Source organism: Aotus nancymaae, unplaced genomic scaffold (assembly GCF_030222135.1).
Source record: "Aotus nancymaae isolate 86718 unplaced genomic scaffold, 86718_ANA_hifiasm-v0.15.2.pri h1tg000030l, whole genome shotgun sequence".
NCBI classification, from domain to species: domain Eukaryota; kingdom Metazoa; phylum Chordata; class Mammalia; order Primates; family Aotidae; genus Aotus; species Aotus nancymaae.
In genome coordinates, this window is record NW_026988443.1 from 5,393,010 (window position 1) to 5,679,736 (window position 286,727).

At 45.8% G+C, this 286,727-nt stretch overlaps 3 protein-coding genes and 1 non-coding gene across 16 annotated transcripts; 2 read left to right on the plus strand and 2 right to left on the minus strand.

Annotated features, from left to right (window-relative positions):
* The first annotated feature begins 610 nt into the window (after positions 1 to 610).
* Positions 611 to 71,602, plus strand: TENT4B (terminal nucleotidyltransferase 4B). 2 transcript variants are annotated; one of them, XM_012472242.3, is made up of 12 exons: positions 611 to 1,559; positions 51,370 to 51,493; positions 54,679 to 54,725; positions 56,123 to 56,243; positions 57,608 to 57,715; positions 62,160 to 62,288; positions 63,013 to 63,226; positions 64,494 to 64,620; positions 64,729 to 64,832; positions 64,936 to 65,123; positions 67,636 to 67,800; positions 68,943 to 71,602. In XM_012472242.3, the coding sequence occupies exons 1-12, from the start codon at positions 928 to 930 to the stop codon at positions 69,117 to 69,119; spliced, it is 2,136 nt and encodes a 711-aa protein (XP_012327665.2). In that variant the 5' UTR covers positions 611 to 927; the 3' UTR covers positions 69,120 to 71,602. The 2 variants fall into 2 exon arrangements, with proteins under 2 accessions (XP_012327665.2, XP_021529273.1); XM_021673598.2 differs by having other exon boundaries at positions 1,053 to 1,559; positions 65,077 to 65,123.
* Positions 71,603 to 87,145: 15,543 nt separating this feature from the next.
* On the plus strand, positions 87,146 to 159,182 carry ADCY7 (adenylate cyclase 7). Of its 9 annotated transcripts, XM_021673589.2 has the most exons (28): positions 88,280 to 88,621; positions 106,209 to 106,337; positions 107,185 to 107,277; positions 129,740 to 130,196; positions 131,874 to 132,077; positions 132,901 to 133,062; positions 133,857 to 134,006; positions 134,516 to 134,664; positions 135,885 to 135,996; positions 139,850 to 139,977; positions 141,590 to 141,748; positions 141,948 to 142,080; positions 145,102 to 145,293; positions 145,668 to 145,702; positions 146,243 to 146,323; positions 146,479 to 146,551; positions 147,869 to 147,966; positions 149,317 to 149,401; positions 149,646 to 149,771; positions 150,504 to 150,602; positions 151,610 to 151,803; positions 152,676 to 152,769; positions 153,009 to 153,164; positions 153,839 to 153,985; positions 155,042 to 155,146; positions 155,350 to 155,464; positions 156,080 to 156,204; positions 156,420 to 159,182. In XM_021673589.2, exons 4-28 carry the CDS (start codon positions 130,026 to 130,028, stop codon positions 156,564 to 156,566), a joined length of 3,240 nt encoding a protein of 1,079 aa, XP_021529264.2. In that variant the 5' UTR covers positions 88,280 to 88,621; positions 106,209 to 106,337; positions 107,185 to 107,277; positions 129,740 to 130,025; the 3' UTR covers positions 156,567 to 159,182. The 9 variants fall into 9 exon arrangements, with proteins under 9 accessions (XP_064239114.1, XP_021529264.2, XP_012327660.2 ...); XM_064383044.1 differs by lacking the exons at positions 88,280 to 88,621; positions 106,209 to 106,337; positions 107,185 to 107,277 and adding an exon at positions 87,146 to 87,166; XM_012472237.3 differs by lacking the exons at positions 88,280 to 88,621; positions 106,209 to 106,337; positions 107,185 to 107,277 and adding an exon at positions 115,086 to 115,177.
* BRD7 (bromodomain containing 7) lies at positions 156,961 to 201,117 on the minus strand. Of its 4 annotated transcripts, XM_012472239.2 has the most exons (18): positions 201,038 to 201,117; positions 200,415 to 200,623; positions 190,192 to 190,321; positions 189,824 to 189,881; positions 185,324 to 185,468; positions 181,524 to 181,634; positions 175,018 to 175,202; positions 173,887 to 174,010; positions 170,087 to 170,162; positions 167,669 to 167,776; positions 167,120 to 167,255; positions 164,354 to 164,465; positions 162,744 to 162,800; positions 161,658 to 161,772; positions 161,225 to 161,368; positions 160,866 to 161,009; positions 160,145 to 160,209; positions 156,961 to 157,120 (listed from the first exon to the last, which is right to left on the minus strand). In XM_012472239.2, the coding sequence occupies exons 1-17, from the start codon at positions 201,084 to 201,086 to the stop codon at positions 160,154 to 160,156; spliced, it is 1,959 nt and encodes a 652-aa protein (XP_012327662.1). In that variant the 5' UTR covers positions 201,087 to 201,117; the 3' UTR covers positions 156,961 to 157,120; positions 160,145 to 160,153. The 4 variants fall into 4 exon arrangements, with proteins under 4 accessions (XP_012327662.1, XP_012327663.1, XP_012327661.1 ...); XM_012472240.3 differs by lacking the exon at positions 156,961 to 157,120 and having other exon boundaries at positions 159,980 to 160,209; positions 161,658 to 161,769; XM_012472238.2 differs by lacking the exon at positions 156,961 to 157,120 and having other exon boundaries at positions 159,980 to 160,209.
* LOC135277321 (small nucleolar RNA U13) lies at positions 187,635 to 187,738 on the minus strand. Its single transcript, XR_010344938.1, has one exon. It is a non-coding gene; the product is annotated as a small nucleolar RNA U13 (small nucleolar RNA).
* Positions 201,118 to 286,727: the final 85,610 nt, after the last annotated feature.

Sequence of the window (286,727 nt, forward strand, 5' to 3'; positions counted from 1 at the left end):
CCCACTTCAGGATCCCGGGGCACACGCTCGGGCGGGGGGCGTGTCCCCACTCCACCATAAAAAGTGTTTTAGGTTGTTTTTAAAAAACAAAGTGTTTTAGAAAGCAGGCAGAAGCCGAGACGTCCGGAAGGGTTGGGAGGGCCGGGCCGGAGTGGGGCGGCCGAAGGGAGGGGAGGGGCGAGGAGCAGGGCGGCACCTCCCACAACGTGCTCCCTGCAGGGCGGGCGGCGACCTCCGTGCGGTCTCGCGCAGTCTCAGCGCTGGGGAAGCCGAGGCGGAGGAGCCGCGCGCACGTCAGAGGCTCCCAGACGCCCAGGTACGTGGGCCCACTCCGCGGCCGGCGCAGGAACGGTTGGGCCGGGCGGTTGTAGCCCCGTCGCGCCGCGCCACGCCGCACCGCTGCTTCTGTGACGCACCGCGCGGCCTCTGCTGCGCGGCGCGGCGGGGGCGGGACAAGCGCGGGAGGGCGGGGCGGGGGGCGGGGGCGGGGGCGGGGCGGAGCCGGCAGAGGCCCCGCCCCGGGGCCGGAGGAGCGAGGACGCTACGGAGCAGGCGCGTCCCGCAGCCGCTGCCGCCGCCTCCGCCGCCGCCGCCGCCGCCGCCGCTCGCCCTTCTGTGAAGCCGCCGCCGCCGCCGCCATTTGCACGGGGACCTCAGTGACAGGGGCTTGGCGAAGGGGCGGAGGGAGGGGGGGAGGGCCCGCAGAGCCCCCGAGGGCGGGAGCGACGCCGCCGGCGCCGGCCCGGCTCCCTGCGCGATCGCGCAGCCCGCGGCGGGCCCCGAGCAGTAGCAGCGGCAGCAGCAGCGGCAGCGGCAGCAGCAGCAGCAGCAGCAGCAGCCGCCGAGGCCGGGCGTGCGCCTGAGGCGGCGGCGGCGGCGGCCCTGCGGGCGGCCGGGAGGGGCGGGGGCAGCGGCCGCCGCCGTTTGATGGATCCGAGGATCGCCTGGTTCCAGCCAGAGCAGCTCGGACCGTCCAACAGTCTGTGGATGCAGATCTGGGAGACGACCCAGGGGCTGAGGAACCTCTACTTCAACCACCACTGTCACAGCAGCGGCGGCGCGAGCGGCGGCGGCGGAAGCAGCAGCAGCAGCAGCAGCACAGCCACCGGCGGGAGCGGCAGCAGCACCGGCAGCGCGGCCCCGGCCCCGGCGCCAGCCCCGGCCGGCATGTACCGCTCCGGGGAGCGCCTGCTGGGCGGCCACGCGCTGCCCGCGGAGCAGCGGGACTTCCTGCCCCTAGAGACGACCAACAACAACAACAACCACCACCAGCCTGGGGCCTGGGCCCGCCGAGCGGGCTCCTCGGCGGCCTCGTCTCCCTCGGCGGCCTCGTCCCCGCACTCCTCGGTCGCCGTCCCCGCTGCCGATCCTGCTGACCCGGCCTCGGGCAGCAGCAACAAGAGGAAGCGCGACAACAAGGCCAGCACGTACGGACTCAACTACAGCCTGCTGCAGCCCAGTGGCGGGCGGGCCGCGGGGGGCGGCCGAGCTGACGGCGGCGGGGTCGTGTACAGCGGGACCCCGTGGAAGCGGAGGAACTACAACCAGGGAGTCGTGGGGTGAGTGCTGGCCCTGCGGCCCGGTGGCCTGGCGGTGCTGACGCGCAGCCGGGCACACGCCCACAGAGGGGGTGTGCGGGGGTCTGGGAGCGGCCACCCCCACCGCCTGCTTTCGCTGCTGGTGCAAAGTGGGCTGTTGGCCATCCCCCGCCGCCAGCCGTTCACCCCTTTCCCCAAGCCTCCTTAGCTGTCCACACCCTCCACCCTCCTGCCTCCCTTAGTTGTCCACACCTTCCTCTCCTCCCTCTTAATCGTCCACACTTTCCCCAGGCCCCTCCTTTATTCATTCACTCTCCTCCCATCCCCCTTAGTGAAACACACCTACCCCTCCAGCCTTCCCCTCCAGCCCTCCACACCTTTGTCCCCATCATTACAACTCAAGATGAGGCCGCTTAGCACGGGCATATCATTCATTCCCTGAGAACATTGGTGTGCGAGTGTTTTTGGATGGTGCAGGACCCGGAGGTGCTTTCCTTGCCAAGAATAGAAACATCCAGAATGCTCCTCCCCCTCCCCCAGTCCCAGACAGCAATGGTGTCAGCCCTGTAAGACATCGCCTGCTCTTGACCCTTTGGCCCATCTTTTTATATTTATTTATTTTTTAAATTCCTGTATTAAAGGTCCTGTCTGTCGAGAGGGTAGCTTGAGATGGGTGACCGCTAAGTTTAGGCTGGTAAAGATGGTGAGCTCTTCTTCTGAGGCCCTGATAGAACTTTCCAGGAGTTCATGGTCCTCTGCTCCAGCTTCTCACTGTAAAGTTGTCATCCTGGCACAGCAGCCAATGCTTTTCATTCTAGGGGGTAGAGATATATGCTAATGAGTGAATGTTGCACCACCACTGGTGACTTTCTGTTTAAAGTTCAGCTCTTACAAAATGGAATCTTCCCTGACCCCTAGTGAATTATGTACATAAGCAGGGAATGTTTCCAGCTAAATCTCCCTTCAGAAGAGTCCCTGTGCTGGAATAGGTTACTGAGTCTTACTTGTTTTGCAAAGCTTTGGGTCGGGTGTGTGTGTGTGTGTGTGTGTGTGTGTGTGTGTGTGTGTGTGTGTGTGTTTGTTTGTTTGTTTAGCTTGAGTAGGGAGAACTGGCTTTCAAATTGCTTTTCATTTTTCAGGTTCTGTTTTACATTGAGGGCTTTGGGATGCAAATGAAATTACCAATTAGTAATCCTATGTGAACCTTTTCCTGGATCTATTCATTCAGATCTGCCTTGCTTTGGCTGAGAGAGTGAGTTCTGTGTACCTTTTTGAAGGTCTGGGAAAAATGAGTTGGTGGGTTCCATCTGCTTCCAGTGGGCTGGTGTCTGCTCTATGCTACTATTACAACTCCCACCTTTTGTGGAAAATGCAGTCAGGCGTTTTAGGACTGGTGCTGTGGTACATGTCAAACCTGCCCTCGCATTCCAGAAAGGGAACCCTTTTAGAGTTGAGTCCTCTGGTAGTAAGCTTCAAGGGCGCTCTCCATGGTCATCACGTTTTGTTTTATTAAAGGCTTGTGGTTCCATCCTGTTAGCATTTCCAAGTCTAAGTGTAAACCTGTGGTTTAGTGACAAGCAAATTGATGTTAAGGGGTTCTGGTAGTTTCATTTCACAGGAGTAAGTTCCAGTTAAGTAATCACTGTCAACTAAAACCTTGAAGTTCCTTAATTGCATTTTACTGAAGCCTCTTTGCATGTGTCTAGAAAAGATATAAGTCCAAGATGCTTATTTTTTGATAAATTAGAAATTGTCCTCTCCTCTACTTGGTATTTAATGCAGAAGATACTCTAAAAGGTTCATATTTGTACTTAGATAGAAGCAAGATGTTCTTGTTCCTGATTCAAATATATTGCCCTCAAAGGGATTAGGAGAGGAATTTTCATTTCCCAGAGGGATTACTGTTTAAAAACTGATTGTAAACCTCTTTAAAAACTGCTTATCACTTCACCAGATTTTCCATTCTTTTGCCTCCTCCTTTAGAGGATGTCAGTAGTTAAATTTTTTTAAAAAAATTTTCAATTCTGAGACCTCCTAGTTTCGAAAAATACATTAAACAGTTCCCAAGAGTGTTAAGAGTGTTGAGTGTCTGGGTGCTTAGAAATTCTTGCTTTGATTCATGTATCCTGATTTCTTTTTTTTTTTTTTTTTTTTTTTTGAGACGGAGTTTTGCACTTTTTGCCCAGACTGGAGTGCAATGGCACCATCTCGGCCCACTGCAAACTCTGCCTCCTGGTTTCAAGTGATTTTCCCGCCTTAGCCTCCTGAGTAGCTGGGATTACAGGTGTGCGCCACCACGCCCGGCTAATTTTATATTTTTAGTAGAGATGGGGTTTCTCCATGTTGGTCAGGCTGGTCTTGAACTCCTGACCTCAAGTGATCTGCCTGCCTTGGCCTCCCAAAGTTCTGGGATTACAGGCGTGAGCCACGGCACCTGGCCTCATGAATTCTGATTTCTTCTTTTTCTTTTGTTTTTTTTGAGACATGGTCTCACTCCGCTGCCTAGGCTGGAGAGCAGTGACGTGATCATAGCTCACTGTATCTTCTAACTCTTGGGCTCAAGTGATCCTCCTGCCTAAGCTTCCTGGAGTAGCTGGGACTACAGGCACATGTCACCATGCCTACCTAATTTTTTTATTTTTACTTTTTGTAGAGATGGGGCCTCCATATGTTGCCCAGGCTGGTCTTCAACTGGCCTCAAGCAGTCCTCCCACCTTGGCCTCACAGAGTGCTGGGATTACGGGAATGAGCCACCATTCTTGGCCAGTATCTTTATTTCTTAACTTTAGGAAGTTTTTCTGTTTTTAATATGGGTATTTATAAGAAAGTCTGAATTCAGAGTACACCTTGATGTTATGCTGTTCTAAGATTAAATATACTAAAACTATGACCATTGTTTTCTGAATTTTTTTTTTAAATTTTATTTATTTATTTATTTTAAAAGATGAGGTTTCACCATGATGGCCAGGCTGGTCTTGAACTCCTGACCTCAGGTGATCCACCCACCTCGGCCTCCCAAAGTGCTAGGATTACAGGCGTGAGCCACAGCGCCCAGCCTTGTTTTCTGAATTCTTAAGATGTGACTGATAGTTAGCTAATAGATTAACACATTGTGGTGGTCCTTGGCCTCTGAACTGACAGTCCAGATAGGGAGAGGAGACCAGAAAGCATGTGAAAAATGGATTAAAACTATGGGACAGCTATACAGGCTCTTGCAGCTGTCTTTTGTGTTTTCTGCTTCAACCAAACTAGTTGACTTATTCAGAATGCTGACCTCTTGCATTGCCTAAGTCCTTGATGTTTTTGGTTTCTCCTCTGAATTCCCAAATGTACTCACTTCATGCTCTTAATATAGCCCACTTATGTTTAACTTTCTTTGTATTATGTGTTCCCTCTTACACATGACATGGACATTTCTTTAATGTGTTGAGTAATATATTGGACTTTATCCTAAAGTCTTCTTCAAAACAAAACTCTCTTGCGCTTACAATCTCAGACTTCTTCATGTACCCATAGAATCAGAGATTTTGTTTGCTTTTAAAAAATTATTTATTTTATTTTTAATTATTTTTAAATTTTAATTTTATTGAGACAGGGTCTTGCTCTGTTGCCCAGGCTGGAGTGCAGTGGTGTGATCTCAGCTCACTGCAACCTCTGCCATCCACATGCCTTAGCATCCCAAAGTGTTGGGATTATAGGTGTGAGCCACTGTGCTGCCCTAAATTTACTAAAAAAAAATTTTTTTTGAAACAGGGTCTTGTTCATCACTCAGGCTGGAGTGCAGCGGCATGATCATGGGTCACAGCACCTTGACCTCCCAGGATCAAGTGATTTCCCCACCTCATCCTCTTTAGTAGCTGGGACTATAGGCGAGTGCCACCACACCTGGCTCATTTTTGTATTTTTTGTAAAGATAGGGTCTTGCATGTTGCCCATACAGGCCTACAACTCCTAGGCCCAAGTGATCTTCCTACCCTGGTGTTGCAAAATGTTGGGATTACAGGTGTGAATCACCATGCTTGGCCTTTTATTTTTATATATTTGTGTATTATTTATTATTATTATTTTTTGAGACAGAGTCCTGTTCTCTCACCCAGGCTGGAGTACGGTAGCACAATCTTGGCTCACTACAACTTCTGCCTCCCGGGTTCAAATAATTCTCCTGCCTTATCCTCCTGAGTAACTGGGGTTACAGGTGCCTGCCATCATGCCCAGCTAATTTTTGAATTTTTTGTAGAGATGGGGTCTCCCCTTGTTGGCCAGGCTGGTTTTGAACTCCTGATCTCAAGTGATCCGCCTGCCTCGGCTTCCCAGAGTGCCAGGATTACAGACATGAGCCACTGCTCCTGGCCTGGCCTTTTATGTTTTAAGTTGTTTCCACTCATTCTCTTTCTTGGGCTTTGCTCCCCTCCAGGACTGGCTATGGTGTAGGATGCTGTCCACCTGCTTCTGCTTGTCCATGAAAAAACAAGCCATACAGTCTTTTCTCTTGAAACGTTTAATTGTTGATCACTGTGGAGAAAGAGGGGATGGCAAAAAGTAGCAAACGCAGGGAACTTGCGGAACTTGGTCTTGAGCCCTGGGTCCAGAAACTTCTTGTGGAAGGTGCTTGGTGTTTGTCCAAGCTCATGAGGATAGGTTTGTGTTGGCTGCACTACCAGATCTGTAGATGCTTTTTTAAGGCTTGGATGACTTGTTCAAAACAATATTTTGGAGTACAGATTTGGCTTTGGGGACATCAAGACCTTGTTGGGAAACTTGGGTTTAAAGTATAATTTCTTTAACTAGGTTGGTGGGAATGGGGATGTGAAGGGAGAATGAACGTGAGAGGCATTGCAGGGTAAGCATGGAGAGGACTCATTCCTTAAATGGATTTAATAATCACATTGTACCTTTGAACTTGAGTGACTGGGGAAATACAGTTTTTTGTTGTTGTTTTTTTTTTGAAATAAGGGCTAAAAATACTCTTGGTTTGGGGAAGAAGATAGTAGGGAGATGTATAGATGGATATGCTAGTGGGGAGCTGAGATTTGGAGGGCTGAGATGTTGTGCTGCTCACTGCTGTGGGGCAGCATCCTCCTGTATGTGCCATCCTCTGGTGCCCATTGTTCACCATCTCACAGTAAGCCCAAAATGTTTATGCCTTTCTTCAGCACTGCATTATGGCTTGAGACGGAGTTTCACTCTTGTTGTCCAGGCTGGAGTGCAATGGTGTAATCGTGGCTCACTGCAACCTCTGCCTCCCAGGTTTAAGTGATTCTCCTGCCTCAGCCTCCCGAGTAGCTGGGATTACAGGCATGCACCACCATGCCTGGCTAATTTTGTATTTTTAGTAGAGACGGGGTTTCTCCATGTTGGTCAGGCTGGTTTCAAACTCCTGACCTCAGGTGATCTGCCCACCTCAGCCTCCCAAAGTGCTGGGATTACAGGCGTGAGCCACCATGCCTGGCCTCTTTTTTTGAGTTGGAGTTTCGCTCTTGTTGCCCAGGCTGGTGTGCGATGGCGCAATCTCAGCTTACCACAACCTCTGCCTCTCAGGTTCAAGTGATTCTCCTGCCTCAGCTCCTGAGTAGCTGGCATTATAGGCATGCACCACCATGCCTGGCTAATTTTGTATTTTTAGTAGAGATGGGGTTTCTTCAGGTTGGTCAGGCTGGTCTTGAACTCAAGATCTCAGCAGATCTGCCTGCTTTGGCCTCTCAAAGTGCCGATATTACAGGCGTGAGCCACCAGGCCAGGCCTGTCTCTGCTTATTTCTACACAATATCGTCCATGGGATTGGTGCTACTGCTGGGCTCCAAAGTAATCAGACAGATAAAAGTAGATTGAATTTGAAAGAATTTAGAGGCCTTGTTCCAAGTGATTTGTGCTATGTTTAATTTCTGCACATTTGCAGACATAGCCCACAGTAATTCTTAGTGAACTGGCACCTTCAGGTTATTGAATTTTACTGATTTGGGTACTGAAATGTGCTTTAAAAAAGACATTAGGTTTTCTATAGTGTAGATTGTACACTAACAGTATAATTCATATTTAAGAATGTCTCAAAATTTAGTATACTGTGTTCAATGAACTTAACTTCCTTTATTTTGTTTTATTTATTTATTTATTTATTTTTTGCAACAGAGTCTTGCTCTGATGCTCAGGCTGGAGTGCAGTGGTGTGATCTTGGCTCATTGCAACTTTGACCCTCCTGGGTTCAAGTGGTTCTCCTGCCTCAACCTCCTGAGTAGCTGGTATTATAGGTACCCACCACCACACCGGCTAATTTTTGCATTTTTAGTAGAATTGGGGTTTTACCATGTTGGTCAGGATGGTCTCAGACTCCTGACCTTAAGTGATCTGCCTGCCTTGGCCTTCCAGAGTGCTGGGATTACAGACATGAGCCACCGTGCCTGGCCACTAACTTAACTTTCATTCCACAATTTTCATCTTTTTTCCAAAATCTGAGATCAATGAACAGTCACCATTAACCATTGGCATTTCAGTGTTTAGACTTTTTTTCCCCTATTCGTCTTTATGGATTCTTTTTTTTTAACACTCATGAAGTTTTAACTATTGAAAAGCAAAAAGAAACAGTTAGTGACTTTTTGGAGTCTGTCTACCCAGTGGTCACACAAAAGGCTTAGTATATTACAGGAAAGATAGGATGGGAAAGGGATACTGGAAAATTCTGTCAGGGACGGGGGTGTGTATTAGAAAAATTCTGATCCTGGTGTGCCAGATGGCCTTACATCTCAACTTCTTCTGTGAAATTCCTGCCAACAAATTATAGTGTAGAAGTACAGAAAGGTCCATGGGAACAGAATTTAAGGGCTCCCTTGGTAATACTGAACTGGTCAGATGGTCCTTACTTGTTGGTTCTCAAATAACCTGTGTACTGAATATCACAGGAAGGGTATAGACATCATGGCAATGGTTAGATACTCTTGCACCTGCTGAAGCTGAGAAAATTAAAGTCACTTTTTCTGTGGAAAGTAGAAAATCAAGCTTTTGTATGATTTCACACAGCTTTCTATTCTCTCTTCTGTTGACTCTGTTAATAGGAACATTTAGTGGTGGAAACTATTTCAGGATCACACCCACGACACTAGAGACTGTATTAATCACTTACACACACATAGGTATAGAGTAATATTGAAGGAACTGTAGGCCAAAGGTGATTTTTTTTTTGAAGAATTAGAGACCAGTTATCAGCACCTGGTATTTTGTTTCCTACAGAGCTGACTGTACAGCTTAGACTTTGATGAGGAATTCAGAGGATGGCCAGTAGAATGTTCTTTCCACCCCAGAATATTTGTTAGGGACTCAGCTGCTATGGAATGCCAAAAAGGCTTCAAGTTTGTTTCGCTATTCTTAAGATTACATGTAATTATTTTTTTGTAAGAGATTATATATATTCAAGTTGATGGGTTTGAGCTAGACTGTTCCTTAATTTGGAACCACACAGCAGATGATACATTTATTTCCATCTGATAAGTTACTTGATGATGTAAAAGACATTTGAGTTAAAGATTTTTGGGAAAAAAGCTGAATGTTGAGCCATTTATATTGTGTGATGGTTCCGTATTCACTTGGACAATTTTGTCTGAAAACAATCTTACCAGGTGCACAAGAGATTTCACATAGTATTTGGTAATTAAATTGAGGAATTTGGCCGGGCGTGGTGGCTCACACCAGTAATCCCAGCACTTTGGGAGGCTGAGGTGGGTGGAACATGAGGTCAGGAGACCAAGACCATCCTGGCCAACATGGTGAAACCCCATCTGTACTAAAATACAAAAAATTAGCCGGTCTTGGTGGTGCGCGCCTATAGTCCCAGCTACTCGGGAGATTGAGGCAAGGGAATCACTTGAACCCTGGAGGCTGAGATTGCAGTGAGCTGAGATCACACCACAGCACTCCAGCCTGGTGACAGAGACGCCATCTCAAAAAAAAAAAAAAGAAAAAAAGAAAAATTGAGGAATTCTAGCTCAAGTCATGCTTTTTTTGCTGAAATAGTTGTATATATTTAGTGCAGAAACCTGTGTTTCCAAATTATCTAATGTAATAAAAGTTTCAATAAAATAGAAGTCTTTATTATCATGTTTCAAATGCTATGCTAAACGTTTTCCATTTGTTATTATATTAACCTCCTCATATATAACCCTGCTAGTTTTTTTTTAACTTTCTATTTTGATATAATTACAGATTCATAGGAAGTTGTGAAAAATAGTAGAGAAAGCCAGTGTTCCCTTCACCAAGTTTAATCTAATGGTAATAGCTCACATAACTATAGTTTAATGTCAAGAACTAGAAAATCGTCATTGTTACAATCCATAAGACTTTTTTACATTTCACCATTTCCACATGTATTTGTGTGTATGTATAAATATATGCAATTTTATCATGTGTAGATCAGTATAGCCACTTTAACAGTCTATAGTTCTATATACAGAACTACTCCATCACCTCAGGGCTCCCTATGTTACCGCTTTATAGCTGCATGCACCCTTCCAGCAACCACTAATCTGTTCTGCATCTCTGTAATTTTGCCATTTTGAGACTGTTATATAAATGGAATCATACAGAATGTAACTTTGGCTTTTTTCTTTTACCATAATTCCTTTGAGAGTCATCCAAATTGTTGCATGCATTAGTAGTTCATTTCTTTTTACTATTGAGTAGTAGTCCATAGTATGGCTGAACCACACAATTTGTTTAACCATTTACTTGTTGAAGGACATACCAGAAGGGTGGTTTCCAGTTTTTTGGCTATTACAAATAAAGGTGCTATAAACATTCAAGTATATACATGTTTTTATGTGAATATAAAGTTTTCATTTTGGGGGAATAAATGCCCAAATGTTTGGATCATATGGTAAGTGCATTTTTTTTTTTTTTTTTTAAAGACAGGGTTTCACCGTGTTGGTCAGGCTGGTCTTGAACTCCCGACCTCAGGTGATCCACCCGCCTTGGCCTCCAAAGTGCTTTACAGGCGTGAGCCACTACACCCGGCCACATTTTTGGTTTTTAGAGAAACTGCTGAACTATTTATTTTGTAGAATGACTATATCCTCTTATATTCCTATCAACAATGTGCGAGTTATCCAGTTTCTCTGCATCCTTTGCTAGCATTTAGTGTTAACACTTTTTTATTTGAACGATTCTAATATGTGTAGGGATAACCTGTTGTGCCTAATCATATTAACGAATAAAAATAGCCTTATCTAATTTTAACTTTTTATATTTTAAAGCATCTTGGTGATATTGAACTTTCTCAATGAGAAATCTCTAAAATTATTACTTGAAAGGCTTTAATTTTCAAGTTTTTCCTTGGTTTTACTCTTAGCAGTATCATTTTAACTTTTTTTGTCTTTGAAATAATTTTTAGTGTTTCCTTTACATGTTGCTTTTTCTTAGAAACTAGTTATTAGCATGAAGTAGATCTTTAGTCACGTTTTCTAAAAACATAAAGAAGTAAAACTGCGGAGTTTGTTTCAAAATTGAGATTCTCATCTTTTCATATGAGGGTATTTTATATTCTGTTGGCTTGGCTATATTTTAGGGAATAAACCTGTGGTTAGTGGTTTGTTGGTGGTGGTGGTAAAGTTTTCTTACAGTATTTTTATACCTGAATAATACTTTTAGACTCTATAGAATAGATACTTGATCTTCAAATCTATCCTGAAATAAATTGTTTTATCTAAACAGCTTTGTGACCTGAGAACTGGGACTTGGTTCCTTAATTTTCCCTTACTGGCCCTTTGTAGCCACTGTTTTGATTTTGTCAAAGTAACCTAACTCTTAGCACTGTCAGGCATTGTACGTTCCTGCCAAAGCAAGAATAAGAATACATAGGATTATATATTAATTCTATAATTAGTTGACTTTTGGCTAATTTCCAGGAACTTGGAGTTAATAAAATGCTAGTGATAAAGTTTGAAATTTTAGTGTCTTTGTTCTTTAAAGTTATTCATCCATTATTTTCTTGTTTGTTTGGGGTGTTTATACCACTGTCCCTAAATAAACCTAAACTAAAGGAAGAAAAATATCCCTTGTAATATACCACTACTAGGATATAATTTCTGTTAACAGTTTGATGTAAATATTTTTTGACTTTTTAATGTTTGCATATATATATAAATTTTTATCAATATGAACTCTTACTGTGGGCATAATTTTACTGTTTTTAAAGAGTTGGGTTTTATTTGTTTATTTTGTTTTATAGAAATGGGGTCTCGCCATTTTGGCTGGTTTTGAACTCCTGGTCTCAAGCAATCTTCCCATCTCAGCATCCCAGAGTATTTGGATTACAGTCATGAGCCCATCCTATTTGTTGTTGTTGTTTAAATAAAATAAATGTATTTTCTTACAGTCTGGAGGCCAGAACTTAGAACTGGTTTTCAGTCTAATTTTTTTTTTTCTTCTTTGGGAGAAGAGCAGCAGAATATTGTGGATATACTTTTTTGACTTAAAAAGTTTTTACTGGGCTGGGCAAGGTGGCTCACCTGGGATTTACTGCCTGTAGTCCTGGCACTTTGGGAGGCTGATGCAAGTGGATTGCTTGAGTCCAGGAGTTCGAGAGCAGCTTGGGTGATGTGGTGAAACCCAGTCTCTACCAAAAAAAAAAAAAAAGTAACCAGGCATGGTGGTGGCGTGCCCTTGTAGTCCCAGCTACTTGGAAGGCTTAACTGGGAGGATCGCTTGAGACCAAGAGGCAGAGGTTGCAGTGAGCTAAGTTCGTGCCACTGCACTCCAGCCTGGGTGACAGAGCAAGAACTCGTCTGAAAAAAAAAGTTTTTTGATTTTTTTTTTCTTTTTTTGGTTACGTTCCATTGATTTAATGTACCTTAATTTATCTTTATTTCTTTTTGACCATTTTGTTTCCATTGTTTTGTTTTTTTAAGGCAGGCATTAAGCTGAGCCTTTGCCCCAGACAGCATTATTTCTTTTATGTCAGCGAAATATGCATGTAATGAAATTAAAATTAGAAGGCAGAAAAGGTTATCCTTTATTTTTCTATTTATTTTGAGATAATAATTCACATACCATAAATTTAACCCTTTGAAAGTATACAATTCAGTGGTTTTCATATATTAGAAGGTCGTACAACTATCACAACTGTCTAATTCCAGAACATTTTCATCATCCTAGAACTCTGAACCCATTATCACTCTTCAGTCCCTCACGTCCCCTAACCCTGGCAGCCACATAGAGACTCTGTCTCTGTGAATTTGTTTATTCTGGACCTTTCATATAAATGGAATCATAACAATTTGTAACCTTTTGTGCTTGACTCCTCAAGCTTAGCACAATGTTTCCAAAGGTTATCTGCATTGTAGTATGTATCCGTACTTCATTCCTTTTTGTGGCCCAGTATTTTATTGCGTGTGTGTATACATATATATATATATATATATATATATATATATATGTATCTCACATTTTGTTTATCCATTTACATGTAGAAGGACATTTGGGTTGTTTTAATTTTTTGGCTATTGTGAATATTACTGCTGTAGACATTCAGGTACAAGTGTTTTTTTGATGTTTTTTTTTTTGAGGTGGAGTCTCTCTGTCGCCAGGCTGGAGTGCAGTGGCGCGATCTCAGCTCACTGCAACCTCTGCCTCTGGGGTTCAAGCGATTCTCCTGCCTCAGCCTCTCGAGTAGCTGGGACTACAGGTGTGCACCACCATGCCCAGCTAATTTTTTTGTATTTTTAGTAGAGATGGGGTTTCACTATGTTGGCTAAGATGGTCTTGATCTCTTGACCTCCGTGATCTGCCCATCTTGGCTTCCCAAAGTGCTGGGATTCCAGGCGTGAACATCTGTGCCTGGCCCATGTACAAGTTTTTATGTGAACATGTTTTCATTTCCCTTGGGTATATACTTAGGTGAGGAATTCCTGGTTCTCATGTTAACTGTCTGTTTAACATTTTGAGGAACTGCCAAATTACTTTTTAAAGTGGCTGTGACATTTTATATTCTACCAGAAGTGAATGAAATTTCCAGTTTCTCCACATACTTGTCAGCACTTTTTGTTTGTTTATTTGTTTAGAGACAAAATCTCGCTCTGTTGCCCAGGCTGGAATGCAGTAGCACCATCTTGGCTCACTACAATTTCACCTCCCCAGTTCAAGCGATTCTTGTGCCTCTTAGCTTCCCAAGTAGCAGGGATTACAGGTGTATGTCACCACGCCTGGCTAATTTTTGTATTTTTTGTAGAGACAGGGTTTTGTCACGTTGGCCAGGCTGGTCTTGAACTCATGACCTCCAGTGATCCACCTGCCTCCGCCTCCACCTCCCAAAGTGCTGGGATTACAGGCATGAGCCACCATGCCCGGCCTGCACTTTTTTTTTTAATCAACCGTCTTATTTATATAGCCAACCTAGTGGGTATGAAATAAGTGGTTTTTTGTTTGTTTGTTTGTTTTGAGTGGAATCTCTTAAGAAATAAGTGTTTTATTTATGATTTTGATTGTTAGTAGTGACAATGTGGAACATCTTTACATGAGCTTGTTGGTCATATGCATATCTTCTTTGGAGAAATATCTATTCAGATCTTTTGATCATTTAAAAATTGGGTTATTTATCTTTTTATTATTGAGCTATAGGAGTTCTTTATTTTATTGTATTTTTTTGAGACAAGATCTTGCTCTGTCACCTAGGCTGGAGGGTAGTGGTGCCATCTTGACTCACTGCAATCTCTTCCCCAACCCCAGGCTCAAGTGATCCTCCCCGCTCAGCATCCCATAGCTGGGACCACAGGCCCATGCCACCATGCCTGGCTAATTTTTTTTTGTATTTTAGTATAGTTGGAATCTCACCATGTTGCCCAGGCTGGTCTCAAACTCCTGAGCTGAAGTAATCTGCCCACCTCAAGCTTCCCAAAGTGCTGGAATTAGAGGCATGAGCTACTGTGCCTGGCCTATTTTATATTTCTTTAAAGATGAGGTCTCATTTTGTCATCCAGGTTGGAGTGCAGTAGTCTGATCATAGTTCACTACCATTTTGGCCTCCCGGGCTCAAACGATCCTCCCGACTCAGCTTTCTGAATGGCTAGAACTGAAGGTACATCGCCACCATGCCCAGCTAAAGGAGTTCTTTATATTCTAGATCAGGGGTGTCCAATCTTTTGGCTTCCCTGGGCCACATTGGAAGAAGAAGAATTGTCTTGGGCCATGCATAAAATACACTAACAGTAACGATAGCCAATGAGCTAAAAAAAGAATTACCACAAAAACTAATAGTTTTAAGAAAGTCTATAAATTTGTGTTGGGCCACATTCAGAGCCATCCTCGGCCTCCGTCATGGCCGTGGTGGGTTAGATGAGCTTGTTCTAAATGCTAGACCCTTACCAGATGGATGATTTTTAGATATTTATCTCATGCTGTAGGTTTTTTCACTTACTTTTTTTTTGAGTTTTTTTTCTTAAATAATTCAACTGATTATAGGCTTTAATCTTTTCATTTTCTTGATAGTGTCTTTTAAAGCACAAAGTTTTGTTTCAATGAAGTCTAATTTGTCTATTTTTTCTTTGGTTGCTTGTCTTGTATCAGAAACTGTTGCTATATTTTGTTATGCCAGCAAAAAAAGAAAAAGAAAAAAAAACTGTTGCTATATCTAGAATGCTGATGATTTACTTGTATCTTTGTTTTCTTTGAATTTTATAGTTTTAGCTCTTGTATTTAGGTATTTGATACATTTTGAGTTTTGTTTTGTTTTGTTTTTGAGACAGAGTCTTGCTCCATTGCACAGGCCTGAGTGCAGTGGCGTGATCTTGGCTCACTGCACCCTCTGCCTCCTGGGTTCAAGCAATTCTCATGCTCCAGCACCTGAGTAGCTGGGATTACCGGCATGTACCACCATGCTCAGCTAATTTTTTTATTTTTAGTAGAGAGGGGTTTTCACTATGTTAGTCAGGCTGGTCTTGACCTCCTGGGCTCAAGCAATCCTCAGACCTTGGCCTTCCATAGTGCTGGGATTATAGGCCTGAGCCCCTGTGCCTGGTCCATTTTGAGTTCATTTTTAAAATATGATGTGAGGTAGAGGTCCCATTTCATTCCTTTGCCTGTGGGTGTCCAGTTGTCCCAGAATCATTTGTTGAAAAGACTGTTCTTTCCGCATTGAGCAACATAATGAGACTCTAGCTCCATAAAAAATAATTTAAAAAAAAACAAAATGAATGCAGAAGGAAACAGTTTTTGAGAATTTTGTAGTATTTACTGACTGAATTTGCATATGTATTTACATTCTTTAGCTATTTTTTTCCTTTTAAGTTACTGTTTTTGACCATTTTTCTTTTGGGGATGTTTGTCTTTTTCCTATTAATTTGTAAGAAATTTTGCAAATAGACCTTCTCTTCCCAGTTCTTCCTGGAGTAGGGAAAAGCTGGGTTGAGAGGGTGAAAAAATAAAAAAATAAAAAACAAATAAATTTAAAAAAAGAAATTTTGCAAATGTATACAATTTCTTTCCTTTTTTTTTTGGAGATGGAGTCTTGCTCTTGTTGCCCAGGCTGGAGTGTAATCGTGCGATCTTGGCTCACTGCAGCCTCCCTCTTCTGGGTTCAAGTGATTCTCCTGCCTCAGCCTCTGGAGTAGCTGGGATTTCAGGTGCCCACCACCACACCTGGCTAATTTCTTTGTTTGTATTTTTGGTAGAGATACGGTTTCATCATTTTGGCTAGGCTGATCTCAAACTTCTGACCTCAGGTGATCCGCCCATTTTGGCCTCCCAAGTTCTGGGATTACAGGTGTGAGCCAGTGTGCCTGGACCTCCCACATTATTTTGAAGCAAATTTCGTATCACATTATTTCTTTTTTATTTTTATTTTTTGAGATGGCGTCTCGCTCTTGTCACTTAGGCTGGAGTCAGTGGCGCAATCTCTGCTTACCGTGCCCTCTGCTTTCCAGGTTTAAGTGATTCTCCTGCCCCAGTCTCTTAAATAGCTGGGATTATAGGCATGCACCACCACATGTGGCTAATTTTTTTATTTTTCATAGAGACGGGGTTTCAACATGTTGGCCAGGCTGGTCTTGAACTCCTGGCCTCTGGTAGTCTGCCTGCCTTGGCCTCCCAAAGTGCTAGGATTACAGCCATGAGCCACCTTGCCTGACCAATATCACATAATTTCATATAAATATTTCTTTGTGTTTCTTTAGATAAGGACTTAAAAGAAGGCATAATCATAACACCATTATTAATACCTAAAAGAAATGAGCAATAAGTGATCCATTTGTTGTATCAAATATCCAATGTTCGTATTTCCTCAATTGTCCCATAATCATTTTTAAAAGTTTGTTCAAATCAACATCCAAACAAGATTTTTTGGTTGCTATTGTTCGAGATACATTTTAAATTTATAGCTGTCTTAACTTATAGCTGTCTCTGCCATCTGTTTTCCCCCATATTTATTTGTTTAAGAAACCAGATGTTGTTTCCTATGGACTTTCTTACTCTGAATTTTGCTGGTTATATTCCTCTGGTGTCAGTTTATTATGTTCCCTTTTTCCCCTGTATTTTCTGTAAGCTTGTAATTAGGTCTAGAGACTTGTTTAGATTTTGTGATTTTTTTTTTTTTGCAAGAGTGTATCATAAATGATGGTGTATACGTCTCTCAGAAGACATATATCTTAATGTCTTTTCGTGATATTAGTAGTTATTAATGATTACCCCCTATATTAATTATTTGGATTGTTAAGTTTATGATATTCTCATTCTCTTGATTTTTTTTTCTGTTGTTAGCCGAAATGCTTCTGAAAGGAGAAACCTTTCTTCAAGCTACTTGGTTGTCTTGAGGGTTCACTTCTAATAGGGAAAGCGGGCTAAGGGTGAAAAAGGAGATAGTTTCTAACTGGCTCTGTTAATGAGCTGTCACCCCAAGTGAAGAGAAACAGGACAGACCACAGGAAACTGAAGTGGGCTTGGAATATTGGTGCCCTGTGTGTGCATGCGTGCATGAAGGGAAGTTAATCCTCCCTGTAGGGAACTCTACTTGGGTTTTGGTCAGTGGCCAGGGCTGTCAAGGAAGACCTTTGCCTGAAGCCATACCTGGCCTTTGCTTTCAACTCGTGGCAGCTGAAGGAAACCAGGACAGACCTATGACCTGTGAACTTCTGTTCAGTAGACAAAGTCCTCACAGCCTAAATTCAGTAACCAGGAGTAAAATGCTTGCTTTCCCTTAAAGTAAAATTTGAATTATATGTTTCTTCGACTTGTGCTAATACTTTTTTTTTTTTTTTGAGACGGAGTCTTGCACTGTCGCCCAGGCTGGAGTGCAGTGGCACGATCTCTACCCACTGCTACCTCCACCTTCTGGGTTCAAGTGATTCTTCGGGCTCAGCCTCCCGAGTTGCTGGGATTACGGGTGCCTGCCACCACACCCAGCTGCTTGGGAAGCTTGAGGCAGGAGAATTGGGAGGCAGAGATTGCTGTGAGCTATGATTGTACCATTGCACTCCAGACTGGGTAACAGCGAGACTCTATCTCCAAGGGGGAAAAGAAAACCAAACAGTTGTATTCACAGGATGTGAAACCTGCCTGTATTGAGTGCTGACTGGGAGACTGGAGTATGCACAGATTTTGGTAAACAAGGGGATTCCTGAAACCAATCCCCTGAGGATATGGAGGATTGACTATATATTTTAATAGAATTTGTTACTTTTTTATTTTTTAGCAGTTTTAGGTTTATGGAAAAATTGAGCAGGAATACATAGTTTCTATCTCCCTCGAATTTCTCACTATTACTAATGTCTTGAAATAGTGTGGTATGTTTGTTACAACTGAAGAGCCAAATATTGATACATTATTGTTAACTAAGGTCTGTAGTTTACTTTATTTTTTATTTTTTTAGTTGCATTTTAGGTTTTGGGGTACATGTGAAGAACATGCAAGATTGTTGCATAGGTACATACATGGCAGTGTGATTTGCTGCCTTCCTCCCCATCACCTATATCTGACATTTCTCCCTATGTTATCTCTCCCCAGCTCCCTACCCCCCGCTGTCCCTCCCCTGTTTCCCCATGACAGACCCCAGTGTGTGATACTCCCCTCCCTGTGTCCACGTGTTCTCATTGTTCAACACCCACCTATGAGTGAGGACATGTGGTGTTTGATTTTCTGTTCTTGTGTCAGTTTGCTGAGAATGATGGTTTCCAGGTTCATCCATGTCCTTACAAAGGACACGAACTCATCGTTTTTTATGGTGCATAGTATTCCATGGTGTATATGTACCACATTTTCCCTGTCCAGTCTATCATCGATGGGCATTTGGGTTGGTTCCCAGTCTTTGCTATTGTAAACAGTGCTGCAGTGAAAGCATCTGTCCTTACAGTAGAACGATTTATAATCCTTTGGATATATACCCAGTAATGGGATTGCTGGGTCAAATGGAATTTCTATTTCTAGGTCCTTGAGGAATTGCCACACTGTCTTCCACAGTGGTTGAACTAATTTACACTCCCGCCAACAGCGTAAAAGTGTTCCTATTTCTCCACATCCTCTCCAGTATCTGTTGTCTACAGATTTTTAAATGATCACCATTCTAACTGGCGTGAGATGGTATCTCAATGTAGTTTTGATTTGCATTTCTCTAATGACCAGTGATGGTGAGCATTTTTTCATGTTTGTTGGCCTCATATATGTCTTCTTTTGTAAAGTTTCTGTTCATATCCTTCGCCCAGTTTTGAATGGGCTTGTTTGTTTTTTTCTTGTAAATCTGTTTTAGTTCTTTGTAGATTCTGGATATCAGCCCTTTGTCAGATGGGTAGATTGCAAAAATTTTTTCCCATTCTGTTGGTTGCCGATTCACTCTAATGACTGTTTCTTTTGTTGTGCGAAGCTGTGGAGTTTGATTAGATCCCATTTGTCTATTTCGGCTTTTGTTGCCAATGCTTTTGGTGTTTTGGTCATGAAGTCCTTGCCTATGCCTATGTCCTGAATGGTTTTGCCTAGATTTTCTTCCAGGGTTTTTATGGTGTTAGGTCTTATGTTTAAGTCTTTAGTCCATCTGGAGTTAATTTTGGTGTAAGGTGTCAGGAAGGGGTCCAGTTTCTGCTTTCTGCACATGGCTAGCCAGTTCTCCCAACACCATTTATTAAACAAGGACTCCTTTCCCCATTGCTTGTTTTTGTCAGGTTTGTTCCACCTTTTCATCCCTCCCCTCTCTGTACTCAAACCCCTGGCAACCACTGATCCTTTTACTATCTCTATCGTTTTACCTTTTACAGACTGTAATGTAGTTGAAATCATACAGATTGGCTTCTTTCCATGTTCCTTCCTGGCTTCATAGCTCTTTTCTTTCTTTTTGAGACAGAGTCTTGCCCTCGCCCAGGCTGGAGTACAGTGGTGTGATTGGTTCACTGCAACCTCTGCCTCTCAGGTTCAAGCGATTCTCCTGTCTCAGCCTCCCAAGTAACTTGGACTACAGGTGCATGCCTCCACGCCTGGCTAATTTTTGTATTTTTAGTAGAGACGGGGTTTCACCATATTGGTCAGGCTGGTCTCAAACTCCTGACCTCAGGTGATCCACCCACCTTGGCCTCTCAGAGTGCTGGGATTATAGTCGTGAGCATTGCACCTGGCCAGTTCTTTTCTCTGTACTGCTGATTAATACTCTTTGTATAGGTATATTAGTTTCTTTATTCACCTTCTGAAGGACATTTTAGTTGCTCTTAAGTTTTGGCAAAAAGTTATGCATGAAGTTGCTATAAACATCTGTCTGTGGGTTTTTGTGTGGTCATGTTTTTAGCTCATTTGGATAAATACCAAGGAGCACGATTGCTGGATCATATGATGAGTGTGTCTGGTTTTGTAAGAAACTGCCAAAGTATTTTTCAGGGTGACTGTACCATTTTGCATTCCCACCAGCAATGAATGGAGTTCCTGTTGCTCCAAATCCTTGTTAGCATTTGGTGTTGTCAGTGTTTTGGCTTTTCACCATTCTAATAGATATGTAGTGAATCTTGTTTTAATTTGCAATTCTCTAGTGATATGTGATGTTGAGCATCTTTTCGTCTGCTTATTTGATACGTGTGTATGCTATTTGGAGAAGTGTCTGTTCTGATCTTTTGCCCATTTTTAAATCAGATTGTTTTCTTTTCTTTCTTTCTTCCCTCCCCTCCCCTCCCTTCTTTCTTTCCTTTTGTTTTTTTTGGAGACAGAGTCTTGTTCTGTCACCCAGGATGGAGTGCAGTGGTGCAGTGTCTTCTCACTGCAACCTCCACCTCCCGGGTTCAAGCGATTCTCCTGCCTCAGCCTCCTGAGTAGCTGGGATTACAGGCATGTACCCCCACGCCCAGCTAATTTTTGTATTTTTAGTAGAAACAGTGTTTCACCATGTTGGTCAGGTTGGTCTCGAATGCCTGACTTCATGATCCGCCTGCCCAGCCTCCCAAAGTGCTGGAATTACAGGTGGGAGCCACCACACCCGGCCTCAGATTGTTTTCTTATTGTTTCTGGGTTCTTCTTGTTTGTTTATTTTTTTGAGAAAGAGTCTTGCTCTGTCGCCCAGTCTGGAGTGCAGTATCATGATCTCAGCTCACTGCAACCTCTGCCTCCTGAGTTCAAGCAATTCTCGTGCCTTAGCCTCCTGAATAGCTGGGATTACAAGCATGTGCCACTACACCTGGCTAATTTTTGTATTTATAGTAGGGACAGAGTTTTACCATGTTGGCAAGGCTAGTCTTGAACTCCAGGCCTTATCTCCCACCTTTGCCTCCCAAAGTAATGAGATTACAGGCATGAGCCACTGTGCCTGGCTTATTGTTAAGTTTTAAGAGTCCTTTGTATATGTGTATTTTTTTGTGATTCTTTTAAAATTGATGCTTAATAATTGTGCATATTTATGGGATGCATGTGATATTTTGATACATAAATACAATGTGGATTAAATCAAGGTAGTTAGAGTATCACCTCAACCATTTGTCATTTCTTTATGTTGGAATATTTCAAATCTTCTAGCTGTTTTGAAATACACAATAAATTATTAACTTTAAGTCACCTCATTGTGGTATCAAACATTAGAACTTATTCTTTCTATCTGACTTTATTATTATTTTTTTTTATCCATTAACCAACCCTCTCTTCATCAGTTCCCCATCTCCCCTACTCTTTTCTTAGCCTCTGGTATGTATCATTCTACTCTCTAGCTCCATGAGATCAACTTTTTTTAGCTCCCACATACGAGTACAGAATATGTAATATTTCTTTTTTAGTGTCTGCCTTCTTTGTATATTTTGGATACTAGTCTTTTATCTGATATGTGTTTAGCAAATATTTTTTCCAAGTCCGTGACTTATCTTTTCATTCTCTTAAATAATGTCTTTCACAGAGCACACATTTTACATGTTAGTGCATCCAGTTTACCAATTCTTTCTTTAATAGATTGTGCTTTGGTATTGTGTCTAAAAAGTCTTCGGCAAACCCACAGTCATCTAGAGTTCCTCTTATGTTATATTATAGGAATGTTATAGTTTTGTGGTTTACATTTAGGTCTGTGATCATTTTAAGTTAATTTTTATGTGAAAGATGTAAGATCTATATCTGGATTCTCTCTCTCTTTTTCTTTTCTTTTCTTTTTTATCTTTTTTCTTTTTTTTTTTTTTTTTTTTTGAGACAGGGTCTTGTTCTGTTACCCAGACTGGAATATAGTGACACCATTAAGGCTCCATTGCAGCCTTGATTTCCTGGGCTCAAACGATCTTCTTGTTTCAGCCTCCTGAGTAGCTGGGACTACAGGCATGCACCACTCTGCCCAGCTGAATTTAAATTTATTTTAGAGACAGAGTTTTACCATGTTGCCCAGGCTGGTCTTGAACTCCTGGTCTTAAATGCTCTTCCTACCCTGGCCTCCCAAAGTGTCAGGATTACAGACATGAGCCATCCAGCCCAGACAATATAATTCTATTTTTTTTTTTTTTTTTTTTTTGAGACAGGGTCTCAACCTCTGCCTCCCAGACTCAAGCTATGCTCCCACCTCAGCCTCCCAAGTAGATTATGGGTGCCAATGACGACACCCAGGTAAGTTTTTTAATTTGTTTAGAGATTGAGTCTTTCTTTTTCTCAGGCTGGTCACAGACTCCTGAACTCAAACGATCTACCTGCCTCGACCTCCCAAAGTGCTGGGATTACAGGCATAAGCTACCACACCCAGCCTACGACTGTATTTATTTTTTTTAGAGACGGGGTCTCACTATGTTGCCCAGGCTGGAGTGCAGTGGCTATTCACAGGCACGATCCCACTACTGATCAGCACGGGAGTTTTGACCTGCTTCGTTTCCAAGCTGGGCCGGTTCACCCCTCCTTAGGCAACCTGGTGGTCCCCTGCTCCCGGGAACAACTGTATTTTTAACCCAAGTTTGGTTGAAAAAAGATCCACATATAAACGGACCCATACAGATCCAATTTGTGTTATTCAAGCGTCAACCATATATGCCTTTTTTTTCCCCATCGTCCCCTCTCCCATATATGCCTTTAATGCTTTAAGTACATTGTTAGATTCAGTTTGGTAGTATTTTGTTTAGCATTGTGTATCTGTGTTCATGAGAGGTATTATTCTGTAGTTTTCTTTGTTTTTTTCTCTGTCTGGTTTAGGGTAATGGTGGCCTCATAGAATAGGTTAGGGAATATTTCCTCTGCTTCTGTTTCTGAAAGAGATTGTAGAGAATTGAGATAATATCTAATTTTTTTTTTTTTTTTTTGAGATGAAGTCTTGCTCTGTTGCCCAGGCTGGAGTGTAGTGGTGCAATCTTGGCTCATTGCAACCTCTGCCTCCCAGGTTCAAGTAATTCTCCTGCCTCAGTCTCTTGAGTAACTGGAATTACAGGCATGCACCATTGTGCCTGGCTAATTTTTGTATTTTTAGTAGAGACAGGGTTTCACCATGTTGCCCAGGTTGGTCTTGAACTCCTGATCTCAGGTGATCTGCCTCCCTCCACCTCCCAAAGTACTGGGATTAGAGGCATGAGTCACTGGGCCTGGCCTGAGATAATATCTAATTTAACAATTGGGCAGAATTCACTAGTGAACCCATCTGGGCCTGGTGCCTTTTGCTTTAGAAGATTATTGATTATTGATTCATTTTCCTTAATAGATAAAGGTGCATTTAGATTGTCCTTCCTTCTTGGTAAGTTTTAGTGCATTGTGTCTCTCAAGAAATTATTCCATTTCATCTAGGTTATCAAATTTGTGGGATTAGAGTCCTTCATAATATTTCTTTGTTATCCTTTCAGTGTCCATAGGATCAGTAAAGATGGCCCTTTTTCATTTTTTATGTTAGTAATTTGTGTCTTTGCCTTTTTTTTCTTTGTTAATTGTCTAGAAGCTTATCAATTTTGTTGATTGTTTCAAAGAACCAGCTTTTGTCTTCACTGATTTTTCTCTGTTAATTTTGTTTTTAATTTAATTGATTTCTGCTCTAATTAGTTTTCTTCTGCTCATTTTGGATTTAAGTTTTTTTAGTTTCCTTCCTAGAAAATTAAGTTTCTAAGTAAAAACTGAGATTATCAATTTTTAGATCTTTTTTCTAATATTTACAGTTAATGCTGTACGATTTCCTCTAAGCACTGCTTTCTCTATATCACATAAATTTTGGTGTCATATTTTCATTTTCATTTAGTTACAAATATCTCTTGAGACTTCTTTGACCCATCTGTTATTTAGAAGTGTGTTGTTTAATCTCCAAGTATGTATTTTGGAATTTTCCAGCAATCTTTTTTTGCTACTGTTTTCTAGTTTAATTACATGAGGTCTGAGAGCTACTTTGTATGCTTTCTATTCTTTTCAGTTTGTTAAGATGTTCTTTGTGGCCCAGAAGATGGTCTACTTTTTTTTAAAGAAAAGCTGGCCAGGTGCAATGGCTCCCAACACTTTGGGAGGCCAAAGCGGGAGGATCACTGGAGGCCAGGAGTTTGAGACCAGCCTGCACAACATATAGAGACCTCATCTGCACAACAAATTTTTAAATAATTAGTTGGGTGTGGTGGCATATACCTGTGTATAGCTGAAGTGGGAGGATTGCTTGAGCCCTGGAGGTTGAGGCTGCAGTGAGCCATGGTCACACCACTACACTCCAGCTTGGGCAACAGAGTGAAACCTTGTTCTCTCTTGAAAAGAAAAAAAAAAAAAATTGATATAAAGTTCGTTCATCTTTTGTGTATGTGACTTCAAAATAACTACTGATGGTTAAAAAAAAATCAGAATGATGCAACCCAAGTGTTCATCAGTCAGTGAATAGATAAACAATATGTGGTGTATAAATAAAATGGCCTACTATTATTCAGCCTTAAAAAACAGGAAAATTCTAACACTGCTGTAACATGGATGAATCTTCAGATCATTATGCTAAATGAAAAAAGCCAGACACAAAAGGACATATATTACATGATTACACTTATATGAGATGTCTGGAGTATAAGAGTCATAGAAATAGTAATTTAGTAATTAGAACAGTGCTTGCCAGGGCCTGGGGGAGGAGGGAATGAGGAGTTCATGTTTAATGGGTACAGAGTGTTTTATTTGGAAAAGATTGAAAAGTTATGTAGGTAGATGGTGGTGAGGGTTGCACAACAGTGTGAATGTACTTAATACCACTGAACTGCACACTTAGAAATGATTAAAATGTATATTTTATGTTACATATATTTTACAGCAATTTTTTTTCTTTCCTATTGCTTTGAGCAAAATGCAGCAATTTTTATAGATGGAAAAAATTACAAAAAACATCAGGATGGTGTTGACAGTGAAAAGGTTTAAAGAGTTACTTTAAAAATTTACTTTATTCCAAATGTTTATATTTACTTTGGTGCCTTTGTGACCAGTTTAATTTTCATTTGTATGTTCACTTAAGATTTCTTATGATGTGATGAGGAGTAGGATTTTTATGTAAATCAGCCCAAAATTGCATATATGAGATTAATCTGATATTTGCAGAAGATATTCGTGTAAGGACCACTCTGCTTATTCATTTGACGGATTTGTAACACCATGGTTAGAAATCACCAAGATCAGAGCATCATCAGAGGTCATTTACTCCAATTCTTTTTTAAAACATTAATAACTTGAGCATCAGAGAAATTAAATGACATTACCAAGTTCTGCTGTTAGTGTAGTGACTTTATCTTTACCTGAAGCTCAGGCTTCTTAGCCCTAGTCTGGAATGTGTCCTAGTGTGCCATTAGAATCTGGTCCTATCAGCCCAAGTCTGTTGAAACAAATAAAACCAGGGCTTGGTGCTTCACCTTGTCTTCTACCATACCATTGGGTGTCATATGGACCATGTAGATAATGATGATGGGCTCAGTGGGCTTGTTAGTGGTAACTCCTAAAGCAGTTGCTTCTAAGTGCTGTTCTCAGTCTGGGGAAGTTAAAAAAAATTAGTGACTAAAACCCACTCCTCAGGTACTCTGATTGAATAAGTTTGTAGGGGAGTGATAGTTTTCACGTTTTTTAAAATTTGAGCAAAAATTGCTGTATTTTGCTCAAAGCAATAGGAAAGAAAAAAATGGTTCACACCTATAATCCCAGCACTTTGGGAGGCTGAGGCAGGCAGATCACTTGAAGCTAGGAGTTCAAGGCTACCTTGGCTAACATGGCAAAACCCCGTCTCTACTAAAAATACAAAAGATTAGCCGGGTATGGTGGCACGCGCCGGTGGTCCCAGCTACTTGGGAAGCTTGAGGCATGAGAATCGCTTTAACTCAGGAGACGGAGGTTGCAGTGAGGCGAGATCACGGCACTGCACTCCAGCCTGGGTGACAGAGCAAGACTCCATCTCAAAAAAAAAAAAAAAAAAGAGGATCTATTAAAGTATAGGTTCCTAAACCTGGCCAATTATCAAAATCCTTCAGGAAGGGTTAGTGGAGTCTAAGGGACCCCATTGCTCTGAAGGAGATGAGTAGTCTGAGAGTGAATGAGATGAGCTGCTTAGAAGACCTCAAAGGTTACACTCAAAATAGAATATTTTGTTCCCTCACTTATTTTTCTGTATTGATTGGAACTGGAACAAATGAATTAGACAACTTCAAAATAGTTATGTGGGCAGCAGACATTATTGTAATGAAGTGAACTTTGGCTCAGGCATTGTGTGTAACACAATTCTTTTTGGATTAACAGTAAAAATATTTATTAAATCATGTGAGTTTATGTATAAGATTTAAAAAATTGGTCTTGTGCAAAAGTGTTGGGTTTTTCTTAGTTTTTGACTGGATTTGTTTTTAAGCAAGACAGAACATATTGTCGGAGAGGCACAGGGGGGTGTGCTTGTGGATTTAAATGAGAAAACAGTATGCCCTGAATGCCCTTTATCAGTCTGATTCAAGCCTTCTGCTCTCACTGATTTGAACTTTTTTTTTTTTTCCTGAGCTAGGGTTTGCCTAGGTTGAGGTGCAGTGATGTGATCTCGGCTCACTGAAACCTCTGGATCAGCCTCTTGGAGTAGCTGGGATTACAGGCACATAACACTATGCCCAGCTATTTTTTTTGTTTGTGTTTTTTTTTGGGGGGTGGGTTTTGTTTTGTTTTTTTTTTTTTAGAAATAGAGACAGGGTTTCACCACGTTGCCCAGGCTGGTCTTGAACTCCTGAGCTCAAGCAACCTACCTGCCTCAACCTTCCAGAGTGCTGGGATTACAGGCGTGAGCCACCATACCCACCCTGTACCATACTTTTTAAAAGCCACATTCCTACTGATGATACACAGAGGTTGTTTTCAGTGTTTTCATTTGCAGGGTTGCAGTGATTGTTCTTGCACATGCCTCCTTATGTACATGTACTGTGGCTTCTGGGACAGAGAGTGGACATTTTAAATGTTTTTATTGATCATGTTAAATTATCCTCCAGCCAAACTGTGCTGCAGAGGTGATGGAGATGAGGTGGGTACTCAGGAGAATTATACCCAGTGCTTGTGTGCTGTGGGCTGACTTGGAAATGTTTTATTAAAAATACTGGATTAGGTTAGTGTTGTGAAGATGATTACCAGGTGATAGTAACCAGAATAATTGTGTCAAAACATCAAGAATCATCAAGAGAGGCCAGGCATGGTTGGTGGCTAACACCTCTAATCTCAGCACTTTAGGAGGCCGAGGTAAGCAGATCGCTTGAGCTCAGGAGTTCAAGACCAGCCTGGGGAACATGATGAAACCCTGTCTCTACCAAAAGTACAAAAATTAGCTGGATATGGTGGTATGTGCATGTGATCCCAGCTACTATGGAGGCTGAGGCGGGAGAATCGATTGAGCCTGGGAGGCAGAGGTTACAGTGAGCTCAGACCACGCTACTGCACTCTAGCCTGGGTGACAGAGTGAAACCCTGTCTCAAAAAAAAAAAAGAAAAAAAAATTATCAAGAGAAAACTTAATTTGATGATCTTTGGTATTTTATGTCAGTGTTAGAAACTGTAGGTTGTATATTTAATAATTTTTCTCCTACATTTGTTCAGCTTGAGTATGTTAACCCCAAATGCCTAGAATTTCAAAACACTTTTTCATTATAAAGTATCAACTATTTCTTAGTCTCCGCAAGCTCATAGTATTATGTCATTGTAAAAGATCTGTTGTGAAAAATAATTTTGGTCAACATGAAAGGTCTTAATCTGTCTCCTAGTTTACATTTTACATGGTCTTTTCCATGTATTTATATAGTTGACATATATAGCTTTTTTTTAAAATACATTTTCCTGTATGAACATGCCAAGGTTTACTTAAGCATTCTCTTACTCTTGGACATCTACATTGCTTCTTATTTTCTATTGTAAATAAAGTGCTAGAAGCATACTTATACAAAGTGTTATTTACTTTTCAGCTAGTATTTCCATCTGTGTTCCTCAAAATAAGATTGCTGAGATTCTTGTATGTTGCCAGAAAGACTGTGAAGTTTAACAGTGAATGAGGAAAACCTTTAATGCTTAAGGTCTCCCAAGTACAGCAACTTATCATTTTACTTTTTTTTTTTTTTTTTTTTGAGATGGGGTCTCGTTAAGTTACTTAGGCTGGTCTCAAACTGCTGGGCTCAAGCAATCCTTCTGCTTCAGCCTTGGGAGTAGCTAGTATTATAGGTGTGCAGCACCATACCCAGCTCTCTTGTATTATTTTTCTTTTTCTGTAGCGGTTGTGGGATTTTTGCCTGGTGTGTTCATTGCAGTGTGTGTGTGTATGTTTTGAGATGTATGACTGTTGGTTGTGTTGTCATGATTTGAATGTGCTAATCTTTCTGTATTTCTTGTTATACTTAGTCACTTAAAAACCTCTTTTTTTTGGTATTCTTATTTTTACAGTACTTTGAGTTCCTGTTTTATTAATCACTTTCTTATCTGAAAGTGAAGTAATAGTGTACTTAGCACCATTGAATTAGAAAATTGTCTGTCTTTGGCCAGAAGATCACATATACAGGAACTGGATAAGTTGAGGGATTCAGCAGTTCCAGAAATGGGAATTTGTGTCTTCCAGTGGAGAAGCATCTGCAAAAGAATTGTACCGATTTGGCGGGGCTTAGTAGCTCCTGCCTTTAATCCCAGCACTTTGGGAAGCCGAGGCAGGCAGATTACCCGAATTCGGGAGTTTGAGACCAGCCTGGCCAATGTGGTGAAACTTCGTCTCTACTAAAAATACAAAATTAGCCAGGCATAGTGGCAGATGCCTGTAATCCCAGCTACTCAGGAGGCTGAGGCAGGAGAATCACTTGAACCTGAGAGGTAGAGGTTGCAGTGAGCTTAGGTGGTGCCATTGCACTCCAGCCTGGGCAAAAGGAGCGAAACTCCATCTCAAAAAAACAAACAAAAAATGTGTAGATCTATGTAACTTTCCAAAGAGTTAGACAGAACTCTGTATTAGGGTAAATTTGAGGACATGTAACATGTGCTCATTGGTAAGGAAATTCATGGTGAAAAGGATATTTTGACCTGGTGCGGATTCTTTGACCTTGTGTGAAGATGATCCTGTGAAAGCAGCAAAGCGGGCAAGGGAGCTGAATTGGGCAAATGCAGATTTGTCGACTCTCTAGTGAACTGTGGAGAAGAGATTGGGACTCCAGGATGAGATCTTCTTAGCTTGATGCAAAAGTAATTATGGTTTTGGACTGTGAATTTTAAATCATTATAACTAGGTTCAAACACGTCTTTATTAAAATAGGAACCATTACAATCAACACATTTTTGCCAACAAGAAATAAGTTTGTTGCCTCCTGTAGCATAAAAATCTGTGCTTCAGGATTCGAGGAACTCTTGTGGAACGCATCTGTTGCATCCTGGTTGTGGAAGTGTTTACCTTACAAAAAGTTGTCGAGATGCTTGAAGAAGTGGTAGTCGGTTGATAAGAGGTCTGATGAATGTGGTGGATGACGCAAAATTTTGTAGCCCATTTTAATTCAACTTTTGAAGCGTCATTTATGTGACATGTGGCTGGGTGTTGTCATGGAGAAGAATTGGACCCTTTCTGTTGGCCAAGGCCAGCTGCAGGTGTTGCAGTTTTCAGTGCATCTCATTGATTTGCTGAGCATAGACTTCTCAGATGTCATGGTTTCGCCGGGATTCAGAAAGCTGTAGTGGATCACACCAGCAGCAGACCACCAAACAGTGACCATGACCTTGTTTTGTTGCAAATTTGACTTTGGGAAGTGCTTTGGAGCCTCTTCTCAGTTTAGCCACTGAGCTGGTTGTCGCCAGTTGTCGTACAAAATCTACTTTTTGTCACGTGTCACAATCCAATTGAGAAATGGTTCATTGTTGTTGCACAGAATGAGAAGACACTTCAGAATGACTTTTTTTGATTTTTGCTCAGCTTATGAGGCTCCTACTTATTGGGCTTTTTTACCTTTCCAATTTGCTTCAAATGCCACATGAGCGTAGAATTGTCAATGTTGAGTTCTTCGGCAGCAGAACTCGTGTAGTTGTAATCAGTGATTGCTCTCAGTTGGTCAATTTCCAGTGGCCAGCCACTATGCTCCTCATCTTCAAGGCTCTTGTCTCCTTTGCAAAACTTCTTGAACTACCACTGCACTGTAGGTTCATGAGCAGTTCCTGGGTCGAATGCGTTGTTGATGTTGTGAGTTGTCTTCACTGCTTTATGACCCATTTTGAACTTGAATAAGATCATTTCCATAGTCTAAAATAAACATAAACAGCAAGTAATGTCACTAGAAAAAAATTACAAAGCGAGAAGTGCGCATTGAAATGATGTGTAAGATGACCATATTTAAGAATGTATTCCAGTATCAAACAGCAAATTCCAGCAATGCAAAACTGCAATTTGTTTTGCACCAACCTAATACATTAAAAACTCTTTTCATCTTTGAGCAGTGACCCTGGGATTCCTAGATCCCTTGTGGATCCTGATATAATGTCATCTGCAAATGTTTTCAGTATTCATAAAGGTGAACAATTTGCCTGTTAACTAAAATATGAAGTTGTGTTTTGGGTTTGTGTAGGTCATCCAATTTTGTAACATATAAGTCTTCTTTTTATTGACTTTTAGAGTCTCCCAGTCCTCTTTTTTTTGCTTTGTGGTAGCATGTACAAGGTAGGAACTTAGGCACAATAATGTATTTAATGGCTGTAATGGCAGCTTGTGCTGCCTCTTTTTTTTTTTTTTTTTTTTTAACAGCATTGAGATATAATTCACCCATTTAAAGTGGGTGAATTTTATCTTTTAGGTTTCAGTGTATACATAGAGTTGTGCAACCATCACCAGAGTAAGTTGTAGAACATTTTCATCAATCCAAAAGGAAACTTTGTATTCATTAGCAGTTCCTCCTCATTTCTCCCCAAATCTCCCAGCACCAGGCAACCATCAGTGTACTTTTTGTCTTCATGGATTTGACTCTTTTGGATATTTCATTAATGGAATGTACAATACAATAGTACAGTACATTAATTTTGGAAGGCCAAAATTAATGGCTTTTGATGTCTACCTTTTTTCACTTAGAATAATGTCTTCCAGGTCCATCTGTGTTGTAGCATGTATCATTACTTTATCCTTTATTTGGCTGGGTAATATTCTATTGTGTGGTTATACCATGTTTTGCTTATTATTCATCGGTTGTTGGATATTCAGGTTGTTTTCCATTGACTATTACGAATAATGCTGCCATAAATGTTCATGCTTGAGGTGTTTTTTTGTTTGTTTGTTTTTTTGGGTGGGAAGGCAGAGGGCAGAGTCTCACTCGTTACCCAGGCTGGAGTGCAGTGGTGCAATCTCGGCTCACTGCAGCCTCTGCTTCCTGGGTTCAAGTGATTCTTGTGCCTCAGGCTCCTGAGTATCATGCTGGAATTTTTGTGTGAGCATACGTTTTCAGTTTTCTTGGGTCATTATCTAGGAATATCCCCGCTTTTGGTTCTGAGTGTTAATTGAGCCTGTTGTGTTCTCACATTCCCTGTACTATCATGGAAATAGTGCTTTGCCTAAAAAGAAAAATAAAAGACCTAATCGCACAGGTGAAGGAGAGAGAGAGAGATGCACTAGGGTTATTTCCACCCTGATACTCTGTGTAGTCTTGGTATGACTAGCAAAGAAGTAAGCTCCAAGTTGTAGTTTGTTTCCAAGTTCCTGGCTTTTGTGGGAATTTCTGCATCTTACTAATGACAATTTTCAATTACTTGCAGTAAGTAAATCATGAATCAATGTTACTCTGTATTACTAGCCTAGTAGGAATGTACTTGTATATTGAGAGATGCCACAGCTTTTACCTTACTTCTAAGGTGAATTAATGCATACTTAACTTGCAGTTTTGGAGGCAAGTAAAAAGTGTAGGACCTATTATGGTCTTGAAGTGAGAGATAAGTCTGGCTGGTGACTGGTGATTGGCAACTCCAGTTGCCTGATCATGACATCTTAGATCTGTGAAAAGAGAGGAGGGAAGGAAAGTTCAAGCCGGTCTTTATGCTAAGTTCTGGAACATTGTTCCATGTCCGTGGATCGTCTGTTCATTCACTGTATAAGATGGCTGAGGGAAGTTTGAATTTACATACTTCCTCATTGTATAAACCTTTCATTTTTAGTGATTTCAGAGTTTGTTTTTATAATTATTTAAACATGTGAAGAGGATACCGAGTAACATATTGAACCTTTGGTTACCTACCACTGGGATTTAACACATTTGAGTTCCTTTTTACCTCCTTCCTTCCTTGCCTCCCTCTCTCTTACCTTAGGGAATGCAACTACTCAGATTTCCTGCAGACCCTTGACATACGTCTCACTCTCCCTCCACCCCCACTTCCCCAGAGGTAACCAGTCCTCAGAGGCAAATGTGTGCTCTTTCCATCCGCACTTTTGTGCTCTCACCTGTGCTTACATCGATTGTTACACCGTTGTCTGTGTTTTTAAACATTACATAAATGGTGTAACTTTTAATTTTGTAGTTCTGTTTCTCAAATAAGTTCTGCATAAAACATTTTTACAGATATCCAGTATTAACATTTTTCTTACTGTGGTAAAATATACATAAGATAAAATTTACCATTTTAGCCATTTTTAAGTATACAATTCACTGGCATTAAGTACATTCACAGTGTTATACAACCATCACCATTGACCATTGCCAGAACTTTTCATCATCCTAAACAGAAACCCTGTACTCATTAAACAATAGTTTCTCACTCCATCCCTGCAACCAGATGCTGGCAACCACCATCCTACTATCTATCTGTCTCTATCAATTTGTCTATTCCATCTAAGTGGAATCCTACATATTTGTTGTTTTGTTTCTGACTTTTTTTTTTTGGCAGTGTTTTAATTATGTTTCTCTCTTTCTTCATCTAGCAGGCCAATTCCAAGGTTCATGCATGTGGTCACTTGTATCACTTTAATTCTTTTAGAGATAATTAATATTGCATTGTTTGTATTTACCACATTTTGTTTTTTCATTCAACCTCAATGGACGTTTGGATTGTTTCCACCTTTAATTATTGTGAATAATGCTGGTATGAACATTGGTGACCAAATACTTGTTTGAATCTCTGATTTCAGTTCCTTTGGTTCTATACCTAGGAGTGGAATTGCTGGATCATATGAGAATTCTATGTTTAACTCTTTGAGGGATGGCCAGACTTCTCCACCACAGCTAAATCATTTTACCTTCCCAAAGGCAAAGTTCAAGGGCTCCAATCTCTCTTTATCACATCTTTTGCACTTTTTTTTTTTTTTTTTTGAGATGAGTGTCACTTTTTTGCCCAGGCTGGAGAGCAGTCGTGCCATCTTGCCTGACCTCAAGTGTTATCGCCTGCTTTGGCCTCCCAAACTGCTAGGATTATAGGTGTGGGCCACTGTGCCCTGTCAATTTTTAAATTTTTATTTATTTTTCATTTTTTGAAGGGACAGTGTCTCACCTTGTTGCCCAGACTGGTCTTGAACTCCTGGCTTCAAGCAATCCTCCTACCTCAGCCTCTCAAAGTGCTGAGATGATAGGTTAAAGCCACTGCACCTGACCTTTACTCTCTTGATAGTGTCCTTTGATGCACAAAAGCTTTCAGTTTTGATGAAGGATATTTTTTCTTTTGTTACCTGTACATTTAGTGTCATATTTGAGAGACCATTGCCAAACGCAATGTCGGATAGCTTTCGCTCTGTTTTCTTTCCGCAGTTTTATAGTTTTAGCTCCTAAGTTTAGGTCTTTGATCCATTTTGAGTTAATTTTTATATACGGTTTAAGAGTCAAACTTGAGGCCTGGGGTGCAGTGGCTCATGCCTGTAATCCCACCACTTTGGGAGGCTGAGGTTGGTGGGTGGATCACCTGAGGTCAGGAGTTTGAGACGAGCCTGGCCCACATGGCGAAACCCTGTCTCTACTGAAAATACAAAAATTAGCCAGGCATGGTGGTGCATGCCTGTAGTTCCAGCTACTCAGGAGACTGAGGCAGGAGAATCACTTGAACCCAGGAGGCAGAGGTTGCAGTGAGCCAAGATTGTACCACTGCACTCCCACTCCAGCCTGGGCAATGGAGCAAGACTCCATCTCCAAAAAAAAATAAAAGTTAAACTTGAGTCTTTTGCATATAGATATCCAGTTTTCCCATCAATATTTGTTGAAAAGACTATCTTTTCTCAACTGAATGGTCTTGGTACGCTAGCTGAAGTTATTTTCATTATAATGTTACTTAAGAATGTAACATCACAATGTTAAGGCCAGGTACGGTCATAAGGCTGGGCACGGTGGCTCATGCTTGTAATTGCAGCACTTTGGGAGGTCAAAGTGGAAGGATTCCTTGAGCCCAGGACTTTGAGACCAGTCTGGGCAATATAGTAGCAAGACCCCATTTCTATCTATATTTAAAAAAAGAAGAAAAAATGCCTCTGACACATAAAAATTTTAAACTTGTATGCATTCTTTTCTTTCTTTCTGTCTTTCCTTCTTTCTTCTTTACTTCCTTTCTTTTTCTTTTTTTTTTTTAAGTTGAGACAGTGTCTTACTTGCTGGTCTTGAAGTCCTGGGCTCAAGCAGTTCTTCTCACCTTGGCCTAAAGTGTTGGGAAGACAGGTGTGAGCCACTACACCTGGCCTGCTTACAGATTAGAAAAAGAAAATAAGCTTACAAATTAAAGACAGATAAAATGACAAAAATCAATAAAATTAAAATTACTTTTATGGAGCAGATAATCTTTATTCCAATCGCTCCTCTCATTGTGAATATGGTATTGTTGCTGTGGCAGATTTGGAGGCTTTGGGAATGGCTTTTATTACCTTGCCATGAGGTAACTTAGTTCCCTCATCACTTGTCCCTGACAACTCTAAAACCTAGGAGGGGTGTTCTCTGCCCTTCTCTTGGCATGTATATCACGCAGGGATCAGATCTTACTCTGTTCTTGATCGTTAGTACAAACCAGTTAAAATCCTATTGTTTGTCCTTAGCCTGATGGTAAATACAACAGCATATGTTGACTGTGAAATCCCTGGGCAGCTCTGTGTTTCCAGGGAAGCTTCTCAATGATCCAGAACGGCTTATGCTAATGTTTTAGTGTAATCTTGAAATGAAAACACACCATTTAAAAATTCTCATAGAGAATGTATAGACCTGGAGAAGTGTTAGCAGACCCAGTTAAAGATGTTAACGAAACATTGCTTTGTTCCCCATCCTGCTTGTACATTTAATTTTTCACCCAATTTTAAACAACTTGGGTACTGTGGCTGGCACCTGTATTCCCAGCTACTAGGGAGGCTGAGGCAGGAATACTGCTTGACCACAGGAGTTCGAGGACTATAGTGAGCTGTGATTGTGCCTGTGAATAGCCACTGTGCTCCAACCTGGGCAACATAGCAAGACCTGAGACCCTGGGTTTTTAAAAAACAAAGCAAGATACATGCTGACATTTCTAATTTGGCAGGCAGAGCTTGTTCCGCTCCCTACCCTCCCTTTTCCCATAGTAACCATTTGTAGGGCATTTCACTGTTGTCTACTCTGTTGCCTCTGTTTCCCTACATAGTAGATCTAGGAATCTTAGGATTTCTTAGTTTAGCTGGTGATCCATGTCTTTTCCTTAATTCCATTGTAACTTCTGCTTTTCTTATTGCTTATAAGAAAGCTGTTTCTGTTGAATACAAACAAAAGCTTATATTCTTAATCTTAGAGATATGATGTTTGTATTTAAAAATAATTTTGCTGTCAAAATTCTGTCAGGTTGGCTTTTACTACATTAGTTTGTTTTATGTGGTTTATATGACCCCAGAGTACCTTGTCTTCTCACTGTTAAATTCTCAACTGAGTTGTCCCTATTTAAAATCAAACTGTGCCAGTTTGATTTTAAAATATTATAAGTGCGTTATGGCAAGATAAAGCTGTAAGGAAAGAACCTTCATGTTCCTTTGATTATAAATGCTTTTGGCACTTGTTTCTACTGGAAGATAACTTCCCTAATTTTTTTTTTTTGAGGAAAGAACCTCCCAACTTTCCAGACAGGTCTGGGGGCTAATGACTAAAACATGAACTGAGGCCCTGGGCTGTCTCCATGAGGATATCCCCTCTATTCTCTCTGAAATGTCCCAGCATGTGGCTCATTTCTTGTTAGTGTAAACTCCTCTGTATATAACACCCGTTGTTTATCTTTGGTGCATATGAAGTAGTGCCCTAATCATTCCACGATGTAATTCAGTATTTCTATAATAATATAATGGTTTTCTACATTTGCATAAAAAAACCAGACATTATATTTATTAAGAAAATAGTATTTTTGGACAGGTGTGGTACCTCATACTTGTAATCCCAGCACTTTGGGGAGGCCGAGGTGGGTAGATCACTTGAGATCAGGAGTTTGAGACCATCCTGGCCAACATGGCGAAACCCTGTCTTTACTAAAAATGCAAAATTAGCCAAGTGTGGCAGTGCATGCTTGTAATCCTAGCTACTTAGGAGACTGAGGCAGGAGAATCGCTTGAACTCGGGAAGGAGAGATTGCAGTGAGCCGAGATTGTGCCACCGTACTTCAACCTAGGCAACAGAGTGATATTCTGTTTCCAAAAAAGAAAGAAAATAGTATTTTTGGTATTTGTTTTCACAGACTAGGGCGTTTATATGAAATAACATTGCTAGGATTGATATTATACCATAGTATAATACTTAGTTCTTCAGTGATATTATTAGCTACCTCTGCTTATTAGCTACATGATATCTACATGAGCTGTTGGATTTTTTTTTTAAAGAACAGTGCATTTTTGAATATGCTTAAAACATAAAACCTAACATTTACCTGTGACCATTTTAATTGGTACAATTCAATGACATTAAGTAAGTACAGTCCCAGTGTTGTGCAACCACTGTTACTGTATAGTTTCAGAACATTTTAGCCCCAAGTGGATACCCTATACCTGTTGAACATTCAGTCCTTGTGGCCCAATAATCTTCTTTATGTCTGTATAGCATTGCCTCTTCTGCATATTGCATATGAATGGAATTATATCTTTTGTGTCTGGCTTCTTTTTACTAAGCATAATATTTTCAAGGTTCATCCATGTTGCAACATGTTTCAATACTTTGTTCTTTTTTATGTCCATTGTATGGACATACCACATTTCATTAATGACAATTCTTTGGGGTAGCTACATTTTAAAACATTATAGTAAAATACACATAGCATACGATTTACTATCTTAACCATTTTTAGTGTGTAGATCAGTGGCATTAAATACATTCACATAATTGTGCAATTATCATCACCATCTGTCTCCAGAAATTTTTCATCTCCTCCAGTTGAAATATTAAACACGAACTCTTAATTCTCCCCTTCCTACAGCCCCTGGCAGCCACCATTCTACATTTCTATCTTTCTGACAGAGATTTTACTACTATAGGTACCTCACATAAGTGAAATCAACTAGTATTTATCCTTTTGTGACCAGCTTATTTCATTAGCTTAATGTCCTCAAGGTTCATCTATTTTGTAGCATATGTCAGAATTTCTTTCCTTTTTAAGATTGAATAATATTCCATTATATGTATATATCACAGTTTGCTTCTCCATCTATCCATCATTGGACATTTGGGTTGCTTCTACCTATTGGCTATCTTGAATCATGTTGCTATAGTTGTACAAGTATCTGTTTGCATCTCTGCTATCAATTCCTTGAATATATACCCAGACATGGAATTGCTGGATTGTATGGTAATTCCGTGTCTGGCTTTTTTGAAGAACTGTCATACTGTTTTTCACACAGCTGTACCATTGTAGATTCCCACCAGCAATGTACAAGGGCTCTAATTTCTTCACATCCTTGCTAACACTTAGTATTTTTTTTTTGATAGAATAGTCATTCTAATGGCTACTTTTAAAATATATTTAATATTATTTATTTATTTTTTAATTTTTTTGTAGAGATGCCATCTTAATATGTTGCCCAGGCTGGTCTTCAACTCCTGGGCTCAAGTGATCCTCCTGATTCAGCCTCCCAAAGGGTTGGGATTATAGGCATGAAGCACCATGCCCAGCCCAAATTTAAATATATAACTAAACACGTAGCAGCTAACACCAAGCTTTTAAAAATGCTATTAATAGTCCAGGCGTGGTGGCTCATGTCTGTAATCCCAGCACTTTGGGAGGCCATGGTGGGCAGATCACTGGGGTCAGTAGTTCAAGACCAGTCTGGCCAACATGGTGAAACACCGTCTCTACTAAAAATAAAAATATTAGGTGAGCCTATGTCTGTAATCCCAGCTACTCGGGAGGCTGAGGCAGGAGAATTGCTTGAATCCAGGAGGCGAAGGCTACAGTGAGCTCTGAGATCACACTTTAGCCTGGGTGACAGAGTGAGAATGTGTCTCAAAAAAAAAAAAAATCATTAATAAATAAGATCTTATTTTCCTCCCCATACAACAAGTTGTCAAACAAGTATGACTTTCGTAATTGACCTTTTGACATGAACTGGGATGAGATTGTGGAGGATGCTGAGGAAACAGTTGTTACCGTAGTGCTTTTAAAAACTATAATTCTAGGTTGGGCATGGTGGCTCATGCTTGTAATCCCAGCACTTTGGGAGGCCAAAGTGGGCGGATACCTGAGGTCACGGTGAAACCTCATCTCTATTTAAAAAAACCCTATAATTCTATAGATTTCTTTAAAATTTTTAAAAAATTATGAGTATACAATAGGTGTATCTATAGATTTTTATTATCCTCAAATAATATACAAGGCAATGCAGAGAAAAACACAAATAATATACAAGGCAATGCAGAGAAATGCTTTCTCAGTTGTAGTTGAGACAGAGACCACAGATTCAACAAAGCCGAAAACAACACAGGCAAGAATATCCAACAACATTTTGAAAACTAAGATGAGTTTAGAAGACGATTGGTTTTGTACTATCAACTACTTATAGATTTATACATGAATTTTAAAGGGCAATCTGAGCCCTCAAATAGACAGAAGTAGCCATAGATGTGAAAAGAACACTTAAGACCTGACCCAACTATGCATGAGAGTATATATAATCAAAGGCTTTGTGTATGAATCAGGAGTCTTTCAGGTGCAAGGTAAATAAACTCATAATTGCTTAAGCAAAGGTGGTATTTGCTTTAGTGACTCCAGAGAAAGCTCAGTGCCTATCTCTCCCTGACTTTGATATTTTTTGGGGTTGGCTCCATTTTCTCCTGTTGCGAATAGCTTCCTTTGTGCAGCCAGAGGAAAGGAGGTATGGTTTTTGATACTTCCAGGCTTCTATTTTTATAGTTTGAGATCAAAGAGGGAAGTGACCTTCCTTAGAGTCAGTGCGTAAAGTCCTAAGGAAGATACCACGTGGGCTACTGTGGCCATGTGCCCATCCTTGGCCCAAGACCATGGGGATGCTACACTAACTGGGGGTTCCCCATGGCTCTTCCTGCCCTGAACTGCCAGCTGGCTTTGCAGTGCAGCCTCACCAGAATCACATGGAATAGTAGGGATAGGAATTGTTTCCCAAGGAAAGTGGGGGGTGATAGAATTACTGTGGGGGGTTAGGGAGGCTGTAAGGGGACAGTCCGTTGGGCAGACTGGAACAGCATGTACTCAGTCACTGAGAAAGGGATGGAACATTCAATAAAGGGTGCTGGACACAGTTTGTGCTCTAAAAATCTTGTGCTTCACCTATTAATTGATCCCTTCCCTCAGCCCCTAGCAAGCACTGATCTGTTTTCTGTCTCCATAGTTTTGCCTTTCCCAGAATGTCATGCCCTTGGAATCATACAGCATGTAGTCTTTTCAGATTGGCTTCTTTTATATAGTAATAATGCATTTAAGATTCCTCCATATCTTTTCCTGGATTGATAGCTCATTTCTTTTTAGTCCTGAATAACATTCCATTGTATGGATGTACCACAGTTGATCGATCCATTCACCTACTGAAGGTCATTTGGTTGCTTTCAGGTTTTGATAGTTTTTAAAAATGTTTTGAGACAGGGTGTCATTGTATTTTCCTTACTGGTCTCATGATCACCTGGGCTCAAGTGAACCCCTCTCCTCAGCCTCCTGGGTAACTGGGATTATAGGTATACACTGTGCCCAGTTTGACAATTATGAATAAAGCTGCTGTAAACATTCGGTGTAGGTTTGTGTATGAACAATTGCTGGATTGTATGGTAAGAGTATGTTTAGTTTTCTAAGAAACTGCAAGCTGGGTGTGGTGGCTCATGCCTGTAACCCTAGCACAATGCAGGGCTGAGACAAGAGGATCCCTTGAAGCCAGGAGTTCGAGATTAGCCTGGGCAACATAGCAAGACCTCATCTCTACAAAAAATTTAAAAATTGGTTGGGTGTGATCATATGTGCCTGTATTCCTAACTGCTTGGGAGACTGAGGTGGGAGGATCACTTGAGCCCAGGACCTGGAGGTGGCAGTGAACTGTGATCACACCACTGCACTGCAGCCTGGGTGACAAAGCAAGACCCTGACTTAAAAACAAAAGAGAGAAAAGAAAAAAAGATGAGTCAGAGGGTGAGGAAGCAAAACTAAGTAAATAAATAAATAGAAGAAAAAAGAAAATGTCTTTCAAAGTGGCCACGCCATTTTGCATTCCTGCCAGCCATGAATAAGAGTCTCTGTTGTTGTGCATCCTCACCAGCATTTGGTGTTGTCAGTGTTCTAGATTTTGGTCATTCTATTAGATATATAATGCTGTCCCACTTGTTTTAATTTCCAGTTCCTCAGTGATACATGACATTGAGCATCTTTTTAATATGTTTACTTGTCATCTATGTATCTTCTTTAGTGAGGTCTTTGTTTAGGTCTTCTGTCCACTTTAAAAAATGGCTTGTTTAGTTTCTTATTGTTGAGTACTATGAGTTCTTTGTCTATTTTGAATGCTTGCCTTTTGCTTTATTTTTGTGGGGTTTTTTTATTTTTTGAGACAGGGTCTCACTCCGTTGCTCAGACTGGAGTACAGTGGCATGAACATGGCTCACTGCAGCCTCAGCTTCTCCCAGGCTCAAGCAATCCTCTTGCCTCAGCCTTCTGAGTAGCTGGGACTATAGGCACACACCACCACACCCTGCTAATTAAAAAATTTTTTTGTAGAGGCAGAGTCTCACCCTGTTACCCAGGCTGGTCTTGAACTCGTGGCCTCAGGCAATCAATTTTCTAGCCCTCAGCCCTGCAACGTGCTGATTATAGGCCTGAGCCACTTCGTCTAGCCCAGAGTTTATTTTTTTGTTAATTTTGAAAAAAATATAGGACCTCGTAAAAGTTAGTCTAGGTTTGTACACATTATGTTTTTGTTGTATGTGTAATGGATTCTTTGTGAATCAATTTGTTTTTGCTTTTAAAAATACCAGCACTGGGCTGGGCATGGTGGCTCATGTGTAGTCCCAGCACTTTGGGAGGCTGAGGCAGGTGGATCACTTAAGATCAGGATTTTGAGACCAGCTTCGTCAACATGGCAAAACTCCGTCTGTACTAAAAATACAAAAATTAGGTTGGTGTGGGGGCACATGTCAGTAATCCCAGCTACTCAGGAGGCTGAGGCGTGAGAGAATCTCTTGAACCTGGGAGATGGAGGTTGCAGTGAGCCAAGATGTACCACTGCACTCCAGCCAGACTCTGTGTCAAAAACAAAACAAAACAAAAAAACAAACAAACAAAAAAACAACCAGCACTGGCTGTCCGAGGTGGCTCACACCTGTAATCCCAGCACTTTGGGGAGGCCAAGGCAGGTAGATCTCTTGCAGTCAGGAGTTCAAGACCGGCTTGGCTAACATGGAGAAACCCCATCTCTACCAAAAATACAAAAATTAGCCGGACGTGGCAGCATGCACTTGTTTTCCAGCTGTTCAGGAGGCTGAGGCATGAGAATCGATTGAACCCTGAAGGCAGAGGGTGGAGTGAGCCACTCTACTCCAGCCTGGGTGACAGAGGAAGACTCTGCCTATTAAAAGAAAAAAAGTGGCTGGATGCAGTGATAAGTGCCTGTAATCCCAGCACTTTGGGAGGCTAAGGTGCTCAGATTGCTTGAGCTCAGGAGTTTGGGACTAGCCTGGACAACATAGTGAGACACCGTCTCTAATATAAAGAAAAAAATAAATACCAGCACTTAGCCAAAATATTTCAACAGTATAGAAAAAGAAAGTTCTGTTATCTTTTCTCCAAATTAGTCTTTCCAGTTTCATTATCCAAATAGTCACTAATAATAGTTAAAACATTTTAAATATGCATTGAGAGCTTGTCCTATTTAATATAAATTATTTATTGAGCAGGTAATCACTGCTAGTATGTTTTAGATACTGGAATTTTCATATGTAGGTGGTCCTTGAATGTAAGGTGTCCCTTTCCTGATTCTGTGCTTCTTTTACCTGTACTATAACATAGGGAAGGATGTTACAAATGTTTGTGTTTTTACAGAGCAGTATCTGTTCTTAAACACCAGCAGCCCTTCCACTAAAAGGAAACAACAAATAAATCCATGACTGAAGTTTTAGTATTGGGATTATGTGGTTTAAACACATCCATATTTCATTATTATATTTAAGAATATAACAAACTTCTTATTGGCATTTGGAAATATTGCCTTGTTTATTTGTGTTTTGTTTTTTTCTTCACTCATATATTTCAAGGTTTCCCATTTGGGGAATACATTTATTAATCAAGCTTTAGTTTCAACGTATTTGATCTTAGAGAATACCATCAACCATTCTCTTTAGGCTTCCTGACTTTACCCAAATTTGGTTACATCTATTCAAGAGTAGTTTGGGTAGTTCAGAAATTTTACTGGAAGGGGAAAGAATTTTTGACCTGAATTAAATAAAGCAACTCTTGGGTAGTGATTTCTTTTCTTGTTCTCTCCTTATAATCAGTTGAAAGTAGAGATAAGGTTGGGTGGCAAAAGAAAGAGGCCTGGGGAGAATCGGGTGGTTTTTATTATCTCTGTTCATAGCAGCAAAGTGGGAAGGGACCAAGAGAAAATCAACTGAAAAACCATCCTTCTGAAACATTGGCCTAAAAAATTGTAGTGCAGAAATTGAGTGCAACTGGCGATGGTATTTAAAAGGAATGCTCTAATTTCTAGGAAAGCAGGCACGAGTACCTCTTAAAAGAATTAAAAAATGAAAACTGTAATTTAGGACACATAGATGAGTATCCATTCCCTGCACTTTTACTCTCATGTCCTAACCGAGGAAGGGTTACCATAGCAAATATGGCATTCCTTAGCCATGATTCACTGTTATAAATGCCTGCAGTGTTCATAAAAGTAAGATACATGGGCTCTTTCTTTTTCCTTTTCAATCTGTATTTCTGTATTTAAATCTGTATATCATCTGTATTTTCTCTCTCCCTTGTTTTTTTAAATCTTGGGAGATAATACAAATTATTTAGGGGAACGAATTTTCTTGTCCACAAATACAGGAGAAAGGGGACTTCTTGACTTTCTGCTTTGGAATTGGAGATCTTCCTAATTAGGCATGGCTTTCTTTCAAGTGACCTTGTATTGTTATCGGTACTGTAGAAGGTAGGCATATTGTACAGACTTTAAAATGTAAAGCATTAGGCATTCCACTTGTAAACCTTGGCTTTTTAAAGAAAATTACATGTTGATTGTGAATATTTTATCACCTTATCTGTGTGCCCATGCAGACTTACTTCCTTTGGCTATATTCTGAGAGGGGGAATTGCCTTCTTTAGGGATAGTGGACATCTATAGTTCTTGGGTCAAGTTGTCCTCCTTTCTGGTTTTGTCAGTTCTCAGCCACACTGTGTGAGCATCCATTTTCTTGGATCTTGGTTCAGAGCTTATTTTAAGGAACATCATGTCCCTTTTGAGACTATGTGGACATTGGGGTGGGTAGATGTCCTCCCGTGAACAGAAGGTCCCTCCCTAAGGAGGTGCTTCTCTGTGCTGAGTCCTGTGTCTGGGCACACAGAGCCGAAGCAGGCAGAGTTGAGTCTGAGTGGGGAGGCCTGTAAGCCTGACTGCTCTGCCACAGGTAGGCCTGGCCTGCCATCCTCTAGGAACTCTCAGGAGGCTCTGAAGTCATTTTGCCTCTGGGAATTTTACAGAGAAGCTGATATTGAGCTCTCCAAAGCTGAGTGAGAGGGTGATTCTTGAAGAGGCAAGGCATGCCCCAGTCCAGTTCTGTGGGATTGTCGTAGAAGAGGGCTGGGAAGCTTTCGGAAGTGAGATTAGAAAGGTAGGCCGTGTTACCATAAGGAGTGTGGAAGTGACACAGGTAGGCTAACGAAGGGGACCTTGGTAATCATGCAGCGATATCCTAGGGAGAGGCTCATGGCAGGGAGACCAGTTTGGAGGCTGCCACAGTATTCTATGAGAGAGAAAAAAGGACTTGAACTCAAAGCACTGTCAGGGAAGGTGGATGTACAGGGTCTGATTTGGCAGTGTTTTGGATATTGGTTTTGGGTAGAAGGATTTGGAAACCTCTTGGCTCCATAGATGGAGAAAGGTGAACCAATGAAGACTGAAGTTGCCATTCAAGGAAACAGTAACTCAGGGAGGAAAATGCAAGGAGTAGGGATAGGTTTAAGAGAATGACAAGCAGTTGTATTTTGGACTTGTTTAGTTTGAGGTGACATCTTGGTAGAGATGTCTAGCTGGTAGCTGTAAGTACAGGAAGCTGGATGTGTGCATGAGTTTCTTGGTAAAGATCCATCTGCAGTCTCCTGAAGATGTCAGTCATTGCGCTGCCATCACCCCAGGGCCTTGAGTCACTCGTTTCTCTTGGTGCCTAGGCAGGTAGGCAGGTTTGAAAAAAAATCAAACAGTACAAAATCATGCAAATTCAGACCTCTGTTCCACCCCAGAGGAAAGTCCTGCTTAGCAGTTTTTGTGTATTCTTCCAGAAATTTGCCTTGCAACATGTTTGAGTATATAAATCTCAGGGTGGGCCAGACACTAGCAGAAACTCAGCACACACACTGCGCTAGGCATGCAGAAACTTCGCCAAATGTACCGGTGTGTGCTGTCACTGCATTCCTAGGTTTGGGGATCTTCTGTGTTCCCAGGTATCAATATTGCCCGAAGGCTAGCCACTGAGCTCCTTCCACAGCCAGCCCACGTCACCCTCTTTCTAAGTGTGTCTGTAAGGTTAGATTACTAGAGTAATTTAAGTGTTTCTGCTTTGTGTTAGTTTTCTGTAATGAATTTTTTTGTGATGAAGTTCTTGTTTTAAAATATACATTGTTAATTAACATGTATACATTTTTCTTAAAGTAACCCCCCCAGTCCTCCTTCAGATGTAATCACTGTTAACAGTATCTATCGTATATAGACTGTGTTCTATGTGAGTTGGGCAGAGGGCCAGTTAGCGAGTGGAACACGTAATTCAGAACTGTATTTTTCACATGGGAAAATACAAAGGTGACAACAAATCTGGCCTATAATCTCATCAAGAAGATAATAATCAGTGTTTGAAAAGCAGACAAATACATGCTGATTTTTTTTAAAAAATTATAGTAGTACAGAAAGGAAGGTACAAAATAAAAAGTTAAAGTCTTCCTAACTCTCCTGCCTGTACCCGCCACTGGGCAAAAGTCCCTGTCCCTAAGGTAATCTCTTTAACAGTTCTTCCAGAAAACTTGCGATGCAAATAGGAACATATTTTGTGTCTCCCCGCTGTGTGTGTGTTTTCACATGTCCTTTTTTTTTTTGAGATGGAGTCTTGCTCTATCTCTCAGGCTGGAGTGCAGTGGCGTGATCTCGGCTTGCTGCAACCTCTGCCTCCTGGGTTCAAGTGATTTTCATGCCTCAGCCTCCTGAGTAGCTGGGATTACAGGTACCCACCACCACGCCCAGCTAATTTTTGTATTTTTAGTAGAGACGGGGTTTCACCATATTGGCCAGGCTGGTCTCAGACTCCTGACCATAAGTGATCCACCCGTCTCGGCCTCCCAAAGTACTGGGATTACAGGCGTGAGCCACCACCCCTGCCCCTGCACATGTCTTTCTGATGCATACAAAAGGGGTTCTGCCGAACACATTTTTTGTGCATTTTCTTTCAAACTTAACGTATCTGACGTCTTTATCAGCTTATATAGCTTTACTTCATTCTTTTTAAAATGTTATTGGCTATAAAGAGAAAGTCAGTCAGTGGGTGATTCTATGATTATTTAATTAGATCCTGTTGATAGACATTGATATCGTTTTTAAATTTTTTAGTATTCTAAATAATCCTGTGGTAAGCATCCTTATACAGATATCCTTGTTCCTTCATGAAAATATTTCTGGAGGATGGAAAGAAGGGAAATTTTAAAATTTATTTGTGTAAATGGTATCATTTATTAGTAGAACAACCTCTGGAGAGATTGTAGTAATTTACACTTACCCACATGTATATGAGTGCCTTTTCAATATATCCTTTTCAAAATTGGATATCATGGACCTTAAGAATTTTTTTTTTTTTTTTTTTTTTTTGGTGGGGGGATGTCCTGTTGTTGACAGTTTTTTTTGATGGAGAGATGTCCTGTTATTGACAGTTATTGAATAGAACTTTGTCAGTTCCTTCATGTAAGAATGAAGTTGGTAATTAAAGGGGTCTGACTTCAGTTATAGAACTGGGAAAACTGGACCTTGATGTGGAGGTGGGCTCAGACATGCCGTATCTGGGCAGGTATCTCTTGGGAAGTGGTGTCACCCCTGAACAGAAGCGTGGATGAGCCACACGGGATGGTGCTGAGCAAAGGGGCTGGCTGTGGGTCAGAGTCTTGCTCTGTTGCCCAGTCTGGAGTTTAGTGGCACGATCTCGGCTCACTGCAACTTCTACCTCCCAGGTTCAAGTGATTCTCCTGCCTTAGCCTCCTGAGTAGCTGGTATTACAGGTGCGTGCCACCATGCTCTGCTAATTTTTGTATTCTTAGTAGAGAGGGGGTTTTACCATGTTGGTCAGGCTGGTCTCAAACTCCTGACCTGGTCGTTGTCTGCCTGCATTGGCCTCCCAAAGTGCTGGGATTACAGGCGTAAGCCACCGCAGCCAGCTTATTTTTTGTATTTTTGTAGAGATGGGGTTTCACCATGTCATCCAAGCTGGTCTAGAATTCCTGGACTCAAGCCATCCACCCACTTCAGCCTCCCAAAGTGCTGGTGAGCCACTGTGGCTGGGCCACTTTTCCTTTAATATAAAAACACTGATATTCTTCAGAGGGCACTGTAGTTTGGGTACATATGAGTTAAGATCACAGAAGAGTTATATTCTGTAATTTTGTCATTCTTCAGTGTAATGTGTTTTATAATTTCATGTGAGAAACTAACACTGGGCGTGTGTTGTTCAGCAGTACCTATTTATAAATCATATTAAATTTTGATCCAAACACCGGAGCAACTGAAGTTTTCTCTGTGTACGTGGATGCTTTCAGAGGCATAAAATTATATTAGCATGTGAAAGCAAGCCTACAAAATTCCTCAGGTGTCCACTGTGGCACTCAAATGAGAGCCAGACTTACAGTGCACACTCTACAAAATGGATTTCCAGTCTGTCAGGGTATTTTAAGTACCTGGATATGCAAGGCACTGTGGCAGTAAAATTACTCAGTCCTGGGGATAGAAACCCTCAGAATTATTTTAAAATCTGTACTTGAGGTTTATTTGCTCAGTGTTCCAAGATATTTTATCTGATTGATCTCTGAGTATTTCACACATAGCTAGTTACATATAGGTGAGATAGTGATACTTGTGCCTGGTGTGGATGAGAAACTGAGATTGGGTTTCCTCTTCCAATTTTGCATGGGTTGTTTTGCTTTAATGATAGCCTTCCTCTTTTTCTGTATTCCTCTTTCTCCCATTCTAGCGTGGCAAATATACATCAGTCAAAATACAGTAACCTGTGGAACCATTTTTCCTTAAGTAGGAGGGTGATACCATGGGCTATTGATTGTTGAGAGTAGTTGTCAGAACTTGTCTTCTAAGTCTGGAACAATTTCCCCCAAAATTATTGTGCTAGTTAGAACCCTAGAATCACAGCACTGAAAGCGAATTTTAGAATCTTCTCCAATTTTTACCAAGTTCAGAAATCCCTTTTATTGGACCTTTGTTTGCCTCATGGTCATCTAGTTTCTGTATGCTGATAGTGACCTTAGCCTACAAGGCAACTCAGTCCATCCTGGGCAGCTGTGATCATTGGAAAGCTCTGAATCATTCATCTGGAAGCTGTCTACAGTGGAATAGTACAGAAAATATGCATTGCGCCACTACAAAACTACTTTAAGTAAGTGTTCCTTTTCATTGTTAGATGCAGGTGACCCAGGGCAAGGATCATGTTTGACGAGTCAGTTTCTTCCTAGTGCCTTGAACGTAGGCACTTGGTAATGTTTAGAGAATGAATTCTCTTTTTTTTTGAGATGATGTCTGACTCCATTGCCCAGGCTAGATACAGTAGCATGATCTCAGCTCACTGCAGCCTCCAACTCCCAGGTTCAAGTGATTTTTGTGCTTCAGCCTCCCGAGGAGCTGGGAATTACAGGCATGCTCCACCATGCCCAGCTAATTTTTGTATTTTAGTAGAGATGGGGTTTCACCATGTTGGCCAGGCTGGTCTCGAATTCCTGGTCTCAGGTGATCTGCCTGCCTCAGCCTCCCAGAGTGCTGGGATTACAGGCATGAGCCACTGTGCCCGGCCAGAGAATGAATTCTTTTTTTTTTTTTTTTTCCACTGTATAGGAAAGTCTTCTGCCAGAGAGAATGAATTCTTAATCAGTTTCTTATGACTTCAGATTGACTGGCAGTTGTGCTAAATATTTTTTGCCTTTATTTGAATTAGAAAATGTGCAAGGGGGCCTTGAGAGTAGATACAGTCACATTTAGGAGGTTTTTTTCCCTCTGTTGTTTAAAATACAGTTTTTCTATGGATCTGTTTTAGAACTACAAATAAAATGTGATCACTCACAGTAGACTATGCAGTGAGATAAGAAGCACTCCATTTGTTCTGTTGTTTGTACATGGCCCTCATCTTTGCCAACCGACCCGTGCAGAAGAGCACAGCAAGCCCTAAGCTTCCTAACAGCTATTCCCGTTCAGCTGTTGTCTTCAAGAAGCAGAAGGGGATAGATAACCTTAGAGAACAAAATCAAACCTGGGAAACTCAGAACAAAACAGAACTTCGAAACAGAAGTTTAAGGTCCCAAGGTACCCAGGGGTATAGCAAGGAAAATGGCCCCACTGGGATATCTTCTGGATGAACCTACAGACCTTTCTGGAGTTTTAAGATTCACTTTTTAGGACATGTTGCATAGTAAACAGGCTGAGCGCTGTTGTAAATCATCCTCTACGAAAGGCCCGGGTTTTGAAACTAAAGGCCTGAAACAAGGCTCCTGCTCACCAGCTGGTGTGCTGTACCCGACACACTGAAGCCTGAGAGTGCCAGTCACCTGTCATAGGGAACACAGCTGCCCTCAGGTAGAAGCTTGAGTCTAGAACTCAAGTTTTTTTACTCTTAGGCTAAAAATAAAAAACCAGAAGAGGGAGGAACTATTGATTGCTTAATCAGTCCAATCTTCAGTTTCCAGGGTTTCTTGTAGCAAAAGTTGTAGTCTTTGGGGATTGGGCTATAGAAACCTTTTTTTTCCCTTCTCTGAAATAATTTTTGGTCTGCCAGTTTTTCCAGCTTCCTGCTCTGGGCCCTGAAGGTGCCATGCAGTTGCAGGCATGCCCCTTCTTCAAGGCTCTGGGAAGCTGTGTCTGCCCTTCCTTCCCACTGCTATGCCCCAGGCCAAACCCCCTGCCCCTCCTTGCCCTGAGGCTCTTTACACCTGTTGCTCCAAGCCTCCTGGTCTGTCCCAGTTGGGAGAGACCCTGTGCTTACCTCTGTGGCTCAGGCTTATGGGTGGTCAGTGCTCCAGAGAAGATGAACTGACCACTTCACTTTCCCTTCCCAGCCATAGCTCTTCACAGCCTCACCAACTTAGAAAGGAATGCTGCTTTCTCTCTGTTCCCTGTCCTGACCATGTTCAAGTCATTGCTCAGCCCAATGAGTTTGTTCTTTCATCCAGACCAGTAGCTTTCTCCCAGTTCCTCAGGCTTCAGCCCTCGAAGGCATCTTTAGCCCCCTACCACCATGTTAGTCAGGTGCTGTGCCTGGCCACGGGGTGTGGGTATGTGTGTGTGTTTTGTTTCTGGAGCCTACCCCTTTCCTGCCACCATCCTCTAGGTTATCCAATCCTTCTATGTACTCAGTGATTCATGACTTTTCCCTGCGTCCAGTCTGGTCTCTTCACTGGTCCATTGTTTGCACAGTTGTCAGTTTAATCTTCTTAAAATGCTGCATTTTTTAAGTCAGTCTCTCCAGAGTCCCTCTCAGAACCATTTAAATAGCTCTCTTGCCACTGGGGGAAAGCTTGAACCTCTTAGCCAGTCATTCAGAGCCTGCCCTCTACTGGGGCCTGCCTTCCTTTCAGATGCTTCTCCCACTCTGCCTGCCACAGCCCATGTAGCTGGCTGGTTGCCCTGTACCTTGCAGACTCTGGAAGTCTTCAGCTCCTTCATGGAGCCTTTGTCTGCCAGCCATTCTTTTCAAGACTTTGCTGTTGTTCACTGACTGATTTGTTCATTTGACACTTAATTCACTGAGCAAACATTGTGAAAGGTGTACTGTTTGCTACTGTGAGGAATGGATTCCCGAGAGGTACGAGGGTCAGTCCCCACTGCCAGGAAGCTTGCCTGTGTCACCTGGGTTCAGTATCTTCTTGTGTCTACTAGATCAGAAGTGGAAAGGCAGAGGCCAGGCTCTATGCTTTGTTTCTGTTTTTTAATCACCAGCACCCCAACAAGTATTTTGCACAGGAAATTTCTTAAATTTAATTATTTTGGCTTTTTTGATTGAATTCTGTACATTCCCATTTTAGCTTATCTTGAGTTATAACATTAAAATTAAGGTAGTCATCAGCTGAATTGTAAGACTTAATTATATAAGATTATTTAAGATAGTGATTTCTCATTAGAGTGCCCCTGTTCATATTAACTTTTCTGCTTTTTTCTTCAGTCTGCATGAAGAAATCAGTGATTTTTATGAATACATGTCTCCAAGACCTGAGGAGGAGAAGATGCGGATGGAGGTGGTGAACAGGATCGAGAGTGTAATTAAGGAGCTCTGGCCCAGTGCTGACGTGAGTCCCTTCCTGGGTAGCTGGTGCTTAGGGTGGTCCTTGTCCATGGGATGGAAGCCTGTCTGCTGGTATCTCATGCCAGTCCTCACATGCAAGTAGAAGTGCTCTGTAGAGTTGTGGTCTAGTTAAATTTTAAAGCAAACAATTTTCTGCAGACTTTAAAGTTTGAAGCTTCCTAATTATTTTCATTGGATTGGATAACTAACAACTTTTTTTTTTTTTTTGTAGTGCCAGTAGCAACTAACTACTAAAGGCAGGCTATCTTTAGGAATTATTAGTATAAAGAGAAGAAAGACGAATCAAACCTCATTGTTGTAGTAGTCTGTTATTGGATATGCTATATCAAAACCTCATTACTACTTAGTTCCAGCCTGCCAGGGTAAACATTATATAATTGTTTATGGCCGAATGAAAATGTCAAGTAAGAACTTTTGTTACTACAAGTTCATTTCCTTTGGCTAATGCAGGCATAACTCTTTTCTTATTTCTCTCCTGAAATTGCCATTTTTTCATCTCTCTCAGACCAGCTAATTGTCTTTTAGACAGCTTCCAGTCAGTGAACAAAATGATTGCTCAGGATTTCTTCTTGGCTTATTTGTTGTTTTTGTTACTAGTAGTAATAAGTCTTTTGTTTTTTTGTTTTTGAGATGGGGGTCTCACTCTGTTGCTGAGGCTGGAGTGCAGTAGTGTGATCACGGCTCACTGCAGCTCTGATTTCCTGGGCTCAAGTGATTCACCTCAGCATCCCGAGTAGCTGGGACAACAGGTGCATGCCAACACACCTAGCTAATTTTTGTATTTTTTGTAGACTCTGGGTCTCCCTGTATCACCAGTCTGGTCTCAAACTCCTGGGCTCAAGCATTCTGCCCGCTTTGGCCTCCCAAAGTGTTAGGATTACAGGCATGAGTCACCGCACTTGGCCTGTTACTGGTACCAAGTTAATCCTTCACTTTTTAGGGACCTTTGAGGGCCTCTTCTACAATTTTGTGTATGCAAAGAATTATACAAAGTAATATTAATAGAATCCATTACTTTGTGTTCTATAGCTTGTCTTTATTCACTCTCCTGGGAGGTGGTAGGAAAGCCAGGGAAGGTTTTTGTCCAGTTGGCAAAACAAATAAGTTTCACTGTATGTAAAACGTGTGTGTATATGACACTTGTATTTATATGACAGTATGTATATGACACTGTAGGTAAAGGGAAAAGGTGAGGATACTAATATTTTATGAGCAGTGACCATAACATTGCACTCTTTCTCTTATGTGATTCAAATCAGTTGTTTTCAGCTGGTGGTTATTTTGCTCTCAGGGGCATTTGACAATAGCCGAGACATTTTTTATTGTCCTGACTGGGTATGCACTGCTAGCATCTAGTGGGTAGAGGCCATGGATGCTGCCAGCCATTCTATGAACTGTACAGGCCCTTACAACAAAGAATTATCTGCCCCCAAATGGCAATGTTGAGAAGCCCTGATCTAACTTAACCTTTATCTTTCTTAGGTGGAAGCTAGCCCTGATCTAACTTAACCTTTATCTTTCTTACGTGAAAGCTATCTGTCTGTCTGTCTGTCTGGCGCTCTCTCTCTCTCTCTCTCTAAATCTATGTATCTATCTATTGCCAGCCAGCCATGATACATATACCTACAGATGAGGAACATGAGCTTGTGTTTAGGCTCCCAGGTTCATCTCACCTCAAAGGTTGAACTGGTTTCACTGTTTATCCTTTTTTTTCTTTCCTCTGAAATGGAGTCTCACTCTGTCACCCAGGCTGGAGTGCAGTGGCACGATCTCGGCTCACTGCAGCCTCTGCCTCCTGGGTTCAAGTGATTCTCATGTCTCAGCCTTCTAAGTAGCTGGGATTATAGGCACCAGTCACCACATCTGGCTAATTTTTGTATTTTTAGTAGAGGCGGGGTTTCACCATGTTGGCCAGGCTGGTCTTGAACTCCTTACCTCAGGTGATCCACCTGCCTTGGCCTCCCAAAGTGCTGGGATTACAGGCATGAGTCACAGCATCCGGCCTATCCTTTTATTACAATTACCTGCATACATAGTCCTGCCTGAGTTCTACTCTTCTCCATGGGTTGAGGTAGAATGCATCCCAGTTTTATGCCGCAGCATGATATTATAATGATGGTGTCTGATGTTCTCTGTGGAATTGACCTAAGGGCCCACACTTGCCCTATAGCTGAAGTAGTCTGACTCCAATTTAGTAATTTAGTGTTGGAAGACTCCTGCTTAGAGAAAAGAAATAAGGAGTTTTGATTTCGTTTATGGATAATGAGAGAAAATTAGTGATCTGAACTACTTCTGAAAGTTTCCTGTGGTTTACTTTCTGTAGCCACAGGTTCTGCATCTCCGTATTCAACCAACAGTGGATTGAAAATATTCACGGGGGAAAAAAAGACCTATAAAAATAACAATGCAACAATAAAAGCAATACAAATTGTTTTTAAAATACAGTATAACAACTGTTTATATAGTATTTACGTTGTACTAGGTATTATAAGTAATCTAGAGACGATGTATATGGGAGGACTTGCATAGGTAATATGCAGATACTATGCCATTTTATAGCAGGGACTCAAGCATTTTCAGATTTTGGCATGGTGGGACTGGAACCAATCTCCTGATGATACAAAGGGACAACTGCATTTTGTTCTATGTGTTTCATATTTGAACCAGATACGTTTAAATTTTTTTTTTTTTTTTTTTTTTTTTGAGACGGAGTTTCGCTCTTTACCCAGGCTGGAGTGCAATGGCGCGATCTCGGCTCACCGCAACCTCTGCCTCCTGGGTTCAGGCAATTCTCCTGCCTCAGCCTCCTGAGTAGCTGGGATTACAGGCATGCGCCACCATGCCCAGCTAATTTTTTGTATTAGTAGAGACGGGGTTTCACCATGTTGACCAGGATGGTCTCGATCTCTTGACCTCGTGATCCACCCGCCTCGGCCTCCCAAAGTGCTGGGATTACAGGTTTGAGCCACCGCGCCCGGCCACGTTTAAATTTTATTTAGAATGTCTGCTTATGAAACGGAATCCACACTTCATTAAGCATGGGGTTAGAAAAAAAATGCTCTTGTCATACCAAAACGTACCAGTAGAGGGTAGCAAAAACACATTTCTCCATATCTTGGTGACTTTTTATCTGATAACTCAATATAATAACTTCTTTTTCTGTTTCAGGTCCAGATATTTGGAAGTTTTAAAACTGGCCTATATTTACCTACTAGGTTAGTACACTCATGAAGCTTTCAAAGGACTGTACCTTTTCCTAGAGTCTATTCATTTTGATTGTCAAATGTGTAAGGAACAAAACAAATTTATGGAACAAAACAAAGTTACAAAACAAAAATGGATTTACTAGCATTTAATTTGATTTACCTTAAAGTATAATATCACTTCACATCATCTTACCAAGATATAGATGGTACACAGAGATGGAAAAGGGATCATGTTGCAGTGGAATCAATTGGTTACTAATTTTAGAAATTGACTACCTGGCAGAGTTTTGCTCAGTCCCATAACTTAACCCACCCACACAGATGTTAATGTAGTATCATGATAAAGTGTCTGATTATATATCCTCTACAGTGTCAGGTCCTGCTCTCTTGTTCACTCATTCTCACACTCACTCTTGCTTTCAAATTAAGAACTCATTCTACTAGTTATGGTTCCAGCATCCTGATCCAGAAATTCAGGGTACAGATCTCTTCTCTGAGAAAGATCTTGGTCTTTTCAGGATTCTTGTTCAGTTTCAGTCTTCTCAGATGAGACCTCTTGACACACAGCCTGGTAGGCTCTTTTTTGGGAAATGGTAGTGTTTCTCTGAAAGGTAAATACTTGCTCTCTAACAATTGAAATTGTTTGGACATTCCATCAAGGTTACTATTATTTTAAATTTTAATCTCTCCAGCATAAAGTCAGCATTATGTTTTTTGATTTGAGCTTGATTTGGTGTACTTTACCCCAATTTAAAGTGTGCTGAAGTGAACAGACCCTGGTAATTTCCATTCTTCCCATAGATGTCCTTGGCCTGCAAAAGTCATAAAATACTCAACTTCAAGTTCATATTTCTTGTTTAGGTTCTCAGCTTCAGTAAAACATGAAAAATCACTTTTTCTTTAAAAATTCACTTAAATTTTATGAATAGGTAGTACATTCACATAGTTCACATTTGGAAAAGGCACAAAAATCAATACAGTGAAAAGTCTCAATCCCACCTCTGTTCCCTGCTTCTCCTCGGAACAACCACTTTTACCAATTTCTTACATATCCTTTCAGAGATATCTGTGCATATAAAATGACATATGTGTGTGTTAACACAAATGGTAGCCTGCTGGATACCTGCTCTGCATCCAGCTTAAAGCACTTCATAATATTTCTGAGTCACAATTAAGCTCATCCAGATAGGAAAGTCATTATGTTTAGTACCAGAATCCTTTATGGAAAAAAAGACATTAATTGCTTTCCCTTCTCCACAAAATCATTATTACCAACACATTTAGTCTTCATTGGACAGGATGGGAAATAGATGTTAATTGTACTAATGAAGTCTATAAGCATGAATGTCAGTTAAAACAAGTTTCCAGCTTCTTCAGACCCTCTTGTGTATGTATTCTGTGTTCAGTGACATTGACCTAGTGGTGTTTGGGAAGTGGGAGAACCTACCCCTCTGGACTCTGGAAGAAGCTCTCCGGAAACACAAAGTTGCAGATGAGGATTCAGTGAAAGTTTTAGACAAAGCGACTGTAAGTTCTGCACCCTTTTGTGTTAAAATCCTTAGTTATTTATCTATGAAACTTGAACTAAAATTCAAGTTTGATGAGGACAGTTAGATTGCAAGTGAATTATTCTTTCATTTTGTTAGTGTCATGGTGTTTGCACATAAAAAGTTTTCTGGTTGTCCAGGCTGGAGTGCAACCACACAGTCTCAGCTCACTGCAACCTATACCTCCTGGGCTCACGTAATCCTTCTGCCTCAGCCTCTCGAGGATCTGGACTACAGACACAACCCACCATGCCCGGCTAATTGTTTTTGTATTTTTTATGGAGACAGAGTTTCACCGTGTTGCCCAGACTGGTCTCAAACTCTTTGGGCTCAAGCAATCCACCTGCCTCAGCTTCCCGAAGTGTTGAAATTACAGGCATGAGCCACCACACCCAGCCTGCATTTCTTTTAACAGTAGCAAAATACCCAATTTTATCATACACAATACTCAGATTTTTATAGATGTTTGTTTTATTCAGTTTTTCTTTCTTTTTTTTTTTTTTTTTTAGAGACACACGGTGTCACTATGTTGTCCTGGCTGGTCTTGAACTCCTGGACTCAAGTGATCCTCCCACCTCAGCCTCATGTGTAGCTGCAGGCACACCCTACCATGCCCTGCTTATTTTTTAAAAAAAATTATTGTAGAGATAGGATCTCCCTGTGTTGCCCAAGTTGGAGCATTTTAAAAAAAGGAACCCCTAATATGTTGTGTAAATAATCCTATCAGTTTTTAAGAATAATTTTTATATCTTATCTTGTCAGGTTGATTTTTGGGCTATTTGCAAAACTGACCAGTAATGCACATGGGTTGTTGTGTATCCCTGAAGAATCCAGCAATTTTCTTATTAGAAACAGTTTGATGATACAAAACATTCACAGAACCTGGCATTCATAAGTTCTTCATCTTACACTCAGAAAGTGTTCTCCAAAGTATTGAAGAAGGTTTTAAATTATCATTATAACTGTATGTCAGCTAATATATGAGATGACAGGCATATTAATTTACTTTACTGTAGTAATCACTTCAGTATGTGTATCAAGTATATTGAAACATGTATACCTTAAATGTAAACAATAAAAATAATAAAGAATTGTTTGGACACCAAACAAAATTCTCAATTGATAGAAATTACAAAATATATTGTATGGGGCCCAATGCTAAATGTGCAGCATATGGTTATTTGTAGCAGACCAGGTTTACTGGAGTGCGCCGTATTTAGAATACTCAGTGTTCTTATGCTCTCATGAGACGATGGAGACCTCATATCTAGTAAGCTTCCATCCCCTGTTTTTATCATTTAATCTGGTTAAAGCATTTACATTTTACCTTTCTTCTCTTTATAGGTACCTATTATTAAATTAACAGATTCTTTTACTGAAGTGAAAGTCGATATCAGCTTTAATGTACAGAATGGTGTGAGAGCAGCTGACCTCATCAAAGATTTTACCAAGGTCAGAGAATTTATAGTATTTATACAACAAAACTATTAGAAATGCAATTTTAAGATTCTGTTGTGGTGTTCTGATATTTTTATATCCATGTTGCTGACAAATACATCTCTCTCTCGCGCTCTCTTTTTTTTTTTTTTTAAATAGAGCTAGGGTCTCACTCTGTCACCTAGGCTGGAGTGCAGTGGCTGGATCATGGCCCACTGCAGCCTCAGACTCCTGGGTTGAAGTGATCATCTCACCTTAGTGTCCCAAGCAGCTGGGACTACAGGTGTGAACCACCAAACCTGGCTATTTTTTTGTGTTTTTTTTTGTAGTGTTGGGATCTCATTATGTTGGCCAGGCTGGTCTCTAACTCCTGGCCTCAAGCAATCCTCTTGCCTCTGCTTCCTATAGCACTGGGATTACAGGCATGAGGCACCAGGCTCAGCCTACACTTTACTTTTGTGTGCAGTGGTTTTGCTTTGAACCTGCTTGTAACAATCAGTGATTAACTTACAATGTGACCTCAAGTAAGAATTAAAAGTTGAGAAAGCTTTTGAAGAAATTGTCTGCTGTAGATCCTTCCTTGGAGAGCAGAAGAGATGAAATTCTGCTACACAGTTGATTATATCTTTTTTTTAATCTCCACGAGTTCAGATTAAGAACCTTAAGAACCTTTCCTTCAATCCATTTCCCGTTTGCACCAAGAATACCGTGCTGGCAGTGAGCTGCCCTTTTTTTTTTTTTCTAAACAGGAAATAGGTTAAGAATTTTAAGAGCCTTTTCTATATTTTAATTCCTAAATTACCTTTAAGGTGTTCCTACAGGCCTCCTTACTTCTATTTTGAAATAATTTAAGTTTATTTTTGTTCTGTTTTCTTCCAAGATCTGTGGAACATTTTACATAATTAGATAATTGTCAGCTTTCTCCCCTCTAACCTAAACCATTAACTCCTTTGGCTTCTGTTAGAATATTCACAATTTTTTTTTCTCTAGCAGCTCTAAAATTTCTATTTTTTCTTTGTTTTTTAAGAAAATGTGTTAAATACTTGATGTTGCAGACATTATTATCTGGTATAAATGTGCAGAAGATAGAAAAGCAGAAAAGTAAAAGAAATATTATCCATAATCCTACTCTATTGGAAGAGTGTGTGTGTGTGTGTGTGTGTGTGTGTGTGTGTGTGTGTGTGTCTCTAGTATTTTCTTTTTCTGGAAAAAACAACTTTTAAAAATTGAAATTCATGGCCGGGCGCAGTGGCTCACACCTGTAATCCCAGCAATTTGGGAGGTCGAGGCGGGTGGATCACGAGGTCAGAATTTCAAGACCAGCCTGGCCAAGATGGTGAAACCCTGTCTCTACTAAAAATACAAAAATTAGCTGGGCACAGTGGTAGGCACCTGTAATCCCAGCTACTCGGGAGGCTGAGGCAGGAGAATTGCTTGAACCCGTCCGGCAGAGGTTGCAGTGAGCCAAGATCTTGCCACTGCACTCCAGCCTGGACAATAAAGTAAGACTCTGTCTCAAAAAAAAAAAAAAGTGAATTTAAAAAAATTTTTTTTAATTTGAAAAAAAATTGAAATTCATATGCATGATAATATTCACCACTATAAAAGGACAGTGTAAAGTGAGTTACCCTTACACCATAGATACTTAGCTCATTTTTATAGAATTTCTAATTGTCAATTATTTTTTATGTTGCTTTTTAATGTTTTTTACTATTGTAAGCAAAAGGAATAGCACAGCATACATACACATTGTCTTATACCTTTGTAAAAACTTAATGTTTTGGAGATTTCATCCATATTAGCACATACAGGCTTGCTTTATTCTTGTGGTTGGTTATACAGGCAGTAGTCCTTTGTAAGGCTGTGACTGCCTGATTTAGCAGTTCTTCAGTGTTGTTTCTGTTTTTCTTTTGCTGTTAGAAAAAGGGATTGACAAATATACTTCCATACATGCATCTTGCTTTACACGAGCAAAATGTTTGTGGGAAGATTCCCAGAATCAACATTTTTGGGTAAAATGGTATTCCAGATAAAATTCTGTTGAATGTTTGCCTAATTATTTATTCTTACCATATACTCATTCTCTCTCCCTCCCTCTCCCCTTTTCTTCTCCCTCTCTCTATCCCTCCCTCTCTTCCTCTGTCTCTCCCTTTTCCTTTACTCTATTTTTCCCTTCCTTCCTTCGTTTCTTTTCTTTTCTCTCTTCCCCTTCCTTCTTCTTTCTTTCTTTCTTTCACTTTTTGTGAAAGTGTTACCCAGGCTGGATGCAGTGATCATGGCTCACTGCAGCCTCAGCCTCTTGTGTGCTCAAGTGATCTTCCTTGCCATAGGCTCCTGAGTTGCTGGAATCACAGGCGTGCCTGCCCACCACACCCAGCTAACTTTTTTTTTTTTAAGTAGAGATGAGGTCTTGCTATGTTGCCAAGGCTGTTCTTGTGCTCAAGCAGTCCTCCTTCCTTGGCATCCCATACTGTTGGGATTACAGGCATGATCCACCACACCTGACCCCTAAATGTTCTTTGAAAAGGGACTGTATCTAGACTGACTTCAACCACAATGTAGTTTTTTGTTTGTCTTTAGGCAGAGTCTTGTTCTGTCACCCAGGCTGGAATGCAGTGGCGTGATCTTGGCTCATTGTACACTCCGCCTCCCAAGTTCAAACGATTCTTGTGCCTCAGCCTCCTGAATAGCTGGGACTACATACGTGTGCCACCATACCCAGCTTAATTTTGTATTTTTAGTAGAGATGGAATTTCACCATGTTGGCCAGGCTGGTCTCGAACTCCTGACTTCAAGTGATCTGCCCGCCTTGGCCTCTCAAAGTGCTAGGATTACAGTTGTGAGCCACCACACCAAGCCCACAATGTTTAAAAACACTTATTTATTCATATTTTTGTTCTTTTCTGTGCTTGCTTAGTTTGGTACAATTTGCAAAAGTATAAGCTTATGAAAATCACTAGTGATTTTATCACTCTTAGTAATAATAGCTTTTAAGACTTCTTTGAAGATGTTGTGCCTACCTTGTTTCCCTCAGTGGCCCCAGACTAGGGTGTTGCTTGCAAAGAGGAGTGAATGAATGAATATGTGCACAGCAAAAGGTAGACTCATTCTGTACACACATGCCAGCTCAGGTGTTCTCTCAGGTAGCCCTGCCTCATTCTCTGTAAAGCGTGGAAGGGAGGGGTGGTGTGTGTGTGGTCATCAGCTGTGTGCAAGTCAGTAGGCAGGATTCTTGTTTGCTCCAGGGCTGTGGCAAAAAGGTCCCTTGTCTACAGTGATGCACCACCAAAAGTGATTCTTAAAAAATCTCACTGATTTAGTGCTTTAAGATGTTGGAGGCCAGGCGCGGTGGCTCACGCCTGTAATCCCAGCACTTTGGGAGACTGAGGTGGGCAGATCACAAGGTCAGGAGTTTAAGACCAGCCTGACCAATATGGTGAAACCCCATCTCTACTAAAAATACAAAAATTAGCTGGTACACGCCTGTAGTCCCAGCTACTCAGGAGGCTGAGGCAGGAGAATCACTTGAACCCGGGAGGCGGAGGTTGCAATGAGCCAAGATCATGCCACTGCACTCCAGCCTGGGTGACAGAGCCAGACTCTGTCTCAAAAAAAAAAGATGTTGGTGATTTTGTCCTTGAACTCTTTCTATTATGTTTACAAATGAATAGTAGACGGCCATAGTCACAAATGAGCATCATCAGATACATGCTGTTAGTACTTTTGTCCTATAGCAAGTCCTTTTTTTTTTTCCTTTTGAGATGGAGTCTTGTTCTGTCACCCACGCTGGAGTTCAGTGGCATGATCTCGCCTCACTGTGACCTCTGCCTCCCAGGTTCAAGTGATTCCCCTTCCTCAGCCTCCCAAGTAGCTGGGATTACAGGCACCTGCCACCACTCCCAGCTACTTTTTGTATTTTTTTTTTTGAGACAGAGTTTCGCTCGTTACCCAGGCTGGAGTGCAATGGCGCGATCTCGGCTCACCGCAACCTCTGCCTCCCGGATTCAGGCAATTCTCCTGCCTCAGCCTCCTGAGTAGCTGGGAATACAGGCACGCGCCACCATGCCCAGCTGATTTTTTTTTTGTATTTTTAGTAGAGACAGGGTTTCATCATGTTGGCCAGGCTGGTCTCAAACTCCCGACCTCAGGTGATCTACCCGCCTTGGACTCCCAAAATGTTAGGATTCCAGGCATGACCCACTGTGCCTGACCCAGTAGCAAGTGCTTAGATGTCATTATTTATGTATATATGTCTTACATTTTAGATATAAGAGGAGAACCATTCATTATCTATAGCTTACTTTTTTGTAATAGTTTACTCTTAAATAAGAAATTAAGTATGTTGTATGTCTCTACCAAATTTTATAATGTAAGGACCAATTAATACCCTCCTTAATGCTTAGATCGCTTGCTGATAGCCGATACAGGAATTCATTGAAAATACAATTTTCTTTTTCAGAAATATCCTGTATTGCCATACTTGGTTTTAGTATTGAAACAATTCCTATTGCAGAGGGACCTTAATGAAGTATTTACAGGTGGAATTGGTTCTTATAGTCTCTTTTTAATGGCAGTCAGTTTCCTTCAGGTAAGTCTCATGGATATACTATGGTAGTGCACACTGAAAGCAAAAGTGATCAGTCAGCTGGGGAAACATTTTGGAAAAAATCTAAATCAACTTGTAATTGCTTTCCTTGATTACTTACGGCTTTTTCCTTTAAACTGGGTACATTTTTATCATTTAGCAAATAAGTATTTTTAAATTCCTATGAAAGACTATTTTTGGTTTTAAACCCATACATTCTAGTATTTTTGAGACTTTTCACTGCAAATTTTAACATGCAAAATGTATGGCCTGGTTTTCCATAAGCATAAATAGTATAAATGCCAACAATAAGAATGTCTTCTAAGCAGCTAATCTTGTAAGTTTAGTTGGAATTGAGACCTACTATTTGGGTATGTGAATTAGAGTCTTAGTATTTTAAGTGGGTGTGTTTATTTGGCGCAGGGTTGCCAACTGCCTGAGTCTACTCATGAGTCAGAAGGACTTTGCTGATGTGTCGGGCCAAGCCAGCCTTGTCAGCAGCCTGGTGCAGCTGTAAAATTCAGCCTTACAGTCTCCGGCCAATCCCATATCATGGGGCTTTAGTGTTGTGTGTAACAGCAGTATAGCCTGCTGTTATCCCATTATCGATTATTATGCTAAACCAAAATTATAATACTATTGCTTGTAGAAGTTAGAATATCATTTATTCCCCCCTCCTTGATAATTTAGCAAAAATCCAATATAATTTCTTCTTTTCTACTTTTAGTTACATCCCAGGGAAGATGCTTGCATCCCCAATACAAACTATGGTGTTCTCTTAATAGAATTTTTTGAATTATATGGACGACACTTCAATTATTTAAAGACTGGCATCCGGATAAAGGATGGTGGTTCATATGTGGCCAAAGATGAAGTACAGAAAAATATGCTAGATGGCTACAGGCCATCAATGCTTTATATCGAAGATCCTTTACAACCAGGTATTGAAATTAGGTAAATTTGTGGGCATTCAAAGAGAGGGCACTATCAGTCACCTTATTATACTTTAAACTATCTTTAGATGAAAAATGAAGGAACAACTTCTAATTTTTATTCTTTTTTCATCAAAATATTTCATGAGCAAACACACCAAAATAAATAGACACAGACAATAGAAAAACACCTTGGAGACTTCTAGATAGGTTGGGACTAGAATCTGATTAACCCTAAAAGTATAGTAGAATAGGCTATTCACTTATTTGGATGGGTTCATGTTTGGTGGCTGCTTCTCCTTTTTCTTGGGTTCTTATTGCCTTGATTACAGTCAATTATCGGCAATTAATGAGGCTTTAATGAGTTGATTCTGAAGTCCTTAGAGGCAGTAAGCATAGTAATATATCTCTGAATTCATGAACAAAAGGGTGCAAGAAGGCAATGTCTTCTTTTTGAATTATTCCTTTCCTCTTTGATTTTGCATGTCTTTTTGTACTTTTTCCAGCTTCGTGTGGGCTTGAAAGTGAGCGGAAAGTAAATTCCTTCCATGCTTTTGTGAAGTTCTGTTTGCTTGCTTGTGTCCTGGTTTTTCTGAGCAATATTTTTTTCTGATATAATCGTAAAATATTTAGATTCTGCATTATTGGACTTTAGTGGAAGTGCTTTTTATCATTTGCTTAATGTGTAAACTTTGAAAATGAGTAAGGAAAGGGAATGAAGAGATACAGTAGTTGCCTAGGAACTGTTTTCTGGCTTATTGAGCTGCCTTATCAACGTTAATAGTTCTGTGTGTTTATTCATTGAGGAAACATTCCATGGGAGCCTTCTTTGTTCAAAACCTTTGGCCAAAGGACACGAAGACTTTTCAGAAAGATGATTCTTGCTTTTTAGGGGCTCATAATTTAGAGTGGGAAATATATACATAGCTAATATAAACCCCAAAAATATAGAGATATTTCTAATGTAACTTGGTTTCACTCTTAGGAGTGAACACGGTGCTGTTTCTTTTGTTTGCGTAACTGTTTATGTATGGAATGGGATAGTTCTTGATGGGCCAGAATACATTTTGACAATTGATACACCGTAATGAAGTACCAACTGCATGATGTACATATTCAGAGACTGTGGAATTTTGGGTACAGCCCAGAGCTCAGAATCCGGGCACAACTCTGGTGGGATCGCTATGGCCCTTGTTCTCCTGGAAGAGGGTCGTCAACATTTAGTAGATATTAAGCAACAGTCAAGCTTACTATGTTATATTTATTTATTTCAAAGGTAATGATGTCGGAAGGAGTTCATATGGGGCCATGCAAGTGAAGCAGGCCTTTGATTATGCCTATGTTGTTTTGAGTCATGCTGTGTCACCAATAGCAAAGTACTATCCCAACAATGAAACAGAAAGGTAAAAGTTCCATCTATAACCAGCCCATTGTGTCAAAATTGGTTGTGGCTTCTTATCTTCAAATTAATGTTACTCCCTCCCTCTCCCTTTCTTTTTAAACACATGCAGCATACTAGGTAGGATAATTAGAGTAACAGATGAAGTTGCCACATATAGAGATTGGATATCAAAGCAGTGGGGCTTGAAGAATAGACCTGAGCCTTCATGCAATGGTAAGATATTTTCCTTAATTGATTGACTGAGTATTAGAGGCTTTTCTGTGTTGTGTGTGTTTAATGGGAAGAAACGTTTTCCAATCTTTTGCCACTCTTTCAGGAAATGGTGTTACCTTGATAGTAGATACTCAGCAGTTAGATAAATGTAATAATAATCTATCTGAAGAAAATGAAGCCCTTGGAAAATGTAGAAGTAAAACCTCGGAATCTCTTAGTAAACACTCTTCAAACTCTTCATCAGGTCCAGTGTCGTCCTCTTCTGCCACACAGTCCAGCTCTAGTGATGTAGTAAGTATGAAAGCCTTGGCTCTTCTGAACTCAGATGCATGCATGTTCTCTTGCTGGGGTTAACTCTGTCTAGAAGGCTAAGGCCACTTCCTTTGTGGACATGTTACTGGGATATTTTAATAACTTTCGTGCTTGTACTTTTTCTCAACATTTTATTATGAAAAATTTCAAGCATACAGCAAAAGTGAACAAATTTTAGTGAGCATTCATGTACTAACCACTAGATTCTGCCATTAACCTTTTACTTGCTTAGCTGATACCTAACCGTCTGTCCATCACTCTGTTCATTAATTCATCTTATTCTTTGATACATTCCAAAGTAGATTACAGACATCAGTTCCCCTAGCATACTGTAGCTTGTACATCCTTGTAGCCAGACTCCAATATTAATTGTTTTTTCCTTTTATTTATTTATTTATTTATTTGAGATTGGGGTGGGGGGTGTCTCGGTCAGTTGCCCAGGCTGGAGTGCAGTGGCATGATCTCAGCTCACTGCCATCTCCGCTTCCAGAGTTCAAACAGTTCTCCTGCCTCAGCCTCCTGAGTAGCTTGAATTACAGGCACCTGCCACCATGCTTGGCTAATTTTTTTGTATTTTTAGTAGAGACAGGGTTTCACCTTGTTGGCCAGGCTGATCTCAAACTCCTGAACTCAAGTCCACCCACCTCAGCCGCCTAAAGTACTGGAATTACAGGCATGAGCCATCGCAGCCAGCCTGTTTTTTCCTTTTGATATGAAATTGACACATAAGGAAATCTTAATTGTACATTTACTAAACTTTTTTCTGAAAATTTCCCTATGTTATTACTTTTTGGTCTAAGTTACTTGCCCATATATTCACTAAATTTTATCAAATACGTACACATGCATGACCCAAAATCCTAATAAGATACAAATATTACCATCAACCCAAAGAACAACCTCATGACTCTTTAATCAATCCCTAACCCCACCCTCAGAGGGAACCACTGTTACGATTTTTTTTTTTTTCTGAGATGGAGTCTTGCTCTGTTGCCCAGGCCAGAGTGCAGTGGCATGATCTCAGCTCACTGCAGCCTCTGCCTCCCAGGTTCAAGCGATTCACCTGCCTCAGCTTCCTGAGTGGCTGGGATTACAGGCATGTGCACCATGCCTGGCTAATTTTTTGTATTTCTAGTAGAGATGGGGTTTCTCCAAGTTGGCCAGGTTGGGCTCAAACTCCTGACCTCATGATCCACCTGCCTCGGTCTTCCAAAGTGCTGGGATTACAGGCATGAGCCACTGTGCCCAGCTGTTATGATTTTTTAACACCATAGATTAGTTTTGCGTGTTTCAGAATTTCATACAAATGGAACCACATAGAATATACTCTTGTCTAAAAAATTATTTCACTCAGAATTGGTTTCAGCTTCCTGGTTGAATTTTTTTAAATCGAGATATAATTAACTTAAAATTCAGCATTAAAAATGTACAATTCAGTTGTTTTTAGGACATATTCACAATGTTGTACAGCCATCTCCAATAATTCTAGAACATTTCCATCACCCCAAGAAGAAACCCTGTATTTAGTAGTAGTTTCTTCTAATTCTTCCCTCCCTTATCCTCTGTTCACCTCTAATCTACTTTCTCTTTCTATTCTGGTAGAATTTTTTTTCTTCCCCCATCCTGATAGAATTTATATCAATTAATAATGTAAGTTACCTTTTAAAATCAAAGATAATTGTGGTTTACTGATTTGAGATCTAAAGCAGGCTTACTTGTTTGAGTTTAACTTTATTAAGTGTAGGACATGAAAAGTAATCTAAATATTGTATGTTTTTGATGATGACCATGTGTCAATATGGAATCATAAATCCTCCTGTGTAAAATCTCCCTATGTGCCTTTTTGGGTCCTAGAGCAGTGTACTCTGGAGGACAGAATGCCAAGCTAGATGTCATAGACACAGAGAGGTGTGGAGTGTTGGGAACTGAGAGAATGTAACTCTTGAGGTGCTAGGTACAGTGCCAGGGCCAGGGCTGGAGGTAGCATTGTCATGGCCCAGGCAGCCCCAAAATAGGTGGGGCTCAGCCCACTGTCGCTGGGAAGTCTGCACCCACCCACACAGTGTGTTCGGCTGGAATGATCACTGATTTGTTATCACAGACTCTCAGAGATTGAGCCCTTAAGCCCATCATGTTGTGTCTCGCTGAAGCCAGGGACTAGGACCTAGGTTCCTCACTCTTTACCATAGTCTTTCATTTTCTGTAAATAAAAAAACAAATAAACCTTAGACCTCTGTGAGCTCCTTCAAGGTCAGATGTGGACAGTGGATTTAACAATGAACAGAAGCTCTCTGATAAAATCAGTCACTTTAAATGTTTAGAGGAAGATTTAAACAAACAATTAATTATGTAAATTCTTCAGTGTGCTTCTTTTAACTCCCAAATGTTTAAATTTAACGTAAGAGTACCTAGCCAATTTTTTTTTTCTTTCTGAGTATTGAGTATCTAAACTACTAATATGTTACATTATAACTCATATGACTTGTGTTAGGATTCCGATGCAACACCGTGCAAAACCCCGAAACAGCTGCTCTGCCGTCCGTCCACTGGGAACCGAGTAGGGTCGCAAGATGTATCCTTGGAGTCCTCTCAGGCAGTTGGGAAAATGCAAAGCACCCAAACCACTAACACATCCAACAGCACCAACAAATCTCAGGTGTGTGGAACGTGGGTTTTTAATTGTTAGTGTTTGACAGAAAATATTTAGAATTTCCTACATGTGAAGAATATACATCATGAGATTGAAGAAAACGCTAGGTTGAAGAACAAACTTATTTTATTCTAAGAGGTTCCAACTCATGACAGTGCTTCTAGGAACAGGATGTCCTAAGGATCTTTGTGAGACACCATTGTAACATAAACTTCTTCAGGAATCTATTGACTGGTCCTTATAAGTTATTGCAGCCAAACTACCACATAAAAAATGTTACATTTTTACATGAAGTAAGCTGGCACGAAGGTTTTGTGAGGCCTCATGGCAGTGTCCATATCTGGGAATAATGTATCCTTTTCTAATATTTTAATGTTCAATACCTTGTTGCCTGTGTTGAAATGATCAGCTGGCTGTCAGGTATGGTCAGTTGAATAACATTGGCTTGGACTTCAGGCCACAGAGATACTCTAGTTTAAGTTTTTTCCTTGCCTAGAATTGTCTGAGTAATGAGTCAGAGTGAGGGGAGGAAGCCATTGATATGGGTCTCCGGCCTGAGACCAGCTTACTCACTACAGCTGGGAACCTAAGAAGAGGCCTCTTGGCCATCACCTTGTGTCTGATTTGACTTACTGAGTTCACTTTACCTATGTGGCCTTAGCCATGTATGCAAGACACAGACTCATCATGAAATACCAGTTCAAGTGACAGGGCTGACAGAAGGGACTGGGGTCACAAGAAAATCACAGACTATGAATAGCTGGAAGGGAGTGGCCAACTGTGCTGACCCCAACCTACCAGTGTGCCTATGGTTTCCAAGATCCTCTTCCCACTGTGCCACTTACGATGTGATGTTTGGGCTGGTAGGTTTCTTAAGAAAACTTTTACATCCCACAAACTCTGTTAAAAAGGCAAGCAAGTGGTCCATGCTTTTCAGTTTTTCCATTAAAATAATGTAAGGGTTTTAGAGCTAAAAAGAGTTAACCCATTTAACAGCTTTTTCTGCCTGCTAGATAAGTCACTGATCAGTAAGGTAACTCTCTTGCCAGCATATTTCTAGTTTTGAAAGCTGCCCCAAATCCAGGTATTTGAGAACACTCTGCTCCTCTGCAATACTGATGTCTTTTTGGCCGTTTCTTTTTCTGCAGCATGGATCAGCAAGGCTCTTTCGTTCTTCCAGCAAAGGCTTCCAAGGTACAACTCAAACAAGCCATGGTTCCTTGATGACAAACAAACAACATCAAGGCAAATCCAATAATCAGTATTACCATGGCAAAAAGAGGAAACACAAGAGGGACGCGCCCCTCTCAGACCTCTGTAGATAGTCGGCGCTGCGCGGTGGACTGTCTTCTCTGTGCAATGATCTCATGCTCAGGACAGTTGCGCAGGGACTCCTGGGAGACATTCAGGAGCCTCACACTGTTCAGACATTGATTTAGCAACTGCGTTTTTTCCCAGCTCGCCACAGAATGGATCATGAAGACTGACAACTACAAAAGCAAAAAGCAAGCAAAAAAGGGGGAAAAAAAGGCTGCTTATTTGATAAGTCATATGCTACAACAGGGTCATTTTAAGATTTAAAGCTTGAATGTAAAATAAATATATTTCTCATTGGCTTTATGCAGAGTTATAGGAAATAGTATTCAGTGTTGGTAGGGTGATAGAAACAAAAAACAATATCAGAGGATGGGGTGGGAAAGGCAAACAGAGGTATCTGATAGGAAGTCCAGATTCCAAAGGGGAAAGTGATCTGTGCATGTTTTTTTTTTTTAGTATTTTTGCATATATTTACCATTTTATTGTGTGTATATATAGAAGACCATATAGGAAATTGATATTTGTAATAGTGGATTTGTTAATAATACTTTTTACATAACATTACTGTTTAAATTGTAAACAGATTTTTTCTCAGGATTAGTTTGAAAAATAATCTAAATTGTCATCTTAACATCCATATATAGGGAAGTGATTAGTTCTATTACTTAATTTGTTTTTCTCAGCATTGAAATGACTTAATAGAACCCTTGTGTCCTGCTGCAGAAATTTTTCCTCTCTAAAGAAAAGGTTTATGGTGGCAAATGATGTTTATTTTATTTTGTTTAAAAAAAAATGTACTATGTACTTTTTGTGTAAACACTGAAAAATCTCTGGTCATCTCTAAAAATTAACTTGCGACTGTTTTCTATAGTGCTGTCGTCTTGGGCAATGGGCAATTACATGACTTTGTGTTTGCTTCCTTTGCAGTCTTTTTTTTTCCCCTCCACTTTCTTCCTAATAGGAAAAAAAAGGCCACCCACGTCTGGTCTCATTCCTGTTGCAGTGAAACTTCGAGTTCCACAGACTTTGCATGCTGGCTTCTCTAACCCTGTGTGCTGCGTGTGCCTGTTTCTCATCTCTTATTCTTTTTAAAATTCATGCTTAACTACTGTGGGAGAATAACTGTAAACAGCTTTAATTAAATCATACTTATAAAAAACTATTTTCTTATATTCCACTTTATGCTTTTGGTATTGTTGATCTTTAAAAATTAAATGGTCTTTGATAATGGATCTATTTTGTATTGCCTTATTAAGACCAAATACTTCATGTCATCCCATTCTTTATCCTCTTCTTTCATGGAACTGTTATCGTTAATTAAAATTTTTTAAACATTGGCTTGTTTCAATCATACTGTAAATTTTGGTTGTAGTCAGCTTTGAGTGCAATGAGATGTATAATTCTGTTATTCATTACCTGTTGAGTTTGAAACTCAGTTGGGAATATTTAATATAATAGAATGTAAGTGACATTTCTGAAAATGCTTTCTTTCAGGGTGAAAGCTCTTATGTTTAGCATCAGTGTGTATGGCTCTGTTAAATACAGTCATTTCTGAGATGAGATTCTTTTATATATATACATATAAAGTACTGTTGGCTTTTAGGAATTTCTTTTATATACATTTATGAAATACTGAAGACCAATCAGACCATTAATGGACACTTAGTGTAACTTTTTATAAAGAAAATAATGCTAAAGTAAGACCAAAACCGATGTCATCACTGAAATTAACAATTTTCAATATGTTCATATTTTAATTCACAATGGAAAAATGTGTTCCAAAACTGGAAACTCATAGTACTCGTGTAAACTGTGGAAGATTTTAAATGTGATGTTATTTTGACAATGTTTTAAATTTTAAAGTCACATTTTATTCTGATCAGAATTTTTATCAAGATGTTGAGCTTTTGTTTTTGAAACTAGTTTGTCATAACATTGTGCATAATCACAGTATTTATTTTCTAGGACAATTGTGAATGTGTAGACTTATGTTTACTGCTAAGGGAACAATTATTTATAAAATAATATTAAATCCAGTATTAGCTGCCTATTTCAGACACTTAATACTTGCAGAAATCTATGTTACATTTACTACACTGAAGGGTTTTTTTGTTTTGTTTTGTTTTTTGTTTGTTTTTAAAGAATCACCCTCATTGTTGAAAGTAAATGTACTCTTAGGGTGCGAATATTAGTGTTCCAATAAGCATGTGATTATATTAAGGTGGTGGTAGCGGGAAGATAATCTTGATTCCATTGGGAATCTTAGGTTTTCGTAAATTTATTGGGAAAATAGTTTTTCCTGTACTGCTGAAGTTTCTTTTTGGTAAACAGTATCTTTCTAAAAGAAAAAAAGCATGAAGGAGAAATTGAGGTGTGTATACATTTCCTCAAATGACCAGCATTGTATTCGTGAATACTGTGTATCTTGCAGTGAACAGTGTGGAAGCTGTTCATTTTTCAATCTGAAGTAAAATACTTTCAAGAACTTTTAGTTTGCCTGCTCATTTGTTTTGTACATTTCATCTCTGTATTGACTCCTATCTTATTTCTTTTTTGAGTTTTAATACTTTCTGTAAAGATTTTGTGAATATATCAGAAATGTGTCATTTAAGTATTATAGTCCCTTCATATCCATGAATTATAACCTTCCTTTGCTAATACTTGTAGAATGGGATTTTATAAATTCTGCCTCGCTCTGGTGACATTTCTCTGGCAGTCATGTATGTGTACCTGGCCATTAGAAATATTAATATCTAAATACTGTTTTTTTAGAGGTGCTGATGGGTTGGTGAGGTCTCAGCACAAAACCTTACTGGTTATGTTTTTAGATGATAAAAGTAAATGGATTTTCTCCCTCTAGCTTTAAGGTGGCCGTGAAGGTGCCTGGTTTTGAACCTCTTTGTTTGGTTTCGAGATGTCGCACTGGGTTTTCAAATCTAGCTTGGCTGTGTAGGACCTATGCTTTTTACATGTAATTGCCCTCCAGTCTTCAACAGTTGATTCTGTTAAATTTTTGTCCTGTTTTGAGTGTCCTTTACCTTTATTTGGATTTTGAGCCTCGTTAATAATTAGGTTATTTTATTTGGTTTGGCTCCAGATATTCCTAAAGTCTTCACAGAGCAAGACATGGGCAATAGGGTGAGCATTTTTGTCTTTTTCCTCTGGAGCCTTATATCTCCATGTATTTTCTGCTCATTCTCTCCCCCATGAAATGGTAAGTGTGAGTTGTGTTTGGCCGAACCTATAGACTAGTGTTTGGAGTTTCTGGAAGCACTAGAAGATCAGAAAAGAAATGACCACCGTGAATTACAGGATTCTCTTGCTGTGACATGTTCATTGCAAAGCCCTCTCCAGTGACTGGGAGGTGTAGTTATCAAGGTTGATCTGTAGAAATCTTTAGAAATCACCATTATTACATATTAGTGGTAAATGTTGCTGATATTTTTATTGGTCATCACTACATCTCAGTTTTACTTTAATGTTGATCTATAGTTTGATCAGTTCCTTGAATTCTAACATGTTGATTTCTCAGTGTTTCACTAACCGAGAATGTTTCTAGGCAATTGGTTGCTTCACAGTCTTTTCAAAAATTAAATGGTAAACTATCAAGACATTGCCAATTTTGCTGTGATAAATATTGAAATGTTAAAATTAATGAACAGAAGAATTTATTCTTACCCATCTCTTCTTGCTCTCCTAGCTCATTAAACTTTTTCAATTATTGGAAAGGTGCATTCTCAAAAGTATTTTGTGAGCAAAATATTCTACAAATGCCTCTAACCAACCTAATTGAATATAAAAGTTATTTTTATTAGTTATTGTTGATAGTAATTTTTATCAGGGTCATAGTTGATCTAGTTAAATATTTAGAGAATGCTGTTAACATTCCAGCATTAAAGTGGGAACAAAGATTTGATATGAAATTCCTTGAAAGAGTTCTCTCATCTCTCTTGCCTTGGCCTCTGACCCTCAAGACTGTAGCTACCTGCCATCTTGTCAAAACATTTGTGGGTGGAATAAATGTTAATAAACAAATTTTAATATGCTCCTTGATATTTAACATAGCTTAGAAACAAGCCAGATTTTACTGTGGAAGTTATTTACGTGATTTGAAAACTTGACCTAATTAGGAACTTTTTTCTCAGTCATCCTGTTCTGAGCTGTCTTGACTTCACACTGGTGGTTAGCAACTTTTTTTTTTTTTTGGTCAAAGATAATGAGCTAAATATTTATAGACATTGAATATTGGCAAAATTGTTAATCAGAAAAATTGCTTATAAAGTCTGCTGATCTATTTGATATCTAGAATTGAATATTTGAGGACAGTTTTTAGTTAATAAACTGCTAATGTTTATCGTACTCTCAGGTTTTTTTTTTTTTTTTGAAAAAATGTTGGTCTTCCACATTTTCTACTTAAGTGTGTACTTTATTGAGTTTAACCTTGTCCATAGCCTCGTAGCCTGAAAGAGAACGAGGTGGAACCAGAGCTGGATGTAGTGCATGCCCTTGGGTTACTATAAACTTGTAGTATCTCCTGGATTTACTGAGAGATATTTTATCTGTGTCAATAAGAACAGCTAATAATGTGGAAATCAGGTGTTCGCTTGTGTATTTCAGTGAACATTTTTATTAGTATTTGCATGTCATCTCTAGTTTCACATTTTAACTTATGTCTTTGTGGTTTTACCACTGAGCTACCTTTCACTACACCAGCTACTATGTGGCCTGGTAACAGGGAAGGTCTCTCCTAAGGACAGTCTGGATGTATTTTGAGGGAATGTTATTTATCTTAAAGATGCCTAGAAACAAACACATATAGTAGCAGTGAGAAAGTATGAAGTAAACAAGTTGCTCACTCTGGGCATGTTGGCTCCCGCCTGTAATACCAGCACTTTGAGAGACTGAGGTTGGATGATTGCTTGAGGCGAGGAGTTTGAGACCTCCGTGTCTTTAACAAACAAACAAAAACCTGAATGGTGAGGTGGGGTGGAATTGGGTAGGGGAGGGAAAAGAGGACTTGGAGAAGCATTCCCCAAAGCCAGTGACTTGGTGATGCTCAGTACTTGCCTCTTAGAGGTTACTCAGCCCATGCCTTTCAAGGACGGTGAAAAATGGGTTATCGGCCACATTCTTGGGAGTTAATATTTTTCTTCACCTTTCAATTTGGGTTCTGTGCTATTCATAGCTGTTCCCTGAGACCATTTCATTATTACCTTTTATGTTTAGTTGCAATTTGTCATGTCATTTTGTCCCTAAACTTAATCTCTTAATTTTAAGATCCTCTGTGATTTTTGCATATTGAAACTTGCAGAAGTCACTTTTAAAAAGTCTTCTGTAAGTCCTGTAATCCTGAAATAAATCACAGGCTTGCTTGTTACAAGTGTCAAGAGTCCCCACTCTACTACTAAAAAGCAGCACTGCCTTAGTGCACATTGTTACCAGTGAAAAGTGAGGACAGCTAGTGTAGTTTCTGGATATAAAGTGTGAAGGACTATTGGGTTAAACGTTTTTAGTGGAATATACATAGATATGTGTATTTAGAAACTTTGGTGAAGCCAGTATCTGTTTTTAATAACCTTTTTATTTCCTTCTTTGATTAGCATTGTCTTCTGTGTTAAGAAATGTGGACTCCTGTGAGGTGCTGGAGGTTTGAATCATCTTGAAACTTCCCAATCTTGTCTAGTTACCACTGCAGAGGCACTAAGGAATTTACCAGAAAATGATATTTGATAGAAATGATTTATGAAATCTCAACATTTCCTGAGGCCATATCACTGGGCAACCAGTTATGAAAACCATGAATGAATTGCACATCCAGAAGATTTTTTAAGCTAATGACAGTTTCTTCAAAGATGTCAATTGTTTGCCTTGGAAATTTTATAAATTGCATTTCTATGCACATCTGCCCCTAGTGCTTACTACTGGGTTTATTATTCATAATCTGCAATTCAATAAAGGCTTTGTGCTTTCATTTATCTTCAAAACCTCTGGTATGAGCCTTTATATAAAACCTGAATGGCTACTTTTTCTAAAAAAAAACTTAAAAGACTGCTCTTTAGGTAGGTTTTCTTGTGCACGTAGGGCATTTCTGTGGCTGGTTCTCAATCTCTAAGCTGGTTCTCATCCTTTTTAACGCCAGTAGTGGGAGATGCTTGGGCAGGCTGTTTTCATCCTGCTCTGTCCTAGACAATGATGCTCGTTTGGCCCCCCAACAGCCATGGAAGGTCATGGAAACTGACATAGAATTTGGTTATTCACAAATACCAGCCCAGTTTCACCCTCCACTTTAATGCAGGAGGTTATGCTTGCTATACTAAGAAAATGAAATACATTACCATAGATTGGGCAGAGCAACAAGTAACAGATCATTACAGCAGAATAATGAAACTGGTTCTCAAGAGAAGCAGGGTTAGTAACCAAAGTGCAGCCTAAGGCATGTCTCAGAATTCTCCCTCAGGAGAATTTGGTTGGACTGGTCTGTCTGCCTGGGACCCAGCTGAGTGATGGCCAAAAAAAAAAAAAAAAAAAAAAAAAAAAAGTCCTGGATAGTTTCCTGTAAAATAATCCCAAACTGGCTGAGAGTGAAGGTGCTCAGCAGCGTGTAGACAACTGGCAGGTGAAACCAGACTGCCCACTCCAGCCTGATGTCTTCCCCACCCCCTCACCTTCTTTTCTTGAGACAGGGTCTCACTGGCCTGGAGTGCAGTGATGCCATTCCAGCTTACTAGCCTCGACCCCCTGGGCTTAAGTGATGCACCCACCTTGGCCTCCCAAAGTGCTGGGACTTAAGGTGAGATCCACCAAACCTGGCTGATTTCTGCTTCTTAAACTTCTGCTGGAAGCGTTCTCTTAAAAAAGCAAAATCCATCTAAATGTTATCCCAAAAGTTTCTCAAATATGATAGTAGAGAATGAACTGAATATCTAGGACAATTTTGTTCATCTACCTAGACACAGTGAATTATTTCACAAGTAACAGGAGTGTATGTTCTATTGTGAAGAAATGTAAACACTTAAGTAAAAGGATCTAGCTGCACTTCAGTCCCTAATCCCACTCATCTCCCCAAACCCATCCATCTTAATACTATGGGACATATTCTAGATTTTTTTTCGTGCACTTATAACATGAACAAGTATAATTTCAGGGGGTCTTTTATTCTTTAACACAAATGGGATTGTATTGTAGTTTTCTGCAATTCCCCTACCACAAAAAGAGGTGTTTCCAGGTCAGTACATATAGAGATGTATTTCATTCATTTTTATTATGCTGACTTTTGCTTGCAAGTTGCTTTGGTATATTAATGCATCACACATATCAAGGCTAACAAACTAATAGAAATGTCCAGTATTTTTCAGCTTCCGTTTTGTTTTTAGAGAGAGGGTCTTGCTCTGTTGCTCAGGCTTACTGCATCAGCTTACCTTCAATAGAGATTTTACAAAGTGCTGCTATTTGATGACACTTTTCTTCTGAACCCATTTTACTAAGGAAAAAAACTTTCCCACAGTTTTACATTAAAAAAAATTCTTTTTTTGGCCAGGCATGGTGGCTCACCCCTGTAATCCCAGCACTTCGGGAGGCCGAGGTGGGAGGATCACTTGAGGCCATGAGTTCGAGACCAGCCTAGGCAACATGGTGAAACCCCAACTCTACTAAAAAAAAAAATAAGCCAGGCATGGTGGCATACCCTTGTAGTCCCAGCTACTCTGGAGGCTGAGGCAGGAAAATCACTTAAACCTGGGAGTCAGAGGTTGCAGTGAGCTGAGATTATGCCACTGCACTCCAGCCTGGGCAACAGCGACTCTGAGACAGAGATTCTGTCTCAAGAAAAAAAAAAAATTAAGAGATGGGGGCGTGGTCTCACTATGTTGCCAAGACTGGTCTTGAACTTTAGGCCTCAAGTGATCTGCTCATCTTAGCCTCCCAAATTGCTGGGATTACGGGCATGAGTCACCACACCTGGCAGGTTTTACATTCTTGTAAGTTGAATTTTCATTACTTCCTTTGATAAGTGTTTCATTTGATATTTTTGCTAGGTTTAAATGTTTGTTTGTTTTAAGACAGGGTTTCACCATATCGTTCAGGCTGGTCTCCAACTCCTGACCTCAGGTGATCCGCCTGCCTCATCCTCCCAAAGTTCTGGGATTACAGGCGTGAGCCACTGCGCCTGGTTTAAATGTTATAAATATAACATGGTCATCTGAAACAGTGCTTTGCTATTTTTTTCCTGTATTTTATTTCCACTTTTTAGAATATGTCACCCTTGGCAAACTGATGAAACAGTTACACTGGTCATTCTCCACCACCTACCCCTTAAAAATCTTTTAATTTTAAGACCCTCCAATAATTGCAGCAGCAACAATTAAAACTCCCACTGAAAATAAATTATCTGTCTTAGGCGTGGTGGCGTGTGCGTGTAGTCCCAGATACTCAGAAGACAGGCTGGAGGACGGCTTAAGCTCAGAAGTTTGAGGCTGCAGTGAGCTATGATGGTGCCACTGCACCGTAGCCTGGGTGACAGAGTGAGACCCTGTCTCTAAAATAAATAAGTTAGTCTTAGAGTAGAATTAATTTTATGATGAGTAGAGGGAGGAAACTCAGGTGAGAAAAAGAATCCAGTTTTGGGGGACTGGGAAAATCTGCTGGAAAATATATTGGAAAAGAGAGGAGCATATGTAGCTGTGGTACTGAACTCCCTGAGCCAGAGAGGTGCAATGATTTTTTTTTAAAGGAGGTGTTTTCCTTGAAATCACTTTCTTAGGCTCTCATTATGTTACTGTAGAATTTTTGCTGTCATTGGCTGGGTATGGTGGCTCACACCTGTAATCCCAGCACTTTGAGAGGCCGAGGCAGGTGGATCACTTGAGGTCAAGAGTTCGAGGCCAGCCTGGCCAACGTGGTGAAACCCTGTCTCTACTAAAAATACAAGAACTAGCTGGGTGTGGTGGCATATGCCTGTAATCCCAGCTACTTGGGAAACTGAGGGAGGAGAATCACTTGAACCCAGGAGGCAAAGGTTGCAGTAAGCCGAGATTGTGCCACTGCACTCCAGCCTGGGCAACAAAGACTCTGTCTCAAAAAAAAAAAAAAAACAACAGAATATCTGCTGTAATTTCTATTCTTTGGAAAAGTCTTTTTTGGGGGACTGGGAGTTCTCACTGTGTAGCCCAGGCTGGCCTCGAACTTCTGGACTTTAGTGATCCTCCTGCCTTGGCCTCCTAAGTAGCTGGGATGACAGGCATGTGCCACCACACTCAGCTCACTCAGTAAGTGCATTATGAGATATTCTATGTTTACCAGTTTAGCTTTGAAGTTGGAAACATTTCACCTTTCAAGAAAAATGTTTTATATTTCTTGCTTGTCTAAAGAAACCATGTTAAACCCAAACCAATAATCTAATAATTCATTTGAGAAGTAGTATAAATATGTGTGTGTGTGTTGCAGAGGACTTTTTTCTTTTATTGTAAATGATAATACATAATTGTGTATGTGTGTGCAAGTGCATGTTTGTGTTAAAGCAAGTAACTACTATTTGAAAACATGACAGTAAAATTTTGTTGAAGTGGAACCATCCAAAGCACAGCTGAGACTAGAGGTAAAAATGCCTTAATGTTTAACGCCAACATTAAAATGAAAGGAAAGGAGAGAGTTGTTAAAAGCATCAAGTGGCTTATTTAAATGGTGTATCAATTTTCAAAAGAGTTATCGCTCAATTTAGATTGTAGACCACTTTGGTACTTAAATCACTCAGCAAGTGGCTTCGGGAATGTGGCTTTACACAGCACCCTTCAAAATAGTCACAAGGTGGGTTACGCCATACATTTTTGTTTTTAAGAATCCTATTTAAGAAAATCGTGCTTTCACGTGTCAGGCATCAGTGGCTAAGATGTCTCCGCGGGGAGATGTGAAGTTAGCAGGCGACACAGGGAAGCCTGTTGAGACAGGTGCTGAGCAGCCCTGTGCCCACAGGGCAGGGCTGCAGAGGCGCTGGGGAGGTGGGCTGGGCCCTGCCAAGACAGGTGAAAGCAAGTGGGTAGGACTAGGGCATCGGTTTTGTCATAGTTTAAAGCCAAATCGTGTTTTATTTCATTTTATTTTTTTTAAAGAGTTGAGTCTGGCTGTATTGCCCAGGCTGCAGTGCAGTGGCTATTTGCAGGTGCTATGACAGCCCACTACAGTCTGGGACTCCTGGGCCCAAGCCATCCTCCCGCCTCAGTCTCCCAAGCAGCTGGGACTACAAGCACTTTGTCCTCGGTCCTTCCCTCTGCTTTTCCCCTCTTCTAGGCAGCCATTTCCAACTTTTGGTGGTTTTCTGAGGTGCTGTGTTTACCTCCATGTCTCTAAATAATAGACCTCTATTGCCACTTCTTGATTCTTGATTTTTAGTTATTGAAATTGTGTTGACTTCCCACCACCCCTGGACTACTACTGTGCCCTAGCCTCTCAATAGATTTACATTAAATTTTGTTTAGCCCAATATTCAGTGTTTACATTATTGGGGCTGTGTAAGGGCTATTCCTATCAACTAAGCTGTGTTTATTTACTTTTCTTTATTTTAAAAAAATTTTTTTTGAGGCAGGGTCTTGCTCTGTTGCCCAGGCTAGAGTGCAGTGGCACAATCACGACTCACTGCACCCTTGACCTCCTGGGCCCAAGCTATCCTCCCTGCCTCATTGTCTGATTTCTTTTCTTTTCTTTCTTTCTTTTTTTTTTTGAGATGGAGTCTTGCTCTGTCACCCTGGCTAGGGTGCTGTGGTGTGATCTCAGCTCACTGCAGCTTCCACCTCCTAGGCTCAAGCAATTCTCCTGCCTCAGCCTCCTGAGTAGCTGAGATTACAGGAAGGTACCACCACGCCCAGCTAATTTTTGTATTTTTAGTAGAGATAGGGTTTCACTATGTTGGCCAAGCTGGTCTCAAACTCCTGGTCTCAAGTGATCCACCTACTTCGGCCTCCTAAAATGTTGGGATTACAGGTGTGACAGTGCCTGGCCCGAGCTGTATGATACTTCTTTTTCCGCACAAGTTCTTTTTGTTTTTCCTGGAGTTTTCATTTTCCACGTTGTTTACTAATTCACCATAAACTATGCCAACGTTCTAAGCCCCTCTAAATGCTTAGTGCATAAGGTATTTTATCACTGTCATCTTCTCAGAGGCACCTGTCCTGGAGTTTCTGGCCAGCTGTGCCCAGCACACAGACTTCATCCCAAATGACGATTTCCTCCATGCATCTCGTGGGGCCGCTCCTCTCCCGTGTGTCCTTTGTTTCCCTCTTTCTTGATAAACTGTCTCCTTTCATTGGTGCTCATCCCCCAGTAGCTTTCTGGAAAAGCGTGCAGAGGCAGTAGACATCCGAAAATGTTTTTATTCTTCATTTACACTCAATTGATAGTTTGGCTGGATATAGAATCCTGGGTTGAAAACAGTTTTCCTCTGGAATTTGAAAACATTGCTTCATCACTCTTAGGGTTGTTGTGAGAATTCTAAAGCTAGTTGTATCCTTTCTTTCTTGCAACTTTTAGGATCTCCTCTTTGTGTTCTGAAAGGTCACTATTACGAAAGTTAGGCGAGTCTGTTTTCATCTACTGCACTGGGAACTTGATGTGATGGTGCGTCTGATGTGGTACTGCATCTCCTTCAGTACTGGGGAAGCTTCTGGAATTATTGTTTTCCCCTCCTTTCTGTTTTCTCAGGAACTCTGTAAGTATTCAGGTATTGCATCTCCTGGACTGATTCCTTTCATTTTATCTTGTCTTCTCTATTTTCCATTTCTGACTTTTTGTTCCACTTCCAAACTTTCTGTAGTTTAAATTTCTGTTATGTTTTTACTTTCCAAGTCCTTTTCTTGTCCCCAGATGTTCCTTGTTAAAAAACAGTATCCGATTTTGTTTCCTAGTTACAATGTATGTCTGGAATCTCCGAGAGTATGAGTGGTATCATTTTGCTAGGTTGTTGTCTGCCTGCATAATCTCTGTTAGCTGTTTTCTCTTTTGTTGTTTTGGACTCTGTGGGATTGAGGCTGTCCATGGATTTCTGGTGATTCCTGGTTACCTGCACATATTTAAGAGCTCAGGGGAAGCTCTGTCAATCAATGTGGCTAAGTCAGCGGTGTGCTGCTGTAGGAATTAGCAGGCTGTGGGGTTCCCCAAAGAATTCCTCCAGCCTGGGGATGAGGTTCTGGGCCATGAACATCCTGGGAGCTGAGTGGGGAAGAGGGCTAGTGTGAGGTAGGGGGAGGCAGGTGTCCCAGGCTTCCATGTGAATTTGCCTTTAAAGTTTTCCTGTTTTCAGTCCGGTAGCCCTGCGCACAGCTGGGTTTGGCATTCCCCAATTCAGACACTGTCTATTTTACCTTTTTCTGGAGAAAAGGCTTACAGATTCCTGCTGGGGTAGGGGAGGGATGGGCACTCTTAGCTGCTTCTTAAATTTTCTCTCTTTTTCTTTCTTTCTCTCTCTCTCTTTCTTTCTCTGTCTCTTTTCTTTCTCTTCCTTTCCTTTCCTTCCCCCTCCCCAGCCCCTCTCCTCCCCTGCTCCTCCCCTCCACCTCCCTTCCCCTCCATCTCCCCTCCCCCTCCCCTGCCCTGCCCCTCCCCCTTCCCTTTCCTTCTTTCCTTCTTTCCTTCCCTTTCCTTTCCCTTTTGACACAGAGTTTCACTCTGTTGCTCAGGCTGGAGTTCAGTGACATGATCTTGGCTCATTGCAACCTCTGCTTCCCAAGTTCAAGCAATTCTCCTGCCTCAGCCTTTTCATTAGCTAGGATTACAGGCATGTGCCACCACACCCGACTAATTTTTGTATTTTTTTTTAGTAGAGGCAGGGTTTCACCATGTTAGTCAGGCTGATCTTGAACTCCTGGACTCAAGTGATCTGCCCACTTCAGTCTCCCAAAGTATTGGGATTACAGGCGTGAGCCACCATACCTGGCCTTCTCCTTTCTAATTAAAAATTATGCCTGGGAGCCATGCCTCACACCTGTAATCTCGGCACTTTGGAAGGCTGAGGTGGGTGAATCACCTGAGGCCAGGAGTTGGAGACCAGCCTGGCCAACATAGTGAAACTCCATTTCTACTAAAACTACAAAAATCAGCCAGGCTTGGTGGCAGGCACCTGTAATCCCAGTTACTCTGGAGGCTTAGGCAGGAGAACCTTACTGCAACCTCTGAACCCCAGGGGCCAGAGGTTGCAGTAAGCTGAGATTGCACCACCGCACTCCAGCCTGGGCGACAGACTCTGTCTCAAAAAAAAAAAAAACTGTGAGCAGTATTGCCTGTGCACAGGCACTCACTGAGCATCTGTACCGTGGCGAGCACCGCTGGAGGAAGCGTGGGAAAGGAGGGAGCTCCTTCTTCCTCTGGGACTGGCAGCAAGGACCATCTAGCTGAGGAGGCTAACACCATGCTCTGCGTAGTGATGTATCAAGAGGCTGTAAAAGGACTGAAACGACAGACACCATTCTGGAAACTTTTATATTCTCCTACTTGGCTGTCTTTCTCATTGCCTGGTGAAGGGCAGGAGTGAGCTGGCTGAAATACGTGATTCTTAGCTTCTGTTGTGGTTGATTTTAAGTTTTTAAGTCTTCTCACTGCACAAGTGAAAGCCCCAAACTGATTCGCACCACACAAACCGACTCAGGCAACACATGCAGAGTGCCCTAGAGCAGTGGGTACCAGGCATTCACAAGTTAGGAGGGACTCCCAGGGCATTCTGGAGCTTATCAACACAGTGGATAACTAAAATCACAAACATGGCCAGGTGTGGTGACTCAAGCCTGTAATCCTAGCACTTTTGGAGGCCGAGGTGGGTGGATCATTTGAGGTCAGGAGTTCGAGACCAGCCTGACCAACATGGTGAAACCCTGTCTCTACTAAAAATACAAATATTAGCTGGGCATGGTGGTGGGCACCTGTAGTCCCAGCTACTCGGGAGGCTGAGGCAGGGGAATCACTCGAACCCGGGAGGTAGAGGTTGTAGCGAGCCAAGATTGAACCACTGCACTCCACCCTGGGAGACAGAGGAAGACTCTGTCTCAAAAACTAAATAATTAAAATCACAAACACATAGATGTGGACATCTGGAGACTTCCTCATCTGGACAGAGACATGCAACTTTTTTTTTTTTTTTCCTTGAGACAGTCTTGCTCCGTCGCCAGGGGCCAGGCTGGAGTGCAGTGGCGTGAGCTCGGCTCACTGCAACCTCTGCCTCCCGGGTTCAGGCAATGCTCCTGCCTCAGCCTCCCAAGTAGCTGGGACTACAGGCATGCACCACCACACCCATCTAATTTTTTTTTTTTTTTTTTTAAGTAGAGACGGGGTTTCACCATGTTGGCCAGGATGGTCTCGATCTCTTGACCTCGTGATCCACCTGCCTCAGCCTCCCAAAGAACTGGGATTACAGGCGTGAGCCACCGCGCCTGGCAGACATGCAACTTTCAATAGCAGCCTTTCCATGTGCATTCAATTTCCCAGGCATACTTCTCTACTCCAAAATTACTAACATGTTTTCTCTTAATGAGTTTTGTTTCCAAACACAGAGATCTCTCCTCTATCGGTCTTTTTGTTTTTTAAAAAAGAGAGGGTCTTGTTATGTTTCCCAGGCTGGCCAACCCTGGGCTCAAGGGATCCTCCTGCCTTGGCATCCCAATAGGTAGGACTACAAGCTCATGCCACTGCTGGTTTGAGCTTGGTACAGTGGCTCATGCTCTAATCCCAGCACTTTGGAGGCTGAAGCAAGAGTATCACTTGTGCTTGGGATTCAAGATCAGCCTGGGTAACATAGTGAGACTCTGAATCCAAAACTAAGCAGAGCCCAGCCACGTGTGCCTTCACTAGATCTCTGGGTGACTCTGTTGCTGGCTACCGTTTGAGAACTGCCTATTGAGGACTGAGTATCGAATGGGGTGATCCCGCTGACAGGTCCACAGTAGCAATGGGGACCATGGGGTTGATGGAGATGTCCCCATGGTCCTCATGGGAGGAGTGATGCAGGCATGGTGTATATTCACTTTCTCCACCTCTGTTTTCCTGTCTGCTGTCAGGAGACTTGCTCATAGATTTGCGTGAGGATGACCCACAGATGATGGGCTGGGAAGTCATAGCAGTATTCCACACACCAGTCAGATGTGGTTGTGTGTGCCCATGTCTCCCTATGTTGCCCAGGCTAGAGTGCAGTGGTGCAATCACCACTCCCTGCAGCCTCCACCTCCTGGGCTCAAGCAATCCTCCTGCCTCAGCCTCCCGAGTAGCTGGGACCACAGCCACGTGCCACCAGCTTGTCCAGCTGTGTTTTCTTTCTTTTTTTTTTTTTGAGATGGAGTTTCACTCGGTCACCCAGGCTGAAGTGCAGTGGTATGATCTCAGCTCACTGCAACCTCCACCTCCCAGATTCAAGCAATTATCCTGCCTCAGCCTCCTGAGTAACTGTGATTACAGGTGCCCGCCACCACACCCAGATAATTTTTATATTTTTGGTAGAGATGGGGTTTCACCATGTTGGCCAGGCTGGTCTAACTCCTGACCTCAGGTGATCCACCTGCCTCGGCCTCCCAAAGTGCTGGGATTATAGGCATGAGCCATGATGCCCAGCCCAGCTGTGTTTCTTTTTCTTTTTTTTTTTTTTAAAGCAGCCATTCCTTTTCCTTTATTTGAAGTGCCATCCTTGTCACAAATTAAACTCACCTGGGTTTTAAAAATAATGCATATTTCCAGACCTCACCCAAGGACCAGAATCTCTGAGAATAGGACTCCAGCCTCATTTAGACTCCAGTGCCTCAGAGCCTTGCCACCTGGTCTGCCAAGGACCTGCAGCATCAGCATAACCTGGGATTGAGACAGAAGTTAAAAGTCTCAGTACCCACCCAGGTCTGCTGAATCCATAACTGAGTGGAGCCCAGCCATGTGTGCCTTCACCAGACCTCTGGGTGACTCTGTTGCTGGCTACCGTTTGAGAGTTGCCTACTGAGGACTGAGTATTGAATGCGGTGATCCTGTTGACAGGTCCACAGTAGTGATGGGGATGATGGAGATGTCCTGATGGGAGGAGTGATGCAGGCGTGGTGTATATTCACTTTCTCCAGCTCTGTTTTCCTGTCTGCTGTCAGGAGATTTGCGTGAAGATGACTCACAGATGACGGGCTGGGAAGTCATAGCACTGTTCTACACACCAGAAAGGGCTGAGGGCTCCCAGCTTGGACAGCACTGAGGGTGGGTCCCAGCAGGACCTTCCCATAGCGGGCTCCAACTCCCCTCTCTCTTTCCAGGGCTGACGTTGGCAGAGGACACCCGGTTCCAGGACTGTCACTGGCTGTTCTGGAGGCCTTGAGGAAACAGGTGGGTTTCTTTATTTTCAAGGTTCTGCTGAAGGGGTGGGGCTGCCAGGGGTGGGCGGTGCTAGGAAGCTGGCTCTGCTGACGATCCCATTCCCACTCTTCACTGCTGCGGGGATTCCCTTTACCTGCGCAGGGAGCCCCCAGCTACTCAGATCTTCCCCGGTGAGCCCTCGGGATGCTGCAGAGACCGGGCTAGGGCCCTCCTCGGGGAGGCTGATGAGTAGTGGAGCAGCACCGGCCCAGAGTGCCATCGTGCTCGACACCCGGGGCGGCCGAAACCCAGAGGAGTGGCCTGATCAGCGTGGGAAGCCGCGAGGGCTGGCTGCTGCTGGGATGTAAGTCTCAGGTGGGACCTCCTCCCATCGCCATCTGGAGTGGAAATCAGAGGCTCACATTCCAGCCTTGGCCATCTGATTTCTCAGCATGGCTTCAGCGTGGGTGGCTTCGGGCTGTGTTCCAGGCCCACCGCGGGGCGCAAAGCCCTGCCACACCAGGATCTCTCCCCTCTAGGGTGAGCAGGGGTACCAGGCTCCCTGATCCCACCATAAGTTCCCAGTAGACCAGGGTTTCTCCTGCCTACTTGTCATAGAGCTCCTGCGTGTTAAACTACAGACTCTCTGGCCCTTTTTTCTTTCTTTCTCTCTCTCTCTCTCTCTCTCTTCCTTTTCTTCTTTTTTTTTTGAGAGGGAGTTTCACTCTTGTTGCCCAGGCTGGAGTGCAATAGCGCGATCTTGGCTCATTGCAACCTCCGCCTCCCAGGTTTAAACGATTCTCCTGTCTCTGGCGCTTTCTATGAAGACCTGCTAAGGCCTTGGGGGTCGACCCTGAGAAATGGGCATAACAGGTGCTTCTGTAACCCCTCTCAGTGAAGTGGGAACCCCCAAGTCCTGGGGATCAGGAAGCTTTGGACAAGGGGAAAGGGCGGGACGCATGGAAATCTGCCCGTGAGAAACAGCCTCCTGGACTTGATTGCTTCCGCGGACGGTCTCCTCTGCTCCTCCCAGGGTGACTCACAGAGGCTTTCTTGCTCACCCAGCCTGAGTTTCTTGGAAACAGAGCAGACTTTTTTTTTTTTTTCTGCCCACACTGAGGCCCCACCCTGGGTTGCAGGGATCAAGACGAGGTTACAACACCTACTTTCTAAGGACACCTTCAGGGGTGGTCGCGGCCATCTCCCGCCTCTGAGCCCTGATGTAGGAGGTTAAGGCCCGAGTGAGACGCAAGGCGGACCAAAGCTCTCCAGGCTTGGCAGGAGGGCACTGGCCCGCCCGTCTGTGGATCCTTCCAGAAACACAGACGATCCTGGAGGGGGAGGGGAGGTCTGGGGCAGAAACGTGGAAGAGTTTACTAGAAAGTGTTTCCTTCTGGGGGTGGGGCCGGCCTGGTTCTCCCCAGCACGTGCGCGCGATACCTGGAGAAAGTCCTGCTGGGACGCCTTCCCTTCCTGCCGCGCCCCCAGCCCGCCCGCTCCCTCCCGTGGCAGCGCCTTTCCCACGGTTCTAGGGTAGCTGGGGTAGCTGGGGCGGGGGCAGCTGCGCCTGCGGTGGGGACGCGGTCTCCCGGGCGCCCCCCAGTCCCCCGCCCCGGATCCCGCCCCTGCGCCCGGGGCCTGGGACACGCGGCCAGCGGGGGGCGCCTGCGACCGCTCCTCCTTCCCCGCCCGCGGTGAGTGCCGGGCCGGCTCGCGGCCACTGGGGCGCCCACTCTGGCGGCGGCGGAGCGGGAGCGCGCGGCAGGTGAGCGCGGGGCTCAGGGGAGCGCGGCAGGCGGGAGGGCCGGGGATGCGTCCGGGGTCGGGGGTGCTGGTGGCCGCCGCCCCGCGCCGCGCGGACCCCACCCAGGCGGGCGGGTGACCCCTCTCCTGGCCCGCCCTTCCCCGGCCTCGCGGGCTCCCGGCCCCTCCGCTCGGCGGCAGCAGCGGCGGCTCCTGCCCGGGTTGTTCGGGAATGCTCCGAGACCCCTCCCTCGGGCTGCGACCTCCTCCCTTGGGCACGGCCAGGAGACGCTTCCCAGACGGTACCCCAGCCCAGCGGGCTTTCCAATGACAAGACTGAGACCCGAGGGAGGCTGCCTGGCTCCAGACCCCTGCCCTGGAGCTTAGGGCGGCAGAGAGGGGCTGGCTCCCGGCGGCGGGGCCTGTTGGAAGCAAACACTGCCCAGAGTAGCAGCCTCTGCGGGCGCAGGACCGGGCTGTGGGTCTGCAGCGCCTCCACCAGAGCCAGCAGGACTCCTTGGGGGCCAGAGGGGGCCAGGGTCCATGGGAGTGTGAGCCAGGCCCGGCCTCTCCCTCGGATCCCAACCGGGGAACCCAGACGCCTCGCACACGAGCAAGTGACAATAGGAGCCGACCCGGTTGGGGGAGGGTTGGGGGCGAGACGCTGGAGCCTCTCCGTGGATTGGAGTTGTTCTTTCTCCTGGTTTATGTCTCAGGTCCCTCCCTCAAAGTCCAGGAACTCCTTTCTGAGCCCCAGAGCTGACACTGATGAAATGATGGCGCAGCCCGGTGAATAGATGTAGAGCCCTTAAAATGAGGAAGAGGATACCCTGTGTGGCCGGCTGAAGCCTCTTCAGGCTAGTCCGGAGTGATACTCAGAGATTGAATGAATAAATGAATGAATGGCTGCATGCATGACTAACAGGACTGTAGTGGACTCTGGGTGAGGCTACGACTGTGGGGACCTAGGCAGGGGCTTTGGTCCCTGAGAGGAGGGAGTTTTAGGGTTCAGTGGATGCCTTGAAACGTGGGCAGGTGCCCTTGTAGAAAGGAGTTTGTCAGCTGGAGCTGGGGCTAGGCTGTGGGGAGGGGTCAGGCTCCAGGTCTATGGGGGGACCCCACAGGAGTGGCTGACTGGGCCTGGGGAGCAGAGGTGAGAACCCCCTTCCCCACTACATGGTGAGTGAGGTTCATATGTGGAGGCAGGATTTTTTTTTTTTCTTGAAACAGGGCCTTGCTCTGTCCTCCAGGCTGGAATGCAATGGCACAATCATGACTCACTGCAGCTTCCACCTCCCAGGCTCAAGTGATTCTCCCACCTCAGCCTCCCAAGTAGCTGGATTATAGGTGTGTGCCACCATGCCTGGCTAATTGATTGATTTTTTTTTTTGTAGACACATGGTTGCCCAGGCTAGTCTCAAACTCCTGGGTTCAAGCGATCCTCCTGCCTCAGCCTCCCAAAGTGCTGAGATTACAGGTATGAGCCACCGTGCTTAGCCTTTCTTTCTGTTTTTTTGACTCCTGATTATATTACTCCGTTTCTTTTCTATCTGAAGCAGCCTTCTGTTTCTGGGAGCCTGGCCTTGCAGGACCAGGTCTTCTAAAGCCGCCTCTCCCGCTGCTCAGTGTTGGGGATCCCCAGGCACTGGGTCCTCTTGCCTCAGCAGCCACACAGACCCTGAGTGCCCTTGGGTTTATGAGAGTGGGTACTTTTGGGCTTTTTACAGAGGAGGACAGGGAGAGGTGAGGCCTGCTGGGCCCTCCCAGGGAGCCCTCCAATGTCTGAGGCCCTTACAAAGCCCCTGTGTGTCCTTTGTATCTTTAATCATAAGTTAGGCAGGACCCAAATGATCAGTCCCTTTGCAGGTGAGAAAGCTGAGGTCCTCACAGGTGTCATAGCAAGAAGCTGGGCTATTCTGACATGGTCTTGGTGGAGCCCGTTGGGGTCCACATCAGGCTGAGCCTGAGCCCCAGCCTTGAATGTGAAGTCAAGTGGGCCTGGTGAGTGCCCACCACAGGCAGCACACATTCCCTGCCCATGCCCTGCCCACCTCACCCTGTTCCCATTTCTAGCCCATACCCAGAGGTACCCTGGGGCTTTGCTCCTGACCCCCACCTCTTGGACCCCTTTCATGGTGGGCACAAAAGAACATTGCTGGGGGAGAGGGGCTTATGTCCCTTTCTCCCAACCCCCGGGCTGAATCCAGCCAGGGTGGCCTGTGTCAGGGCAGGAGGCAGAGAGGTGAGGTAGGCGTGGGCCCTGCCATGGCCAGTAGGGGAGGCCAAGTGGTTGCACTTTGAACCCAGACACTCCCGCTCCAGGTGGGCCAGGCTGTGCTTTTGTGCATCGAAGGGCAGGGAGGGGCCATTACTTTGTACAGATACACTGTACAAAAATTCAGGGTATCGGCCGGGCGCAGTGGCTCACGCCTATAATCCCAGCACTTTGGGAGGCCGAGGCGGGTGGATCACGAGGTCAAGAGATCGAGGCCATCCTACCATCCTGGTCAACACGGTGAAACCCCGTCTCTACGAAAAATACAAAAATTAGCTGGGCATGGTGGCACACACCTGTAGTCCCAGCTACTCGGGAGGCTGAGGCAGGAGAATTGCTTGAACCCAGGAGGTGTAGGTTGCAGTGAGCCGAGATCGCGCCATTGCACTCCAGCCTGGGTAATGAGAGTGAAACTCTGTCTCAAAAAAAAAAAAATTCAGGGTATCTTTGAGGGAGTTTGTGGACAGATCATTTTCTTACTTAGTCATGCTTTCTGTGTTTTCAAAATTGTCGGCAATGAGGAAGAAAAGCAAAACTGTATTCCCTTTGTGTTCGCTCTGCTAGATTTTCATGAGCAGTTCTGTGGCTTCTGAAACTTAGAATTGGGTTTGCAGATGAGGTCTGGAGGCTGATGTGAGTTTCTGAATTTGACAAGATATCACATGGTGAGGTTCCAGGATTTTGAGATATTTCAGTACATTGGCCTCGCAGCCTAACAGAACGGCCTGAGACTCAGGCGGAAGATGCCCTGTTGGTCGCTGGCATGTTACCTCTTCTGCTGTACGTCTGCTGGCATCTGTGGCTCATGGTGGTCGGAAAGCTCTCTGAGGGGTTCTGCCTCCTCTTCTCAGATACTGCAGCCCTGTCTGTGGCCCCTTTGAGTGCTTTCTGCTCTCTGCATGAGAGCCTGCGCCATTCCTACCTCCCAGGCCCTGCCCTTGCTGAGCCTTCTTCCTGTAACCCTTCCAGCATGGTCCTATCATGTGTCTTAGCAAGTACTCAGGCTCCAGCCTGGTGCAGCGGCTCACGCTTGTAATCCCAGCTCTTTAGGGGGCTGAGGCTGGCGTATTGCTTGAAACCAAGAGTTTAAGACCGGCTTGGCCAAAGTGGTGAAACTCTGTCTCTACTGAAAATACAAAAATTAGCTGGGTATGGTGGTATGTACCTGTAGAATTGCTTGAACTCGGGAGGCAGAGGTTGCAGTGAGCCGAGATTGTGCCACTGCACTCCAGCTTGCTCTGGGTGACAGTGCAAGACTCTGTTTCAAAAAAAAAAAACCAAAGTACTCAGGCTGCTCTTAGACAGTTGACCTCGAGGGTTCTCCTGAGCCCTGGTCTGTGGGTTACGGATGTGGCCTACAGACTCTTATGACTTCAGGCTCTGCCTTTTGGACCTGGGCATTTGGGCCTGGACTGGACTGTAAAGGAGAACATGGCAGGCTCTGCTGGCCCCAGCCCTCCAAGGCCCTGGTTATCGCCCATTTTGCCAGGAGTTGGGGAGGCTCCTCTGCAGGTGAGCACATTCTTACTCTGGAAATGGCTACATGGGGCCCTGCTGGGGGCGGGGCTGGTGGGCATCCAGCCAGGGCCATTGCCAGGCATGGGGAGCTGGCAGCCGGAGGCCCAGCCCATGTGTGTGCAGGAGGGTGCTCCTTCATTTAATGATCACCTGCTGAGTGAGGCGCCTTGAGCAGCTGTTTGCAGTGGGAGCCCCTGTTCAGTGAACAACAAAGGGCTTTCTTTGGAAGCTGTTGGGCCTGGAGGATAAGAGCACCAGCTCTAGAGAGAGTCCGCTGGGCTTGAGTCCCAGCTCAAGTTACAGCGTCATAGCTGTGTGACTTTGGGGAAGTGCTTCAACCCCTCTGCACCTTCAGTTTCTCAGTTATAAAATGGAGACAATCAGAGTGCTTATCTCAAAGGCCAAGGATTTAACCTCCAGGTTAAAGGCGACTAAAGAGAAGTGATAACAAAATGCCTGTAATTCCAGCACCTGGGGAGCCCGAGGAGGGCAGATCACTTGAGCTCAGGAGTTCGTGACCAGCCTGGCCAACATGGTGAAACCCTATCTCTACTAAAAATACAAAAAAATTAGCCGGGTGTGGTGGCGGGTGCCTATAATCCCAGCTACTTGGGAGGCTGTGGCAGGAGAATCACTTGAACCCAGGAGGTGGAGGTTGCGGTGAGCCAAGATCATACTGCTGCACTCTAGCCTGGGGGGCAAAGTGAGACTCCAGCGCAAAAAAAAGAAAATCAAAAAAACCTAAAATGCAGTATGTGGCCGGGTGCAGTGGCTCACACCTTTAATCCTAGCACTTTGGGAGGTTGAGGCAGATAGATCACTTGAGGTCAGGAGTTCGAGACCAGCCTGGACAACGTGGTGAAACCTTGTCTCTATTTTTAAAAATAAAAAATTTAAAAACAAAATAAAATTTAAAAAAATGCGGTATGTGAGCATAGGATGGGAAAAAAGGTATAAAGCACATGTCTGGGATGGTTGATAAAATTGGGTACAGGCTGTAGATTAAAAGTATTGTATTAACATTAAATGATCTGATAACTCTTTATATGAGCCCTTGTTCTTATGGAATTTGCAAGGCTAAAGGGGCACAGTGTAATTAACCCACTGTCAAATATTAAAGAGAAACAAATGTATAGATAATAGAATGAGGCAAAATGGTACAAATAGGCAAATCTAGATAAAAAGAATAGAATTATTTGTACTTTTCTTATCACTTTTCTGAAAATTTTTAGAAAGTATTTCAAAATACAGTTTTAAAAAATGCCTGTCTTGCCAGGTGAGGTGGCTTACACCTGTAATCCCAGCACTTAGGGAGGCCGAAGTGGGAGGAATCCTTTAGGCCAAGAGTTTGAGACTAGCTTGAGCAACATAGCAAGATTCTGTTTCTTCCCAAAAAAAGAAAATAAAATTGCGAGGCATGGTGGCACATGCCTGTGGTCCCAGCTACTCCAGAGGCTGAGGCAGGAGGATCACTTGCACCCAGGAATTTGAGGCTGCAATAAGCTATGATCATTACACTGTGCTACAGTTTGGCTGATACAGTGAGACCCTGATTTAAAAAAAAAAAAAGAAAAAAAGAAAAAAAATGCCTGTCTTATGAGACTGTGGTATGATGAAATGACATTACTTCATGGCACTCAGACCAGTCCCTGGCACTCAGCCAACATTGGCTGTTACTGCTGCTGTCGCTTTTTGTTATCTTTAGTAGGGGCACTGTGTGTTCCCCGTCCTGTTGCTGTGATCCTGAGGGGCAGGCCTTGTTTCTCCACTTTTCAGATGACACAGTTGAAGCCCAGAGAGGTGAAGTGGTTTGCTCAGGACCACACCACAGAGTCCAGGGCCCTGGGAGGAGGGCTGCAGAAGTGCTTAAAGTTTATTTTGAATTAATCATCAACATTTGAAAACCACAAGATTTTTACATAAAACCCAGATTTCTAGTTTCTTTTGCCAACTTAGAAGGCCTGTACTCCTGGCTATGTTGCTGCGTGGCAGCTACCGGCAGTGCCTCACCCAGGGCTCGGGCCTCCAGTGTGCCCCAGTCCCAATCTAGCCTGCCAGCCTTGCCTGTCATTGTTCCCACCTGGTCTCCGAGGGTTCTAAGTTCAGTGTCCTGGGAAGTGATCGCAGGGTGCCGGGCCACAAAGCTTGGGTTCTCCCCCTCCCCGACCTGCTTCCCCATGCAGAGGGCATGGCATTGCACTGCCTCAGCCAGTATTTGAACACGTGGTATGTGTGGGCAGCGGCTGGGGGCTTCAGGTGAGGAGGAAGAGGAACTGAAGCTTTAGGGCTCCAGTCTGCTGTCCTGTCCCAGTCCCAGGCCTCTGTCCATCCCTCTGGCAGCCCAGTGCTTGGCTTCTAATGCCACTGGTCCTCCGCCAGCCTGGCTTTGGGGGCAGCAGGAATGGGTTGAGCAAAGGCTGGCAATAGGCGTACCCCAGGGTGTGGGGTGAGGGCAGCTGCTGGGCAGGCATTGTTTATGTGCCTGGGTAGCTGTGCCTTGAGATTCTCATCTCCCAGAGGAGGGGGCAGGCTCAGTGAGGATGGCAGGAGGAGCTCACCTTGGTGAGTTTGGTATTAACAGAAGGGGAAACTGAGGCTCAGAAAGGTGATGTGACCCTCAGAGGTCCCCTGACCAAGCAATAGCAATGCCAGGACTAGAAGCCAGGGTTTCTGCCTCCTGGGCTAAGGCTCTGGGCTCCATTCCCGGGAGGAGGAAAGAGCTCATTTCTTATTTTTAAATGGCTTTCATTTTTAAAATTACAGAAACAATTCACATTTAGGTAGTGAAAAATCAGAAAATATAAGTAATGAGGTGGGGAAAAAACTTATTAATAGAATCTGTACTTGCAATAACCCATTAACATATTGGTGTGTATTCTTCTAGACTTCTTTTTTAAAACATACTACAAGAAAAAGGCCAGGTGTGATGGCTCATGCCTATAATCCTAGCACTTTGGGAGGCCATGGTGGGTGGATCACCTGAGGTCGGGAGTTTGAGACTAGCCTAGCCAACATGGTGAAACCCCGTCCCTACTAATAAGACAAAAAAATTAGCTGGGCATGGTGGCTCAATGCCTACTTGGGAGGCTGAGGCAGAAGAATCGCTTGAACCTGGGAGGCGGAGTTTTCAGGAGATCTCGCCATTGCACTCCAGCCTGGGTGACAAGAGCCAGACTCTGTCTCAAAAAAAAAAAAAAAAAAGAAAAAAGTCGAGCATTACAACTTCCCTTATTGTCCCCTAACCCTAACCCTAACCCTAACCCTAACCCTAACCCAGGCTTTGGGGTGGAGTTGGGGTCGGAGTATTACAGACATGAGTGGCCCAGCCTTTGACACAGGAGGCGTCTGGGTGATTTTCTCTGTCCCCTGTTGCAGACATTCCGTTGTTTCCAGCATTTTTGCAGTTAGAGAGCTGCACTAAACAGCCTGTAGCTAAGTCCTTGAATGTAATGAGACTCTTTAGGGTAAATGAAAATGGGCCCATTTCTTTTTTTTTTTTTGAGAGCGAGTCTTGTTCTGTCATCCAGGCTGGAGTGCTGTGGCTCAGTCTTGGCTCACTGCAGCCTCCGCCTCCCGGGTTCAAGCAATTCTTCTGCCTCAGCCTCCCGAGTAGCTGGGATTACAGATGTATGCCACCATGCCTGGCACGTGTTTTTAGTAGAGACGTGGGTTCACCATGTTGTCCAGGCTGGTCTCAAACTCCCGGCCTCAAGTGGTCTTCCCCACCTTGGTTTCCCAAAATACTGGAATTACAGGTGTGAACCACTGTGCCCGGCCTAAACACGTCCATTTCTTACCTTTGTGGCGCCCTCAGGCTGGACCCAGGTTTATGGTGGGAATGTGTCTGGGAGTGTGGAGGTCTCAGGCGCTGAGTGCTTTACACCTCCCACCTCTGTGGTCAGAGGATGAGACAGGGAGGGGCTCTCGGGAGAAGGCTTTGCCAGGAGTGTGTTATGATGCCGCCGCCCAGGCTAGCACTGTAAGCCTTTAAGCTCCTGTGGTGAGGTAGGTTGAGGTAGGGGTGGAGGCGGCGGTGTCTGCTGCTCCATGCTGGTGGCGCCCCCCGGGGAGCCTGGAGCCTCCTATGCTTCCAGCAGGAGGGGGCTGCAGGAAGGGCCTGCGTGTATCCGACTTTGTCCTTGTCTGTCTCTATCGGCCTTTCTCCGTGTGTCTGTCTGTCTGTCTGTCTGTCTCTGCCTCTCTCTGTGTGTCTGTCTGTCTCTCTCGAGTCAGGAGCAGGGTTGAGGCTGGGTCTGTGTTTCTGACCCTGAGACCTCGGGGGATTCACCTTCCCTCTCAAGACCACATGACCCTCATCGGTAGGAAGGGGCTAAAAACCACCCCTTCACTGTGTGAGACACAGAGGAGATGACAGATGCCAGAGCGCTTTCAGTGACAAGGTTTTGACATTTCATTATGAACGATCCAGCGGACACAGCAGCAGGCAGGGCAGCACACCGGCATGCCACTCCACACGCCCCGCCTCTGCTTCCGCAGGCTCCAGCCCGCAGGCTCCCTGAGCTGCCTCTCCGCCCACACATGGCCCCTCCAGGCACCCTGTTACTTTGTGAGAATCATAGTCTATGTTACTAAAAGATAAGGATGCTTAAAACACACACAATCACCAAAGAACTGTTATAATGAATAAACACACAGTGAAGTCATAAAGTCAACACACAAAAATCAGTCGTGTTTCTGTGTGTTAGCTAACTATCCGAAAAAGAAATCGAGAAGATAATCCCATGCACAATAGCCACACCAAAAAACACTTTTAGGAATAAATTCAACTAAGGAAGTGAAAGAGTTGTACACTGAAATCTATAAAACATTATCCAAGAAACGGAAGAAGACCCAAATAGATGGAAAGATATCCATGTTCATGGATTGGAAGAATTAATATCATGTAATGTCCATACTACCCAAAGCTTTCTACAGATTCAAAGCAGTCTCTGTCAACATTCCAGTGACTTCTCACAGAAAAAGAAAAAAAAGGGAATGTCTTTGATATACACTAAAAGCTGTGTCTCCCCTCCTCCCACCCAAACAAAAGAAAAAACAATTCTAAAGTTCAGGTGAAACCACAAAAGACCCCATAGCTAAAGCGATGTTGAGCAAGAAGATCAAAGCGAAAGGTATCACACTACCTAATTTCAAAATATATTACAGAGCTATGGTAATTAAAATAGTATTGTGCTGGCATAAAAAATAGACATATTGGGCCTGGGCATGGTGGCTCACGCCTGTAATTCTAGCATTTTGGGAGGCCAAGGTGGGAGGATTGCTTGAGGCCAAAAGTTTGAAACTAGCCTAGGCAACATTGCAAGACCTTGTCTCTACAAAAAAAAATTTAAACATTTGCCAAGTGGGGTGGCAGGAGCCTGTAGATGGAAAGGACACAGATGGAAAGATATCCATGTTCGTGGATTGGAAGAATTAATATTGTGCAAATGCTCATACTACCCAAAGCGATCGACAGATTCAGTGCAGTCTCTGTCAACATTCCAGTGACTTGGGATGTTGACCAGCTACTTGGGAGGCTGAGGTGGGAGGACTGTGTGAGCCCAGGAGCTTGAGGCTGCTGCAGTGAGCTATGATTGTGCCACTGTACACTAGCCTAGGTGACAGGGTGAGACAGTTAAAAAAATATATATATATATCTAATTTCTTTTTTATAGAGATAGGGCCTTCCAAAATGCAGGGTTACAGGCATGCACTACCATGCTTGGCCCATAAGACCCTGTTTCTTTAAAACAAAAAAGAGACATATCAAACAATGGCACAGGCTAGAGAGCTCAGAAATGAACTCATGCATACATTTGCAGCATACATTGATTGTTTGTTTGTTGTTCAGATAGTGCCTCACTCTGTCACCCAGCCTGGAGTGCAGTGGTGTGATCTTGGCTTCCTGCAAACTCTGTCTCCCATGCTCAAGCCATCCCCCTACCTGAGCCTCCTGAGTCACTGGGACCACAGGTGCACACCACCACACCGGCTAATTTTTGTTATTTTTTTGTAGAGATGGGGTTTCAACATGCTGCTGAGGCTGGTCTCGAACTCCTGAGCTCAAGGGCTCTGCCCGCCTCGGCCTCTCAAAGTGTGGGATTACTGGCGTGAGCCACTGTGCCTGTCCTCTCTGTTGATTTTTTAACAAAGGTGCCAAGGACACACCACTGGAAAAGGATCGCCTCTTCAATAAATGGTGTTGGGAAGACTGGATAGTCACATGCAGGGGGGTGAAATTAGATCCTTATATGCAGAAAGCAACTCAGAATGGACTGATGACTTAAACATAAGACCTGAAACTATCAAACTACTAGAAGAAAATATAGGGAAAAAACTGTGTGATACTGGTCTGGGCAATGGTTTTTTGATTTTTTTTTAAATTGACCTTGAAAGCTCATGCCACAAAGGCAAAGATAGACAAATGGGATAATGTCAAACTTAAAAACTTCTGCACAGCAAAGAAAACAGCAGAAGAGACAGCCTAGAGACTGGGAGAATACATCTGCAAGCCAAACATCTGATAAGAAGTTAATATCCAAAATAGGTAAGGAACTCAATAATAGCAACAACAAACCCAATTAAAAAATGGGCAAAGCGGCCAGGTGTGGTGGCTTAAGCCTGTAATCCCAGCACTTTGGGAGGCCGAGGCTGGTGGATCATGAGGTCAAGAGATCGAGACCATCCTGGTCAACATGGTGAAACCCCATCTCTACTAATACAAAAAATTAGCTGGGCATGGTGGCGCGTGCCTGTAATCCCAACTACTCAGGAGGCTGAGGCAGGAGAATTGCCTGAACTCAGGAGGCGGAGGTTGCAGTGAGCCAAGATCGCGCCATTGCACTCCAGCCTGGGTAACAAGAGTGAAACTCCGTCTCAAAAAAAAAAAAAAAAAAAAAAATGGGCGAAGGACTTGAATAGACATTTTTCAAAAGCACCCATACAAATGAACAATGAAAAACATGTTCAACATCACTAATCATTAGGGAAATGCGTATTAAAACCACAGTGAGGTATCACCTCAGACCTGTCAGAACGGCTATTATCAAAAAGACAAGAGGAGCCAGGTGCTGTGGCTCACGCCTGTAATTCTAGCACTTTGGGAGGCTAAGGCAGGAGGACTGCTTGAGCCTGGGAGTTTGAGACCAGCCTGGGCAACATAGGGAGAACCCATCTCTGCAAAAAATAAAAAAACAAGCCAGGTGTGGTGGCATTCACCTGTCGTTGCAGCCAGTCGGGAGGCTGAGGTGGAAGGATCACTTGAGCCCAGAATTCAGAGGCTGCAGTAAGCTATGATCACACCACCGCACTCCAGCCTGGGCAAGACCCTGTCTCAAAAAAAAAAAAAAAAAAGACAAGTGTTGCGGGTACTGTGGAGAAAGGAACCCTTGAACACTGTTGGTGGGACTGCAAATTAGCACAGCCGTTATGGAAAATAGTAGGAATTTTCCTCAAAAAAGAAAAAGTAGTATTACCCTATGACCCAGCAATCCCGCTTGTGGGTACATAGTCAAAGGATTTGAAACCAGTATGTTAGAGATATCTGCACGCCCATAGTCATTGCAGCATTATCCCTAACAGCCAAGATCTGGAAACAAGTGTCCATGAATGGATAAAGAAGATGTGACATGTATACACAATGGGATATTATTTAGCCTTAACAAAGAAGGAACAACATGGATGAACCTAAAGGACCTTATGCTAAGTGAAATAAGCCAGGCACAGAAGGACAAATATTGTATCTCACTTATATGTGGAATCTAAGAAATCTAGGCTGTGTGAGGTGGTTCACGCCTGTCATCTCAGTGATTTGGGAGGCTGAGGTGGGAGAGTTGCTTGAGGCCAGGTGTTCGAAACAAGCATGGGCAACATAGCACCCACCTCCACACGACAAAACAAACCCAAGAGACCACCACCAGCAAAACCCAATTGAACTCAGAGGCAGCACGCAGAAGGGTGGTTAGCAGAGGCAGTGTGTGGAGGGGGAGGTGGGTGGGGAGAGGGATGTAGATAGGGCCAGGTCAAAGGATACAAAGTTTCAGTTAGGAGGAATTAGTTTTTTGAGACATATTGCATAGCATGGTGACTATAATTAATGTATATTTCAAAATTACTGAGAGGGTGATTTTAAGTGTTGTCACCACAAACAGTGCTACATACTTGAGGTGATAGGTTAATTAGCGTAATCATTCTACATTGTATATATGTAACATTACTTTGTATCCCATAAATATATACAATTATAACTGATCAATTTACAATAAAATTTGAAAAACAAACACATATTTTACCACACCTAAATATTAGCAATAATACTTTAAGATCATAACTATCCATTTAGTGTCCAAACTTCCAGTTGTTTTGTAAATGTCAAATATATACATATATGTTTCTCTCTCTCTCTCTTTCTTTCTTTTTTTTTTTTTCGAGACAGGGTCTCTGTCACCCAGGCTAGAGTGTAGTGACTTGATCCTGGCCCACTGCAACCTCTGCCTCCTGGGCTCGGGTGATCCTCCCACCTCAGCCTCCCCAATAGCTGGGACCATAGGTATGCCATCACATACCAGGCTAATTTTTTTGTAGACATGGGATTTCACCATGTTGCCCAGGCTGGTCTTGAACTTCTGGACTCAAGTGATAGACCTGCCTTAGCCTCCCAATGTGCTGGGATTAGGGATGTGAGCCACCATACCAGGCCTATATATTAATATTACCTTTTTAAAACCAGGATCCAGAGCCAGGCATGGTGGCATGCACTTGTAATGTAACTTCCAAGCTACTTGAGAGGCTGGGGCGGAAGGATTACTTGAGGTCAGGAGTTGGAGGCTGTGGTGAGCTATGATTGCGCCACTGCACTCCAGCCTGGGTGACAGAGAGAGACCCTGTCTCTTTAAAAGATAGTAATAATCGGGATCCAAATGAAACTGGTGCTACATTTCTTCAGTCTTTCATCTGTAGGGCCAGTACTCATTTGTTCTCTCTGTCTTCCATGCAGTGTTTTTGTTGAACTAGGTCCCTTTACCTGTAGGAGAGCTTCCTGTAATGTGTAGCATGCTCCTTGTCCCCTCAATCCTATAAATTCCTAGTTGTATCCAGAGGCTTGATCTAGTTCAGTTTTGATTTTTTTCATACAACAGCACATTGGAGATGCTATTGGAAATTTCTGGGAGGCACACATGGTCTGGTGAATTGCCTTTTGTAATGCTGGCAGTCATTGATATTCAGTGACTTTAAGGATGTATTTTTTGTTGTTCTTTTTTGGAGACATGGTCCCTCTCTGTTGCCCAGGCTAGAGTGCAGTGGCTCAGTCAGAGCTCAGTGCAGCCTTGACCTCGGGATCAAGCGAGCCTCCCACGTCAGCCTCCCGAGTAGCTGGGACCACAGGTGCCCACCATCAGCTCTGGCTAATTTATTTTTTGTAAGACGAGGTTTCACTGTGTTGAACCGACTGGTCTTGAACCCCTGGGCTCAAGTGATCTTCCTGATTCTCCTGTCTTGTTCTCCCAAGGTGTTGGGATTTTAAGCATGAACCACCATGCCAAGCCCTTCAGGAAGTATTTTTAATTATGGTAAAAACCTTCTGTTTCACCCTGTTACAGAGTGGTGCCTAGTTTGGTGTTGGGTGGAAAACTACCAGTCTCAGTCTCAGGGCATTGTTTTTTCTGATTCTTGCTTTTTCTTGATTGTAACTGGCTTTCCTCTTTTTTTTTTTTTTTTTTTTGAGGCGGAGTCTCACTCTGTTGCCAGGCTGGAGTACAGTGGCTCACTGCAATCTCTGCGTCCTGGTTTCAAGCCTTTCTTTTGCCTCAGCCTCCTGAGTAGCTGGGATTACAGGTGCATGCCACCACATGCAGCTAATTTTTGTATTTTTAGTAGAGATGGGGTTTCACCATGCTGGCCAGGATGGTCTCTATCTCATGACCTCGTGATCTGCCCACCGTGGCCTCCCAAAGTGCTGGGATTACAGATGTGAGCCACCGCGCCCGGCCCCACTCTTCTTCTAATTATGTGGGTAGTGTATTTTCATTAGAGAAAAACTGAAAAGCAGATCTAAACAAAAAAATAAATATTAAAGTAAAACTGTGCCAAGTTCTATCACCTAGTGATAACTCCTAAGATTTGGGACATTTTCTTCCTGATTTTCTTGTGTGCAAAAAAACTACAGGCATCCCTGTGACACTGCTAAAAAAGAAAGGGGTCACACTTCACATGGGGTTCTGGGAGCCGCTATTTTCACTTTGTGATATGTCCGTAGCCCCCTTCGAGGATCTGGTGGGAGGGACGTGGCCCTCCTCCCTGCCGGTCCATGGGTCACACACTGGGCCGGGCGCAGGGAAGGACGGGCGGACTCTGGTGCGGCCCAGCTGCCAGGCTTTTCAAAGGAAATAAGGCCTTTTGGTTGGCAGGGCGGTTGCTTTCACATCTGTTCTTTTAGGATTCTCTGCTGTTACTCAATAAACCATGACCCCAGTTGCCCCTTTCCTTCTCCAAAGCCCCATCTCCCAGGCCTGGAAGAGACTGGGGCCCTGGGGGTCATGGGAGCCAGCCCCCTGCCCTTGAGTGGACTCACGTGATGTTGGGTTGTTCATCTTTCCTTGTTCTGGCATTGGAACTGGGCCGAAGCAGCAGCGATTTACATTCTACAGAGGAGGGGCAGTGGCCATGGGGTGCTACATTTAATGGTGCTGTGGGAGGGGACCATGCCTGGACATGAGTGCCGGGTGCAAGGGTCACTGGAGGCTGACTCCCACCATGGCAAAGAGGTCCCAGTGGCTCGAAGCTCGCACCTACTGCCAAGTGAATGAGAACACTTTCCCACAGTCCCAACAGAAGTCCCGGAAGTGAATTTCACAGGACCGATTGAGTCTCACACCCATTCCTCAATATACACTGGTTGTGAGGCCACTCCTGCAGGCTGGTTCCCCCTAGGAATGGGGAACTGTTACCAGAGTGGACCTGACATCCTGTATGGAGGAGCCTCAGGGAGGCCTGTGGCATTGTGACCTAGAGGAGGTGATGGTGGGGCATTGGGGAAGGCTTCCTGGAAGAGGTGGCACCTGTACCTGGCAGGATGGGCAGCATTTTGAGCATTCCAGGGGCACTAAGGCCTGAGCAAAGGCATGGAAGAGTCAGGCAGCTGGGTATCGGGTGGAGGGAGATAAGGATGGAAAAGTGACTTGGGCCAGGTGGTGGTCCCGGTGGAGGAGGAGGAGGAGGCAGGACTTGCCTCTGGAGCCACAGGCAGGCCATGGAAGGGTTTTGAAAGGGGCAGGCATGTCGCTGAGCCGGGATCTAGGGTTTGGAGTGGGGAGAATGCCTGGCTGGCCTCCTCCCTGCCAGCTTGCACTGAGCACCCACCATGTGCCTTGTGGCCATTTCTCACAGCCCCTCACGGGCTCCCAGGGGAGTGGGCCACATCTCCTAACTTTACAGAGGGGTTCCCTGAGCCCCAGGGTCCCCTAGCTCTGCCAGAGTCTCTCCTTGGAACCCTGACTCCAGAGCTCTCAGAGAGGAATAACCCCAGGCCCTTCCTGAAGGCTCCTCTTCATCCTGCCAGGACGAGGGGCGGGGTTGGGGACCAGTGGCCAGCCCGATTGCTCAGGCCCTCCCAGGGCTCCTCCGGGTGCCGTGAACCCCCGACCTTAGGGGAAGGAAGAGGTGACAGTGCCCTGGACAGTGGTTCTTCTTCTCATCCCCCCACCCCTACAGAGACGTGCTCAGAGTTCCAAGCCCACTAGTTGCTGGGGGTTTTCTCTCCCCGGGAAGGGCTCGACATCTGGGTTTGTGCAGCGGGGCCAAGCTGTTTGCTCAGCACTCAGCATTATTTGTCCCTTGGCTGACTGACAGCCCTGTCTGTCGTGTTGGCTGCAGTTTGAGTCCCTCCTACTGGCTGAGTCCCTCTTCTGCCTCATCCTGGGCTCCTCCTCCAGCGAGGCCCCCATCCTTCTCCGGGGGAGGAGGTCTCTCTCCTTTGAACTCTGGGCCACATATGCCTGGACACTGCTGGGTGCTTTTCCCCAGATCTTTTTAAAAAATTTTTAAATTTTTTTTTTTGAGGGGACAGGGTCTTACTTTGTCGCCCAGGCTGGAGTGCAGTGGTGTGATCTCAGCTCACTGCAACCTTCGCCTCCCAGGCTCAAGCTATCCTCCCACCTCAGCCTCCCGAGTAGCTGGGATTACAGGCGCCCACCACCACACCCAGCTAATTTTTGTATTTTTAGTAGACAGGGTTTTGTCATGTTGGCCAGGGTGGTCTCCAACTTCTGGCCTCAAGTGATCCACCCGCCTCAGCCTCCCAAAGTGTTATGATTACAGGCATGAGCCACCACGCCCCAGAGCTTTATGCCGTGCCTTTGGTGGGCATCTCTTACCTCCTCCCAGCCAGGAATTTTAATGAAAGAGAACTATGTCCAAGTCACTGTGTCCCCAGCACCAGGGAAGAAGGTGAGGGTTGCTGAGTGGGACAGGAAAGGATTGAGGCCGTGCCGTGTGCCCTGGCACCTCTACTAAGCAGAAACCAGCCTTCCCTGTCTGATGCTTCGAAAGCTCAAGGTTGCCCTTGTCTGGGGGAGTTGAAGGAAAGAGGGAGTTTGTTCAGCAGGTTTGGGAGCACTGTGTGCCAGGGCTGGAGATCTTGGGTGAGGGCACCCACCATGCTTATTACCTTGTAATGGAGTTAGGAGCAGCCTGTCCCCATGGAAGCTTGTCCTTGTTCCCAGGGAGGGTTGAGAGCATGAGTTGTGAAGTCAGGTAGATCTGAGCTTGAATCCTGGCTCTGCCTTTTCATAGCTGTGTGTGCTTGGAACAGCGATGTGGTGTCTCTCAGCCTTGGTGGCTTCTTCTGCAGAAGGATGATAGCAGGGCCTTCCTCAGTGGGGCTGGCAGGGAGTGCATTGAGGCTGTGTGTGCCAAGTCCTGGGTGACGCCTGTGTGCTCAGATCCTGCCTGCGGGGACCTCTTAGACAGCATGGGGGGTGGGGTGTGAAATGGTGGCTGGTGGCGAGGGCTGCGGGGAGAAGCTGGTGTGAGGCAGAGCTGAGGCTGCAGCAGGGAAGAGACTCACTGCCACATCTTCCAAGGAGAGAGCTGGGAGGGCGACCTGAGGGGCAAGAGGTGCTGCTCAGTGGGACAGGAACCTTGGGTGATCAAGCAGCAGGGTTTACTGTGCGTCCCTCATGATTAAACCACAGGCTTCGTTATCACACAGCCCCTGCTGTATGGCCAGTTTGTCTTCACACACTTCCTGCTCTATGGCCGGTGGTGGAAAGCCCAGGGCCTGCTGTAAGCTCCCGCCGGGCAGTGGGGAGCCCCTCCTGTGTCCAGGCGTCCACCTGTGCCCTCTCCAAGCCACCCTTTTTCTCAAGCTGATATCATCTCGCAGAAATGTTGGTGGGGGTGGGTTGCTCCCCACCTGCTGTTCCCCTGGACTTGCCCTGCCTCCTATGCCCCTTCCCCTAGGCCCGCTGTGATCTCCCCCCACCCTCCTCTGCCCGCTGCGATCTCCCCCCAGCTGCTCCATCTCCACACCGTGCTTTCCTCAGGGTCTGGGCTTGTGTCTCTTCAGCCTCTCACCCACTGGGCCAGGTCAGATCTGTTCTGTTTCCTGAATCTGCTGAGCACCCAGCACTATGTCCTCCTGCATAAGCAAACAGGTATCGCTCAATACCCATTTAAAAATGGACAGGTAATTTACATACAGGCAAGTGCACAAACCTTCAATGTACAGGGCAATGGGTGTACATAGGCACTCGCCTGTGTAACCGACACCCAGAGGGAGATTTAGAAGATTCTCAGCCCCCAGAAGGTCCCTGTGTACCCCTCTCCAAGCAGGGACCTCCCTAGAGGCAACCACTGTCTTGCCGTCTGTTGCTTTAGATTAGTTTGATCGTTTCTGAAGTTTCACATAAATGGAAATGGGCTGAATTTATCTCTTGTGGGGGGGTCTCTCACTCTCCTTGCCGTCTGGGATATTCATTCGTGTTGTGTGTTAGCAGTGATCTCTTCCTTTTTACTGCTGAGTCATTTTCTGTTGTGTGAATTTATGAAAATTTGTTTATCCATGTCCTCACTGCAGGATGTTTAGGTTTGCAGTTTGACTGTTAGGAGGAAAGCTTCTCTGAACACTTGGACAGAAGTCATTCGTGGACACATGTACTCATTTCTTTTGGGTAAATACCTGAGAGTGAACTGCTGAGTCACTGGGGAAGTATCTGGTTTGCTTTTGTCCACACTGCCAGGCAGTTTTCATTGTGGTGGCTCCATTTTACATTCCCACCAGCAGTACATGAGAGTGAAGAGCTGCTCCTCCTCCTTGTCAACACTTGGTATTTTCTTTTTTAATTTTAGCCATTCTAGTGGCACAGTGGAATCCTCTATGCGGTTTTAATTTGCTGATGGCCGATGGTGTTGAGTGTGTTTTTCATGTGCTAATTGGTCATTTTTGCATCCTCTTTGTCAAAGTACTTGTGTAAGTCTCTTGTTCGTCTTTTAATTGGGCCATTTGTCTTTTTCTTCTTGATTTGTGGGAGGTCTTTTTTTTTTTTTTTTTCCCCAAAACAGAATCTCACTCTGTTGCCCAGGCTGGAGTGCAGTGGTGTGATCTCGGCTCACTGCATTCTCTGCCTCCCAGGTCAAGCAATCCTCCTGCCTCAGCCTCCTGAGTAGCTGGGATTACAGGCGCATGCCACCACATCTGGCTAATTTTTGTATTTTTAGTAGAAATGGGGTTTCTCCATGTTGGCCAGGCTGGTCTCAAACTCCTGACCTCAGATGATCCGCCTGCCTCGGCTTCCCAAAGTGCTGGGATTACAGGCTTAAGCCACGGTGCCTGGCCTGGGAGATCTTTATATATGCTAGGGAGGAGTCTTTTGTCAGTCATATAGGATGTGAATTTCTCCTAGCCAGGGGCTTGCCTTTCTTCTCTCCTGATGATGATGTCTATTCATTCTCTGCTTTGGGACACCCAGGGCTGGGAGATGTTTGCTGATAGGAGGGCGGCGCTGATGGGGAGGCTGCTCCGAGATCTCCCACTCCCTCCTGTGGCCTCTGGAGCAGCCTGGAGCCCTGTATAAGTCCTATGCCTGTCTCTACCAGACAGGAGACCGTAGGTCACCTGTTAGTCCCCTGCATGGGGCCTGGCGGAGAGACAGCACCTAACATGTTCAGTTCCATCTGATCAGTATCCATGGGGTGTGTACTCTGTGACCAGCTGGGGCTGGACACTGGGGACACAGCTGTTGACTGTTGCCCTCCCATCTCTGCCCTCCTCAAGGACATACCTGAGGGACGACAGACCAGCAACCGAGGTGGTCACAGCACAGAGGTGCTGTGATGGAGGAAGGTGCAGGGGCTAGAAGACCAGAAGAGGGGTGTCTGAACCCAGATGTGGAAGGTGGAGGAGGTACACCCTTGCTTTGAGGAGCTCATAATCCCAGGACTCTAGTCACATGCTCAGAAGGACTCCTTGAGGACCAGGTGTTGCTGTGCCCAGCAGGCTGGAGGCCTCCCCCTCTGTTTTAGGAGTCTCCACTCCCTCCTCCCAGCCCCTCCTGGTCTGTTCCCTCACCATCGAGTGCCCCATGATCCTAGTGTGGAAACTGAGGCTGGGCACAGCAGAAAGTGCTGGGGTTTGATTCCTGGCCTCATGGTGCCCAGGGATGCTGGGGTTCTCCAGGGACTCTGATTTTGGAATAGGAGCCCCAAAGATGAGCCTTGGCCTTGCCCCTGCTCTGCTCCCAGCACGGAGTGCAGGTGAGATGGAGAGGCAGGGGGCTGGACTGGAAGATTTTTGAACTCTCAGGTCACTTCCTGGGCCCCTATCAGAGGTGGACAGGGCCATCTTACTATATAGATAGGGAAACTGAGTCCCAGCAAGGCATTGGGGCCTCTCTGTGAGCATCAGAGCCTGCTGGAGGATCAGGCCAGGCCGCTAATTGCTAATTGCCCATTACGGATGTATTTGCTTTCCACTTCGAACAGTTGTCTCAGGGCTTCTAATGGAGGTTTTTGGTGCTTGTTTTATTTTTTTTTTTTTCAAAATTGTTCCAGCTTCAAGCTTCAAATTTCCATGAAGTCATTGGAGCCCGGAGCCTGGCCTGGCAGCTTCCAGGCTGTGGAGAGCGGCCCTGTGGCTGGGGGAGGGGGCCTCACACCCCCGAGAAGCTCCTGGCCCGGGGCTGTGCCTTAGCCTTGCTGCCGCCCGCCGGAGCAGGAAGTGGTGGGTCCCAGATGTGACTCACTCTCATTAGGTAGCGTGGAAGGAGTCTACGGATGGGTGAGCCTGGACGCGTCTGAGGAAGGGCAGACCCTGGCCAGCCGCTGGGGCCCAGGAGGAGAGCCAGGTAAAAGTGGGGTGTGGGGATGGAGTGTCACCAGTCCTAGCGGCTTGAGGCCCTGGGGACGGGGTTGGACGGCGGGTGGGAAGCAGCTCACCAGGCAGCCTGGCCTGGGAGTGCACTGGGCAGGGTATGGGCTGGGGGAGGAGGTGGCTCCGGGCGCCTCCTGGGCAGATGCTGGGAGAGGTGGCCCCTCAACAGGGGACCAGTGACGACTTGTCACTGGCTTTTCCCAGCCTGACAAGAAAATGTGGTTGTGACCGCAATGTTGTGCATCTGGCCCGTTCCATCTGGAATTCTAGGAGCCACAGACTCTCAGATGTCCACAGTCCTTCTGGAGGGTGTAATTTTACATTTACAAGCACACATGACTTTTCTCAATGAAAGGAAACATTGGCGAAGGAAGGGCAATTCAACTAGTTTTATGAAATTATAAAACAACAAATAAACAAAACCTCTGAAAGGGGCACACGCCTGAGGCTCAGGGAACCAAGATGCCTCCGGAAAGCGGACTGGTCTCCCTTTCCCTGCAGCGCCTCTCCCATCCCCCAGGGGCCGAGTGGGTCATCTGGAGTGGGTCTTTCTGGAGCTTTCTATGCGTTCATCTAAATGTGTGTGCACAGACACAGGGTGAGGCAGCTGCCTGTTCTTTCACATCAGGGTGGGGGCAGGGACGTCTGGGACTGGGGGCTTCCTCCCTGGCCAGCCATTGCTGGAGGGGAGAAGGGAAGTGGGAAGCCAAGGGCCTGGAGGTGGGGGCCGGGCTGGGCTGCCTGTGACGGGGGCCAGGGCTGCGTGACCATGGGCCGTCACCGATGTGCAGGTGAAGGCTGTGAAGGGTGGACCCAAGCACCAGTGTGTCTCGGCGTGAGGACCAGGCTCCCCAGGGAATCGCAGGGTTCTAGCCTCTATGTGGAAGGACACGTTTAAAATCTAAGTATTTGCCTTAGGAAAAAAAAATCTGTAAATAGGACATTGACATTGTGATGTCATGACTATTTATTGTCTTGGAAGAGGCTAAAGAAGACACAAAAGTGACAAGCCAGCTGATTTGAGAGGAAGTGCCACGTGCCGGCCCTGCAGGAAGTGCAGGCGGCTCAGGAAGGCCTTTGCCGCGCGGTCTCCACCTCCCACCCGGTGTCCGTCCCCCCCACTCCAGCCGCCCTGGGTTCCGAGGTTTACCTGCTGCTCCTGGTGCAGGGTGTGGGGGAGGGGAAGCTCACAGATTGTTCCGGATTCTGTGGCCCTCACAAGGGAAGGTGTGAACTTTGTGGAGGTGGCGTCTCTGGTGGTATTTTCTTCCTTATTTTCATTTTTGTTTTATTTTACTTTTTTTTTTTGAGGCAGAGTTTCACTGTTGTTACCCAGACTGGAGTGCAATGGTGCGATCTCGGCTCACCACAACCTCCGCCTCCTGGGTTCAAGCAATTCTCCTGCCTCAGCCTCCTGAGTAGCTGGGATTACAGGCGCGCACCACCATGCCCAGCTAATTTTTGTATTTTTAGTAGAGGCGAGGTTTCACCTTGTTGACCAGGATGGTCTCGATCTCTTGACCTCGTGATCCACCCGCCTCGGCCTCCCAAAGTGCTGGGATTACAGGTGTGAGCCACCACGCCCGGCCCCTTTATTTTACTTTTTTGAGGTGGAGTCTCTCTCTGTTGCCCAGGCTGGAGTGCGGTGGTACCATCTTGGGTCACTGTAACCTCTGCCTCCTAAGTTTAAGCCATCCTTCTGCCTCAGCCTCCTGAGTAGCTGGGACTACAGGTACTGCACCACCACACCTGGCTAATTTTTGTATTTTTGGTAGAGACGGGGGTTTCATCATGTTGCCAGGCTGGTCTTGAACTCCTGACCTCAAATGATCCACCCACCTCGGCCTCCTAAAGTGCTGGGATTATGGTGGGCCACCACCCCCAGCCTTTTTTTTTTTTTTTTTTTTTTTTTAAGACAGGGTCTCACTCTGTCACCCAGGCTGGACTGCAGTGGTGTGGTCATAGCTCACTGCAACCTTGAACTCATGAGTTCAAGCGATGACGTTCCGTGCCTCAGCCACCCAAAGTGCTGGGATTACAAGCATGCCCAGCCTTCTAGTGCTGTTTTCATGAAAGAAGCAGCTGTTTACTAGCAGCTGTTTTCCGGGGCATGAGGGTGAGGCTGATATTGCAGAACTTCTTTGCCAGGAGTAGGTCTGGGAGGTTTGCTTGAGGGCATGGAGGTTGGTGCAGGGAGGGCTCAGGCAGTAGAAGGTGGGCTGGAGTACAGCCTCTGGACAGGCCACAGGAGATTCTCAAAAGGAGAAAAGATCCCAGCACTTTGGGAGGCCAAGGTGGGCGGATCACTTGAGCCCAGGAGTTCGAGGCCAGCCTGGGCAACGTGGTGAAACCCTGTCTGTACAAAAAATACAAAAATTAGCCGGTGTGGTGGCTAATTTTTGTATTTTTTTGTAGAGACAAGGTTTCTACAAAAAATAGTAGCCTGTAGTTCCAGCTACTTGGGAGGCTGAGGCAGTAGGATCCTTTGAGCCCGGGAGTTGGAGGCTATAGTGAGCCATGACTATGCCACTGCACTCTAGCCTGGGTGACAGAATGAGACCCTGTCTCAAAATAAATAATTTTTAAAAAGGAGACAAAGGTCTGACTTGATGTTGCACTAGGGACATGCACCCTCCTCTACAGTTTAGAGCTACTGATTTGACCCATTCCCTACTTTCCCTGCTGCCCCATGTGGTAGGTGCCATTCGCCTCCAGTTTACAGAGGAGACAGGGCCCCAGAGGGTGCTGTCTATCCTGGATCACCCAGTAGATCAGTCCCCAGGCATCCACCCACCACAGTGTGGTCTGCTGCCACATCTGAGCCTGGAGTCAGGAACAGGACGCTGCGTCTTTGGCGAGATCGGATGGGGCGAAGCTGAGAACCGGGTCTCTGGCTGGTGCTGAGGGATTCATGGGGGCTGGCCCTTACTGGGAGGATGAGGAATTGGGCTCTTCTGACAGCGTCCTCCACCCTGCCCTGTGCCTGGCCTTCGAGGGGCCCACAGCGGGAGGGAAGGGGTGGGGTGAGGCCTTAGGCATGGCTGGGTCTGGGGTGGGCTGTCTCGACTGCTTTCTTGGACATGTGGTTGGGTCGTGCCTCAGCTAGGAGGTGGGTGGTTTGTCCATTCCCTGTCATTGCAAGGGTCACAGAAGTGACCGGGTGGCCTGTCCCTCAGCACCGCCCCTCGCTTCCCTCCTGCTGTCCTGGAGGAAGAGGATGTGGACTTGTTCACACTGAGGTGATGACAGCATTCCCTCTCCCACTGCCCAGGGAGAGGGCAGCGCTTAGCCCCACTGGAGAAAGTTCCAGGCCTTTGAGGGAGCATGCAGAGTGGGTCACAGTGGGTGCCTGTATCCGAGCAGCCCGTTCTAACCTTTCATGGGGTGGGAGGGAGGTATTTACTTCTTTTAAAAAGAAGGCCGAGATGGACAGATCATCAGGTCAGGAGATTGAGACCATCCTGACTAACACTGTGAAACCCCGACTCTACTAAAAATACAAAAAATTAGCCAGGCGTGGTGGCATGCACCTGTAGTCCCAGCTACTTGGGAGGCTGATGCAGGAGAATCCCTTGAACCCAGGAGGCAGAGGCTGCAGTGAGCCGAGGTCTTGCCACTGCACTCCAGCCTGGGCAACGGAGCTAAACTCAGTCTCAAAAAAAAAAAAAAAGTCATGTGTGGCCAGGCACCATGGCTCACACCTGTAGTCCCAGCTCTTTGGGAGGCTAAAGCAGGCGGATCTCTTGAGCTCAAGAGTTTGAGACCAGCCTGGGCAACATGGCACAACCCCAACTCTACAAAAAAATACAAATATTAGCCAGCATGGTGGTATATGCCTGTAGCCCCAGCTACTCAAGAGGCTGAGGCAGGAAGATTGCTTGAGCCCAGGAGGCGGAGGCTGCAGTGAGCTGAGCTCATGCCACTGTACTCCACTCTGGGTGATAGAGCAAGACCCTGTCTCAAAAATAAATACATAAATAAAAAAATTTTTAAAAAAGACACATGTAGCCAAGAAGTGGAAATTAGTTGGGACTGGAGAATGAGACCACATCTGAACACCAGCCAGAGAAGCAGGGGTCTTCCAGAGGTCATCGGGTCCAGCCCCCTGCCTCCAGGCAGAACCGGTTTCAGTTCCACTGTGTCTCCTCCCAGTCAGCGTGGGAGATGAGCCTGTTTCTTGCATCTGTGAAATGGGGTTGGTAATGGTACCCCCTGCATCAGGTGGTTGTAAAGATTAAATGAGTTGATGCACATTCTGTGCCTGGCACAGCGGAGCCGCTACCTAACTGGAAGTGCTTGTCACTGTCAGTGTCATGAGGCTCTCCTCTGCCGTGTCCTGCCTTGGGTGGGAGACTGGACCTCCCTGGGGGAGGCTGGGAGGTACGGGTGGGCAGGGCTGAGCTGAGCGGCCCCCCTGTCACCTGCATCCCTTGGGCTAATCACTTTTTCTCTGTTCCTAAGTTTCCTTATCTGTAAAATGGGGCTGATAGCAGTGCCCAGGTAGGTTAATGGGAGGGCTACTGGGTGAAAACGCTCTCCCGGCACCTGAGACTAGTGTGCCCAGGCTGAGAGGTTGCCACGAAGTGGCTGAAGCCCCTCCAGCTGTGTGTGCAGGGGATCCTGCCAGCCCCATCTGTCCAACGGCCCCCTCCCCATCAGGAACAGTGGCATGGTGTCCCTGGCTCACCATAGGCATCTGGCCTGATCTGGTGCTGCCCACAGATCTCACAACTGGCCACATCATGGCTAGGGCATTGCCCAACCCTGAGCGCAGACCTGCTTGGCTGAAGTACCCTCTGTTCCCTGCTGTCCCCGGAAGCCTGGAAGCCTTTCTAGAAGGGACCAGTGTTGGGGTGGAGAGGGGTGGGGCGGTGAGCCTGGGACTGAGCTCCGTTCCTCTTGGGTGACCTTTTTCCTTGGAACACTTAGGACTGTGCTTTCCTGCTGCCATCTGCTGTCCCATTTTTAATTTTGACAGGGTCTGGCTCTGTTGCCCAGGCTGGGGTGCAGTGGCATGATACAGCTCACTGCAGCCCCTTCTGGGCTCAAGAGATCCTCCCACCATGACCTCCCAAAGTGCTGGGGCTACAGGCATGAGCCACCACGCCTGTCCTCTTTGATGGGCCGATTTCACAGGCATTTTCTGAGCACAGCACAGCGCAGTGCTGCTGAGATGAACCTGAGCAGACTCTGTGTTAGGATGGGGTGGATGGCTGACCTTGGGCCTGGGAGAAGGTCCTCCCTGTTCTCCAGCACAGCCACCTGGTCAGTTTCTCCTGGCTTGTGAGGCCCTCCTGGACCTGGCCCAACCTCCGTTCCCACTCCCGCCGCTTGTCCCCATTGTCCACTTGGGCCAGGCCCCCTGATGTTTTCACCCCCTGACATGGCTTGGCTCTCTCCTGCCCCTTTCCCGCCCTTGGCTCCCACAGTTCCTGCTGCCTAGAGTGTTCCCCTCACCCCCTGCTTGGCAGTGTGCCCCAGGTGAGGCCCTCCTTCAGGGGTCCTCCAGCATGGGGAGAAGAGGGGGCCCAGCTGGCTCTGCTCCTGAGCCATTCACTCGGCCACCTCCCCCCTCTCCTTGGCCTTGCTTTGAGCCCCCCTCTTGCTGTGGCTGGGGCCCTAGGGATGCCAGGGTACCCTCCTCTCTCCATCCCCCCTTTAAGCCCATCTCCCCCCGCCGTGGACCACTGGACGGAATGACCCCACGACTGGGCCTGAGGGAAAGGGGAGCCAAGGGAGGTCTTTGGTGCAGATGTCCCAGTTTCCAGCTGTGTTTCCTGGCCCCAGGGTCCACCCATTCTTGCCTCCTCCCGGGGCATCGGGACCTGCTGGAGGTGACGGGGCAGAAGGAGCGGCCATGACCCTCAGACACAGGCCTGTCCCCTGGGGAGGAGCTCGTGGCCCCAGAAGGCAGAAGGTACCTACAGTGGGCGTTGCCACCACCCGCCTTCTAGGGTCCAGAACCCTGGAGGCAGGACACTCTGATCAGGGTGCTTTGTCTTCCAGGCCCCAGCCCCCTCCTGCCCTCCAGGGTGCCCTTCCTGCCCCTGTAATTAGCCAGCTTGCCTGGCACTAGCCTCTGAAACGGCTCAGTCTCACTGCCTCAGGTGTAGCTCACTGAGGTCGTTGCTTCCTGGAGTCACCGACTGGCCGGGCAGGGAGAAGCCCAGGATCCTGAGGTGCAGCTGCTCTGCACAGATGGGAAAACTGAGTCCCAGGGAGCTCCATAGCCACAGGGCTGGTGTGTCTTCCTGGTGGGAGCTGTGTTGAAGGTGCAGGCCACACCCCATTCACAAGCGCATCCCTCCGCCTCACTAGCGGGAGGGGTGTGGACTGGGGACCAGCCTTGTGGGTTTGTCTTGACCCCGCCGCTGTTCTCAGGGGTCTGGGTCTCCCTCCTCCTGTGAATCTCCTCACTGGAGCAGGGGTCCAGGGCGCTGGTGTAGGCTGGGATGAGACCTCCTTTCTGTGCATGTGCATCTGGCTCCTGGGCCCCCAGGCCTGGCTCCTGTGCCCTATCTGGCTGGGAGGAGGAGCCCTGTGAAGTTGTCTGAAGGCGCTATTTTAAGGGGGATCTGTGCTAATGGAAAGCGGCCTCTTTTGATACAACCAGACTCCCTGGAGACACTGCTCCGTCCCCTGGGGGCAGGGCCCAGCATTTCTGTGTCCCTTTGTCAGGCTCAGCTGCTGGGCAGGGGTACAAGAATAGAGCTGCCCTTTGGGTGCAGGCAGGAGTGAGGCTGAGACCCTGGTACCGAAGTGTGTCCCAGTGCCTGTTTATGTCATGATTTTTCAGGCTGTTCACCCTGGTGTCTGGAGCGAGCTGGGATGGCCCTGGGTGATGGCACTTGCTGTGTGCCCATGTCTATGTGAAGCCCCTGAGAATTGGGTATTGTTACCAGTTGATTCTGTGGGTTAGGAAACTGAGGCCCAGAGAGGTTCAGGAACATGCCCAAGGTCACACAGCTCCTCCAAGGTGGAGCTGCGATTCACACCCTGCTATTGGATCTCAGAGCTCGTGCACCCTCCGCCATGCTTTCCCGCCTTCCCCACTGCCCGGCCCTGCCGTTCCTTTTCCTCACTTGGCTCATTTATGACAATCTGCCCTCCTCCCGGCCTGAGCTCCACAGGGGACCTGTGCCTATCTGTCGTAGCAGCAGCGTCTTGCCCTGTACCTGCTGCAGGCAGGAGCCCTGGGGCACTTGGTGGATGGAGGTCTGGGGGCACCAACATGCGCCCTCTTTCCTGTGGTAGGATGGACCCCTTTCCATGTGCAGTGGTTCTGGGGTTTTATGAGGTTTTATAGCTGTAAGGTCATTTTACTTCTAGAAAAGGCCGTGGAGTGGGGAGAAGAGTTTCATCCCCATTGCTCAGGTGAGAAACTGAGTCCTGAGAGGCAAAGCTCATGCAGATGGGACTGGGGACTCCAGGGTTGGGGGCCAGTCCTTAGCTGCCAGTTCAGTGCTGGCTGTACCCAGTCTGTGGAGTATGGGGTTTGATGTCCCTGTGTACCAGGCAGGGTTAGATCCTGGGAGCTGGGTAGTGCATGGCCAGGCGTGCAGCCAGGTAGTGACATGTCAGGATGGCCTGTGCTTCTGTGGGAGGTGCAGGCCCTGGGGAAGCTAAGGTATGAGCCCAGCCTGGGAGGGACCAGGCAGCCTTCCTGGAGGAGGTGGCGGCTCAGGCTGAACCTGAAGGGCAGGCAGGAGTTTGGCAGGCAGAAGGCGTTTGGAGGTGAGGAGGTGGGCGTGTTTTTAGGCTGCTGGAGCTGGAGATGAAAGGGTGGGGCTTGTTTGGGGAACCGAAATTAGCCAAATCACGCAGCCACGGAGGAGGCCTGGGAAGAAACTCTGGAGGCGTTTTTTGGCCAGGGGGTGAGCAGAGACCAGGCTTGGTGTTTTTGGGGTTCTGGGTAGGTGTGGGGAGGCCTGGTTTTGGGGACCATGGGGCTCTTGCGGCCTGAGACTCCATCACAGTGACCTCCCATGCCCAAGAACTCCATAAGGGCAGGGTTTGTGGAAGGAAGGAGTGGATGACCAGGAATGGGGGCTTGGGCTCAGGGACCGCCGTGGTGAGGGACTCCGAGCCCCCGTGTGGGTGCAGGTCCGGAAGCCGGGGCTGTGGTTGGTTGGGGAGGCCGGGTGGGGCTGCTTCCCCTGCAGAAGGGCTCTTCCGGGCTTTTGGCGCGGCTTCACGAGGCAGTCTGGGTATTGTTACCCAGACTGCGTCTCTCGTGCCCCCTTGGCCTGGATCGGGTTCTCAGGAAGTCTCAGGGAAGTGAGAGGGTCTCAGTGCCTTGGCTCGGGGCTGGGCACTTTGTGAGCTGGTATCATGGAGGCCAAACTGGGGGCCTCTGGGTCAGGTGGTAGCTTCAGGCTTGCCACTGGGACAGGAGGCCAGGCTAGGCAGTGACGCCTCACTATGCTCTGTGGGTGGCCTGCTGAGCTCTGGGTGGAAGAGGCCTCTCCCACTGACCTCTCTGTGACTGGCTTCTCTGCTGGTCTGAGTGGGAAGGGACTGCAGAGATCCTGGAGGCCTTTTCTGCCCTGGAAGAGTCAGGCCCAGAGAGGGTGAAGAACTGCCTGAGTCACACAGCTGGTGACAGGGAGAGCTGGAAGTGTACCTGACATCACCTGATATTCAGGCCACGGCTCTATTCCCTGCACTGCCTTACCTGTGGCAGATGGGGAAACTGAGGCAGGTGGGTCAGTCACTCCTCTGCATTGCACAGGAGAGGCAGGAAATTCGACAGGAGCCTTTTGCCGGGTTGGTACTTGGAGCTCTTTTCCTGCTTGCTTTCCCCCCGGGGCAAGATGCTTCTCAGCTGAAAACTGCCTGGGGAGGGCGCTGTTGAGATCATGAGCACCCGAGAGCCCGGGTCTTTCACTCAGACCTCTCCTCTCACCTCCACCCAGGAGGCCAAGCTCGGGGTGGGCGTCCTGGCCCGCAGGCAGGTGCATGGGCTGGCCCTCCCAGCACCTGCAACCCCCATGTGCCCAGCTAGCCCAACCTGGGGTCAGGTGGAGGTGGGTAAGTGGGGGCCCCCAGACTTAAGGAGCTTTACAGGCTGTAATCCATCAAGGGGAGGCCAATGGGCTCTACAGAGCACAGCTGCCCAGGGAGGCTTCTTCGGGGAGGAGTTCCTAGGTGGGTCTTGGAAACTCCAGAGTCAGCATTTCCCAAAGGAGGTTCATTAGGGATTCAATACAAAAAGAGTCTCATTAACATAAAGGATGGGGGAAATGTTCAGCTGCGTTTGATTCCAGACTTCTTTCCTGCAGGACTTGTCAGAGCCTTTAATTTGCTAATGTGTATGGGGGATCTTTAAATGGGGAAGAGGAGAAGGTTGAGCTCAGCACCACCTGTGACCAGGAACGGCTGTGGATGTGTTTGGCTGTGTGTGTGTAGCTTTTCATGGCCCTGCTTTTGGGCAGAATGCACCTTAGGAAATGCAGATAGAGATTGAATCTGCACTGGGCCTTGAAGGGTGGCAGGCCTGGGTTCAAATCCTAGCTCCACTGCTTCCCAGCCGGTGGGCTTTGTGCTTGGAGGTTAAGGTCGCAGAGTCAGTTGCCCTGGTTAGAAATAGAGCTCCCCCACCCACCACCCTTGGGGAGTCAGGGGGACCGGCCTCATCCCAGCCTCTTCGTGGTTCTCTGCAGGTTCTCAGAGGAGACGGCTAGCCAGGTGGTTGTTGGCCTAGTTTGTCTCCAAACTGGGCTCAGAGGTTGCAGAGCTCATCTTGAGGCCTGGGTACTGTGCTCTCTCCTGCCAGTGGGCCTGGAAGGCTTGGGCTGAGGACCCAACGTTGCCTGGGATGTCACCTGTGAGCTCCCTCCAGCTCAGATCAACACCGCACCTCCCTCTCCCCTGGGTTGGGTGGTATGGCAGCTCCCTTGAGGCCCAACTAGACCCTGCGTGGAGGGCTCAGCCCACATTGCCGCTCATGGCCCTGGAATGCCGCCTGAGTTGCTGACCAATGCTTTCTCCATCTCCCAGAGGCTGGGCACTCACAGGCCAGAGGGGGGGCCGGGCCTCCTCACCCCCAGTGCTACTGGCTCATGGCAGGATTCGGGGGAGGGGAAGGGACAGGTGCCAGGCCTTCTCACTTCTGCACCCCATGGCCCTTCCTGACAACTTGGTGATGCATGCCATCTAGACTGGGGCATTTTGTGCTACGGGGGGCTCAGCACACTGCTCATGTCACCCCCAAATGAATCCTTTCAAAATTCTGTGGGGTGTGACTGTTATTCTCCTTTTGTTCAAATGAGGAAACTGAGGCACAGGGAGGCTAAATCAGGTCATGTATCATTTCTTTTAATATTTAATAAATTAAATTTATTTATGAATGAATGAATGAGATGGAGTCTTGCTCTGTTTCTCAGGCTGGAGTGCAATGGAACATTCATCACTCGCTGCAGACTTGACCTGAACTCAAGAGGTCCTTCTGCCTCAGCCTCCTAAGTTGCTGGCTCTGCAGGTACATACTACTGTGCCTGGCTCAGTTTTTAAACTTTTTTAGAGGCAGCATCTCACTATGTTGCCCTGGCTGATCTTGAACTCTTGCCCTTAAGCAATCCTCCCGCCTCAGCCTCCTGAGTAGGTGACATCACAGGCATGGGCCACCGTACCTGGCTAGGTCATGTGATTTAGATGTGATGAACGGGGATTCATTTTTCCTATCAGACATTTTTTTTTAGTCTCATAAGCAACACCCTGACAATAGAAATGGAAACTGAAAATAAGAAGTGAAATTTATCCACTCTGTGAAATCAAGTTTTGGTTTTTCTGTGTCCTGGTTCAGTCCTTATTTGTTCCAGATGCTGCCATGTGGATATTTTCACAGGACGCTCTGTGACATTAGTTTCAAGTAGCATCAAGCTTTTTGACAGCTGCATAGTATTCCATTGTAAGGTTGTATCATAATTTATTTCATCAGTTCCTGACTGAGAGGTATGTTCTTTTCAATCTTTTGTTATTACAAATAATGCGTCAATGACTAATCTTATACTTATGTCATTTCACGCTTGTGACAGTGTTTGTTTGTATGATGAATTACCCAAAATGGATTTGGTAGGTCACAAAGCAAATATGACCTTTAGTGACTTTGTTAGATATTATTAAACTGCCTTCACTGGGGGCTGTACCGACTCACATTCTTGCAGGAGAGAATGTGACTGTCTGTTTCCAACACAAACTTATGAAATACTTTGATCTTTGCCAATAGATAGGTAAAATGGTTTTGTATGGTAGTTTTGTTTTTGTTTTAAAGATGGGGGTTTTGCTATGTTACCCAAGCTGGGCTCAAAGTCCTGGGCTCATGTGATCCACCTGCCTCAGCCTTCCAAGTAGCTGGGACTATCGGTGCATCCCATTGTGCCAGGCTACCATGGTAGTTTTAATTTGTGTTTCTTTCATTATGAGTGTGGTCAGCTTCCTTCCAAATGCTGTGGGTTTTTTGTTTTTTTTTTTGAGACGGAGTCTCACTCTGTCACCCAGGCTGGTGTACATGTGTGATCTCGGCTCACTGCAACCTCCGTCTTCCAGGTTGAAGTGATTCTCATGCCCCAGCCTCCCACGTAGCTGGAATTACAAGCGTGCACCTTCACACCTGGCTAGTTTTTGTATTTTTTAGTAGAGATGGGGTTTTGCCATGTTGCCCAGGCTGGTCTCAAACTCCTGACCTCATGTGATCTGCCTGACTCAGCCTTCCAAAATGCTGGGATTACAGGTGTGAGCCACTACACCCAGCCTTTCAAATGTTTAAGAGTCATTTGGATTGGCTTTTCTGTAAACTTTCTCTTCCTGGTCTGCTCCCATTTTTCTATTGGGTTATTGGTCTTTTTCTTTTTTATTTCTGGGAGCTCTTTACATATGAAGGAGACTACTTCCTTGTGATATGAATCACAAGTGTTTCCCTAATCTGTTGTGCGTCTTTTGATTGTGCTTTTGGTAGTTTTTACCTTGTATATTTTGTTTTTTCATGTAACTGAATTTATCAGTCTTTTTTTTTTTATGGCTTTTGGGTTTTGTGTCAGGATAAAAAGGCCATATTCACTACAGCATCATGTGATAATTCTCCCATAGTTTCTTGCTCTCTTTGGAAACCATCCTGATATAAGTTGTGAATCCAGCTTGCTTGCTGTCTTTTGGGCTATGCTGCCTTTCTAAACAGAATACTAGCAGCCTAGGAGTTAAGACTTAAATGCATATCCTTCCTGCCCCTCCAGGAGAGCAGTTACACTGGGTTGCATCTGTCCATGGGCCTATGAAATAGATCTCTTTTTTTTTTTTTTTTTGAGACAGAGTCTCACTCTGTCGCCAGACACCAGGCTGGAGTGCAGTGGCACAATCTCGGCTCACTGCAACCTCTGCCTCCCGGGTTCAAGCAATTCTCCTGCCTCAGCCTCCCAAGTAGCTGGGACTACAGGCGCATGCCACCATGCCCAGCTAATTTTTGTATTTTTAGTAGAGATGGGGTTTCACCATGTTGGCCAGGATGGTCTCCATCTCTTGACCTTGTGATCCGGCTGCCTCGCCCTCCCAAAGTGCTGGGATTACAGGCTTGAGCCACTGTGCCCAGCATTTTTTTTTTTTTTTTTTTTTTTTTTTTGAGGCAAAGCGTTACTCTGTTGCCCAGGCTGGAGTACAGTCACATGATCCCGTCTCACTGCAACCTCTGCCTCCTGGGTTCAAGTGATTCTCATGCCTCAGCTTCCTGAGTAGCTGGGACTACAGGCACATGCCATCATGTTTGGCTAATTTTTGTATTTTTAGTAGACATAGGGTTTCACTGTGTTGCCCAGGCTGGTCTCGAACTCCTGGCCTCAAGTGATTCACCTGCCTTGGCCTCCCAAAGTACTGGGATTACAGGTGTGAGCCACCGCACCAGGCCTATGCAGGTCTTCTTGTACCTCCCAGCCCCATTCATGCCTTGCTGTCACTGCTGGACCCCCTGTCAGGGTGGGGGCCTAGGCAATGTGCAAAGTCAGCCAGCAGCCTCTTGTCCTGCTGTCCCAGGCAGGACGAGCACCACGTGAGGTCCCCCATGGCCAGCTGGACTTCCCCTTTCTGTTCTTCCTTATCAAGGGAAAAGAGATCAGAAATCTGTTAAACGTGGGTGTGAAAGTGTTTCCCTTCTGAAGGGGAAGGCTAGTGAGGGCAGTGCTTAAAGAAATGAATCACTAATGGAATTTCAGGCAAGAGTGAGGAAAAAGTAGGGCTATTCCTCCAACAGGGGAGCCTGGTTGATTGGTTAGTCAATTGATAAACACTGTTGCCTGAACACCCACTGTGTGCAGAGCCCTAGCAGATGCCCTGGTGAGGGCAGCGCTAAGGATTCTGCCTTCTGGGAGCTCATTCCCTGAGCAGAATCTCCTCTTGGTACCTGGCCTGGCACACAGAAGGCACTAGTGCACAGAAACAACATCTGCTGAAGGAATGCATGGGTGAACTCCCCCGGGGAGCCACTAAGTAGCATTAGAATGGGCATGAGACATAGTGAACCTGGATTCAGCACCCTGGCAGCTGGAGCCTTGGAGGTGCATTTTAAAGGAGAGATTGATCACAGTAACGCTTAGCCAAAGGAATGAAGGGAAGGGGAGGATTTCAAGAACAAAGAACACTATTTTTTCTTTTTTTGTGTGTATCTCTGGCAGTTTTTGGCATCAAGATGATGCTGGCCTCAGAATGAGTTATGGAGGGGTCCCTCCTCCTCAGTTGTTTTGAATAGTTTCTGTAGGAATGGTACCAGCTCTTCTTTGTACATCTGGTGGAATTCGGCTATGAATCCATCAGGTCCTGGGCTTGTATTACTTGGTAGGTTATTTATTACTGATTCAGTTTAGAGCTCGTTATTGGTCTGTTCAGGGAATCAGTTTCTTTCTGGCTCAGTCATGGGAGGATTATGTGTCCAGGAGTTTATCCATCTCTTCTAGGCTTTCTAGTTTTTGTGCGTAGAGGTGTTTGTGTTTCTGATGGTTGTTTTATTTCTGTAGGGTCATTAGTAATATTCCTTTAGTCATTTCTCATTATGTTTATTTGGATCTTCTCTCTTTTCGTCTTTATTAGTTTAGCTTAATTTTGTTTAGTTTAATTAATTTTAAAAAATTTTAAATTAATTTTAAAATTTAAATTAATTTTAAATTAAAATAAAATAAAATTAATTTTAAAATGTAATTAATTAACGAATTAGTTTAGCTTAATTAATTTTGTTTTTCAAAAAAACAACTGGATTCATTGATCTTCTTTGTGTGTGTCTTGATTTTCTTCAGTTCAGCTCTGATTTTTGTCATTTCTCGTGTTCCGATAGGCTTGGGGTTGATTTGTTCTCGCTTCTCTAGTTCCTTCAGTTGTGAAGTTAGGTTGTTAATTTCAGATCTTTCTAACTTTTTCATGTGGGCATTTAGTGCTACAAATTTCCCACTTAACACCACCTTAGCCGTGTTCCAAAAAATCAAAGAACAACTTTCTACTCATCCCTGGAAGTGGCCTCTGGGGCCAGGTGAGAACATCAGCCTTTTCCTTCAGTTATTCTCCAGTCCCTTATCCTTTTCATTTACTGATTCAGCCTCCAAGCCCCGCCCACCTCACCTAGGCCAGAGCTGGCCTCAGAGGTCTGACACAGCCCCTCCTTTGCAAGAAGGGAAGGAAACTGAGGTGCAGGTCAGGCAAGAGACCTGTTCAGGGTCACAGAGCAGGTTGGTGTCTAAGCTGGGACTGGAATGCAGGTTTCTGGTCCCCAAGACTGATCAGCAGCCTGTGCACTAGGAGTGGAAGCCAGCCAGCCTGGGGGTGCTCAGGGGCTGTGGAGGGGGTGCAGGGCTGGCTGGGGGCTCATGCCACTGGGGAACTTCAGCCTTTGCCAAACCCTGCTGGGCAGCTTTCAGGCTGTCATCAGGAGATGCAGTGGGGTGCCTGGGTGGGGGCCTGTCTGCTCTGCACCTGCCTCTCCCTCGACCCCGTGGTTGGGCACTGGGCCTGCCTTCTTGACCATTTGCCCATTTGTCCTGCAAGCTTGGCCTGTTGGACATCAACACCTGTGCAGACAACTTGGTTATCAGCGCCCAGTTTACTGATGAGGAAACTGAGGCCAGAGTGTGAAGGCGACTGCCACTCACAGGCCATTGGTAGGAGAGCTGGGATTGGGTGCAGGCCTCCTCCCAGAGGCTGAGCTTAGCTGGGAGAGGTGTGCCATGGTGGGAAAGGCAGGTGCGGCAGGTGAGGCAGGGGCTTCCCAATCTTGAGGGAGGCGCTTTCTTCATCTGCCCTCATCCTTGGGCCGTGGTGCCCTCCTCCCTTGCCCACATCCCTCTGCCTGCTTCCCCACCCTGGGCCTGGCACAGGATTCTGGCTGGCTAACCTACTTGGCCATTCACATTACAGGTGTTTGCCAGGACCAGCTGTAGGACACACACGCAGATCCCACGACAGTTTGGTGAAGCAGGGGCTGGGATGTTGGACACAAACTGGGAAGGCCTCTTTAGGGGAGGTGCCTGGGAGAGCAGGGCATGGGGTCCACAAGGCTCTGGGGATAGGGAGGGTCTGGGGAGGGCTGGGCTTGGGGGTGGGACCTTGAATACCAGCAACACTGAATCCCTGGGTCCCAGGAGGTTTCCTGGGAAGCCTGGGGTCCCCTTTGGGTCAGGCCTGCGCTGGGCAGAGCAGCTGCTGAAGGGAGCTTCGTGGAGCTCAGGGTCTCCCAAGGGAGATGGCATTAACATGAGACTCCCTTGGCAAATGAAAAATCTGCCTGAGGCCCAGCCCACCGGGGATGCCAAGAGCCAGCAGGCCTAGGGGTCAAGACGGAGCGTGCAGGATTTTGTCTGCAGCTGCATTGTGTCCCAGGCAGGGTGTGGGCCCAGAGGCCTGAGTGGGGCCTCTTCCCTGCAGGCCCCCATGCTCCTCCCACTCCAAGGCCCCCACTTCCCTTTTTTGAGGCCACCAGGGCCCCAAGGCAGCCCCGAGCCTGCCGAGGCTTGGCTGGAGGAAGCCAGGCTGTGGTTTCTGCCAGCACTGGCCGGGTGAGGAAGTGGGTGTCCTGTCTGCGTCTGTGAAAGCTGGGGGTTTCTAGAACATACTCCCCACAAGGCTGTGGTTGTGCTGGGGACACTGCCCGATCAGCTGGACTGGGGAAGGATTTCCTGAGCACGGGAACAGTATCGAGTCCTAGCCTCCCGCTTCCAGCAGCTCTTCTTGCTGGAGAACCTGGACCCAGCCTGCCAGTATTTGGTGAGGAGACCACAGTCCTGCCTCAGTTGCAGGGAAGGGATAAGAGGGTATGTGTGGGGTTGCTCAGAGGGCTTCCTGGAGGAGGCGGCCCTCCTGGAGATTACTGGTCCAACCTTGCTCCTGCAAGGCAGAGGGAAGTAACTCGATGGAGTCCCCTGCACTCCCCACCTCTTGGTCATAGTTCTGTCCTGGGCCTTGTTTGTGGGGAAGAGATTGTTATTTTGGGATATTATGTGATTTCTGGATGCCAGTCCCGTGAGGGTGATATGGACCCCAGATAGCTTTTTTTTTTGTTTTTTTCCCCAGACAGGGTCCTACTCTGTCACCCAGGCTGGAGTGCAGTGGCATGATCATAGCCCAATGTAGCCTTGACTTCCTGGATTCAAGCGATTCTCTTGCCTCACCCTCTCAAGTAGCTTGGACTACAGGTGCATGCCACCAAGCCTGGCTAATTAAAAACAAAACAAAACAAAACAACTTGTGTAGAGACGGGGTGTCATTGTGTTGCTCAGGCTGGTCTCAAACTCCTTAGCTCAAGCGATCCTCCTACCTTGGCCTCCCGAAGTGCTGGGATTGCAGGTGTGAGCGACTGCACCCGGCTTCAGCTCTCGCTTTTGCTAGCTGCGTGACCGTGGGCAAGTGACGGAACCTCTCTATGCCTCAGTTCCCACATCCATGGAATGGGGGCAGTAGTCACAGCCACAAGGCAGGTGTGCAGACTGAAAGAGCTCACGGCTCGGCCTGCAGGAGCACCTAGGTTCTGTTTACTGCTGTGTCCCAGGACCTGAGGCTGCCCTAGGGAGCCTGGAGCCCACCGAGATTGCCTGTGAGGAGTGAGGTTGATTCCTCCGGGGTTTGCCCACACCTTGTATGCCTCTGGGCTCCCCACCTCCCCAAAGGGGAGAGGCTCTGGAGGCCCCTGGAGAGATGTGGGAGCTCCTGCCTGTCCCCTAGCTTCCCGCAGCCCTGGGTGCCTGGCTCCCCCACTGCTGCACAGCCTGGCTGGGCCTGGGCTGTGGAGCCTGGAACGTGTGTTGGAGGGATGAGCGGGGCCGTCCCCTCCTGGGCCCAGCTCCTTTCTGGAGGACTGGCTGTGTCTGCAGGGGCGCACGTCATCTCTGTGCTGACTGGGACCCTCCCATTTGACTCGGAACCCGTTGAGGGGCCGTGGCTGCTTCCCAGACACAACAACCTGGGCCCAGAAGCCCCACGTGGACTTTGGGACTCTTGGTTGCTAGTGACAGAAGCTCAAACTGGCTGAAGCTGAAACAGGTCTTGCTTGTCCCGTGTGGTTAAATGTCTGGAGGTTGCGTGAGCTTCAGGCACAGCTGGCTCTAGTGGCTGTAGTGGGTGTTGCCAGGCCCGTGTCTCATGCCAGTTCTCCATGTTGGTGTCATTTTCAGGCGGACTCTCTCCTTGTGGTGGCTGAGGTGTCTGCTGGCAGTGCCAGGCCACCGACAAAAGAGAACGCCTCCTTCCCTGGGTCAGCAGAAGTCCAAAAAGAGCCCTCACTGCCCAGGCCTGTGGCACTGGGGCTTGGGAGGGACTTTGCTGATTGGCCACACCGGGGTCATGTGGCCCCTGAGCCAGGGTACTGAGGATCAGGAGAGGGGACATTGCGCAGCAGAAGTGTGAAACACCCACTCCGCATCTGGACCCCTCCCCCACGGTGGAGTCCCCTCCTCTTTAAAATGGGGCTGCTCACCCTGCTCTACCACTGGGGTGGTCGTGAGGTGAGAACAAGTGAGGGACCCCTAGGACTGCAGGCTCCTCAGGAAGCGGGGACTTGACCTGCCCAAGGGCATAGCTCTGCTCTTGGTGGCTTTGGAGTTCAGACAGGACCCGTGGGATGTGGGTTAGGGAGTAATAGAGAGGCAGGACTTGGCTTGAGCTAAGGGAGGACTCAGGGCCAGAAAAAGTACCCAGTGATGGAGGAGACTGCCCTGACAGGTGGTGAACTGCCCGTCATGGAGGTGTGCAAGCTAACAGCAGGGACATTTGTTAGCAAGCAGGTGTGCAAGCCAACGGCAGAGTCATTCAATCCAGAGGGTCCTGGATTGGATGCATCTCAGACAAGGCAGAAGGGTTCCTTCATCCAGGGCCTGGTGGGGAGGCCCTCCCCGTTGCCAACTGAGTCAAGGGCTGGTGGAAGAACTGATGATTGGACAGGGGGCCTCGAAAACTTCCCAGGCAGGGGGTGCCTCTGGGTCTGGCTTTGGGGCGGTGCTCCTAGGGAGGAGCTGGCCTGGGGACATGCCACTGGTGGTGGGTTCCTGGGGCCCATCTGGAGATGTAATCAGTGAGGTCATTCCCCCAAGGCCTGACGCTACCCGGCTTGTTCCAGGAGCGGTCCAAGGTCCCTGGATGGGCCGAAGTCCTTGTGCCCGTGCTGTCCACTATCTACCTGCCCCTGCCTGCCATTGCCTGGGAAGTGGCCTAATGAGATCCTTGAGAGGCATGTCTGCGAGGCCTGGGTTCCCACGGGCCCTTGGGACCCTCTCAGCTGGTTCCTCCCTCTCCTTGTGGTGGCCCAGCCTGGCTTTGTGTGCCTGGAGTGGGTGTATCCACACACTCTCACACTTGCACTTGCATGCATGTGTCTGGCCGCCTCAGCTCTGGTCTGGGGGCTTTGCCTGGGGGACGGAGCAGCTGTGGGGAGTGGCCTCAGCCCTCTGGTGTTTGGAGCTTCTCAGCCTGGCTGTCCTGGTGTACTGGTGTTTGGCCTCAGGCCGGGGGCAGGCGAGGTTGCTGTTTGTGTGCTGTGGCATCTGGCTCAGTCTCCCGGGATGTCAGGCGGGGAGCCTGGGCTGTGGAGCCATGGTTTGGGAGCTGGCAGACCCGGGTTTGAATCCCAGCCCATCCACCCACCAGCTCCAGCTGTGTGATCTTAGGCAATCACTCTGCCACTCTGGGCTCAGTTCTGTATCTGTGAAATGGTGGTGCCACCTTGACCTTTACTGATTGTGAAGATGAGAGTGAATGTGTGTGCAGGTGCTGGGGTGACAGGAGCTGCTGCTGTTATTACTGCAAAGGGCTATTTTGGGGTGAGGGGAGGCCGAATTGGATGCGTCTCAGGTAGGGACCTTATCTTGTTTGGCAAACCCCACAGCACAGGTTTGGATGTATATGGTTAGCACACAACACATGCCTTTTGTGGAATATAGACTGGTTAGTTTAGATTTAGAGGTTGTAAACTAGTGAGCTGCAATCACTGAAAAATTTGCAATCAGCTGCCAACATTTAAAAATCATTATTTCATGTAGAAATCAGATTTGTAGTTTGAACACTTTGACAGCTCTGGGCGAGCCCCCCGAAGTGTTGAACAGGTGCCAAGGCCTGTAGACACCTGCCCAGGCACCAAAGGAGCCACGGCCCTGCAACGAATGGCCCCGTCCTCCTCCCCCAAATATGTGGTTTTTCCATTTTGTTCCTGGTGTGTGGTAATGGAATAGGAACTTCCAGGGGAAATAGAGCCTGAGGTGGCTTCTGGAATTGAGGTGGCCCCAGGGATCTAATAGTAGTGGGCGCTGGTTGTGGGGGCTTCCCTTAGACTTGGGTACATTGGATATTCTGCTTTTTTGCCTTTAGGGGCTGGGGCCTTGCCTGGCCACCTTCCCTGTGCTGGACCAGCTGTGCTTTGAAGCTTCCACTGGTGGCTGGCCATTTGTGCCCTGTGACTACCGTGAGCCATTCTGTGTCTCACAGCCTCCCTGCCCTCTGCCTCTGGCCATGTCCTGATTCAAATCTGAGGCAGGCCTGGAGGACACTGGGGGCCTGGACTCTTGGTCCAGGGTCACCCCCTTCACACAGGTTCCTGCTGGGAATATGGCAGCTGTCCCCAAGTCCTCATTGCTGTGGGAGGGATTGCACATTTTTGGTAATTTTCCTTCCTTTGGAGACTGATGGGGATCCCTGGGGAGAGAGAGCCCAGCCTAGCACACAGGAGGTGTAGGGGCTGGGAGGCGTAGGTGTGACTCACAAGCCTTTTTGGAATAGATGAATGTGCTAATGAATGAATGGTGCTGGGGAAAGAAGGAGCCCACATGGGCTGAGCATGACAAGCCTGGGGTCGGCTCACAGTTTTGTCACCAACGGGCCTCTATGTCCCTCTCTGAGACTCAGCTTCCTTTTCTGTGAAGCAAGGCTTGCAGATATCTGAAATTTGCATCAGTGGACTCTTTTAAGAAAACAAGATCTTTGCCAGATACAGTGGCTCATGCCTGTAATCTTAACACTTTGGGAGGCCAAGGAGGGTAGATCGCTTGAGCCTAGGAGTTTAAGACCAGCCTGGGCAACATGGTGAAACCCCATTTCTACAAAAAAATACATGGCCCACTGCAGCCTCAGCCTCCCTGGGCTCAGGCAATCCTCTGGGGAGGCTGAGGCTGCAGCAGGCCATGATCGCACCACTTTACTCCAGCCTGGGTGACAGAGTGAAACCCCATTAAAAAAAGGAAAGAAAAGACAAAATGCAGTTTTATGTGGAGCTTACTGTAACAGATGCAGGGGCTGCTCTGGCTGAAAAGGGGCATGGGGGCCTGAGCCTGTGTCCCTCCATCTTCCCTTCCCATTGGGGCCCTGAGGCATGTCCCCAAATCTGAGAGCTCCCAGGATCACAGCTTGGAACCCTCTGGGCCTGGAGATGTGAGACTCACTAGAAAATGAAGTGAATGTGGTGTCTGCACCAGGACCATGGGGACAGAGCACAGCCTAGAAACAGATCTCAACTGTGTGGTCACCTGATTTATGACAGAGGTGGCTCCACTGAAATTCAGTGAGGAAAGGATGGCCAGTTCACTGAACACTGCTGGGATAGTTCAATATCCATGTGGAAAAAAGAAATGAACCTTGATCCCTACCTCACACCATACCCAGAGTGAATTGAGATGGATCAGAGACCTTTGTGTGAAAGCAAAACAGTGAAATGTGCCGAGCAGAGCTGGCCTGTAGAAGTTTCTGTGATAACACACATGCTCTGTGTGTCTGTGCTGGCCAGTACAGCAGCCACCAGTCCCATGTGGCTGTTGAGTATTTCTTTTCTTTTTCTTTTTTTTTTTTTTGAGACAGAGTCTTGTTCTGTTGCCCAGGCTGAGTGCAATGGCACAATCTCAGCTCACTGCAACCTCTGCCTCCCAAGTTAGAGCCATACTCCTGCCTCAGCCTCCCGAGTAGCTGGGATTACAGGCACATGCCACCATGTCCAGCTAATTTTTGTATTTTTAGTGGAGACAGGATTTCACCATGTTGGTCAGGCTGGTCTTGAACTCCTGATCTCAGGTAATCTACCTTTCTCAGCCTCCCAAAGTGCTGGGATTAGAGGCATGAGCCACCACACCTGGTATTTGAAATGTGGCTAGTGTGACCAAGGGACTGAGTTTCTAACTTTATTTTAAATTAGTTTGAATTTACTTTAAAATAGTGGCCGGGCATGGTGGCTCTTGCCTGTAATCCCAGCACTTTGGGAGGCTGAGGCAGGAGGATTGCTTGAGCCCAGGAGTTCAAAACCAGCCTGGGCAGCAGGGGGAGACTCTACCACTACAAAACAAAATTTTAAAAAAAGGCCGGGTGTGGTGGCTCACGCCTATAATCCCAGCACTTTGGGAGGCCGAGGCGGGTGGATCATGAGGTCAAGAGATTGAGACCATCCTGGTCAACATGGTGAAACCCCGTCTCTACTAAAAATACAAAAAATTAGCTGGGCATGGTGGCATGTGCCTGTAATCCTAGCTACTCAGGAGGCTGAGGCAGGAGATGCCTGAACCCAGGAGGCGGATGTTGCGGTGAGTCGAGATTGCGCCATTGCACTCCACCCTGGGTAATGAGAGTGAAACTCCGTCTAAAAAAAAAAAAAAAAAAAAAATTAGCTTAGGGTGTGGTGGTGTACACCTGTATTCCCAGCTACTCAAGAGGCTGAGGTGGGAGAATCACTTGAGGCTAGGAGTTTGAGGCTGCAGTGAGCTATGATCGTGCCACTGCACTCCAGCCTGAGCGACAGAGTGAGACCCTACCTTGAAAAAGAGAACAGCCACATGTGGCCAGTGGCTACTATCTTGGACAGTGCAGTTCTAGAAGACACAGGGAACCAGCTTTATGACAACAGGGCATAAAAGTTAGGGTGGGGTTAAGACGGATAAATCATTTGCGGAGCTGTGAGGCCTGGGCCCCGCTCTCCCTGATGCCAGCCCTCCCCTGACTCTGCCCATCAGGTCAAGTTCTGGTCTCCGCAGAGCTGAGTAACCGCGTGTGGAGTCAGCCCAGTCTGGATGCACAGGAGGATGCCAGCGGCACAGTGAGCGAGGCCTGGCGCCGGAGCTGTGCAGACCTCTCGTTGGCCATGGAGCGGCAGGCCCAGGGGCCCTCTCCCCAGTCCTGCTTGCTGGCCTTGGAAAGGCCAGAGGCCTAGGCCCACGGGGGAGGCTGTTGGCAGACAGATGCCCTCCAGGCCCTGGGGCCTCCTTAGCAGCAGGTGGACACGTTTGCTGACGGTGGAGAATGCCGGCCAAGGGCCGATACTTCCTCAACGAGGGTGAGGAGGGCCCTGACCAAGATGTGCTCTACGAGAAGTACCGGCTCACCAGCCAGCACGGGCCGCTGCTGCTCATGCTCCTGCTGGTGGCCGTCATCGCCTGCCTGGCTCTCATTATCATCGCCTTCAGCCACGGGGTGAGTAAAGGCAGCCCCTGGGCTTCATGTCTCAGCCCTGACCTTGGGCAAGCTGTTATCTTCTCTTAGCCTCAGTTTCCTCTTCTGTAAAATGCTATGTCTTTTTTTTTTTTTTTTTTTTTTTTGAGACAGTCTCACTCTGTCTCCCAGGCTGGAGTGCAGTGGCGCGATCTTGGCTCATTGCAACCTCCATCTCCTGGGCTCAAGCAATTCTCCTGCCTCAGCCTCCTGAGTAGCTGGGATTACAGGCATGAGCCACTGCACCTGGCCTCAGAGTTTTGCTCTTGTTGCCCAGGCTGGAGTGCAATGGTGTGATCTCGGCTCACCGCAACCACCACCTCTGGGTTCAAGCAGTTCTCCTGACTCAGCCTCCCGAGTAGCTGGGATTATAGGCATGCACCACCACACTAAGCTAATTTTTTGTATTTTTAGTAGAGATGGGATTTCACCATGTTGGTCAGGCTGGTTTTGAACTCCCAACCTCAGGTGATCTGCCTACCTCAGCCTCCCAAAGTGCTGGAATTACAGGCATCTGCCACTGTGCTGGGCCTCCTCAGAATCCTTCTAACACAGCTCTCCAGGCTGACACCACTCATGTCGTCTCTGGCCCAGGCACTTGCCTTGGTACAGCCAGTAACTGTGTTCAGCTATTGAGCATTTAAAAAATGGGGAATAGACTGAGGAACTGCATTTTTTTTTTGATGGAGTTTCACTCTTGTTGCCCAGACAGGAGAGGAATGGCGTGATCTTGGCTCACTGCAGCCTCCTCCTCCTGGGTTCAAGTGATTCTCCTGCTTCAGCCTCCAGAGTAGCTGGGATTACAGGCACCTGCCACCATGCCTGGCTAATTTTTGTATTTTTAGTAACAATGAGGTTTCTCCATGTTGGCCAGGCTGATCTCAAATTCCTGATCTCAGGTGATCCACCTGCCTCAGCCTCCCAAAGTGCTGGGCTTATAGGCATGAGCCACCATGCCCAGCCCATTTTCTTTATAACTGATGTAAATTTGATTAGCAGAGATCTGGAAGAATACTCAGAAACTCCAGGGTGTTTATGTGTGTTAAGTGACCAGGACAGTAGCTGCTCTGCTGGTGCTGCCTGGATCCATGTGCCTACCAACCACAGGGCACTTGCCACTGTGTGCCAGCCCCACAGTCAGGCCTCTGCCCCCACGGACTTCCCGGATGCTGTGCCCGTCCCGTTCCACTCTGTGCCGCTGCCCCAGCTTCTCCCCTGTGGGATGCCTTTTCCTGGAATCCCTCAGCAGCCTCTGCTCACTCACTGAGGGCCAGGCCCGTGTCCCCTTTGGATGATTTTCTGAGACTGCGCCTGTGAGCGAGTCCCGCCCTGTGCTCATGGTGTCACCTGTGGCTGCGCACAGAGCACCGTGGGAACCCGGAGAGGAGGCAGAGGCAGATGGAAAGTGATGGCATCGCGGGTGGGGCTGTGGGCGATGCTCGGGCTTCTGAGGAGACAGGAAGTGGGTGGTTGAGGCAGCCTTGGCAGAGGTGACAAAGAAAGGACTGAAGGTGAGCGGGAACCAGGTGTGGGAGGGTGCAGCCACACCCTCCGTGTGGATGAAGCTGTAAGTGATGCAGCCAGCCCAGCAGGCTTTCTGGAGGAGGTGGCGCTGCCCAGGGGAAAGCTGAGGCATTTCTGTCTGTTTGCTCTGCCCAGGACCCCTCCAGACACCAGGCCATTCTGGGCACGGCGTTCCTGGTGCTGGCGGTGTTTTTGGCCCTCTCCGTGCTGGTGTACATCGAGTGTCTCCTGCGGCGCTGGCTCAGGGCCTTGGCGCTGCTCGCCTGGGCCTGCCTGATGGCCCTGGGCTATGTGCTGGTGTTCGACGCGTGGACGAAGGCGGCCTGTTCGTGGGAGCAGGTAACAGGGGACTCTGGACTCCCTGATGGCTGCATCCTCAGCAGCTCCCACCCCCGTGGTTGGTGTGCTGCCACGGGCTCTTCCTGCCCCACGTGCTTGGCTGTGCGTCTAGGATGGGCCTGGGCTGGTTTTGTCCCTGTGAGTTCTCTGCACTGACAGGGCTGAGAGGAGGGAACGTTCCCTTGGATGTCGGGCTGCAGCACTTGCGGGGCCCTTTCTCAACCAGCTCTACCTGCAGGCTTGAGCTGTACTGGCCTGGCCGGGGTCACCGGCTCAGTCCTGGACAGTCACTGTCACCAAGTGGTGGCACACTCTGACCAATGGGCCTGGGTCCTGTGACAGCTCTGGTAGCTGGGGCGGGCTGGGATGAGGCCCAAGGAAACCCATGGGGACTAAAGGGGAGGGAGGGGGCGCCACTCCCAGAGGGGTAGATGGGGGTGGCGGGAGGGCAGGTGGGGCCGCACTGCTGGAGGCGGCTGGTGAGAGGGAGCCCCAGCCTCCTGGTAATCACCATTCCTGCCCAGAGAGAGCCATGTGGGAAGGGCACCAGGCGGGGGCTCCCTGGATCACGTGGACCATGGAGCCTCCCTCCTGGGGTGGCCACAGGCAGTGGATCTGCACAGAAAACCATGAACCATGTGGCTGGACCCACCCCAGAAACACATTCTGGCTTTTCTTGTTCGCTTGTATGTCTGCCCACATGACGGGGCGAGGGGCCGCCCTGAGGACTCTCACTGGGTGTGCTGGTATGGTGCAGGCTTCCAGGGGCTGCAGGGCTGGGGCGGCACGTCAGGGCACTGGGCTAACGAGGCTGCGTCCACAGGTGCCCTTCTTCCTGTTCATCGTCTTCGTGGTGTACACACTGCTGCCCTTCAGCATGCGGGGGGCTGTGGCCGTGGGGGTCATCTCCACCGCCTCCCACCTCCTGGTGCTCTGCGCTCTGATGGGAGGCTTCACGACGCCCAGCGTCCGGGTGGGGCTACAGGTGAGGGATGGGCCAAGGCCTCTGGGGAGGGGGTTGTGGTCTGGGTCTAAGGGCAGATGGGGGCCCCCTCTGGGTGAGTTGGACCCATAGGTCCCAGAGCCGTGTTTGCAGACAGCCTGCTTCCAGGCCGGGCCCTCTCCGAGTCTGCTCCAAAGCTGGGCCCCCAGGGGTGGCCCTGGCCTCCAGCCTTGTTGTGCTGGCCTAGGGCTCCCGTGTGGCTCAGCCCTCAGGGTCCTGACCTCAGGCCCTCCCCTCTGGTTCAGGGGCACTGTTGTGGGGTGAGTCCCATTCCAGAGTTTTCTCTCAGTCCCTGTCCTGACGGGGCTGGGGGAGTTTCCCAGGACACTGCCTTTTGTCTTTGTGTTGAATGAGTAAACCTTTTGTTCATAATTATTGGGGGTTTAGAGATGTGTTTTCCTCCTGACCATGCCTGGGGTCCTTTCTGGGCAGAGGCTGAACCTCTGCACAGCCAGCTGGGCGCTGTGCCCTCTGGAAATACCCTTAGCACTCATGCCTCTCTGGCCCTGGGCTCTGTGAGGTGGTATCTTCTGCTTCCCCGGGCATCCTGGTCTTGCCGTCCTAGTGACTCACTAGGAGACTAACTCCTGTCTGGGCCTCAGTTTCCCTGTCTGCCCCTCAGTTTCCCTGTCTGCCCCAGGAAGACTGCCATCCTCAGTGGGTTGGGGGTCAGGAAATGGGAAGGGAACAGTGCCATCACGAGTCTGCCTGGGGGTCTGGTGTCCTGGGAGGGCATGGGCCAGGCCACATCTGACCCCACCCTGGCCCACCCGCAGCTGCTGGCCAACGCAGTCATCTTCCTGTGCGGGAACCTGACCGGTGCCTTCCACAAGAACCAGATGCAGGACGCGTCCCGGGACCTCTTCACCTACACTGTGAAGTGCATCCAGATCCGCCGGAAGCTGCGCATTGAGAAGCGCCAGCAGGTGGGACGCGGCCCCCACTCCTCACCCTGCGCACCCCTGTCCTCTTCCTTTTTCTGTTGGACATGAGACGCTTGTGGCACCACGTGTGAGAGGTGCATGGCCAGACACCCATGCAGTTCTCACCTCGGTCAGTCCTGGGCTCCAGCCGGGTAACCAGAGCCTGTAACTCTTGACTCTGCCTTCCTCTGTGTGGTTTCAGTCCTGGGCAGGCCGTCCCCAGGTGGTGGCAGAGAAGGCCATAATGGCTCCAGGCTGCCCACGCATCGCTTAGCCTCCCCAGCTGAAAGGGCCCTTTCTCACTCAGCCTGAGTCCTGGGGGCTGCTGGGGACATGGGAGGTGGAAGCCCAGCTGGGTTGACAGAGGATGGGAGCAGAGATGAGGGCATTGTGGGCAGAGCAGGCAGGTGGGCAGGGAGGATAGGGGCCAGGTAGGCCAGGTCTGGGCCCTGATGCCACCCCGCCTGTCTGCCACTGGTCCACCCTCCGGTCTGCCTGCCTGCCTGCCCCAGGAGAACCTGCTGCTGTCAGTGCTCCCGGCCCACATCTCCATGGGCATGAAGCTGGCCATCATCGAGCGGCTCAAGGAGCATGGCGACCGCCGCTGCGTGCCCGACAACAACTTCCACAGCCTCTACGTCAAGCGGCACCAGAACGTCAGGTGGGCGGCGAGCTGTGTGGACAGTATCTACTGGGGGCCGAGCCCACTGCCCTATCTGGAGGCTCAGACCCCCGCCCAGGCAGCCTCCATCCCTGCTCCAGGCAGCCTCCCACCCTATTTGGAGGCTCAGACCCAGGCAGCCTCCATCCCTGCTCCAGGCAGCCTCCCGCCCTATCTGGAGGCTCAGATCCCTGCCCACATAGGAATTGGGAGAGGGACCCGTGGTCCCAGGTCAATCCTTTGGGACTGACCCTTCCTGGGCCTCAGAATCCCACCTGTTTCCACAGAGGTAGGATCAGATCAGGGCTCTTAGGACTCATTGGTGTTGGGGAAGCTGTAGCAGCCCCCGAAACTGCCAAACTGTGTGAGCAAACAGCTTTTTGAAGGAAGGGGTCCTTTCAGATGGTTCTCAAGGGGGCACAGGACCCCCAGAAGGAGGTAAAGTCCCCTGCCTTGGTGCCCAAGAGTGCCCCAGTTCTGACACCTGTCCTTGGCTGATTCACAGGGAACCACAGAGTTTTACTTGAATGCACTGACCTGAGTTTATCAAGCGCAGATGTGGGTACTGGGTGCTGTTGAGTGTAGATGTGGGTCCTGGGAGACCCCCTGGGTCCTCTGCCTGTAGCGCCAGCATTATATCCAAGGCTGGCCCACTGCCTTTTCTCTGGACTGTGCGTGGTCCATGAGCTCAGGACTTTGGAGCAGGGACATCTGGTGCAGATTCCAGCTCTTGGCTTCTCAGCAAGTCTCAGTGTCTCAGAGCTTCAGTTTGCACGTCTGTAGAATGGCAGTTCTGCAAGGGCTGTGTGAGCACTGGATGCCTGTAAAGCGCTGGGCGTGGAGGTTGTGTTGAGGGAGCACAGAGCCACCTCTCTTCAGGGAGTTCTGAAGTCTGTGCTATGGCGAACATCGGATGGGCAAGAGGAACGCTCCATGACAGCTGAAGTGCCCTTCAGCTGTCTGCAGGGATGGGGCTGGGGCAGGCCCGAGGGCTCCTGAGGTTCTGGGCTTTGCTCCCTTTTGCTTTAATGTGAAGCCCCTGGAACTTTAATCTTTGCGGCCGGGCGCGACTCTCCCATTCCTATAGAGGCTGAGGAAGGGCAGGGGTGATTGGGCTCAGGCCTGGCAGGCTCCTGGGGCTCCAGACAGTCCCCTGCGCTCCTGCTACCCAATCCAGGGACCTGGCTCTGACACTCCCTCCCACCCTGCCCCTTCCCCAGCATCCTCTATGCGGACATCGTGGGCTTCACGCGGCTGGCCAGCGACTGCTCCCCCAAGGAACTGGTGGTGGTGCTGAACGAGCTCTTTGGCAAGTTCGACCAGATCGCCAAGGTGAGCCCGCCGGCCTGTGCTGGGCAAAGCCAGGCCCCTCCTCTGCCCGTCGCATCTCCAGGGGTGTCCTGTGTCCAGTGCCCTGCTGGGATTGAGTTGGGGAGGCCATGCTGAATTTTAGCATCCAGCCGGCAAAGACATATGAGCACCCCATGGTAAAGGTGGGGGTGAGTGGTGACCACGGCAGCCAGGATCCTGTGCCCCCAGAGTGTGAGGCTAGTGGGGAGACTGCCAGCGCACACTGGGCAATATACTGGGGCTCCAGAGCTCAGATGCGGGCTCAGGAGGAGGAGATGGCTCCATCCTCACTGGTAAGCCCAGAAGCTTCTGTTCACCTGGTAGCTGAGGATGACTGTGGAATGCCCAGCCTCACCCAGAAGCAGCTTTTGACAAGCTCTGTGGTGAATCATGTGGACAGTAAACTTTTATTTTTGTTTGTTTTTGTGAGACAGAGTCTTGCTCTGTCACCAACGCTGGAGTGCACGGGTACCATCACTGCTCACTGCAGCCTTGACCTCCCAGTCTCAAGCGAGTCTCGTGCCTCAGCCTCCCGCGTAGCTGTGATTACAGGCACGTGCCACCATGCCTGGCCGACTTTTTGTAATTTTTGTAGCAATGGAGTTTTGCCATGTTGGCCAGGCTTGTCTCAAACTCCTGACCTCAAGTGATCCTTCCGCCTCGGCCTCCCAAGTGCTGGGATTCCAGTGTGAGCCACTGCTTCTGGCCCACCTTAAAGTTTGAGACACTTGAAAAAATCTCTGAGGAGGAAAGGGAACAGTGTTTTTGGCAAGGGGAATTGCATAGATAAAAGCCTGGAGTGGAGAGAAATCCCTGTGTATCCATGGGATGAATGTGGCTCGGTGTGCATGGAACAGGGTGTGAGGGGGCAAGGGCACAAGGTCAGACGTGCAAGGATGTGAGGGCCGAGGCGAGGACCGGGATGCCGAGGAGCTCGGGAGGTGCCAGGCAGGAAGGGGAGTCAGGCAAGGAATGTCTCCATTGACAGACCAAATGGTCCTGAGGCTGAGTGCCAGGCCCTGAGCCTGGGTGGGGCCTTGACCTACATGGTATATGCTCTGAAGAGAAGTGCGGGGGCCAGGAACCCTGGGGAGCACATAGCCCAGCCTCAGAAGGTCAGGGCAGACTTCCTGGAAGTGGTAGCCATTAAATAGAGACTGAAGTGTAAGATTTAAGGCGGCAGCTCCCTATCCTGGCCGTACCTGTGAATTACATGGAAAGCTTAAATACGACACCAACACCCGTGTCCACACGCATCAGAGTTTTGTTTTGTTTTGTTTTTGAGACAGAGTCTTGCTCTGTCACCTAGAGTGAAGTGCAGTGGCAGAATCACGGGTCACTGCAGCCTCAACCTCCCTGGGCTCAGGTCATCCTCCCACCTCAGCCTCCCAAGTAGCTGAGACTACAGGTGTGCACCACAACCCCTGGCTAATTTTTTTGTGTTTTGTGGGGATGGGGTTTTGCTGTGTTGTCCAGGCTGGTCTTGAATTCCTAGGCTCAAATGATCCACCCACCTCAGTCTCCCAAAGGGCTAGGATTACAGCCATGCACCATCACGCCTGGCCCCATCAGAATTATTAATAGCCTCCCCCCGCACCAATGACTCTGTGTGCAGAAAATCAGCATTCTAGAGCTTGATGGGAGGCAAGTTATGGCTTTACACTGGGAAGAATTTTTCATGATCAGAGCTGCTCAATCCTAGGAGGGACTCGAGAGGAGCTCCCTGTCGCAGGGGTAACCAAGCTGCTGTAGGATCGCTCTGGTCAGGGACGCTCTGGAAAACTGACCCATCCTGGGCATTGTGGACTGAGTGACTCAGAGGGCCTGTCTAGCCTGGAACCTTCTTTCAGGATCTGCATGGCTTCTGAACCAGCAGCTGGGAGACCCAGAGGCTAGGTCTCATGTGAGGGAGGGGGCCTGGGCTCGGGCCACAGCTGGCCGTTTCCTTACCATAAAGCCCACACAGAGGGTCCCTTGCCTCTTGGACACGGTTTTCCCTCCCCAGCAGGCCTGGGAGGCATGGCCCTATTGCACAGATGGGAAAAGGGAGGCCAAGGCAGGTGCAGGCTTCCCGGTCCGAGCGTCTAATCTCTGGGCAGAGTCAGGCAGGGCTGATCGCAGCCTTTTCTCCTATCAACAATCAGATTCCAGAAGTGTAAGCTCTTTCCAAGAGCCAAGGCCTCCTGTCTCAGAGGCATACATGTTGTACCTCAGTGCAGGACCCAGCTCCCCAACTCCAAGTGTCAGAGACCCAGGGGACCGTCAGCCGCTTGCAGTCTGGGGAATGTGGCCTCCCCTACATCTCTGAGAGCCGGGCTGGGTCCATGGGCAGTCTTGTGCCTGGTTTGAGAGGAGATCAGGTCAGCCAGAGTCCTGAGTCAGCACCTGGCATCCAGGTCTGTCACAGTTGCCTGCTTTCTAGTAAAGCCACTGTCCTCGTGTCCCTGCAGTCACTCACTCAGCATGTGCCAGATGGGGCCCAGCAGGAAACATCTGGCACACGCTCAAACTGAGTAATTGGAGGAGGGCACAGGCCAGGGACAGTTCCCAGACTGGGCGGGTGCAGGGGACCTGGAGGCAGGGCTGGTGCTGTGTCTGGGGCCTGGGTCCATGATGGCTGATGGGCACGGAGCAGGGACAAGGACAGGATGGGCTGGAGACCTGGATACAGATGGTGTTTCAGGAGCAGGGCTAGCCCTCATGACCTTGTAGGACAGAGCCCTCTTAGCTCCCTCCCTACCAGACGCCAGAGCACAAGGCCACCTGCTGGGGTGTCCAGTCCATGGGTGTCGGCTGAGCAGGGTAAAGGGTGGGGACGGGAGAGCAGAGGCAGATGTCCCACACGTCGCTCCTTCTTCAGCTCCCCTAAAGCCCCACCCATGGGGCCTCAGTGCACGTGGCCATCCCTGCTGAGGGCTTAAGGAGGATTTGGTGACACAGCACTGCCTCAGATGAACCTCAGAGGGCCCACGGGGGTCCCCTTCCATCCCTGGGCCTTTTCCTGAGTCTCTGGCCTCGCCCCTCTCCATCTCCTCCCTCCCCATCCCTATCTTTCCTGTCTGCATTGATATCTTTCCTCCTTACTAAGCCCTGGCAGCACAGCCACCGCTTGGGTGACCTTGACACATGCTGACCCCTTGGTGTGTGCACCTGCGACCTCAGTCCTCGTCCTCCGCTCCTCTGCAGCCTCCTGGCTGCCTCGCAGTCTCTTCCCAGCTGTGTGGCCCCAGGGGTCCTGTGGGCGCCTGAGCACTCTTCCTGCAGAGACTGGCACAGCTGGCTCTCTCCGTTCCTCGGGGTCTTAGCTCTAATGATTCTGATTCCTCCTCTGAGAGGTCTTCGCTTGCCGCCTGGGCACGTCGCCTCCCTCCTGTGCCTTGGTTTTCTTCTTAGCACCCATCACCGCTGGGCACGCTGTTTCATTTTTGTTTTTCTAGTTTAGCGCCCATCCCTCCCGCCTGTGTGTGAGCTCTGTGGCTGCGGGGATTTGCATCTGTTTTGTTCACTGCTCTGTCTCCTTGCTTGGCCCAGGGCTGGGTACTCAGTAGGCACTCAAACATTATCTGGGCAAACGAAACCAAGGCAGAGCCCTCCCCGAAGCCCTTAGGAACATTTGTGTTCACCCCTGGTGCCTGCTTGGGGGCTCCTCCCGGGGAGTCCCTGATGTCATTAAGCCTTTTGCCAGGCCCAGAAGTGGCTCCTGGTGGCTGGACCCCGGGAGGCAACCCCCATCCAGGAGAGAGCCAGGCGCACCCTGGAGGGTAGGGGAGGTGGCTGTCATGAGAGGTCCCAGCCCCAGACCTTCTGGTTACCAGGCCCCTCCCTCACCCTGCAGGCCAACGAGTGCATGCGGATCAAGATCCTCGGCGACTGCTACTACTGTGTGTCGGGCCTGCCCGTGTCACTGCCCACCCACGCCCGGAACTGCGTGAAGATGGGGCTGGACATGTGCGAGGCCATCAAGTAGGTCCCGCGTGGGCCCAGGCGCTGGGTCCTGCCCCGTGGCAGACCTTTAGGGGATGGGTCATTCCCATTTCACAGATAGGGAAACTGAGGCTTGGGGGTTGAAAGCAGCTTGCCTGGACCACCCAGCCTGCTGGAGGATTCAGACCTCATCTGTTTGCTTCCCTCCTTCTGGGGGCTGCCTGTGACTCTGAGTCCCAGAAAGCATCTTCAGAGCTCAGAGCTGGGCGACACAAGGTCAGGGCAGTGGGCTCCACTTCTCTCAGGGATGGGGTCTTAGCAACAGCAGGAGGCTTCAGGGCAGGCAGCTGGGGGACCTTTCGGTCCCAGGGGCCGACTAAAAGGCTCCATCTGCTTCCTGCTCCCCCTGTGAAGATCCTGGAGTCGGGCATGGTCCTGAGGGTACGAGGAGACCCCCAGCTCTGGAGGCTCCTTCCTGATGGCACCCAGCTCCCCTTGAGGTCCCCTGTGGCTCTGAGCAGCTGGGGTCTGTGGGAAGAGCTTGCTGAGAGGGCTGTATGGGGAGAGGGCCAGGCAGGCCCAGCCAGGGTGACCACTGTGGGGCAGAGCAGGGCCTGGCGGGGCTGCCCGTCCCCGGCGTAAGTCCCTGCTGCAGCCTGTCCTTCCTCCTGAAGTCCTGCTGCAGGTGGCTGGTATTGCCAAGAAGAAGCCTGGGCAGAGCTGGAGGGGCCTGGCCCTGCTCCACTGCCTGTGTGACCTCAGGCCGGCCCCCGCCCTGTAACAGGAAGAGGTTGCACAGGCCCCCGTGTGCCTCTGGCTCTGATCCCGGAAGGCTTTGTCAATGCCCAGCCTTGCTGGTGGACACGTGGTGCCGCTTGTTATGGGGACTCAGGCTCTGTTCCTGTCTTGGGGGTCTCCTCTGCCCCAGGGAAACTCTCCCATGGGGATCTGCTCCCGTACTCCATGGTGCCAATGACTCCCAGGGCCCTGCTTCCCAGGAACTGGGGGGCATAAAAGGCACCCAAATAAATGTATTTATTTATTTATTTATATAAGACAGAGTCTTGCTCTGTTGCCCAGGCTGGAGTGCAATGGTGCATCTTGGTTCACTGCAACCTCCACCCCCTGGGTTCAATTGATTCTCCTGTCTCAGCCTCCTGAGTAGCTGGGATTACAGGCATGTGCCACCATGCCTGGCTAATTTTATATTTTAGTAGAGACAGGGTTTCACCATATTGGCCAGGCTGGTGTCGAACTTCTGACCTCAAGTGATCCATCCACCTCGGCCTCCCAAAGTTCTGCGATTACAGGTGTGAGCCACTGTGCCTGGCCCCCAGTGAACTTTTAAAACCCAGCCAGTGCTGCTGCATGTATTTTAGGCCCATCATCATGGGCTATAGTGACTAGCTGGAATTCTTCCTCCTTCCTACCTAGCCCTTGAGCTCAGGTGTGGCCACACCCACTTGTATGCTCCTGGGGACAGGGTGCTCAGATCCTTCTGAAGAGACAGCCCCATCAGGCTGAGAACATTCTCTCTGTGGGCTAAGCCTGCCCTGTTTCCACACCCTGTCCTGTATCCACCCCACACCTCAGATCTTCAGCCTGTCCCAGGGCTTAGGCAGGGCGGGGTGACTGGGCCACTCTGCTCCAGGCAGGTGCGGGAGGCCACAGGCGTGGACATCAACATGCGTGTGGGCATACACTCTGGGAACGTGCTGTGCGGGGTCATCGGGCTGCGCAAGTGGCAGTATGACGTGTGGTCCCATGACGTGTCCCTGGCCAACCGGATGGAGGCAGCCGGAGTCCCTGGGTGAGGCTGGGCTGGGCAGCGGCAGGGCCAGAGGCCTGGGGCTGGCTGTGAACTGAGGGGTCTGGGTGGGGTCAGGTGTGGGGGGAGGGCTGAATGCAGAATAGCCAGCCTGGGGCCCGGACCTGGCTGCTGTGCACCCCTGGGTGGGTGCCAGCCTCCTCTGGGCCCCACAGCTCTGCCTGACTTGGGTCTTCTGCAGCCGAGTGCACATTACGGAGGCAACGCTGAAGCACCTGGACAAGGCGTACGAGGTGGAGGATGGGCACGGGCAGCAGCGGGACCCCTACCTCAAGGAGATGAACATCCGCACCTACCTGGTCATCGACCCCCGGGTACGAGGGCTTGGAGGCTGCAGCTGGGGGGACCTGGAGGGACTGGAGGGGCTCTGGGGAGCGCAGCCAATACCTCGGGGGAGACCCTGTGGAGGGAGAGGTGGGGAAGGGCCCTGCCCTGGCAGGAGTGAGCTCCCTGTTCCTGGGCACCTTCTAGGCGCTGAGAAGGCCTCTCCTCAGGCCTCCGTTCTTTCCCATGTGATGGAAAACAAGGCCTGCCCCACCAGAAGGAGCTGATCTGAGTGAGGCCCCTGTGGAACCTGGCACGTCACCGCATTCTATGAGTTATCGTCATTCTTGGTTTATTTTCCATGAGGTGGTTACTAATCTCCTACATTTCCAAGAGACACACTTTCGAAACATACTTTGGATGAGACTCAGGAAAGCCAGGCGTGGCCTGGGGGCCACTGGGCAGGAGCCGCTGTGTGGCCTGAACTCTGACCACAGTCCCCCTGGTGGCTCCAGGACCCCACGCTCAGGGAGGCAGTTCCACTGCCTGTGTCCAGGTGGGGCCTGCCCTGGCCCGTCCACTGCCCGTCTGCTCCCTGGCCTGCTCGAGGGAGGCCGGCGTGTCTGGCCACTGCTCTGTGAATCATCCTCGTGGCTTGCTCAAGAATGTCGGCCCAGCCAGTGGCGAGTGGCTTCTCACTCTGGTCCTGGCTGTGCCTTGGGGCTGGCCCGAGTGCTAGAACCTCGGGCGGGGGGTGGCCAAGGGCTGGCCTGTGAGCCTCCCTACGCATCTGCTGGCCTCACTCTGCCCTCAAGGCCTCTGGTGCCGTGCCATCCATACTGAGCCAGCGTCTGGGAAAACCCTTCCCGGTACCCGTGTCCTGCTCCAGCATCCACCTAGAACAGGGCCCTGAACGTCACCTGCATGCCGGCCCTGGCCCCACTCCTCCAGGCCCTTCCCCTGCTCTCCTGTCCCATCACCCCACCGGGTGCCCCCCTGCCCCTCCACTGCCAGGCTGGTGGCTGCCTGCAGGTCCCTGCACCCAGAACGCTCCTCCCTCTGTCCCTAATGCCCTTGTTTGTTTATCCGTTTTCCTTGCCTGTTGTCAGCGTGAGCGCCATGCGGTGGGCTCCTCCTCTTCAGGCCACAACCCTGACCCCATGCTGAGATGGGTGCCCAGCTTGAAGCCGATGCTCAGACAGCCCTTGCATGAATGAAGCAGAGCCCCTTACCCAGGAGGCTCTGAAAGCCACCCCCGCAGGCTGCCAGGTTGAGCAGGGAAAGCTGCAGGCCGTCTGGGCAGACTTGAATTTCAGATAAGCGTGAATCCTGTTTCTTGCATGAGTGTCCACGCACTATTCAACTGGGCAGTTGTATTTATCTGGCAGCTCCACCGTTTCCCCACCCCACCCTACCGCACCCTTTTTTTTGCTTAACTTTATTCATTCAGGTGGTTGAAAGTTCAATTGTGAGTCCCCCCACCCTTCTTGCTAAGGCGGTGGTGGCAAGCCCCGTGGTCGTGCACCCTGCATTTCTCCTACCTTGGGGACGTCCCTCCTGTGTGCAGGGTGCTCGTCTGTAGCTCCTGTTTTTGACATGGAGGTGGATTTTCTGCAGTTGCTTCTGTGGGCTCTGTCTCACGCTGTTGCTGCGTGGCCTGGCTGCGGCAGGGCGGGCTCCCGTGGACTGGATGGTGGCTGCAGGTGCCCCGTGGGGCTCATACTGATGCCATGCCCATTCTGAGCAGGCGGATGTTTGCTCAGAACTGAGGAATCTTGATTTTTTACTTATTTCTGCTTTTTGTTTGTTTCTCAGGGAGCTGGGGTGTCTGGTTTCCCTGCTATAAGAGAAGTGCCAGTGACCTTGAACTTGAATGGCTGGGTGCTGTGTAGGCAGAGTTGCCACGGTGGACGAGGGGACGTAGAAATGCACCCATGCCCACCAGGTTGCTCACCGCAGGGCCAGCATGCTCTTCCTACTCTGGGACACTCGCCAGGGCCGAATTCCACATGGCTCCCGTGGCTAGGGAGATAGACGTGGCTAAGGGCTTAAAAATTTTCTGTCCCAAAAGGTGACGAGGTTTCCAGGAAAGTTGTGCTGTGGCTTAGCGAGTGTTTGTAGCTGCGGAGGCTCATCCATGGGGTGTTTGCGGGGCCCCAGGAGACAGGGGAATGTTTCGGGGGCTGAGGAGAGACCCGGCAGACCTGGAGCCAGCTTTAGCTCATCTCTGGCAGCCTTGCAGGCCTTTCTTTCTTGCCGCTTTCCTGGTTTTGCCTGGCCACTCCAACTGGGGAAGGCCTCAGGCATGTGCTCTTGCAGGAGAGGGCGAGTCTCAGGTCTGTGGCATGAGGAGGGGAGGCAGGGCTGGCCATGCATTCACGGCCTGGTTGAGCCACTGAGGTCTGGCGTGAGGCTGGGTCTCGCAGGCACATGGCAGGTCATGGCCCTGTGCCATCTGTGGTTGGGAGCCACAGAAGTGGAACTCCCTGGATCACTGCCCTAGGGGTTGGCTTGCTGTGGCTTGGCCACCTCTCGAGGCAGTCAGCACCCCTCTTCCTCCTGGTTGCTTCCCACAGGAAGGAGCAAGCGCGTGCCGGCCACATGTGGGAGGGCGGGGTAGGATGCCTGTGGCTTTCCCAGGTACCTCCTGGGGAGGGGCTGATGGGTGCTCAGGCCGCAGGGACTCTCTTGTTCCAAGGAGCCTCAAGGGCCGTGGGGCCTCGGGCTTGGGACGAGCCCTGCCTCCCTCCCTGGGGAGGCAGAGCAGGGGGTGGGGCTCGGTACGGTGGTGGGTACCCACCAGCCTCTTCTCAGTCTGGGGCAGGGCCAGAGCACTGAGCTGGGATCTCGTATGGCCTGGCCTCAGAGTGCACTGGGTTTTGGCTGTCCAGTCCCCAAAGGCAGCCCATTCTCCAAGGGCATTGCAGGTTGAGCAACTTCTTTGACGTTTATTTTTTCACGGGATCAGCCAGTGCTGAAGGTGGTGTCACACTTCGGGGAGTGTCAGTTGGGGGTGGCGGCCCCTTCCTGCAGAGGGGGTGGCACAGGCCCATGTCTGTGTCTGCCTGCAGAGCCAGCAGCCACCCCCACCGAGGCAACACCCCCCCAGGTCCAAGGGGGACGCGGCCCTGAAGATGCGGGCGTCAGTGCGCATGACCCGCTACCTGGAGTCCTGGGGGGCAGCTCGGCCCTTTGCGCACCTCAACCATCGTGAGAGTGTGAGCAGTGGCGAGACCCCCGTCCCTAATGGGCAGAGGCCCAAGGTAGGTCCCCCTCCCACCCAGAGAGCCAGGGATTGGGGCCCCAAGCTGGGGGCAGGAGAGTGGGTGCTGAAGATCTCTCACCCTGTCGGCCTCACTGTCCCCAGCTGTAAAATGGCCACAGCCTCTGCCCCACCTCCTGGGGCTGGAGGGGAAACAAAGGCATTTGGAGAATACGCCAGGGTGGCCAGGAATGTCCCTGTCCTCCTTGGTGCCTGGACCATGCTCATCTGTAGTCAGGATGTCTGTGGCTTGGATGACCCCTGGCACCTTGTCCTGCGTATCAAGTGTCAGAGGGCCTGCACCCGGCCCAGCGGTGGGCTTCAGAACCCGGCGTTCTGGGGAATGACTGTGTCTTCTCCTACCTTCTCTTTCAGAGTGTTCCCCATCGCCACCGCCGGACCCCTGACAGGTGCGTGCCCTGCCCTCCTGGCCAAGTCCTGCTGCAGCCACCTCCTCCAGGCAGGCTGCTCTGACCAGCCGCTGTTCAGTGGACAGCTCTGCGAGGCCCAGCCCAGGACCTCTGTGAAGTTGGCCAGGGCTTGGGTCAAAGCATTTCTAGGAACCAGAGCTTCCTGGTCCCTGGCTCTTCCACATGGCTGTGATAGAGCACCTGTCGTGTGCTGCCCTGGTGGGGTCAGTGGAGTCAGTGGGAGGGAAGGAGATGCTGGTGGGTGTTCTGGTCACCATGCCAACCCTGGGGGTGTAGCCAAAGATGCCTTGGACTGGGGCTTGGGTCTGCCCTCTGCCTCTGGCTGGGCTGCTGGCCAGCTGGGCCATGCTGGGCAATGCTGGGTCCTCACTTGCACTCTCTGGGCTTCAGTGGGTCCCACCCATTCCTTCACCATCCCACATGAGGTTCTGGAACTCCACTGGTGTCCACGTCCACACCCTCCTCTGGGAGAGTCGGAGTGGTCTCTGCGCTGATGCAGCTGGGGGTATCTGATTCCAGGAGCATGTCCCCCAGGGGGCGGTTGGAGGATGACTCGTATGATGAGATGCTGTCAGCCATCGAGGGGCTCAGCTCCACGAGGTGAGGCCTGAGACCTCTGTCCGCCCCTCACCTCTCCCCACCTCGTGCCCCATGCTCAGTGGCCCAGCCCTGTTCCTTCCCTCCGTCTGCTGCTGCATCCTGAGGGACTGGACCCCCTCCCAGCCCCATCTCACTGCTGAGGGCCCCGCCCACAGGCCCTGCTGCTCCAAGTCTGACGACTTCTACACCTTCGGGTCCATCTTCCTGGAGAAGGGCTTTGAGCGCGAGGTGAGGGCCCCCAGCTGCCTTCCCCCTAGAGGGGTGGGGTCTCCAGGCCTGGGGTGGGGTGGGGGATGCAGGTCACAGGGCAGCCTGTACTCCCAAGACGAGCTTGGGGAGGGGCATGGAGAATCCACAGGTGCACCTGGGCGGGGGTGGGGCCAGCACAGCACCAGCCTGGCTCGGTTTCCTGCCGGCCTCATTCCATGACCTGAATGCCCCACCAGAGATTTGCTCCTGTAGGTCTGCAACACTTTTGATCTGTCCAGTGCCAGAGCCTTAGCAGATCCTGGCATGGATGCCTCAGGCTGATGGCACTGGCCTTGCAATGAGACGAGACCCCAAAACTCAGTTGTCAGTGTCCTGTCTTGCTGCTATGGGCCTTTTGTGCTGAAAATGACCATTACTTTACTGAGTGCCTTCTGGGTTCTGGCAGCGTCCTCAGCACCCACCTTATATGATTTAACCCTCACACTGCCGACCCAGGGGTGCTGCTCTACCACTTCACAGACAGGAAACTGGCTCTCAGAGGCTCCAGAGCCTGTCCCAGCTGCAGATGTGGCCCATCACAGAGGACAGACCTGGCCCTCATTGCTCCAGGGGGGCTCCTCTCCCTCAGCTGGAGGAAATGGCCCCCAGAGTCCAGGATTGGGGGAATTCCCTCTTTTGGGGATTCCCTCTTTTGGGGCTCCCTGAGTTGGGGGCTTCCTCGGTGAGGTCACCAGGAAGCGTGCCTGGCAGGCCTTGCTGGCTGAGTGACACTGCAGGCTGTGTGGCCGGGGAGCCGAGCGTGCTTTCTTTCCCTGCAGCAGGAACCCTCCCGAGGCTGTGATCCCGTGATGGCACCTGGGTGGTGGGGGCTGTGGCATGGGAGTCTCCCCACCTGCCAGCTCCTTGGGTTGGGGTGAAGACCGCCCCAGAGCTCAGACTTGGCTCCTGTCTGTGTACTTGGGGCTGTGAGCTCTGCAGGGTCCTTGGAAAGAGTGACTCGGGTGGCGTAGGGGAGGGGAAGACATTATCTTCAAATAGGAAGAGCTGCAATTGGAAACAAGCAAAACTTACCGAGTGTAATATCGCCTGGAACTCCAGGATGGTGGGAGGGTTTTAATTAATTAATTAATTTATTTATTTTTAAACTAGAGATGGGGTCTCACTATTTTGCCCAGGCTGCAAACTTCTGGGCTCAAGTGATCCTCCTGCCTCGGCCTCCCAAAGTGCTGGGATTACAAGTGTGAGCCACTGTCCCAGTGAGGAGGTGTTTTTTTAAGCCTGGGTGGGCAAGTGGCCCCACAGGCGGCCACCCCTCATAGACCCTGTTGCCCCCAGTACCGCCTGGCGCCCATCCCCCGGGCCCGCCACCACTTCGCCTGTGCCAGCCTGATCTTCATCTGCATTCTGCTTGTCCATGTCCTGCTCATGCCCAGGTCAGTTGGATTGGTGGTGTGGGGGTCTGGCCTGCTGGGATCCAGGCTGGAAGGTGACTGTGGCGAGACCCACCAGAGAACCTGCAAGGAGCTGCATGATTTGGGCTGGAAGGGGTCGGCTGCTGGATTCCGAGAAACTGGATCGGGGTTGTGGCTGCACGCCTTGAGTTACCAACACTTCTTTTTAATAGAATGTGTGTTTTCTGCCACAGGCCTCCCTACTCCCTAATGCCTCTCTTCTCAGTCACCTGTCTTATGTGTGGCCTGCAGGCATTTTGCTTGTCAGCCCTTGCCTTAGGTGTTTGAAGTGCTGGGAGAACAGACTCTGAAAACTTTAGGCACTATCCTTTCTTATATGCAGGAACATGGAGATCCAGAGGGCTAATGATTTATCCAGAAGTCACTGAGATTCATGCTTCTGGCTCTATCTAGGTCCCTGCTGGGTGGGGTATAGGGATGAGGGTGAAGTCAGAGGGAAGGGATCTGAGGTCAGCTACTTGGTTTCTAGAAGAGCAGTTAGGCCGAAGCATAGACCAGGATTGTGGTTTTGGATATGCTTAATGAAGACATAATAGGGAGGTGGGGTGCAGTGGCTCACGCCTGTAATCCCAGCACTTTGAGAGACCGAGGGGCAAATCACTTGAGGTCAGGGGTTTGAGACCAGCCTAGCCAACATGGTGAAACCTCATCTCTTCTAAAAAAAAAAAAATTAGTCAGGCATGATAGTGCATGCCTGTAATCCCAGCTACTTAGGAGGCTGAGGCAGGAGAATCACTGGAACCCAGGAGGTGGAGGTTGCAGTGAGCCGAGACTGTGCCACTGCACTCTAGCCTGGGTGACAGAGCGAGACCCTCTCTAAAAAAATAATAATAAAAGAGGGAACATGTTTTTACAGTTTTTCTGAGTCTAAAGGCTGCAGAGATATTGCTCATTTTTTATATACTTGGACCAAAAAGAGTGACATAGTCTTGACCTCAGTCTTCATGATCTGGCCAGGCCCTGTGTGTTGCCCATGTGGCAGCAGGGCCACAGTTTCCGCAGGTCCCCTTTGCTGTGGGGAGGGGACGGGGCAGGTGGGGCAGGGACGGGGCTGTCAGCGGAGGATTGGCAGGGGCAGGGTTCCTGAGCAGAAGGCCCTAGGCAGAAGCGGGGAGAATAGCAAGTGGGGCAGGGACAGGGCTGTCAGCCGGAGGAGTGGCAGGGGCAGGGCTCCTGAGCAGAAGGCCCTAGGCAGAAGCGGGGAGAATAGCAGGTGGGGCAGGGACAGGGCTGTCAGCCGGAGGATTGGCAGGGGCAGGGTTCCTGAGCAGAAGGCCCTAGGCAGAATCTAGGTTCTTCCCTCCTCTCTAGGACGGTGGCACTGGGTGTGTCCTTCGGGCTGGTGGCCTGTGTGCTGGGGCTGGTGCTGGGCCTCTGCTTTGCCACTGAGTTCTCGGTAAGTGGGGAGCCCTGACCCCGTGGCCCCTCTCTCCCAGCCTCAGGACACCTGCCCAAGAGCCCTCCCTGGTAAGCTTGGCTGGGCTGAGGTCAAGGCTAGGTGCCCATTACTCCTGCTTCAGGGACAATTTCCTGAGTGCCCTGGAGGCTTCTCCTGAGGGTACCCCTCCCCAGGCTGCCAGTGGCCAGCCCTCCTTGTCCAGGCTGTTGGCTCTGGGTGACTCGACCCCATTACTCCACAGAGGTGCTGCCCAGCCTGGGGGATGCTCCGCACTGTCTCTGAGAGGGTGGAGATGCAGCCCCTGCTGAGACTGACCCTGGCCGTCCTGACCATCGGCAGCCTGCTCACCGTGGCCATCGTCAACCTGGTGGGTCCTGGGATGGGGAGGCAGGCCTCCTGGGTAGAGGCGGACCTCTAGATTTAGGACACCTACAATGTGGTTTTAAAAGCTGCCTCGGGTTTACCTCTCCCCCAAGCTCAGCGGGTTGCCCTGTGGGGTTCCCTTTTGCAGACTCAGGGCTCCTCACCTTTGGGTTTTCAACAGGACTTTGGGGGCCCAGAAAGCTTGTGTGGCCAGCCCCAGGAAGATGCGGTGCCTTGAGCCACCACATCCTGACACCCCATTCATTCTTCATGGCCATGAGGCAACCCTGCCTCTCCTTCTGAGACTCAGTTTCCCCTCTCGAGATGAGCCCTGCTCCTCTGCTGGTGCTTAGAGGCTCAGTGCTGCAGAAAGCAGCCCGTGGGACACTTGTCCACCTCCCTCCCAGACCCTGCATCCCGGCCATGGCCTCTCCCTCACCTGTGCGCCCTGGACCCTGGGTTTTTGGAATGTGTTCCTGTGACCACTTCCCTAGGGTCACCTGGGGAGAAGGTTGAAAATGCTGGTCCCATCCCCTGGCCGCTGCCGCTCTGGGGGTGACTGTGCCCTCATCTCCCAGCCCCTCTGCACTCTGAACCTGATGGCTGCTGTGCTCAGAGCTGACCCCATCGTGAAACCTCAGGCTGCTGCAATACTCACGATTGCCTGGGGGCCACCTTGCTTGGCCTGGGCAGCCGTACCTGGACCAGCTCTGATGGGGACCTGTCTCCTCTGCAGCCACTGATGCCTTTCCCAGTCCCAGAGCTGCTTTTCGGCAACGAGACAGGCCTGCTGGCCATGAGCAGCAGGGCAAGGGCCCTGTGTGAGCCCCTCCCGGTGAGTGCGCCAGGCCTGGCTTCGTGGCCTCACTCGGAGTGGGGCTGCTGCTGCCACGGGTGTAGTTGGGACCCTCAAATTATGGGTGCTGAGTCCCTGAGAGCACAGCATGTGGAGGCTGAGCCTGGCCTCTCCTACAGAGCTGGGAAAGCAGGGCCCCATGGGCCGAGTTGGGAGTGCGGAGCAGTCAGGCCTGGGTGGGCTTGGTCTAGGCGTTGTGGGAGGGCAGAACTGAGAAGAGCATCTACTGGCCTTGTGGGGGGCTCCTGGTCAGGGCACTTCCTCTGCGGCAGGCCTGTGGCTGTTTTATCCACGAGTATGTGCAGCTCAGGGAGGGGTTTCATTAGGTGGTGGCGCCAGGGCAGGCCCAGGCAGGGTGTGGGGCCTGGAGGGCCTTACAGACAGCAGCCTCTGCAGCTTCAGGGGGTGGCGGTGCAGTGAGCTGGGCCCTAAAGGGAAGAAAGGTTCTGAGACAGGGGACAGGGGACGGTGCGGGAAAAAGCTGAGGTGTGTGTTGGGGTTTTGGGTGGGTTGCCCTGGGGAGGGAGTAGGGGAGAACTGGGAGATGGAGCCAGGGGCAGGCTTGATTGACTGGGGGGTTCAGGAATGCCAGGGTGAAGAGCGTCGTCTTTACTCTGGGGGCTGGGGAGCCACAACACCATCTTGAGCAGGGCAGAGGTGCTTTGAAAGGGCAAGCTCACAAAAACTCATGGAGGCAGCTTAGATGCACGCATGTTCTAGCCTTGACATTGACCATGGTCTGTCGTATCCACGGCACCTGCATACTGTTTTTTTCCCTTTAAATGAACTCACTTCATATAAAACTAGGGTGAAAACAACACAACACTGGAAACTCTTAGGTCTTGTTTTTTGCTGAGAAGGGAGGCAGCAAGGTGAGAGTGCGATGCTGAGGCACTGGGGGGTGGGGCTCAGGGGTATGTGCTGGGCCTGAGGCGAGTAGGTGGTGGGATGGCCCTGTCCTGAGTGACTCTCCCACCCCCACCCAGTACTACACCTGCAGCTGCATCCTGGGCTTCATCGCCTGCTCCGTCTTCCTGCGGATGAGCCTGGAGCCAAAGGTCGTGCTGCTGACAGTGGCCCTGGTGGCCTACCTGGTGCTCTTCAACCTCTCCCCGTGCTGGCAGTGGGACTGCTCCAGCCAAGGCCTGCACAACCTCACTGAGCCCAACAGCACCGCCAGGTGGGGCCCCGCCCTGTCCCCATTCCCATGGTGGCCTGTTCATCTGGTGTCTGCTCACACCAAGGGGCTTCTGTGTTCATGAGGACTGGGCACCTTTTGGGGTGGGGCTGGCAGATAGCCTGGCTTTCATCTCACAGGGACCGAGGCTTGCTCAGGTCCCAGGTCTCCAGCGCTCAGAACTGAGGAATTCGACTCACTGGCAGGTTCTTTAGGAAGTCCCTGGTCTGACAGAGGCCACAGGGTCATCCTGTTTCCAGGCCAGTCTAGTGGTGGGGAAGGAGGGGGGCTGCAGCTCTATCTAGCTCTGTGCCTCTCAGGGCCACATCCTGGGTCTCAAGTTCTGAAAGGAGCAGTTGCTTCCGTCTCTTCCTGGACAGGTGGTGATACCTGAGGCTCGGGCAAGGCTGGGGTGCATGGTTTTAGGGGCTCTGGGTCCCAAGTGGATTAAGGAGAGGACCTGCTCCCCACCCCCCAAACAAAAAAGCTGGAAGCCTGGGGACCCAGAACAGAATCTGCCCCTGTGGGTCTGCCCTACACCTGCAGAATTCTTATGCTACCCGTCCACCCCACCCTGCCTGCCACCGACCCTGGCTCACCAGGAGCTCTGGGCTCCCTCCAGGCCCTCATCACGGCTGATTCTGGTCATCCAGGGGTGAGATACCAGAGGTCACCCCTGTGAGGGCTCCCCCACCTCCTGGCCCACCTCGCCCCTCCTCCCTTTATAACCTGAAGTTGTCTTGTTTTCTACCCACCCCATTAGAATCAATTTTCCCCTTTCACCCTGGGTGCACGTGGCACCTGGAGAGCATGACTCCATTGGTGGGTTGGGGCGGTGAGTGCTGGGAGTGACTCGGGCCTCCCTTCACATCCAGCGGCACCCCTAGCTGTTCCTGGAGGGACTTGAAGACCATGATCAATTTCTACCTGGTCCTGTTCTACATCACCCTGCTCACGCTCTCCAGACAGGTATGGAGGCTACCCCTCCACCCCTGCCCCAGCTCTGCCCGCTTGTCCTCACCTCGACCTGGAGATGGGGTGGGGTGGGCTTATGTGGAGCAGCAGAGACCAGAGTCCTGCCAGGAAAGTGCTGGTTCCCTGGCCAGAGGCTCCAAAGACGCCAGGAACAGACAGACCTGGCAGGAGATGCATGCCAGCCCAGCCCCGCTTGCCTGCAGACGGGGTACTTATGTACCCACCATTTGCAGATTGACTATTACTGCCGCCTGGACTGCCTATGGAAGAAGAAGTTCAAGAAGGAGCATGAGGAGTTTGAGACCATGGAGAATGTGAATCGCCTTCTTCTGGAGAATGTCCTGCCAGCCCATGTGGCTGCCCACTTCATCGGTGACAAGTTAAATGAGGTGTGCTGGGAAGGGGCAAAGCAGCGGAAGGTCCAGGGGCAGTCTGTAGGGTTTAAGTGTGGAGCTGGAGTGCATACCGAGCTTGGCATCCTCAGGTCTTGGCCTCATCAGGATGCTCAGGTGATGTGTGGCATCAGCTGTGAGAGCACAGGCCTGGGGTTAGGAACCTGGGCTCGAGTGTGGTTGCAGACAAGGTACCTTGCTTTCCCGGGCCTTGGTCTTCACCTCTGTAAAATGGGCCGACAGCCTTCCCCACAGGATTGTGGTGGTCATGAAATGTGTGTCCAGGGGCTTGTGATCTGGACATTCTGTATTGATGAAAATGTCTATACTTCCACCAGTTCTGGGTAGCAAGTTTTCTATATAGGAGACTGAGGCCCAGTGAGAACGCAGAACTCCCAACCGTCACCTTCCACTACTGCAGAGGTTCTCACCCTGTGTGTACACGGAAACACCCAGAGTGCTTCTGTGAGCAAAAAACCAACCAGAGCCTAACCTTCCCTGGCCACCCAATTCTGAATTGCTCTATAACAGCAGCCAGATGAACCTCATGCAGCCCCCCCACCCCAAAACCTGGGCTGGGCAGTTCAGTATCACCTGCTCCTGAGGCCTTGCCACTCTTCCCCTCCCCTCAAGAGGTAAAGTGGCGTAAGGGCTGGTTTCTTCCCATCCAGGACTGGTACCATCAGTCGTATGACTGCGTCTGTGTCATGTTTGCCTCTGTGCCGGACTTCAAAGTGTTCTACACGGAGTGCGACGTCAACAAAGAAGGGCTGGAGTGCCTCCGCCTGCTCAACGAGATCATTGCCGACTTTGACGAGGTACAGCCTCCAGCCCAGCCCTATGCGGCAGCCCCACCCACGCTGAGGAGGGCAAGGCAGCAGTATCTGCCATCTTAAACTCATGAAAAAATGCGACACAGAGCTGGGCGCAGTGGCTCACGCCTGTAATTCCAGTACTTTGGGAGGTCAGGTGGGTGGATCACTTGAGGTCAGGAGTTTGAGATCAGCCTGCCCAACATGATGAAACCCCATCTCTACTGAAAATACAAAAAATTAGTCAGGCTTGGTGGTACGTGCCTGTAATCCCAGCTAGTTGGGAGGCTGGGGCAGGAGAACTGCTTGAACCTGGGAGGCGGAGGGTGTGCTGGGAAGGGGCTGGGGCGGGCCAAAGAGGCGGAAGTTCAGGTGCAGTCCATAGGGTTTAGGTGGGGAGCTGGAGTACACGCCGAGCTTGGCTTCCTCAGGTTTTGGCTTCATGGGGATGCCCAGGCAATGTGTGGCCTCGGTCATACCACTGCACTCCAGCCTGGGCAACAAAGTGCAACTCTGTCTCAAAAAAAAAAAAAAAAAACACTGCTTCCCTGTGATATATTCTGAAAATACATTACACAGAATATAAAGGGCACACATTTCTTTTTCATTGTTTTATGCAGCAAATATTTCATTGGCACCTTCTCTGCGACAGGCAGCTTGCTAAGATTAGACTCAGGCCCTTCAGAAGAGCTTCATTTCCAGCTAAGCCCAGGCTATCAACCAAGCCGATTCAGAGGAAATCAGTTTGGGTTGCATTCTTGCTGGAGACAAAGTATCCACATTCCTGTGTAGATAATGGTGTGTCTGCTTTGTGCAGACCTGGATGGAAGGGAAGAGGGAGAGAGTGGGGACAGAGGCGACAGGAAGAGCAGGAGCCACCAGGGGCCACGCCCCTCACTGTGCTTAGTCATGCGCTCAGCAGGCAGGGCAGTGTGAGACGTGTGTGTGAGAGGGGCAGGTGGAAGGAACGCCACACCCTTCCTGAGGAGTAGGGGCAGCCTGGCTGCGGCTGTGGAGTGGCGTGGCTGCTTCGCTGCTTCACTGCTTCCTTCTCACTGGCAGCTCCTGCTGAAGCCCAAGTTTAGTGGCGTGGAGAAGATCAAGACCATCGGCAGCACATACATGGCAGCTGCAGGGCTCAGCGTCACCTCAGGGCACGAGAACCAGGTACTCAAGCCCAAGAGGGGAAATTCAGCTGACTGTTCTCACTTAAAGGTGACCTGTCACCTTAAAGGGCTGTGTCCTTGTCCCTTCTTGCAGGGCTCAGCCAGGATTTTAGTGGTGGGGAATCCTCAACGAGAGGCATGCCAGTGCCCACTAGTTTGGGGGCTCTGGAGATGCAAGGACCTGACCCACACCCCATCCCGCAGGAGCTGGAGCGGCAGCACGCCCACATTGGCGTCATGGTGGAGTTCAGCATCGCCTTGATGAGCAAGCTGGACGGCATCAACAGGCACTCCTTCAACTCCTTCCGCCTCCGCGTTGGTGAGCCCGGGCCGGGGTAGGCAGCCCCTGTCTCCAGGCCAGCCCACCCAATCTGTGAGGCACAGCTGCACCTCACCATCTATTATGAAAGGTTTTAGAAATCCCTCCCGTCTGACAAGCTCAGTAATTGGACAATTATTCTGACATTTTGCATAAACATATAGTTACTGTTGAATTTTAATAATATGTAACTACAGAAAACGGAGAACCTTGGTTCTCAAGTGATCCACCTGTTTTGGTTCTCCCGCTTTCTGTAGTTACATATTATTGTCTGTGAATAGGCAAAATACAGAGAAAGAAGCAAAGTTACTAAACCTAACTAGCTGTGGGCTTGTGCTCAAAGCCAGACCTTTGTTGTTAAAGGGGAGATTAGCAGATAAAGTGTTAACATCAAACCCAGACTTCTGGCTTCTGAGTCTGAAAAAGAGCTGGCCAGGGAATGCCCTCTTCACACCCAAAGCCCGACTGCATCATGGTGACCCTGGGAAGCAACCTAGCCTTCACTCTACTTTTGTCCTGAGTCCTGTGCTGGGGGATGAATTCTCTGGCCTCCCCTGAGGGCAGAAGCCTGAGGCTTTGCCTGAATGCTTGGCCAACTGTAAACATCATCTTCAGGCATAAACCATGGGCCTGTGATTGCTGGAGTGATTGGGGCCCGAAAACCTCAGTATGACATCTGGGGAAACACGGTCAACGTGGCCAGCCGAATGGAGAGCACTGGAGAACTTGGGAAAATCCAGGTAAAGACCCATCGCGGAAGCAGGTGACTGAGAGGAAAAGATCTTCCCCAGAGGTGAGGGGACTTGGGCTTAAGAGTTCCTGTCCCACCCAGCAGCCATGGTTCTAGCTATCACATTCTCCAGGGAAGGCAGACAGCGTGCCTGGCCAGTCTCTGTCCCTACCATGACAGGTGTTCTTCCCACCTCTGAAGACACAGGTCTCTCTTCCTTTTCAGGTTACTGAGGAGACCTGCACCATCCTCCAGGGCCTCGGGTACTCATGTGAATGCCGTGGCCTGATCAACGTCAAAGGCAAAGGCGAGCTGAGGACTTACTTTGTCTGTACGGACACTGCCAAGTTTCAGGGGCTGGGGCTGAACTGAGGGCTCCTGCTGGATTCCGAGCAGTCTGGGAAGCCAATCTCCTTCCCTGAAGCAAGCCAGAAGACTCCGCCCCATGCCAATCCCAAAGGCACTCAGAGGGTGTGGTCACCTCCTGGCAGATGGCTGTGCATGTTGGCTTCTTTGGACCTGTGCTGGAGGATTTCTCAGACACATGCACCAGATTCTGGCTGGAAGCAGCCACCGAGCCATAATGCGCAGTGGCGACCAGAAACTCTGTGCCTGGTCTAACAGCTTCCAGGCTAGCTCTTAAGCCCAAGTCCCCTCTTCCAGAAGAATGTTCACTGGTTCAGGGCTGAGATCTTTGTTCCCTGAGGTGCTACAGAGGCGACTTTAGCACATGATGAAAACAGACACCCACCTCGGTGGCCTGTGAGCACGCACAAGTGAGGTGGTCTGTTTTTCTAGACACCAAGGAAGAGTAAGCTGAGCCGTCTAGCATGGACTGGAGACTCCCTCTCCCTGGTGGGCCCGGCAATGAGAGTGTTTCTCACAGAGGCATTCTGGTAAAGGAAGCTGAAAGGGGTGTTTTACATCTGTAAAGGGTTTCAAACAGTAGAGAGAAAAACACCATAATTAGCACTGTTACTTTTTGCCTTGTCTGGCATGTTTGTTTAAAATGGATACATTAATGGGGGTTTTATCCTCTGAATGACTTTAGACACTAGACAAAATCTCTTCCCTCCAGTGTATTCTCTGCATTTTTAACCACTGACATGAAGCAGGACTACTGTGCAGCATCAGCTTATGGGGTCAGCTGGCTGTAGGGGTTGAGTCCTGAGGAACATTCCTCAGGTCACAGCAAGAAGGGAGGGAGCAGTGGAGCCTTGGCTTTGAATGAGGCAGCTCGTGAGGCAAGCATGCTGGAGAGAGATGCCTAGAAGGTAAGATGCGGCCTTTCAGCTCTTCCTCAACTACTCACTCATCTTTGCATTCTCCCCTGCCATCCTTCAACTGTATCTTACTTTTATTACTGGAAAGAAATGGAGTCTGTTTAGAAATAACTTGCAACCTGTAGGTGAGTCTTTCCTTTCCTTTAGTCTTCAGAGCTAACTCTGGAAAGCTTCAAAACCAGAAGGATCTACTCAGCATGGGTTCGTGCAGAGGCTCCTGGATCTGGGAAGCCAGTCCCCTCACAAATGCTGAGCTGTCTTGTTCTGAAACTACATGAGTCAAGGCAAATGCAAAAAGCCAGGTTTTTGGGCTGTGTCTTACTGGGCTTCAAATTCCCCAAGGAACTAAAAGTAAACCTAAGTGTTTCAGGGTGAGAAATCACCAAACTGCCTGTGCCTTTTTCTGAATGGACTTCATAACCAGAAGTCTTGACCAGTGGCCTCGTCACCAGAGCGTCTCTAGGATTTCTAATGCACTCAATTTCCTTACATAGCAGGGATTCTTAGCTAGAAGTTACCATGAACTCCCTGAAGTTATACAGAAAGTCTTGCATACAGGAGCCTTTACAAGATTATATAGGGTTGCAGACAGGGTAGACTGACCAGACTTGTTGGGGTCCTGGGATGAGTTGCCCCTGGTTGCAAATTAGAGTACAGCCAAGTTGAAGGGTGGCAGTGGAAGGGATGAAAATCGAACCTGCCAGCCTGTGCTGTGTCATGTGTGGCTTTATCAGCCCAAGGAAGGGCAGGCATATTCTAATTTGCACAAAGGTGCTGGGAGGACTAGTTGTAGCTCTGATGTGTTGCATGTAACTGGAATCAGTATTAATACGAGAACTTGCTGTATAAAGGAATTCCATGGCAACAGTGCTGGCAAGGGCAGTAAGTCTCACTTAAGCTGCCTTTTTTACACATCAGCTTTTCACATTAAGGGCTGGTTTCACCTGAATACTGTACTGAAATCTGTGCTCTCAAGATCTAGCAGTGACCAGGGCTACCTGGTGGGGGATCTCCTGGGAAGTCAGGAAGGTTTCTGTTGCCAATATAACATGGAAACATATCAGTGCACTGGGCCTCTCTGAGGTCAGCATATCTGTACTCTTGCAATATTTAAGTTGCTTTTTTCTTCAGTAACAGAAACCCCAGTTGAGAGTTTAACAAGTAACTGATTACCATTCATGCATTTTTATTTCCAATTAAAGCACTGTGCTATGCTCAGATAATAATAATTTGTAAGTTTTTAGTTTTCAGCGTTCAGGTTATAGAGTATAACTGACCATAAAAATCACCTGCAAGTATTTTCTTTTTATGAACCTGTTTTTAAATTACTAAGTAATTTATTTACTGGTGTCATTTTGTTTCATGACAGAAATAAGTATCTGTTCTAACAGTGACCTTCTCTCTATGGGTCAAGGACTTCCTTACAATTTCTCCTGAGTTAACTGGTGAAAATAATACCTGAAGTTTTCTGGCTTGAGAAAATTTCCTAACAGAAGAGAAGATCATTAACCACTGTATACTCTGTGTATATAATAGGTCAATGTAAAGAAATATGATTTGAAGTGGTGCATGCAAATAACTAGGGTTTACTCTGTATATTGAATATTTATATAGATCTGTAACATTTGTTTCAAAATGCTGTTTCATTTTTATAAAGTACCAGTGTTTAGCTGCTTTTTATATATTAAATTAGCAATTTGGTTAACTCGAATGTCCTAAGGTATTTTAAATTTAAAAAAAGTAGACTGTAAAACGACTTGAAAATCTGACTCTTTTAGCATAAGATTTTAAGTCTTTTGAGGGAATTTTCCTTTACCTTGCTTGTTCTTCCTAAATATTAATTTTCAAAGTCAGGAAAATGGAAATCAAATGGCTTCCTACCTGGGTGATTTATAGAAGGACTGTATAAGGGCCTTAATTCGTTCACTGAACAAGGCTATCTCCATCCTGATTTTTTTCCCTTGTTTATTTTATATAACAGGTTCTATACTGAACCAGATTCAGAAAAATCATTTATCTCAGCTTGCTGGTATGTTTTGTGGTCTCCTAAAGAGTTCAGCTGCTTGGGTACAAACCTTTGTATTTCAGATAAACAGTAAATACAAATGTAACCTTCTGGTAATCTGGTAATTCCCTGATGTATTCAAGGAATTATTTAGTTGATCTTATTTGGGTTATTACTTTGCTATAGTACTAAGTAACTCTTTAAAAAATGGGGGAAAAAAAAAGAACACTAGCCGTGTGACAGTGGTGGGAGATGCCTAATTACCCACACAAGGTCAGAACCACACTAGTAAATTCTAAAATTATTTTAAACATGTTTGTATAATGGAAAATCTCACTGGATGGGGCCGTTTTAAGAACGTTTCTTAGCGATGGTCCTGTCTGTGAAGGAAGAAGCATGGGCAGGCCCTGTTTTTAAAGAATGCTGCCCAGGTATGGCAACAGCCCCAAGCACATTCCTTCCCTACAAGGACTTTTTGTATATATCACCAAGATGAGTCCCAGGTCCAACTTTATTACCTAATACAAGTCCAACCTCTGGAACATTAAAATTCATTGTTCCAAAGTTTAATTAAAAACACAATTTACAAATATTTAATATCTTCTGAAAAGTATTTCTAAGTTAAGAATGAAAAAGTATGTACATAATATATAATCAAATACCAGGCGGCCTCAACTCCCACCAGGTCCACACTCAGCAACATCCGTCTTTTTAGGTTCTTCAATATCTGAAAGAAAAAGACACCACTTAATTCAGCATTTTTTTTTTTTTTTTACCTTTTAATTAAAAAGGGGACATGAAGGTCAAGCCGCCATCCAGAAGTATAATGAGAGCCCCTCTTTACCACATCCAAGGCTGAAGACTAGATGCATTATCAAGCTATCACTGTGGCTTTTCCTGCACACATGAAATCTTTATTAATTCTTTAGACAAGATGGAAAGAAAACTAAGAGTAATTTTATACATTAAAAACAGACAAAATCTTTCAAGTGTTATTTGAAAAGAGAAGACTAATGTTCCTTTTACAGTTGGCTCTTCTTATCCATGTGTTCCACATCTGCAGATTCAACCAATTATCTATCAAAAAATACTTGGGGAAAAAACCCAATTAAAGACTACAATGAAAAAAGATACAAAAAACACAGTATATTAACTACATTATATTAAGTATATAAGTAATCTAGAGATGATTTAAAGTATACAGGAGGTTATGCATAGGGTATATGAAAATACATTTTGTTACGATCTTGAGCATCCACAGATTTTGGTATCCTTGTGGGGGAGATACCAAATCCGGGGGCCTGGAACCAATCCCAGACAGATACTGAGGGATGACTATAGTCACAACAGCTTTCAGCTCTCCCAGAGAAACAGGGCATGTACCTTCTGTCAAATCCACTAAGTTGTTTTCCACGATGGGTGAAGGAATGGAGATCCCCATTGCTTTCCGAACTCCATACGTGCTTACGATATCACCTGGAGTTACTTGCTGTGCAAGTTCTTTAAGATTATTGGTCACTTGTTCAGCTAAAAAGAAAAACAAAGATAATTCCAGGTACTGAAACATGATTCCTTTAGATAATTTTCGGGTATCCCAAAGAACAGTAAATGCATAAAATGTAAAAAATAAACTGTCCCTGGGATTGACATCAGCATTACTCTATAGTGCTATCGCCACTGTACTGAGAAGTTTTTTCTTTGAAGCATCCCCTGACTCTCCTCTTACAGGAGGCAAAACATACCAAGATGCATTTCTCTATATGAAGGACCCAAGAGACAGATCATGTTGGGAGGGGGTCTGGTGCTCAAACGTTCATTCTGGGCTTCCTGGAGCTCCCTGAGCAATCTGGTGGTCTCATCAAGTTTCTTCTGGAATACTTCAGCTTCTGTGTGGTAAGAAAAAGAATACACTGAAGAAAGCAGACACACTTGTGTTTGATCTTGTGTAGTAAACTGACTCCTAGGCTCTACAGCTTTGCTAATTATTGGTTAACCTTCTCCCTTCAAAAGAGTAATCCCTTTCAAATGAAATCAACACACCATACCCATTAATTTAACTTAGTTAGCCAAGATCTTCCTGTGGTGAATGGCTATGTTAATCTGTACTTATGAGACATTAAGTCTTGACTGCCTACATCATGCAGTGTTTCAATCAAACCCACTGGAGACACTCACCTTCGGAGTCAAAAACTTCAACTGGAATTCCAAAGTTTGTTACTGCTTTCAGTGCTATGAGCCTGTCTTGAGTACTGGAGCCCAAATGCCCTGCTGGCTCTATGTCTGTAATCTGCTTCAAAAGGGAAAACAGGCAATTATTGGAGCTTGCTAAGCCATGACAGTGCTAACTAGAAATTACTAAGATAGTGTGTGTTTACAGGTAAAGTTATTCTACCTATTTACTTTGGAGTCCTAATTTTTATGCTTAAAGAAAATGAATTTCGAGAATACCCTTTTAAAATGCTATTCCCAAATCTTGGCACAAACAAGTATTCAATAAATCCATACTTCTGTGTAATGTAATGATGTATCTTATACAATTTATATCATTTGTTTAGTATGGCAACTATTCTAAAGATGAAGTAGTAAGAGCCTTGTTGCTGCCTAAACTGTGAAGAGCTTTTGGTGATGACAATGCCTTGTGTTTTCCAGACTCAAGGACTATTTCAGCCCATCCAGTCCATATACTTGCATACCTATTGATATACCTCGTGGGTCTTCTCCAGGCCTCCAAACTAGGCTGTCAGTATTGCATGAGAGAAACAACATCTTAAAAAAGATGGCATTGGCCAGGCGCAGTGGCTCACTCCTGTAATCCCAGCACTCTGGGAGGCTTAGGTGGGCAGATCACCTGAGGTCAGGAGTTTGAAACCAGCCTGGCCAACATGGTGAAACCCTGTCTCTACTAAAAACAAAAAAAACTAGCTTGGCATGGTGGCGGGCGCCAAAAGATCAACCCAGATATTAAGCAACCAAAAGCGAATGGTTCCATTTATACTATGGTATGGCTCTCCAACTCCATCGATCTGAACACCTGATTTCTCTACCTACATATGGGCTCAAAACTTGCGGTGGACAGAAACTGTGTAACTGTACAACTTGGCATTGGTATGCATTTATGGTCTGCCATTTCAGCTGGGCCCTCAAAACTCTACTCACTCATCTTTTTACTTCTTACCCAACGGCCCTTCCCATTCTCAAGATTTCTCTTAGTCCCCTTGTTCTCCATTTAAATATTTCTCATAAAGCGTAAAATACAATCACCTCCATTTCTTTTGCTGTGCCAAGTGTCCTAGTATGGCCTTCATCTTCAGGCGATGACTATAAGGATAAAGAAAAACAGCTTTTTAGGAAAACACATGAAGACAAATATCAAGGAAAAGAGAAAACTGTCAGGAGTTTCTTGGCAAGAGAAAATGAATAAAAATATGGACTACTGGAATATAATTTTTCAGGCCAAAATACAATTATTAGCATTTTGAGAGTATTCTGTGAGCTGGGGTACTTATTATTGGTGATGTTAAGATATTTCCATGCCTGATCAAAAGCTATATACATGTTTAAGAAGGTATTTGATAAATAGCTTATAAATATGTAAATGGTGTCTGTTTTCATCAGAAAAATCCCCCACAAGAAGGAGTTCTAAGGATTACTAGGCATGAACAGAGCATATTCTCAGATAGCAGAGGATTACTGTAAAATAATCAAATGCTACAGAGAATGTGAAAGTTTCTCAATCTTGTTCTTTAGAGATAATGCACACAGGAACAAGAGACAAATGTATCAGGGACATCGATCAATGATGCCATCTTTCTTTGAAAGGTTGTGTTGTGAGTTATTTAACAAATTCCCAATTTCTAAAAATTATAAACATATGTATGTAACTTTTGATTTTTTCTAGAATAAATTATGAGAAAAGGAACTGTTATATTGAAGGACAGAGACACTTAACATTTTGAAAACATATTGCCATATTCATCCAAATGAAAAATATTCAATTTTAGTCAGATATTAATTCATTCAGATTAACTGATGGGAAGGATATGGTAAAAAAAAAAAAAAATAGTTTTTTAAGATGTTTCATTTTTTAGGTAGTGTGACAAAAGTGGTCCAAGTGTGAATACTTTACAGCAGTCATTGTTTAGCCTGACTGAGGGAGGCACTGACCTTGGCTCTGCTGATAGCTCACCCAGCAACCATACGTGCAGTTGTGAGCAGGTACCAGCACTACAGTCACAGTCACCATTAAGAGTTAGACCTCCAAGAGACACATTCCTAACTATGGTGACAGGAACATTCTAGAGATCAACTCTTTTTTATTTTTAAATGGCCCAAGGGACCCAGAGAGATCAACTCAGTAGGAACATTTTCTGGTTCTGATCCTTGAGCTAAAACTGAATGATTCCAGATTATGAGCTATCTCCAACTGAACTAGAGATAGCTTACAAGTGTTAAAGAGCAATGAGGAAGATTTTTACTTTTTAACTTGAGGTTCCTCCTGATGTGCTATTACTGCATAAGGAAAGGCCATTCCCTATCATTTTAGCCAACTTAGTTTCAGGCCAGTGAGCAAAACTTTCTTTTTTTATTAGGGGACACAACACCCACTGACTTCTGAGTTGTAAACCCCATTTTTGAGTAGTACATTCCCAAGATTAGGCGATAAGGATGATGCTCAGGCCCTCACAGATCCTGGTAGCTAAGTTACTCCTTTCCGTTCATTGTCCACCTATGGCCTCCACCCAGGCTGGGCTGTCTTTCAGGGCTATGGAATTCAGCTGTCATACTGGTTAATCTCATGGTTTCACTACACTGAATGACTAATGCTTGAGAGTCGATAATAAATTACCCTGTTTCGTTAGCAGTGTTCTTACCATCTCCAACTCTTGTAGAGTCCTGGAATGCCCTCCTTTTGTTAAAACATCCAGTAAACTATCTGCCATGACATATGGATAATCTTGGCATGTGGCCAAAAACTCATGGATGCTGCAAGAGAGAGTTAGGAAAGTCTCACATAAATCACCTTCACTGGCTTTAGCCTCCTATCAGAGCCAACTGTTTCCATTAGATGCTCTTGGTTATACATCATGATGTCAAATTTCTGCCTAGACATAACATGGTATCTACATATTAATTAGCAATAACATTATCATGAGAGAATTAATATCAAGAACAAAGTGAAAATAAAATGCTCCCAAGAAAACTGAGACCTCAGTGACAGGGGCACAGGCGCAGTCCCTGGACCTTCTGCTCTGTGCCCTTTCACTTCTTGCCTACAGTAATTGCCTTCACCTCAGGACTTTCACATAGCATCAAAAATTCTCAAAAGTTACACCTCCAGTTTGGACCACATCCTTTGGAGCTCCACATGGAAGTCTAACAGATATCTTAAGCTTAAAATATCCATCTGGGCGCAGTAGCTCATGCCTGTAATCCCAGAACTTTGGGAGTCCAAGGCGGGCGGATGACAAGGTTGGGAGATTGAGACCATCTTGGCCAACATGATGGAACCCCGTCTCTACTAAAAATGCAAAAAAATTAACTGGGTGTGGTGGCGTTCACCTGTAGTCCCAGCTACTTGGGAGGCGGAGGCAGGAGAATCCCTTGAACCTGGGAAGCAGAGGTTGCAGTGAGCCGAGATTGTGCCACTGCACTCCAGCCTGGAGACAGAGCAAGACTCCATCTCAAAAAAAAAAAAAAAAAAAAATCCAAAACTGGAATGCTACATCTTCCCCCTTAAGTAATGTTCCAAAGTCTCCCCCTTCTCAGTAAATAGCAACTGCAGCCTTCTAGGTTCAGTTTACAAACCCTGGAGTCAGCCTCGACTTCTCTCTCTCATACCCCACTTTGATCAGTAAAGAAATCCTACTGGCTGATGACTGAGCTCTCTCAGCACCTCACCTGCTACTCCCCCAGTCCATTTCTCATCTCCCAACGTCTGCCCTTGCATCTCTACAGTCTATTCTCCAAGAGTAGCTAGGGTGATTATTTAAACATGATAAGCTGGACTGGGTCACTCTTCTCACAATCCACGAGTAGTGTCCATCTCACTGAGAATGAAATTCCAAGGCCTTACAAAGACCCACTCTCACCGAAGCCCTCCCTAGCCATGTGCCTGCACTCTGCTTCTTCCTGCTGTTCAAGAGTGTCGGGAAGCCTCCCACTCGGGCCCTATGCAGAGCTCCTGCACTGCCTGGAATGCTCTTTCAGGTGGCAGCACTGCTTGCTTCCTCATCTCCTTCAGTTTTTGCTCAATTTTCCCTTTTGTAACAGACATTACTGACCGATTTAAGAATGTATCCCTCTCCCAGCCCCAGCGCTACTCTCTCCTCCTCTGGTGCTTTACCTTTCTCCAAAGCACTTGTCATCATTTGATAGGAGGGCATGGGCCTTTGCCAGTGTTGTTTCCCTGTACAATCCCTGTTTGTGGAATGCACAGATGCATAATCCAGAAAGAAGTCATTCAAACTGATGAAGTCTAAAAGATTAAATGGCTTGATCTGAAACTACAGTCAACTGACTTAAGGACCCCTACCTTATAAAAAAACAACCAAACTACACGTGCTAATGTACAGATTTCCCCTTTGTCAGAAAAGCAGGGGACTGGTGAATCTACAGGGTAAATTTCTTATACATAATGAAAATTAACAAGGTACTACTGCTAAGAAGGAATAATATCCAGTAACCTATCTGCTATAACCCAAGCTCAAGTGTCCCATACTGAGCCAGAATCCTGCTAAGTCAGGATCAATTTCATTATATTGATGTGATCCAAACTGCTCAGCATCCTAAACAGGAACACAGAGATGATATTCCCATAGAAACATGCAATAAAGGATGGCTGAGTGTAATTGCAATAGTCTACATGGCATGTGACTGGTCAAAAAGGCTTATATGTGGATTGCCTATGGAATTGAGCCATCCTGTCCTGCCTCCTATTTTGGGGAAAATGCACTGTGGGTTCCCAAATTGGTCAAGTTCGGACCATAACTCACTGACACACAACATGTTATAATAGAGCAGATGGTACGTGAACATTTTAAAGTAACAAGTTCCTAAACTTGAGGATCGGCTGAGGTACACAGTATCTTTAAAAATATATTTTTCTAAGAATTAAAATATGGGGCCAGGCACGGTGGTGCATGCCCGTTATCCCAGCACTTTGGGAGGCTGAGGCAGGTAGATCAAGAGGTCAGGAGTTCAAGACCAGCCTGACCAACATGGTGAAACCTCGTCTCTACTAAAAATACAAAAAAAAAAAAAAAAATTAGCTGTCCGTGGTGGCGCACGCCTGTAGTCCCAGCTACTTGGGAGGCTGAGGCAGGAGAATCACTTGAATCTGGGAGCTGGAAGTTGCGGTGAGCTGAGATTGCACCACTGCACTCCAGCCTGGGTGATACAGCAAGACTCCATCCAAAAAAAAAAAAAAATTAAAATACTGCAGATGCCAGTATCAAGGGAGACATGCTCTCTCTCTCCACTAAAGGATAGGAGTAACTATGAACCCATTATTGTCAGCTAAAAAAAATTAGTGAACCCATTTTTTACCACTTAGCCAACTTTGTGAGTCTACCCACAAATCAAGTATGTACATTAATATTTTTAAACAAACATAATCAGAGTATTAACTGGAAACTCACCTGAAATCATTTGGAAGATCAGAGTCTTCCCCATAGGTTGAATAGATTAAATCAGAATCATCCTTGCTGATATTTGCAAATGTGGAGTCATAATGCGGTGCGTAAGAACTGTAGGGCCCATAATTCAAATATAACACTGTTGAAAAAAATCAAATACTGTAACACTATTCTTTAACTTGTATGCCAATCTATTTTCTTGTTTTACTAAAAGATTATTTATTCCCTCCTAACTTTACTACTTCATTGACTGGTTCGCAAATCTAAGATATTTTCTCCCAAACAGGTACTTGTACAGTTACACTCAAGTGAATTCTTCCCCACAAGGGAGAGGGAAAGGAGAGGGAGAGGAACGAGAAAGAACAAAACTCATTTTGAATACTAATACTCAATTTTCCAATCTCTTCTGAAGTTAATGAAATAGTTAATTAATGTTGCAAAAATACCACCAAGATATTGGTGCCCACCTAGTGAATAAAGCATAACTGTTTCCTTTCCCTAAAACCGCGAAACAGAGAAGAGAAAAAAATGACTCCTATGCAGAAGCCTCACCTGGAGTGACTTTGTTTCTTTTATCCTCTTTGAACCCCTGCAAAGTATTCACTCCAGACTGAAGTCTTCCAGTTGTCATTCCCAGTCTCACAGGGCAGTAGCCTGGCTCTAAAACATAAAACTGAGCACAGTGAAGGAGGCTTATGTGGCCATGACCCATGGGGCCCTCTGCCGTGTGACTCTGCACAACCACTGCATATCATCTGCATGACCGTGAAGGAGGCTGGGAAGCCCTTACTACATCCACTTTTAAGATAAGAAAATCAAAGCTCAGACAGGCAGAAATATAGCCAGGACCAAAACTGAGACCTATTCATTACACTCTCCTGCTTCCTGGAATTCTTTATAACCATGTACACTTCACTTAAAAAATTAGATTTTTATTAAAAACAAAAGCCACGAAAACTTTTAAAAGTGGCGGCTTTTTATGTTAAGATGAAAGTTAACCAGTACAAAGGTTGGTAAAAGAGGGAAAACACCTGCATTAAAGACAAAAGGGCTCCTAACACAAGAAGGATAAATGAGTATCTATGAAAGGCATATTTTTAGTGCAACAACAACAGGCGTTAGCCAGGAATGAATCCCTGTGACGAAACAGGCAATATGTAATATAGAGAAATCATGGGTGGGCACCTAAGGGGATCACAGAGGATGCTGTCAGGAGAAGATGTGGTCTCCCACAGTATCTAACAGAAGGACATCTGCTCTCCTGAAGAAGAGTCTGAGTTTGTGTCAAATGATCCACCTGCAATGGAGGCTACCGCTACCAGTGACCAGTGTGGTGAAGACAGTGTTAAGCAACTGAACATCTAAATCAGATTTCCTCTTCTTCTCAGTGAACAGTCTGGAATTTGGTTTCCTAATGGGTACAGGTACTGGACATTGAAGCTGAGAAGATGAACAGAGAGGGCTGTCTTCTATCTTAAACCAGGATAGTGGCCCACAGAGGGAGCTGTGCCCGTGGGGAGCCAAGTCAGCTTTGGTCATATTTGACTATGTCCCAGAAACTGGAAACCCAGGAAACCAGACTAAAGGCAGAGACCACACACTCGGCTTCACAAGCAGCAGATCTTAAGGTGTCACCTACATCAGTTAGCTGCATCTCCTAACACCAAATGTTCACCACAGCTACAGTAGAAAGAGCAATGTTCTCAATCCTGTGGCATTCTTTGGCCTATGATCATATAAAATTCTACTACAAAAAGTTTGCATCAAAGTAAAAACTGAGTTTTGTTTTGAAAACAGCACTATCTCCTTTTCTCCTATTACTGTTCTCCTTGTTTACAGAACATTAATAGTCCCCTTCTTTCCATCTTCAAATGCTCTTCTCTGCTTCAAGGTTTTCTCACCTGCTGTGCTCTCTGTTCCCTCATCCCTTACTCAACCTAAACATCATCTCTTTATGGAAGCCTTCTCTGACCCCCAAACACTAGGTAGGTATCTGCTGTTACAATCACAGCTGTTCTTTTCCTTTTTAGTATTTATTCATGATCGACACATACCTGCATAGTACTGATTACAGACAGACTTCTCTTTATGTGAGCCTTCCTCCCCAGACCCCATAGAACTTAAGGGAAAGGGACTCCTCTCTCTCTCTTTTGTTCTCTACTATACAGCCAGCTCCTAAGATAGCACCTTGTTCACAGCAAACAATAAATATCAGAGAGTATTTCCTTAAGGGTAGGAATTCTGTCATTATTCATTTTCATATTCCTAATCACTTCTCTCATTATGACAGTATGAATATAAATGTTTGTTGAAGAAGTTAACATTCTCATATTTGCTTATCACAATACATGACTTTCCCCTCAGACCAGTGACAAAAAGTTCTAATTCTTATGTTGAATTTCAAAATATAACCTATATTATCTCCATTAAAACATCATTTGAGAAAACAAAAAGATGACTGAGGTTCCAAAATAGATTCCCAATCTTTACAAACTTTCTACTGACCACAGTGAAAGATGCAATGTCACTAAGCATACATCTTCCATTATCATTAAGGCACTATGTGGCATATACATTCATTTATTCACTCAAATAAAGCGGTCAGTTAAATTTACAAGGTCATAATCTGCGGGTATGAGATACCTCTAAACTGAGTGTATATACTGAAGTCTCTTAAGACTACGGCTAGGAATTATTATCTAAAAGTTACGGCTTTGTTAATGGTGGGTTTAAAATATTTCAGACACTTAGAATTTTAAGGAAAACTTGATACACTGTACCTACTTCAGGATGAAGTGAATGTTAGGCTAGCTGTTACCATGAAATACATGATGTCTAGCTAGATTCTTTGTGCATAATAACACAGTGAGACTGATCAATATTCAAGCTTGTTGCTTTAAAATGTTAACCCAGGTTACTATTCTCTGCCAAACAGTATCAAGTTCATGCACAGTCTTCCTCTGATCCTACCTCCTACAATGGGATCCACAGGATGGAGAAGTCCCAACGTCGTTGTTCCATCTGGTTTTCTTCTTTCAAACTCACACTGCAATGACCCAAGTATTCAGATGGAATGAACTGTTTTATACAAACAGGCTGAGCATCTTTTATCCGAAATGCTTGATACTAGCGTGTTGCGGATTGCAGATTTTCCCAGATTTTGAAATATTTACATATATATAATATCTTAGGGATGGAACATAAAATTCATTTATGTTTCATATACACTTTACAGAAACAGTTGGAAAGTAATTTTATATAACATTTTAAATGATTTTGTGCACCTGTCACATGAAGTCAGGTGTGGAAGTTTCCACTTACGTCATAGAATGTCAGAGCTCAAAATTTTTCAGATTTTGGAGAATTTCATATTTTGAATTTTGGATTAGGGATGCTCAGCCTGTACCACATTCATATATGCAGCAAACCACAAAGCCTTATTTTAACCAAACTAACATTACAGGTGGCTAATCATTAAACTCAAATACTAACTTTCACACCTACCTCCATGTATATAGGAGCTGATGGGCTAGAGAAATGGAGGTGAGGAAAATCTCAGAATTCTAAAGAGCTCTGTGGGTCCTTAAGGCCACCTAGTTCTCCCTCGTCTATCAGAAAAGGAGGCTACTGCAGACCAGGTAAGGGCAGTGGCTTGCCCAAAGGCATGTATAAACCTACTTGGCTTTAAAACCAGTATGGGTGGGGACCCACCATCTTAGCCACCAAAGGCACAGACATGGCTTCTGTTCCTAAGTCCCTGTTAAGTGTTTCTTCTAGAAACTAGGTATATCAGTCTCTTTCTTCTGCCTCTCAGCTTCCTTGAACTCCGGAGCAGATGTGGACAGACCTGCCCACAATGGAACCTGGGGGGAGCTAGCCAGGGACTGACGGACCAAGAAATGGGCAAAGGGAAGGAAGCATCTGTGGGGTAAATCCCAGGTGGCAGCCACTTCCATGTGGAGTGGTGTGGCTCACATTTTAGATGCCTGTGCACGAATACAGGAATACCCTGAAAACGCCAGTATATTTGGAGCGATTGTTGGCTGAGAGCCATCCATCGCACTATGGTCAGGAAGGACAGCCGGCAGCCATTGCAGCAAGATGGCCACTTCTGTAGGCTGCTTGTTTGGCAACAGGAGCCCAGATAGCAGCAGAAGCAAAACAGCTTGAGTAGGAATTACAATTAGGAAAAAATATATATATATTTTAAAGAGCTCTATATTCAAAAGTCAGCTCAGTTAAAACTGCTATTTGGGCTACATGTGTATGTCTGTTGTTTTAAGGCCGCTGTAATGGCTGTGAAAAATGCCTCTGTCAGCTGAGTTCTGTTTGCCTGTCCCTCCTTCCTCTTGGCACCCTCAATGTCATATTAGAAACCTAAAGGAATTTCTGACAGCCTGTGATCCCTTGAGGTAAACAGAAAAGGCATCAAAGACTGCTCTTTTTGGGAATAATCTCTTTTTCCTCACAGAATACCAAGGGTTGTAAGCAGATAGATTCTGCTCAGATCTAGAACTCTGCTCTCTTCTGTACTCTATTACCTGATCTCTTTAGCTTTCTGGGACCCAGGATTCAATGATTTTGGGTAATCTAAAACCTGTCTTCCAGTAAGTATTAGGCCCTAAAAGCTGCATGCTTTCTTGGCCCTGTTCCTTAAAGGGCTCCCCCTTGAAAGCAGTAATCTAATAAGGAAACAAGCTAAGTCGAAAAGAAGACACTTTTTGGCGCAATCTGGGCTCACTGCAACCTCCTTCTGGCAATCTTGTTTTCAGGTAATGGGGTTTAGGTTTAGGTTCTACACCTTTGAGGTGTACATTTTCTACCTTGTTTCATCTACTTTGTTATGACTTTGGAAATGATTAATAGTCTAAGGGGGAGGAGAAAGTGAAAACTGGCAAATGAAGAATCTTATAAATCTAGATCTGCTTCTGTGTGTTTGAATGTCTATACACGTATCATGTGTATGTGATATATCACTACTAAAATATATATCGAAGAGCTCTAATCAATTGACCAAAGAAAAGTAAGTGCTTAAATAAATTATTTAAAAAAAAAAAGAAAAGAAAAGAAAAAAGAATTTGGCTCATATGTCTTCTAGTTCACACAACTTTAGTAATCCTTGACAAATAAAACTAGTTTCAAAATTCTCTTCAGTAATTTTAGATCTTAAAGTCATGTTTTATTAAGTAATCTTAGGGTTTTTACGTGAAATTAGGGTCACTAAGAGTTAAAATAGTTAATATATGTAATTAAAATTACTAGATATAAGAGAAACAATTCTATATAGAGTATATAAAGAAAAATGTATTTTTGGTAAAGATCCAAAATCAATGTATAAAAATCAATAGCATATCTATATACCAATAACGTTCAAGCTAAGTGCCAATTCAAGAATGCAATCCTATTCACAACAGCCACACACAAAATAAAATACCCAGGAATATATCTAGGGAGGTGAAATACCTCTACAAGAAGAACTAAAAAACACTGCTGAAAGAAATCATAGATGACACAAATAGAAAAACATTCCATGCTCATGGAAGAAGCAATATTCTTAAAATGTCCATACTGTCTAAAGCAATCTACAGATTCAACGCTATTCCTAACAAATTCCCAACATCATTCTTCAGATTCAGAAAAAACTATTCTAAAATTCATATGGAACCAAAACAGAGCCTGAAGTGCCAAAGTAATTCTAAGCAAAAAGAACAAAGTCAGAGGCTCACATTACCCAATTTCAAACTATACTACAGGCTAGGCGCGGCAGCTCACGCCTGTAATCCTAGCACTTTGGGAGGCCGAGCTGGGTGGATCACTTGAGTTCAGGAGTTTGAGGTTAGCCTAGGCAACATGGTGAAACCTCATCTCTACAAAAAATACCAAAATTAGCTGGACATGCACCTGCAGTCCCAGCTACTTGGGAGGCTGAGGCAGGAGGATTGCTTGAGCTCCTGAGGCGGAGGTTGTAGTGAGCCAAGATTGTGCCACTGCACACTCCAGCCTGGGCGACAGAGTGAAACCCTGTCTCAAAACTAAACCAAACAAAACCCCCCCACAAAACTACAATAACCAAAACAGCATGATACAGGTAAAAATAAATAAAACAACCCACAGACCAATGGAACAGAACAGAGAACCCAGAAATAAAACCACATAATAAAACCAATTGATCTTTGACAAAGTCAACAAAAATAAACCATGTAGAAAGACCAATAAATGGTACTAAGAAAACTGGCTAACCACGTGCAGAAGAATGAAACTGAACTCCTACCTCTCACAATATACAAACATTAATTCTAGATGGATTAAACACTTAAATATATGACTTCAAATTAAAAAAATCCTAGAAGAAAACCTTGGAAATACTCTTCTGGACGTGAGCCTTGGCAAAAAGTTTTCTAAGTTCTCAAAAGCAAATGTGACAAAAACAAAAATTCACAACTGGGACCTAATTACACTAAAGAGCTTCTGAACAGCCAAAGAAACTATCCTCAAAGAGACATCCTACAGAAAGGGAAAAAACAATGGGGTTACATCCAATAAATCCATTGTAAGTTGAAAATACCATGAGTTGAAAATGCATTTAACACCCTGATAAACCCATTGCAAGAAACTGTCTGTTCGTTTTTTTGTTTTTTTTTTCTGTTCAGTATTATACTGATGAAGAACTCTATGGCAGGTATGGATTAAAAATATGCAAGCAATTTAAAAACTAAGTTTGAGATGCCCCGACTAACTAGGTAGAGAAAAGAAAGGAAAAGCTCAGTCACCTGACTGTTCACAAGCCGCCTGGTCAGCTTTCCTCCAGATTCCCTCACGATGCGATCAAGCTGCTCCTGTTCTCTCTCTAAATTATTGCTTTTAAACTTATCTTCAAGCATATCTTTGTCTTTCCTGAAAACACACATTAATACTAAGTAAAAAAAAAAAAATAAGATGAAAACATTAAAATGAATTCTAAATATAAATACAACTAAAGTGGAGACATCTGTACTACAGTCACTCATTAAAACTTACTTCCTTGATGAACTGTTAAGGGTCTCTAATACAAACAGAAACAGTAAGGCACACCTGAGATGTTATTTCCCTACCTTTTTCTGTCCAGTGTTACTTGTGTTAAAAGTTTTTCTGGGAACTTATAAAAAAATTAGTTCTACCTCAAACATTATTTTGAAGGAAAAAGAATACACCATTGTTCTTTTAAAGTTTGATTTTTAAAATTTAAATTCAAAACAAACAGTAAAGTGTGTAAGTCTTAGAACAAAGAAACCTGTCACTAGTTTACTTTCTTTGCATTATGAGAGCAAAAATCCCAAACTGCTAACTACAACCTCCCCCAAAAGTTGGCAGTGAGGTGCGGGGCGGTCAGGGTTGGCTCCCAGTGGTGTGAGTGGGCAGATGCGGCTGCTGTCAGCTGCACAGGTGGCTGCCTGGGTGGACCAGTGGTTCAGCATTACTCCCACCAGGTGACATTGGGTGGAAAACATGGGCATGATACAGTGACAGACCAACTGTTTAAGATGCAGCACTGATGCTGCTCCCACTGAACTCCTTGCTCCTTTATGGAAGGAGGTAATGACTATGCATTTTTAAAAAACAAACAGTTCTATTTAAATAAACTCACGGATCATACGAGTCCCAAAAGATTCTTTATAGTTTTAAAACTACTTCAATAAGAATACGTATTAGAACTGCTTTCTGAACCGTGTTTGGACAATCCCATACAATGCTTTGTAAGAGAAGAGGGGTATCATACCATTGAAATGGACTTTCATGCCAAAAACCACCACCACGGACACACTGGCACTTGGTCTTCCCTAGTCAGGCCCCAAATCAGTATTTTTCCCCCTTACTAGGCTTGAAGAAGACAGTTTGACCTTAACATCCCAAAGATCCTTTACTTTTTATTTTCTTTGCTGGGACTCTTGAAGGCTTGTGCTTCGGCATCTCCAGAGTCCTCTCTCTCTCTTGGCCAGCAGCCTCCATCCTCTCCACTTTGCGAGGTGTCTGTCCTGTCTTTCTGCTTTCGAGTTTTCTGCAAGTCAGCCATGAAATCTATGCTCTGCTTCAGGCTCTGAATTCTTTCCTAAATGTATTTGAAAATATTATTATTATACATTTGTCATTAACTTTTAAAGTAATGCATTCTTTTCTCACAGGAATTTGCACTTATCCTATCATTAACCAGGGAAGAAAAACAATTAAACGTATTCATATACCAAGAGAGTATTGTATTTAGAAACCATGATAAGGCCTATACCTTCGGTTCTTAAAATTTAATTTCCAACTTCAAAGAAAGTTTTACAACTTTATTGCACTATCAGAAAGTTAACAGAAAAGAAAGTACAAATTAAGACTAAGTATTCTTTGAAGTACTGAACTGAAAAAGTAAAATTTAGTTTAATGGTGTGTTAAAATTTTGTATTTAACAGACTGGCTTATCTTTTGACACTTAAGAATTGTTAGGTGTATCAAAGCTTAGGGCATGTGAATGTGTGAAGTACCTCTGTATTCTGGTAGCCCAGGCATTTAGATCTATGTGAAAACAACAAGCCTTGAGGAGAAGACAGGCTGGTGGCACAGTTCTTTCCTGAGTGCATAATGGTTTCTCTAACCAAAGAAGTCTTGTTTTTATTTTGTGAAATGTGCTTAATTTTCTACTGCAATGATGTGCTGTGAAATTTTCACTGTAGTTAAGGGCTTGAGGTGTCTGTGTAAATTTTAAGAAGGCATATTTGTTTTTACTGACTACTTTGCCTGTGACTCTGAGAGTTATCACTGGGTAAAATATGAGGTGCAATCTCCTTCGGGCTGCACAGCATCAGCAACGAAGAAGACTTCTGTGGAGTAACAGAAAATAAGAACTAGCAGAGGCCTTGGAGGCTACACCACACATCTACAACCATCTGATCTTTGACAAACCTGACAAAAACAAGCAATGGGGTAAGGATTCCCTGTTTAATAAATGGTGTTGGGAAAACTGGCTAGCCATGTGCAGAAAACAGACACTGGACCCCTTCCTGACACCTTACATTAAAATTAACTCCAGATGGATTAAAGACTTAAATATAAGACATAACACCATAAAAACTCTAGAAGAAAACCTACGCAAAACCATTTAGGACATAGGCATAGGCAAGGACTTCATGACTAGAACACCAAAAGCATTGGTAACAAAAGCCAAAATAGACAAATGGGATCTAATCAAGCTCCAGAGCTTCTGCACAGCAAAAGAAACAATCATTAGAGTGAACTGGCAACCAACAGAATGGGAAAACATTTTTGCAATCTACCCATCTGACAAAGGGCTAATATCCAGAATCTACAAAGAACTAAAACAGATTTACAAGAAAAAAACAAACAAACCCATTCAAAAGTGGGCAAAGGATATGAACAGACTTTTCACAAGAAGACATATATAAGACCAACAAACATATGAAAAAATGCTCATCATCACTGGTCATTAGAGAAATGCAAATCAAAACTACATTGAGACACCATCTCATGTCAGTTAGAATGGCGATCATTAAAGAATCCAGAAACAACAGATGCTGGAGAGGATGTGGAGAAACAGGAACACTTTTACACTGTTGGTGGGAGTGTAAATTAGTTCAACCATTGTGGAAGACAGTGTGGCGATTCCTCAAGGACCTAGAAATAGAAATTCCATTTGACCCAGCAATCCCATTACTGGGTATATATCCAAAGGATTATAAATCATTCTACTATAAAGACACATGCACATGTATGTTCTTTGTGGCACTGTTTACAATAACAAAGACCTGGAACCACCCCAAATGCCTATTGATTATAGATTGGACAAGGAAAATGTGGCACATATACACCATGGAATACTATGCAACCATAAAAAACGATGCGTTCGTGTCCTTTGTAGGGACATGGATGAATCTGGAAACCGTCATTCTTAGCAAACTGACACAAAAACAGAAAAATCAAACACTGCATGTTCTCACTCATAGACAGGTGTTGAACAATGAGAACACATGGACACAGGGAGGGGAGCATCACACACTGGGGTCTCTTGGGGGAGACTAGGGGAGGGACAGCAGGGGGTAGGGAGGTTGGGGAGGGATAACATGGGGAGAAATGCCAGATATAGGTGACAGGGGGATGGAGGCAGTAAACCACATTGCCACGTCTGTACCTATGCAACAACCCTGCATGTTCTGCACATGTACCCCAGAACCTAAAGTACAATAAAAATATATATATATTAAAAAAAAAAAGAACTAAAAAGAACCAGAGGTCATTCAAACAAGAACACCATCACCCAGAAACAATGAATGACTCACCTAAGGTCACTAAACCAGCAACTAAGACTAGGCTTGCTGTCACTAATGTGACACCACACCACGCTCTATGATGCTCTATTAGCAGTGCAGGTGGTGAGATCCTCAAGAACACAGATTCTGCTGTTTTTTACTGGACTTTTAAAGTAATCTTAAAACCATTAAAGTGATATGTTTTATTGTGGACAAATAAAAATATGGGTAAGAAGAAAATAAAAATCTTCTTAATGTATCATCAGAAAAGAACAGTGTTAACAGGCTTATCATTCCAGTACTTTTCCAACCATTACAAGTCTTACTTGGCAAATTGGAATTATACTGAATATTTAGTAAAAGTCATGTTTTTCAGTTAATAAATTGTAATCATTTCCTCTCCATAACAATACTTAAAATATTTTAATAACTGTATTTAATCCCACGTCCATATCATGATTTAATTAGTGCCCTATGATTGAACATTTAATTTCCATGTTTCCACTATTATAAATAAAAGTACCATAAACATCATTATAAATAAATCTATGAATCGCTATCTCTTTAGGATAAATTCTTAGGAAACTAAGTCAAAGAGAATGAGTATTTTTAAGGCTTTTGATAATTACTGCCTTCCAGAAAAGGTATACCAATTTACATACCAAGTTAAATTAGTGTTTGAAAGTTTCTCTGAATCCTTGACAAAAATTAATAGTATCACTTAAAAAGAAAATCCATTAGAATTGCTTGCACCCAGGAGGTGGAGGTTGCAGTGAGATCCTGTCACTGCAATCCAACCTGGGCGACAGAGTGAGACCGTCTCACAAAAAAAAAAAAAAAAAGGAAAAAAAAAAATCCAAATCCATTTGATTTTTAAAAAACATGTTTTATTTTGCTACATTAAAAATATTAGAGAGTTATTTCTGTTAAGTTCTCAGTAATTTTATTTCCACTCTAGAATTTTCTAAAGCAAAACTTAAGAACACTTTGCAATTTTAAAAAATATGACATGCACAAAATTAATTAGAGAAGTTTCTAAACCTAGAAACAAGTCCCAGGAAAGAATGAAGTTTAATTTTCCTTTGAAAGTAATATCCTTTTCTTTTTTAGTAATTAAAATGCCTCCAAGCCAGCATATTATTGATCTTCAATTTTACAATATTAAATGGCTAACAGGGCTGATTCTTTGCCAATAACATAGCTAACACTTAGTGCTTACCCATGTACCAGATACAACTCCATGAGGTAAGTACTATTATTATCTCTACTTTACAGGACAGGAAAAAGGCTGACAAAGGTTACAGGGCCTAAGGTCACAAAGCTTCCAAAGGTAAAACTAGGACTTGAACTTTGATTGGTCTGATTTCAAAGTCACTATGCTACAAATAGTATTGTTTGTATTACTTTGTTTGCAGTACAGTGTAGCATTCTATTCAAGTATTTATTTAGGAGATAAAAAGTTATTCTTCATCTGTTTTTTTTTTTTTGAGATGGAGTTTTGCTCTTGTTGCCCAGGCGGGAGTGCAATGGCATGATCTCAGCTCGCTGCAACCTCCGCCTCCCGGGTTCAAGCCATTCTCCTGCCTCAGCCTCCTGAGTAGCTGGGATTACAGGCGTGCACCACCACACTAGACTAATTTTATATTTTTAGTAGAGATGGGGTTTCTCCATGTTGGTCAGGCTGGTCTCGAACTCTTGACTTCAGGTGATCTGCCCACCTTGGCCTCCCGAAGTGCTGGGATTATAGGCGTGAGCCAGCTTGCTCGGCCTCATCTGTTCATTCTTTATAAAAATAACATGTCTACTAATAGTTGCTATTTGAGTGTAACTGGAAAAATGATGAATGACTACTCTAGAATCTTTTCAATGAACATTCAAAAACAGTTATCTTTGAAAAGACACATTGTGTGCTGGGCTCTCCTGGGAGTACAAACTATCAGAAGAGTTAACTCAAAAGGTCTAAATTTAAATGTTTAAAAATCACTGTTGTGACCACCCCTCCCATGTAGGGTGGAGAGAACAGTCAACAGGAAGCTAATAACACAGGATGGGTGGGGCTCCTCAACAGCAAAAGATCTGAAAAAAAGGAAGACAAGAAAGACAGAGGGAGGGAGGGAAGGGAAAGTGGAGACAAAAATTTTATTTTCTGTGCTTTCAATCATTCCACAACCTAGTAAAATTCAAGAGATACTGGAATCTTTTGCTTGTTTTATTAACTACATTACTTAAGGAAGTGGTAAATCAAAGATAATTAAAAATTAGGCTCCCCCACCCAATTCAATGTATACATTTTGGAATGACTAAGACTGCATTTGTTAAATGCACTTTTATTTCAAATACGGTAATAAGCATTTCCAGATTTTTAAACCTGAAATATGGCGTGGTTCTAGATTCTGAGAGTCTTCCTGGAAAGAATGGGTAAATATTTCATATTCCTCTTTCCTTTCTGCAAATGTTGTCAAAGATGGGTAACTGGCTTCCATTAGTTTCCCAAGTCTTTTGTAAAGGGTGGGAACGGATGTTGTCTAAATATTAGGAGCGCAAGAATAATCAACAATTCAAACATGTTTTTCTTTCCTTAGTTAAGTGAATCCAAGAATCTCTCAACCAAGCACACAGACACTCAGTCATCTGTATACCAAGGCATTTCTTTAAATGTAAAACTGTAATAAAGAAAAATGATCACCATAAAAATTGGAAAACCATATGCAGATGCATTTTTAGCATCCTTTAAACTCCCCTGAATGTGAGCTCAAACTCTCAACTCTGATTCCTTTCTCCTTCTACCAGTGTCTTAAACCCACCATTTCTTCTTTGCAAAATTCCTGTCCTATCTTGCTGTTCTTTTTCATAGTATCCTCTTCACGCTACCTCTTATCTAGAATCAGAACAGTAACCCTAGAAATCACCTTGGAGATCACAGACTAAACCCTTCTTTAGGGATGAGAACACTGAGTCCCAGGGTAGTTATTGTCTTGCCCAAGGTCCACAAGTTAGTGGAAGAGAGTTAAAATGAAAACCCAGTCTTCTGCCTGCCTGCCATGGTATGGTGCCAGGATCACCTTTGATTCGTTTCCCTAGAGTAGTCTTTTCCTAGTAGGTTTCTCCTACTCAGAGTGGTGAGAAAAACCTCAAAAGATAGGATTTATCTTGTGAGTTCTTTTCTCCAGCAGATGCACAGTGATCATTTGAGTTTACCCTTCAAAGCCTTTTATCAACTGTCATCCTGGGACAACATTCATAATTTTTTCCCACTGTGTACAGTATCTCATGTTTAACCTCTTTCCTGCAGTTTGATGATGATGTGTCTGTGCCTATGCATATACTTCTTTGACCTTGAATGCCTTACTATGCACTAATTCTTATTTTTTAAGGAAGAGTCTGCTCTTGTGGAGAGGTGGCTTTGAGACAGTTCTGAATTTTTTGTATAGCCACATGTAGCTTAATGAAGGGATATGTTCTGAGAAATGTACTGTTAGGTGATTTTGTTGTGTGACCATCACAGAGTGCACTTACACAAACCTAGATGGTATAGCCTATTGTTCCTAGGCTAGGAACCTGTAGAACATGTTACCATATTGAATACTGTAGACAGCTGTAACACAATGCTAAGTATTTGTGTATTTAAATATAGCAAAAGTACAGTAAAAATACAGTATTATAATCCTATGGAGCCACCATTGTATATGCAGTCTGTTCTTGATGGAAACGTCATTATGTGGCGCATGACTATATTTTCTTTTCTACTAGAAATTCTGTGCTTCACCCAGAAGCACAGCACTGACCAGAACATTAGATTCCACCCCTACAAATGCAAAGAGAGCTTTCTTCTTCGAAGTTCTCATAATTCAGCCAGTCTTATCCTGGAATTCAGGCTGATGTTTCAAGAGCCTCTAAAGAGATAATTACAAGTGAATGCCAGTATTTTTATTGATTCCAAGTAAGAATTTTCCTGTCTTAATTTTCTTCTCCTTATCCCATTTTTTTCATTTAGCATTTTCTACTTTAATATAATCTGCTAATAAAATAAAATGAATACTGTATTGTATCTGTATTTCTATGGCCAATAAACAGGGGCACAGATTGTGTAACAATTATTATTTATGACAAAGAGTTTCCTTTACCTGGCTAAGAATTTTCATCCCTGAGTGCAACAGCTTCTTTGCGGCTTTATAATAAATGGTCTCTGGTTTGTTGTAAATCATGGCATTAGTACACATTAGTTTGAAGTTATCCTGCAAAAAGAACATTAAGGGAGAAAATGCATTAAAGCAAAACAAACTACCCCACACCTCCGGGGTTGAAACCATACAGGTCCTCTAAAAATTTAAAAAAGCCACAACATCCCTTTCTTTTGCTATTTACTAAACAATACTAACAACAACTTATTAAATTTTAAGACTCAGCAACAAAACAAATACTGCTAAATTTATTTAAATGTGCCACGATATTATTTCCCAAATTTTTATATATTTTATAGTACCTGTATATAAACTGTAGATCCCAGAACGAAACCTTTAAATGGGTTTCTTCGGTATAATCTTACTGCACATAAAAAAAATTTCAAGAAAATACTTCTATTTCATATGTAATGATCTTAGCTGAGTAGTTCACATAATTAAAAAAATATTACTCTTAGCTTTAAAACAAAGATCTTAAGTTTCCATTTAGGAATTAAACATTTTATTTCAGATCTTGACTGAAAATGGAGCAGTCTTAAATTATCGCAGTATTTCCTGCCAAATTCACATTAACTGAACAAAAAAATGTTAAAACATTTACACTACTTTTATGTGTTTGGATACTATCATAAACTAAACATAATTTGCAGAATGTTGCAAAACTATGCCAACGTGAAATAAACCATACAACCTCAAGGAGTTAAAGCATGTAACTGGAGTAGCCGAATTACCAAAATGGTCTTTTTGGCTTAAATTTCAAAGCCTGTGCATGTGCTGGAGAACTTGACCCCACTGCATGCTTTCATGGTTAAGTAATTTTTACATCTATAAATGTGCGATTCATTATACCAAGGCCTTACTAAGTTAAAAGAAAAACCCAAGAAGAGAATCAGCTTCTAAACTGTTATAGGAATTATATAATATAGGAATTGTTAAATTCTTCTAAAAAACAAAAACATACAAATTCCACTAATAGTGATGACAGCTTAGAACACTTAAATGGAACAAAGTAGAGTGAGTTCTATGTAAAGTATGTAAGACTGATCGAAGGGTTGCAATAAATTTGGTATTGAAGTGGAAGTATATGTGGATCTTCTGTTTGGGCTATGAATCTAAACAGTTGGGACTTTGCCAGGTCTTGGATCACTAAGAATCTGATGAAAGCTGTTGGACCACTCCTCAAGTACACATATACACAGCTGAACACAGAAGTCTTCATGTAATTTTAGCAGATTCTTGGTCCCTCTAAAGGCTTATCATGGCTACCCAAAGGACCCTAGATTAAAGACTTGTAGACAGCTGTAACACAATGCTAAGTATTTGTGTATTTAAATATAGCAAAAGTACAGTAAAAATACAGTATTATATTTTTATATTTATTATATATACATATTTATATATTATATTTTTATATTTATTATATCTTTGCTACGGATATTCAGAAAAGATATTCTTTCATTCCGTTAAGATTTAGTAGGCTGGGCATAGTGGCTCATCCAATTCTAGCCCTTTGGGAGGCCGAGGCAGGTGGATTGCTTGAGACCAAGAGTTTGAGATCAGCCTGGGCAACATGGTGAAACCCCATCTCTATTAAACATATAAAAAAATTAGCTGGGTGTGGTGGCACATGCCTGTAGTCCCAGCAACTCAGGAGGCTGAGGCACAAGAATTGCTTGAACCCTGGGGATAGAGGTTGCAGTGACCTGACATCATGCCACTGCACTCCAGCCTGAGAAACAGAGTGAGACTTCGTCTCAAAAAAAATAAATAAGAATAAATAAATAAATATTTGGGGGGATGGGATGCAAGTGAACGGAGACACTAGATTACATACTCAAACTAAGTGACCATTTGGCCTATAATTGGCCAGATAATAACGGGCTTATGAACTGGCAAGAATACTGGATTGTTCTAATGAACACAGGACTGATTTATTAAAGCAATTTGTAGATTCCTTAAATCTTAACATAATGTGCTGGGCTTTACTGGACCGTGTGTGATGGTAGTTGGTCATTCAAAAAGCTGAATCTTCCTGCACACTTTAGAGACAGACAGACAGACAGACACACACACACACACACACACACACACACACACACAAACTTCAACCGCCAAATGAACTGAATAAACTAATAAATATTATTTCAGGCTTGACCTTTCCCTAGAAAAAAAGTGGCAATCTAGAAATTCTGAAGAGCTTAGATACCAATTCCTTTCAATTATGATAAACCCTAACCTGCTTAAAAATACTCTGGGGACACACTTCTACTCTTCTTACCATAAGAGAAAGGCAGGGGAAAATTGTTCACAGAAAGAAAAAAACCCAAAAACCTGAAATTCTTTTCCATTAAGCAATAGTAAGGTCAGAAATATGCTGAAATAAACAGCTTTAGCCTAATTTTCACCAGAAAAATAGTTGGGAAAAGTTCCCATTTCTCTAAATAAGAGAGAATGTAATTCAGGTTCTTTGGAGTAAGTGGAATATTACCTATAAACTCAATAATAAAGAGCACTAAACAATGGTATTCTTCATAAATCTCAGCTTATCAATATGTGGATGAAAAAAGGGACTAAGTAAAGACATGATCTTATTTTATTTCTAGGAAAATAACTAATTAGGGTAACCAAGTAGGGTCTAACCATTAAGTCAGGTGAACTAAGAGGTAAAACAGATATTATTTAAACCAATTAACTTTGTGGCAGTTGAATACATAGTAAATTTTAATATACATGGTTCCTTCCCCTGAAATCAGCATACATCAAAATGGGAAATACCTCATCCATAACATTAGGTATATACATTATCTTGGGGGATTTCAGGCCCTTGTAAATTTTCTATTCTCTTCTTAAAGCTGAAGAAAATATGCTCAACGAATATAGCCAAAATGAACTCAGAGAGCAATTAACTTTCATCAAATTAGAAAATGCAATTAAACTTCTCTTTAATTTCTGGACAAGTCAATTTATTCTTTAGAGTGTATGTGATATGGTTTGGCTCTGTGTCCCCACCCAAATCTCATACTGAATTATAATCCCCAATGTTGGGGGAGGGACCTGGTGGGAAGGGGCTTGGTCATGGAGGCAGATTTCCCCCTTGCTGTTCTCATGATAGTGAGTTCTCACAATATCTGGTTGTTTCGAAGCACGTAGCACGTCCCCCTTCACTCTCTTCTGTCGCCATGTGAAGAGGTGCTTGCTTCCCCTTCACATTCTGCTATGATTCTAAGTTTCCTAGGGCCTCCCCAGCCATGCCTCCTGTACAGCCTGTGGAACTGTAAGTCAATAAAAACTCTTTTCTTCATAAATCAACTCTTTTCTTCATAAATTACCCAGTCTCAGGCACTTCTTTACAGTGGTGTAAGGATGGGCTAATATGTATACCTTATATGTCTAGAAATAGAAAAAATCCCTCAGCTTTTATTAAAATATTAATTTTACTTGTATTGATCTAAAGCTAAAAATTTCACTCTAAGGTTGGGAAAAATATACAGTGGAACACATATCAAACTCAAAATTTCACTAAAGACAAACACAGTAATGAATGAAAGACAGCAGATGGCTTATTTTATCTGGTTTTCCATCACCAAGCTCATAAAAAGTTTTCTGAAGCAGAAAAACACAAATGTATTGGATATTAAAATAAACTCGATTCTGTGCAAAATAAAAGGTCAATGAGAAGGATTTTCAATATCAGACACACTGATTTCTACCAAGATTTTGTGTATATAGGATTGAAGAATTACCTTTAGTTCTTCTATGGACTGGTAGTCGTTGTTCTTGATCTTTTCTTTCATGGTACTGAAATCCATTGGGTGTTTAATGATCATGGAGTAGCCAGGAGCAATAAAATCAGTCACAGGAAATGAAAAGAAAGCACTTGGATCTTTCCTGTGAAGATATGCAAAACACAATGCTATATTTTATTCTATTACAAACAAATCTATTGGTCTAGGAGCAGAAGTCAGTGGAAACCCTTCAGATGCAGAAGGAATTTGTAGTATGTTAACATATTTATAACTTACTGAAGGAAAGATTTTAAAGACTATTAATTATTTAATAACAAGAATGTTTTATATACTAGTTGTATGTACCCTTAGAATGGAGATTCTTTCTTTTAAAATATTCAGCCTCATTAACAGCCCCTTCTACATAGGAAAAAATGAAGCAAAATAACCTCAACTAACTGACCAATGTTTTAACCTTTGGGAGATTAGTACCACATAGTTTTAATCAACCAAAGGGGAAAAGGCCGAAATAATAACTATGAACAAACATCTACAATTCTCCATATTAATTTCTAATAGGCTTGCATGTCTAGTCCATGTATGTCTATTTTCTCCATCATTGGATATAACTTCTATCATGTACATGTGGGGGATGCTAAAAAAAACTGACATTAAAAAGGTCCTCTTAATACCCCCAAATATGTGCCAAGACAGGACTGGACCAAAAAAATTCCAAAATCAAAAACCCAAATTTGAAAACCAGTGCTTTTCATCACAGATTCTCAACTCTGGCTGTACATTAGAATCACACAGGAGCGTTAAAAAAAATTCCAATTCGGGGAAGAAGTGGAAGGAAGACTCGCCCTAGACTCGTATCAGAATCTCGAGGAAGAAGGTCCAGGCATTGATATGTCCACGGTTGAGTGCCACACTGGGATTTGACTATTTGGCATTTTTATTTCCAGTATTGTCAGGGTTGAGAATCAGTGCTTTATATGATTAAATCATTATGCTGATATTTCCCCCCTCTGGAAATCTGGTATACCAAAAGTTTTCTTACTCCATATAATAACGGCAAAAAAAAAAGAAAAAAGGTTTAAAAAATGGTTTGGCTGGGCATGGTGGCTCACACCTGTAATCCTAGCACTTTGGGAGGTCAAGTGGGCAGATCATGAGGTCAAGAGATCAAGACCATCCTGGCCAACATGGTGAAACCCCGTCTCTATTAAAAATACAAAAATTAGCCTGGTGTGGTGGCATGTGCCTGTAGTCCCACCTACTCGGGAGGCCAAGGCAGGAGAATCGCTTGAATTCAGGAGGTGGAGGTTACAGTGAGCCGAGATTGCCCCACTGCACTCCAGCCTGGTGACAGAGTGAGACTCTGTTTCAAAAAAAAAAAAAAAAAAAAAAGGAAAAAAAAATTTAACAACAAATTTTAAAATGTATTTGCCATGTTGCTAGTCCCAGTGGTAGGCACTTGACATATTTTCTATCAAATCATCACAAAAGCCATCAAAGTGATGGTATCCTTATTTATAAATACCCAGTCAGGACCTATACATCAGAATGTGCACTGTCCACAGGAGTTACTGTAACAGCAGCATTCATCTTTGGGTTGCCTCCTGCAGCTACCCTTTGGAGGAAATTATCTAACTCCTAGGTCAGTCATTTTAATACAGAGCCCCACATAGTTCTGACCAAAAACAGTATTATCAAACTTGATCAACTAGTTTTTTTTTTTTTTTTTAATCCTGGTAAGGATGAGGAATCATCCAATCACTAAAACTAATCAAAACAGCATGGCTCTGGGTTCTAATTTCCAAAACATTTTGAACAATGCTAATGTGTTTAGACTAAGAAATACTTTCTGAAGTGTTTTTTTTCCATTAAGGTTTTGTTTCTAATTGACATATAATACTTGCACATACTTAGAGGTACAGTGTAACGTTTCAACACATATATACTGATGTATATATATACAATGATACTTTGCTATCACTGTGTAATGATCGAATGAGAGTAATTGGCATATTTATTACCTCAAACACCTGTTATTTCTTTGCGATAAGAATATTCAAAATCCTTTCTTTGAGCTATTCTGAAGTATATAACGGTTGTGGACTACTGTTACCTTACTGTCAACAGAACATCAGAGCTTATTCCTCCTATCTAACTGTAATTCCGTACCTGCTGACCAACCTCTACATCTCCCCTCTGCTTCTGGTAACCACTGTTCTACTTTCTACTTCTATGATATCAACTTTTTAAAATCCCACATGACTGAGATGACGTGATATTTGTCCCCTCACCCCATTTTTTTTTGTCTTCCCATCAGATGGGTCATAAGCTGATGTTGTAACAAGGTTTGAGGGAGGTATACCTCACAGAGGAACATGAAAACCCAATCATTACACTTACGAACTACAAAAGGATTGTGCAGTATTTGTTCTTCTGTGTTTGGCTTATGTCATTTAACATGATGTCCTCTAGGTTCATCCATGTTGTTACAAATGGTAGCACTTCATTCTTTTTAATGGTGGAACAATAGTCCATTGGATATATATACCACATTTTTAAAAGTGCATTCATCCAGTGATGGGCACTTAGATTGATTCCCCATCTTGGCTACTGTGAATAGTGCTGCAATTAACACGAGAGTACAGACATATCCTGGACATACTGATTTCATTTCCTTTGGACATCCAATCAGTAGTTGAATTGCTAATCATACGGTAGTTCCATTTTCAATTTTTTTGAGAAACCTCCACACTGTTGTCCATAATGGCAATACTAATTTACATTCCCACCAACAGTATATACAATTTCCCTTTCTCTACCACATTCTTGCCAGCATTTTTTCTTTGTCTTTTGATAACAGCCATTCTAATTGGGGTGAGGTGATATCTCATGGCGATTTTGACTTGCATTTCTCTAATTATTAGTGATGTTGAGCATTTTTTCAAACACCTGTTGGTCATTTGAATGCCTTCTTTTGAGAATTAAGTGATTTATTTTAAGATGACATCATTAACCTACATTCTGATCTTATGTTGCAAGAAAAACTATAAGGCAGCCATGACACTTTATAGTCACACTTTGTATATTGTGATGGAATACCCAATATCTACTCACTTTTTGGACAAGTAATGAATTAGTTATTTAAATGCAAACACCAAAAATGAAGACAGACTACTCTGTTTTTTTTTTGGTTATTTTATTTTGAGATGGAGTCTCACTCTGTTGCCAGGCTGCAGTGCAGTGGCATGATCTTGGCTCACTGCAACCCCTGCCTCCCGGGGTCAAGTGATTCCCTTGCCTCAGCCTCCCGAGCAGCTGGGACTATAGGTGCTCCACTATGCCCAGCTAATTTTTTGTATTTTTAATAGAGATGGGGTTTTACCATGTTGGCCAGGACGGTCTCAATCTCTTGACTTCCTGATCCACCTGCCTTGGGCTGCCAAAGTGCTGGGATTACAGGTGTGAGCCACCATGCCTGGCCAGTTCTTTTTTTTTTTTTTTTTGGAGAAAAGATCTAATTATGTTGCCTAGGCTGGAGTGCAATGGCGCTATCACAGCTATCACTGCAGCCTCAACCTCTTGGGCTCAAGTGATCCTCCCACCTCAGTCTCTGGAGTAGCTGGGACTACAGGTGTGTACAACCACACCAGGATAATTTTAATTTTTTTGTAGAGATGGGGTCTCACTATGTTGTCCAGGCTGGTCCTGGCCTTAAGTGATCCTCCCGCCTCAGCCTGCCAAAGTGCCGGGATTACAGGTGTGAGCTACTGTACTCAGCTAACTTCTGATTTTAACTAAAAACCTGAACAGGCATTGAATACGGATTACACTAGAGAAAAATTACTTACAATGTGTTCTGAGTTGACTTAAGTTCAATATAATGAAAGAAAGTCCACTGTAAGAATGTATGATCTACAACCATAAACCCTTTGGAAATAATGTAAATACCTTTGAGCTGAAAATTTAAACTCTAAGTAAAGAGAGTTATCAAAATAAATATTTTAATAAACTGAGTTATTCTTTTCACTTTTAATAACCCAACACTGGCTTAGGCACCGAACTTTTTGAACAAATTTATGCTTTTAAAAGAAAGCCATGATTCCTATTTTAGGGTATTTTAATTTTTCTCCCATACTTAATAATTGCTTAACATTCATGTCATGATAAGCATTGTACAAATACAAAGAAAGTATATCTATCTATTAGCAAAGTGGAAATATCTGTATTGTTTATTCCTAAAGTTTTAACATCAGAAATTACTTTAGAGACAGAGAAATTTGTCATTAAAAGTATTATGTAACGCCCTTCAAGTTGCCAGGGAAACATACCAAATTTAGAATATCTAAAAGTCAGCTTCTTGGAGTACTTCTACTGCCAGGCAAAATATTTATCATTCACTTTAAAATCAAGTATGCTTAGAGTTAGGCACAAATGTGGTTTGGATCCTACACATTTGCCATTTTAATTTCTATGTTATAAAAATATTGGAAAAACACTTACCTCTGCAATTGTCTCATCAGTTGATTCAAAGCTTCTTGAAGGGGTGTCTGTTCTACTTCTAAAGCAAAGAAAAAAGGAAAAGAGTGTTTTAAAAAGGAGTATTCTAGACAGTACTATTTACTAGATCATTTTTCTACAACTGTTATCTCAAACAGAAATTCCATTTATCTTAAAAATATACTGAAGTTTGAGAGTATCAATTCAAAAATTGAAGCTAATTTACAGCTTCTATGCAGTATGAGAGGAAAAAAAAAACTTAAAAATTAAATCACAAAGCTCCAACTTAGAAGCTAAAACCCCACTACTTTCTTGAGCTCTAACAATTTCAGCCTCCTCATTCAGGATAGTTAATTCACAGTTATTCCAACCTTCTTGTTTGGCTAAAGAGCTTGTGAGAGGTTTCTCAGGGGGCAAGTCTAATCTCACAGGGGCATGACACTGGAGGTCTTTTTCTGCGTCATTCTCCACACGGTCTCGATCTCGCTTCTTTTTATCCTCCTAAATGGAACAAAGAGAGCTAATTTAGAAATATTTCAGAACCAGTATCTTTAAATACACAAATCATTTTAATTTTAAGGAGTAAAAAGACATTATTGCAAACAAAATATTCTTAATAACGAACTTAATGTATTTTACTGCCATCTACTGGAAAAGGGGAGCATATTCACAAAGGAAAAAAAAAGTGCATCTCTATGCCAGAAATAACCAGTTAGAAAAATAATACTATCCAAAAAAGCAACACAGTGTATGCAGGAATAAATCTAATAAAAGATACCCAAAACCTTTTGGGAAAAACTGTGAAATCTTACTGAAGGTCACAGTAGAAGACCTGCATAAAGGAGATATATCATGTTCATGAATTCAAAGAGTCAATACTCTCTCAAGTTATTGATAACTTGAGAGAGTATTGGCAATCAAAACTTTACATGGAATTTTACAAGTCAATTGTATTAATTTACCATGAAGAGTGAATGATTAAGAACAGAATAGCTTTGAAAAAGGTCAGAATAAGATGATATGTCTTACCAGATATTATTTGCATAAAGTGATAATAAGACAATGTGGGACTGACACAGGGACAGACACAAAAACCAACAGAAGAGATCAGAGCCCAGAAACAGACCCATGTACACAGATTAACCTTAGTATATGACAGAGGTGACATTATAAGTAAATGACAAAAGGGTGGTACTGAGACAACTGGTTACCTGAAAAGAGAAAACAGAATTAGAGCTTTACTTCATGCCATACACAAAGTCAATTCCAGATAAAGACTTAAATGTACAAAGCAAAGCTTCAGAACTTCAGACAAAAGTAAAGCATCTTTAAGACCCAGGAGTAGAAAAAGACGTTCTTAAATAAGATACAAAAAGAATAAATCTTAAAGGAAAAACTTGATAAATTTGGCATTAAGTTGATAAATTTTGGTACCTCAGCAAAATCCATGAACCAAGTTAAAAATCTAATAATAGACAGAGATAAAGTATTTGAAACACAACTTATAAAACATTAAGAAAGATTCCATGAAGAACATCAATAAATCTATGCAAAAAGGCAAAAAAATCCATAAGGGAAACAGGTAAGCGATATTAGAGGTAACTCACAGAACAAGAAACGTGAAATGTTGAGAACATGAGAACTAGCTCAAGCTCCCTAGAACTTGGGCAATTAGATTTAAAAACAAGAAGGTATTTCATCTCTCTTTGGCAAAATTAAAAATGTCTGAAAATGTCAAGTTTTGATAAAAATGTAGAGAAATGGGATTCTCATACCTTGCAACTGGGTGAATTAATAGGAACAATCCTTAGCAGAGCAATTAGCAATATGTAGCAAAGCTAGCAAAGACTTTATCCAGTTCTCAGCTACTACTCTCTGTGTATATACCAGAGAAATTTCCTGTCCTACAGTATACATGGAGACTTGTACAAGATTATTGCAGCATTGTTTCAAATAGTAAAAAAACAGGAATAATCCAATGCCTATTAAAAGGCAAATGGGTTAATAAATTATGTCATATTTACAAAATAGGTAAAATAAATGAGCTAAAATTGTATCAACATGGATAACATTCAGAAACAATGTTGGAGAAAACGTTGCAGAAGAATTATCTGTTACAAGGTAAGTATGAAAATGTGTAAGTTGGGCCGGGCGCCGTGGCTCACGCCTGTAATCCCAGCACTTTGGGAGGCCGAGGTGGGTGGATCACGAGGTCAAGAGATGGAGACCATCCTGGTCAACATGGTGAAACCTCGTCTCTACTTAAAAATACAAAAAATTAGCTGGGCATGGTGGCGTGTGCCTGTAATCCCAGCTACTCAGGAGGCTGAGGGAGGAGAATTGCCTGAACCCAGGAGGCTGAGGTTGCGGTGAGCCGAGATCATGCCATTGCACTCCAGCCTGGGTAACAAGAGCGAAACTCCGTCTCAAAAAAAAAAAAAAAGAAAATGTGTAAGCTTTATGCAGAACTTGTAATTATAAAAACATGCATGTGATATGCACCAAATTCAGGGTAATGATTCTCTGTACTAGAAGGAAAGAGAGAAATGGGACTCTGAAAAAATACAAGAAGAATTTCATCTCTGTCTGCTCTCTCCTTAGGGAAAACACACGCGCGCACGCGCGCGCGCACACACGCACACGGCTAAATGTTGAGATCTACTAAAGCTGGATGGTTGGTATCAGATGGTAGTTTTATTATTCTGTGTACTCTGCATTTTTAAAATTTAGATTTTGAAGTAAAATTGTCCAACAATGCCCATTTCCAGCTCATCAAAATCAAGATTCTCAAGAGGATCTTACAGACTCAGAAAGTTATTTTCTTGGCCTATATCCTATTTTCTTATTCTAGTATCTAGAGCAGTGTCTCAAAGCATGGTCCCCAGACTGGCAGCACCAGTATTATTTAGGATTTTGCAAGAAATAAAAATTCTGAGGTCCTCTTGTGGTTCTCAAACTTTTGTGTGCATTAGAATCACCTGAAGGTCTCATTAAAAACACAGATGGTTGGGCCTTGTCCCCAAAATTACTGATCCTGTAAGTATGGGGCAGAGCCTGAGAATCTGTACTTTCTAACAAGTTTCCAGGCCATGTGGGTGTTACTGGTACAGGGACCACACTTTAAGAATCACTGATCTAGAGCTTTGCACTCTATTTTCGGAATCCAAAGCACCTAATACAGAATATATTATTGTTTTAAAAGCTCCAGAGAACAGTGTTATAAATTCTACTAATGCACTTGATCCCAGTTACCACTGTTAGTTGATTAATGTATTTTTTACCACCTCACAACATATTCTGTTGCAGTAATTCTTAACTTTGGAAAATTTTAAATCCTTTGTCCAGAAAACCTGGTATGGATCTTTGGTAGACTGGCAAGTTTAGAACATCTGTTCTATGGAATATGAGCCTCAGAGACACAGATTCCTTCCTATGAAATGTGACCTGTGAAGAAAGGACAGCTTGAGAGGCAGTATGCATTCTCCCAGGAAGAAAAAACTAGTCCCAGTGCCAAGAGTCTAGAGCTGGGGCCAGCAAACTTTTTGGTAAATGACCAAACTGAGCCAAGCGCAGTGGCTCATGCCTGTAATCCCAGCACTCTGGGAGGTTGAGGCAGGTGCATCACTTGAGGCCAGAGTTCGAGACCAGCCTGGACAACATGGCGAAACTCCATTTCTACTAAAAATACAAAATCAGCTGTGGCTGGTGGCGTGGGCCTATAATTCCAGCTATGTGGGAGGCTGAGGCAGGAGAATCACTTGAACCTGAGAGGTAGAGGTTGCAGCGGGCTGAGATTGTGCCAGTGCACTCCAGCCTGGGTGACAAAACGAGACTCTGTGTCAAAAACAACTCAAAACAAAAACCAAAAATGGCCAAACTATAAATATTTAGGTGGTCCATAAGGTCTGTCACAACTACTAAACTCTGCTTTTGTATTATAGTATGTTGTACTATGAAAACAACAACAGATAATATGTAAATAAATTTGGTTGTGTTTCAATAAAACTTTATTTACAAAAACTGTTGGCCAGCTTGCTAATGTATGCTCTAGGAGTTCAGCTTCATCCTTAAAACACTCTGTTGGCTGGATGTGGTGGCTCACTCCTGTCATCCCATAACTTTGGGAGGCCAAGGCTGGTGGATCACTTGAGCTTAGGAGTTCAAGGCCAGCCTAGGCAACATGGTGAAACCTTGTCTCTACAAAAAACACAAAAATTAGCCAGGAGTGTTGGTGTGCACCTGTAGTCCCAGCTACTTGGGAGGCTGAGGTGGGAAGATGGCTTGAGCCCAGGAGGTGGAGTTTGCAGTAAGTTGAGATTGTACCACTGCACTCTAGCCTGGGCAACAGAGCCTGATCCTGTCTCAAAAAAATAAATAAATAAAGTAAAAAACCACTCTGTGACCTTAGGCAATTCATTTACTCTCATCAGACCTCTTTCCCACACCCAAGATGGAGATTTAACTGTTATTATTTATCTTACAGAGTCGATGAGATGGTTAATCATGAACCAGCAAGTGGAAAAAGTACCGAAGGAGGATATAATGTTTCTGTACTACTCTTACCTAGTATCTTTACCTAGTTATCCTTGTCTACAGTAACCACTTTATTATTCAGTAAAGCAAAAAGCCTTTGGGGCTAGGGAGTCCAAAAGAAAAAAAGAATATAAAAACATATATTTGGAAACTACCCTAAACTGAATAGCGATACTGTGGCATGTTATTTCCAGAAGGAGAATCAGGAGATCTAGCTTCTAGTTCACCAGCACATGACTTTGAACAAGTTACTTCACTGTTTGTCTCAGTTTCCTATCTGTACAATGTAAGGCTTTGATCTCTACAGGTCTCTCTCCACCTAAAATTCTGATTCCAACCTTCACATTTTCTTTTTCATAATTCAGAGTATGTTTAAAATCCTGTTGTGAATGTCACTTACTAAGGAACACAGTTACATCAAACCGTAAGTTAACAAAGTTTTGGTTAATAGTAAATTCTATTAATCACATATAGAAAACTATACAAAAATATTAGTGCCATTTAACTTTAGGTAGTTAAGGAAGAAGAGTTTACATTACAGTTTATAAAGTGGGTTTAAATTCTGACCTCATCACTAGTAGGTGGCAAAGCTATGATATCATGGATAAACTATATAATTAGCTATGGCATCATGGATAAACTATACAATTTTTTGGAGTCTAATTTTCTAATATTCAAAATAGACACAACAATACATACCTCATAGGACTATTTTAAGGATTAAATGTGATAGCTGATATGAAGTTTTGGCACATGATGGACACTCATTCATTCAATAAATAAATGAGGCTTTACTGTGTGGATATATAGTGAAAGAGAAAATATATACAGCCCTGCTCGGATAGAGCTCACAATGGAACAGCAGAGATATGCATTAAACAACTCATTTAAAAAAAAAAAACATGTTTACAACTAATTGATCACAACAAGCTACAGATTTCTTTGTTCCTTCCTCACTCCAACTGCTTCACTTGACTAGTCTTAAAAACAACAACAAACAAACAAAACAGATTTCAAGGACAGAGTAACTTTTGGGTGAAAATAATTTAGACTCGAAAAGTGTGGGAAGGTTTCCATGAGGAAGTAACATCTGAGCTGAGATCTGAAGGAGAAAGAATCCAGCCAGTTTGGGGGTGGACGTGGGTGTGTAGAAACAGCATTCCAGGCAGAGGAAATATCAAGATCTGAGGCAGGAGAAAGGAACAAGGTCTATTTCCCTAACTATACACACATTTTACTTATTTCTGACTCGATTCTAATTTGCCTATGACTTGCTGGCAAGTTATTTTATTAATTTGTTAGTTAATGCTTTTAAAGCAAATTTTTGCTCAGATTATTAGGATTTAACACTCACTGAACTACATTATTCACTTAACAAATGACATTTGCTTATTCTACTGAAGCTCCCTGTGGACAGGGGTCCTTGTCTTATTCAGCTCTGTACCTACAAGCTCAACAATGCCTAACACATAATACTTTCTAAGTATTTGCAGAAGTAATTAATCATAGGAGATAGCATGAAATAGAAGCACAAAAGCACGCAAATTAATAGCTGAAGTCCTTAGTAGTAAGTACCGTCCTTCAGGTTGGCTACTTTTGGAGGATATATACAAATACATATATTCAAATGATGCTTCCAATATGCAAAACAATTTAGAGTTCCCTTTTAACAGCTGATTTTAGAATCCAATAAAAAAATGTTTCATTACCTTGCAGCTGCATTTGCTACACAGGTTAGCCTTTACCTCTATGATGCTCTCCCCTGGCTTCCCACGGCAGAATGAGGCACACCTTTCCCTGGACTCCTGGAACACTTTATTCAAACCTCTCTTAGAATTTACCAGGCCGTGAGGTTTATTTATACTTTTGTGTCTGATTCCTGAGTCCAACTTTTGGCTCCTGCAGGATTTTATTTTATTATATCTATCTGTCTTATTATTATATAATTATTATTATTATATTTATTATATCTATCTATCTTAATCATTGGCGCCTAGTAGAGTCTGGCCAGATAACAGGTATCAGGTAAATGTTTGTTGAATAAATAAACAAATGATTAGCCCTTCTATCAAAGAAGCAATGCTACTCACAGGCCCCTTTTCAGAGTTCCTCCTTCCTTGGAAAGGGCTTCTGGGGTTGAGACAACTACCTTGGGAGGAACACACACGGACCAACACTGAGAAAGGAGGAGGGTTTTCTGCCAAGCCAGATAAACCACAGCAGCCCGGAGATCCCAGGTGGTGACAGATGGCACAAGTCAATGAACTGTGTTTTGCCAGAATACTCATTTTGCTTAATACAATTACAGTCACTGCTCCTCTCTAGGTAAAAGCTACCTCATACTCTGGCTCAGTCAAGTCAGCAATAAAACGAGATACTAACAGCACCTACCTCACAGAATTATTTCTAGGGATTAAAACAGTAAATATACACAAATAATTTAGAATAGTGCCTGGCAGACATTAAACACGCGAATGTTAGTTTTTATGTGTGCCTCCCCTGTTGGACTTAGTATAGATAGTGCTTTAATAAAATAGGCATTTACTGGAATTTACTGCAATTTTCATTAAAGTCTTACTTAATTTTAGCTTTATAAATAATAACATCCCATATGTGTTAATGCTTTTGAGTAAAAAATTTTTTTTAATGACTACCTTTCTCATTTTATTCTGAAAACATCCCTAAGCAATGTGACTGGCCTATCTTCTTTCAGCAACTAAACCTGAAGTTGACCTACAAAGCTGTTAAGACATTATTTGGGTTAGGACTATGTTCTTCAGAACAGCAAGTGAGTTTCAATAAAGGAATTGAGACCACTCGCCTGAGCTATTTCAATAAAAAGCTATGTGTACTGTACCCACAATCCAACAAAATAGAGAGATGATAACACCAGTCTCATAGGATTACAGGAGGGAGTAAAGCAGGATGACATACATCAAGCGCTCGGTTCAGAACCTAGCATGTACTATGTGCCTGATAAGTAGCAGTTATTTGTAAAATGTATGTGCAGATTTTTCAGTGTTACAATCATAACAGGTATATATATAACTATTTCCTCTAATGTGATTTTAGAAATACTTCAGTAATTATTATGAATCATTTAATCAAGTTAACAGCCTACACATAATTCTAATTATTGCATCTTAGTTTTACTTAAATATCCTCTTGTGTATGACTAGATCAGATGGCAAGAGCATTTTATGAGCTGTTATTTTATTTTTTACATAACATGGGAAAATGTAAGACTGAACATTTAGGAAAGAAAAACTAACGTTTTAAGAGTCATGCCACCAAAAATGACCAAGTCCCTGTTAGTCATTCTACAATAAATCCCATCAACTGACTAACAAACTCTGTCTAGGTACTAAGCATTTAATCAGCTTTGTACAGACTTCAAAAGCTCAACAGACAACTAAAGGATGCTTTCAACAGAAAACAGAGACAGACAAATAAATTGAAGAACCTGGGGGAGAAAGAGACAGGGCAGGAAGCAAAAGAAAACTTAGGAGAAAAAAATGAAAAAATTTCAATTAATATCCTCAGAGATAGAAAAGAATATACTGCATTTAATACCAGGGTGCTATTTTAAAAAGGACAATTAGAGAACGAGAAAAAAAATTCTTGGAAATTCAAGGTACAAGATGGGAAATAAATCCAGAAAAGTCATAAATTTTAGGGATGGTCCTTGAAGGAAGAAGATACACACACACACACACACACCAGAAAAAAACAGGAGGAAAAACAAAAATTTAGAAGGATCAGTTCAGGAGTCTAATATCTAAAGGGCAGGAGTTCCAGAAAACAAGAAAAGAAAAAATGGAGGAAGGATATGAATGCAGGAATACTTCAAGCAAACAGCTCTGAACTGAAGGCACAAGTATTCACTGTGAAATATTAGAACACTGAAGATAAGGGGGAAGATCCTAAAAAGTTCAAGTTAGCAAATACTAGTCATATGCAAAGGACTAAGAATCAGAATGGGAACAGACTTCTCAACAGCAAATTTGGAAGCCAGAAAACAACAAAGCAATGCCTTCAAAAGTCTGAAAGAAAATAATTTTCAATCTAAAATCCCACATCAAGTCAAACCATCAACCTGTATGAGATTAGAATACAGATTTTCGAACGTCTGAACTTATAAAATCTACCTCCTGTGTATGATTTCTTAGGAAGTTTCTAGAGTTAAGAATCTACCGGAACAAGGGAATGAATCAAGAAAGAGGAAGGCATGGGATCCAGGAAGCAGGTGAAGGGAGTCCCATGAGGCCTCGAGAGCAACTAATCCAGCCTCCAGGAGACAAGAGAGCTGTAAGATAAATGTCTCCAGGGAAAAAAAAAAGGAAGTAAAGAACTAAAATGAGTTTCATAAATCCTAGAGTTTGGGAAGAATTATTAAGCAATAACCAAACAAATGAAAGCAATGAACTACCTGGTCAAGATCAGATCTATATTTGCATACTGTATTTGTCTACAATCACTTTAATATTGATTTAACCAATAATTGTGATGTACCTATACTGTGAGCAAGGGAAACTGAATTCTCATCTTCCATAACATGTCAGTAGAAGATATAAACTGCTAAATCAGTAAGTAGCAATATAAACCGATATTTAGAAATGGAGGCAAGTAGGAAAGAAAAAATACCTAAAAAGTGTAGGAAGTACAACTCCAGAGTGGAGCAGCTGCTTGTTTTTGTGTCAAAAAACTGTGTAGTACTCTTGACTTTTAAAAACCATTTTCACGAATTACTTTACTACTAAGAAAAATTAATTTAAAGAAACAACTGGTTATCTCTGAAGAGGGAGTCTATAATAGGACTGGGGTGAGGAAAACTTTTTTCATTTTGTGTACTGCTGTACCACATGAACAACTTTTAAAAAATCAAATGCATATACAGGTTTTATAATTTAAAAAAGAAAACATTAGTCCTATATGTTGTTACAGCCTAGCCAAAGCTAATACAAACTGGGACAAAAGGGAAGGAATAGACTTAAGAAATCCCCAAAATAAGATCTCAAAGACTTGGTGACTTACCAATGTGTTTAATCACATGGAATAGAAAACTCCTATTGTATATATAAACTTAAGAAAAATTATATAACTAATCAATAGAAAATCTTCCTTCACAATACAGTAACTGATTTACTACGTTCAGTGGCAGGTTAAATTTGTAAAGTTATCAACAGTAATAACAATGTTATTATTATTAGAGACAGAGTCTAGCTTTATTGCCCACGCTGAAGTACAGTAGTGTGATCATACCTCACTGTCCCCTCAAACTCCTGGGCTCAAGTGATCCTCCCACCTCAGCTTCCTGAATACCTGGGACATAGGTGCACATCGTCTGGCTCAGAAAATTTCTGTAGTTTATTTTGTAGAGACAGGTGCTTGCTATGTTGCTAAGGCTGGTCTCAAACTTCTAGCCTCAAGCAATCCTCCCACCTGGGCATCCCAAAGTGTTGGGATTACAAGCATGAGCTACCGTGCCCAGCCATTAATAATTATTTTGCCCAGCTTTCAAACCAAGACTGCAGCTACTCACTCTTTTCTGTTAAATGCATATGATCAAGAATATCAATCTCCATTACAGGTTTCTGACCAAATTTTCTCTTCAATAGACTACAACACTGTTTTAAAAGATTTAGTTGTTCATTATAGATTTGGCATCAAAATATTTCTTTCAGAACATAATTTAAACCCCAGTAGATCCCATTCACTTCTGAAATGACTATTTTTGACAAACCTCAAACACTGAAGCTTTCTTGAGCGTGACTTTTTACCCTGCCTAGACGGAAAAAGCATTCTCTGAAGCAGCTCCTGAAAATCTGGACTTAGCTGCTTCCTCACCTGATGTGCGAGTACAATTGCCTTAAGAGTATTTCAAAAACGATATGCTGAAACTCATAGATGATTCATGTTTCTCTTCTGTTTGCTCCTCCTCAAGCGAACCAGATCTTACCAGCGTTTCAGTTTCCCCAGATACAAAGAAAACAGAGTGAGGTTGGCAGCTGGTGGAGGCGGTGCCGTCCGCACAGCTGAAGTAATGCAACCACCTGTGTACCTTAACTCTTCTCCGTTTTCTCCCCTTTTCTTCCCCTGGAACCTGCTTCTCTCCTTTCTTTCGCTTTTTCCGCTTTCTGTCCTTGTGTTTGTCATGATCGTTTTTGTCTTCGAAGAGGCTGGAGTCGTGCCCCGAGCTTCCCGTGGAGAGTTCGGTGACTTCGTTTCCTCCTACTTTGAGGACCAGCTTCAAAGGCTTCTCTACATACTCTTAAAAAAAGAAAAGAGAAGAGAAGAAGGCGCGTGGATTAAAGTAGCAGCTCTCCAGGGAGTGCCAAGGATGCAGAGCGCGAAGGCACTGCAAGGCCGAGGCGGCTTTGGGCGCCCCAGAAGCACCTGTTGAATGACAGACCCCGGCCCGGGCGGGAGGTGCCGCCCGCCCCGAACGCTGCCAGGCTTCCCGGGCCGCCTCACAGCTCCCCACCAGAGACCCACCGGACCAGGGGGACCTGGGTTCGAATGCCGCTGGCGCACGGGGGACAGCGCGGCCTCGGGCGGGACGCGCCCCCTTCGCGGGCCTGGGCCTGATGTGGGAGGGAAGGGACGCCTCTGAGCCACTGAGAAAGAGTGGAAGCCCCGCTGAGCCCCGCAGAGCCGACGCCCGCACCCTGGCCCACTCCTCACCCTCGTAGAGGTGTTTGTCCGACTTGTGCTTCTTGTGCTTCTTGCCCATGTCCGACCGGGCCCCGGTGCCCGCCCCCCGCGCCAGGCCCAGGCCGTGCGGCGCCGCTTCCGGTCCGGGCCAGGCGAGCGGAGGGCGGGAGCGGGGCCCGCGAGACCCCGCGCCGCGAGGCAGGGAGGCGGCGCGCGCCGAGTGGCGCGAGACCCCTCTCGAGAAGACGGCGCGCGAGACCCTGCCGGAGCCCGAGAGCGGCGGCGGAGCGACGAGTGGCGGGAACAGAGGCGGGAAAGAGGGCCTGCCGCGCGCGCCGGGTGCTGGAGGCTGCGGGTGGCGGCCCCTGGCGACCGGAGGTGGCGCTGCAGCCCGAGAGCCTGGGGCGGAGTCGGGGCTGGGGGCGGGGCCGGCGCTCGGAATCTCGTGTTTCTTCCTTCCTCCTTTTCGCCTCAGTCTGTCTGTCTTGTCTCTGTGTGTCTCTTCCTCCCTTCCCCTTCCCTCCCTTCCTTCTTTCTCCTCCCTCCCTCTCTTTCTTTCCCTTCCCTTCCTTCCTCCTTCCTTCCTTTCCTCCTTACTACCTTCAAGCCTTCCTTCTCTCTTTTCTTTCTCCCTCATCTCCCTTCCTTCTCCTCTCCCTATCTCCTTCCCTCTTTTTTCTTTTCTTTTTAAAAAAATCTTCCTCCTTCCCCTACTCTTCCTTTCTTTCCACTTTCCCTTGCTTCTGTTTCTTCTCTTTTGCAATATTGACTGAACCCCATACTGGGTGCCAAACCCAGCACATTGGTGACTGAAGATTCTAATCTTAAAAAAATCTTATGAGATGATAGGTGAAGGTTTCCAGATGTCTTCGCTGTCCTCACTTCTAGTTGCATGGTGCTTTGTCTGTTTTCAGATAAGCTCATAATTACAGCCTCCTCTCAAGAAAGAGTCTATCTCAGTCATTTATACTTTAATAAGAGTTTGGACCCATGAATCATCTCTCCCAGGAAGATTTGTAGCTTTATCTTGAACTTCAGTGGTGAAATGATAGGCTTATAGTTTAGGACCCTATTGTTGGCAGGTGATAGAAACCCAATCTGAATCATTTCAAGTAAATAAAAAGGAATTTGTTTGTTCACATGTCTAGAAAGGGCAAGAATAAAGCTTGCCTGAAGGAAGGCAGGAATCAAGGATGTAATGCTGTTGGCTGGCATGCTGCTGGCTCTCTCTCGCCTCTCTGTATATCAGTCTCCATCTTCCCCCTTCTTTCCTATATGGCTATAAATATGACCACCATCTGCTTCCAAGGCCTCTGCTTTATAGTGTCCTGACCAACTGGGAAAAAGATCTCTTCCGGTGAACTTCACCCGGAAAACAATCCCAGGGAAGGACTCTGATTGGATTGGTTTGTGTCCCATGTTTTATGGGACAGGGGATGGGAGATTGATTGAGCCTGGATACCAAATCTACCCTTCCACCCCTGTGGCCAAGAGAAGTGGAATCTGTGATTGGCAGCCCCTGCCAGACTTCTATGGTTAGCCAGGGAAGATGAGGTTCTTCTAATGAAGAGAGTTGCTTTTTCATGAAAGCTGAAAGTGCGTGTCTATTATTTCCCTGTAGCAAGCCTCTCTGGTGTCCATGAGGTAGAGATCAGGGTGTGGGAAGAAGGGTTGTGTTGGGGAAGAAACCCTCTGCTGCTCTGAAATCAAGCCACCATGGCCCTCTAAGCATAGGGCAAAGCTCGGTTTCAGCTTTTTGGCCATTGTCTATAACTTATTTTGCTTTGAGAAGAACCACTATGCCAACTCCCACTGTGGGTCTGGCCTCTGTTGTGGTATTGCCTTGCTCCAGGCTCAACCTGTGGGTTGAGCTCATCACCCTGGGTACCTCCTTGGTACAATGACTGCTACTCTCCAAATGCCCCTCAGAGGGAAAAGGTCTGGTGAACTCATTCACACTATCAAGTTAGTAATTTCCTTTTTCTCTCAAGAGTGATTCTACATAGGTCACAAAGTGGTCACAGCAATGGAAAGTGAGTAAGAGAACGAAGCAGAAAACACCTCCCAGAAAAAGTTCCTGGAAGGTGGAAGCCCAAACTCATCTACTTTAAAATTCCCAGCACTAATGCCATGCTTGGCACATCAAAGGCACCAGAAAATGCTAATTGAGCTACACAGTCCTGGGTTGGGCAGGCTCCCCCAGAGATTTCTGCCTGCTGGCATTCACATCCTCCCAGTGACTGTGGAGTGGCCTGGAGACTGGCTTCAGAGGAATAGAATATGGCAAAGGTGATGGACATCACTCCTGTGATGAGGATACGTAAGACTTCAGTCTTGCTTGCTGACTGTCTCTCTTGTCTTCTTGGCTTGATGTTTTGATGAAGCAAGCTCTCATGCTGGAGAAGCCCATGTGGCAAAGAGCTGAGGCTGACCCCTAGTCAACATCTGGCTACAACTGAGGCTTTCAGTCCAACAGGCCTTGAAGGATTGAATCCTGCCAGCAACCATCTGAGCTTCCAAGTGGATCCTTCCTCAGTGGAGCGTTCAGATGAGACCTCAGCCCTAGCTGACATCCTGATCACAGCCCTGTGAGAGACCCAGAAGCAGAGGACCTAGTTAAGCTGTGCCTGGACTTCTCCCCCACAGAAACTGGGAGGTAATTTATGTGTGTTTACTTAAGCCACTTTGTGTTGGGGTAATTTGTTTCATAGCAATACATGGCTCATACAAATATCATTTCAAGCAGGGAAACTTTCTAAGCGCGTGCATATCTCAATAAGAAGGACTAAACTGACCGTAACAATAGCTACTGTTAATTGGGCAGTTGCCTGTGCAGGGCATTTGGTTAAGGTGTTGCATACATCATCCCTTTGTATCCGTATTCTGGCCTGGTGGGAGGAGTGCTGTTATCCCTATTCCACAGGTGAGGAAACTGAGGCCTGGAGAAGTCAGGTGGCTTCTGCAAGGTCACACACCTTGCCCACCTGGAATTTCAATCCATGTCTGCCTACTTCCAAACCGTACCTTGTAACCACTATGCCACATCTTCTTAGAAAAGAGGGCTAGGTCCTCTCCAACGACGCTTCCTGCATGTTTGGAATCACGATAAATGAAAACAAATTCCAGAGAAGATGTATGTACTCCTAGATGCAGATCTGTGCATTGAAAAAGATCAGAAGATAATTTAAGGAATGGAAATAGGCCAGGCGTGGTGGCTTGCAACTGTAATCCCAGCACTTTGGGATGTCCAGGTGAGAAGATTGCTTGAGTGCAGGAGTTTGAGACCAGCCTGGGCAACATGGAGAAACCCCGTCTCTATTCAATTAAAAAAAAAAGTAAAAAAGAAAAAAAGTAAAGAATGGAAATAATTGTTATTCTCTGTCTGTGGATTTTTGTGAGTCCTGTGGAAGTAAATAAACAAGGAGAACTTGCCCAATAAGGCACAACTGCTTAACTCAATGGAATAGCTCTCTAATGGTGAGACTTCAGGTTTTGGGACATCTGGGTAGGGGGATGATCCTGAACTGGGCAGTGAAGGGGAGGTTTCTTGGCAACAACAAGCTGCGCTGCTGGAGGAGATGGAGCCACTCTGCTCATGTGTATTTGCTGACAGAAGAGGAAGAGGATGATTTTGGGGAGAGGACCAGGTGGGCTCTGTACTTTGGTTAGTCCTACCTGGAGTCCTACATCTGCTCTGCCAGCCTCTGTCAGTGCCTTTGCAGCCTGGTTTCCTCCATCGAGGAAGCAGAATGGTTGCCTTCTTTTCCCAGGGTGGCTCAAGCCTTGTGTGTATATCCCTAGATCCCTAGAAGCCAGCCCCCAAAACTCTAGGGCAGAATAACTGACAGAACCCTGTTGGCACCTGTTCCTCATCCACCACCTGCCTGGATCCTGAACTCAGTGTCCTCCCTGCCACTCTGGAAAAAGGATATATTTGCCCATTTTACGGAAAGTATATCTGGGGTTCTGTAAGGGCAGGGACCACCCAAAGCCACACAGCTGGGAATGACCACCTGTCTCCATTTCCGGGGCCCTCCTGGGGTCTCCATTGCCAGGGTGTCAAGATCAGATAGCAATTGGGAAGCCCAACAGCTCTGGAGTGAGTGAGACAGAGCTGACTTGAGTCCTGGGGTCACGCTTACCAGCTCTGCGACCTTGGCATGTCCTGAAAGGGCTGTCCCCCTCTGAACCGTGGAACCAGGGTGAGGTCATCGGGTGTGCTGCTGAAACAGGTTGGTTGTAAGGATGAAAGAAGATAATGCATTCAGAGCACTGAGAGTAATGCCCTGGTAGATAGTAAGTACTCAATAAATATCAGCTGCTAATACTAACTTAAATATTTGTGATCTTTAAAGACATGGTTCAGTTAATGTCACTCTCCTGCTCAAAACTCTCACTCTGAGTCAAAGCCAAATCTGCACCTTGGCTTTCAGGGCCTCATTCTCTCTCCAGCCCCATCCCCCTGCCCCTTCCTCCCTCCTGCCCCCTGCCCCCCTGCCCCCCCCACCCCTGCTGCTCTTCCCTGTGCCCAGAACACTCTCCTCTGAGCTCCTGGAGTGGCTCCTGCCCTTATATTGCCTTGTTCTCCCCTGTGACCGCCTCAGAGAAGCTTCTGGACCAGCAGCGCTTCCCCTCTTCCCTTGGCCTGTGCAATGCCTGGTTTCTCTCCATTGCACCTGCAGCATCCAACATCATGTTGAATATCTGTTCCCTATCGGTGTGCGTGTCCGCCATCTGTCCACTGGCCTCCCAGGTCCCCAAGGTTAGGGACTAGGTCTGCCTCACTCATGGCTGTGTCTGCTGCACTTAGCCAGGGAGGGAGGCAGGGAGTGGCACTGAGTTCAGGATCCAGGCAGGTGGCGGATGCGGAACAGGTGCCGAGCTGGGCTCGGCACAGGCCCTGGAGAAGTATTTGTTGGACAAATGAATGCATCATGATTACTGTGTTGTGGTCGTAATTCTCTTCCTCCTTCTTCCCCTTGCTGGTGGAGACACAAGGTGACTGGAGGCCTCCAGGAGAGTCTGTGGAGGAGAAGGCACCGAGAAAGGCCGGCCACTGGGGGGTGTGGCGTGCCCAGGAAATCTCTGCCCAGCCCAGCTTGGAGGTGGCCCCTCTCCAGCCCGGCCTCTCTGCCAAGGAGTTGTTCCTCAGGGTACCTGCAGGCTTTGGTGCTCCGGGGGAGAGGGCGCTCTGGGACACAGCCGACGTCCTGGCCACCAGACTCCGAGGTAGACTGTGACCTCTGTTGGTCGGGTGGGATGAGGGCTAGGTGAAACTCAGTGGCCTTGGTTTTGGAACACCCACTAGGGACCCTTTACAGTGATCCCCTAGAGCCAACAAATGAAAAAGCGCTGCTGGGTGCCGACCTATGATCTGGACACACTCAAAGCTTTGAACATCAGGGGCTTCTGAGCCCCTTGCCTCTGCTTGGCTGTGCTCCTCAAAGCCCCCTTATGCTGCACTGAGGCAGGATGGGGAACTCCCAAGACAGAGAGTCCTTGGACTACTCACTTCTCCTGCCTTCCTTTGTCTGAACCTCAGTTTTCTCCTCTGAGGAATGGGCAGAGCCAGCTCTGGGCAGCCTGTGTGGTTGGCATGAGGGTTAGCAGAAGCAGGGAGTGAGATGCTCCTGGCACAGCACAGGCCTTCTCAAGTGTAAAGGGGCAGATGGTGGGAGGGAAAGGGTCAGTTCTACTGGATACTCCACAGGGATTCCTGCCCTCTGTTCCAGTGGGGTGGGAGGTGGCATTCCTTGAGCTCAGGCCCCCAGCAGCTGCAACAGGTGCCCCATTTGGCAGCAAAAGCGGGCCTGGGCCTTCCTGGTGCCAGCCTGTGAGCGCTGCTGGGAGAGGCCCCGAGAGGCTGAGGCTGGTTCAGCGGGCAGCTCTGTGGGGAGGCAGTGGCCTGGGTGGATTCGCTGTGACAGGCTGTTGACAGTGCAGCTTCCAGGGTTGCTCACGGTCACTGGCGGAGCAGCTCCAGCTGCTGCCTCTGAGTGAGGAGAAGAAAGAGGTGGTGGACGGCCGCCATCCACGCGGGCATGCCACACAGCCTCTGCCCACACGGTCTCAGAGCTGCTTGCTGGAGGGCAGCGAGCCCAAGCCATGGCACTCATGGCTACCAATCCCCAAACCATTCAGACTCAGAGCCCTCAATCAAATAAGAAAAAGGCCACACCACGACCTTCCTTCCTTCTTTCAGTTTGTAGTTTTGTGTACCTACTATGTGCTAGAGGGTGCTAGGAACATGGTGGGAGTAAAATAGACATGGCCCTGCCCTTATGGAGTGTACAGTGAGATGCATGTTAGACAGATAACACAGACAAGTATTAATCACGCCCATGCTAACTGTTAGGAAAGAAAACGGCAGAGTGCTGACCAGATAGTGCTCTGCGGGCTCAGCCAGGCATGACCTGGAGGATACGTCTCAGTTGGGTGCCCTGCAAGTGGAACATGAGGTGAGGATCTGTTGGGGTGGCAATCGGGAAGGACCTGAGAGGCAGGGAGAGAAGCAGGATTGGGCGGCGGGCAGAAGCAGAGAAGGAGCTGGTCTCGGCTTGTACCCCATCCCACAGTGGTGGCAGGGCAAGGGGGATGGGGAATATCAACTGTCCACGGAACAGTCCCACATCGCGGGGAGGTGGCCGGCCTTTTGTAGCCCATCTTGGGCAGTGAGATCTGCCTGATTGTCACCTGTTGCAGAGGTGACTCTAGTTTGTCCCAAGGCAATTCTCTGAGGGAAGTGTGTGGCTGCCTTCCCTGAACGGACAGCACTCCCAGCTGCTGGTGATGCCCCTCCAGTGGGATACCCCTTCAGGAGAGGTGAGCCAAGGGGGCATCAGCCGCAGCCCCTAAACTGCCAGACAGGTCAGAATGCACAAAGGCAAGGGAAAGTTGGGTGCAGTCAGGGAGAAGACCAGGTTTGGAGCAAGAGAGATAATGGGGACCATGTCTGGAAGAAACGCTGGGCTGGGCAGAGCCTTTCAAGGCATGGCAGAGATGCTTGATTTTATTTGGGATGCCCGTGAAGGCAGTGGAAGTGGGCACGTGGCCAGATGGGCAATTTAAGAAGAGCACTTTGGCTTCTGAATGGAGGAAGAATTGGAGTGGATTTAGGAGACTAGGCAGAGAGACCAACTTAGAAGCAATGTGGTCTTCGAAGGGGAGATGGGGGTGGCTTGGCCTAGCATGGGGGATGTGGGGATGGTGCAATGGGATAATTTGAGTTATTTAGGAGGAAGAACTTAGGAGGAGTTAGGGATGCCCATGAAAAACCCAAGAGGAAAAGCCAAGTAAGAAGGTGAATACATGTGTCTGGAGCTTGGCAGGAAGGTAAGATCTGAAAATAGATTTTGGGCATAGAGATATCTTTGGAACTTCAGGAGTGAATGAAAGCACCCAGGAGGAGACAGTGGAGTGATCAGAGAAGATGGAGCCTTGAAGATCTTCAATAAATATCTAACAGATGAATAAAGGACGAGGAAGCAGCAGAGGAGTCTGAGGACTGGAGGGAGGCAGGAGGAGGAGCAGGAGAGCGGGATACCCAGCAGAGCCAGGTGAGGGCGGCAGCAGGCTGAGGGTGTGCAGAGGAAGGAGAGCTGGGCCAGGCTGCAGGGGACCTCTAAGCCCTGGAAGGGCCGGGGAAGGGCAGATCAGACAAGTAGACTTGTGCATGCAAGACCACCAAGGCCATGCTGGAGAGTGGGAGGTGCGATGAGACAGAGGTGCAGAGGGGAACACTGAGGCCTTGAATGCCAGGCTGTGGGGCGTGGACTTCCCCCTGTAAAATGGGATAAACCAAATGAAATTGTCTCCTTGGAGAAAGCTGGGGATTTTCCAGGAGCCCCAGGCTGGGGACAGGCCATCAGCAGCTCAGAAATGATCCTGCAGGCCCAGGCTCCTGGTCCATCGTGATTCCTTGGAGCATTGCCCTGCTGACAGGGCCCAGGATCAAATTTCCTTCATAGAAAGTCGCTGTGTGTTTGATAAACTCTTATCAGACTGTGGCTGTGGGCTTGTGCTGTGTCACCCAGATCTCTAATTTCATAGTCTGGGCTCTGCCAAAAACTGGCTGTGAAACCTGGACATGTCTCTCCCCTATCTCCATCTAAACCGGGCTGCAGAAAGAGGACTCAGTCAGATGCACTGACTCACGCCTGTGATCCCAGCACTTTGGGAGGCTAAGGTGGGAGGATTGCTGGAGACCAGCCTGGGCAACATAGCAGGACCTCATTTCTACAAAAAATTTAAAATTAGCCTGGGTGCATGCCTGTGGTCCCAGCTACTCAGGAAGCTGATGCAAGAGGATCACTTGAGCCCAAGAGGTCAAGGCTGCAGTGAGCTATGATTGTACCATCGCACTCCAGCCTGGGCAACACAGTGAGACGCTGCCTCAAAAGCAAACAAACAAAAAGGTAAAAAGACAGAGAAAGAGGACTGAACTGGCTCCTTTCAAGCTGTCGGTTCTAGGGAAGCACTTCCGATTCTCTTTCAGTGTCTGATAAAGACTTTGTTTTAAAAAATATGTGTATACTTTAGGTTTTTAAAATTAAGTTATTTAGTTTTAAACCTATTTATTGCCTAAGTAATTCATGTTCATTATAGACAAATTTGAAACTACAGATAGGTGTAAGGAGGATATTTCAAATCGTTCATCATCTCAGCACTTTCTATAACATTTTGGTATATGTCATTCTAGATATTTTCCAGCGTTTTTTTTTTAAATTAGAGTTTGGTGGTGATTCTCTTCTCCCTGCCTCAGGGGATATATTCATGATACCCACTTTATTGAGCCTGGCTACTAAAATCGTGGTCTGGGGATGGCTGCATTGGCAGGACCTGGGAGCTTGGTAGGGATGCAGAGTCTCAGGTCCCACCTCAGGATTGTAGAATTGGAATTCACAATTTAAGCAAGATCCCTGGGTGATTCATATATATGTATTAAAATCTGAGAAGTACTATTCAGGAACATTAGCTTATACTTCAACTTAATTTTCTTGAACAAGAAAAAGGGAACATTTCTGAATTTAGAACAACTGGACATCAAAAGAAGACCTTTGACAAAGCCAGACAAACTAAAAGGTCCTTTTTCTTTCTTTCTTTCTTTTTAACTCACAATCCCAAAGAAAGATGAAAAAGATCTGAGGGACGTTTTTGTTTACTTTATTTATTAATTTATTTTAGAGATGGGGTCTTGCTATGTTACCTAGGCTGGAGTACAGTGGCTATTCGCAGGGGCGATCATAGAGCAGGAGATCCCTGAAGTCCTGGGCTCAAGCGATCCTCCTGCCTCAACCTCCCAAGTAGCTGGGACTACAGGCATGCACCACTGCACCTAGTATTTATCCCAATTATTTAAAAAGCATTTGTAACTATTAAAAAATAACAGTGATAGAATACTAGAACTTATTCCTTCTACCTAGCCATAATTTCATATTCATTAACAGTTTTTTTTTTCTTTCTGTGAAGCTTTTATTTTGGGCAGAGGGCAGGGAGCTCAGTCCTTCCTGGCAGCCAGTTTCCTCATGGTGGCCAGGATGTTGCTCAGCTCCTCTCTCTTCCTCTTGGCATAGATGTGTGTTAACCAATCTCTTTCTATCTGCCCTCTCTGTTCTTCCCAGCTTCTAGTTACTCCTCTGTTTCCTGCTCTAGCCTACCCTCTACTTCCATGAGATCAATCCATTTAGCTTCCACATATGAGCGAGGGCAAAGGATTTAGCCTTTAGTCCGGCAGTATTTCTCTTTCTGTGCCTGGCCTATTTCACTTCACATTGTGTCCTCCATGTCGTCCATGTTGTTGCAAACAACAGAGTTTCCTTCTTTTTTAAGGCTGAGTAGTATTCCACTGTGGACTTGCTTTATACATTCATCTGTTGGTGGATATTTAGTTAGATAGGAGGAATACATTTTAGTGTTCTTTAGCACTGTAGGGTGACTATATAATAATAATTTATTATACATTTCAAATAGCTAGAGAAGAGGATTTTGAATATTTCCAACACAAAGAAATAATAAATGTGTGAGGTGATGGATACACTAATTACTCTGATTAGATCATTACACATTGTATATATGTATCAATGTCACTCTATAGCTCATAAATATGTATAATTATGTATCAATTATAAATAATTTTTAAAAAGTGATTAAAAATCTCCCATACATGAAAATATAAAAATATAATAAAATTCTATACACTGGAAATAACACATTGAAATTTGGGTCTTCATTGATTATACAAAATAAATGTTAAGAACTTTTTTGTTTTTCGAGATGGAGTCTTGCTCTGTCTCCCAGGCTGGAGTGCAGTGGCATGATCTCAGCTCAGGGCAATCTCTGCCTCCTAGGTTCAAGTGATTCTCCTGCCTCAGCCTCCTGAGTAGCTGGGGTTATAGGCATGTGCCACCATACCCAGCTAATTTTTGTATTTTTAGTAGAGATAGGATTTTGCCATGTTGGCCAGGCTGGTCTCGAACTCCTGACTTAAGGCAATAATCCCCCTGCCTTGGCCTCCTGAAGTGCTGGGATTACAGGCATGAGCCACCGCCAGCCAAATGTTAAGAACTTCTAACCTAAAAGATAAAACACATTTGCACTAACAAGCTACTGCTTTTATTTCTCACACATAGGTGTTCTGCTTCAAACTTCATTTGAAACGAGAAGTTGCTAAAAATCTTTGAAAACCACTCAGTGATAGGACCTCCAGGGGCCCTTCCACGGCTCTATGATTCAGTTAGACAAAACATTGTAATGATCAGATGTTTTTATTTTTGAAACACCCATCTTTTAGCAGACCATAAAGCCACACACAGATTAGTTGAGTTTGTTGTGTGGCTGGGTAAAGTCATCTGGAAGACCACTGAACTGGAGCTCACAGTGCCTGTTTCTCATCCTTGCCATTGCGTGGCCTCCATGTGACAGTCAGAAACACACCCCTAATGAGGTTATGCTTCAGGTATGGCTATATCCAGGTGCTCAAATGATGTCCCAAGATTCAGGCTTTTTCTCTCTCTGTTCTACTTCCTTCTGCACTGGTCCCATTCTCAGACAGGCTTCATTGGCCTCTAGAAGCTCCCAGATGACATCCTCATAGATCCCAGTCCAGAAAAAAAGGGAATGTGCCTTTCCCTAGTGGCCCAGCCAAAGTCAGGTTTATGCGATTGGACTAGTTTAGATCATGTACTCACCTAAAGCCTATGACCACGAACGGGTGGAATGTGGGTGGAGGGTGGTCATGGTGGAGGCAGAATTCAGGGACAAGTGACACCTAGACAGACCATGGGTCTTCTACCCCAGGAGCTCGGGTGGGAGACGGGTGCTACCTCAACCGCATGGGCTAAGTTGGGATCCCTAAGAAAAATTGGGGTACTGTGACCAGAAGATTGCAGAACGGAAGCTGTATCCAGAGTAACCAAGCATTAATCCCGTTCTGGTTGGCTTGGCTGATGCTTGGCCTGCTCCTCAGAGAGGCAAACCTACCCATTTGCTGGGGGAAATGCAAGTGGTGGTGGGGGGCGTTTTCTCCTTCTCTCTCTACGGTGATCTTGCGTTCCAGAGCCAGTAGGGGATCCGACTTGGAGTTGCTGACATTGTCAGCCCCGGCAGAAAAGTTGTGAGGCTCAGCCAGATCTATTTATGCCAGATTTTACAACATCACTGAATTATCTGTGCCGTAAACTGCTGATGGTCTGTTGTTCTTGTTGTTTAACTCTACACACGGACATTTCGGAAGGCACTGATGAATGGGCATCTCTTTCTAGGTTCTGAGGCAGAAAAAGGAAAAACTTTTTTCCTCTTTATTTAGGAGAAAAATGCTAGGAGTAGCGAATGCAGCCTTCTCCTTGCTGCCTGCCTGTACCTCTTCCACCTGGGGTAAAATGCGCTTCTGAAAGCCTCCCCAGAGGCCCCTATGAGGAAGGAATAGGCCCTCATCTGTGTACCCTGGCTATTGACTCAGCAAGAGCTGCCACGTTTCCCAGCTTCCACTCTGCTCCACTGTAAATCTACTTTCCTCACCGCAGCCAGAGTGATTTTGAAATACATGGATTTTGGGGCCAGGGGCAGTGGTTCATGCCTATAATCCCAGCACTTTGGGAGGCCGAGGCAGGAGGATGAGCACCAGGAGTTTGAGACCAGCCTGGGCAACATAGTGAGACCTCATCTCTGTTCAAAACAAAACACATGGATTTTTCTGTGGGTGGTGGTGCATGTTACAAAAATAAAAATAAAAACAAAAAGATAGATTATAGATTGGATTAGACCACATCATCATCCTGTTCATAACCCTCTGGGGGTTTCCCGTCTCACTTAGATCAAGCCCAAGCTTTTCTCCTCAGCCTACAAGGCTCAGTGTGACCTGAACTCGTGCTCTTCTCTCTGACCCCGATTTCTGCCACTATCTACTTCTACTCACTAACCTCCAGACGTGACTTGCCTAATCTTAGTCCTTTGAACATGCCTCACTCTCCTGCCATGCAGGGCTTTCACAGGAGCTATTCCCTCATTCTAGAATGCTGTTCCCACACGCTTCATATGGCTGGCCTCTTTTCATCTCTCACCACCTCAGAAAGGCAACCCTAAGCTGCTCCAACACGTCCCCTTTTAGTTTCTGTCTAAATTTATTCTTTTTTTATATTTTGAGATGGAGTTTTGCTCTTGTCTCCCACACTGGAGTGCAGTGGTGAGGTCTCAGCTCACTGCAACTCCCTCTTCTGGGTTCAAGCGATTCTCCTGCCTCAGCCTCCCCAGTACCTGGGATTACAGGCGCCCGCCACCAGCCCGGCTAATTTTTTGTATTTTTAGTAGACATGGGGTTTCCCCCATGTTGGCCAGGCTGGTCTCGAACTCCTGACCTCAGGTGATCCACCTGCCTCGGCTTCCCAGAATGCTGTGATTACAGGTGTGAGCCACCACGCCCTGCCCCTTTTTAGTTTATTTTATAGCACCCTGTGCTTTTCCTGTTTCTGGTAAAACACATCACATTTACAATTCCATATTTATTTGTCTATTGTCTGCCTTCCCATTAGACTGAGAACTTCCTGAGGGCAAGAGCTGAGTCTATGCTGTTTTGTTCACTGGCCCGTGCCATGTACCTAATACATTTTTGTTGCCCAAATGATTAGAAGTCCTCTCTTGTGGAAGGCAGGACTTCCTTCTGTGTTCTTCCTTCTGGCAGTGACTTATTTCTCCTCCCAGGAGGGGATTGGAGGAGGAAGTTTTGTCATGCCTCCCTCCATCCCCCTCAAAGCACTCAGCATGGTATTTGGCCCACCGTGGGAGCCCAGTGGAGGTTGATAAATGAATTCACATTAAATTTGTTCTTCCTCTTCCCCTCAACTGCACAGCCAGCTACTCCTGGGAGAGGCATAAATAGCGACCTACAGGCCGTGCATGCACGGTGGCTCACACTTGTAATCCCAGCACTTTGGGAGGCCTAGGTGGGTGGATTGCTGGAGGGTGGGAGTTGGAAACCAGCCTGGACAACATGGGGATACCCTGTTTGTATTAAAAATACAAAAATTAGCCAGGTGTGGTGGTCCATGCCTGTAATCCCAGCTTCTTGGGAGGCTGAGGCACGAGAATTACTTGAACCCCGGAGGCGGAGGTTGCAGCAAGCTGAGATCATGCCACTGCACTCCAGCCTGGGCAACAAAGCAAGACTCTGCCTCAAACAAAAACAGGTGACCCACACAATGAGACTTTGGAGTTGTCAAGCCTCTGCAAACTCTCAAACTCTCTCTTCTACTGATGTGTTTACTGTAGTACCTGAGAGTCCATTACAACAGAGCAAAGGCAAAGTCTAAGAATCATCTTCCAAGGTCAGCACACCTGGAAGGGGTATTGCCTAAGGTCTTCCAAGGTCAGCACACCTGGAAGGGGTATTGCCTAAGGTCGTCCAAGGTCAGCACACCTGGAAGGGGTATTGCCTAAGGTCGTCCAAGGTCAGCACACCTGGAAGGGGTATTGCCTAAGGTCTTCCAAGGTCAGCACACCTGGAAGGGGTATTGCCTAAGGTCTTCCAAGGTCAGCACACCTGGAAGGGGTATTGCCTAAGGTCTTCCAAGGTCAGCACACCTGGAAGGGGTATTGCCTAAGGTCTTCCAAGGTCAGCACACCTGGAAGGGGTATTGCCTAAGGTCTTCCAAGGTCGGCACACCTGGAAGGGGTATTGCCTAAGGTTGTCCAAGGTCAGCACACCTGGAAGGGGTATTGCCTAAGCTGAGCCTGGTGATTTCCTCCTGGGATGGGGAGGGTGGGGAGCATGGAGAACCCAGTGACAGCCTCCTGATCTTTTACTCACCAGATATCCATTAAGCACATAGTGATTATTAGGGTCCATGGGGACTTCATATAAGAACAAGACACAGCCCCTAAGCTCAGGAGGCTCAGGGTTTGCTGAAATAGATACATGACTTGCCCACTTTGTGCTGTACGATCTTGGCCTCATTACTTCAAAGGCTTGGTTTCCTCATCTGTAAAATGAGGGTTATAAATGTACCAATCTCATTGGTGATAATTCATTGAGTTGATGCATAAAAATGCTTAGGACAGGGCCAGACACAATAAGGGTGAGCAGTCAGTGTTATTATCTGCCTTGCCTCAGGCAAGGGACAGAGGTCCCTTGAGGCTACTTGACCTCTCCTGTTTACCCTGCCTCCAGGTCAGCTGCCCTCTGGTGGTAACTATGCAGAGTGCCCGCCTGCCTCTGGCACCTGTCTGATCTGCCCCGGTCCTGCTGACCCATCCAGTGTGGGCCTTTTGGTTGCCTGGACCCTTGGTATTTCCCAGGCCTTCCATTTTTGCTAGGTTTCCAAGGCTGCTCTTCTGGGTCAGCAAGGTTCTCAGGCTTCTCAGACCCAAGGGACAAACTTGGGAGATAGGCAGAGAGAAGCCTTGATAATACTGGTTATTTTTGTCCATCTAGCACCAAATAACCACTTCCTCTAACCACAGCATCCTGACTTCCATTTTGAGAGCCTCCTCTCTCCACATGAACCAAGCCTGCCAATGAGAGTATCACAGCTGCCAGGGCCAGTGATGATTGGTTCAGGGGTGAGCATGTGACCCAGGCCTGCTAATGAGAGTATCACAGCTGCCTGGGCCAGTGATGATTGGTTCAGGGGTGAGCACGTGACCCAAGCCTGCTAATAAGAGTGTCATAGCTGCCAGGGCCAGTGATGATTGGTTCAGGGGTGAGCATGTGACCCAGGCCTGCTAATGAGAGTATCACAGCTGCCAGGGCCAGTGATGATTGGTTCAGGGGTGAGCATGTGACCCAGGCCTGCTAATGAGAGTATCACAGCTGCCAGGGCCAGTGATGATTGGTTCAGGGGTGAGCATGTGACCCAGGCCTGCCAGTGAGAGTGTCACAGCTGCCAGGGCCAGTGATTGGTTCAGAGGTGGGCCTGTGACTGGAATCTGGCCAGTGAGACTATCATTGCCCCTGGCTTAGTGATTGGTACAGAGGCGGGCATGGGACTGAGGCTTGGCTTTGGTGGGACCTTTCCATAAAAAGCTTGCTGAGCTAGTGGTATGTCAGCCTGGTGCTTTTGGGGCGTGAGAGGAGACACTGCCTGAGAATAATGCTAATGGTGGAAAAAGCAGAGCTAAGAGCTAGTAGCCTGGTGACACTGCTTGAGTCCCTGGATCCAGCTGAACCTGAAGTTCATCAGCCTCTTACACTTTTCAATCCAGGGGGTGAATAAATTCCCCCTTTGAGTTTTGTGTACTTTGAATTGGATTTCTGTCCCTTGTAACTGAAAGAATATAGACTGACTTGTTTGTGTATGGGTGCACGTACGCGTGCACGCGCGCACACACACACACACACAATTCATTCAGTACCTACTGAGGAGTCCCTCTGTTTAGGGAACTGAGCATGCCTGTTCCCAGAGCATACAGAGGTGACCAGGACACAGTTCCTGACCTCAGGAGACCCAGAAATGGGGCAACAAGGCCAACTTCTTGCTCAGATACTTTTAAGTGTAGCGGGCCCATTCTCACCAAGGCCAGCTTCGTAATTTGCAGGGCCGGGTGCAAAATGAAAACGTAGGGTCCTTTGTTCAAAATTATTAAGAATTTCAAGGTAGCAACTCAGAGCATTAAACAAAGTGTGAACCCCTGTGTTCATGAGGGGACATATACATGAGGAAACTATCATATAAATGATTATCAAACAGGTCTAACTTAAGGCATTCTGAGGGGCAAGGGCTTAAGTCCTTCAAAGCAGAATCCTTGGTAAGGACCCAGGTTTGAGTAGTGCTCACCATGGTGGTAGCTTGAGGGGAGTTGGGAATGAGTGGATGACCATACTATTTGCCTGTGGTCACCAAGGAAGATTGTTTTGCCTGGAAGGGAAGAAAGCTCCTGGGAACAGAAATCTCAAGCCTGGGCATATGAGTGTGTGGGAACAGACGGAGATGGAGCTGGTTGGGCTCCTTGTGTTGAACTGGGATGCAAACAAAGATGGGCCAGGAGTCACAAAAGTGCTAGGGAGACCTAGTGGTCTCCTGGTTCTGCAACCAGGCAGACCTGGGGTTGAGTCCCACTTTGACCGTTTAGTAGCTTAGTCACCTTGCGAAAGTCACTTGACCTCTCCGAATGCAGTTTCATGGAATGGAAAATAGCAGTGATATTATCCCCAGCAGGTTTGTAGTGAGTATCTAATGGGATAGTGTCTATAAAAGCATCCTTTATAAACTATAAAATATGACCATAACAGTTCTAAAACTCATCTTTTTTACATTTCATATCTCTAAAATCGGGATAAATCTTATCCAAGGTGTGATAATTTAATTGGCAACTTTTCTCTTTACTTGGTGGCTCAAGAAATAATTGTATGTGCAGCAATCAGTGGCATCTCGTGAACAGATCTGCTGAAATCATCATTGAAACAGCAGTCACTGTCTTTTCCATCTCCACTGCTACCCTTTCCTGTGTTTCCAGAGAACAGAAATAAGACCTTTTTATCTGTGTCCCCTCAGAGCCTGACACAGTGTCTGGCACAGGTCAGTTTCAATTAATGCTTTAATCCAAAGCTTAAAGTGACTAGCTAAAGGCTTTTGCTGGAAGGGCTTTGGACAAGCCAAACCCAACCCTCTCACCTTTCGATTAATGACAACTTGGGGCTGAGGCGTGGTCATTTGTGTGCCTTGTTTTTCTGGCCACCCAACTGATGTCTGCTCATCTTATTTCTGAGAGTGGCTATGGTCCACACTCGTTCAATTCTATGAGGTACACAGGGAACACACCCACTACCCCCTTGTTCTCCCTGCCTCCTCCACCACTCTAAGGCTGACTCAATTAGCATGTCACATCCCTCTGGCCTCAGTGATTGGTCCAGAGATGAGCATATGACCCAATCAGAACCTTTGAGATAATATGAGATTTTTGCAGAATATAGCAGCCCCTGACTGGGCCCCATGCATAGCCTCTTGGCATTTGCCATTTCCATGCACACGGGCTGAACTTCCAATTGCCCATCTTTGGGTCTCTGCTTGAGTACTCTCCCAGGTGGCTAGAGCCCACTCTGTCCATATGTGCCGTAGGGGCTGGAAGTCAGGGGGCTAATGCCACCAAGGAGTTGCCAGGGTAGCTAGGGGAGGCAAGTGAGATGCTTAGGGTGCAAAATTTGAGGAGTTCTAGTCCCAGCTTTGTGGCAGCCCTCAACCAATGGCTGATGGGAGCTGGTGGATAAATACCCCATTTCTCTGTGAGATGCATGTTCTACCCTGGCCCTTAGAGTTCCCCAGTGGGCTTAGGCTCTGGGTGCTCACAGAGATAACCGCATGGTAACATACCTTGTCTTGGCTTCCTTCCCTGTGCTGGCTCTCTTCCCCATTCCCTTACCAATACTTCCTGTGATCACTTCCCAAGGAAACCATTTGTCCTAAAATCCTTGACTAAAGGTCTGCTTCTGAGGGAGCCCAAACCAAGACACTGGAGCCCCTGCTATTGTCTGTGGTTGAGGGACGGTGCCACTGTAGAGACCAGCAGCTGTCTTGCCAGCTGGAGGGGCAAAGGATGGAGCCAACAGCGGGGAGAGCAGAACCGGGAGATGGCAGGTGATATGATTTGATGATGCTCTGCTACAAGGATCAGGCATCACAATTCAGATACCTTACAGACTTCTCTATGAGCTGTCTCTGTGCACCTGTGTTTTTTCTCCTACAGCCAGCCATCTCTTTTCTTCTCTCCACTTTCTCCAAAAATGGTATTTTCCAGAACTATTCAGAGGTTTCTCTCAGCTTCTGAGCCCCACTCCACAAAATTGGTCTTCTGGGATTCACCATTTAGGAAGTGGTTTGTGTGTGGGTAGGGACTTGTAAAGAAAAAGTAAAAAGGGGTGTGAGTATGTTGGTATGATGGGATGGGGTGTGAATATGTTGGTATGACGGGATGTGGGGGTGTGAGTACGTTGGTATGACGGTATGTGGGGGTGTGAGTATGTTGGTATGATGGGATGCGGGGGTGTGAGTATGTTGGTATGACGGGATGCGGGGGTGTGAGTATGTTGGTATGACGGTATGTGGGGGTGTGAGTATGTTGGTATGACGGGATGCGGGAGTGTGAGTATGTTGGTATGACGGGATGCGGGGGTGTGAGTATGTTGGTATGACGGGATGCGGGGGTGTGAGTATGTTGGTATGACGGGATGCGGGGGTGTGAGTATGTTGGTATGACGGGATGCGGGGGTGTGAGTATGTTGGTATGACGGGATGTGGGGGTGTGAGTATGTTGGTATGACGGGATGCGGGGGTGTGAGTATGTTGGTATGACGGGATGTGGGGGTGTGAGTATGTTGGTATGATGGGATGTGGGGGTGTGTGTGGTATGTGCATATTTGTGTTTGTAATTCTTGGCACACATCATAGGTTCATGATTATTGGTAGAGCCTTGACTACTGAGAACTCAAATGGGAACCCAAAAGAAAGGACCAGAGGCCTTCTCCCCTCTGTCATCCCTTTCCACCTCTCAGGAACCTTGTATCTCCCTTATCTCTGCTGTTCTCACATCTCTGTTCTTTCTCTTCCTCTCTGCCTCCTTCCTTTGCTTCAACATGGCCCAAGGTAGGCAAAACCCAGCTCCAGTTCAAGTTCTCTATGGAGAATCTGATAGGCTCTGCTCAACTGCCAATAGATGAGTTTTCTTGGGCCAGGCCCTATCCTTTGTCCAATCAGCTTTGGACTTGGTGTTGAAGGTGGGGCCCTGGGTAGGACAGCCAGTGAAATATCCTGGACAGCTCCTTCCATCACAGATGCCTGTCCCAGAGCTGCAGAACCGCATCTGGGAGGCAGGATGATGACAGTGGTGACTGAAGACTTACTTTAAACCAGGTGTGGGACACACATTGCAGATGTCATGTGCACAGATCTTAAGCTCAATACTTGTATTACTTTTAATTCACACAGCAAACCCACCACATGGATGAGATTATTATTACCACCAATATACAGATATGGAAACTGAGGCATGGCCACTGAGGGTATAAACAGCCCTGTATTCTACCCCTGTCACCAAGTTACCTCCAGGAATAGTCACAAGCCACTGGGTTCCCAGGCAGCTACAGGGAGACAAACCAGGTGATGTTAACTTCCCCAGTGCATAGGGTGCCAGGAGGCAGCATGCCAGCCTGGCTTTCCCCTCTTGGCCATCCTTATTCTCCCCCTGGCCTCCCCCTCCTGGCCGCTTGGTACCTTCCTCTCTTTTCCCAGGCAACCCAGCCACAGCTGGAGGCAGCCCCTGGGAGCCACCAAGCGGCTTTATGATGTGCAGATGGTGTTTCCGCGGAGCCCCTCGCCTTTCATGTCGGTGGCCTCTGGGAGCTGGGCCAGCCCAGATGTCCCTGATCGTGAGAAAGCCTCCCCTGGCAAGGTTGGCACGAGACGCCAGTGACGGGGCCTCTGGCCAGCTCTGGCGTGGGTTCTCTGGTGAGGAGCTTGGCTGGATGCTCGTGAGGCGGATGCCTCTGTCATTTGTGTCCAGCCCTGCAGGTTCAAATGGTGCATCTGCAGAGCCAGGAATATCCCTTCTGAGTCCACAGACAAATACACAAAGACTTTGCACAGCCAGCTTTTCAAAGGGACCCTAGATGGATCTCTTTTTCCCCCAAACATGTTGTTTTATCTGACTCTCAAGCTATCTATGGGCACAGACTGCCTCTCCCATCAGAGGAGGTGCCCTCCTGTGAAGGGAAAAATCTCACCCCCACCAGTGATAAACTGGGCCAGGATCAGAAGGCATATGTCTCCTCCATCAGACTAAGAGTTTGCAGTATTAGGGAAAATGGAACTCTGCTCTTTGCTCTCCAAATGGGACTTCTTGAAATCAGGAAAATGCGACTCTGCCATCAAATTGGGAGTTTTCAAGGTTGAGATTAATGAGTCTGTCTCTTTCATCAGGCTGAAAACTGTCCAGGGATGAGGTGGGGGATCTCCTCCATCTGATCAGGAGCTCCCTAAGAGTGGAGATGATGGCTCCTCTTCATCTCTCTCCTCCCAGAGTGCTCAGACAAGGCTCAGAGGACTTCAAGAGCAGAAGAGAGTCCTGCCGACCATCCTAGGGGCAGACAACTTTCAGCCTGGACTCGGAAGACCTGCCCTTACCCAAACCACCTGGGAAGAGTGGGACCAGTGTGAGTCACAGCACATGCTAGAGATACACAATAAGAAAGACTAGTTGGGAGGTGTATGGACCCCGGACAGAGTTTGCTTTATGACCTGCTGTATAACCCAACTTCTGGCTTAGGGCTTGGTTCTCGACAAGAGTTCAGTGATGAATGAATGAATGAAGACCTGGTTCCTGTTCTTGAGAAGCTCAACTCTTCTAAGGAAGAAGTGAAGCCCACTTCTCTTGGGTGCCTCTATGTGTTGGACATAATTTTAGGCTCTTCCACATACATCATGGAATCTTCTAAAACAGCCTGGTGGAGGTTGCAATGAGCTGAAATGGCACCATTGCACTCCAGCCGTGGAGACAAGAGCAAGACCTCGTTTTAAAAAAATAACACCAACAATAAAAAACAAAAAAACCAGCCTAGAGAATAACTTTTATTTTTTCAACTTTACAGATCAGGAAATTGGGGCTTAGAGAGGCAAAGCGACCTGTCCAAGATCTCATAGCTGTTGAATAAGGGAACTGACATTTGCACTGAGGTCTGTTGAGTTCCAGTGTGTGCTCTTCCTGGAAACATTATTATCATTTCATTTCAGAGCTACCCAAGACAGATGTGGATGAAGTGGTACATGAGCTGAGACTGGCCTGTGAGAAGGAAGCTCAGAAAGGCTTCCCAGAAAAAGTAACGTCGGAGAAAGGTTTTGAAGGATGAGTAGGAGTTCACCAGACTGAGAAGATGTGGAGGCATGGTTAGAAAAGGAGAGGTAAATCGTCTACCTGGAAGGTTCCCTATAGGGTTGGTGGGAGGCTGCCCCTCCCACATGTGCTCTGTTGCACTGCCTTTCTGTGGAGCTGGACTTCCTTTCCCTCTTTGGGAGGACAAAAGATGAAAGCCTCATCTCATGCAGGCACATCGCTGCCAAGATGCCAGGAAATCTCTGTTGTGGGCCTCCTATCCTGGTGGCAGAGCCAACTGTGCTTCTGGAAGGAAAGAAAGGTGGTTAGGGATCAGCTGTGATGAGAAGTTTCCCCTCTGAGTCCTCTGAAGAAGATAGGGGAGGGAAGGAGGAGCTGGAACACTCGTCTTTATCTAGCCAGAGAAAGATGGGGTTGGGCAAGTTGTCTCCAAGGACTGTGATGAGATGCCCTCTCTCCCTGGCTTAAAAAGCAGCTGGAGACTTACTATATCTCCTGAGGCTGTGAACGTCCTTTAGAAATCTTTTCTGGGCCTGGTGTTTGAGGACAGGCAGTTATTACATTTTTCTGGGTGGGAGGGCAGAACAGGTTTTCTGTAGATTCTTGGCTTTTGATTGATGGTCAGACTCTGAATTCATTATTTTGCTGAAACTGGGTAGAATGAAGTCCAGCTCTTATTGAGCTCATCAGGGTCCGATTAGAATCACAGGTTCAAGGAGGTCAGAAGGAACCAGCAGAGGCCCTCGAGACCTTTGGCTTTTAAATTGTATGTGTGTTTTAATCAGCAGATACTTAAAAACAAAGGCTGGAGGTTTTATTCTGAAATGCAGTGTGTGTAACAGATAAAAGCAGAGCAGCTGTTTGCAGTGAAGTGTGGACCTTAAAGACCAGGGGTAGGGCTCATGCCTCTAGTCCCAACACTTTGGAAGGCCGAGGGGCCACATAGTGAGACTTCATCTTTACAAAAAATTAAAATTCGTCTGGGTATGGTGGCATGCACCTGTAGTCCTAGCTACTCGGGAGGCTGAGATGGGAGGATTGCTTGAGCCTAGGAAGTCGACACTAAATTTTGATCGCACCACTGCACTTTAGCCTGGGTGACAGAGCAAGACCTTGTCTCGAAAAAAAAAAAAGATGGGGTCTTGCTATGTTGCCCAGGCTGGTCTCAAACTCCTGGGCTTAAGTGATTCTCCTGCGTCAGCCTTCCAAAGTGCTGGAATTACAGGCATGAGCTGCCGCGCCCAGCCACTCAGCTTCTTTTAACCCCACCTCTGTCCCTTCGGGGGTGTTCACAGAGCCCCAGTTCTCCCCAGCACAGCAGTATCTCGGGCCCCCTCCAACCTTTGAGTTTTACTAGTGGGACTGAGTCCCTGAGAGGGGAATGCTTTGCTTGTGGTTGTATCAGCAGTGGTTGTGTGGGGTGGTATCCCCCAAATCCCTGGACAGAGCTCAGTGTGGGAGGGTCCGTTCACCTGCAGCAGTGGCTTTGACACCACTTCTCCAGGCTTCCTGTCCAGGTCCGGGGTGCATTCAGGATCCAAGACTTTGGGCCCCAGGCCCTGTTTTCCAACAGGATGAGAGAAACTCCACCCATAGGGTTAGTCCTGTCCCTTTTGCAGGGAGGCAAGCTGAGGCCCAGAGAGGGCCAGGTTCCGGGTTATATTAACTCTGACCTGTTAGCGCAGAACTGGGCCAGAGCTGCCCGGGGGTCCGTGCCTCCAGGATCTTTGCTGGCCAAGACTCAGTTGGTTGAGGGAGACCCACCCCTGAGCCCTGGCAAATGGCCATCTGCCCAGGCCTTGCCCAGCTGGGGTCTGTGAGAAGCAGGTTCCGATTCTGAAGCTGCCAGGGTGTTACTAACGAGCTGTCGGTTGCAATCAGGGCAGCAGCCTTTCATCTCCCGCCATCCCCTCTTGCTCAGGGCAGCCTCGCATCAGCTTCCTGTCCTGGCTCTGTCTGTCTGTCTGGGTTCAGTGCCCCTCTGGAGCTGGGACCCAGGAGGGGGCTGGAGGGAGGAGGCCTGGCTGGAAACCGCCGCCGAGGCCTGGGCTCTGCGTCCAACTGTGGAGCTTCCCGGGGCGGGCCCCGCAGTCCATCCCTGGGCCCCCGCCAGGTGAGGCCGGGCCCCTGTCTGAGCCTCGGCCTGCAAAGCTCCATCCACTCCAGTCAGGCCCGCCTGAGATTACCTAGGTGTTCTGGTGACTTCTGAGGGCCTCGCATGAAAGATAACGCCCAAATCAACAAATCTGCCATTGTGGCTTTGAAGAGACTGTTTCAATCACTTTATTTTGTCTTTATGTCAGGTTTGCCAGATGGCTTGGGTCTTTCTGAGGTCCTGTACCGAGGGGGCGCAGAGAGAACTGGTGCGGCTTCAAAGCTCCTTTTTAATCTTTAGCAACATCACAGCGGCTGGGAAACTGCCTCGGCTCCCTCAAGTCTCTCCCACAAAAGAGGCGCGGCCGAGGCTCTAATGAAAGCCAGATAAAGGGATGGCTGGAATCAGAAACAGAGGGAAAAGAGCAGTCGTTAGTCTTTCTTGTAGCTGTTTCAAAAGAAATTCTAAGACAAATTATGGCTTTGGGTGTTTTTCTAAAAGGACTGCAGCAGGGAGAGGAGGTGGGGGAGGTGCTTTGACCCCTCAGCACCCTTCCCCTTGCATGAAAGGCAGAGGAGACTGAAAAAAGGCCGAAATACAACAATAAACTTTCTGCGTGTGCGCGTGGGGATGAAAGGCGCGCTGGCATAATTATGGGCGAGGGTGCGCGGGGGCGGGCGGGCGGCTTTACCTTGCCGCCAGCGCTATTAATGATGAGGCTCCCTCTTTTTCTTCTCTGGAAGGGGTGCCTTTGGTTTTCAGGAATGGGGTGGGGCACCGCGCGCCGAGGCTGACATTTGGCGCAGGCGGTGGGGATGCGATGCCCTGCTCTTTGCATGGGGGCGACAGCGCCCTCGTGGCTGCCAAGGCCCTGTCATCGTGAGAAGGAGGCAGATGTACCCCTTGGTCATCCTGCCTCCCTCTCACCCTCCTTTAAGGTCTCAAGGTCTGTCTCTTGGGCCCTGGGGAAGGTGGGGGCGTTCTGACCCATAATTTCAGCCCACATGCTCTGTCTTTTAGGGGTCAGTTCTATTCTATGGGGAATTGGGGGGGAGTCCCACCTGTTCTCTTCTGTAGCACGTGCTGTCTTAAATCCACACTGTCAGCCAAACGTCAGGCCCTACCAGCGTTGCTGAGATCTCATGGTGCGCCAGACTATTATTACCTCCTATCTCACCTCGGGTGTCTTAGTTTCCATGGATGGTTGGTCAGCTATTTGGCAAGACTTTGCGGGCATGGGGCGGCTAAGGTTTGATAGGCAGGCAGGAAGGAGGTGGGGAAGCTGGACAGCATTTGGGGGCTTCCAGGGGAGGGGCAGGGTGGATAGCCTGGGGGTCCCTGAGTAGCACCCCTGGAAAGGCACCTCTGGTTCTGAAGGTGAGGGCCCACAGAACCACAGGCCCACTGCATTAGTCCATTTTCATGCTGCTGATAAAGATACATCCAAGGCTGGGTCATTTTTTAAAGAAAAAGAGGCTTAATGGACTCACAGTTCCACCTGGCTGGGGAGACCTCACAATCACGGCGGAAGGTGAAAGGCACATCTTCCATGGCACCAGACAAGAGAGAGTGAGAGCCAAGAGAAAGGGGAAACCCCTTATAAAACCATCAGATCTCGAGAGGATTATTCACTACCTTGAAAACAGAATGGAGGAAACAGCCCCTGTGATTCCATTATCTCCCATGGGGTCCCTCCCACAACACGTGTGAATTGTGGGAGCTACAATTCAAGGTAAGATTTGGGTGGGGACACAGCCAAACCCTATCAGCCACAGAATGCCAGCCCTGGAAGGGCCCCTTGCTGTATAGATGGCAGATGAAGTCTCAGGAAGAGAGGGCTGGTTAGGCACACAGTCAGATCTCAAGCCCATGTCCTACTGGAGCAAATAGATATCCTGAGAGAAGCAGGTCCCATGTGATGGGGGTCAGAAGAGCATTGAGCTCCTGCAGGGAGAGATGGACAGGGTCAGGTGTGCTCCCTGTGCTGTCCCTCGGACCTTGCACTTCTATTTTGCAGGGCTCAGTGGCTGCAGGGTTTGGCATTTGGAACTTTGGCCAAGAAATCGGGATTTTGGGGCTTTCCGAGCATCAGGACCATTTCGTGGGGTGAGGTCAAGTGGAAGGCATCATGGGCTTTTCCCTCCCCTCCGCTCCCCTCCCCTCCCCTCCCCTCTCCTTCCCTTCCCATATTAATCATAATAATAATATGGGCCTAACCCTGTCCCCCATAACCTGCCCCATAGGCATTTGTCCTCCCTCACTTTGCCCCTAGAACCTCTTGCCCTGCTTAGGAGACTTGAGGAGAATCGAAACTAAAGACATGTATGCCCAAGTTGCTGCCCAACATTTATTTGCCAGTTCTAAAAGGGTCCCCCCTTGTCTCCTTCTCACCCTTAGCCCCAGAAAGGAGAAAGTTGCATGTGCTGAGGGCAAGTGCTGCGGGAGGGCACGAGAGGAGGGACCCCATCTGTGTGTCTTCACCTCTTTCTGTTTTGCTCTCTCTCTGTGTCTCTCATGTTCTCTCTCTGTTTGTCTGTCCCCTCGCCTGGGGCTCTGGTTTCTATTCCCGGCACCGGAGCCTCTGCGGCCCCCATGTTCTGATGGCCCATCCCAATGCTGCACCTGTGACTGAGCCAGGAGCTTTGGGGGAGGTGCCAGGTGGAGACCCCCAGGGTGGCTCGCTGGAGGGAAGGGGTGATGAGGTGGCGAGGGGTGGAGGGGCAGAGCCTGGCAGAAGCTGCTTGCCAGGTCTCTGGGCTGCTTTCACAAAGGAGAGTTTGGGCAGATGAGGGGCTGTAACCAAGTGGGGAACTGGCTTCTTCCACTCCTCTGCATGTCCAGTTTACACTGGGCACTGCCCAGCTCTCCTTGTACGTAGTATTGGGCAGCGGGGAGGGTACTGGCTGTGGGACTGGACACCTAGGGTTTGAATCCTGGCTCCTCAACTTTGTAGCCAGGAGACTCTGGGCAAGTGTCTTACCCTGTCTGTACCTCACTTTTCTCATCTGTAAAATGGGACTAATAATGTATTTACCTTGGAGAGTTGTCATGAGGAATACATGAGTTAATACATATAAAGTACTTAGAATGGTGCCTGGAACACTGTTGCTCAACAGATGTGAGTAATAACAAGAAGAATAACTGCTGTTATTTCAATATGTGCCTTTTCAGCCATTGTTGTCAGCAACTGCTAAGTTGATAATCCACTGTATGGATCAGAGCTCATGTGTGGGTGTTGGGAGGGAACTGGGTTAAATCCCTTTCTTTCTTCTTTCTTTCATTTTCTTTCTTTTTTTTCTTTCTTCTTTCCTTCCTTTCATCTTTCTTTCTTATGTCTCTCTCTCCTTTTCTCCTCTTCCTTCCCTTCCCCGTCCCCTTCCCTTCCCCTTCCCTTCCCCTTCCCGTCCCCTTCCCTTCCCCTTCCCCTTCCCCTTCCCTTCCCCTTCCCTTCCCCTTCCCTTCCCCTTCCCTTCCCCTTCCCCTTCCCCTTCCCTTCCCCTTCCCTTCCCCTTCCCTTCCCCTTCCCTTCCCCTTCCCTTCCCCTCCCCTTCCCCTTCCCTTCCCTTCCCCTCCCCTTCCCCTCCCCTTCCCCTTCCCCTTCCCTTCCCCTTCCCCTTCTCTTCCCCTTCCCTTCCCCTTCCCTTCCCTTCCCTTCCCCTTCCCTTCCCCTTCCCCTTCCCCTTCCCTTCCCCTTCCCCTTCCCTTCCCCTTCCCCTTCCCCTTCCCTTCCCCTTCCCCTTCTCTTCCCCTTCCCTTCCCCTTCCCTTCCCTTCCCCTTCCCTTCCCTTCCCCTTCCCCTCCCCTTCCCCTCCCCTTCCCCTTCCCTTCCCCTTCCCTCCCCCTTCCCCTTCCCTTCCCTTCCCTTCCCCTTCCCTTCCCCTTCCCCTCCCCTTCCCTTCCCCTTCCACTTCCCCTTCCCTTCCACTTCCCCTTCCCCTTCCCCTTCCCTTCCCCTTTCTTTCCCCTTTCCTTCCCTTCCCCTTTCCTTCCCTTCCCCTTTCTTTCTTGTCTTCTGGCAACAGACCCCTCTTTCTTCGGCGCCCAATGCATGTAGTTCTGAGGGTGGGGCTGAGCCTGCCAATCATGTGTGCCACAGGCCTGGCCAGTCAAAGAACTATATTCCTCGGGCCACAGTGATTGACTCAGGGACAATCATATGACACAGGTAGCCAGAGTTCTCCCCAGAATTTTGCTGTCCCAGAGTTAAGGAAGACAGCTTTCCATCTTCTGAGATCCCAAGGTCTAAGGGTGTTGTAAGCTGGAGTCACTAAAAGTCACCTTCTCCAGCTCCATGAAGGAAGCTATCAACAGTAGAAGGAAATGAGGCCATCATGTCCAAAAATGCAGAAATAAGACATGGAGAGAGAGAGAAAGAGAGAGAGAGAGAGAGTACCTTAAGTCCAGCCATACCTATCCCTCTTGCACTGAGTCAATTACCTTTGCATTTATAGAGATCCGAGTTTGGTTTTTTGCAGTCAGAAGAGTCCTGATTAATACGGAAGGTGATTTGGTTACCAAGAGTGCCTGCTGTTGTGTTCACATAACCCTCACAGTCTCTTTCATAGATGAACTGCACCATGAAAAGAGGGCTGAGAACCACATGGTGAAGGGCAGCAGTAGTTGCGTTGGAGGATTGGAGTTGGTGTGGATTCAGCAGAAATGAGCCTTCCTTGGGGTGGCAGCCATCCAGCTGGGCTTGATTTCAGGGACTTGGAGAAGTGGAGGTGGAAGTTGGTGAGCATTCCAGGCAAAGGGCACGGCATGAGTGAAGGGCTTAGAGGAAAGGAAATGCAAGGTGTATTGAGAGAACAGCATCTAGTCTTGCTTGGCGGAATTTTCAGGCAAGTAAGTGATGGAAAGCGGAAGGTGATGAGGCTGGAGGATCATGCTGGATCAGAGCATGGAGGTTTTGAGTTTCAGGTCTTGGATCCTGGATTTTAAGGGCTAGACAATAGGGAGCAATTCAAGTCCTTTTTTTTTAAATTTTTTTTTTTTTTAGTGGAAGTTGAAGGATTCAGAGCTGTGTAGTAGATTGTTAGAATGGGAGGTGAGGCTGGGCACAGTGGTTCACGCCTGTAGTCCCAACACCATCAAAGGCCGAGGCAGGAGTATTGCTTGAGGCCAGGAGTTTGTAAACAGCCTGAGCAACATAGCCAGACCCCATCTCTACAAAAGAAAAATAAAAAAATCTAGTTGGTGTGATAGCACGTGCCTATAGTCCCAGATACTCAGGAGGCTGAAGTGGGAGGATTGCTTGAGCCCAGGACTCCAAGGCTACAGTGAGCCATGATCATGCCACTGTACTCCAGCCTGGGCGACAGAGTGGGATCTTGTCTCTAAAGAAAAAAAAAGATAGGGAGGTGAAAATCAGAGAGTTGGTTGGTTACAGGACCAAGTGGAGAAATAATGATAGTCTAGATTTGGGGCTTGGATCATGGCTTGGATGGAGGCAGATATCATGGAAATTGGTTGGTTTATGTTCAGCACCTACTCTCTTCTGGTAAGAACTTCCCTATTTCCCTTGGGGAAACCATCCCTTCACCCAACTCAATCCATGCGGTCTGAGTGGAACTGACCCCACATCCGGACCTAGGATAGGGCCTGTGACCCTGGCCTAAGCTTCCCTGAGCATCCATCCCTTGACCACAGTGGTTGGTTGAAGAATGGTCATGTGTTTCAATGTGGGCCAATGAGAGTCAGGCCTAGTATTTTTGTCCGATGAGTTAGGAAAGGGAAATTCAATTTTCCAGAGGACTTGTGGCTGGCAGGAAGTGAATCTGGACCTTCCAGGGCCCAACATGGCAGAATGAAGTCACATGGGCAAAAACAGAGTCAGAGATGCAGAAGTGAGACCAAGTCCTGAGGCCACGATTGGAGCCCCTGAATCAGACACATGCTGGTCATTTCAGGGACCTGGGACCATGAAATTGAGTTGAGTTTTCTACAACATATACACAAGAGTCCTGAGAGTATGCAGCGGCAGCAACAAGCAACTGCCTAGCTCTGTGTGAGCCTGTGTGCTCTTAGAGGAAAGGGAGGAGCGAAAAAGGAAGCAGAGGGCAGGGCCTGAGTACGTGAGAGGTCGGTGATACAACCTGCATGGACTGGGCTTGTGGGAGAAGAGGCCATTTTTGTGGGGAAGTACAGAATCTGAAATGTTGGCATGAACCAAAGGTGGCTGGCCACTTCTCCACCGTCAGGAGGAAGAAGCGCATTCCAAGACATTCTGTTGGAGACTTGGCCAACTAGCAGAAACCATTCTGGGCCAGAGTTGGCTTCACTCAGTGGATCGTAGGCATGGAGCAGGACCAAATGCTGGCTCTGAGGACCATGGATTACTGACTGTATTAGTCAGGGTTCCTAGAGGGACAGAACTAATAGGATAGATGGATATATGAAAGAGAGTTTATTAAGGAGTATTGACTCACATAATCACAAGGTGAAGTCCCACAATAGGCTGTCTGCAAGCTGAGGAGCAAGGAAGCCAGTCCGAGTCCCAAACCTCGAAAGTAGGGAAGCTGACAGTGCAGCCTCCAGTCTGTGGCCAAAGGCCCGAGAGCCCCTGGCAAACCACGTGCAGGTCCAAGAGTCCAAAAGCTGAAGAACTTGGAGTGTGATATTTGAGAACCGGAAGCGGCCAGCACGGGAGAAAGATGGAGGCCAGAAGACTCAGCCAGTCTAGTCTTTCCACATTCGTCTGCTTGATTTTATTCTGGCCACACTGGCAGCCGATTAGATGGTGCCCACCCAGACTGAGGGTGGGTCCGCCTCTCCCAATCCACAGACTCAAATGTTAATCTCCTTTGGCAACATCCCCACAGACACACCCAGGAACGGTACTTTGTATCCTTCAATCCGATCAAGTTGACACTCAGTATTAACCATCACACCGACTGTTCATCAACCAGCATTGTAGCAGTGTTCAGCAGTGTTTTTCTTTCTGCTCTATGCAGAGTTCTCTGGGAAGTAATATGAACTAGAAACTTTGCTCCTCATAGCTGACTGGCAAAGTGAGTTGAGGATTGAGCAGGCTGAGGAGCGGCGTTTACACTCTGGCTCTGCTATGCTCTGTCTCAGTGCTCTTGGGCAAATTACTCAGTTGCTTGAAAGATGAATCAGAGATTGCCAGGTGGTGATGATTCAGAGCGCATTCAGGCAGGAGGACTGGCTAGTGGCTAAGGGAAGAGCAGCCCCAGGGGTGGTGGGTGAGTCGGGCTCTGGTGTCAGTTGGATCTGGGTTCTCATATTGGTTCAAGTGCATGACCTGAAAACTAGTCCTTCAGCCTCTCTGTCTTACTTTGCTCACCTAAAAAGTTGACCCAATGATCTTTCTCTCGTAAGGTTGATATGAAGATTGCTGGAGTAACTTTCCTATAAAGTGCCTGACATATAGTTGATGTTGCATAAATGATTGCTTTGGACCAGGCATGGTGGCTCATGCCTGTAATTTCAGCCCTTTGGGATATCGCTTACGGCAGGAAGTTCAAGATAAGACCTGGCAACTTAGCGAGACCCCATCTCAATTAAAAATTTTTTTAAATGATTGTTTTTGCCACTATTATTATTTTTTGTAATTTATTCTGACTCCTCAAGGCACAGAGGCAATGGAGAAACATGGAGTTGTGTGTATTCATCTGTCTTTTTTCAGTGGCACATAAAGGAAACCCAAATCAAACTGGCTTTAGAAGAAACAAAAGGAAGTGGTTGACTCACATAAGAGTAAAGTAGAGAGATATTAATGGATTCCAGGCATAGCTAGATCTAGGGGCTTAAATAGTATCACCAGTATGCTGCCTATCCCTCCATCATTTGGCTGTTTTCTGTGGCACAGTCTCCTTTCAAGGGTGTGCTGGAGCCAACTGTAAAACATTCAGAATTTTGAGCACCAGTTGTTCATCACTGGTAACGTGAAACTGGCCATGGTTGGAGCATTTGTATCATGGCAATTGGCAAATGCCATAAATAAGGGCTTTTTTTGGTGGGGGTTGGGGGAAGTGGGAGGAGAGCGTGTTTACCAACACACGACGGCTCTGTTCTCCAGAAGTCTCTTCCCCTGCCATGGGAAGAAGGCAGCCCACAGCCACGGGTTGACATCCCACCACCTAGGCTACCACAGTGGAAAGTGAGTATTTTTTTCCCCGAAGTTCCAGTAAATGTCCCAGGGTTGCGTCTCATTGGTCTGGCTTGGATCTCATGCCCATTCGTGACATAGCAACCGAGGCCAGGGTGTGGAGTATACTGACTGGCTTGTGTCTCCTCTGGAGCTGCAAGATGGGGTCAGCTCCATCTGAACTGTGTGGAGTGAGAGTGGGTATAGACGGTTCCCTTTACTGTAACAAACAACCACAGACCCTGGTGGCACACAAAACAGGAAGTGCTTATCGCTCACACATCTGCAGTTTGGCTGGAGGCTCTGCTCCAGGCTGGGCTTGTCTAGGGGTAGTTAGCGGGGACAGCTCTGCTCTTCTCTCTCCTTCTCCTTCTGGGACCAGCTGATCAACCTGGAATGTTCATCTTATGGTGACAGCAGAGTCACCAGACAGCAAGGAGGAACAGTGATGTCCTTGCAAGGCCTAAGGGTAGACTGGGCACACTGTTACTTCTGCCTTGTTCCATTGGCCAAAGCAAGTTACAAGACTGAGCCTGGGACATAAACTTTGCTTCTTCTTCTTCTTCTTCTTTTTTTTTTTTGTTTGAGATAGACTCTCACTCTCTCTGCCAGGCTCCAGTGCAGTGGTTCGATCTCGGCTCACTGTAACATCTGCCTCCTAGGTTCAAGCGGTTCTCCTGCCTCAGCCTCCCCAGTAACTGAGATTAAAGGAGCCCACCACCATGCCCAGCTAATATATTTTTTCTTTTTAGTAGAAACAGGGTTTTCACATGTTGGCCAGACTGTTCTTGAACTCCTGACCTCAAATGATCCACCCGCCTTGGCCTCCCAAACTGCTAGGATTACAGGTGTGAGCCACTGCGCTTGGCCAAACTTTGCTTCTTTAGTAAGGTGAACTGTAAAGTCAGATGGTGGAGGGAATAGATGTGGAGAGGAGAGAAAAATTAGGAATGTTGCAACTTATCACCTTCCTTAAGGAAGATCAGGGCACTGCCAAAGGTAGAGAAGGCTGGAGGCCAGGGGGATGTAAGACACAGATGTCCCCTGAGGGTGCTAGGGAGGGTGGGGGGACCCTGATGTGGCTGTGGCCTGAGTGTGGGAGGGATGAGGGTAAGAGGGGAGGTCAATGGGAGTGGAAGGTGAGAATGAGCCTGGAAGGGGACAGCACCCTGGTGGGCTGGGTGACAACATCTCATCTCCAGGCGCAGGGGAGCTGTCTTAACTTTCTTCCTTCTGTCCTGTCTTTTCTTTTCGTCCGTCTTGTCTTGTCTTGTCTTTCTTTCTTCTTTCTTTCTTTCTTTTCTTTCTTTCTTCCTTCCTTCCTTTTTCTCTTTCTCTTTCTTTCTTTCCCTCCTTCCCTTCCTCCCTCCCTCCCTTCCTTCCTTCCCTCCCTCTACTTTCTTTCTTTCTCTCTCTTTCTCTCTTTCTTTCTTTTCTTTCTTTCTCTTTTTCTTTTGTGACAGGGTTTCACTCTGTGTCCAGGCTGGAGTGCAGTTCAATGGCACAATTATGGCTCACTGCAGCCTTGAACTTCTGGGCTCATTCCTGGGCTCAAGGGGTTCTCCTGCTTTAGCCTCTCAAGTAGCTGGGACTACAGACACATGCCACCACACCCAGCTAATTTTTTAAAACAATTTGTTTTGTAGAGACGGAGTCCTGCCATATTGCCCAGGCTGGTCCGGAACTCCTGGGCTCACGAGATCCACCCACCTCGGCCTCTCAGAGTTCATGAGCCAGTGTGCCCAGCCTACCTTAACCTTTGTTTCCCCAGATCCAGACCCTGAGCAAGAATTTGCATGTAAGTTAATTTATCTGGAAGGTGATGCCTGGTAAAAAGTGGGGAAATGAGCAGTGTTGTGCTAGCAAACTAGCTCTCTGAAAAAAAAAAAAATCCTTATTTGTAGTGTGTGCCCATTTTCATGGTGAGAATGTTCCCATTGTGGTCGATTTCAAGCTACTAGCATGATGTAACTGAAACAGGCCTTGGGGAGAGACGGGTGGATTCAGCTCTCCTGAGCTGGTCTGAACCATTTCTCAGCACACCCCTTCAGGTGAGGGGGGTGGCCGGGAGGCAGCCAGTAAAAGGCACATAATCAAGCCAGCTGCCCCATGAGGAGCTGTAGAGCTTCCCACCACCGGGGAGTGGCGGGAGGTGGTATAGAACTTATGCCCTGTGTTAGCCCATCTGGGGATCAGGGGTCTGGGGGACATACCCACCACCTCCCCATCTGTCACTGGTTGAGGCTGTTTCCCCAGGGTTGGCAATTCAACACACTTCTGGCTAGGGCTCTGGTGGCCAGAGAAAGAGACACAGGGGCTGGAAGTTGCGAGTTGGGCCAGCTTACATGGAAATGGTAAGGTCTGTGACGGGGCCGTTTGAGTGTTGCCGGCAGAGTGAGGCCTCCCTGCTGAATCCCTTACAGCTGCCTGCAACACGCCAGCCTTCCTGGTCCCCTCACCAGCTCCAAGGTGCCATTCTCCCACAGCGTATTATGCCTCCATTGATAAAAACATTACCTGCCTCCTTCAAAAAAGAAACGAAATGAGGCAAACATCTTTGACATTTTTAGTGATATTAGTGATAGCATTTTGTTTTGTTTTATGGGTTTTTTTTTTTTTTTTTTTTTTTTAGAGACAGGGGTCTTGCTATGTTGCTCAGGCTGTTCTTGAACTTCTGGCCTTGAGCAATCCTCCTGCCTCGGCCGGCCTCCCAAAGCACTGGGATTACAGGCGTGAGTCACTGCATTCGGCAATGATACAATTTTGATGTTTTCTGGATGTAGAGGTGTTTCTCTGGAATATTTTCAGATGTGTCAATTCCCTGGTCTTCTGTCTAGCCTTTGTAGGGTGGGAATGAGAGTCATATTATGTTTATTTTATTTTGTGCTTTTTCTCGGGTCCTCTGATGTTTTCTTCTTGGAGCTGGGCTTTACAGAAATAAATTTCTACAAAGTCTGGAGCAAATGCTCTTTTTAAAAAAAAAAAAATAGCTGAAATCTCGATTCCTCTGTTGAAAACCCACTGACTTTGGTGGTGCGCTGCACAGAGCAAACTCTGAGGGTGTCCTGCCCAGATGACTTTGCTACTCACACGTCCCACCTCTGGCTTCTTACTGCAGAGAACTGCAGCCACCTGAGGTCACTCTCAGGGATCAGGAGGGTGACCAACCCCACACAGGACAGGCCCGTAGTACTGAGAGCAGGGCACCCTTTTGGATGCCCTCAGGGAAAGGTGGGCCCATGCCTCATCTTGATCACCCCTCAGGTGGGTTACCTCTCAGGTGTGGCCCAGAGGTTGGTTGAGATTTAACCCATTTGGTGAACAGCAGTAAACCACCCCTTTCCCTAGCCTGTGTTAGCTCCGTTCCCCTCCCATCTCCTTCCCCACTCCTCTGCTGGCACCTCCTAGGACCACTTCCCTAACCCGCTGCTTGCACTCACCTGCTTGTGTTAGGGCCTGCTTCTGGGGAACCCAACCTGGGACATGGGGTGTCAGGCCTCCTTGGCTTCTGAGTGAGATTAATCTGACCGGGTTGAAGCCACATCTGGTGGTGCTTGTTGTTTTCCCCCAGGGTTTGGCACAGCATGAGGGACTCATCAGGGTTCCAACATCTGGTTGATGAATCAAAGGACGTGAACGTTTAAATATAAGGAAGCGGGGCTGGAAGCTGCCAGGGAGACAAGGATGGCTGGGTCTGCAGGTGCCGTGTCCTCCCAGGTCTACACATCCGGCCTCCTCTCTCCTGAGCCCCCGACCTGCGCGTTCAACCAGATGTCTTCTCCTGGGTCCTCAAGCTCAATACAACTTGTCATCCCTCCCCACCCCCTCCATGGGCAACCTGCCTCCTCTCCTGCGTGGCTGGTCTCAGGCAATGAAGGTAGGCATGGGCTTCAACTCTGCTTGCCCTCAGCCACGCAGCTCTTGTTTCATCACCGTGAGCATCTTTCTCGAAGCTCTCCACCATGTCCACCTCCCCAGCACCTCTCTGGCCTCTGCCAGCCTCATCTCTCACCTCCAGTCTTGCCTGTCTCCAATCCCTCCTGCGGCCCCCAAGTGAACTTTCTGAAGTGGCCTTGACCATGTAGCTTGTTGCTGAAAAACCTCGGCTGTGGCTCCCCACTGCTGTCAAGAGGAAATCCAAACTCCTTGTGGTGGCCTAGCAAGGCCCTGCCGGAACTGCTCCCTGCCAAACCTCCAGCCTCCACGAGATCTGTCCTCCTTAACACCCTCCCCACGCCTGCAGAGCCCAGCTGCTTTCAGTTCCTAGAACCTACACTCTGTCACCTCTAAGCCTCCGTGTATGCTGTTCTCTCTGTCCCAACACTCTTCCCTCCCCTACTTCCCAGGCCAGTATCTCCATGGAGCAGATGCTTTTGAATCCCCTGTCTGGGTTACAAAAGCCTGCCTGTAACCTTGTGCTTTCCCTGTGGTTACTCGGATGCCCCTGAATTATGATCTGTTATTTAAACCCATGTCTCTCCTGTGAAAAACAGACTCTCCTAGAGCCGGGCTGATTTGTTCGCATTTGTGCCCCTGGCATTCAGCACTGTACCCGAGATGCAGTTGCATAGTAAGTGTCTGGTGGGTGAATTAGGCAGTGAAAGGGAGGCTGCTCCCTTTCTAGGGAGGAGCGGATCGGGAGACCTGGGCTACTATCTAGCTCTCCCAGACGAGACGAGGTGAAGCTGTGGCTTAGATGCATTTGTGGTCCCACGACATCATATTCAGGTCCATAATGGGAAGACAGGGGAGAGAGACATGGCAAGGAGGAGGGAGGGAGGAAGGAGAAGAAAGGAAGCCCTAATCTGTGGCCCAGAAGAAATGAACATCTCCAACTTTCCCACATCTCTCATCTAAGTAGGTCACACGGAAGAACTCAGAGTCCCTGTCAAAGTTTCAGGCAAAAACAATAACTTGGTTTTGACCTTGCTCTCTTCAAAAAGCAAGTTGCTGCTGAGCTGCAACATCAAAAAGAATAAATAATTGTTTTTCTTTTTTGTTGTTATGATATGGATCATCTGAGCGGTTAGTGGTAAGCAAGCCACTTTGATTCCACTCTGGCTCCCCAGCGCTCCAGCCTCTCTTTATGTCAGCAGGCTCCTGTTTCCACCCCAGGATAGCAGAATCCCTTGATTAAATTCATATTTGTTTTAATCTTTCCCTGTGTCTGATCTCAAGCTCAAAGATGGTCAGGAAAAAAAGCCGGCTGCCCCGCTGCGGCCACGGGGAGGGCCCGTGTCAGGCCCCACGCTGATTGTTCTGTCCGGTGTGATAAGGCAGCCAGCCCGCGGTGCCCTGGCATGCCCGCTGCCGTGCCAGCCCCAGTCCGCACACCACCAGCGGCTGCTGGACAGCCCACAGAGCCTCTGGGCTGCAGGAGAGTGCGAGGAGGCCTGGTGATGAGATGAGGCAGCCGACTGCACTGGCTACAGCCTCCCGTGCCGGCCTGGGCATACTGGAATTCTCTCGAACATTTTTAAAGTGGAAAAAATGATGAATCTTAAGTGGAATGAAGTTTATCACTCTGTTTAGTTCAGAGTGGCTCCCTATCATTCGCCTGTGATTTACACGCACCCCCCACTTCCCCTTTCATTCTCCTAGCACGGAGGCAGCTGTCCAACGTGTTTGGTAAATGTTCTTAAATACATAGTGCTGCTTTATATGCGGGTGTGTGTGTTTCTTTTCTTCATTGTGGCAAAATGCACATAACTTTTTTTTTTCTTTTTTCAGGCAGAGTCTTACTCTGTTGCCCAGGCTGGAGTGCGGTTATGTGATCATAGCTCACCGTAACCTTGAACTCCTGGGCTCAAGTGATGCTCCTACCTCAGCCTCCCAAGTAGCTGGGACAACGGGTGCATGGCACCATGACTGGCTAATTAAAAAAAAACTTTTGGGGCCGAGCACGATGGCTCAAGCCTGTAATCCTAGCACTTTGGGAGGCGGAGGCGGGCGGATCACGAGGTTAAGAGATCGAGAACATCCTGGCCAACATGGTGAAATCCCATCTCTACTAAAAATACAAAAACAAAATTTAGCAGGGTGTGGTGGCGTGTGCCTGTAGTCCCAGCTACCTGGGAGGCTGAGGCAGAAGAATTGCTTGAACCCGGGAGGTGGAGGTTGCAGTGAGCTGAGATAGCGCCACTGCACTCCAGCCTGGTGCCTGGTGACAGAGCGAGACTCTGTCTCAAAAAAAAAAAAATTTTTTTTTTGTAGAGATGGAGTCTTACTATGTTGCCCAAGTTGGTCTTGAGCTCCTGGTCTCAAGCAATCCGCAAGGGTGTTTTAGAGTGTAGATAGTTGTTAAATTTGGGAGGCCTTGGCCTCCCAAAGTGCTGGGTTATAGGCATGAGTCACTGCACCAAACCTTTTCAATGAGTGTGTTTTTACTTTACAGAAAGGTATTGTGTTATGTACACCAAAGGAGTCAAGAGCACAGGTTCTGGGCTCCACTGACCCGGTTCAGAACTCCAGCTTCGCCACTGGTTGGCAGTTACGTAGCCTTGGTGCTTCGGTTTCTCCACCTGTTATGTGGGATGGTAATTACTCCCACTTCAAAGAGTTGGCCAAAGGATTAAGTGAGTTAATACTTAAAAAGCATCCAGAACATTACCTGGCAAAAGGTAAATACTCAAAAAAATTAGCTATGTTTATTATTCTATTTCTCACTTTTTTTCCCTCTTACTCAGCTCAGTGTTTTTATTTTAATTTTCAATTTTTAAATTTTTTTTTAGTATATGTGCTGCCGAAGCAAGCATGAATTTTTTATTTTGAGATAGAGACTTGCTGTGTTGCCCAGGCTGGAGACCAGTGGTGTGATCACAGCTCACTGCAGCTTGGACTCCCTGGCTCAAGCAATTCTACCCCCATCAGCCTCCCAAATAGCTGGGACTATAGGCACATACCATTACTCCCACATCATTTTTGGGTTTTTTGTAGAGACAGGGTTCACTATGTTGCCCAGGCTGGTTTCAAACTGCTGGCCTCAAGCTATCCTCCCCTCTTGGCCTCCCAAAGTATTGGGATCACAGGCATGAGCCATACCTCCTGGCCAGCCCAGTGTTTTTGAGAACCACCCATGTTGTTGTATATGTGTCTAATTCCTTACTTTTAACTGCGTTCCATAGGGTGTGTTGCCTACATTTTACTTATTGATTCTCCAGAGATGACACCTAATTGACAGAGCATCAATGGGCATCCCTTGCAGACCAGTGAGAGGATTTCTGCTCCCAGGAATGGCATCACTGGCTTAGGGATTGGCAAACCTTCTGTAAGGGGTGAGATGGTAAGTATTTTCGGTGCCATAGGCTATACAGTTTCTGTTACAACGTTTCAACTCTGCTGTTATTGCCCTAAGGCAGCCATAGACCATATGTAAATGAGTATGTGTGGCTATGTTCAAATAAAACTTTGTTATTTATTTTAGTATTATTATTATTATTTTTGAGACAGAGTCTTGCTCTATTGCCCAGGTTGGAGTGCAGTGGTGCAATCTCAGCTCACTGAAACCTCCACCTCCTGGGTTCAAGTGTTTCTCATGCCTCAATCTCCCAACTAGCTGGAACTACAGGTGCATAATTTGCCCAAGGCCACCAAGAAAGAGTATGATGAGTTTTTACAGAGTGAACATCTACGTGAAATCAGCACCCACATAACGAATAAGACTTCTTTACTTCTGTATGCAAGTTCACAGAAAAAAAATTAGAACTTCACCTGCACTCCAGAAACTCCTTTCATATCCCCTCCCAGATATCCCCACCCTCCCAAGGGCATCTGCTCTCCTGGCTTCTAACAACGCAAATTAATTTTGCCTGTTTGTGAACCTGAACTTTATATAACTGGAATCATCAGCACGTACTCTTTTGTGTTGGGTTTCTTTTGCTCAACACCTTGTGAGATTCACCCACGTCGATGATTGGGTGAAGATTTTGTTTGCTTATTCTCACTGCCGAAGAAGTATTTCATGACACAACACCATTTGTCATTCTTTTTTTTTTTTTTTTTTTGAGACAGAATCTTGCACTGTTTCCCAGGCTGGAGTGCAGTGGTTCAATCTCGGCTTACTGCAACCTTTGCCTCCCAGGTTCAAGTGAGTCTCATACCTCAGCTGCCCAAGTAGCTAGGGTTACAGGCATGCACCACCACACACAGCTATTTTTTTTTTTTTTTTTGTATTTTTAGTAGAGACAAGGTTTCACCATGTTGGCAAGGATGACCTTGATCTCCTGACCTTAAGTGATCTGCCCCCCTTGGCCTCCCAAAGTGCCAGGATTACAGGTATGAGCTATTACATCCAGCTACCATTTATCATTCTACTCTTGCTGGGCATCTGGGTAGTTTCCAGCTTTTGCACATTATACATAATGTGCTATGAACACTCTTCCATGTGTCTTTTGGTGACCACATGCGTGCATTTCTATTAGGTATATACCTAGGAGTAGAATAGTTAGATTCTTGAGGAACAAATGTTTAGCGCTAGTTAAATACCACTAAGCAAGTGACGTTCCCATCCCAGTGCCTGAGAGTTCCATTTGCTATGGATCTGATATTGTGTTAGCGCTTACAACTAGCCGTTGGGTTTTTAGGAATTCTGCATGTCCTTAGGCTTCACCAGCCTGTGGGCTCAAATGAGGTCGCCCTGACATGTCTAGTGAGCTTTCCCTGATTGGACAGCTCTACCCTCTCCTGTTTACCTCCATGGAGCAATAGACACTAAAACAGTGCATTAGTCAATCGCTATGACAACATTCATTGAGTACTTGCTATGTGCATGGTGCAAGTTCTATCTAAGAATTAACTGATTTAATCCTTAAAACAACACCTTGTGGTAGGTGCACTTATTCTCATGCCATTTTACAGATGAGGAAACCAAGACACAGAGGACAGAAGTAACTTATTCAAGGGGACATAACTGTAGGTGGCAGTGCCAATAGGAAACCCCAAGGAAGTCTGGCTTCAGAGCCACTCCCTTTAGCTCTGATGGAAACTGCCTTGTAGTTCATTCTTCAAATGCCTCAGCCTCTGGTCCACCATTTCTTCCTCCTGGGGCTCTCCATGAAAGCCCTACTCTCATGGTTCTGTGCAGGCAGCTGTTCTCAGTGTGTCATTGCTTCCTGGCTGCTATCTGGTGCTGGCCTGGGCCACCCTCCACTGACCTTCCTTGAGCTGCCATAATGCAAGTAGCTGCCATTGTTTCATAGGGAATGGGTGAGGGAATGGGCCCAACTGTGTCAGAGGGATCCCACCATGGGTGGAGGGGTGAGGGACAGTGGGGGGGGGGTGGTGGCAGCTCTTGTTGCCATGGTAACTGGCGTGGAGGGGCTTGACTAGGAGAGCCAGCAGAGCAAGAACCATCACTCCTCTTTCTCACCTTCAGACTCACCTGCTGGTAGCCAAGTCTGGCTCACAACATCAGACGTTTCTTTCCTTTAGGAGGATTTAGATTTTAGCCATCCTAGTTCGGTCTTGGCTCTGGTTTCATAAAATAGAATCTGGCAATGGTAAACTTCAGCATACGGGGAATGGATCAGAAGAGTTTGAAGTAGCCTAGCAGAAGGTTGGCATCTTGCGAAGGGGGATGAAGCCAAGACTCTTCTGAGATTCCATAACGTATGTTCCTTTAAAATAGGAAGGGCATTTGGATTCTGGAAAGAGAGGAGGGAGAAACAGAAAGATCACACTCCCTCTGCTTAGGATTTGGCATCTGCCACAACCCCCTCAGCCTGTTAAATAGGTGGAATATGCCTGAACCAGATTCTGGCCTTCTTCTTGTAAAAAGCCACAACCTTGTGTCAACTAGCTGGTACTGATTGGACTGGGAAGGTCATCGCATGCCCATTCCAGGCACAGCAAGGTATCCTTAATAAGTTGGAATCTTGAGTTATTTTTTTCATGATAGTGGCTTTGCTGCCTGAAACAAATAGCCAAATGAAGGGATCAGTGGTTTTCCAGCAATGATTTGTCCAAGTGAAGTCATGGTACTGTCCAATGTTGAGAGGCATCCACAGGATGAGAACTACAGAGGGTGAGAGCCTCTGACAAATGGAATGCTGAACTTGAGATGTGATTTATGCAACTATTTCTCACCTCTTTACTCCACATTCCAATCTTAGGATAACATTTAAAATCTTAATGTTGTTTTCAGGAATAGCCAATAAAATGAATTGGCTCTGCTTTTGTCACTGTTGGAAGTTTTGTTTTTCTTTATGAAAACTCCTTAAATACAAAGCAAATATGTAATAAAAATGTGAGAAGCATAACTAAATATATAAAGTAAGAAGTATTGGGTTTAAGTGAATTTATAATTTAGAAACCCAGAAACAACTTAGATTGTAGGTAGTAGACTTGGCAGATTGCAATTTTGTTTATCCTTGGAATAAGTTTCAGAAATTAAAAAAAAAATTACCATTGGGTGCACTCAAAGGTATCAGTGAACATGTTCATTTTGACCATATGCACTTTGGGGCATTACACATTGCACCAGAGACAAAGTCTAAAATTCAGGACAACATTGCGAAGACTTTGGGGCAGCTAAGATTACCTGAAAATTATTTTGAAATTAAAAATTTTACTAACAAGTGCGTACTTTTGAGACAGTGTCTCATTCTGTCACCCATGCTGTGCAATGATGTGAACATGGCTCACTGCAGCTTGACCTCCTGGGCTCAAGCGATCCTCTTGCCTCCCCCTCCCTCATAGCTGGGACCACAGGCACGCATTACCATGCCTGACTAATTAATTTTTTTTTTTTTTTGGTAGAGGTGGACTCTTACCATCTTGCCCAGGCCAAACGCATTTTTAAAAAGCATATTGTATAAAAACAGAGTTCACAGAAACCAAAAGTATCCCCAAATCCCGAAAATTGGCTAAAATAAAATAAAGTGTCACCAACTATTCAACAGTGAAAAAAATTGATTTATGAGCTATTAAACAAAAAGGAAGGAAAAACCAGTGACTAATTCTGACCGATTTGGCACTTTGACCATTACTCCTTCTGCCAATTGACCTGAAGCTTTAGATATTTATCAAACAGTTGAAGAATGCTGGCTGGTCTTGGGTGGACCCAACGTCACACACATCCCTTGTCCCTCAACAATGTCGGGTCTGCCCACTCACCCACCCACCCACTGCTGGTGTCCAACTTCTGGTTCTGGATTTTCTGTAGAGATGAATATCTTTGTACATTCATCCTGCTTTTACTCAAGGAAGTGCATTTCAGTGTGGCCAAATAACCCCAGTTGAGGAGGGAAAGTTCGTCTTTAAAGAGCAATGCCAGCTAATAAAGGAAGAAACCAATCAGAAAATGACCAGTTTGCAACTATCACTGGACTAATTGGCTGGGGTCAGAATCATCAATGGATGTTGAAAGCATTAGGTGAAAAGTTGGTAAGGAACTGGATTTTTGCACAATGTCAGGGAACCATCCCTACGGTCTACTTGCAAAGGGAAATACATCAATGTATATTGGCAAGAGCTAACAGCTGCCACCTTCTCCAGAAACCAAATCAAGTTTGGCATCAATTAATAGTGGAAACTATTGTTCCAGGCCTCTTGATGGGATGCCATCGTGAAGCACATAGCCTCACCTTTGAAGTTTTCTTGCCAAGAAAGTTGGATGTTTTTCTCACCCACCGTTTAGTCCTAATTCTGGTTTATAAAAAACACAGAAGACAGAGGGACAAATTAAATGATACCACAAGGAAACAATGAGATAGACAAACATAGAATGTGGAACAGTCCTTAAGATTAAAAGTCAGTGTCATGGAGGAAAAAATATGACAAGATTAAGGGAATTGTTCTAGAGTAAAAGATCTAAGAGACACAACTAAACGCAAGATGTGGCCTTCGATTGGGCCCTAGTTTAAGCAGATATCCAGAAAAGACATTTTTGGAGCAAATGGGGATATGAATATGGACTTATTATTAGATGGTATTTGGGAATTTGTGTTGATTTTGTTAGATGTGATAGTGATATTGTGGAAAATATCCTTTTTTTTGGCAATGCATGCTTAAGTATTACTGTGAGGTTGTCTACAATTTACTTTCAAATGGTTCAGCAAAAAAATTTGAATTAAGCAAATATGTTAAATCTAGATGAAAGTTTATCAACGTTCTTTTCCCATTCTAATCTACTTTCAGTATATTTCAAGCATGTCTTCAAAACCTTAAAAATAAAAGTATTCCAGTACATATGAAAACCTTTAAATTTCTAAATAGTCTGGTCATACATAGTAAATATATAGGGCCAGTGACTAATTTGGGAAAAAAACAGGCTATGCTATAAAATGCTGACTTTATGGCCCCCATAGCGACAGTAATCTGAGGGAGGTTGGGGCGGTGGAGTCTGGGTGTGGTGGGCCACGGCTTTGCCACAGCTCATGAGACTCTCCATGCTGGTGGCCGGCAGCTCCTATGGGAGCCATTGCCGGGGTTTATGGTTGGGTTTACAGAATCCATTCAACACTTTGGCACTTGCACAAAAAATACATGGGTAAAGGTGAGTGTGACCTTGGAAAATCTTTTCTTTTTTTTTTTTTAACAAACTAACAAACAAGGCCACCAGGCCTATAAAATCCAGGTGAAGTCTACACATTCTGTCTCACCTCTCCCCTAGCCTCCTGATTTTACTGTCACCTCCCCTGAGGTGACGCCAATCTTGGCTTGCCCTTAGATTCAGAAGCTGTGATTCTTGACCTTGGCTGCTAAGAAAGGCATGTGTGACCCTGAACAAATTACTTGCCGTACATCGGATGTCTCATCAGAAAACTGAGATGACAAAATCTCTCTTCAAGGTTTTGGGTTTTAGGTGAAATTCACATGATATAAGTTAACCATTTTAAAGCAAACAATTCAGTAGCATTCAGAACATTCACAATATTATGTAACCATCACCACCATCCATCTATAGAAGCTTTGCATCTTCCCAAACGAAAACTCTGTATTCATTAAACAATGACTCCCTATTTCCCTCTCAGTCTAGCCCCTGAAAAACCATCTTTCTATTTTCCATTTCTTTTGTTTTGTTTTGTTTTGTTTTTTTTTGAGACGGAGTTTCGCTCATCTTACCCAGGCTGGAGTGCAATGGCGCGATCTCGGCTCACCGCAACCTCCACCTCCTGGGTTTAGGCAATTCTCCTGCCTCAGCCTCCTGAGTAGCTGGGATTACAGGCACGTGCCACCATGCCCAGCTAATGTTTTGTATTTTTTTTTTTTTAATAGAGACGGGGTTTCACCATGTTGACCAGGATGGTCTCAATCTCTTGACCTCGTGATCCACCCACCTCGGCCTCCCAAAGTGCTGGGATTACAGGCGTGAGCCACCGCGCCCGGCCCCTCTACTTTCCATTTCTGTAGAATTACCTATCCTGTCTATTTCCTATAAATGGAATAGCAGAATATGAGATTTTTTTTGTTTGGCTTCTGTCTCTTAACATAACATTTTCAAGGTTCACCAATGTTGCAGCATGTATGGATTCTTAATTCCTTTTTATGGCTGAACAACATTACCTGTATATACCACAATTTGCTTATCCATTCTTTTGTTAATGGCCACGGGTTGTTTCCACCCTTGACTATTGTGAATAACGCTGCTGGAACATGCATATATAAGTACTTTCTTGAGTCCTTGATTTCCGTTTTGGGTATGTATCTAAGAACGTAATAGTTATCATATGGTAATTCTATGTTTAACTTTTTGAAGAGCTGCCAAACTATTTTCCACAGTAACCAAAACATTTTACATTCCCACCAGCAAAATTTGAGGGTTTCAAATTCTCTACAACTTCACCAGTACTTGTTATTTTCTATTTTTTTGAATGTAGCCATCCTAGTGGGTGTGGAGTGGTATTTAATTGTGGTTTTGACTTGCACTTCCCTAAAAATTAATGGTGTTGAACATCCTTTCATGTAATTATTTATTGCCCCTTCGCATATCTTCTTTTTTTTTTTTGAGACAGAATCTCAATTTGTTGCCAGGCTGGAGTGCAGTGGCACCACTGCAACCTCTGCTTCCCAGGTTCAAGCAATTATCCTATCTCAGCCTCCTGAGTAGCTGGGACTACAGGCATGCGCCACCATGCCTGGCTAATTTTTGTATTTTTTAGTAGAGATGGGGTTTCACCTTATTGGCCAGGCTGGTCTCAAACTCCTGACCCTGTGATCTGCCTACCTCAGCCTCCCAAAGTGCTGGGATTACAGGCATGAGCCACTGTGCCTGTCCTCATTTGCATATCTTTTTTAAAAGAAATATCTATTCAAGTTCTTTGTCCATTTTTGAATTAGGTTGTTTTCTTGTGTGTTGAGTTTTAGGCATTCTTTATATATTCTGGATATTAATCCCTTATCCAATATGTGATTTGCAAGTATTTTCTTCAGTTTTGTGTGTTGGCTTTTTACTCTCTCACTCTTTTTTATTTTTATTTTTTTGAGACAGGGTCTTGCTCTGTCACTCAGGCTAGAGTACAATGGTGTGATCATGACTCACTGCAGTCTCAACCTCCTGGGCTCAAGCGATCCTCCTGCCTCAGCCTCCTGAGTAGTTGGGCCTATAGGCACGTGCCACCACACCCAGCTAATTTTTTGTTTTTTTTGTAGAGATGGGGGTCTCACTATGTGGCCCAGCTGGTCTTGAATTCTTGGGCTAAAGTAGTCCTTCCACCTCAGCCTCCCAAAGTACTTGAGATTACAGGCATGAGCCACCACACCTGGAGCACTCTCTTGATAGTGTCTTTTGGTGCACCAAAGTTTTAAAAGTTGACAAAGTTCAATTTATGTATTTTTGTTGTTTCCTTTACTTTTGGTGTCTTTTCTAAGACTCTGTTGACAAATACAAGGTTATGAATATTGACCCCTGTGTTTACCATGGGAATTACAATTAACATCCTAAATATATAAAAACCTACTTTGAACTAATTCCTACTTGGTTTCAATAGCATACAAAAACTCTATTCCTATACACCTCAGTCCATCCCCTTTTAAGGTCACAAATTACATCTTTATACACTGTGTGCCTATTAACATAGATTTTTAAATTATTGTTTTATGTATTTGTCTTTGAAATAATTTAGAAAACAAAAAGTGGAGTTAGAAACCAAAAATACAATTACACTGGCTTTTATGTTTATCTATGTAGTTAGTTTTACCAGAATTCCCAATTTCTTCACATGAATTTGAGTTACTGTCTAGTGTCATTTCAGCCAGAAAGACTCCTTTTAGCATTTCTTGTAGGGCAAGTCTAGTAGTGACAAACTCTCTCTGCTTTTTTAAAATCTGGAAATGTTTTAATTTATTTTTGTTTGATTGACTTTATTTTGATTGTGGTAAAATGTAGGTAACATAAAATTTACTGTTATAACTATTTTTAATTTTACATTTCAGTGGCCTTAAGTATGTTCACAATGTTGTATAACCACCATTGATTACCCATCTATTTCCAGAACTTTTTCATCTCCCAGACATAAACTCCAAACCTATTAAGCAATAACTCTCCATTCCTCCCCTCTTCTCCCTTCCGGTACCCCCTAGTTCCTGATAACCTCTATTCTACCTTTTGTCTCCATGAATTTAACTACTCTAGGTATCTCATATAAGTGAAATCATACAATATGTCCTTGTTTTTGTCTGGCTTATTGCACTTAGCACTATTTTCCAAGGTTCATTCATATTATGGTGTGTATCAGAATTTCATTCCTTTTTAAGAATAAATAACATTCCATTGTATGTATATATCACATTACATTTTTTCATTCACCTGATGATAACTTTTGGGTTATTTCCATCTTCTGGCTATTGAGAATAAGGCTGCTATGAACATTGATGCACAAGAATCTGTTTGAGTCTCTGATTTCTTATTTAATTGATTAAATTGTTTAAAATATTCTTTTCTTCTGAGTCAGCTTGCTAGGGAATGTGTCCCTGATTTCAGTTCTTTTGGATGTATACCTAGAAGTGAAATTGCTGGATCATACAATAATTCTGTTTAATTTTTGAGGAACTGCCAAGTTGTTTCCCACAGCAGCTGCCTCATTTTACATTTCCATCAGCAACACATAAGGTGAATTTCTTCACCTCCTCCCCAACACTTGTTCTCCCCTCCCCTCCCCTCCCTTCCCCTCCCCTCTCCTCCTCTCTCCTCGCATCCTCTTCTCCCCTCTCCTCTCCTCTCCTCTCCTCTTACCTTCTCTTTTGTTCTTTTTTTCAAAGAAATGGTGTCTCCCTCTGTTGCCCAAGTTGGAGTGCAGTGGTGCAATCATAGCTTATTGTATTATCGAAGTCTTGGGCTCAAGTGATCCTCCCACCTCAGCCTCCCTAGTAGCTGGGATTACAGATGAGAACCATTGCATCTCTCTCTCTCTCTCTCCTCACCCCTCCTTCTCCCTCTCTTGTCTCTTTGTAAATAATAGCTCTCCTAGTGGGCATGCAGCAGTATCTCATTATGGTTTTGATTTGTGTTTCCCTAATGACTAGTGATGTTCAGCCTCCTTTTATGTGCATATTGGTCATTTCTATATCTTTCTTGGAGGAATGTCAAGTACTTGCCTATGTTTCATTAGGGTTGTTTGTTTTATTGTTGTTGAGTTGTAAGAGATTTAATATATTCTGGACATTAATTGTTTACCAGATAGGCAATTCACAAATATTTTCTTTCATTTTGTGAGTTGTCTTTTCACTTTGTTACAGTTTTAAAATTTTCTTTTCTTTCTTTTTTTTTTTTGTGATGGAGTCTTGCTCTATCGCCAGGCTGGAGTGCAATGGCGCAGTCTTGGCTCACTGCAACCTCCGCCTCCTGGATTCAAGCTATTCTTCCACCTCAGCCTCCCGAGTAGCTGGGACCACAGGCACGTGCCACCATGCCCGGCTATTTTTTGTATTTCTTTTTTTTTTTAGTAGAGACAGGGTTTCACCATGTTGGCCAGGATGGTCTCGATCTCTTGACCTCGTGATCCGCCCGCCTCGGCCTCCCAAAGTGCTAGGATTACAGGCGTGAGCCACCATGCCTGGCCTTAAATTTTTATTTTCTTACCTAGAACACGGATGCAATCACTTAGTGTCTTTTGATGCATTCAAGTTTTAATTTTGATGGAGTCCATTTTATTTATTTTTTCTTTTGTTGCCTGTGCTGTTAGTGCCATATTTAATAAATCATTGCCAAAGTCAAGGTCACAAAGATTTTTCTTCTGTATTTTCTATTAACAGTTTTATAGTTTAAGTTATTTATTTATTTATTTAGAGATGGGGTCTTGCTATGTTGCTTAGGCTGTCCTTGAACTCTCGGACTCAAGCAATCTTTCTACTGCAGCTTCTCAAGTGGTTGGGACTATAGGCATGTGCCACCACTCCCAGCTCAGCTTTTAAATTTAATTCTTTGATCCATTTTGTTTATGGTACAAGCTAAAGGTCTAACTTCATTCTTTTGCCTGTGGATATCCAGTTTTTCCAGTACCATCTGTTGAAAACATTGTCCTTTCTCCATTGAATGGTCTTGCCACTCGGTCATAAATCAATTAACCATATATGGGTTTATTTCCGGGCTCTTTACTCTAGTCCATTGATTGATATGTCTATCTTTATGCTAGTACCATACTGCTTTGATTACTGTAGCTACAGCAAGTTATAAAATCAGAAAGAGTAAATCCTCCATCTTTGTTCTTTTTCAAGATCATTTTGACTACTTGGGATCCCTTAAAATTCATATAAATTTAGTATGGGCTTTTTTTTTCCCCCTGTTTCTGGAAAAAAAAAAATCACCATTGGGATTTTGATAGATTCAGCACCATTGAATCCATAAATTACTTTGGGTAGGACTCTCGACTTAACAATATTAAGTCTTCCAATCCATGAACACAGGATATATTTCCATTTACTTAGGTCATCTTTATTCTTTCAGCAATATTTTGCAGTTTTCAGTGTATAAGCCTTTCACTTCCTTGGTTAAATTTATTCCTAAGTGTTCTATTATTTTAGATGCTGTTGTCAATGGAAGTTTTAAATTAATTTCCATTTTGAGTTGTTCATTGCTGGTTTATAAGAAACAGAATTGATTTCTTGTGTGTAGATTTTATATCCTACAACTTTGCTGAATTTGTTTATTAGCTTAACTCTGTGTGTGTGTGTGTTCTTCTTTAGGGTTTTCTACATAAAAGATTATATCGTCTGTGAATAAATTAATTTTATTTCTTCCTTTCCAGTTTGAATGCCTTTTAATTCTCTTTTTGTCTAATTGCTCTGGATAGAACTTCTATTACTATGTTGCACAGAAGTGATAAAAGCAGGCATTCTTGTCTTTTCCTGTTGTAGGGGGAAAAGCTTTCAGTCTTTCATCATTGAATATAATATTACCTGTAGGTTTTTCAAATATAGCCTTTATCATGTTGAGGAAGTTCTAATCTATTCTTAGCTTACTGAGTTATTTATTAGCTTATTTATTATGAAAGGGTGTTGGATTTTGCAAACATTTTTCCTGCATCACTTGAGATGATGATAATTTTCCTTCATTCTACTAATGTTATGTATTACATTGATAGATTTTCTTATGTTGAACCATCCTTGCATTCCAGAGATAAATCCCACTTAATTGTGATGTATAATCCTTTTAATATGTTGCTGAATTTGGTTTTCTAGTATTTTGTTGAGAATTTTGCATCTATATTAGTAAGAGATATGGTCTGTAGTTGTCCTTTCTTATACTCTCTTTGCCTGATTTTGGTTCATAATGGCCTCATAATTTAGAAGATGTTCCCTCCTCTTCAATATATTGGAAGAATTTGAGACAGATTAATATTAATTCTTCTTTGAATATTTGGTAGAATTCACTAGTAGAGCCGTCTAGTCCTGTGCTTTTCTTTGTTGGAAGGTTTTGATTACTAATTCAATCTCCTTACTTGTAGGTCTATCCAGATTTTCTATTTTTTCTTCTGACAGTTTTGGTAGTTTATGTGCTTCTAGGATTTGTCTATTTCATCTAGATTATCCAATTTTCTGGCATACAGTTGTTCATAGTATTTTCTTAGAACCCCTTTTATTTTGATAAAATTAGTAGTTATTTTTCAAAGAAACATCATCAAGTAGTGTTAAGAGTGAAAGAAAAGAAAATTTTCCCCCAAACTAAAGAACTAATGTTTGTTTAGTTAATATTTCTCTATTGTTTTTCTATTCTTTCTGGTGTGTGTGTGTGTGTGTGTGTGTGTGTATTCTATCTTTAGTCTAATCTTTATTATTTTCTTCCTTCTATTAGCTTAGATAAAGTTTTTCCTTCTCATTGTAGTTTCTTGAGGTATATAATTGGGTTATCGATTTGAGATCTTTCTTTTTTAAAAATGCTTGTGTTTACAGCTATAAGTTTCCATCTTAGCACTGCTTTTCACTGTATTCCACATATTTGGTAGGTTTGTTATAATTTTCGTTTTTGAAAAAACATTTTCTAATTTTCTTTGTGGTTTATTCTTTGCCCCATTGGTTGTTTAAGATTTGTTGTTTAATTTTCACATATTTGTGAATTTTCCTGTATTCCTTTTACTATTAATTTCTAGTTTTATTCCATTGTAATTGAAAAAGATACTTTGTATAAATTCAATTAAAAATTTTTCACAGGACTGTTTCGTAGCCTAACATATGGTCTATCACGGAGAATGTTCCATGTGCACCTAGAAGAATGTGTATTTTTATGCTTTTGGGTACAATGTTCTGTATATGTCTGGTTGGGTCTGATTGGTTTATAGTGCTATTTATATCTTCTGCTTTCTTACTGATGTTCTATCTTACTGTTCTTTATTATTGAATGTGAGGTATTGAAGGTTCCAATTATTGTAGTACTATTTCTCTCTTCAATTCTTTTTTATTTTTTAAATTTTTTTGCTTTCCCATGCTTCCTAGAGATATTGTCTCTTCAGTTCTGTCAAGGTTTGCTTTATATATCTTAAGTCTCTGTTGTTAGGTTTATATGGTTTACAATTGTTATATCTTCTTGCTGAATTAAACATTTTATCAATATATATTTGCCTTTTATGTCTCTTGTTAAGCTTTTTCACTAAAAGGTTGTTTGGTCTGACAATAATATAGCCACCTGGCTCTCTTTTGGTTACTAGAATATCTTTCTTTATCCTTCTAATTTCAATCTCTTTGTATTGTTATATCTAAAGTGAGTCTTATGTAAACAGCATTTAGATGGATCATGTTTTTCTTTTATTCAGTCTGCCAAACTCTACCTTTTAATAGGAGAGTAATTTACATTTAATGTGATCACTGATAAAAGGGAATTTACTTCTACCATTTTGCTTTTTTTTTTTCTGAATGTATTATGTATTTTTTTGTTCCTCTATTTCTCCCTGACTGCTTTTTTGGTATTTAGTTGATTTTTTTTTTAGTATACCATTTTGATTCCTTTCTTTCCTTTTCTGTGTATTTTAATTTTATTTTCTTAATAGCTACCTTGGGAGATTACAGTTAACAGCTTAAACTTATAACAACCTAGTTTGCAAAAATACTAACGTTCAAAGGTATATACACATTCTACTCCTATACATCTCTATTCTTCTTTCTTTATTTTGTAATTGTCACAGATCACATTTTTACACATCTGTGTTCATTAACATAGACATCATTTTTGTTTTATGTATTTGCCTTTTATATCACATAGAAAAAAAAGAGGAGTTACAAATCCAAAGAACAATAATACTGGCCTTATATTTACCTATGTAGTTGCCTTTATCAGTGTTCTTTATTTCTTCTTGTGTCTTTGAATTATAGCTAAGGTCCTTTTGTTTCAGACTGAAGGACTTATTTTGGTAATTCTTGTAGGGAAGATCTACTGGTAATGAACTCCCTCAGGTTTTGTTTATATGGAAATATCTTAATTTTTCCTTTTTTTTTTTTTTTGAGACAGAGTCTCACTCTGTTGCCCAGGTTGGAGTGCGGTGGTAGGATCTCAGCTCACTGCAACCTCCACCTCCTAGGTTCAAATACTTCTTGTGCCTCAGCCTCCAGATTACAGGAGTGCACAACCATACCCAGCTAATTTTTGTATTTTTTAGTAGAGACGGGATTTTACCATGTTGGCCAGGCTGAAAGATAATTTTGCTGGATATGAAACTCTTGATTGACAGTTTCTTTCAGCATGTTAAATGTCATCCCACTGCCTTCTGGCCTCCATAATTTCTGATGAGAAAACGAGAAATTAGCTGTTAATCTTATTGAAGATCTCGTCTTACATGTGACCCAAATTGCTTCTCCCTTGCTGTTTTCAAAATCTCTTTGCCTTTGTGTTTCAGGAGTTTTATTATAATGTGACTTGATGTGGCTATTTTGAGTTTAACCTACCTGGGGTTTATTGAGCTTGTTGGATATGCATATGGATGCATTTCATTAAATTTGAGACAAATGTGGCCATTATTTCTTTGAATATCTTTTTTGCCACCTTTTCTCTCTATTCTCCCTCCTAGATTACTATGATTTGTATGCTGATATTCTTGATGGTGTTCCACAGCTCCCTCAGTCTCTGTTCATTCTTCTTTCTTTCTTTCTGTATTTTTCTTTCCACTCTTCAGAATGGGTATTAATTTTCTCAGGCTGCTACAACAAAATAAAATACCATAGTGTGGGTGAAACAATAGATATCTATTTCTTACAGCTCTCAAGCCTGAGAAATCTAAGATCAAGGTGCCAGCAAAAATGAGTTTTATTCTGAGGCCTGTTCTCTTGCTTAGTAGGTGGTTGCCTTCTCATTGTGGGCTGACATGACTTCCGTGTGTGTGTGTGTGTGTGTGTGTGTGTGTGTGTGTGTGTGTAGAGATAGAGAGAGAGACAGCATCTTTCTCTTATTATAAGGTGACCAATCCTCTCAGGTGAGGGTTCCACACCAATCTCACTTTACCTTAATTACCTCCTAAAGGTCCTATCTCCAAACACAGTCACATTGGGGGTTTTAGGGTTTCAACATATAGATAGACCATAGCAAATTGGGTAACTTCAATGATCTTGTCTTTAAGTTTGCTGATGCTTTCATCTGCCTGCTCAGATCCGCTGTTAAATCTCTCTAGTACATTTTTAATTTCTGCTATTGTCCTTCTCAGGTTCAGAATTTCTATTTGGTTCATTTTAATAATTTTTGTCTCTTTATTGATATTCTCTATCTGTTCATACATTGTCCTTTCAGTTACCTTTAGTTCATTGGGCATATCCCCTCCCAGGATTTGCTGTTGTTGATTGTGGATGACTATAGCCATCTATTTGTTTAACAACTTTTCCTATTTTTTGCAAAGACTATTGTTTTGTGTGGCCACTAAAGTCTCTGTTCTTTTATATCAGTGATTATCCAGTTAACTCTTGGAAATTTCCTTAAATACATGGCCAGGCACGGTGGCTGACACCTGTAATCCCAACATTTTGGGAGGCTGAGGTGGGCAGATCACTTGAGGCCAGGAGTTGGAGACAAACCTGGCCAACATGATGAAATCCCATCTCTACTAAAAATACAAAAATTAGCTGGGCATCGTAGTGTGTGCCTGTAATCCCAGCTATTCAGGAGGCTAAGGCAGGAGAATTGCTTGAACCCAGGAGGCGGAATTTGCAGTGAGGCAAGATCGCACCACTGCCCTCCAGCCCGAGGAACAGAATGAAACCCTGTCTCAAATAAATAAATAAATATAATAAAATAAAAAAGAAAGAAAAGAAATTTCCTTAAATACCTGGAGCCAAAGAGTATAAAAATATTCCCCCTCCCCGGCAAACTTTTGCAGATTGGCTCTAAGCTGGGGCACTTCTTCAATACTAAGCCGGGTCATATAGAACTTTGTCTTAGCCTCTACCTCCTGCTTGTGTGGTTCTCAAAGATCAGCCAAAGGTGGAATCCAAGGGTCCTATCGGATCTTTTTTGATCGTGTGTCTAGCCCTAGTCATGTGCCTTTAACTCCAGGTTTCCTGGTGTACTTGGTAGCCCTTCAAACTCCATATTGCCCCAGGAATCTTTCTCCTTAGTGTCCTCCTTTCCAAACTTTTAAGTATCTGCCGCTTGCCTTATCTGTCCCTTGTCTCTGGTGGTTCTAGGTAGTATATGTTTTTAAATGCTTTCCACAGATACCTCACAGAAAGCCACTCTAGCTTGAGGGAGATGAAATGAAGGTCAGCCTCTATGCTGGTTTCTCAGGAAGCTGCCATGTAGATTAAGATGCACTACCACAGTTATTAAAGAGCAGGCCTGTACTGCCTTCCAACCTGCAGCGAATCACACTAGGAATGCAAGCTGCCATCCACATGGCCCATGCTGATCTGGGCACTGGGGTATGATAGGTGGGTGAGCAAAAGTGCTACATGCTTTCTCACTGAATTTAACAACCTGTTTCTTCATTAAGCGTACCCACAGTGGCAATAAACTTTTGATTAGATTTCAGAGTTCCAAAAGAATTGATTCCATCAATTTTTGCCAGCTTAATCGTTGCTTATATGGAGGAACCAATTCTTAGAGTTCCTTACTCTTCCATTTCTGTGGTATCATTCTACCTCTCCGGGGTTAAAAAAAAAATTTAAAAACACTTTTTGTTAGGGAAAAATTTAAGCATATGCAAAAGTAAGGAGGGCATTTTAATCAACATTCATGAACTCATCAACCAGTGTGAAAAATGATCAACTTATGGCCAATCTTATTTCATTGATACCACCAGCCATTGTCAAAGACTTACTAAGTGTTGTGCTCAGAGTGCTTCATGCATTAGCTTATCTTATTTTCACAGTAGTTCTACGAGATGGATATTAATATCCCCATTTCACAGATGAGGAAATGAAAATTGAGGGGTTTAGTAATTTTCCCAAGGTCACACACAACTTGCCAGGATCAGATTCTGAATTCGTATCTGTCTGGGATCTGAATCATGGCTTAAGCTGATTCCCCAGTAACTTTTCCTCAGAAGCTCATTTGATGCTGACAGCAACCTGAATGTGGTGGACATGACTAATGTTCATTCAAATTTATTTCTTATCTTCCAAGTAGATGGAATTATGATTCCTTCACTCCTTTGAATTAGACAGCGTGCTGTGGCAAGTTCTGGCCAAGGCAATGTAGGCAGAAATGACTTTTGTGTCATTACTGGGCTGAAGCATTTCATTGCTGGTGCGTCACTTCCCAACCCTCTCTTTGTCTGCTGCAGAGAACTCTTAAATATTGTCTTGAGATCCTACTTACAGGTGATGGGTTGGGATTAGGGCTGGGGAGCCTGTATCGCCTTGGGTCCCTTAAAGATGATTACTAAAGCAGAGCACAGTCTTTTGCTGACAGTTGTACATGCAATAGGTATAAGAAATAAACCTTTGTTGTGGCAAACCACAGAGGTGTTGGGCTTGTTTGTTACCGCAACATAATATAGCCTATCCTTACTGGTAAAATAGTGCAGTCATCCTTGTTTTATAGATAAGGAAACTGAGCCGCAGAAACTTTCCCAATGTCATATAACTCACTTAGTTTTAGAAATAGAGATGAAACCCACATCCCTAATCCCCCATCCTAGATTCTTTCCTACTGGCTGTTGACAGAATGCACAGCTTCCTGCAACGAGCTGACCTGACACCTCCAGGGGTCCTGATGTGATGCCAGAAGGATCTTTTTTCTCAGAGTAATTCTTTCTTGTCCCAAGGTTCCTGTGCCTGAAAGCTCACTATTAGTCTACATTTTATTTAAATTATTTATCTATATATTTTATTGAGACGGGGATCTCACTATGTTGTCAGGGTTGGCCTTGAATTCTTGGACTCAAGTGATCCTCCTTCTTCGGCCTCTCTAAGTGCTAGGATTACAGGCATGCGCCATCATACCTGGCCTTAGTCTTCATTTTAGAAGCATTTTTAAATAACAATGCAAATTCATTCATTGACAACATGGGCTGCTGGTAGTGTGTGGTGCACCCTACTCTGGTTTATCAGAGATTGCACCAATCTTTGCCATGTTTTGAAGAGAGGCTTTTCTGGCAATGGCTTATGAGAAATGGGAGGCTGTGCATGGTCTGGTGGTTCTATGCATGGGTATTAGGTCAGGGAGACCCAACTGTAGCTTGGTTCTTTCTTACTAGCTCTGTAACCTTAAGTAAGTCAATTAGGTTTTTAAGCCTCAATTTTCTCAGCTGTGAAATGAGGCCAGTAAGAAAGGTTGAGTTAAGTTAGTTAAACTGTGTAAAACACATATCACACAATTGAAATCTACATAGTAAGCCACAATAAAAGTCACTGTTACTAGGAAAAGACTGGACGTTTGAATGGCAGGATTTTTTTTTTTTTTTTTTTTTTTTTTTTACTTTAAGTTCTGGGATACATGGGCAGAACATGCAGGTTTGTTACATAGGTATACATGTGCCATGGCGGTTTCCTGCACCTATCAACCCATCTGCTAGGTTTTAAGTCCTGCATGCATTAGGCATTTGTCCCAATGCTCTCCCTTCCCTTCCCCACCCCTGACAGACCCCGTGTGTGATGTTCCCCTCCCTGTGTCCATGTGTTCTCATTGTTCAACACTCACTTATGAGTGAGAACATGCATTGTTTGGTTTTCTGTTCCTGTGTCAGTTTGCTGAGAATGATGGTTTCCAGCTTCATCCATGTCCCTGTAAAGGACATGAACTCATCTTTTTTATGGCTACATAGTATTCCATGGTGTATATGTGCCACATTTTCTTTATCCAGTCTATCACTGATGAGCATTTGAGTTGGTTCCAAGTCTTTGCTATAATAAACAGTGCTGCAATAAACATACATGTGCATGTCTCTTTACAGTAGAATGATTTATAATCCTTTGGGTACATACCCAGTAATGGGATTGCTGGGTCAAATGGAATTTCTATTTCTAGATCCTTGAGGAATCGCCACACTGTCTTCCACAATGGTTGAACTAATTTACACTCCCATCAACAGTGTAAGAGTGTTCCTGTTTCTCCACAGCCTCTTCAGCATCTGTTTTCAAATGACAAAATTTTTGTCTAGTAGAAGACAAGAAGGCATAAGAGCAGCAGAATGTTTTAAGATGATCAAGCTGGTGGCCCTGCAGAGGGCGGATTAGGGAGAGGGGAAGAGGAAGAGGAAGAGGAAGAGCAGTCAGAAAGCAGCTGCAATAATGCAAGCAGGGGTTGCCACAGACCTAGACCAGCAAGGACAGTGGGTGTGGCAGGGAAGCACAGTGGTGAGAGACCTGGTAAGGGAAGAGCTGTGCAGTGGTCATGGTTGCACCGCCCCTATCAGCCTGGTCTCAAGTCACCTTGTGTTGACTGATCCAATTTCGTCCTTCTGGTCCAGCCAGCCCAGGCCTTGCCCGAGTCCTGTGTGTCTGTCTGTGGCCTCCAGACTAGCTGGTGGGCTGGGAGGGAGGGAAAGGCTGTTAGCAGCTGGCTGAATGGACACATGTTCCCAGTCATTCCTTTCAATCTCAACCCTGTCTGTCACCATCTCCTCTCCCCAAGAGTGCAGAAAGCAAAGCTGCTTTGGGACCGTCCCAAATGCCAAGGTCAGGGGCTGGCGGCCGAGGCCATGCTGGGAACTGGCTCTTCAATTTTAAAGTGAAGCTGCCACTGGCTTCAGACGTGCTGGTCTTGGGCACCTCTAGGGTCACCCTCCAGCTTCCCTGGAATCAACCTGCCGGGTCCCTTTTTCCAAGTCAGCTGAAAAGTTTCTAATCTCTTTGCAAAGTGTCAAGTATCTTCCAGCACCTTGAAAAGTGATTTTCTAAAAGCAGATCAAACAGTTTTGACATTTGCTGCCGAGCCATTTAAAGCTCTACTACAGGTGCACTGTTGGCCGTGGCAGCTCAATTGGCCACAGATAGAGGTTGGAGCGGCACGTCTCGTCACAGACACGAGGAGCCGGCTCGTGGGAGCCGCATCCCGGAGACAAACACAGTCCACAAAAGTTAATCTGCTGCTTTGTCCTGGCTGACAATTTATTCTTTCATGAAAGCCAGCCTATAATCCCCAATTGAATTCTGCGCACACATTTTTTTAATTTGCTGGAATTTGCAAAAACACATCAGTGACTCTCCAGCCTTTGGATTTTCATGTTTAGCAAAATAATCCCATGGCATCGCCTTCAAAGCGTTTTCTGCATCACACTTTTCCCGGCTGGATCCTGCCTTCTAATGAGGGAGCAGAACAGTGGGGGGCGCTGAGGTCGGGGTTGCTGTCTGCTGTGCTGTCCTCTGCCAGCCACGACCATCCAGGACCAGGGTGGCTAACTCAGTTGCCTCCAAGGTCAGGCAAATAAAGTAAGCGGGCAGAGTGAGCTGGGTGGAAACAGTAAGGAGTGGTGGGGACTGGGGTGAACTGAAGCTTGCCTACCCTATCAAAACGGGGCAGCTGGCCTTACCACCGGATAACCGTCACCGGGTGGGAATGTGGGCTCTGCTTTCAGAGCTTCCCATCTTCCAAAAGAAGCAAGACACTTAGCATTTAAAAAATATGAAATCGCTTCATTTTTAAATGTTGGCCCAAATTCCTTAAAACACTTTGCAGGCCAAACCAAAGATGTCTGCTGGCCCAATCTGGCTTGCGGGACTGCTGGTTTATAATCTCTGATCAAAGGGCAGAGATATGAGTAAGGAGGGCAGACGCTCCTCCTTCCTTTCTCCCTTTCTCTCTTTCTCTTCCTCTCTCTCCCCTCCCTCTCTCCCTCCCTCCCTCCCTCTCTCCTTCTTTCTATTTTCTTTCTTTTCTCTTTCTTTCCTTCTTTATTTCTCCTTTCTTTCTTTCCTTCTTTCTTCTTCTTTCTTTCTCTTTCTTTCATTCTCTCTCTCTTCCTTTCTTCTCCTCTCTCTCTCTCGCTTGCTTTTTCTTTTATTTCCACAGGGTCTTGCTCTGTTTGCCCAGAGGCTGGAGCAGGAGCACAGTGGCACAATCATAGCTCACTGCAGCCTCCAACTCTTGAGCTCAAGAGATCCTCCTTCTTTGGCCTCCCAAAGTGCTGGGATTACAAGTGTGAGTTACCTTTTGCTTTAATCTGAGAGGTCATCCATCCAGTTCAATGGTCTCATTTTATCGATGGAGAAACTGAGGCTGATCACTGAGATCTCACTGATCTTTCTCCTACAGCCTCTTACATAAGATTAAGGCATATCATCACCTGAAATATGACACTTAAAGATGTTGCTTCCCAGGATGTGAGACTTAAGCTGTAACATCCCCCAGGAATCCCATTTTAATAACGGAGACAAACCTTTACAACTCAAAGGAATGCCTCTCTTCAATGGTGACACTTTCGATAATGTGGCAGGACAGTTGGGTGAGGGCTTTTCAAAAGTGCCTGCAATGCCTGACGAGTGCCCTCTCTGCCCCAGGTCGCTCCTGGTGCAGTTCTCCCTACCCCAGCAATATTTGGGATGGGTTCCTGTTCTCCGCAAAACTGCTGGGGCACAAACTGGGTCCCATGAGAGACTGAACCCCTGGAACTCTGGGGCTTGTGTTCGGAGTTTCTTTTTTGTTTGAGACAGGGTCTCCCTCTGTCACCCAGGATAGAGTGCAGTGTTGCAATCACAACTCACTGCAGCTTTGACCTCCTGGGCTCAAGCGATCCTCTTGCCTCGGCCTCACGAGTAGCTAGAAATACAGGCAAGTACCGCCATGCCTGGCTAATTTTTTAATTTTTATTTGGTAGACATGGAGTCTCCTCATGTTGCCAGGCTGGTGGAGTTTCTGAACCTGCAGATCTGCCATAAAATTCCCAAGATGTCTCTGGTCTGGCTGCTGGATAACACGGAAGGGGTACCTACCTGAGAGTTCAGCAAAATAAATCCAAGCTGTAAAGATTTGCCCAGGACCTGCTCTGAGCTTGGCTAGAGCAGAAGCGGTTAGCTGCAAGGAGAGGGTGGCATTCTCATCTTTTCTGTCCTGCTGGCCTGGAAACCCCTGGCTGACCAGTGGGCCCTCGCTCCTGCCCCAGGTTCCCACCCATGTCCTCATCCTGCCCCACACCTCCTCCTGTGCAGTCTGTCAGAGCCCTGACCACCAAATTAGCCCTTCGTGATTTTATTTGGCTTTTATTGGCTCAAGCTGGAGGTTGGAGATGGAGCCAGATGTGAGGCCGGAGGACCACTTGAAAGGCTGGGTAATTAGCAGCATCTGCCTCTGCCTTCTTATCTTGACAGGCAGACACACAGAGCAGTGACCTGGGAGCCGGGAGGCAGCTGCTTTCTCGACATAAAACGAGGCAAAGGTCAAAGGGGAACTGCACTGGGCCTGGAGTGGCAGCATGTGTGTGTGTGTGTGTGTGTGTGCACGCACACGCGTGCGTGCGTGTGAATGAAACCACATGTGAGTGTGAGTGCATTGAAGATCATCCCCTCCATCCATTGTTCTCTTGCCCCAGACTCTGGAAGAACCGTCTGCCAACTTCTAACCACCTGGGGTGGAATTATTATTTTTAAATGGAGGGAATATTTACATACAGTGAAATGCATAGATCTTAAGTATATAGTTTACTAAGTATATAGTTTACTCATTTTCACAAATGAGTAAAATTCGTGCAACACACATCCCAATGAAGACATAAAACATTTTCATTGCCCTCAGAAAGTTCTTTTTCTTTGTATTTATTTATTTCTTTTTGAGACAGGGCCTCCGTCTGTTGCCCAGGCTGGAGTGTAATGATGCGATTATAGCTCACTGCAACCTTGAAGTCCTGAGCTCAAGTGATCCTCCTGCCTCAGCTTCCCAAGTAGCTGGAAATACAGGCCCCACTGCACCAAGCTAATTATTGTTTTGTAGAGATGGAGTCTTGTTATGTTGGTCAGGCTGGTCTCGAACTCTTGGCCTCAAGCAATCCTCTCGCCTTGGCCTCCCAAAGTGTGACGATTACAGACGTGAGGCACTGCGCCTGGCCCCTACGAAGTTCTTTATGGTTCTTCCCAGTGACTCCTCCCCTCTCTCTCAAACAAGCAACAATAATCGGTTCCAATTTCTATTGCTATAGATGAATTTTTGCCCGTTCTTAAATATCATGTAAATGGAACCATAGAATACAATCATAGACTTGCAAACTTTTTGTGTCTGGCTTCTTTTGCTCAACCTAATGTTTTGGAGATTCATCCGAGTTGTTACATGTATTAGTAATTCATTCCTTTTCACTGATGAGTAGTATTTCACCCTATGAGTAGATCACAATTTGTTTATCCACTCCCTGGTTGATGAATACTTGGATACTCAGTTTTTGGCTGTTATGAATAAAGCAGTGTATCAGTTTTTAATGGCTGTATTACAAGTTACCATAACCATAAAGGGAAAGGCTTAAAACACCACAGGTGTATTACCTCCCTGCTTCTCTGGGTTAGGCATCCAGGCATGGGTGGGCTGGTTCTTCTGCTAGGGGTCTCACTGGACTTAAGGCTTAAATCAAGGTGTCAGCCAGGGCTGCGGTCTCATCTGAGGCTTGGGGTCCTCTGCTAAGTTCAGAGCATTGATGGTGGAATTCAGTTCCTTGTGGTGGCTGGACCAAGGCTTTGAGCTCCTAGAGGTCACCTTGTTTGCCTTGTGGCCCTCTCCACAACATGCAAGTTTTCTTCTTCAAGGCCAACAGGAGTGCATCTGCCGTGGCATCGGATGTCTCTGACTTCCTCCATCTCGGATCTCTAGAACCTCTTCTAAAGGGTGCACCTGATTAGGTAAGTCAGCCCCACCCAGGGTGATATAGTTTAGATGAGCATCCCCTCCAGACCTTTTTAAAAATTTTTTTGTGGGTATATAGTAAGTGTATATATTTAGGGGGTACATGAGATATTTTGATATAATTATGCAATGCATAATAATCCCATCATGGAAGATGGAGCATCCATCCCCTCAAGCATTTGTCCTTTGTACTACAAACAATCCGATTATACTCCTTCAGTTATTTTTAAATATACAATTAAATTATTATTGACCATAGTCACCCTGTTGGGCTATCAAATATTATGTCTTATTCACTTATTCTATTTTTTGTGCCCATTATCCCTTCCAAATCTTATATGTTGAAACGTGACCTCCAATGTTGGAGGTGGGTGTAGTGAGAGGTGTTTGGGTCATGGGGGTGGATCCCTTATGAAGGGCTCCCCAGGGTAATGAGTGAGTTCTTGCTCTGGTAGTTCCTGCGAGAGCTCTTTGTCTAAAAGGCCGTGGCACCTCCCCCCTCTCCTGCTCCCTCTCTTGCCGTGAGATGTGCTTGCTCCCCCTGCCTTGCACCATGGTTGGAAGCTTCCCGAGGCCTTCATCGGAAGCTGAGTGGATGTTGGTGCCATGCTTGTACGCCCTGTAGAACCATAAGCCAAAATAAACCTCTTTTCCTTATAAATTACCCAGTCTCAGGTGTTCCTTTACAGTAACACAAAGGGACTAAGGTACAAGGTAATCTGCCTTAAAGTCAACTGATTAGGGGCCTTAATTACATCTGCATGCTTTCTTCACCTTTGTCATCTGATTAACCTAGTTACAGGAATGACATCCCACCCTATTCACATTCAGGGTGTGCACTCCAGGGATGACAGTCTTGGGGGCCACCTTAGAATTCTGTCTGTCACAAGCAGCTAGGAACATTCTGGAGTTATCATTCAAGTAGGTATCTTTAAAAAGAGCATTCTCACCAGGTGCAGTGGTTCACGCCTGTAATTCCAGCACTTTGGAAAGCTGAGTGGGAGGATCACTTGAAGCCATGAATTCAAGACCAGCATGGGCAACACAGCAAGAGCCCTGTCTCCACAAAAAATAAAAATAAAAAATTAGCCAGGCATGGTGGCATGCACCTGCAGTCCCAGCTACTCAGGAGGCTGAGGTGGGAGGCTGCAGTGAGCTGTGATCATGCCAGTGCACTCCAGCCTGGGTGACAGAGCGAGACCCTATCTTTTAAAAAACAAAAAGAGCATTTCCTATTAAGCCAAAATAACATGATCCCACCTAACAAAACAAACACTTATTTCTAAATATCATCTTACACCTGGCCCATATTTAACTTTTCTTGCCAGACAAGGCGGCTCATGCTTGTAATCCCAGCTCTTTGAGAAGACACAGCTGGAGGATCACTTGAACCCAGGAGCTGAAGACCAGCCTGGGCAAAAGAGTGAGACTCCACCTCTACAAAGAAAATTAACCAGTATAGTGGTTCTCACCTGTAGTCTCAGCTACTTGGGAGGCTGAGGTAGGAGGCTCACTTGAGCCTGGGAGGTCGAGGCTGCAGTGAGGCATGATTGCACCACTGCACTCCAGCCTGGAAGACAGAGGGAGACCCTGTCTCAAAAAGAAAAAAGAAAATATACCAAACTACAGAGAGGGTCAACAGAATTGACCCTGTCTCTAAAAATAAATAAATTTAAAAAAGAAAGAAATGGTCTCAGTTGTCTCAACAATGTGTTTTAGCTGGTCTGTCCAAGGCAAAGGGTGATGCACTGATCCAGGAGTCAGTCTCGTGAAACCAGCCATGGGTCAAGTGGGTAGCGTGTGTCTCTGGACACCGGGCCTTCTAGTTGCTTCCCATCTGGCACAGTGTCCTTACTGTGGTTGGTTGGAGAGTGTGGGTCTGTTGTCCCACAGAGTATCTGACCACCTGGTTTGAAGTGGTTGCTTCCTTTTGTCCTCATTTAGCTTGTTCCTTTATCCCCTTTACACCCTCTGAACTGGAAGTCAAATCTGAAGTTTGATGGACTGAGGTAAACATTTTTTTTTGGCTGAAGCAAATCATGGGAGATGCCGAGAGCTTCAAACTGCATCACTTGGGGAGACCGTGGCATGCAGTTGACCCATGGCTGGTTGTGCGAGGCTGACTCCTGAATCAAGGTGGGGACCGCCTGGCTCCTCCAGTTCTGTTTCTTCCTCCTGGGCTGGAAGGAAGTCTGTGGAGTCTCGCTTTGACACCATTTGAATGTCCAGTTATGCAATGACCCTTTGCCTAATGGTCTGCTGTGGTGTGAATATTTGTTTCTCCCCCAGATTCATACATCGAGACCTAGTCCCCAGTGCAACTGTATTAAGAGGTGGGGCCATTGGGAGGTGATTAGATCATGAGATTCCACCCTCATAAATGAGGTTGGTGTCCTTAGACCAGAGCCCTGAGGGAGCCTGTGAGTCCCTTTAGGCCCTTTTGTCATGAGGACTCAGCCAGAAGTTGCCATCTGAAGAATGGGTTCTCACTGAGCACCAACTCTGCTGGTATCTTTATCTTGGACTTTCCAGACTTCAAAACCGTGAGCAATAAATTCTGTTGTTTGTAAATTACCCAGTCTTAGATATGTTGTTAGAGCAGCCAGAACAAACTAAGACGTGGTCTTAACACATCAATTGATAATTCTTGCCTGAATCAATGATTTCATTAGGGATCAGGGTAGAATTTTGACTTGGCATTCCCACTCTTCGGAACTATAGTTTGGTCTGAAATATGCTTTTGGTCTCTGAGGGCCTGATCTTCCTCCAAGTTCGACCATCTGGCTTAGACCCACCTTCACCAGGCCCAGGTACAGAGGTGGCCTGAGATGGGAAGGGGTTGGGAGACCTGCTTCTGAGAGACAGCAACCTTGGTGTATCTATGCCCCTGTCTCTACCCAATACCCCTGAAAGCCTGGGCTCTGTCTGGGTGGGGTTGTATCTTCCTGTGGCAGAACTCTGCCTGTCTATTGGTGTAGCGTCTCCTAAAGCCTATCTTGTTCCCTGGGGCCCCATCACAATGAACCAGTCATGAGGAGCTGCATCTAGAGATACAGTCATGCAATACTGGCAACACCCACCACTGGTAAGGTGCCCATCAGATAACAAACACCAGGACACTTAGGGAAGTTTGGGTGCAGTGCACATACTCCCTCCACCCTGGCCTCCCTCCTGGAAAATGGCTCAGCAGCTGAGCTCTGACTCCAGGCCAGTTGCCCCCGCCCCACTCAGGGCAGAGAAATCTGCCTTTAATTTAGCAGTTCTATTTCTTTCTCTCTGGAAATGTTTTTGTGGTAACAATTAAGGAACTCTTTTATCCCCTCCTGTTTGAGGAGTGAGGAATTTGGGGGCGGCCTAGGAAAGACTCCTTTCCTTGCTAATTCCCAAGACACAGCAACGTTTTCTTGGAAAAGACATCTGGCAGGAGGCTCTGGGAGAGTCCCGATTGGTGATTTGGTGGCTGACATCCACGGAGGGCCATAGATGTGCCAGGCACCACGCCGGCCAGGCTGCATGAGTTATCTTACAGCATCTTCACAACCATCTCTCAAAGAAGGAAAGTCCTAAGCTCAAGATCCATTCTACTAGCATGTTAGTACCATCTCCCAAGTCCTGGGCATTAAGTCTGACCATGGGTGTTAAATGTGACTGTGAAACAGTGCTCCCAAATCAATACACTCTCCTTCAGCCAGCTTTATAGTCTGCTTCCCATCTAACCCCCTTAATTCAGACACCTTGGGATCCAATTCCATGTATAATCTCTGGCTCCTGCCACTATAGGTTGATGAGACCCCATAGTTCCCCCAGGGGATAGACTTCTCCATCATGGAGCAGGCCTAGCACCATGGCCAGGTTGTGACCTGACCCTAGCTATCGGGCTGGTGGCCAGGAGGACAGGTAGGGGTAATTCCTGAAGGGTTATGTGCTGTTTTACAAGGTAGAGGCCTCTGCACCTCTTTGAAGAAAAGAGGAGCACTGGCCTTTAAAAGGGAGGAGAGGAGTCATTTCTGCAGTGCCAGAGGGTTCAGGAGGATCAAGGATTTCAAGATTCCCAAGTGTCAGTGTCCTACTCCTTCCCTCCATCCCAAGCAGGGTGCTAATTTTGGCACAGGCGGATTGGCTGGGGTTGTAAATTCAACTTTTTTTGGAGCTGTGCTATTTTTATAATTATGTCTTGAGCTTGATTCTGAGGTTTTTATGCCTTCTTGCTGCAGAGGATGAGAGTCTTGTATTTCAATCTTACATTGATGATTAATCAACTCCAGCCTCTGTCTTTATTTTTTATTTTTGTAGAGACAGGGTTTCTCTATATTCCCCAGACTGGTCTTGAACTTCTGACCTCAAGTGATTCTCCTACCTTGGCCTCCCGAATTCCTGGGATTACAATCGTTAGCCACCATGCCTGGCCCTTTTTGTCTTCCTCTACACCGCTGATAGCCCTCAACAATGGCTATCCATAGTACATCTCAAATACCTGAGCTACTGTATCAGCCAGTGCATTCCTTCCCACCCTTCTCCTATCCCAGTTCACCCCTGGTGAACATTTGAGCAAATGCACCACCTTTGTATGCAAAGTGCTTTCTGTATTCTAGCTACCACCAGTAATGGGGTCCTCATTGTCAACTGGCCAGTGGGGTGATCCAGTTCTAAAATCCCACTTTAGAGTGACTGCCCCTGGACCACCTCTGTTACAGATGGGTTTCCAGAGAATCCAACTTTGAGACAGATTTGCATGCAGGTGGTTTACTGGGGGACCAATACCTGTCAGAGGCTGTGGGCAGCAGGGCTGGGAGGGAGAAACTGAGCAGCAGTGCAGTCTCCTTAGAGGCCTCAGCTGATTCTGTGAGGAGTGCGGGGGCAGGAGAACCCTCCTGAACTGTGTTGGAGACCAAGGATCTGGGTCTTTATACTCTTGCACTGACCCGTCATTGGATGTGAGTTCTCCAGGGAAGGTGTGTGATATGGTTTGGCTGTGTCCCCACCAAATCTCATCTTGAATTGTAGCTCCTATAATTTCCACGTGTTGTAGGAAGGACCCAGTGGGAGATAATTGAATCAGGGGGCAATTTCCCCTGTACAGTTCTCATGGTAGTGAGTAAGTCTTATGAGATCTGATGGTTTGATAAGGAGAAACCCCTTTCCCTTGGCTCTCACTCCCTCTCTTGTCTGCTGCCATGTAAGACGTGCCTTTCGCCTTCTGCCATGATTGTGAGGCCTCCCCAGCCACTCGGAACTCTGAGTCCATTAGTCTCTTTTCCTTTATGAATTACCCGGTCTCTGGTATGTCTTTATTAGCAGATTAATACAGTGTGTCACCTTGGGCAAGGCAACTCTTCTTGAGTGAAAGCCATTCTCAGAGTGGAACTCAGGGATGAGCCATTAGCAGCTGACACCCCTGAAAGATGGGAAAATGAATATCTCAGTCCTGAAGGGGGATCTGGGCAGCTCATAATGGTATCCACTATAGAGAAGTAAGGTTTTTCCAATTTTCCTCCTGCTATAGCAACACTGTAATGAACATCTCTCTCCTTGTACAAATGTTTGAGCAATGATTCCCTGTTTTGCACATCACACAGTATAAACAGAATATGAGGATTTGTGTCTAACTCATGGGACTAAACAGGAAAGAGTATGGAGCCCTGGCATGAGCTGCTTGTGTGGGCAGCTGGCAGGGGCTTCATGCTGCTCCAGGCATGTTCTTCCCCCCATTGTTGCCTCGGGGCCTGAGATGATCAATACCTTCGTTCTACACAGAAGGATGTGAGCTCTCTACTTTGGGTTTGGACGTACCTGGAAGAGGAATTGCTGGATGTAAGGCATGTACACTGTCACCTTTATGAGGCATTGACATTTTATCTATAAAACTAGAAGCGATGCCCTTTTACACCTTTCAGGTTTAGGATTGTTGTCAACTCGATAGGTGTGAAATAGCATCTTCTTGCTTAAGTTTCCCTTTCTTTGTTTACCCATGTCATTGGACACCTTTTCCCACGTCTATTAGCCATCTGCTTCCCTCTTCTGAGACTTGCTCGCTCATTTCCATTGCCCTTTTTCCTGATGAGTTTTTCATCTCTTCCTTATTGGTCTGTGGGACTCATTGCTCTGCTCCCTGGGGCTGTCTCTGTCAATTCAATGCCCCTGCTGCTATGGTCACTGCTTCCCCCTACCCACATACCAAATACAGTCTTTAATTCTCTGCATCTTTATATCTGGGGAGGTACACCTGGTTGCCCAAGAGAGTTCAAGCCACACACTTTCCCCTGAGCTGCCTGGGAGCCTGGGAATATGAGCACCTGGTACTTTCAGCTTCCTTCATTGGAGATGGGGTCAGCTTCTCAACACGTCTCATAAGGTGAAGAATTACTAGAAGGACATCCGATTTGGGAATGTCTGCCTCAAAAATGGATAAACATTTATCCCAGTGTTAGAAGATCTTTACTTCACAAGGCTAGTGAGGGCTTAAAGAAAATAGAGTATGCAAAAGTGCTTAACAGGTGCTCATAGGATATCAGTCCAATCATCCTCCTTTTCAGCTTTGCCGGGACAAATGTCCATTACGGGAATGGCAACTTAAGTGGACTCACATCGTATAGGCATTGAATTAATGCAAACTCCACACTCTCTCAACTGTGTGCTTACAGGTTGTAGGAGAGGAGGAAACTAACAGTTTGTCTGGACAGGTAGTTTTATCTGACCAGTTCACAGCTACCTGGGAGTGAATGGGAGAAAACGGGGTTCTGCTTTTGCTGTGCCTTCAGGCAAGCTCAGTGCCTCCTTCCCCTGTGCCTCTCCCACTTCTCTGATGGATTCTAGTTTTCAAAGACAGGCATTTTCATACACCCCAGCCTCTCAACAGTAGTCAAGTCCATCACTTGGGACTTAACCAACAACACGGTGATCTCCAGCAAGACTGGAGGAAAACCTCCTGGCTGGACCCATTATGAGCCTGAGCTATCCTAGACTTTGTTTGAGATTTAGGAGATTTTCAAGGATAATCTTTGATTTGATGAAGTTTTACTTTCATGCCAGGACTTTAGAATCTCCCGACAGAAGGCAGTGATCTCATTTCAAGTGCTGTGTGTAACTGATTGACTATGATGGTCCAGAGGGTCGCAGGAACGAGGGTGGTGATTGAAGGCTGTGCCTGTCGGGAGGGCAGGAATGGGCAAATGTGCACTGATGCTGGGTACAAGATGGAGCTGGATCCCTCTTAGGTCCTTAGGACCTGTATCTTGTGCCAACCTCCTATCTCATCCTGTGACTTAGAATGCATTAACTGTCTTGGAATGTAGCCCAGTAGGTTTCAGCCTTATTTTACCCAGCTATTATTCAAAATGGAGTTACTCTGGTTCTAAGGCCTCTGACAACCTAAACTCTCAGGATGATGGATTTGCGGTTTCCTCCCATCTCCTCATTTGGTAGCCCTACAATTAAACCTTCTCTACTGTCATGGAGAAGAAGAGCCTAGGAAGGCAGAACCGCTAAATATGATGTGGTGTCCCAATGTCCAGGAAAAGGGCATGAAGTCAGAGCTAAAAAAAATGTAAATAAGTGTCAGACTTTAATTAATAATAACAACGTATGGCTATTGGTTCATTAACTGTAAAAATTATTCCATACTAATGTAAGATATCAATAATAAGGGAAACTGTGTGTAGGGGGGCATATAGAAACTCTTTGTACTATATGCTTAATCTTTCTGTAAAAATAGAGTGCATTTCATTCTCATCATAAAAAAACAAATCAAACCAACAAAATCTTCTTTCTCTGCTGCATCCCAGTGTCTTGGTGTATTGACTTGCTGTGCGCATTGGGTGATGGACTTATTATGGTTACACCCTCTGTTAGCCCAAGGTTAATGCTCGAATGTATTCCTGGATGTAAATGTGTTCTGTCTCTTGTGAGTTTGAGCAACGTAGAAATTTCCAGAGCCTGGAGACTCAGTCGGGGTCAGGTCCTGCTAAGCTAAGAGCTGATGAGCAGCTGGAGAGCTCACCCCGGGCTGCATGCCCTGCTTGGGGGCTGCCAACTGCTGGGCACTCCCCTGTTGATCTGGAATCCTGGAGCATCTTTGCTGCAAAGGTCTGCAGAGAATGTGTGGTATAACAAGAAAAATATTTAGGCCAGACATGGTGGCTCACACCTGTAATTCCAACACTGGAAGGCCAAGGTGGAAGGATCACTTGAGCTCAGAAATGCGAGACCAGGCTGGGCAACGTATTGAGACCTCATCTCTACAAAAAGTCCCAAAATTAACCAGGAATGGTGGCACATGCCTGTAGTCCCAGCTGCTAGGGAGGCTGAGGCAGGAGGATAACTTGAATCTGGAAGGTCAAGGCTGCAGCGAATGATGATTGCACCACTGCACTGCAGCCTGGGTGACAGAGACAGATATTTATTATCATTATTATGTATATTTGGCCCTTGTCACTGGTTCCTGGCACTGAGCCCCTAAAACCCTTGGAATTTCTTCAGTGACAGGAGTGTCTTTTGTTACGATGGTGAGCCCCTGTCAACCATGCCAGAGTTTATGCTAGTGAGGTGACTCAGGGTGGAGCCCCTCGATAACCTCAGGATGGGGCTGGTCACCAGAAAGACCGAATGCAGGATTAGAAGGTTGGGACTTTCAGCCACATCCCTGACCTTGGGCAGGGAAATGGGCTGGACATTGGATTATGAATAAACTCTCGGACAAAGACATTTGCAGCGCTTCGGGTTGTTGACCACGCTGATGTGCTGGAAGGCTGGCACACCCCAGGAGGGCATGGAAGTCCTGGGCCATCCTGCTCTAGAACTTTGCTTCAGGTGCATCTTCCATCAGGCTGTTGCTGAGTTTTATCCTTTATAATGAACCAGTAATTGTAAGTAAAAGGCTTTCCTGAGTTCTGTGAGTCAATTTAGGAAATTACTGAACTTAAGAAGGCAGTCATGGAAATCCTTGAGTTTGTAGTTGCCTGGGCAGAAGTGTGGGTCATCTGGGGACCCCATTTGCGCCTAGCATCTGAAGTGGGAGGTGGTGCTGTGGGACTGAGCGCTAAACCTGTGGAGTCTGACACCAACTCAGAATCAAATTGAGTTGTTAGAAATCCAGTTGGTGTTGGAGAGCTGGAGAACCGGCGTCAGGAAACAATACGGGGCCGGGCACCGGGACTCACGCCTGTAATCTCAAGACTTTGGGAGGCCGAGGCGGGCAGATTGCTTGAGCCTAGGAGTTCAAGACTAGCCTGGGCAACACAGCAAGAGACTATCTCTCCAAGATTGAAGGAAGTAGGAAAGAAAACACCACCTACAGGCCCTCAATGGCTATCTGTTGAATGAACAGAGAACACTAGCTAACATAAATTAGGCACTATATCCTGAGTCGTATGCTAAATACTTTCTTTTCACTCATTTAAAAATTACTTTTTGAGTTAGTACTATGTCATGTGCCTGGCTTGGTGCTCAGTACAGCTGTGAACAAGTAAGCCAATTCAGCACGGTTGTTTTAGCACCTACTGTGTGCCATGCACCGTTCTAAATACTGGAGATACAGCTGTGAGCAAGTTTACCTAACAAGTAGTTATTGAGTTCCTACTATGTGTCAGACACTGTTCCCAGCCTGCAGAATACGGCGGCGACCACACAGTCAAATCCCCACCCTGTGTGCATTTTGGAGGAGCCGTAGGAGCTAAGTCATTTTGCACTTGAGGAAATTGAGGGCTGGGTGTGGTGGCTCATGCCTATAATCTCAGCACTTTGGGAGGCTGAGTCAGGAGACTCTCAAACCCAGGTGTTCAAGATATCGGCCTGAGCAACATAGTGAGACCCCCATCTTTACAGAAAAAAAAAAAATTAGCATGGTGGCGTGCATCTGTAGTACCAGCTATTTGGGAGGCTGAGGCTGGAGAATTGCTTGAGCCCAGGAATTTGAGGCTGCAGTGAATCATGATTTTTGTCACTGCACTCCAGCCTTGGTGACAGAGCAAGACCTTACCTCTAAAAGCAAAAACAAACATACAAACAAAAAAATTGAAGCTCAGAGATGTGAATTATTTTTCAAAGGTCACAGAGCCAACGTAGTAAGGCTAGACCTAACCCATGCCCAACTGATACGACTGCTTGTGTTCTCACCCTCTGGCCTAGGCTGAGTCTTTTTTTTCTTTTGAAAACAGGGTCGAACTCTGCCACCCAGGCTGGAGTGCAGTAGCACGATCACAGCTCGCTGCAGCCTTGACATCCTGGGCTCCAGCAATCCTTCCACCCCAGCCTCCCCGAGTAGCTGGGACCACAGGCTTGTGCCACCACGCCCAGCTAACCAGGCTGAGTCTTAATGTTGGAGGGAGTCCTGTCGTCCACCAGGCTGGGCAATTTAGGGGCTCCTAAGTCACCCACACAACCCTCCCTCTTCCGGACCCCCCAGCCCTGCTCCCTCTCCTCTGGTATACAGAACGCCTGACGAAGCTGGCGCTGTTCCCGAGTGCCACCCCCGAGTGCCGTAATGTGTTTTTGCATGCAAAATCCTGTGTTCAGCAGATTGCTGTGACCAAGACCCTATCCAGTTACCTGACGCATCAGAGGTATGTTCTGTGGGGCTGCCAAGCAAAGCAGAGAATAATACTTCTAAGAATTTTAACCATTAGATAGAAAAAGTGTGGTCCTGGTTGCCCCTGGCAGGAGCTGCTGAGTGGGAATCAGATACAAAGCAAACAAGAAGGGTGAGTGGCACTTGTGGCCTGTTGTCCTCACCGGTGGGTCGGCCGCCCTGGCCCCACAGTCACGTTATCAAAGCCACCAGTTACCTGACTCTTGTTGCTGCTGGAGACCGTGGCCCTGGGATTTCCATACACCAGTTTGGAACTCTGAGCTGAGATCAGCTTCCTGGAGGAATGGGTTCAGTTTGGACAACCGCTGAGCAGAGGGGCATTGGCTCTGATGTCACACTGCGAGCTTCCGTGGCTGTCCCTCTCCTCGGTGGCCTGTGAACTTCGAACAGGTGACTCATCCTCAGTGGGCCTCACTGGGGATGGCAATCAGAATACCTCCTTCACTCGGGAAGATTAGAGAAGTGAGTGAGTTCAGAGAAGAAAAATAACTGTGTGAGTGTAGCTCACCCCTGAGGCTCTGCTGCTGCTAGCTGTTATCTGAAAGTCAGGCATTCATATAACAAATGTCTATGAAGCACCACCTAGGTGCCCTGCCAAGTGTGCACAACAGTGAGCAGAACAGATGTGGTCCCTGCCCTCATGGTGCTTATAGTCCAGTGCGGGTGATGGGCAGCTAAGGAGTCCTATCAACAAATGTGACATTAGAATGGGGTCCAGTCCTGGGAGAGAGTCCCAAGAGTCTATGATGGGAGGTTTTTGCTGGGTAAGGAAGTTGAGGAAAATCACTCTGGGGGACTTTGGGGGTGCTTGAGACTTCAAAAATGAGGATGTTCTCCAGAAGCATCGGCAATACAATGGAGCAAAGAAACTCTTTTCAACAAATGATTCTGGAACAACTGGACATCCACACGCTAAAAAATGAATCTAGACCCAGAATTTACACCCCTCGCTAAAATTAACTCAAAATGAATCACAGACCTAAAAGTAAAACACAAAACGATAAAACTCCTAGGAGATAGCAGAAGAAAATCTAGATGACCTTGGGTTTAGCAATGACTCTTTAGATACAGCACCAGAAATGCAATCTATGAAAGAAAGAATTGGTAAGCTGAGCTTCACTAAAATGAAATGCTTCTGCTTTGGGAAAGGCAATGTCAAAATAATGAGAAGAAAAGCTGTGGTCTGGAAGAAAATATTTGCAAAAGGTGCATCTGATGAAGAACTGTTATCTAAAATATGCAAAGAAGTCTTTAAAAAATCGATTATAAGAAAAGAAGTCAATTAAAAAGTGGGCCAAAGACTTTAACAGACTCCTTACTAAGGGAGATATACAGATGGAAACCAGCATATGAAGAGATGCTCCACATCATATGTCATCCAGGAAATGCAAATTAAAACAACAGTGAGATACCATCATATGCCTGGTAGAACGGCCAAAATCCAGAACACCGACAGCACCAAATGCTGATGAGAAGGTGGAGCAACAGGAACTCTCACTCATTGCTAGCGGGAACACACAATGGCAAAGCCTGTTGGAGAGACAGTATGACAGTGGTTTTTTTCCAAAAACTAAACATAGTCTTACCATACAATCAAAAAATTGCACTCGTTGGTGTTTATCCAAAGGCTGAATATTTACATCTTCATCAGAACCTGCGCATGGAAGTTATAGCAGCTTACTTGTCAAAATATGGCAATTGGAAGACAACAACCTTCCTACGTCCTTCAGTGAGTGAATGGATAAACTGTGGTGCATTCAGACAATGGAGTATTATTCAGTGTTTAAAAATGATCTATCAAGTAATAAAAAGACATGGAGGAGACTTAAATGTGTATTTCTAAATGCAATTTCCAATCTAAAAAGGTCACAATTGTATGATTCTAATGAAATGACATTCTGAAAAAAGGCAAAACTATGGAAATCAGAAAAGCGGGGGTTGGCAGGGGTTAGGAGGAAGGGATGAATAGGTGAAGCACACAGGATTTTTAGGACAGTAAAACTACTTTCTATGATCCTATAATGGTGGATACATGTCATTAGAAGTTTGTCCAAGGCCATAGAATGCACGACACTGAGTGAACCTTAAACTATGGACTTTGAGTGATAATGATGTGCTCATGTAGGTTCATCAGTTGCAGTAAATGTACCACTCTCGTGGGGGATGTTGAAAACTGGGGAGGCTTGGGAGGAAAATTTCTATGCCTTCCACTCAAGGTAGCTGTGGACTGAAAACTGCTGTAAAAAACAAAGTCTATGAAATTAAAAAACAATGAGGGTAAATAAAGGGACAAGCTTTCTAGGTAGAGGAAACAGCATGGGCAAAGGCCTAGTGGCAAGAGGAAGACTAATGACTCCAAGGACTTGAAATGAGGTTAGTGTGGCTGACAGCAGAGGGACAGGGAACTTGGAGGTGATGCTGGAGAGGTAGGTGGGTAGGGGCTGAGTCTTGCACTTCGTAGGCCAAGTTCATCAGTTTTGCCTTTCACCTAAGAGCAGTAGGAAGCATAACAGTGTTTTAGCCAGGTGGTGACTTGATTTGATTGGTGTTTTAATAAAGATCACTCTGGCTGCTACATGGAAAATAGAGCATAGGGGGCCAGGAAGGGAAGCCCAGAAGCCAGCAAGGGAAGATGCTGGCTTGGACCCAGATGTGGTGATGGTGGGTGAGTTTGAAAGGTAGCAGGGATTACTGCTATGTTAGATGTGGCTGGGCTGGCAAGGGGTGGGGGAGGGGGTTCAGAAATGAATGTCACTGTCCCTGGGTTCCTGTGGAGTGGAGGGAGAACCAGCAGGGCCTGCCCAAGTCACACTCAGTTCCCAGCCAGGTGAACCTGCAACTGATTATCTGCCCTTAAAAAGCTTCCAAAGGCCAAGACAGCTGAGCTAGCCACAGCCCTTCCCTTGTTTTCCACACTTCTCAGCCTCTCTCCAGATGCTCAGGAGGGTAAAGTGAAGCCTCTGGTGGGTGGACCTGCTGCCTTCCCTCCCCTGGTGCTGGGGGGAGCTTGGAGCTTTGACCCTCTCTCTTCCTCACTCAGGGCAGGCCCCTCTGATGGCAGCAGCAGCCTATCTGGAATGGCTCCTGCAAAGATGATAGCTGCAGTGGGGGAAATGTGACTGGGGCTGCACGCTCCACAGGAACACGCAGAAGCTCCACCCACTTTTGAGTGGGCAAGGTGGGAGACCTGCCCTCCTGGGCACAGCTGCAGCTGCCCAGCTGCAGCCACAGACCTGGTCATCTTTACACTCTCAGGAACCTGAGAAGCCTCCTTCCCCCTGCAGGCTCAGAAATGTCTGCTGCTGCCTGGCCTCTCTCCATTCCCAGCACCCACTCTGATCACGGAGGAAAGTTGAAGCCAAGCCTGGGTGCTGTTGCAACCCAGTTGGGTGTGCCGACACTCAGGATGCCAGCCCCCTGCCACCTTGGCCTGCTCCAGACTTTGGGTGTCAACGAGCATGGGAGGGAGGCTGAAAGGGTGCTGAGGTCAGCTTGTCACTGGCCTGCAGGGTGCCCCTTGGCAGGAACAGCCTGGGCACCATGAACAGTGGCAGGAGGCAGACAGGCTCCTAGGGAGAAAGGGACAGGTCCCTGGCAAAGCCCCACCTTCAGGCTGGGGATGGCCTGAAGCCTGGGGGCCCAGGCTGCCAGTTCTGTGGATAAGAATGGGAACTTTAAGTGCTTTTCCCAGGCCCATCCATGTCTACCCATGGATCAATTAGCATGCACTTCTTCCCCTCTGAAGCTCATAAAAGCCCTGGACTCAGCCAGACTCAGACATCAGGATGACCTACCTGTGGAGAGGAGTTACCCACTGAGACTCTCCTTCTAGCTGAGGGCCGAGCAGAAGTTGCAATGACCTACCTGCAGAGAGGAGCTACTCACTGTGGGTCTCCTGAGAGTTGTACTGCAGCTCAATAAAGCACCTCTTCACCTTGCTTACTCTTCACTTGTCTGCATACCTCATTCTTCTTGGATGTGGGACAAGAATTTGGAACCCACCAAATTGTGGGACTGAAAGAGCTGTAACCCAAACAGGGTTGAAACATACCCCATGTTTGCCGCATCATGGTGATGAGAAGGAAAGAAGAGAGAAGGGAGAAGAGTTACAGCCCTTTGGGGTGCCCAGACCTAGGGGCTCCCTGAGCCAGGGCTGTGACACCCACTTTGGGGATCAGGAGTCCCTGGCATCTCCAAGCTTCTGGGCACCACCATGTTCCCCAGTACCAGCAGTAGAAGCTGCTTGCCATATGCCTGGTCCAGCCACAGCCTCACAGGGAGTGACCACCTGTGCCCGTGACTGGAGCTGTCCATGCTGCTGCAGCTGGCATACCTGGCTGTGCACAGTGGCTGGACCCCACACTCACTCACTCACATACCCCTCACCACTCTGTGCCTGGCTCGCCCTTGGCAGGTGTGGGATCCAGGATGGTAGTGTGAGCTAAGTGCCACCTGCCAGGCTGAGTGGGCAGAACAAGCCTAGCAGACCTGAGCAAGACTGGGCAACGGCACCACCAGCCACGGAGGTTTCTGGACAGAAAAGTGTGACACCACAAGCATCCCATGACACCTCCAGGGCTGAGGCCAGTCCTGACATCTTCTGTGGTTTAGTGCAGTATTACAGAGCTGGTTTTGGTGTCAGACAGACCTAGGTTTAGGTCCAGATTCTGCCAGTTACAATTATCTGTGGGGCCTCGGGGTAAATTCTCAAACTTTCTGTACTTGTTTCCTTATCTGCACTAAGGGGAGGGGGCCACTTGACTTGTAAATTATCATGAGGATTTCAATGAGTTATTCCATATAAGACATTTGGGAAAATGCTAGGCACATAGTAGGTGCTTAATAAATATTAGGTATTTTAAAAATTTTTATTTTAAAATTGTAAGTGGAGAAATTACAGTTTTATTTACTTATGGAGTACAAAGTGATATGATTTGTGAATACAGTGTGGAATAATTTAACCTAATTAACATGTTTCTCACTGCAAATACTTATTTTTTGCTGTGAGAACATTTGAAAATCTTAGCAATTTTCAAATGCATAATATGTTATTTTTTAGTATATTCACCACTCTGTGCAATATATCTCAAAGTAAGAAACAAAGAACAAAATGTATTTCTTCTGTCTGACTGATGCTTTGTACCTTTGACCATTCATTCTCTCCCTCAGCCTCTACTAAAGTCCATTCTACTCTTTGCTTTTTTGAGTCTTTTGATTGTTTTGGAATCCACACATACGTGACAACATGTGGTATCTGTCTCAGTGTCTGGCTTATTTTACTTCACTTAATACTGTCTAATTCCGTCCATGTTGTTACAAATGACAACATTGCTTTCTGTTTTTAAGGCCAAATAGTATTTTATTGTGTATATATACCACATTTTCTTTATCCATAAATGTCTCTCGAAAGAAGATTTACAAATGGCCAACAGATATATGAAAAAAGGCTCAACATCACTAAGCATTAGGGAAATGCAAAGTAAAGCACAATGAGATACAACGACACCTATTAGCATGGCGATTATTAAGAAGACAAGTGCCGGTGAAGACTTGGAGAAGGGCAGCCCTTGTGTACTGCTGGTGGGAATGTAAATTAGTACGGACATCACAGAAGACTGCATGGAGGGTCCTCAAAGAGCTAAAAATGGAATTACTGTAGAATCCAGCAATCCCACTTCTGGGTATTTACCCAAAAGATTTGAAACCAGCATGTAAAAGAGATGTCTGCACTCATGTTTTCACTGCAGCACTGTTCACAATAGCCTGCAATGATATGGAATCAATCTAAGTGTTCATCAGCAGATGAACGGATATTAGATATCACCATTCAAAATAACCAGAGAACAGGAATAATGATCACAGGGCTGTTGAGAAGACTACACCTATAATGTGCTCATCATAATGCTCAAAATATCTTTGTTGTTGATTTTACAACAGGCTAGATCGGAAACAGCACCAGAATCCAACGAGGACCTTTTACAATTCTCGAGATCCATACAATGGAATGTGAAAGAGCCAGCTTAAAGAGTTGTGGTAGGACGATATTTAATGAAAGGTGAACTTGGTTATCCTATAATGTGAAGTGAAAAAAAATCAGCTAAAAATGTACAGGTACGACCAGGCATTGTGACACATGCCTGTAATCTCAGCACTTGGGGAAGCTGACGTAGGAGGATCACCTGAGGCCAGGAGTTAAAGATCAGCTTAGCCAACATAGCAAGACCTTGTCTTTACAAATTAAAAAAAAAATTAGCCAGGTATGGTGGTGCATACCTGTAATGCCCCATTCCCAGGAGGCTAAGGCAGGAGGATCACTTGAGCACAGAAATTTGAAGCCGCAGTGAACTGTGATTGCAGCACTGCACTCCACCCTGGGTGACAGAGAGACAGTCTCTGAAAAACAAAACAACAAAACAGAAAACACGGCCTCAAACCCTTTGACCTTCTTCCCATGACCTCAGCCCTTGAATCTGAGCACATGGACAGGTATGTGACTGCTTTGACCAATAGCTGTGGCAGAAATGACACAATGTAGCTTCCACAACTGGATCATGAAAGGCCATGGAATTTCCCTTCACTTGCTCAACCTCCATTTTTGGAGCCCGAGCCTTAAGGTAAGAAGTGCAACTACCCTAAGGCCGCCATACCGTGAGGAAGCCTAAGCCACATGGAGAGGCCATACATAGCCACTTGGAGCAACAGCTTCAGCAGATTCAGCCCAGTTCACGAGCCATACATATGAATGAAGAAGCTTCTAGAAGATTCTAGTCTCCAGCTGTTTGAATCTTTCTAGCTGAGGCTTCAGACATCACAAAAGCAGAGAGAAGCCACCCCTTACGTGTTCTGTTCAAATTTCTGATGCCCAGAATCTGTGAGCATGATTAAATGGTTGTCCTCTCCCAGCAAATTTGGGGTGGTTTGTGATACAGTGCTAGATAATGGGAATGGGGGATTTTAGGACATTTTTATTCTTTTAATTCCACATTTCTGAAACTTTTTTAATAGTGAGCATATGTTTTTATGACTAAGAAAATATGTATAAGAAAATATTTATTGAGTTAGTAAAGAAAGAAAAAAATGAATGAATGAAACTTGGAGAGAGGAAGAGAAAGAAAAAGAAAAGAGGGAGGAAACTGTTTTGTGGGAAGGCCCTGACTCCAACCCTCTCAGGAATCACTAACCTCAGATAAGTCTTCCTTGAACCTTCCTTTCCTCCATGACCCATTCCTTGAGCCACTCTGTCCTCAGGTCATGACCAAAAGGCAGAGCATTCAATGCCTCTGAGTGAGACAGAGCTGGGTTTGAGCCTGATGGCTCTAACTCTTACTGCCTGTGTGTCTTTGTACAACTCACTCACCCTCTCTGAGTGCATTTCAGAAAGTGGGGTGTACACAAACACCTGGGGACATGTGGGAGAAGCCCGATTCAAACCTAGAGCTGCCTGACTCTTGCCAGAGCAGCCCCTCTTTCTCCATTAAGGGGGTCCAGGATATAGCCTTGAGGGACGTTGGGAGAGGGAGCTACCCTCAGCCAGCCCCATCCTGGGAGCCCTCTGTGTGAGCTGCCATTGGGCCAAGGTGCCGGGCACAGAGCGGGGAGGCTGGGGCCCAGGCAGAGTCCCGGGCTGCTCCAGTCCCTCCAGGAAGCTGAGCGATCCCTCCTGTAAACCTTTCACCCCTGCATGCTCTGAATGAAGCCATTCAGAGGAAGAAACCTGACCGGCGCATGTTTTATGCATGGTCCGGCTGTGCCAGCAGCGGCGGGTCTCCCAGGGTGGTATTATTTTTAGCTGGAGCATGTGAGGGGGCTGGGGACTTGAAAGAAGCAGGCTGGTCACCCACCTGTCCACCCTCTTCAGCAAGGATCCCCGTCCTTGCTGGGGAGCCACAGTGTTAGCATGGTCTGTGCCTAGCAAGGGGGGCACTGCCCACAGAGCCAGGCCTCGGCCACAGGTTGGGGGGTCTCGTGTCCTCAGGCCGTCTGTTGTGCAGCCAACGAAAGCAGCTGGTCACCTCCACACCTGCATGCCCTCCCACCCCCAACGGGGACTCGCTCCCTCACTTTCACAGGTGTTGGCTCTGGGTAAGGCTAAACCCTTGGGAGGGGAACAGGCACGTTTCTGACTCTGCGTGAGAGGATGTCACCTTTGTCAGCCTTTCGAAATTCCTCTGTGGCTGCAACACGTAATCTGGCTGCTGGGGGTGGCTGGCTTTCAGCACTCTCGGCTTCCTCCTGGGCAGCGGCCCCAGCGTGTGGAGTGTCTGCTTCAGGGGAGATTGTCGGGGAGTCCTGGGTCATTAACATCTTTCGCCGTCAGCTTTCCACCCTGTGTCTCGGCCTTCCTGCCTTGCTTGCCACCAAGTTTCCGCTGCAATGTGGCTAGCATTTATTGAGCACCTACTGTGTGCCTGGTGTTTTCACACGTCATCGCTTTCTACCTACACCTGTGCCTTTGGGATAGGTACTGCTGTGGACCTCATTTTTCCTAAGGGGAAACTGAGGCTCAGAGAGACAGAGTGACTTGCTTGGGGCCACACAGCAAGTTATGGCAGAGTTAGACTCAGACCCAACTCTGCCCGATTCAAGGAACACAGTGCACTTTGAGGCCTCTGACCCGGTAACATCTTTAGGTTAAGAGCCCAAACTCACAGCTTGGGGGTGTCTTTTCTCTGCTGTGTTCTCTTCTTTTAATGAATCATCAGAAACTTTAAAATATAGGCATGAGGACCTGTGCAGATCACATTTTTCAGTTGGAGAAACTAGATGGAGGCAACAGAGGCCCAGAGAGAAGAGGGCACTTCCTCAAGGTCACCTGGTGCCCCAGGGCTGACCCAGAATCCAGGCTCCTTCTGCTTCTGCACAGGACTCCCTGGCCGCCTCATCTCCTACGTGCCAACAGGAGCGGTCACTCCAACTTGGCTCCCAGGCCACTGAGGACGGGAAGGGGCTTGGGGCGTGGATAGGCCTGCTTTCCCGACACTGGCCATGGGAACCCTCTCTCCTGCTTGGCCCCTGCTCACCACACATTCTGAGCCTGGTCAGCTCATGACCCTAAGGCAAGCGCCTGTCTCCCTGCATTTGAAATGTCTCGGTTGCAGAGGGTCTAGTTGAGAGCCTTGTTGAGTTGTTACTGTGTGGATGAATGGTGAATGCTACGCAGGTGACGGACGGCCTCCGCAGTCAGAAAGCTCTCTGGGTCTTTCTCTCTTCCTCTCTTTCTTTCTTTCTTTCTTTCTCTCTTTCTTTCTTTCTCTCTCTCTTTCTCTCTCTCTCTTTCTCTCTCTCTCTTCCTCTCTCTCTCTTTCTTTCTCTCTCTTTCTCTCTCTCTCTTCCTCTCTCTCTTTCTTTCTTTCTTTCTTTCTTTTCTTTTCTTTTCTTTTCTTTCTTTCCAGAGTCTTGCTCTGTCACCCAGGCTGGAGTGCAGTGGTGTGATCTCAGCTCACTGCAACTGCCTCCCAGGTTCAAGCGATTCTCCTGTCTCAGCCTCCCTCGTCACTGGGATTACAGGCGCCTGTCACCACGCCTGGCTAATTTTTGTATTTTCAGTAGAGACAGGGTTTCACCATGTTGACCAGGCTGGTCTCAAACTCCTGACCTCAAGTGATTCACCCGTCTCGGCCTCTTAAAATGCTGGGATTACAGGTGTGAACCACGGCGCCTGGCTGGATCTTTCAATTAGAGATAATTAATTCAGTGGAGGAAACTGATTATACAAGAGACATGAGGGCTGAGCAGCCAAGCAGAGAAAGGTAAGACAGCCCAGAGGTTAACAACTGCAGGAAACTGCCACCACCAGGGGCTAGAGGGCGAGACAGGAGGTGGAGTTGAGAGAGTTGAGAGAGTTGAGAGCTGGGGCTGTGCAGCAGGAGGCTGAATTTGAAGGATGGCGGGGGCACTCTGCTGGGAGCTGGACCACAGAACCGACACAGTGGTGTTGGAGACACCACAGGAAACACAGTGAGGGGAGAAACTCTTTAGCTTTTCCCTTCCCTCGCTCTCCACAGTGTTGCCCATGGGCCAAACCAACCCAGAAACCAGGTGGCCGAGAAGTCCAGGGAATGTCACTCCTGGATGCAGAGCAGAGCGGAAGGGGATAAGACCCGATATCAAACGGGCAGGTGACTGGACAGGAAATTCACATCACTAAGGAGGATTCAGCACTAAGGGTGATAACGGCAATCAATCACTGGTTAATGGCATCACTCGCGGCTTTTCCTGCAGTCGGCCCTTGCACCCAGGATAACTCGCTTACGGGTGAGGAGGCGAAGGCGCAGTGCCATCTGCATGGTCACTCAGCAGGAAGGGGAGAAGCAGCTATCGCCCTGCCTCCTGCTCTGGACTCTGCTATCTCCTCCAGGCTGCAGATGCCCTCCAGGGCTGGTCTCCACCAGTCCTTAGGAGCATGGGCTCTGGGTTGAGTGATGTGTCCCTCTGACAGCACCACAAGTGGAACATGGAGTTCTCAGTAAAGGGTGGTTACTAACACCACCATGGCCTCATCTTACAGCTGAGAAAATGGAGGTGCCAGTAGGTTGGAGGGCACTCCCTTGCCCCCGCCAGGTTTCCTAGCTTGCCGTTGGCAGTGCTGGGAGCTTGAATCCATCACTTCTGGCTCCAGAGCCATTGCTCTTAACTCCTGGGGCCCCTGCCCCATCCAGGATACTCCCTGGCACTCCTTCTTGTGGCTACTGTTGGGATCCACACCCAGGCCCCTCCCAGGCTCATTAATTCTGCCAGGACGGCTGGGCTGCCTGGGCTCAGGCGTGACCCGCACGCCCAATTAGAGGGACTGAAAACGCCGTTTACTTATCAATGACCTAAGCTCATTTGATTATGAAGGATGGAGCCCAAACTGTTCTCTGAAGCCACTGTCATCCCTCAGCTGTGCCGAATCCGCCTTTGATCTGCTAATCCTGAGTTTATAAGGTTAGGAGATAAGCAGGCGGAACGCAATTCTTTTCTTTTTTGGTCCACCTAAGTGGCCATGAAACCCCCAACTATCATAGACCTCCCGGGCCCCTGTGGCCTCCCTGCCTGAATAATTCAGACAGTGTGTGAAGGAAGCCCCCTCCAGTGCTGGTACGCACAGGCCATCTGGGGCAGGCACTCCCCACCGATCAGCTGGCTCCTCCTTCTCCTGCTCTTCTTTTTTCCCCTCTTCTTTCTTGTACCGGCCTCTTTATGCACTCCTCAGGCTTGGGAAAACCAGGGAGCCAGCCCAGCCTGTGAGCTTGCCCAACTGTGGTGACCCGCCCCTCCTTGCTCCTCCTTTCGTTCCAGGCACAAACAGATCCCTCCGCCTGGAGCCCCACTGCATAATATTAGTGATACGCACCCTGAGGAGGTGATAGACCCTGTCCCTAAGGCATTTCCATTCTAGTAGGGGACAAGACTTCAGGCCACTTGAGCCCAAACCATACTTAGGGCATTCTTGCGGAGACAGACCCCAGGGCGTGTTTATGACAGAAGAACTGAGAGATTTCACAGTCAGACAATGGGGGTGTCAGTCCCAGCTTTCACCAGCTGTGTGACCTTGGGCAACCAGTAGCCTCTCTGAACCTCTGTTTCTTCATTAGCAAAATGGGGATAATGAAGGTACCTGTCATCACTAATTTAATTCTCACAGCAAGAAGCAAATGGGGACACCTACATCCTGGTACAGAATAAACCCTTAATAAAGGACATTTGTGATGACTTTTGTTCTCCATAATCACGAGGACAGCTGACACCTTACAGCATTTCCCACTCACCCGTTCTGCAGTGGGACTGTGGCTGCTGTCTGTCCCCACAGACCCCAGAGACAAATTGGGAGGATCCTGCCATGTTTCTTATGCCAACGATGGGAGCGAGATCTCAGGAAAAGGGATTGAGATCCAAGTGGCCAGTGGTGTCAGGGAGACATTGCCGTGTGCTCCTGCAAACAGCTCTGGCTGGCACTCAAGCTACAGACTGACAAGGGCCACAGGGGAGAGCTCAGCAGGTCAAAAGAGCCCCGGGCCACTTCGAAGTGAAACGGTCTCATGGTTCAGCCCAAGCCTGACAGGTTGGAGAGCTGAGGCTGGAAGGCAGGTGTCCTGACCTATTTAACGTGGAATTCATGCTTTAGATGCAAGAGGCTTTCAAGGGCAAAAGCTGGAACCAGGAGGGAAGAGAGAGGCTGAAGCAACATGGCCTGCTTGCCTTCTGCTGGGGGGTGGCAGAGAGGGGGTGAGGGCAGGAGCTTTACTTCGGAGTCTGGAGGCCGCTTCTATCCTCACTCTACCTCCTACCAGCTATCCGTCCTTGGCCAATTTGCTTCACCAGGATGAGCCCCCCTGGCCTGGTGCCTGCCGCTCCGTTTTTCAACTTTGAGTTCCTTTGAGCTGAGATAGCTTTATTCATCTCTGTATAACCCACATGTCAGCAGAGGTCACCCCATTCTTTTTTATTTTTTGAGACAGAGTCTCACTCTGTCACCCAGGCTGGAGTGCAATGGTGCAATCTTGGCTCACTGCAACCTCCACCTCCTGGGTTCAAGAGATTCTCCTGCCTCAGCCTCCTGAGTAGCTGTGACTACAGGCGGCGGCCACCATACCTGGCTAATTTTTGTATTTTTAGTAGAGTCAGTGTTTCACCATGTCGGTCAAGCCGGTCTCGAACTCCTGACCTCATGATCTGCCTGCCTCGTCCTCCCAAAGTTCTGGGATTACAGATGTGAGCTACTGCACCTGGCCTCGAGGTCACCCCATTTTTAAGAGGTATATAAAATAGATGTAAATTCTGTGTTCACATCTTAGGGTACAGGTGGCTGGTAACCAAGCCCACCTGAGATTTCTGCCAATGTCTGTGTTCACGCCTTCACAGTTACTTTTAGCTCTGCCTGCCTGCTCCCCTCCAGCCCTCATCTCTCCTCCACAACTGTTTCTTTCTTTCTTTTTTTTTTTTTTTGAGATGGTGTTTTGCTCTTGTTGCCCAGGCTGGAGTGCAATGGTGCGATCTCGGCTCATCACAACCTCTGCCTCTAGGGTTCAAGCG

Excerpts from the sequence above, each read along its gene's own strand:
- TENT4B (XM_012472242.3), top strand. The coding sequence starts at position 928 with ATGGATCCGAGGATCGCCTGGTTCCAGCCAGAGCAGCTCGGACCGTCC. Across the intron at positions 1,560-51,369 it reads TACAACCAGGGAGTCGTGGG|TCTGCATGAAGAAATCAGTG; the intron begins GTGAGTGCTGGC and ends TTTTTTCTTCAG. Across the intron at positions 64,621-64,728 it reads CCCAACAATGAAACAGAAAG|CATACTAGGTAGGATAATTA; the intron begins GTAAAAGTTCCA and ends AAACACATGCAG.
- ADCY7 (XM_064383044.1), top strand. The coding sequence starts at position 130,026 with ATGCCGGCCAAGGGCCGATACTTCCTCAACGAGGGTGAGGAGGGCCCT. Across the intron at positions 145,294-145,667 it reads CTAATGGGCAGAGGCCCAAG|AGTGTTCCCCATCGCCACCG; the intron begins GTAGGTCCCCCT and ends CTTCTCTTTCAG. Across the intron at positions 149,772-150,503 it reads CCGTGGCCATCGTCAACCTG|CCACTGATGCCTTTCCCAGT; the intron begins GTGGGTCCTGGG and ends TCTCCTCTGCAG.
- BRD7 (XM_012472239.2), bottom strand. The coding sequence starts at position 201,086 with ATGGGCAAGAAGCACAAGAAGCACAAGTCGGACAAACACCTCTACGAG. Across the intron at positions 175,203-181,523 it reads GGATGAAAATTCTTAGCCAG|GAAAGAATTCAGAGCCTGAA; the intron begins GTAAAGGAAACT and ends AAATACATTTAG. Across the intron at positions 174,011-175,017 it reads CCCAGCAAAGAAAATAAAAA|GAAAGACAAAGATATGCTTG; the intron begins GTAAAGGATCTT and ends GTGTGTTTTCAG.